General features: G+C 43.3%; 7 protein-coding genes across 24 annotated transcripts in view; 3 read left to right on the forward strand and 4 right to left on the reverse strand.

Moving 5' to 3' along the window:
* Window positions 1-13,095, reverse strand: part of LOC110488015 (cytoplasmic dynein 1 intermediate chain 1) — a 109,823-nt gene extending 96,728 nt beyond the window's left edge. The window contains exons 1-7 of one of the 4 annotated variants that reach the window (XM_090227651.1): window positions 12,747-13,095; window positions 11,793-11,914; window positions 10,762-10,876; window positions 5,306-5,453; window positions 3,959-4,009; window positions 881-940; window positions 315-436 (exon numbers count right to left, since the gene is read on the reverse strand). In XM_090227651.1, coding sequence (XP_090083777.1) covers window positions 315-436; window positions 881-940; window positions 3,959-4,009; window positions 5,306-5,453; window positions 10,762-10,876; window positions 11,793-11,900 — 604 coding nt within the window. In that variant the 5' untranslated portion in view covers window positions 11,901-11,914; window positions 12,747-13,095. The remainder of the gene's footprint in view (window positions 1-314; window positions 437-880; window positions 941-3,958; window positions 4,010-5,305; window positions 5,454-10,761; window positions 10,877-11,792; window positions 11,915-12,746) is intronic. The other 3 variants (XM_090227652.1, XM_090227650.1, XM_090227653.1) reach the window with 3 other exon arrangements.
* A 232-nt stretch (window positions 13,096-13,327) lies between these two features.
* Window positions 13,328-43,314, forward strand: LOC110488016 (pyruvate dehydrogenase (acetyl-transferring) kinase isozyme 2, mitochondrial). Of its 4 annotated transcripts, XM_021559967.3 has the most exons (12): window positions 13,328-13,410; window positions 13,538-13,791; window positions 14,484-14,625; window positions 29,139-29,210; window positions 29,699-29,883; window positions 32,266-32,355; window positions 32,943-33,020; window positions 34,822-34,898; window positions 35,001-35,099; window positions 35,408-35,521; window positions 37,618-37,731; window positions 38,304-43,314. In XM_021559967.3, exons 2-12 carry the CDS (start codon window positions 13,677-13,679, stop codon window positions 38,445-38,447), a joined length of 1,230 nt encoding a protein of 409 aa, XP_021415642.3. In that variant the 5' UTR covers window positions 13,328-13,410; window positions 13,538-13,676; the 3' UTR covers window positions 38,448-43,314. The 4 variants fall into 4 exon arrangements, 2 of the variants coding, with proteins under 2 accessions (XP_021415642.3, XP_090083780.1); XR_016493523.1 differs by lacking the exon at window positions 34,822-34,898 and having other exon boundaries at window positions 13,336-13,410; XR_016493522.1 differs by lacking the exon at window positions 34,822-34,898 and having other exon boundaries at window positions 13,334-13,791.
* Window positions 43,315-69,084: 25,770 nt separating this feature from the next.
* Window positions 69,085-163,496, reverse strand: LOC110489394 (neurabin-1). Of its 9 annotated transcripts, none has more exons than XM_036971344.2 (19): window positions 162,693-163,496; window positions 155,308-156,869; window positions 108,161-108,293; window positions 106,522-106,642; window positions 100,538-100,657; window positions 96,483-96,618; window positions 89,085-89,258; window positions 87,611-87,664; window positions 86,306-86,535; window positions 84,641-84,737; window positions 84,194-84,308; window positions 81,707-81,795; window positions 78,419-78,563; window positions 77,965-78,085; window positions 74,243-74,291; window positions 71,656-71,775; window positions 71,086-71,109; window positions 70,599-70,781; window positions 69,085-70,320 (listed from the first exon to the last, which is right to left on the reverse strand). In XM_036971344.2, the coding sequence occupies exons 2-19, from the start codon at window positions 156,718-156,720 to the stop codon at window positions 70,108-70,110; spliced, it is 3,537 nt and encodes a 1,178-aa protein (XP_036827239.1). In that variant the 5' UTR covers window positions 156,721-156,869; window positions 162,693-163,496; the 3' UTR covers window positions 69,085-70,107. The 9 variants fall into 9 exon arrangements, 6 of the variants coding, with proteins under 6 accessions (XP_036827239.1, XP_036827240.1, XP_036827238.1 ...); XM_036971345.2 differs by lacking the exon at window positions 162,693-163,496 and adding an exon at window positions 158,760-158,991 and having other exon boundaries at window positions 100,538-100,642; XM_036971343.2 differs by lacking the exon at window positions 162,693-163,496 and adding an exon at window positions 158,760-158,986.
* Window positions 161,806-193,978, forward strand: LOC110488017 (epsilon-sarcoglycan). Of its 4 annotated transcripts, XM_021559969.3 has the most exons (12): window positions 161,808-161,993; window positions 172,529-172,651; window positions 172,935-173,092; window positions 179,171-179,243; window positions 182,436-182,634; window positions 186,997-187,159; window positions 187,617-187,831; window positions 188,379-188,405; window positions 189,447-189,632; window positions 191,239-191,282; window positions 192,677-192,720; window positions 193,105-193,978. In XM_021559969.3, the coding sequence occupies exons 1-12, from the start codon at window positions 161,957-161,959 to the stop codon at window positions 193,153-193,155; spliced, it is 1,320 nt and encodes a 439-aa protein (XP_021415644.1). In that variant the 5' UTR covers window positions 161,808-161,956; the 3' UTR covers window positions 193,156-193,978. The 4 variants fall into 4 exon arrangements, with proteins under 4 accessions (XP_021415647.1, XP_021415644.1, XP_021415646.1 ...); XM_021559971.3 differs by lacking the exon at window positions 192,677-192,720; XM_021559970.3 differs by lacking the exon at window positions 188,379-188,405.
* A 1,157-nt stretch (window positions 193,979-195,135) lies between these two features.
* LOC110488018 (N-acetylneuraminate (7)9-O-acetyltransferase) lies at window positions 195,136-216,945 on the reverse strand. Its single transcript, XM_021559973.3, has 19 exons — window positions 216,393-216,945; window positions 215,026-215,122; window positions 214,734-214,854; window positions 212,900-212,944; window positions 212,635-212,697; window positions 208,375-208,419; window positions 208,145-208,268; window positions 207,689-207,903; window positions 206,256-206,422; window positions 204,341-204,596; window positions 204,059-204,148; window positions 203,687-203,806; window positions 202,828-202,984; window positions 202,557-202,636; window positions 202,203-202,304; window positions 201,467-201,607; window positions 200,654-200,731; window positions 198,085-198,177; window positions 195,136-197,959 (listed from the first exon to the last, which is right to left on the reverse strand). Exons 1-19 carry the CDS (start codon window positions 216,634-216,636, stop codon window positions 197,684-197,686), a joined length of 2,514 nt encoding a protein of 837 aa, XP_021415648.3. The 5' UTR covers window positions 216,637-216,945; the 3' UTR covers window positions 195,136-197,683.
* Window positions 216,946-228,179: 11,234 nt separating this feature from the next.
* LOC100135811 (collagen, type I, alpha 2) lies at window positions 228,180-251,751 on the reverse strand (the record flags this gene model as incomplete). The annotated part of the gene is given in 50 exon segments (NM_001124207.1): window positions 228,180-228,349; window positions 228,576-228,818; window positions 229,115-229,299; window positions 229,660-229,906; window positions 230,052-230,159; window positions 230,256-230,309; window positions 230,599-230,706; window positions 231,026-231,079; window positions 231,471-231,578; window positions 231,939-231,992; window positions 232,128-232,235; window positions 232,523-232,630; window positions 232,952-233,113; window positions 233,589-233,642; window positions 233,749-233,802; window positions 234,148-234,255; window positions 234,559-234,612; window positions 236,461-236,514; window positions 237,416-237,469; window positions 237,589-237,642; window positions 237,929-238,036; window positions 238,316-238,414; window positions 238,668-238,712; window positions 239,263-239,370; window positions 239,481-239,534; window positions 240,027-240,080; window positions 240,377-240,475; window positions 240,701-240,754; window positions 240,897-240,995; window positions 241,126-241,179; window positions 241,305-241,412; window positions 241,516-241,569; window positions 241,699-241,797; window positions 242,186-242,230; window positions 242,431-242,529; window positions 242,912-242,965; window positions 243,248-243,346; window positions 243,708-243,752; window positions 244,267-244,320; window positions 244,977-245,030; window positions 245,167-245,220; window positions 245,409-245,462; window positions 245,642-245,695; window positions 245,923-245,967; window positions 246,844-246,900; window positions 247,699-247,782; window positions 248,317-248,352; window positions 248,744-248,755; window positions 249,802-249,803; window positions 251,579-251,751. Coding segments are annotated over 50 exon segments (4,071 nt in total). The 3' UTR covers window positions 228,180-228,202.
* A 9,334-nt stretch (window positions 251,752-261,085) lies between these two features.
* LOC149970222 (uncharacterized) lies at window positions 261,086-262,291 on the forward strand (the record flags this gene model as incomplete). The annotated part of the gene is made up of 1 exon (XM_090227444.1): window positions 261,086-262,291. A coding segment is annotated over one exon (1,206 nt), but the record flags the coding sequence as incomplete, so codon positions are not given.
* Window positions 262,292-288,358: the final 26,067 nt, after the last annotated feature.

Below are 288,358 nucleotides of genomic sequence, written 5' to 3' on the forward strand. Positions count from 1 at the left end.
TTCTCCTTCCCTCTCTCAGCAAATGAAGGGCTGTGTCGGTCAAATGGATATAAATCACTACAGGTTTACAGACTGTGGATCAAGCCAGGCAGTAAGGCCTACAGCCCATCTGACAGTAATGGCAATCAGATCAATGTGTTTTCACATGGTTTTAATGTAATCATAAAAAAATATGAAAAGGGTTGTTTTCATAGTTTTTTTTAGAGGATATACTGTAAAGAGGGAGCAATCGAGAGAACGATAGTGCTGTGTTATGTCGATTATAAAATACTCACACACATACACACGCACGCATGCACACCTTACACACTCACCCTCAGACAGATGGGTAGTGCCAGTGATGGGCGTCTGAGTCTCTTTGCAATACGACACCACCTCTCTGGGTAGGAAGTCCACCTGTGTGATCTTAGACGCCCCCAGTCTATGCATCCTGCGCCTGGATGGAGTGAGACAGGAAGTAGTGGGTCACAGAGCACTATGGGTACTGTAGTACATCATGCTACACACTTCAGCACTGCTGACCAACACACACACTGGTACACACACACACTGGTACATTCATGCATAAAACACTGAGACATTTAATATGGTGATTCAGTCCTTCGCACCTGCAGTACATCAGGGCTTAATTCAGTAGGGAATAATGTTGTGGAACATTCAGATAGAAATATATTGCGTAGAACAGCCATGCCAATTTGACATGAGTAAGGACTCAAGTCAGCTCTATTCATGGTATTTCTATCTGCTTGTTTCACATCTCTGAATACACCCCTGGTGTTCAGACAGCCCTTCTCTGATTGAACCACACACCTCCCCAAGAGGAGTACGGATAGAGAGAAGGAAAAAGTGAAGGAAATAGAGGAGAGGAACCGGTATGTACCCTAGCTCAGAGTCATCCTGCAGCTGCAGAACAGAGGGGTCAGTGTCCCACTGCAGGGTCCTCGGGTGGGCAGCAGGGGGCGCAATAGAGGGAGGGAAAACACATGCCAGGTTAGGTGAGCCACAGCAGTAACCCACAGATAAACACATACTGAGCTGGGTTGGAGTACATTTCAGTTCAATTCAATTCGGTTGAATCAGGAGATTACTTGAGATTCAAAATCCTCTTTTCAATGAGGGTTTTTCCATTCTTGATTTGGAATTTAAATTGATTCCTTGATTGACTGAATTGGAACAGAATTGAAACTAACCACACCTTCGCACACACATGCACACGCATGCACACACATGTCTAACAGAATAACATTAGACAGAAATACACATGCAAGGGCACTGAGACATACAGGACAAACATAATCACTTATTAGGGACATGACAGTTGGGTAATTCAATGGGGAAAATGTTTAGGTTTTAACATGATTCTATCTATCTCCCTGTTATAGATTCTTGGTCAAATATCAGAATATCTATTTGATGAATATGAAATTATGGTGGGACAATGTACAATATTTGTACAAAATGTCATGGTAATATGAAAATGGTTTAATAACTATGTATAGAATAATATAAATATGATTTATCTGTTCTTCAAAATCCAAATGGTTGGACAAATATAAAATGATATATCTTATGTTGGGCAAAATGCAACATAATGCAACATAATGCAACATAATGCAACATAATGCAACAGTGCAGAAGCTTTACAAGCAGATATGTTGTATTTCCGTCTTTCATATTCACTTCCAGTCAGAAGTTTGGACACACCTACTCATTCCAGGGTTGTTCTTTACTTTACTATTTTCTACATTGTAGAATAATAACAGACCAAGTTCATATTATGGCAAGAACAGCTCAAATAAGCAAAGAGAAACGACAGTTCATCATTACTTTAAGACATGAAGGTCGGTCAATACGGAACATTTCAAGAACTTTGAAAGTTTCTTCAAGTGCAGTCACAAAAACCATCAAGCACTATGATGAAACTGGCTCTCATGAGGACCACCACAGGAAAGGAAGACCCAGAGTTACCTCTGCTGCAGAGGATAAGTTCATTAGAGTTACCAGTCTCAGAAATTGCAGCGCAAATAAATGCTCCACAGAGTTCAAGTGACAGACACATCTCAACATGAACTGTTCAGAGGAGACTGTGTGAATCAGGCCTTCATGGTCGAATTGCTGCAAAGAAAACACTACTAAAGGAGACCACTAAGAAGAAGAGACTTGCTTGGGCCAAGAAACACGAGCAATGGACATTAGACCGGTGGAAATCTGTCCTTTGATCTGATGAGTCCAAATGTGAGATTTTTTGGTTCCATACGCCGTGTCTCGAGTAGGTGAACGGATGATCTCTGCATGTGTGGTTCCCACCGTGAAGCATGGAGGAGGAGGTGTGATGGTGTGGGGGATGCTTTGCTGGTGACACTGTCTGAGATTTATTTAGAATGGCATGGCTACCACAGCATTATGCAGCGATACGCCATACCATCTGGTTTGCGCTTAGTGGGACTATCATTTGTTTTTCAACAGGACAACGACCAAACACACCTCCAGGCTGAATGCGGCATCAGATGACCTGGCCTCCACAATCACCCGACCTCAACCCAATTGAGTTGGTTTGGGATGAGTTGGACCGCAGAGTGAAGGAAAAGCAGCCAACAAGTGCTCAGCATACGTGGTAACTCTTCAAGACTGTCAGAAAAGCATTTCAAATGAAGCTGGTTGAGAGAATGCCAAGAGTGTGCAAAGCTGTCATCAAGGCAAAGGGTGTTTCCTTTGAAGAATCTAAAATCTAAAATATATTTGGATTTGTTTAACACTTTTTTGGTTACTACATGTTATTTCATAGTTTTGATGTCTTCTTCACTATTATTCTACAATGTAAAGGTACAAATAAAAAAAAAACCTTGAATGACTAGGTGTGTCCAAACGTTTGACTGTTACTGTATATAGCTTCACAAACAGATATGTTGTATTTACATATTTCATATACATATATATATATATATATATATAGCTTTACAAACAGATATGTTGTATTTACATATTTCATATATATAGCTTTACAAACAGATATGTTGTATTTACATATTTCATATACATATATATATATATATATATATAGCTTTACAAACAGATATGTTGTATTTACATATTTCATATATATAGCTTTACAAACAGATATGTTGTATTTACATATTTCATATACATATATATATATATATATATATAGCTTTACAAACAGATATGTTGTATTTACATATTTCATATATGCCAGTTTGTGCCAACAATACAGGACATTGAACCAGCACACAATGTATGCATCTTCACATACAGTATACACAAGTCACAATACATGTACACAATCACATTCAGTATACTGTATGAAAGCAGTTCTATGACATATAGAACACCCATATGTCATGTATTAAGAATATATTCTGTTTATACAGTATATGCTTAGTGATAAAGCTGTGCTTGCTTTTGTTTGTGGGGCAATCATTCAGGGTGGCTTATAAACAAACTGGAGCTTTCTCTAAAGTCATCTCCCAAAGTGCAAATTGTGACAGGGTAGCTAGCATTTTTGACCGGCGTACCACTTCTCAATGGTACCTTTCAGGAATGTTGAACATGCCCATTACCACTTTAACAGATGCACAATGCTAGTAGAGCGCGGTAAAGCGTCAACCGCGTCACTCGACCCGACTGTCTTAACTGGGATGACACCCTAAAAGACTGTTTTGTCAGATCTGTCACAGAGAAATGACTTCTACTGAATCATGCGAGTGGAAATCTTTCAAGCCAGTGGTTTAGGGAAACAGCAGGTGTCAGGCAGCAGTCACCCAAGAGGGAAAGAACAACCCTTTGTAGCTTTTTATGCCTGACAGAAACACACCTGCCATAACATTCACTGTCTATCTGTATCACTGTGTCTGTCTGGCTGTCTGTCTGTTTGTGTGTCCTGTCTGTGGGCGAAAAACTTGGGCTTGAGCATTCCTTGCTCTGAGTAGAAAATGCTTACCTGTCGCTCTGAGCCTGTGCCTGATGCTTACTAACGCCAGACAACCCTGACCTGAGAGGGGACACAGTCATAAATGAACACACTCAACATGGGACACCGTCGATGACCAACACATCATGCCTGATGGGGACAATAGAGTTCAATTCTTGAGGGGGATTGTACTCTATTGCGGTTCTGGGGGTCCTTCTCAGTGTCAGATATCTAACAGATAACACACAGTCGCATTTAGTCATCAGTGCTGGTTTGGTGTGTGAGAATGAGATGAACGTCAGCTACTGTATGATGACACATAAGCATGTATGACACATGGGTTGCAGCAGTGCCACAGCATGACGCCTGGGAACATAGCCTAGAGGCTATGTTAGCCTGGAGGCTATGTTCTTCAGAGAAGTGAGAGTTGAATTATGTGCATCAAGTTGATATCTACAGAGCATTCTAGCATGTACAGGACATTTTGTGGCTCACCAAGGATGCTCTCTGAAAAGTTATCCATTTAAAGAACTATCTTTCCCAAAAAATTAGGATTTGGGCTTAAAATACCTTAAAACTAAAGTAAGTTGGGAGAGTTTTAATATGGCAAATCAAATCTGAGTCTGATTGATATTCACATCACACAGTTTAGAGATTAAATGTTATTTTGGAGTTGTGCTTATGTCATGATAGAATGAGATACATGACAGTACACAGAGTGTATCAAAACCCACAGCTACAAGACACAACATCCAACAACAACCCTCACTGACATTGGTCCTTACCTATACCTGCAGATCCCATACAAAGAGACAAAGAGAGATATGTGAGAGAGCTAGAAGCACAGATAAACTGTATGCTTATAGTGTTTTGTCACTTAACTACAACCACCATTTCATTAAAGGAATATTACTCTAACAAATGTTTGACCATTAGTTCAAATTAAATCTCCCAAAATGGTGCATTTCAGCAGTCAAGGTAAAGCACTTTTAGTTGAGCAAAGACTTGCCTTGATGCATCAATTGATGCATTTTTCATGTTGCACTCCTTTAAGCCAAGGGACACAGCCAAAGGGCCACTAGAATACTACAGGAATACTATAGTAATACTACAGTAATACCACAGTAATAATAATATATTGATTTGATATAGCGCTTTTCATTACAAATGTATTACTACTGAATCTAAACAGTCAATGATAATATTTCAGAGAACATCCCTGATATATTGGATGATAAGCATCATTCTCATTATATTATCATCTCAGCAATATTCCAGTTGCTCTTGCCCTGGTCTTACTCTGGGTCAGTAACTCCAACTCAACCATATGTTATAATAAAGTGTAATAACAGTCATATAAACAAAATGGCTGCCTACCTGCCGGCTGTGGCCCCATCGGCAGAGTCCTGACTTCCCGTCTCACTGGGGGTGCTGTGTCGGCTCACTGATTTGGATGGGGACATGGGGTTCGGGACTAAATAATGAAAATAACACGTATCCAACATTAAAGGCTGCAGCGGATGGACTGGTCAACCCAAGCAATGCCAGAGACAGAGGGTGGCCGAAAGAAAAAACAGGGTGAAATGGTTGAAAGCAAATGAGTGATAAAAAAAGAATGATCAAATGAAAACACAAAGGGGACAGAAAGTCAAATGGATTCCTCATTTACCATTCAAGTCAAAGCAATCATGGCTTTCATTGGTCATTGGAAGGTTTCATTGCAAAAGCCACTGTTGTACAACAACCACAAGGTCATGTTGCGATCAGGGTGTTGTTACAATATTGTACCACTAGAGAACAGTGACAAATACCTTGTTAAACGTACATTATGTTGGTAGTGAGATACAGTATGTTTTCAACTGTTGTTATTAAGCCCATCATTTCAATGTGAAAATGTGGATTTTCACATCTATTTGCATACAACAACTCCACCTCAATATCATTGTTTTGAGGAAACTCCTGTGCATAGATAAAGGGCTCATAAAATACTACACTCTTAGAGAGAAGGATTCCAAAAGGTTACTCGGCTGTCCCCAAAGGATAACCCTTCTTGGTTCCAGGTAGAACCCTTTTGGGTTCCATGTAGAACCCTCTGTGGAAAGAGTTCTACCTGGAACCAAAAAAGGCTATTCAAAGGATTATCTTATGGGGACAGCCAAATAACCAATTTAGGTTCAAGATACATGTAGTACCACAGATGAGGAAATACATTAAACCAAAAACATGGGAAAGTTCAGATGAAATGGGAAAGGTATGAAATTGTTAGAAATAATATTTGAGAGAATGTGCATAACATGATTGAGTGCGAAATGTCACAGAAATGAAATGAATGGTATGACATTTTAAGATTTTCTCACATGTGAATTCAAAAATATTTCAATTTATTTTGCAATAGACATTGTGAGGAAATAGAAAATTGGATTGGAGAAACAAATAATGAGAAACAAATAATGATCATGTGTAAAAAAACAAACACACAAAAAACACTTGATATTTGAGATGTGTAAAAGTAAAACAGCAAATTCACACTCCTGTTACATGCAACAGTGGCAAGCACACATACTGCAAGCACACATAATGTAGATAAAAGAACAGAATGTACACTAGTGTTCAAAAGTTTGGGGTCACTTAGAAATGTCCTTGTTTCCATGAAAACATACATGAAATGAGTTGCAAAATGAATAGGAATTACAGTGGCTTGCGAAAGTATTTTTCCTATTTGTTGCCTTACAACCTGGAATTAAAATGGATTTTTGAGGGGTTTGTATCATTTGTTTTACACAACATGCCTACCACTTTGAAGATGCAAAATATGTTTTATTGTGAAACAAACAAGAAATAAGACAAAAAACAGAAAACTTGAGCGTGCATAACTATTCACCCCCCAAAGCAAATACATTGTAGAGACACCTTTTGCAGCAAATACAGCTGCAAGTCTCTTGTGGTATGTCGCTATAAGCTTGGCACATCTAGCCACTGGGATTTTTGCCCATTCTTCAATGCAAAACTGCTCCAGCTCCTTCAAGTTGGATGGGTTCTGCTAGTGTAAAGCAATCTTTAAGTCATACCACAGATTCTCAAATGGATTGAGGTCTGGGCTTTGACTAGGCCATTCCAAGACATTTAAATGTTTCCCCTTAAACCACTTGAGTGTTGCTTTACCAGTATGCTTAGGGTCATTGTCCTGCTGGAAGGTGAAACTCCATCCCAGTCTCAAATCTCTGGAAGACTGAAACAGGTTTCCCTCAAGAATCCCCCTGTATTTAGCACCATCCATCATTCCTTCAATTCTGACAAGTTTCAAAGTCCCTGCCAATGAAAAACATCCCCACAGCATGATGCTGCCACCACCATGCTTCACTGTGGGGATGGTGTTCTCGGGGTGATGAGAGGTGTTGGGTTTGCGCCAGACATAGCATTTTCCTTGATGGCCAAAAAGCTCAATTTTAGTCTCATCTGACCAGAGTACCTTCTTCCATATGTTTGGGGAGTCTCACACATGCCTTTAGGTGAACACCAAAGGTGTTTGCTTTTTTTTTCTTTAAGCAATGGCTTTTTTTCTGGACACTCTTCCGTAAAGCCCAGCTCTGCTGGAGGAATACTTTTGCAAGGCAAAGGTTATAAATAATGATTTTTAATTGAAACAATAATTGTGTCCTTCAAACTTTGCTTTCATCAAAGAATCCTCCATTTGCAGCAATTACAGCCTTGCAGACCTTTGGCATTCTAGTTGTCAATTTGTTGAGGTAATCTGAAGAGATTTCACCCCATGCTTCCTGAAGCACCTCCCACAAGTTGGATTGGCATGATGGGCACCTCTTACCTACAGTACGGTCAAGCTGCTCCCATAGCAATTCAATAGGGTTGAGATCCGGTGACTGTGCTGGCCACTCCATTATAGACCTAATACTAGCTGACTGCTTCTTCCCTACATCGTTATTGCATAGTTTGGAGCTGTGCTTTGGGTCATTGTCCTGTTGTAAGGAAGAAATTGGCTCCAATTAAGTGCCGTCCACAGGATATGGCATGGCGTTGCAAAATGGAGTGATAGCCTTCTTTCTTCAAGATCCGTTTTACCCTGTACAAATCTCCCACTTTACCACCACCAAAGCACCCCTGTCACGCCCTGACCTGAGATATCTCTGTTTTCTTTATATTTTGGTTAGGTCAGGGTGTGACTAGGGTGGGTACGCTAGTTTTGTATTGTCTAGGGTTTTGTATTGTCTAGGATTTTCGTATTCTATTTTCGGGCCTGACATGGTTCCCAATCAGAGACAGCTGTTTATCGTTGTCTCTGATTGGGGATCATATTTAGGTAGCCATTTCCCTTTGGTGTTTGCGGGATCTTGTCTATGTGTAGTTGCCTGTCAGCTCTCGTTTGTATAGCTTCACGTTTCGTTTGTTCTTTATTGTTTTTGTTCGCCGTTCATTTAATAAATAAAGAATGCTGCGCCTTGGTCCGATCCTTATAACGAACGTGACACCCCCAGACCATCACAATGCCTCCACCATTCTTGACAGATAGTGTCAAGCACTCCCCCAGCATCTTAAAAAAATGTCTGCATCTCACGAATGTTCTTCTTTGTGATCCAAACACCTAAAACTTACGGTTCGTCTGTCCATAACACTTTTTTCCAATCTTCCTCTGTCCAGTGTCTGTGTTCCGTTACCCATCTTTTATTTTGATTGGCCAGTCTGAGATATGTCTTTTTCTTTGCAACTCTGCCTAGAAGGCTAGTATCCCGGATTTGCCTCTTCACTGTTGACGTTGAGAATGGTGTTTTGCGGGTACTATTTAACAAAGCTGCCAGCTGATGACTTGTGAGGTGTATGTTTTTCAAACTAGACACTCTAATGTACTTGCCCTCTTTGCTCAGTTGTGCACCGAGGCCTCCCACTCCTCTTTCTATTCTGGTTAGTGCCAGTTTGTACTGTTCGTGAAGGGAGTTGTACACAGCGTTGTACGAGATATTCAGTTTCTTGGCAATTTCCCGCATGGAATAGCCTTCACTTCTCAGAACAAGAATCGATGGACGAGTTTCAGAAGAAAGGTCTTTGTTTCTGGCCATTTTGAGCCTGTAATCAAACCCACAAACGCTGATGCTCCAGATTCTCAACAAGTCTAAAGAAGGCCAGTTTTATTGCTTCTTTAATTCGAAAAACAGTTTTCAGCTGTGATAACATAATTGCAAAATGGTTTTCTAATGATCAATTAGCCTTTTAAAATGATAAACTTGGATTAGCTAACACAACGTGCCATTGGAACACAGGAGTGATGGTTGCTGATAATGGGTCTCTGTACGCCTATGTAGATAATCCATTAAAAAAATCTGCCGTTTCCAGCTACAATAATAATTTACAACATTCACAATGTCTATACTGTATTTCTGATCAATTTGATGTTATTTTAATGGACAAAAAATGTGCTTTTCTTTCAAAAACAAGGATATTTCTAAGTGACCCCAAACTTTTGAACAGTAGTGTATGTTTGTTCCATTACAGCTCACCATATAAACTCAGCAAAAAAAGAAAGGTCCTCTCACTGTCAACTGTGTTTATTTTCAGCAAACTTAACATGTGTAAATATTTGTATGAACATAACAAGATTCAACAACTGAGACATAAACTGAACAAGTTCCAAAGACATGTGACTAACAGAAATGGAATAATGTGTCCCTGAACAAAGGGGGGGTCAAAATCAAAAGTAACCGTCAGTATCTGGCGTGGCCACCAGCTGCATTAAGTACTGCAGCGCATCTCCTCCTCATGGACTGCAACAGATTTGCCTCGACGATAAACGCAAATCTGACCATCACCCCCGGTGAGACAAAACCGCAACTCGTCAGTGAAGAGCACTTTTTGCCTTTCCTGTCTGGTCCAGCGACGGTGGGTTTGTGCCCATAGGCGACGTTGTTGTCGGTGATGTCTAGTGAGGACCTGCCTTACAACAGGCCTACAAACCCCCCACAGTACGGACGTTGCAATTTATTGCCCTGGCACATCTTCAGTCCTCATGCCTCCTTGCAACATGCCTAAGGCACGTTCACGCAGATGAGCAGGAACCCTGGGCATCTTTCTTTTGGTGTTTTTCAGAGTCAGTAGAAAGGCCTCTTTAGTGTCCTAAGTATCCTTTCATAACTGTGACCTTAATTGCCTACTGTCTGTAAGCTGTTAGTGTCTTAACAACCGTTCCACAGGTGCATGTTCATTCATTGTTTATGGTTAATTGAAAAGCATGGGAAACAGTGTTTAAACCCTTTACTATGAAGATCTGTGAAGTTATTTGGATTATTATGAATTATCTTTTTGCTGAGTTTATATGATGACAGTTTCTGCCATAGAAATAAGAATGAATAGAACGGACTTGGAAGCTCTAACGCTGGTAATTGACTCGTAAATTCATGGATACGCTCGAAATGGCTGCCTGGTATTGTGACGCAATCATTTCCACAGTATAACATTTCCAATCATTTTTGGAATGTTATACTGCATCAACTGATGCTGGATTGCCATGGTAATGTCGAATGTTCATTCAAATTATGCTAACTAATGTGGCTCATGAAATGGAATGTATTTTTTGTCATTTCAGTTGAGTTGACTCAACAAATCACAGCACAGATTGAAGGGTAAACATCTTGATTTTACTTTCTGGCATGGGTACACTCAAAATGGCTGCCAGTCTACCCATTATGCCATCATTGACTTGAATGGAGATGCCCTTTCTATTCATTCTCATTTCTATGGTTTCTGCCCCACAGAAACACTAACTGTAGCTTTGTTTGAGGAGCTCATCCCTAACTAATATGAGTTGTGCAGTGTGTGTGTCTGTGTACCTAGTGGGGGTTCTGGGGAGATGCCGATGCTCTGTAGAAGGGCCTCAGTCTCTCTGCGCTTCCGGTCCAAGTCGGAGTCCACTGGGGCAGCTTCAGCCTTCTGCTGCGTCTCTGTCTGTACACACACACATACTCTTGAGTATACCAAACATTAGGAACACCTTCCTAATATTGAGTTACACACACCCTTTTTTCCCTCAGAACAGCCTCGATTCGTCAGGGCATAGACTCTACAAGGTGTCGAAAGCGTTCCACAGGGATGCTGGCCCATGTTGACTCCAATGCTTCCCACATTTGTGTCAAGTGGCTGGATGTCCTTTGGGTGATGGACCATTCTTGATACAAACGAGAAACTGTTGAGCGTGAAAAACCCAGCAGCATTGCAGTTCTTGACACAAACACCTGGCACCTACTACCATACCCCTATCAAAGGCACTTAAGTCTATTGTCTCACCCATTCACCCTCTGAATGGCACACATACACAATCCATGTCATAATTGTCTCAAGGCTTAAAAATCATTATTTAACCTGTCTCCTCCCCTTCATCTACACTGATTGAAGTGGATTTAACAAGTGACATCAATAAGGGTTCATAGCTTTTACCTGGATTCACCTGGTCAGTCTGTCATGGAAAGAGCAGGTGGTGTATATTTTTATTTTACCTTTATTTAACTATGCAAGGCAGTTAAGAATAAATTCATATTTTCAATGACGGCCTAGGAACAGTGGGTTAACTGCCTTGTTCAGGGGCAGAATGACAGATTTTTACCTTGTCAGCTCGGGGATTTGATTTTGCAACCTTTCAGTTACTAGTCCAATGCGCTAACCACACACACACACACACACACACACACACACACACACACACACACACACACACACACACACACACACACACACACACACACACACACACACACAGTATATTAGCTTTGTAATAGGATATTAGCATGAGGTCTATGGCTCAGGTCAAGTCGGACAGACAGGGATGAGCATGACAGTGTGTCTACTCACTTTTTTCCTATCTTACCTCTTTCTTTTTCCTTTCCTCCTCCTTCCTCTTCTTCTCCTCCCTGATCTGAGCTAGGCGCTGCTTTTTGCGCTCTAGCTCAGCTTTTATGTCACTTTTGTCTGCCATTGTTTCCTATTGAGCTGGGAAAAAAGGAATGTCACACAAGGATGCAATGTACCTTCAACACTAGAGAACTGCTACTGGGTGTGGCCCTGGGTCATTAAGTTCCTTCCTGTTTGGCCTGTAACATGATCCATATTCCATAACAATTCAGGGAATAAATAAGTCCATCATCTACCTACATCTCCCTATCAATGTATTGTGGTAGGGTCAATACAACATAATCATACTTCACTTGAAGGCATCACCAAGGGCAAGGGTTGGATCATTTGGTAACAATTCAAGATCTGAATATTGAATTGTAGTAAAAGGACAATGACACCATAAGGAAGGCGTTGTATCAAGTTTATTCTCCCACAACTGCCAGATTTGGATTTGAAACACTTCCAACGGTATTTTTTGTAGTACAGTTGTGTGATGTAAATAGCATCATTGAGAATCCTGCTGGGCTAAGCAGACAGGAGGGAATACAGCCGAATAAAATAGGTAATGAACAAAAGTGGAGGATAAAATAAAGAAACACTTTATTGAAATACACACAAAACAATTCAAAGGAACAGACGCAGTTGGTAGCAATTGGCAATGCATAAGATGCAGAAGATGCCACTACTGTACCCATTAGGAGTGGAGAAAATTGCGTTTTCCCCTTTAACACACCAAGTATAGGTAATTATAAATTGGGTATTATTAGCAATTAACGTTACGTCATTTTTCAATGCGCCTCTTCTTCCCACGATCCAAAGCCATACAGAGAAACACCCAGCAAAATAGCAATTACACGAGCACAAATGATACACAGGCTACAAATGTATGCAATAAATCATTATATTTCCTCGTAAAGACTTGTCATACCTGATCTCTCTTTCACTATGGATGCTGATGATGATGTGTCACTTGCAAAGAAAGATGCTGTATCACGGCTGCTACACCCCCGGCAAATCACCACATTATTTATCCTCCTCTAATGATATTTAACCAACAAACCTCGGATGTATGGTGAAAAGAGGTCGTTTCAGTTCAGATGATATTACTGTCATTGGCTAAAATCAAGAATATTCGCGCCAGATGACCTAAATAAAATATAAAACATGTGCATGATGCAGCATCCCTCAGGAAGAGAGGAGGAAATTCCACCTATCAGTGCAATGTGTCGCTTTGAATTAACTTTAGCTGTTACAATGTCGCCATCTACAGGGCATTTAGAGAAGTGTACCACGACACTGCTGGGGTATCAGATTTAGATTTATTTCCCAATCATTTTTTTTAAAAATATATATACCGGTATATAATATCATAATTAATACGTACATTGGATTTGATGTTTTTTCTGTTCGCAAATGCTTATTTATTTCTGAGATGCGTTGGGGCAATTATTTAAGATTAAAACCGATAAAATCCCGCCCCAAAACTAGCGTAGTGCTCTGTCATTGGTCAAAGCCAATGCCAATCAAATCCAAACTTCATTAACAATATAGAGGTCGGTCTTGGGAGGAGCGTTCATGATTTCTGAAATATTGTAAGTAGTTTATTGACCGTTTATGAGATGAAAATACATTGGGCACTGTTCGGGAAATGTATTGTGTTTCATTGTAAATGGTTTTGAATATGTCAATTTAACGCCTTTAATTGCCCTTGGTGGCTAGCATTGGTCAACTAGCTAACGTTAGCAAGCTTCTTCAACGTCTGCGAGACTGGAGCTGGCTGCTGATGACAAGAAAGGGCACCCTGGCCTGACACAACAATCCGACTGTCTCGGGACTTCAGTTTGAATTTGTTGCAACCATGAAGTTCACGCAATTTTTGCTAAGGAACAGCTCCATACCTAAACAAGCACTAGTGGATCGGTTTTCCAAGTTCTCCCCCTCGCCGCTGTCAATGAAACAATTCATAGACTTTGGTAAGTTTTCATCCCTGTCCTGTCAATAACACGGATAAACAATAATACTGTCCACGTTTATTCTGAATCCATAGTACAACAAGTACCACTGGTTGCATTTATCAAAGTAGCTAGAATGTTTGTTGTGGTGCATTCACTGCTGTCACTGACCAGTGTACTGTACTGTACAGTATGTGCTCCCTGATCACATATGAACTCTCTGCTGAAGCTTTGATTAACATTCTTCCAGCTCTATTCTTCCTTATCATGTTACTGCTGTAAATGGTTGTAGCTGCCTAACCAGACTGGGATTCCCATTGTATTTCCCTTCTATCCTGATGCCTGAAATTAGAGAATGACTGCAGTACAGTAGTTCAAAATGTACATACTTTGAAATTGTATCAAACCCATAATGATGGGATGGTTTTGATTAAAGCAAGGAGAAATAAATACCCGGTTCATGCTTTACTCTTAGATGGCACTTGACCCATGTTCTTGGGTGAAAACATGACATAATACTGCCAAAACAAATCATTTCAAGATCTTGACATTGTCTTAAACATTTACACAACAGTATATCTCTGAGACTGAAACGGGGAGGGACTACCTGAACTGGTCCAATGAGAAACCCACGCTTGTTTTCCATTGCATAACATTTTGCTACGGTATACCCCCAATTAGTACAACGCAGATGTGTTGTCATGTGACTACAGGCTCGGCCAATGCCTGTGAGAAGACGTCCTTTGTGTTCCTTCGTCAGGAGCTTCCTGTCCGGCTGGCCAACATCATGAAGGAGATTGACTTCCTCCCTGACAAGCTTCTCAGCACCCCTTCACTACAGTTACTACAGAGCTGGTACAGTAACGTTATACCACCCCTCACTACAGTTACTACAGAGCAGGTACAGTGACGTTATAACACCCCTCACTACAGTTACTACAGAGCAGGTACAATAACGTTATAACACCCCTCACTACAGTTACTACAGAGCTGGTACAGTAACGTTATAACACCCCTCACTACAGTTACTACAGAGCAGGTACAGTGACGTTATAACACCCCTCACTACAGTTACTACAGAGCAGGTACAATAACGTTATACCACCCCTCACTACAGTTACTACAGAGCAGGTACAATAACGTTATAACACCCCTCACTACAGTTACTACAGAGCAGGTACAGTGACGTTATAACACCCCTCACTACAGTTACTACAGAGCAGGTACATTAACGTTATAACACCCCTCACTACAGGTACTACAGAGCAGGTACAGTGATGTTATACCACCCCTCACTACAGGTACTACAGAGCAGGTACAGTGACGTTATAACACCCCTCACTACAGTTACTACAGAGCAGGTACAATAACGTTATACCACCCCTCACTACAGTTACTACAGAGCAGGTACAATAACGTTATAACACCCCTCACTACAGTTACTACAGAGCAGGTACAGTGACGTTATAACACCCCTCACTACAGTTACTACAGAGCAGGTACAATAACGTTATAACACCCCTCACTACAGTTACTACAGAGCAGGTACAGTGATGTTATACCACCCCTCACTACAGTTACTACAGAGCAGGTACAGTGACGTTATAACACCCCTCACTACAGTTACTACAGAGCAGGTACAGTGATGTTATACCACCCCTCACTACAGTTACTACAGAGCAGGTACAGTGATGTTATACCACCCCTCACTACAGTTACTACAGAGCAGGTACAGTGACGTTATAACACCCCTCACTACAGTTACTACAGAGCAGGTACAGTAATGTTATACCACCCCTCACTACAGTTACTACAGAGCAGGTACAGTGACGTTATAACACCCCTCACTACAGTTACTACAGAGCAGGTACAATAACGTTATAACACCCCTCACTACAGTTACTACATAGCAGGTACAATAACGTTATACCACCCCTCACTACAGTTACTACAGAGCAGGTACAGTAACGTTATAACACCCCTCACTACAGTTACTACAGAGCAGGTACAGTGATGTTATACCACCCCTCACTACAGTTATTACAGAGCAGGTACAATAACGTTATAACACCCCTCACTACAGTTACTACAGAGCAGGTACAGTAATGTTATAACACCCCTCACTACAGGTACTACAGAGCAGGTACAGTAATGTTATAACACCCCTCACTACAGTTACTACAGGGCAGGTACAGTAATGTTATACCACCCCTCACTACAGTTACTACAGAGCAGGTACAGTAACGTTATAACACCCCTCACTACAGTTACTACAGAGCAGGTACAGTAATGTTATACCACCCCTCACTACAGTTACTACAGAGCAGGTACAGTAATGTTATAACACCCCTCACTACAGTTACTACAGAGCAGGTACAGTAATGTTATACCACCCCTCACTACAGTTACTACAGAGCAGGTACAGTAACGTTATAACACCCCTCACTACAGTTACTACAGAGCAGGTACAGTAATGTTATACCACCCCTCACTACAGTTACTACAGAGCAGGTACAGTAATGTTATAACACCCCTCACTACAGTTACTACAGAGCAGGTACAGTAACGTTATAACACCCCTCACTACAGTTACTACAGAGCAGGTACAGTGATGTTATACCACCCCTCACTACAGTTACTACAGAGCAGGTACAGTAACGTTATAACACCCCTCACTACAGTTACTACAGAGCAGGTACAGTAATGTTATACCACCCCTCACTACAGTTACTACAGAGCAGGTACAGTGATGTTATACCACCCCTCACTACAGTTACTACAGAGCAGGTACAGTAACGTTATAACACCCCTCACTACAGTTACTACAGAGCAGGTACAGTAATGTTATACCACCCCTCACTACAGTTACTATAGAGCAGGTACAGTAATGTTTTAACACCCCTCACTACAGGTACTACAGAGCAGGTACAGTAACGTTATAACATCCCTCACTACAGTTACTACAGAGCTGGTACAGTAACGTTATAACACCCCTCACTACAGTTACTACAGAGCAGGTACAGTAATGTTTTAACACCCCTCACTACAGTTACTACAGAGCAGGTACAGTAATGTTATAACACCCCTCACTACAGTTACTACAGAGCAGGTACAGTAATGTTTTAACACCCCTCACTACAGTTACTACAGAGCAGGTACATTAACGTTATAACACCCCTCACTACAGTTACTACAGAGCAGGTACATTAACGTTATAACACCCCTCACTACAGGTACTACAGAGCAGGTACATTAACGTTATAACACCCCTCACTACAGTTACTACAGAGCAGGTACAGTGATGTTATACCACCCCTCACTACAGTTACTACAGAGCAGGTACAGTAACGTTATAACACCCCTCACTACAGTTACTACAGAGCAGGTACAGTAATGTTATACCACCCCTCACTACAGTTACTACAGAGCAGGTACAGTAACGTTATAACACCCCTCACTACAGTTACTACAGAGCAGGTACAGTAATGTTATAACACCCCTCACTACAGTTACTACAGAGCAGGTACAGTGACGTTATAACACCCCTCACTACAGTTACTACAGAGCAGGTACAGTAATGTTTTAACACCCCTCACTACAGGTACTACAGAGCAGGTACATTAACGTTATAACACCCCTCACTACAGTTACTACAGAGCAGGTACATTAACGTTATAACACCCCTCACTACAGTTACTACAGAGCAGGTACATTAACGTTATAACACCCCTCACTACAGGTACTACAGAGCAGGTACATTAACGTTATAACACCCCTCACTACAGTTACTACAGAGCAGGTACAGTGATGTTATACCACCCCTCACTACAGTTACTACAGAGCAGGTACAGTAACGTTATAACACCCCTCACTACAGTTACTACAGAGCAGGTACAGTAATGTTTTAACATCCCTCACTACAGGTACTACAGAGCAGGTACATTAACGTTATAACACCCCTCACTACAGTTACTACAGAGCAGGTACAGTGATGTTATACCACCCCTCACTACAGTTACTACAGAGCAGGTACAGTAATGTTTTAACACCCCTCACTACAGTTACTACAGAGCAGGTACAGTGACGTTATAACACCCCTCACTACAGTTACTACAGAGCAGGTACAGTAATTTTATAACACCCCTCACTACAGTTACTACAGAGCAGGTACAGTAACGTTATAACACCCCTCACTACAGTTACTACAGAGCAGGTACAGTAATGTTATACCACCCCTCACTACAGAGCAGGTACAGTAACGTTATAACACCCCTCACTACAGTTACTACAGAGCAGGTACAGTAATGTTATAACACCCCTCACTACAGTTACTACAGAGCAGGTACAGTAACGTTATAACACCCCTCACTACAGTTACTACAGAGCAGGTACAGTAATGTTTTAACACCCCTCACTACAGTTACTACAGAGTAGGTACAGTAATGTTATACCACCCCTCACTACAGAGCAGGTACAGTAACGTTATAACACCCCTCACTACAGTTACTACAGAGCAGGTACAGTGATGTTATACCACCCCTCACTACAGTTACTACAGAGCAGGTACAGTAATGTTATAACACCCCTCACTACAGTTACTACAGAGCAGGTACATTAACGTTATAACACCCCTCACTACAGTTACTACAGAGCAGGTACAGTGATGTTATACCACCCCTCACTACAGTTACTACAGAGCAGGTACAGTGATGTTATACCACCCCTCACTACAGTTACTACAGAGCAGGTACAGTGATGTTATACCACCCCTCACTACAGTTACTACAGAGCAGGTACAGTGATGTTATACCACCCCTTACTACAGTTACTACAGAGCAGGTACAGTAACGTTATACCACCCCTCACTACAGTTACTACAGAGCAGGTACAGTGACGTTATAACACCCCTCACTACAGTTACTACAGAGCAGGTACAGTGATGTTATACCACCCCTTACTACAGTTACTACAGAGCAGGTACAGTAACGTTATAACACCCCTCACTACAGTTACTACAGAGCAGGTACAGTGATGTTATACCACCCCTCACTACAGTTACTACAGAGCAGGTACAGTGATGTTATACCACCCCTCACTACAGTTACTACAGAGCAGGTACAGTGACGTTATAACACCCCTCACTACAGTTACTACAGAGCAGGTACAGTGACGTTATAACACCCCTCACTACAGTTACTACAGAGCAGGTACAGTAATGTTATAACACCCCTCACTACAGTTACTACAGAGCAGGTACAGTGATGTTATACCACCCCTCACTACAGTTATTACAGAGCAGGTACAATAACGTTATAACACCCCTCACTACAGTTACTACAGAGCAGGTACTGTAATGTTATAACACCCCTCACTACAGGTACTACAGAGCAGGTACAGTAATGTTATAACACCCCTCACTACAGTTACTACAGAGCAGGTACAGTAATGTTATACCACCCCTCACTACAGTTACTACAGAGCAGGTACAGTAACGTTATAACACCCCTCACTACAGTTACTACAGAGCAGGTACAGTAATGTTATACCACCCCTCACTACAGTTACTACAGAGCAGGTACAGTAATGTTATAACACCCCTCACTACAGTTACTACAGAGCAGGTACAGTAATGTTATACCACCCCTCACTACAGTTACTACAGAGCAGGTACATTAACGTTATAACACCCCTCACTACAGTTACTACAGAGCAGGTACAGTAATGTTATACCACCCCTCACTACAGTTACTACAGAGCAGGTACAGTAATGTTATAACACCCCTCACTACAGTTACTACAGAGCAGGTACAGTAACGTTATAACACCCCTCACTACAGTTACTACAGAGCAGGTACAGTGATGTTATAACACCCCTCACTACAGTTACTACAGAGCAGGTACAGTAATGTTATAACACCCCTCACTACAGTTACTACAGAGCAGGTACATTAACGTTATAACACCCCTCACTACAGTTACTACAGAGCAGGTACAGTGATGTTATACCACCCCTTACTACAGTTACTACAGTGCAGGTACAGTAACGTTATAACACCCCTCACTACAGTTACTACAGAGCAGGTACAGTAATGTTATACCACCCCTCACTACAGTTACTACAGAGCAGGTACAGTAATGTTATAACACCCCTCACTACAGTTACTACAGAGCAGGTACATTAACGTTATAACACCCCTCACTACAGTTACTACAGAGCAGGTACAGTAACGTTATAACACCCCTCACTACAGTTACTACAGAGCAGGTACAGTAATGTTATACCACCCCTCACTACAGAGCAGGTACAGTAACGTTATACCACCCCTCACTACAGTTACTACAGAGCAGGTACAGTAACGTTATAACACCCCTCACTACAGTTACTACAGAGCAGGTACAGTAATGTTATACCACCCCTCACTACAGTTACTACAGAGCAGGTACAGTAATGTTATAACACCCCTCACTACAGTTACTACAGAGCAGGTACAGTAATGTTATACCACCCCTCACTACAGTTACTACAGAGCAGGTACAGTAACGTTATAACACCCCTCACTACAGTTACTACAGAGCAGGTACAGTAATGTTATACCACCCCTCACTACAGTTACTACAGAGCAGGTACAGTAATGTTATAACACCCCTCACTACAGTTACTACAGAGCAGGTACAGTAACGTTATAACACCCCTCACTACAGTTACTACAGAGCAGGTACAGTGATGTTATAACACCCCTCACTACAGTTACTACAGAGCAGGTACAGTAATGTTATAACACCCCTCACTACAGTTACTACAGAGCAGGTACATTAACGTTATAACACCCCTCACTACAGTTACTACAGAGCAGGTACAGTGATGTTATACCACCCCTTACTACAGTTACTACAGTGCAGGTACAGTAACGTTATAACACCCCTCACTACAGTTACTACAGAGCAGGTACAGTAATGTTATACCACCCCTCACTACAGTTACTACAGAGCAGGTACAGTAATGTTATAACACCCCTCACTACAGTTACTACAGAGCTGGTACAGTAACGTTATAACACCCCTCACTACAGTTACTACAGAGCAGGTACAGTAACGTTATAACACCCCTCACTACAGTTACTACAGAGCAGGTACAGTAATGTTATACCACCCCTCACTACAGAGCAGGTACAGTAACGTTATAACACCCCTCACTACAGTTACTACAGAGCAGGTACAGTAATGTTATAACACCCCTCACTACAGTTACTACAGAGCAGGTACAGTAACGTTATAACACCCCTCACTACAGTTACTACAGAGCAGGTACAGTAATGTTTTAACACCCCTCACTACAGTTACTACAGAGTAGGTACAGTAATGTTATACCACCCCTCACTACAGAGCAGGTACAGTAACGTTATAACACCCCTCACTACAGTTACTACAGAGCAGGTACAGTGATGTTATACCACCCCTCACTACAGTTACTACAGAGCAGGTACAGTAATGTTATAACACCCCTCACTACAGTTACTACAGAGCAGGTACATTAACGTTATAACACCCCTCACTACAGTTACTACAGAGCAGGTACAGTGATGTTATACCACCCCTCACTACAGTTACTACAGAGCAGGTACAGTGATGTTATACCACCCCTCACTACAGTTACTACAGAGCAGGTACAGTGATGTTATACCACCCCTCACTACAGTTACTACAGAGCAGGTACAGTGATGTTATACCACCCCTTACTACAGTTACTACAGAGCAGGTACAGTAACGTTATACCACCCCTCACTACAGTTACTACAGAGCAGGTACAGTGACGTTATAACACCCCTCACTACAGTTACTACAGAGCAGGTACAGTGATGTTATACCACCCCTTACTACAGTTACTACAGAGCAGGTACAGTAACGTTATAACACCCCTCACTACAGTTACTACAGAGCAGGTACAGTGATGTTATACCACCCCTCACTACAGTTACTACAGAGCAGGTACAGTAACGTTATACCACCCCTCACTACAGTTACTACAGAGCAGGTACAGTAATGTTATACCACCCCTCACTACAGTTACTACAGAGCAGGTACAGTGACGTTATAACACCCCTCACTACAGTTACTACAGAGCAGGTACAGTGACGTTATAACACCCCTCACTACAGTTACTACAGAGCAGGTACAGTAATGTTATAACACCCCTCACTACAGTTACTACAGAGCAGGTACAGTGATGTTATACCACCCCTCACTACAGTTATTACAGAGCAGGTACAATAACGTTATAACACCCCTCACTACAGTTACTACAGAGCAGGTACTGTAATGTTATAACACCCCTCACTACAGGTACTACAGAGCAGGTACAGTAATGTTATAACACCCCTCACTACAGTTACTACAGAGCAGGTACAGTAATGTTATACCACCCCTCACTACAGTTACTACAGAGCAGGTACAGTAACGTTATAACACCCCTCACTACAGTTACTACAGAGCAGGTACAGTAATGTTATACCACCCCTCACTACAGTTACTACAGAGCAGGTACAGTAATGTTATAACACCCCTCACTACAGTTACTACAGAGCAGGTACAGTAATGTTATACCACCCCTCACTACAGTTACTACAGAGCAGGTACAGTAACGTTATAACACCCCTCACTACAGTTACTACAGAGCAGGTACAATAACGTTATAACACCCCTTACTACAGTTACTACAGAGCAGGTACAGTAACGTTATACCACCCCTCACTACAGTTACTACAGAGCAGGTACAGTAACGTTATAACACCCCTCACTACAGTTACTACAGAGCAGGTACAGTGATGTTATACCACCCCTCACTACAGTTACTACAGAGCAGGTACAGTGATGTTATAACACCCCTCACTACAGTTACTACAGAGCAGGTACAGTGACGTTATAACACCCCTCACTACAGTTACTACAGAGCAGGTACAGTGACGTTATAACACCCCTCACTACAGTTACTACAGAGCAGGTACAGTAATGTTATAACACCCCTCACTACAGTTACTACAGAGCAGGTACAGTGATGTTATACCACCCCTCACTACAGTTACTACAGAGCAGGTACAGTGATGTTATACCACCCCTCACTACAGTTACTACAGAGCAGGTACAGTGATGTTATACCACCCCTCACTACAGTTACTACAGAGCAGGTACAGTGACGTTATAACACCCCTCACTACAGTTACTACAGAGCAGGTACAGTGACGTTATAACACCCCTCACTACAGTTACTACAGAGCAGGTACAGTAATGTTATAACACCCCTCACTACAGTTACTACAGAGCAGGTACAGTGATGTTATACCACCCCTCACTACAGTTACTACAGAGCAGGTACAGTAACGTTATACCACCCCTCACTACAGTTACTACAGAGCAGGTACAGTGACGTTATAACACCCCTCACTACAGTTACTACAGAGCAGGTACAGTGATGTTATACCACCCCTCACTACAGTTACTACAGAGCTGGTACAGTAACGTTATACCACCCCTCACTACAGTTACTACAGAGCAGGTACAGTGACGTTATAACACCCCTCACTACAGTTACTACAGAGCTAGTACATTAGCTATTATATTCTACAAGTGTCTGGAACTCTATTGGAGGGATAGGACACCATTTTTCCAAGATAAATCTCATAATTTGGTGTTTTGTTGATGGTGGTGGAGAAAGCTGTCTCAGGCGCCACTCCAGAATCTCCCATAAGTGTTCAGTTGGGTTGAGATCTGACTGAGACAGCCATGGCATATGGTTTACATCATTTTCATGCTCATCAAACTATACAGTGCCCTATGGCCTGCCCAGCATTTTATACATGACCCTAAGCATGATGGGAAGTTAATTGCTTTATTAATTCAGGAACCACACCTGTGTGGAAGCACCTGCTTTCAATAGTCTTTGTGTCCCTCATGTCCATTATCTGTAGATCTGGGACCAGTCTAGGTTACCTTGGAGTTGAGCTGCAGGCTAGAGATTAAGATGGTAAGGTGTTGATGTTCACTGTTGTTTGTTGTGCCAAAGGAAATGGTTCACTCTGTTGAAGTATTCATCAGCTAGCTAGACTCCTTTCACCTCACCTTTGTTGAAATTGATTATTGAACTTGATCATTGCTCTCTGCCAATGCTTGAATTGGACTTAAATAGGTGCCGGTACCCATTTTGGGTGACGGTACAGTTTTTATTTAGGTGAAGGAACTCCACAATACTTTTGAGCTAATATTCTTTAAGTGGTGCAGGAACTCAAGCTGTAGAACATTTGAGGCTCCGGTGAGCTCCTTCCCAATTCAAGCACTACTCTCTGTGCTAGTCTGAAATATATATGATAAATGCCTTATCTTGAACAACCATATGTAGGTGATATTGCCTATTCCAACAGACTCTGTAGGATGTTATTATCCGGCCGGGCACACCAGCATGTAGACTATCTTACTGAACTACTCTGGCCCAGTGAGAGGTATGAGTGCATAGCCTGCAGCCTACAAGGCAGGGTGCCAGCTGTCTGTGTCTCAGATCTCTGTCTGTCAGTTAGGCTGCAAATGTGTACAGAGAGACAATGTGGCCTGGAACATTGTCATGTATCATCACAGTGGAACAGGGGGCCGTGTGAGACAGGGTCATCAGAAATAAGCCGCCATGAAAAATGGCATGTTCTGCCCTCCTTTTTCTATAGTCTACGAACATCTCCTTTGTCTTGATCACATTGAGGGAGAGGTTGTTGTCCTGGCCTTACACTGCCAGGTTTCTGACCTCCTCCCAATAGGCTGTCGCATCGTTGTCAGTGATAAGGTCTACCGCCGTTGTGTCGTCAGCAAACTTAATGATGGTGTTGGAGTCATGCTTGGCCACGCAGTCATGGGTGAACAGGGAGTACAGAAGGGGACTAAGCACCCACCCCTGAGGGGTCCCCGTGTTGAGGATCAGCGTGGCAGATGTCTTGTTGCCTACCCTTACCACCTGGGGGGCAGCCTGTCGGGAAGTCCAGGATCCAGTTGCACAGGGAGGTATTTTGTCCCAGGGTCCCGAGCTTAGTGATGAGCTTTGAGGGCACTATGGTGTTGAACGCTGAGCTGTAGTCAATGAACAGCATTCTCACGTAGGTGTTCCTTTTGTCCAGGTGGGAAAGGGTTTTGTGGAGTGCAATAGAGATTGCGTCATCTGTGGATAAGTTGGGGCGGTATGCAAATTGGAGTGGGTCTAGGTTTTCTGGGATGATGGACAATGTGCATCGTCTGGATTAGTGAGTGAGTGACAGTCAGAGGGATTTGTCATTTGGAAAAATGGTTACTTGCAATTGTGTTCTCTTATTGAAACAACATACTTTCCTAAAATAAATGGTGCTAGTGATATCTATGATATGTTACTTCACCATTTTCGAGAAATTAATTTGTCTATTTCCTAGATGGGTAAAACCATCAGATAACTACTATGCAATGGCATGTCAGTTGAACCTCTGAAATAGGGCAATAACTTATTGTTAGTAGAGGTCGACCGATTAATCGGAATGGCCGATTAATTAGGGCCGAATTCAAGTTTTCATAACAATCGGAAATCGGTATTTTGGGACACCGATTTGGCCGATTTTGATTTATTTATTTATGATTATTTATTTTTTACACCTTTTATTTAATCTTTATTTAACTAGGCAGGTCAGTTATTTTCAATGACGGCCTAGGAACGGTGGGTTAACCGCCTTGTTCAGGGGCAGAACGACAGATTTTTACCTTGTCAGCTCGGGAATTCAATCTTGCAATCTTACAGTTAACTAGTCCAACGCTCTAACCACCTGATTACATTGCACTCCACGAGGAGCCTGCCTGTTATGCGAATGCAGTAAGCCAAGGTAAGTTGCTAGCTAGCATTAAACTTATCTTATAAAAAACAATCAATCAATCATAATCACTAGTTAACTACACATGGTTGATGATATTACTAGTTTATCTAGCGTGTCCTGCGTTGCATATAATCGATGCAGTGCGTATCGTTGCTCCAATGTGTACCTAACCATAAACATCAATTCCTTTCTTAAAATCAATACACAGAAGTATATATTTTAAACCTGCATATTTAGCTAAAAGAAATCCAGGTTAGCAGGCAATATTAACCTTGTGAAATTGTGTCACTTCTCTTGTGTTCATTGCACGCAGAGTCAGGGTATATGCAACAGTTTGGGCCGGCTAATTTGCCAGAATTTTACGTAATTATGACTTAACGTTGAAGGTTGTGCAATGTAACAGGAATATTTAGACTAATGGATGCCACCCGTTAGATAAAATACAGAACGGTTCCGTATTTCACTGAAAGAATAAACGTCTTGTTTTCGAGATGATAGTTTCCGGATTCAACCATATTAATGACCTAAGGCTCGTATTTCTGTGTGTTATTATGTTATAACTAATTCTATGATTTGATAGAGCAGTCTGACTGAGCGGTGGTAGGCAGCAGCAGGCTCGTAAGCATTCATTCAAACAGCACTTTTGTGTGTTTTACCAGCAGCTCTTCGTTGTGCTTCAAGCATTGCCCTGTTTATGACTTCAAGCCTATCAACTCTCGAGATTAGGCTGGTGTAACCGATGTGAAATGGCTAGCTAGTTAGCGGGGTGCGTGCTAATAGCGTTTCAAACGTCACTCGCTCTGAGACTTGGAGTGGTTGTTCCCCTTGCTCTGCATGGGTAACGCTGCTTCAAGGGTGGCTGTTGTCGATGTGTTCCTGGTTCGAGCCCAGGTAGGAGCGAGGAGAGGGACGGAAGCTATACTGTTACACTGGCAATACTAAAGTGCCTATAAGAACATCCAATAGTCAAAGGTTAATGAAATACAAATAGTCCTATAATTCCTATAATAAGTACAACCTAAAACTTCTTACCTGGGAATATTGAAGAGTCATGTTAAAAGGAACCACCAGCTTTCATATGTTCTCATGTTCTGAGCAAGGAGCTGAAACGTTAGCTTTCTTACATAGCACATATTGCACTTTTACTTTCTTCTCCAACACTTTGTTTTTGCATTATTTAAACCAAATTGAACATGTTTCATTATTTATTTGAGGCTAAGTTCATTTCATTGATGTATTATATTAAGTTAAAATAAATGTTAATTCGGTATTTGTCATTATTACAAATAAATAAAAACAATTGGCCGATTTAATGAGTATCAGCTTTTTTTGGTCCTCCAATAATTGGTATCGGTATCAGCGTTGAAAAATCATAATCGGTCTACCTCTAAAAGTTAGTCCCAAATTGCACCCTATTCCCTACCTAGTGCACTACTTTTGACCATTGCCTTAGAGGCCCTTGTCAAAAGTAGTGCACTATATTGGGAATAGGGTAACATTTGGGACACTACCGCTGTGATAGATGACCAGTACAGAACCATACTGTATGTGCCGACGTTATTGGCAATGTCATGGTACGGCAGATATTTATAAACTGGGTCTAAATGTAGCTGTCTACGTCATCGCTACTCTATTGAGGCTATTTTCATATCCAGGCTGTGGCTTTTTCCATCAACAATATTGATTTGGCATTTATTTAGCTTGGGTAGTGGTGACTGGCATCAACAAATGTTACAGGTAAACTTTGTAATTCAAGATAGTTAGCCTAATATATCTGTTAAAGTATGTAGCCAATGCAACAGCTGTGTTAGTAGAGTGGGAGGGTTCAAGGTCAATTGGTGGACAGAGGGTTTGAAAACAGTCAGCCACTCTGATCTCTCACCTACCTTCCTGACTATCTTCAAGTCACTGAAGTCAGTACAATTTAACTTACAGCTTCACAGCCTCTTAACTAGGCCTTAATAGTGACTTCTCTGACCAAACTAGTAGGCTGATAAGTAGGCTACTAAAATGCTTACTGGTTTAACTTAGGAGGCCTTCTTCCACTAGGTCAGAAGTATTTAGGGTTTGCTGTACAGAGAGAATATTTAGGTTTTGAGAGGATGAAAATTGTGAGGAATGTTTTTACATCGGAGGGAACATGATGGCCCAAATGGCACCCTATTCCCTATTTAGTGCACTACTTTTTACCAAGGCCCATATGGCTCTTGTCAAAAGTAGTGCACTATATAGGGAATAGGCCTAGTCTGCATGTCCCAAATGGCACCCTATCTCCAGTCACAAGTAGCCCTAGTTATTATAGCATGTATAAACACACCCTTTGGTTTCCATGGTCACTACAAGAGAGTCAGAGGCCGTTCCCAAATAGAATTCTGAGATTTCCAACAGTGGAACGCCAGGAGTCAACGAGGAACTCCAGGAGTCAACGAGGAACCGAACAGTCCAAAGGGATTAGCTGAAGGAAAGAAGTGCCCTGGTTTTTGGCTTCTATTGGCCACATTCTCAGGGCAGAATTCAATGAAGACCTTTATTTCGGCCCCACTTTGAAAGAAACTTCAAAAGTTTAATGAAGCATTAATATAACCTTTTATTATGCTTGTAGATACTTCAGAAATCATTCATTCATAAGAAAATGTCTTGCTACACTTCCAAGCACATTTCTTATAAATGCTTAATGAATGCTCTATCAAATCAAATGTATTTATAAAGCCCTTCTTACATCAGCTGATATCCCAAAGTGCTGTACAGAAACCCATCCTTAAACCCCAAACAGCAAGCAATGCAGATGTAGAAGCACAGTGGCTAGGAAAAACTCAATAGAAAGGCAGGAACTTAGGAATAAACTTAGAGAGGAACTGAGGGGTGGCCAGTCCTCTTCTGACTATGCCGGGTGGAGATTATAAGAGTACATGGCCATTAAGGCCAGATTGTTCTTCAAGATGTACAAACGTTCATAGATGACCAGTAGCGTCAAATAATAATCACTGGTTGTAGAGGGTGCAACAGGTCAGCACCTCAGGAATAAATGTCAGTTGGCTTTTCATAGCCAAACATTCAGAGGTTGTGACAGCAGGTGCGGTAGAGAGAGAGAGTTGAAAACAGCAGGTCTGGGACAAGGTAGCACGTCCGGTGAACAGGTCAGGGTTCCATAGCCGCAGGCAGAACGGTTGAAAATGGAGCAGCAGCATGACCAGGTGGACTGGGGACAGCCAGGAGTCATCAGGCCAGGTAGTCCTGAGGCATGGTCCTAGGGCTCAGGTCCTCCGGAGGGAAGGAAGAGGGCGATAGAGGGAGCATACATAAATTCACACAGGTCACCAGGTAAGAAAGGATAATTACCCCAGATATAACAGACTGACCCTAGCCCCCCAGCACATAGACTATTGCAACATAGATACTGGAGGCTGCTTTAAGAATACGCTGTATGAATACCCTATAAAGCCTGATGTATTAGTGTTTCCCTGTGTAATCTAACCAGTCTTCTGTGTTGTATTCCTACAGGTATGCAACAAGTCTGATGGAGATAGTGGGCTTCCTGGAGAAAGAGCCCGATGATAAAAAGATCCTGAAGAAGTAAGTCAATTACACACAGTGACATCCAGCAGATAGGTAGTAGCCTTGTCTTGCTACTGTTCAGCACGTCTCATTAGATAACTGAATCATAGTTCATTCAGGAAAGGAAAGATAGTCTTTCTCTAAGCTCAGCCCATTAATAGCTACTTCCTTTAACTGAATAATAGATTGATTATTATCTGTAATCTTAATCTGGAATGGAACGTGATCTGATGGATAAACACTTCAACCATAACTCTGGCTCTACTGCATACAGAATAGAATGATTTACAGGCTTTCGCAAAATATGGTTTTGAGTTGGTAGCAACCTTGCAGGTGTTAGTGAATGACTGGATGAACGGATGGCTGGATGATGAATGAATGAAGTTTGACATCTATCCACCCAGCTACGTATCTTAGGTTCCTTTCATGGTAGCGTGTTGGAATGTGCCGAGTTGTGAACCTAAGACCCAGCATTAAAACCCCTTTCCTGTCCTGTCTCCCCTCAGGTTCACTGAGACGCTGGTGAACATCAGGAACCGCCACAACAACGTGGTTACCACCATGGCACAGGGAGTGGTGGAGTACAAGGATGCCTTTGGCTCCGACCCTGTGACCAATCAGAACGTCCAGTACTTCTTGGATCGCTTCTACATGAGCCGCATCTCCACACGCATGATCATGAACCAGCACTGTCAGTATACAATACTAAATATACACTGAGGGTACCAAGCATTTGGAACATCTCCCTAATATTGAGTTGCACCCCCCCCCTTTTGCCCTCAGAACAGCCTCAATTAGCTGAGGTATGGGCTCTACAAGGTGTTGAAAGCCTTCCACAGGGATGCTGACTCCAATATGTCAAGTTGGCTGGATGGCCTTTGGGTGGTGGATTATCTTGATACACACAGGAAACTGTTGAGTGTGAAAAACCCAGCAGTGTTGATGTTCTTGACACACTCAAACCGGTGCGCCAGGCATACCCCATTCAAAGGCACTTAAATATTTTGTCTTGCCCATTCATCCTCTGAATGGCACACATATGCAATCCATGTCTCAATTGTCTCAAGGCTTAAGAGTCCTCCTTTAACCTGTCTCCTCCCCTTCATCTATACTGATTGAAGTGGATTTATCAAGTGACATCAATAAGGGATCATAGCTTTCACCTGATCAGTCTTAGTCATGGAAAGAGCAGGTGTAATGTTTTGTACACTCAGTGTATACCATACTACTATAATAATATATTAATATACAGTGCATTCGTAAAGTATTCAGACCCCTTGACTTTTTACGTTACAGCCTTATTCAAAAATGGTTTAAATGGTTTTTTCCCCTCGTAAATCTACACACAATACCACATAATGCCAAAGCAAAAACAGGTTTTTAGAAAAAAAAAAAAAAAATGTAATGTAATAATGAAATATCATATTCATTATTCAGACCCTTTACTCAGCGATTACAGCCTCGAGTCTTCCTGGCACGTCTCTATTTGGGGAGTTTCTCTTATTCTTCTCTGCAGATCCTCTGTCAGGTTGGATGGGGACCATAACTGCACAGCTATTTTCAGGTCTCTCCAGAGATGTTCAATCGGGTTCAAGTCCGGACTCTGGCTGGGCCACTCAAAGACATTAAGAGACTTGTCCCGAAGCCAATCCTTCGTTGACTTGGCTGTGTGCTTGGGGTTGTTGTCTTGGGTCCTGAGTGCTCTGGAGCAGGTTTTCATCAAGTATCTTTCTCTATGTTGCTCTGTTAATCTTTTCCTCGATCTTGACTAGTCTCCCAGTCCCTGCTGCTGAAAAACATCCCCACAGCATGATGCTGCCACCACCATGCCTCACCGTAGGGATGGTGCCAGGTTTCCTCCAGATGTGACGCTTGGCATTCAGGCCAAAGAGTTCAATATTAGTTTCATCAGACCAGAGAATCTTGTTTCTCACGGTCTGAGAGTCCTTTCGGTGCCTTTTGGCAAACTCCAAGCGGGCTGTCGTGCCTTTCAGCGAGGAGTGGATTCCATCTGGCCACTCTACCTTAAAGACCTGATTGGTAGTGTGTTGCAGAGATGGTTGTCCTTCTGGAAGGTTCTCCCATCTCCACAAAAGAAGTCTGGAGCTCTGTCAGAGTGACCATCGGGTTCTTGGTCACCTCCCTGAACAAGGCCCTTCTCCCCTGATTGCTCAGTTTGGCCAGGCGGCCAGCTCTAGGAAGAGTCTTGGTGGTTTCAAACTTCTTCCATTTAAGAATGATAGAGGCCACTGTGTTCTTGGGGACCTTAATGCTGTAGACAATTTTTGGTACCCTTCCCCAGATCTGTGCCTCGGCACAATCCTGTTTCGGAGCCATACGGACCAATCCTTCGACCTCAACTGTGTCTGTCTTTCCAAATCATGTCACATCAATTGAATTTAGCACAGGTGGACTCCAATCAAGTTGTAGAAACATCTCAAGGATGATCAATGGAAACAGGATGCACCTGAGTTCAATTTCGAGTCTCATACCAAAGGGTCTCAATACTTATTGTAACGTGGTAATGTTGAACCCAAGAACAGAGAATGAACCAGACCAGGAAACGGCGACCTGAGAAAACGTAAAGACTTTACTTGGAAAAAATAAACAAAACAATACAGGAAACTCAAAAACCAAAACAATAAACACTAGTACTCAATCTACACGGGGGAGACATACAAGAAACTAAATCCATGAGCTAACAAAAGGGAACAGAAAACACCTCTCTTAAAGGGGAAGCAATAATGAAATAAAAAGAAACACCTGGGTATCAAACAAAGTCTCTAGGGGCGTCTCTGCCGCCCTCTGGTACCCGGAGGAACCATGACACTTATGCAATGCATTTGTTTTCGCTTTGTCATTATGGGGTATTTATTTAGATTTTTTTTTATATATATATTTTTTAAAGCAATTTTAGAATAAGTCTGTAACCTAACAAAATGTGGAAAATGTGAAGGGATCTGAATACTTTCCGAATGCACTGTATACCATACTCAAAAGTACCATTGTGACGTGTTTTTGAATCGGCATCCAGGTGTGGTTATTACCACATGAATTTCATGTACCTATTCAGCTCTCATCTTTGATGGAAGCGCCAACCCCGCCCATCCCAAGCACATTGGCACCATCGACCCTGACTGCGCCGTGACGGAGGTGGTAAAAGGTGCTGTCCCTCATCAGCTACAACATGCCACACAAACACACACTATACTTAGTCCCGAGATAACAAACTTGATTTACAGGAGTAATCTCACCATCTTTCTCACTGCTACAGTAGGTGGTTGTGAACATGTCTGAACATGTCATCCTAGAAGTCGTTTGAGCTGACATCAAAATAACATAATTCACGATTCGTGTAGGCCGGCTCTGGCCCAACCCATCAGTTTCTGTGACCAATCAGAACGGTTTGAAGAAGAAGTTGCAGAGGAGGGACTCCTCTTGGAGAGGAAAACGTTAGTGGGCGTGGCGTTGGGCCAGAGCGATGTGGATTGGTAGCCAGGCAACCTTTTCACCTTGATCTGCACAGAATATAAATTCTCCTGTAATTTTAAACACAGTAGAAGATGTGTGTAAACGTAATAATTTTTAAATGGATACAGAGACAGACGGTTCTCCACCTGTCCCTGTTGCTACATGTCATTTTGTCTAGTTTATTATTCTACTTTTGTAACGGTTATTACATTTAGTTGTTATGGTAACTAGATTGAATGTCAGTGTACTACAGTCCTAGTTTTGTCTGTCTGTTCCCAGATGCCTTTGATAGCTCCAAGATGCTCTGTGAACAGTACTACATGACCTCGCCAGAGATTGACCTCACACAAGTCAACGGTAAATCACATTCTATACCGGGCTGAACAGACCTTGGTTCAGTTTGTATTTGTTTCCCTTCAAATACTTTAGCTGCTCTTGATTGAGCTGTAGTAGCTGTGCTTGGTTGAGCTTGCCTGGCTCAATTGATCCAATAGAATAGTCCCAGAAGTATAAACCAGCCCAGCTGGCACTGCTGATGGGCTCAATCAAATGCACAAAGTATTTGAAATCTTTCAAATACTATTTGGTGTCAGGTCTGTTTGATACAACATTATGCAGTCACATGTTGTATTGTGCCAATCGAAAGGAGAATGGCCAGAGAATCTTGAAGCTGTTTCTAGTTCTCCTATTTCTAAAATAGTAACATTTGGGAAGCCTGTGGGGGTTGGTAGCCTAGCAGTTAAGAGCGTCGGGCCAGTAACCTAAAGGTCGCTGGTCCGAATCCCCAAGCCAACTAGGTGAAAAATCTGTTGATGTGCTCTTGAGCAAGGCACTTAACTAATTGCTCCTGTAAATTGCTCTGGATAAGAGAGACTGCTAAATGACCAACAATTAAATGTAAGATTAGGTTTACAGAAACAATCTGCAAGGTCATATTTGCATTGTGAGTCATTTGAGGTTTGGCTAGGTTTCAGTTAAGTTTATTTATCTGCGAGTGGGTTGGGTATTCTTGATCTCGCATTCAATTCCTATTTGTCTACTCAATTTGGGGCGCAATTTGCTAAGTGTGTGTGTTTGTTTGCACAGGCTAGACTGTGTAAGTGTTGTTCAGAGATATTTAGTGGTGTTCAGAGATTGTGTTTTCTGTATCTGAGGCACACAGACTTTGAACCACAGGCAGCCATGTCTACAGAGAACCATTCATTCATACATGTCAGTTACATAGAAGTCAATAAGTATTGAATGTATACCTGTGTATCGCCCCTGTGTAGGTTATATGTGTCGCATGAACAGGATAACAGCCAATAGCACCACTTCAAAAGTCTAACCATGACAAATAATCACCTTTGCCTAAACTAGATCAAATCCAGATGTCATTTGGTGCCCAAACATACATCCCAGCCATAAAATAGCATCACCTACATCTAATACATTACATTGGGGTGTTGAACAGTCACATTAGAATTAATGATTCATCATAGCTTGCCTTTGGTCAATGTGCACCAAATCAATCCCCACCAGTTTATCTGTCTCCAGCAGTCAGCAGCAGTGGAACAGAACAGCAACAAGACCCTTGCTACATGCTCAGTCTTGTCGCCGGGCAGATTTCTCTCAGGGAAGCGTCCAAGTCCAACTCTTAATAATAAACCTCAGTTCACCCAAATTCAGCTATTTTAATAGTCACCATGTTAAATGAGCCATAAAAAAGGAAAACAAGGTCTGTTCATGGGCTTGGTTGGTAGTAGCCTTGTCCCCAGGGCCCAGTTTTTCCAAGTCATCTGTCTGGATTTCCCCTATCGAATGGGATTCAATGCATAAAAATAGAATGAATAGAAGGAACAAATTGTTGACTTGAATGGGGACTCCCATTATATTTATATGCATTGAATCCTGTCCGAAATAGACAATATTTTTTTTAAAACTGGGCCCTAGCCAACAAAAATGGCTGGTAACGAGATTAGTTTGGCAGAAGAGTAAATTCTGAATTTGATAGTGGTTATTGAGTTGAGTTGTGCATGTTATGCATTTGCAATAAGATGTGAAAGTTGCTTTTAGTTTCTAGTAACTTCTATTCTCAGTTGTGTATGTTATACATTTTCAATAAGTCTAAGTCATGTTTGGTTTGGAGTCATTTGGAGTAATGCTCAGTGTTCCTCAGCCAAAGGTCCTGACCAGCCTCTTCGTATTGTCTATGTTCCTTCCCATCTCTACCACATGCTGTTTGAGCTCTTCAAGGTACACCAAACATGTCCTTACTATGTCACTTTTATTTATATGACCTCAATTTGATTCATATTACTTTGTCATTTTCTCAAGCAATGGTTGTTTTGTTTCCAGAACGCCATGAGAGCAACAGTGGAGACTCATGAAATGGCCCTGCATCTCCCGCCGGTCAAAGTCCGAGTCTCACTGGGCAGTGAGGACCTAACAATCAAGGTAAACAAAGGCTCAGAGAGTATTAACCATCCACCATCACAATGAGACATGACACATCACATTCACAGCATACAAAAGGTAGTGCATGCACATCCAACATCCTTCCACACATGCAGGTTGGAAATAATACCATGGGACATAGACGCCTAGTGTGTACAGTTGAATGTGTATATTTGTCTATGAATACGTACAGTATTACTATAGATTTCCTGCTAGGTCCTAATATGATATTTGGGGAGACAACAGGAAGATCGGCTGGAACCGAGAGTGGATCAGATCTGTAACGTTGTTGTTGTTGTTGTTTCTAGATATCAGATCGAGGAGGCGGAGTTCCCCTGAGGAAGATAGAGCGTTTGTTCAGTTACATGTACTCCACCGCCCCCAGCCCCGTCGATATTGACAACAGCCGCAATGCACCACTGGTAACACCCTGTCCTGGTGCCATTTAAACTATATAGTTGAATAGTGCATTCGGAAAGTATTCAGAGCTTGACTTTTTCCACATTTTGTTACGTTACAGGCTTATTCTAAAATGTATTAAATCATTTTTTCCGTCATCAATCTACACGTAATACCCACTTAAATAACATCCATCTGATGCATCTGAATGTGGGAAGACTCATCATGTCACCAGCTTGTGATAGAGCCCAGTCCTCATAACCTAGCTTACTACTCCACTCTGTGATCCATCAACAGGCATTTATTTATTTATTTTTTATTTCACCTTTATTTAACCAGGTAGGCTAGTTGAGAACAAGTTCTCATTTACAACTGCGACCTGGCCAAGATGAAGCAAAGCAGTGTGACACAAACAACAACATAGAGTTACACATGGAATACACATACACATAGTCATATAGCCTAACCTACCACTCCAGACCCTTTACTCAGTACTTTGTTGAACCACCTTTGGCAGCGATTACAGCCTTGAGTCTTCTTGGGTATGACGCTATGAGCTTGGCACACCTGTATTTGGGGATTTTCTTCCATTCTTCTCTGCAGATCCTCTCAAGCTCTGCCAGGTTGGATGGGGAGTATCGCTTTACAGCTATTTTCAGGCCACTCAAGGACATTCAGAGACTTGTCCCGAAACAGATCCTACATTGTCTTCGCCCCAGTCTGATGTCCTGAGCGCTGTGGAGCAGGTTTTCATCAAGGATCTCTCTCTACTTTGCTTCGTTCATCTTTCTCTTGATCCTGACTAGTATCCCAGTCCCTGTTGCTGAGAAATATCTCCAAAGCATGATGCTGCCACCACCATGCTTCACCGTAGGGATGGTGCCAAATTTCCTCCAGATGTGACACTTGGTATTCAGGCCAAAGAGTTCAATCTTGGTTTCATCAGACCAGAAAATCTTGTTTCTCATGGTCTGAGGTTGCTTTTGGAAAACTCCAAGCGGGCTGTCATGTATCTTTTACTGAGGAGTGGCTTCCGTATGGCAACTACCATAAAGGCCTGATTGTTGGAGTGCTGCAGAGCTGGTTGTCCTTCTGGAAGGTTCTCCCATCTCCACAGAGGAACTCTGGAGCTCTGTCAGAGTGACTATCAGGTTCTTGGTCACCTCCCTGATTGCTCAGTTTGGCCGGGCGGCTAGCTCTAGGAAGAGTCTTGGTGGTTCCAAACTTCTTCTTCCATTTAAGAATGATAGAGGCCACTGTATTCTTGCGGACCTTCAATCCTACAGAAATGTTTTGGTACTCTTCCCCAGATCTGTGCCTCAACTCAATCCTGTCTCGGAGCTCTACGGACAATTCCTTCGATCTCATTGCTTCCTTTTTGCTCTGACATGCACTTTCAACTATGGGACCTTATATAGACAGACAGGTGTTTGCCTTTCCAAATCATGTCCAATCAATTGAATTTACCACAGGTGAACTCCAATCAAGTTGTAGAAACATCTCAAGGATGATCAATGGAAACAGGATGCACCGGAGCTCAATTTCGAGTCTCATAGCAAAGGGTCTGAATACTTATGTGAATAAGGTATTTATGTTTTTTATTTCAAAAAACCTGTTTTCGCTTTGTCATTATTATTGTGTGTAGATTGAGGAGTACATTTATTTATTTAATCAATTTTAGAATAAGGCTGTAACGTAACAAAATGTGTAGGGGAAGGGGTCTGAATACTTTCCGAATGCACTGTATACAATGTATACTATATAATGTATACAATTAACCTAAACTACTGACTACTTGATTTAAGCCTATGACTTTGGCAGTTTGGTCACATGTTAGAGAGACATTTATTTTTCAATTGAATCAAGCGCCTGCTGTTTATTTTATCTCTAGGACCTCTATTTTATCTCTAAAATGTAAACCGCAACCAAGTCAATACTGACTAAAATGTCAACTGTGAGCCAACAGTAGTGAACACGGTTGTAAATAATCAGAATTACAAACTGGACTGGACTGTTCATTCATTGCCCTGGGTTAAAAGTGTAACTGAGTTCTTGTCTGTGATTGTTCAGAGTGAGTTTAACTCTTTGTGTCCCTGGCTCTGGCTCTGGTTCTCTGTAGGCTGGTTTTGGCTACGGTCTTCCCATCTCCCGTCTCTATGCCAAGTACTTCCAGGGAGACCTGCAGCTCTACTCCATGGAGGGATATGGGACGTCAGCTGTCATCTACCTGAAGGTAACACTTCTACGCATGGAATTTATTAGTTCAACAGCCTTAACTTGTTGTCTTGTTCTACATCTAAACAATGATGGTGTTTTTGAAGTATGTAGGTTCATTTTCAATATTGGTTCACGTGCAACAGTATGGCTCACAGAGTTATAATGTAAGCTCACTCTGTCCTATTCATTCAAAACATACCGTTATGTTAAACATGGCTACCTAGTACCCAATTCTCATGTAATTCCATTACCCACTTAAATAACTTCCATCTGATGCATCTGAATGTGGGTCATGATGGAAGACTCCTCATGTGACCAGCTTGTGATAGAGCCATATCCTCATCATCTAACTTACCACTCCACTCTGTGCTCCATTACCAGGCCTTGTACTTATATAACCTAACCTACCACTTCACTCTTTGCTCCATTAACATGCCTTGTACTTGTATAACCTACCACTCCACTCTGTGCTTAATTAACAGGCCTTGTACTTGTACAACCTAACCTACCACTCCACTCTGTGCTCCATTAACAGGCCTTGTACTTATATAACCTAACCTACCACTCCACTCTGTGCTCCATTAACAGGCCTTGTCCTCAGAGTCTGTGGAAAGACTTCCTGTTTACAACCAGTCAGCCATAAGGCATTACCAGACGAGCAATGAGGCAGATGACTGGTGCATGCCCAGCAAGGATCCCAAGAAGCTGGGGAAGTATGAGAGGAGAAGTTAACCAAACAGATGGAGAGAGAGAGCTCAGATAACATGAAGAGCGGAGGAGCAGGAGGAAAGAAAGAAGAAGAGGAGGATGACTGAAAGGAGGAATGGAATGATGATTCATAATCAGAAACTGACAGAAGGTACCCAGTTGTACTGTGTGTGTGCGCGTGTGTGAGATATCTGGATTCTTCGCAATGGAGATTCTCATCCAGCACTTGAAGTGGAAAAACACATTCAGGTTGGAGGCATTTCAATGGCAATACCAGGATCTCTATTCAATACCAGGATCTCTAGTCAATACCAGGATCTCTATTCAAAACCAGGATCTCTATTCAAAACCAAGATTTCTATTCAATACCAAGATTTCTATTCAATACCAAGATTTCTATTCAATACCAAGATTTCTATTCAATACCAGGATCTCTATTCAATAAGTGACTTTGTGAATGTTACAGTCAGAAACAGGGCCATAAACTACTCACAATCACATCTCACCTTTTGCTTTCATTTAGCCACACGTTTCAGGTATTCATTTCACTCACTTATTTTAACATTATGACACTGAATCAGTGTAAAAAAATCTAGCATTTTGTTTAAAAGGTGTATTTTAGTTTGTAACTGATCATTTAATTTATTAAACGCCTGAATTTGGTTATACAGTGATATAAGCGGCAGGGTAACCTAGTGGTTAGAGCGTTGGACTAGTAATCGAAAGGTTGAAAGTTCATATCCCCGAGCTGACAAGGTACAAATCTGTTGTTCTGCCCCTGAACAGGCAGTTAACCCACTGTTCCTAGGCTTTCATTGAAAATAAGAATTTGTTCTTAACTGACTTGCCTAGTTAAATAATGGTTAAATAAATAAAAAGCTGCACTATCACAGTAGTATTGTCTGTGATACTACATTTTAGGTTTTGTATCTAGTGTTCTCTAAACTCTTCACTTACGGCTACAGTATGCAGCTAGAACACTGAGCTCCATGGACGCAGATAGATATAGTGTGTCAGTCAGAGACATGTCAAGGCCATGCTGTCAGTCGATGGGTTTTCTCTGGTTACCCTTCTACTACAGGATGTTCTATGGGTACATAGTGGTCAACAAATGTTATTTTCAACATACTATGTAGATTCCATATAGTTTCAACTCTGAGCATTTCACCTTTTTGTTTTTTACTGCTTACAAATATTCGTCAATCTCGGAAGTTTAGACAGACGTTTATCTCCAATGTTTTTTGGGGCCTAAAGGGAATTTAGTAGAATCAACTGTAAATCTTGGTGACTCATTTTTTTGTTCTACCCTCACTTGTTGAATAAGACAAGAGCTCAAACATTCATTCAAGGTTTCCTATGAAGACAGAAAATAGATATTGAAGACATTGAGGTATCTAGTACATTTACTCTAAACCAAGTCCAACTGAGTTTAAGTATAAGTTATGTGAATATTGAGATACATTTTCTATCATTCTGTTATATTTTTCAATGACTAAAACGATTGCATTTTAGAGGCCGGCTAGGTCTTTTATACATTAAGTATTTATTGAATAACGTTGTGTGCCAGAGAGCAAAATGGGAGTATTATCACATTTCTGTCATTAGGGACACGGTAAGACTGAGTTGAATCAAATGTTTGACTGGTGCCCAGTGTGGGTATTCTTTGATGTGTTAACTGGAGCAGTCATTACAACATTTAATTTCCTGGTATACACTAAATAGTCACTATTATTACACTCCTTAGCAATAAGAAATCACATAAAAGACTATGTACACTTACTACCATTTAATCCAATAACAGCTAAGTATTTGTAACTAGTCAATATTTGTATGTGCATTGAAACAAAACAAAAATAGTTTGAGACTAACACTGAAGTGCCAACTTTTATTTCTCTCTTTCTGGTTTTTAACATGTATGGTTTTAAATCACACGATCTCGGGATGTTGAAGGCATTTCATATTTTTCAATGTATCACCCACCCACCCAGTAAGTGCTGTGATGTCATATTTAATCGACCTGGGAGGAGTTATCTATCAACGGAAGTTGCTGATTGGACCTCACACGGTGGGCGGAGTCCTAACTTGAGATTATTGCACATCATTTATTATTGTTGCCGTGAATAGATTATTTACCAATATACATTATTTGGGTTATGGGCAACCATCTAATGTCAGGACTTCAGTCTAATTGAATTCTAACTGAATAACAATAGTGGTTATCTGCTTATTTTAAGCATCTTTAGGTTGTTCAATAAAATGCAGCTCTTTATGTAGTTCTCACTCTGCCTTTTGTCCCTCTGCCAGAGCCTTCAGAAAGTATTCATACCCCTTGACGTAGTCCACATTTTGTTGAGTTACAGCCTGCATTCAAAATGCATTAAATAAATAAAACATCTCACACACAATACCCCATGATAACAGTGAAAACATGTTTGTAGAAAGTTTAGCAAATGTATTTAAAATGAAATACAGGAAAATCTCATTTACATAGGTATTCACACCCATGTTTCAATACATTGTAGAAGCACATTTGGCGGCGATTTCAGCTTTGAGTCATATTGGGTATGTCTGATCAGCTTTGAGTCGTCTTGGGTATGTCTGTATCAGTTTTGAGTCGTCTTGGGTATGTCTGTATCAGTTTTGAGTCGTCTTGGGTATGTCTGTATCAGCTTTGAGTCGTCTTGGGTATGTCTGTATCAGCTTTGAGTCGTCTTGGGTATGTCTGATCAGCTTTGCACATCTGGATTTGGGGATTTTCTCCCATTCTTCCTTACAGATTTTCTCAAACTCTTAAGTTAGATGGGGAAAGGCGGTGAACAGAAATCTTCAAGTCTTTCCAAAGATTTTCAATAGGATTCAAGTCTGGGCTTTGGCTGGCACACTCAAGGACTTTCACATTCTTGTTCTGAAGCCATTGCAGCGTTGCTTTGGCTGTATGCTTGAGGTCGTTGTCCTGTTGGTACGTAAATCTTCGCCCCAGTCTGTTGTTTGCACTCTGAAGCAGGTTCTTAATGATTTGACTGTATTTGGCTCCATTCATTGTTCCCTGTATATCCTTAAGTCTCCCAGTCCCTGCCACTGAAAAGCATCCCCCATAGCATGATGCTGCCACCACCATGCTTCACAATAGGGATGGTTTTCTTTTACACATAGCACTTTGCATTCAGGCCAAATAATAAATGTGTCTCATCAGACCACATCATCCTTCAGCCTTATGACCTGTCTTTCACGTGCTGTCGTATGCCTTTTTCTCAGGAGTGGCTTCCGTCTGGCCACTCTCCCATAAAGCCCAGCTTGGTGAAGTGCTGTAGAGACTGTTGTCCTGGTGGCAGGGTCTCCCATCACAGCCATTGAACTCTGAAGTAATGTCTGACCAAGGTCCTTCTTGCCCAGTTGATCAGTTTGGTCAGCTCTAGTCTAGATGGAAAAAAATATGGAACTATTTCCCAATGATGGAGACCACTGTGCTCTTGGAAACGTTCAACACTCTAGAAATTGTTTTATACCCTTCACCAGATATACAGTGAGCTTCATTTTGTTGTTTTGGCTCTGTGCAGACTGTCAGGTTTAATTTGAAGGTATTTTGATCTACATATGGTGAACCGGCCCATATTCATAGCATGCAATGACTACATCAAGCTCTTCAAACTGGCTGGATGCATTTGCTATTTGTTTTAGTTGTTTGATTATCTTGTGCCCATTGGAAAATAATGGTAAATGTATTGTGTCATTTTCGAGTCACTTTTATTTTAAATAAGAATAGAATATGTTTCTAAACATCCTTACATGTTTTACCTCCCCTGATATTGTAATGGTGAAAGGTTAGCATGTGTTGGGGGTATGATATTTGTGCATGCTTGGAATATGGGACCAAATACTCAACTTTTGACTATTTAATACACAAGTGAATTCGTCCCAATACTTTTGGTCCCCTAGAATTGGGGGAACATGTACAAAAAGTGCTGTAATTTCTAAACGGTTCACCCTATGGATGAAAATACCCTCAAATTACAGTCGGCACTTTAACCTCTTAGTCATTGTATCATTTCAAATCCAAAGTGCTGGAGTACAGAGCCAAAACCACCAATATTTCATTATCTCAAGACTTTGAGCTTACTGTATGCCTAAAAACAATCTCAGCGATCGGACAGTTCCTTGGACTTCATGGTATAGTTTCTGCTCTGACATGCCCTGTCAACTGTGGGACTTATATAGACAGGTGTGTTTCTTTCTAAATCATGTCCAAACAAATGGATTGGCCACAGGTGACATCTCAAGGATGATGGAAGGACATTTGGATGCACCTGAGCTCAATCTGGAGTGTGTGCAAAGGGGTGTGAATACTTATGTAAATTTGATATTTCTATATTTCATTTTCCAAAAATGTATAAAAACATGTTTTTACTTCATCGTTATGGGGTATTGTGTGTAGATGAATGAGAAACATATTTTGATTATTTTTTAATTCAGCCTGTAACAACATAATGTGGAATAAGTCAAGGGGTATGAATACTTTCTGAATGCGCTGTATGTGCCTGCAGTGCTTCCATTTAGCAGCCTTTGCAAGTGCTTCAGCTTCAGTCAGAAAGTGATTATGGTAACAACAATTTCTCTCTACTAACTACAGTATTGATTCACTCCTGTATTCATTTGTTTTTTAGATTTGTTTTTCATTAAAAAAGGACCTGATTTTTAAGGGTTGATGATCAATGTTTTCCCTCATCGCTATTCTTTGATCCTATCATGTTGTCAAGGCCGATTTGTTACAAACTGAATCAGAGGGGAAGGTTCTGACAGTACAGTCAAGTTTACCATGTGGATAACTGATAAGAACTACCAACTGTATCAACTACCATCGCTGAACACAGCATAATAAAACACATTTAAAACACTTTCACTTGTTATTATTGGACTAACCCCTGTTCTGACCGTTCTGGAACTAACCCTGTCTCCTCTTACTGACAGTCAGTAGTGAACTTGACCTCTGGTACCCTGACCAAACCTGCATCCTAAAGGCCTCTCCAGTGCTGTACTGCCAGGCTACCCACTTCCCATGTGTGTCTGAGAGTGTTGACAACACACACAAACCTTTTGCTTACATTTCACAGAGTGCAATCAGTTGATCTAAACTTAGCAAAAAAAGAAACATCCTCTCACTGTCAACTGCGTTTATTTTCAGAAAACTTGTTTAAATATTTGTACATAAGATTCAACAACTGAGACATAAACTGAACAAGTTCCATAGACATGTGACTAACAAAAATGGAATAATGTGTCCCTGAACAAATGGGGGGGGGGGAATCAAAAGTAACAGCTGCATTAAGTACATGTGCATCTCCTCCTCATGGACTACACCATATTTGCCCGTTCTTGCTGTGAGATGTTACCCACTCTTCCACCAAGGCACCTGCAAGTTCCCGGACATTTCTGGGGGGGGTGGCCCTAGCCCTCACCCTCCGATCCAACAGATCCCTGACGTGCTCAGGGCTCTTTCCTGTCCATGGCAGAACACTGACAGTCCTGTCTTGCAGGAAATCATGCACAGAACAAGCAGTATGGCTGTTGGCATTGTCATGCTGGAGGGTCATGTCAGGATGAGCCTGCAGGAAGGGTACCACATGAGGGAGGAGGATGTCTTCCCTGTAACTCTCAGCGTTGAGATTGCCTAAAATGACAAGCTCAGTCCGATGATGTTGTGACACACCACCCCAGACCATGACGGACCCTCCACCTCCAAATCAATCCCACTCCAGAGTACAGGCCTCGGTGTAACGCTCATTCCTTCGACGATAAATGCAAATCCGACCATCACCCCTGGTGAGACAAAACTGCGACTCGTCAGTGAAGAGCACTTTTTGACAGTCCTGTCTGGTCCAGCGACGGTGGGTTTGTGCCCATAGTCGATGTTGTTGCCGGTGATGTCTGGTGAGGACCTGCCTTACAACAGGCCTACTACAAGCCATCATTCCAGCCTCTCTCAGCCTGTTGTGGAGAATCTGAGTACTGATGGAGGGATTGTGCGTTCCTGGTGTAACTCGGGCAGTTGTTGCCACCCTGTACCTGTCCTGCAGATGTGATGTTCGGATGTACCGATCCTGTGCAGGTGTTGTTACATGTGGTCTGCCACTGCGAGGACGATCAGCTGTCCGTCCTGTCTCCCTGTAGTGCTGTCTTAGGCGTCTCACAGTACGGACATTGCAATTTATTGCCCTGGCCACATCTGCAGTCCTCATGCCTCCTTGCAGCATGCCTAAGGCACATTCACGCAAATGAGCAGAGACCCGCACACTGCTCTTGATAGTATCACTGCTCTTGCTAGTACTGTATCACTGCTCTTGATAGTATCACTGCTCTTGCTAGTACTGTATCACTGCTCTTGATAGTATCACTGCTCTTGCTAGTACTATATCACTGCTGTTGCTAGTATCATGGCTCTTGATAGTATCACTGCTCTTGCTAGTACTATATCACTGCTGTTGCTAGTATCATGGCTCTTGATAGTATCACTGTTCTTGCTAGTACTATATCACTGCTGTTGCTAGTATCATGGCTCTTGATAGTATCACTGTTCTTGCTAGTACTGTATCACTGCTCTTGATAGTATCACTGCTCTTGCTAGTATCACGGATCTTGATAGTATCACTGCTCTTGCTAGTACTATATCACTGCTGTTGCTAGTATCATGGCTCTTGCCAGTCCACCCACATCCGTTCAATGCGATGTCTACATAAGGGTGTAAATTATAAACACTCACAAAAGCTCTGATATTGAGGCCAATATGTAAAGGTTAATAAAGAGCAGTGGTACTAGCAAGAGCAGTGTGCGGGTTTCACATTTTTCTCATGTTATTCAACTGTTACCATGCACCTGCAACAAAGATAGATAGCTCAGATGTGCAAGTGCCTTTTGAATTTTAAATATAGGCAACTTAAAAGTTTTATATCATAACATTTTGACTTGAAAGCTTTTGGACATCAGAGCAACGTCAAGGGAATGCTATTTGAGTCAGAAAAATATATTCCTATGATATGTAAGATATAGACCACCTTGGAGAAAGCCTATCCAACTGACTATTGGAACAAGACTTAAACATAACTGATATGGGCATAAGATGGAGGGAGTGTTTGAACATAAAGATGAGGGCTATGGTAGTGGTGAGAGCTATGGTAGTGATGAGGGCTATGGTAGTGGTCAGGGCTATGGTAGTGGTGAGAGCTATGGTAGTGATGAGGACTATGGTAGTGGTGAGGACTATGGTAGTGGTGAGGACTATGGTAGTGGTGAGGGCTATGGTAGTGATGAGGACTATGGTAGTGGTGAGGGCTATGGTAGTGGTGAGGGCTATGGTAGTGGTGAGGGCTATGGTAGTGGTGAGGGCTATGGTAGTGGTGAGGGCTATGGTAGTGGTCAGGGCTATGGTAGTGGTGAGGACTATGGTACTGGTGAGGACTATGGTAGTGGTGAGGACTATGGTAGTGGTGAGGGCTATGGTAGTGGTGAGGGCTATGGTAGTGGTGAGGGCTATGGTAGTGGTGAGGACTATGGTAGTGGTGAGGACTATGGTAGTGGTGAGGACTATGGTAGTGGTGAGGGCTATGGTAGTGGTGAGGACTATGGTAGTGGTGAGGACTATGGTAGTGGTGAGGGCTATGGTAGTGGTGAGGGCTATGGTAGTGGTGAGGGCTATGGTAGTGGTGAGGACTATGGTAGTGGTGAGGGCTATGGTAGTGGTGAGGACTATGGTAGTGGTGAGGGCTATGGTAGTGGTGAGGGCTATGGTAGTGGTGAGGACTATGGTAGTGGTGAGGGCTATGGTAGTGGTGAGGACTATGGTAGTGGTGAGGACTATGGTAGTGGTGAGGGCTATGGTAGTGGTGAGGACTATGGTAGTGGTGAGGGCTATGGTGGTGGTGAGGGCTATGGTGGTGGTGAGGGCTATGGTAGTGGTGAGGGCTATGGTGAGGGCTATGGTAGTGGTGAGGGCTATGGTAGTGGTGAGGACTATGGTGAGGGCTATGGTAGTGGTGAGGTCTAATGTAGTGGTGAGGACTATGGTGAGGACTATGGTAGTGGTGAGGGCTATGGTAGTGGTGAGGACTATGGTAGTGGTGAGGACTATGGTAGTGGTGAGGGCTATGGTAGTGGTGAGGGCTAGGGTGAGGACTATGGTAGTGGTGAGGACTATGGTAGTGGTGAGGACTATGGTAGTGGTGAGGGCTATGGTGGTGGTGAGGGCTATGGTAGTGGTGAGGGCTATGGTAGTGGTGAGGGCTATGGTATTGGTGAGGGCTATGGTAGTGGTGAGGGCTATGGTAGTGGTGAGGGCTATAGTAGTGGTGAGGACTATGGTAGTGGTGAGGGCTATGGTAGTGGTGAGGGCTATGGTAGTGGTGAGGATTATGGTAGTGGTGAGGGCTATGGTAGTGGTGAGGGCTAATGTAGTAGTGAGGGCTATGGTAGTGGTGAGGGCTATGGTAGTGGTGAGGACTATGGTAGTGGTGAGGGCTATGGTAGTGGTGAGGGCTATGGTAGTGGTGAGGACTATGGTAGTGGTGAGGGCTATGGTAGTGGTGAGGACTATGGTAGTGGTGAGGGCAACGGTAGTGGTGAGGGCTATGGTAGTGGTGAGGACTATGTTAGTGGTGAGGGCTATGGTAGTGGTGAGGGCTATGGTAGTGGTGAGGACTATGGTAGTGGTGAGGACTATGGTAGTGGTGAGGACTATGGTAGTGGTGAGGGCTATGGTGAGGGCTATGGTAGTGGTGAGGGCTATGGTAGTGGTGAGGGCTATGGTGAGGGCTATGGTAGTGGTGAGGGGTGTGGTGAGGGCTATGGTAGTGGTGAGGACTGGTAGTGGTGAGGACTATGATAGTGGTGAGGGCTATGGTAGTGGTGAGGACTATGGTAGTGGTGAGGGCTAATGTAGTGGTGAGGGCTATGGTAGTGGTGAGGGCTATGGTAGTGGTGAGGACTATGGTAGTGGTGAGGGCAATGGTAGTGGTGAGGGCTATGGTAGTGGTGAGGACTATGTTAGTGGTGAGGGCTATGGTAGTGGTGAGGACTATGGTAGTGGTGAGGACTATGTTAGTGGTTAGGGCTATGGTAGTGGTGAGGGCTAATGTTGTGGTGAGGTCTATGGTAGTGGTGAGGGCAATGGTGGTGGTGAGGGCTATGGTAGTGGTGAGGACTATGGTAGTGGTGAGGGCTATGGTAGTGGTGAGGACTATGTTAGTGGTGAGGGCTATGGTAGTGGTGAGGGCTATGGTAGTGGTGAGGACTATGGTAGTGGTGAGGACTATGGTAGGTGTGAGGGCTATGGTGAGGGCTATGGTAGTGGTGAGGGCTATGGTAGTGGTGAGGGCTATGGTGAGGGCTATGGTAGTGGTGAGGGGTGTGGTGAGGGCTATGGTAGTGGTGAGGACTGGTAGTGGTGAGGACTATGGTAGTGGTGAGGGCTAATGTAGTGGTGAGGGCTAATGTAGTGGTGAGGGCTATGGTAGTGGTGAGGGCTATGGTAGTGGTGAGGACTATGGTAGTGGTGAGGGCTAATGTAGTGGTGAGGACTATGGTGAGGACTATGGTAGTGGTGAGGGCTATGGTAGTGGTGAGGACTATGGTAGTGGTGAGGACTATGGTGGTGGTGAGGGCTATGGTAGTGGTGAGGGCTATGGTAGTGGTGAGGACTATGGTAGTGGTGAGGGCTATGGTAGTGGTGAGGGCAATGGTAGTGGTGAGGGCTATGGTAGTGGTGAGGGCTATGGTAGTGGTGAGGACTATGTTAGTGGTGAGGGCTATGGTAGTGGTGAGGGCTATGGTAGTGGTGAGGACTATGGTAGTGGTGAGGACTATGGTAGTGGTGAGGACTATGGTAGTGGTGAGGGCTATGGTGAGGGCTATGGTAGTGGTGAGGGCTATGGTAGTGGTGAGGGCTATGGTGAGGGCTATTGTAGTGGTGAGGGGTGTGGTGAGGGCTATGGTAGTGGTGAGGACTGGTAGTGGTGAGGACTATGGTAGTGGTGAGGACTATGGTAGTGGTGAGGACTATGGTAGTGGTGAGGACTATGGTAGGTGTGAGGGCTATGGTGAGGGCTATGGTAGTGGTGAGGGCTATGGTGAGGGCTATGGTAGTGGTGAGGGGTGTGGTGAGGGCTATGGTAGTGGTGAGGACTGGTAGTGGTGAGGACTATGGTAGTGGTGAGGACTATGGTAGTGGTGAGGGCTAATGTAGTGGTGAGGGCTAATGTAGTGGTGAGGGCTATGGTAGTGGTGAGGGCTATGGTAGTGGTGAGGGCTATGGTAGTGGTGAGGACTATGGTAGTGGTGAGGGCTAATGTAGTGGTGAGGACTATGGTGAGGACTATGGTAGTGGTGAGGGCTATGGTAGTGGTGAGGACTATGGTAGTGGTGAGGACTATGGTGGTGGTGAGGGCTATGGTAGTGGTGAGGGCTATGGTAGTGGTGAGGACTATGGTAGTGGTGAGGGCTATGGTAGTGGTGAGGGCAATGGTAGTGGTGAGGGCTATGGTAGTGGTGAGGGCTATGGTAGTGGTGAGGACTATGTTAGTGGTGAGGGCTATGGTAGTGGTGAGGGCTATGGTAGTGGTGAGGACTATGGTAGTGGTGAGGACTATGGTAGTGGTGAGGACTATGGTAGTGGTGAGGGCTATGGTGAGGGCTATGGTAGTGGTGAGGGCTATGGTAGTGGTGAGGGCTATGGTGAGGGCTATGGTAGTGGTGAGGGGTGTGGTGAGGGCTATGGTAGTGGTGAGGACTATGGTAGTGGTGAGGACTATGGTAGTGGTGAGGACTATGGTAGTGGTGAGGGCTAATGTAGTGGTGAGGGCTAATGTAGTGGTGAGGGCTATGGTAGTGGTGAGGGCTATGGTAGTGGTGAGGGCTATGGTAGTGGTGAGGACTATGGTAGTGGTGAGGGCTAATGTAGTGGTGAGGACTATGGTGAGGACTATGGTAGTGGTGAGGGCTATGGTAGTGGTGAGGACTATGGTAGTGGTGAGGGCTATGGTAGTGGTGAGGACTATGGTAGTGGTGAGGGCAATGGTAGTGGTGAGGGCTATGGTAGTGGTGAGGACTATGTTAGTGGTGAGGGCTATGGTAGTGGTGAGGACTATGGTAGTGGTGAGGACTATGTTAGTGGTTAGGGCTATGGTAGTGGTGAGGGCTAATGTTGTGGTGAGGTCTATGGTAGTGGTGAGGGCAATGGTGGTGGTGAGGGCTATGGTAGTGGTGAGGGCTATGGTGAGGGCTATGGTAGTGGTGAGGGCTATGGTAGTGGTGAGGATTATGGTGAGGACTATGGTAGTGGTGAGGGCTATGGTAGTGGTGAGGACTATGGTAGTGGTGAGGACTATGGTAGTGGTGAGGGCTATGGTAGTGGTGAGGGCTATGGTGAGGACTATGGTAGTGGTGAGGACTATGGTAGTGGTGAGGGCTATGGTGGTGGTGAGGGCTATGGTAGTGGTGAGGGCTATGGTAGTGGTGAGGGCTAATGTAGTGGTGAGGGCTATGGTAGTGGTGAGGGCTATGGTAGTGGTGAGGGCTAATGTAGTGGTGAGGGCTATGGTAGTGGTGAGGGCTATGGTAGTGGTGAGGACTATGGTAGTGGTGAGGGCTATGGTAGTGGTGAGGGCTATGGTAGTGGTGAGGATTATGGTAGTGGTGAGGGCTATGGTAGTGGTGAGGGCTATGGTAGTGGTGAGGGCTAATGTAGTGGTGAGGGCTATGGTAGTGGTGAGGGCTATGGTAGTGGTGAGGACTATGGTAGTGGTGAGGACTATGGTAGTGGTGAGGACTATGGTAGTGGTGAGGGCTATGGTAGTGGTGAGGGCTATGGTGAGGGCTATGGTAGTGGTGAGGGCTATGGTAGTGGTGAGGACTATTGTAGTGGTGAGGGCTATGGTAGTGGTGAGGGCTATGGTGAGGGCTATGGTAGTGGTGAGGGCTATGGTAGTGGTGAGGGCTATGGTAGTGGTGAGGGGTGTGGTAAGGGCTATGGTAGTGGTGAGGACTGGTAGTGGTGAGGACTATGATAGTGGTGAGGGCTATGGTAGTGGTGAGGACTATGGTAGTGGTGAGGGCTATGGTAGTGATGAGGGCTATGGTAGAGGAGAGGCTGTGGTGAAGGTTATGTGTTCATGGGTATTGTTCTCTGTTTCAGTGCCTGATGATAACGAGTGGAAATATGGGCGGCAGGCCTGGGAGAATCATTACTCCCAGATGACACAGGGGGTGGGAAAGAACCGGATATGTTTGTGTGTGTGTGTGTGCGTGTGTGCGTGCGTGAGGGCGTGTGTGTGCGTGCGTGCGTGCATGCGTGTTTGTGTGTGTGCGAGCGTGTGTGCGTGTGTGTGTGCGTGTGTGGGTAGCTAGCTACGAGACACTCCAAACTCACATGCGACAAGACAATTACAGTTCAATCCCCTGCAATTACTCCATCAGAAAGACATCATGTGCTATAAGATATAACAGTACGTAACTAGAACACCCAACAGATGAATACTTAAGATAGAAGCTCCTCATAGAGAACCACAGATCCAGGATCATATTATCCTACCCCAATCCTGAACTTAACCACCAGGGGGAGGGGTGCTCTACAACAATGACAGAAATTCAACAAAAGGGCTCACCAACAAAAACATACAAAAGGACTAATAATTTGAGGCAGAGAGGAGTACGTTTTTCTTGATAAGCCCTTTTAGTAACTTCTATAGTTTTTGTGAGGGCAGTGGCCCACAGGGAGAAGTCAGATGTCAAATGCCCAATAAGCTTTAAAATAGACGATGGGATATGGGGCACCCTGCCCAGTCTAGTACCCACCCTACAACTAGAGCACCTTTAAACACAGTCTAGTGCCCATCCTAGAGGACCTTTTAAACACAGTCTAGTGCCCACCCTAGAGTACCTTTAAACACAGTCTAGTGCCCACCCTAGAGGACCTTTAAACACAGTCTAGTACCCACCCTACAACTAGAGGACCTTTAAACACAGTCTAGTACCCACCCTAGAGGACCTTTAGACAATCTAGTGCCCACCCTACAACTAGAGCACCTTTAGACAGTCTAGTACCCACCCTACAACTAGAGGACCTTTAAACAGTCTAGTACCCACCCTAGAGGACCTTTAGACAATCTAGTGCCCACCCTACAACTAGAGCACCTTTAGACACAGTCTAGTACCCACCCTACAACTAGAGGACCTTTAAACACAGTCTAGTACCCACCCTAGAGGACCTTTAGACAATCTAGTGCCCACCCTACAACTAGAGGACCTTTAGACACAGTCTAGTACCCACCCTACAACTAGAGGACCTTTAGACACAGTCTAGTACCCACACTACAACTAGAGCAACTTTAAACACAGTCTAGTACCCACCCTAGAGGACCTTTAGACACAGTCTAGTACCCACCCTAGAGGACCTTGAGACACAGTTAAGTGCCACCCCTAGACAACATTAAAACACAGTCACTTCCAGTCAAAAGTTTGGACACACCTACTCATTCAAAGGCTTTTCTTTATTTTTACTATTTTCTACATTGTACAATAATAGTGAAGACATCAAAACTATGAAATAACACATATGGAATCATGTAGTCACCAAAAAAGTGTTAAACAAATCTAAATATATTTTATATTTGAGATCCTTCAAAGTAGCCACCCTTTGCCTTGATGACGGCTTTGCACACTAGAAAATAGTACAAATAAATAAAAATCCTTGAATGAGCAGGTGTGTCCAAACTGGTACTGTAAATATTCACACCTCTGAGTCAAAAATATTCAAAATAGTCTAAAATATTCACACCTCTGAGTCAATTAGAATCCCCTTTGGCAGGGATTACAGCTGTGTGTCATTCTAGGTAAGTCTCTAGGAGCTGTGCACACCTGGATTCTACACTATTTGCACATTATTCTTTTTAAGTTCTTCAAGCTCTGTCAAGTTGGTTGTTGATCATTTGCTAGACAGAAATGTTAATGTCTTGCCATAGATGTTCAAGCCGATTTAAGTAAAAACTATCTTGGCCCCTCAGGAACATTCAATGCCGTCTTGGTAAGCTTTGTGTTTTAGGTTATTGTTCTGTTGAAAGGTACATTTGTCTCCCAGTATCTGTTGGAAAGCAGACTGATCCAGGCTTTCCTCTAGTATTCTGCCTGTGCTTAACTCTAATCCATTTATTTTTATCCTAAAAAAACTCCCTTGCCAATGACAAGCATATCCATAACATGATGCAGCCATCATCATGCTCACTGATGTGTTGTGTTGGATTTGCTCCAAACATAACGCTTTGTATTCAGGACATATTTTTAGCAGTTTTACATCAGTGCCTTATTACAAACAGGATGCAAGTTTTGGAATATTGGTATTCTGTACAGGCTTCCTTCTTTTTACTCTGTTATTTAGGTTGGTATTGTGAATATATACAATGTTGTTGATCCATCCTCAGTTTTCTCCTATCACAGCCAGTAAACTCTCACTGTTCTAAAGTCATCATTGGCTTCATGGTGAAATCCCTGAGCAGTTTCCTTCCTCTCCAGCAACTGAGTTAGGAAGGACGCCTGTATCTTTGTAGTGACTGGGTGTATTGATACACCATCCAAAGTGTCATTAATAACTTGCTCAAAGGGATATTGCTCAAAGGGATATATAATGCTCAAAGGGATATTCAATGTCTGCCTTTTTTATATTTACCTAATATATATATATATATATATATATATATATATATAATATAGGTTCCCTTCTTTGCAAGGCATTGGAAAACTTCCCTGGTCTTTGTATTTGCACATTATTAGCTTGACTGAAGGAGCTTACAGATAATTGTATGTGTCAGGTACAGAGAGGAGGTAGTCATCAGTCCATGCAACTTATTATGTGACTTGTTAAGCCAGGTCGCAGTTGTAAATGAGAACTTGTTCTCAACTGGCCTACCTGGTTAAATAAAGGTGAAATTAAAATGAACTAAGCACATTTGTACAACTGAATGTATTTAGGCCCTCTATATCAAAGGGGTTGAATACTTATTGACTCAAGACATTTCAGTTTTTAGTTTTTTGAAAGACATAATTAGACGTTTACAATATTGCGTGTAGACCAGTGACACAAAATCAACATTTTATATTCAGGCTGTAACACAACAAAACGTGGAAAAAGTCAAGTCGTGTGGATACTTTCTGAAGGCAGCGTATGTAAGTGTCCAAGTGCATGCTCTAGGCTACTGCACATTTATGCTAATTTAACTCTCTTACCGTGACTGACAGGACTCAAGGACTCATACATTCCCACCAAAATGTTCTATTGTCTATCTATGGGGAAATGTAAACACAGATTGCAGTAGCCTAAATTAGATACAAAAATAATACTAAATAAAACAATCTTAGATAACGCAGTCATTATCAGAGTATTCTTAGAACTAAATATCAAGTTCAGCAAGTTCCTGTGATGATGTCTGTGCAACACTTCACAATCAAGTGGAAACACACAGAAATGTCTTGTTGAGTGAACTGCCAAGTAGTTGTCCTTTTGATAAGAGCACATGAGAGCATGTGCTAGTTGCTGGGTGAAATCCAAACTTCTAAAAAGAAACTGCAGTGGTGAGTCATGGTTACCCAGGGAGGGAGGGAAGGAGAGAAGGAGGGAGAGAAGGAGAGAGGGAAGGAGGGAGAGAAGGAAGGAGGGAGAGTCTGAAGCTGCAGTGAATCCTTGCTGTCACAACAACAGGTGAGATCATAGGCAAGGACATCCAGTATTAATGTCTGAAAGAGGCTTCAACTGTCAGACTGAGACATCCATTAATCCAGCTGTCAGACTGAGACATCCATTAATCCAGCTGTCAGACTGAGACATCCATTCATTAGGCTGTCAGACTGAGACATCCATTCATCCAGCTGTCAGACTGAGACATCCATTAATCCAGTTGTCAGACTTAGACATCCATTAATACTATTCATTTTATTAAATTCCAACCATTACAATGAGCCAGTCTTCCTATAGCTCCTCCCACCAGCCTCCTTTGCCACACACACACACCGACCTGCATATTCAGTGACTGTTGCTGAGGGGGAGTATATAATTTTAAACACACACACAAGCACAGTACACACATCACTGATAGTTGCTTTGGGGAAGTACAGAATCCACCCAGTCTATTTCCCCTATGGTAGTGGAGAAGCTCTAGTCAGGGCTATGGTTAGTGGAGAGGCTCTGGTCAGGGCTATGGTAGTGGAGAGGCTCTGGTCAGGGCTATGGTAGTGGAGAGGCTCTGGTCAGGGCTATGGTAGTGGAGAGGCTCTGGTCAGGGCTATGGTAGTATAGAGGCTCTGGTGAGGGCTATGGTAGTATAGAGGCTCTGGTGAGGGCTATGGTAGTGGAGAGGCTCTGGTCAGGGCTATGGTTAGTGGAGAAGCTCTGGTCAGGGCTATGGTAGTGGAGAGGCTCTGGTCAGGGCTATGGTAGTGGAGAGGCTCTGGTCAGGGCTATGGTAGTATAGAGGCTCTGGTGAGGGCTATGGTAGTGTAGAGGCTCTGGTCAGGGCTATGGTTAGTGGAGAAGCTCTGGTCAGGGCTATGGTAGTGGAGAGGCTCTGGTCAGGGCTATGGTTAGTGGAGAGGCTCTGGTCAGGGCTATGGTAGTATAGAGGCTCTGGTGAGGGCTATGGTAGTGGAGAGGCTCTAGTCAGGGCTATGGTAGTGGAGAGGCTCTGGTCAGGGCTATGGTAGTGGAGAAGCTCTGGTTAGGGCTATGGTAGTGGAGAGGCTCTGGTCAGGGCTATGGTAGTGTAGAGGCTCTGGTCAGGGCTATGGTAGTGGAGAGGCTCTGGTCAGGGCTATGGTAGTATAGAGGCTCTGGTGAGGGCTATGGTAGTATAGAGGCTCTGGTGAGGGCTATGGTAGTGGAGAGGCTCTGGTCAGGGCTATGGTTAGTGGAGAAGCTCTGGTCAGGGCTATGGTAGTGGAGAGGCTCTGGTCAGGGCTATGGTAGTGGAGAGGCTCTGGTCAGGGCTATGGTAGTATAGAGGCTCTGGTGAGGGCTATGGTAGTGTAGAGGCTCTGGTCAGGGCTATGGTTAGTGGAGAAGCTCTGGTCAGGGCTATGGTAGTGGAGAGGCTCTGGTCAGGGCTATGGTTAGTGGAGAGGCTCTGGTCAGGGCTATGGTAGTATAGAGGCTCTGGTGAGGGCTATGGTAGTGGAGAGGCTCTAGTCAGGGCTATGGTAGTGGAGAGGCTCTGGTCAGGGCTATGGTAGTGGAGAAGCTCTGGTCAGGGCTATGGTAGTGTAGAGGCTCTGGTCAGGGCTATGGTAGTGGAGAGGCTCTGGTCAGGGCTATGGTAGTATAGAGGCTCTGGTGAGGGCTATGGTAGTGTAGAGGCTCTGGTCAGGGCTATGGTTAGTGGAGAAGCTCTGGTCAGGGCTATGGTAGTGGAGAGGCTCTGGTCAGGGCTATGGTAGTGGAGAGGCTCTGGTCAGGGCTATGGTAGTATAGAGGCTCTGGTGAGGGCTATGGTAGTGTAGAGGCTCTGGTCAGGGCTATTGTTAGTGGAGAAGCTCTGGTCAGGGCTATGGTAGTGGAGAGGCTCTGGTCAGAGCTATGGTTAGTGGAGAGGCTCTGGTCAGGGCTATGGTAGTATAGAGGCTCTGGTGAGGGCTATGGTAGTGGAGAGGCTCTAGTCAGGGCTATGGTAGTGGAGAGGCTCTGGTCAGGGCTATGGTAGTGGAGAAGCTCTGGTTAGGGCTATGGTAGTGGAAAGGCTCTGGTCAGGGCTATGGTTAGTGGAGAGGCTCTGGTCAGGGCTATGGTAGTATAGAGGCTCTGGTGAGGGCTATGGTAGTGTAGAGGCTCTGGTGAGGGCTATGGTAGTGGAGAGGCTCTAGTCAGGGCTATGGTAGTGTAGAGGCTCTGTTGAGGGCTATGGTAGTGTAGAGGCTCTGGTGAGAGCTATGGTAGTGTAGAGGCTCTGGTGAGGGCTATGGTAGTGGAGAGGCTCTAGTCAGGGCTATGGTAGTGGAGAGGCTCTAGTCAGGGCTATGGTAGTGGAGAGGCTCTGGTCAGGGCTATGGTAGTGGAGAAGCTCTGGTCAGGGCTATGGTAGTGGAGGCTCTGGTCAGGGCTATGGTTAGTGGAGAGGCTCTGGTCAGGGCTATGGTAGTATAGAGGCTCTGGTGAGGGCTATGGTAGTGTAGAGGCGCTAGTCAGAGCTATGGTAGTGTGGAGGCTCTGGTGAGGGCTATGGTAGTGTAGAGGCTCTGGTGTGGGCTATGGTAGTGTAGAGGCTCTAGTCAGGGCTATGGTAGTGTAGAGCCTCTAGTCAGGGCTATGGTAGTGTGGAGGCTCTGGTGAGGGCTATGGTAGTGGGAGGCTCTGGTGAGGGCTATGGTAGTGGAGAGGCTCTGGTGAGGGCTATGGTAGTGGAGAGGCTCTGGTGAGGGCTATGGTAGTGGAGAGGCTCTGGTGAGGGCTATGGTAGTGGAGAGGCTCTGGTGAGGGCTATGGTAGTATGGAGGCTCTGGTGAGGCTTCTGCTGCCAGACTGTGACATACATTAATCAAGCTGTCAGACTGAGACAATCCACCATGTGGGACCAAAGAAGACCAACGCCCTCATATGTCATTATCACAATAGACTCACCAGTCTAAGATCAGGATATCCAGTTAGTGTGTTTTACCCAGTGCTAACCTCGACTGTAAGGCAGTGGTATGCTACTGAGATCAATACAATAGACTGAAGAAGGAGCACACCAGGCTAACCGCTAGGCTACACATTGTAGCGACCTTAACCCAACACATAGCGATCTCGTTAAAATGTTCGGATCTCTTGGCGTAACAGTCGCGGATCCGTGTTCCAATTCGTTATAATATGGAGGATAAATGAATGTCAGTGCATAATCCCTTTGAGAGTGATGATATCATTCTTGAATCCTTTTTATTTATGTTTTATCTCAGACTGGTCCTGATACATGGTGCCTGATTTGTGTGCAACAAAGTTAGCACCATTTCGATTGGTTTAATACTGTATAATCCGACAATAAGGATTTGATACTGTATTTTGTGGGTTACCTTGTAGAAGGCTTCAGGAATGGATGATTTCCACTGGTTGGTGGTTTGATGTGCTTGTCCTGATTTACACAGCACTGGGACACTCATGGCATGCCTGCCAATAGATGTCATTTTATAGAATAAAAAATATAAAAAATTACCAAAATTCTGGTAGTTTACTGGTTAACTTTGAGTTTCCAGTAATACCCTACCTTTGCAACCTTAGATGAGACACAGCAAAACAAAGCAATTTGCATCCTAATGACAATGCATCCGACAAGGTGAACCATCCTGCAATTTCAACCTTTCAATCAGATCATATTCAACTGGGTGAACAATCATATGAACCCAAGCCTCATGAGGGGCCGTATGTGTCAAGCGTCTCCGAGTGTAGTGCTGCTTTAGGATCAGTTTTGCCTTTAAGATCACAATCAATAAGGTAACAAGGACAGGGGAGATCTGATACTGGATCAGGACTCAGACGCTTGATACGGTCCCAAACCTCATCCGTCAGGGGTGACCTGGCCAGAACACCCAATTCCCTTTCACCTGCTCCATGATCCTGCAGCACGCGACAGACCAGGTGGCGGTCCTCACAGTAGGACTGTCCAAGTTCAACAGACCAGGTGGCAGTCCTCACAGTAGGTCTGTCCAGGTTCCACAGACCAGGTGGCGGTCCTCACAGTAGGACTGTCCAGGTTCCACAGAACAGGTGGCGGTCCTCACAGTAGGTCTGTCCAGGTTCCACAGACCAGGTGGCGGTCCTCACAGTAGGACTGTCCAGGTTCCACAGACCAGGTGGCGGTCCTCACAGTAGGTCTGTCCAGGTTCTACAGCCAGGTGGCGGTCCTCACAGTAGGTCTGTCCAGGTTCCACAGACCAGGTGGCGGTCCTCACAGTAGGACTGTCCAGGATCCACAGACCAGGTGGCGGTCCTCACAGTAGGTCTGTCCAGGTTCCACAGACCAGGTGGCGGTCCTCACAGTAGGACTGTCCAGGTTCCACAGACCAGGTGGCGGTCCTCACAGTAGGACTGTCCAGGTTCCACAGACCAGGTGGCGGTCCTCACAGTAGGACTGTCCAGGTTCCACAGACCTGGTGGTGGACTGTCCAGGGCCCAGAAGGCTGCAGTGATCAGGGGAATCTCCTGGAGGGAGTTGACCGCGTCCACCTTGGCCCCGTGGGAAATGTAGAGAACCACCAGCTCAGGGATACCCAGGCGCGTTGCCGTGTGTAAAGGTGTGTCCCCAGCTTTGCTCTGACTGGGCTTGTTCACAATGACCCCTGTAGGGAGGGATGGAGGCAGGGAGGCATGGAAGTAGAAAATGCCTTCAGAATCATCTGATTTTGCATTATCCAAAGACATGGCAACCTGAACATAACACGATTTGACCTGCACTGAACACTAGTATGCTTCATTCTATTCCATGTTGGTTCAACGTAATTTTATTGAAATGACGTGGAAACAACATTGATTCAACCAGTGTGTGCCCAGTGGGACAGTACAGTAGTGGTGTGTGTCCACTCAGAGACAGGCTGTTGACCCTCAATTACAGGGCCACACAGTGGCAGTGAGCGACCATACGGGCCACGTGAAGCTGGGTCTTCCCATTGGGCTTCCTGTTATTGCAGCAGCACCAGGGCTTTCTCCAGTGAGTTGTACATCACACAGGGAAAGGCCATCACTAATGAACACTCCAGCTAGTAGTCCGGCAAACAGAAACATAGAGCAGTGAAAACATACATTAAAAATATGAACTTGTTGCAATCATTATTGAGCCTACATTTTCCACCAAGAGTGTCTGAATGTCTCTTGCACATTCATTCACACTGCCTAATAGCAGGAGTATGTACAGTTGAAGTCGGAAGTTTACATACACTTAGGTTGGAGTCATTAAAACTTGTTTTTCAACCACTCCGCAAATTTCTTGTTAACAAACTATAGTTTTGGTAAGTAGGTTCGAACATCTACTTTGTGCATGACACAAGTCATTTTTCCAACAATTGTTTACAGACAGATTATTTCACTTATAATTAACTATATCACAATTCCAGTGGATCAGAAGTTTACATACACTAAGTTGACTGTGCCTTTAAACAACTTGGAAAATTCCAGAAAATGATGTCATGGCTTTAGAAGCTTCTGATAGGCTAATTGACATCATTTGAGTCAATTGGAGGTGTACCTGTGGATGTATTTCAAGGCTACCTTCAAACTCAGTGCCTCTTTGCTTGACATCATGGGAAAATCAAAAGAATCAGCCAAGACCTCAGAAAGAAAATTGTAGACCTCCACAAGTCTGGTTCATTCTTGGGAGCAATTTCCAAATGCATGAAGGTACCACATTCATCTGTATAAACAATAGTACACAAGTATAAACACAATGGAACCATGAACCATGCAGCCGTCATACCGCTCAGGAAGGAGACGTGTTCTGTCTCCTAGAGATGAACGTACTTTGGTGCAAAACGTGCAAATCAATCCCAGAACAACAGCAAAGGACATTGTGAAGATGCTGGAGGAAACAGGTACAAAAGTATCTATATCCACAGTAAAACAAGTCCTATATTGGCATAACCTGAAAGACCGCTCAGCAAGGAAGAAGCCACTGCTCCAAAACCACCATAAAAAAGCCACAAAGATCATACTTTTTGGAGAAATGTCCTCTGGTCTGATGAAACAAAAATAGAACTGTTTGGCCATAATGACCATTGTTATGTTTGGAGGAAAAAGGGGGAGGCTTGCAAGCCGAAGAACCCCATCCCAACTGTGAAGCACGGGTGTGGCAGCATCATTTTGTGGGGGTGCTTTGCTGCAAGAGGGACTGGTACACTTCACAAAATGTGGATATATTAAAGCATCATCTCAAGACATCAGTTTAAAGCAAATGGGTCTTCCAAATGGACAATGACCCCAAGCATACTTCCAAAGTTGTGGCAAAATGGCTCTTTAAGGACAACAAAGTCAAGGTATTGGAGTGTCCATCACAAAGCCCTGACCTCAATCCTATAGAAAATTTGTGGGCAAAACTGAAAAAGCGTGTGCGTGCAAGGAGGCCTACAAACCTGACTCAGTTACACTTGCTCTGTCAGGAGGAATAGGACAAAATTCACCCAACTTATTGTGGGAAGCTTGTGGAAGGAATTCCTGAAACATTTGACCCAAGTTCAACAATTTAAAGGCATTGCTACCAAATACTAATTGAGTGTATGTAAACGTCTGACCCACTGGGAATGTGATGAAAGAAATAAAAGGTGAAATAAATCATTCTCTCTACTATTATTCTGTCATTTCACATTCTTAAAATAAAGTGGTGATCCTAACTGACCTAAGACAGGGAATTTTTACTCAGATTAAATGTCAGGAATTGTGACAACCTGAGTTTAAATGTATTTGGCTAAGATGTATGTAAACTTCTGACTTCAACTGTATGTTCCTTTACATTGTTATATAAGGTGGCACAAAGTGCAGGAGTGAATATACCTGCATGCATGAGGAGAATGACAACAAGAAGTCTATCATCTTTACATCCCTTTCCAACTCTATAAACTCTCCCTGTTCACAGTTTATATCTCTGTAAAAGCATCCTACTCAGTGTACTCTAAGTGGGTCTGGTGGAGGTCTAGCGCCCTCCAGTGGGTGGTATCCTACAGTACTCCTCTTTGCCTGTGTAAGCACTGTTGACAGTTAAATAACCCACCACACCCTATCTAAACAAATGCAAAGAACAAGGTAGCCACAAAGCTGCTACCAATGCCCTGAGTATCAGATGTAGCAGTTGGAGACTGTTCATTAGGTGTGTATAGAGTCCACAGAAGGCTGCTGAGGGGAGGATGGCCTTTATCTTGGCTAGGCCGCAGTTGTAAATGACAACTTGTTCTCAGCTGGCCTACCTGGTTAAATAAAGGTGAAATAATAAAAGAATGAGGGCTGGAATGGAGCAAATGGAATGGCAGCAAACACCTGAAATCCACCAGTCATTACCAGAGCCCGTTCTCCCCAATGAAGTGCGACCAGCCTCCTGTGCTAGAGTTAACACAATGCCCCTACTATTTACAAGCTGATATGTGTGATCTATCAAATCCCCAACCAACCACACATGGAGGCCTACATTAGTCAGTCAACAGTGTCAGTAGGATACACCTTTACCATGCGTGAATTTGATCACAACCATGCCTTTACCTTAGTTCCTGCATACTCCTACCATGCACAACCCTAGTCTGGAATCAAACCTGACTAGGACAACCATAAGCTAGCACAACCCTGCCTTGCTTGTATGAGGCCAGGACCATGTGTTTGTCCTCCACCTCCAGCAGCAGTGTAGAGTATCTCCAGGACCTCCACTTTGTTGTTGGTCTGTAGGGCCTCCAAGAAACGGCCTTGATCCTCCTAACAGTCTGCTGTCTGTGGGTCAGCAGCTCCTCACTGTTCCTTCTCTTCTCCTGGTGTTACTACTGCCCTCACCAAGGCATGGAGGCACCTTCTGATGATGTCATAAATGGTGCATCGTAGTAGGCTTACACAGACATCCTGGGGTTCTTCATACAGCTACAGGACTAGCTCTGGTCAATCACGCTATGACAACAACGACGAGTTGCCTCCGAGTGTACTAGACTAGAGGAACGTGCACTATCACCCTGGACCAGAGCTAGGAAGGGACATGAGAAAAATATGTAAAAGCTTTACCTTCAACATGTTGTTTTTTTGTACGGGGTTTCATAGTACGGTTCCAACATGAATAACTGGACGACTGCTCGAGGCTAAACACAGTAAAAAAGAGGAAATGGAAAAAGATAGAACAATGACAGTGACTCTGTTCCATTTTATTCCGTGTGACAGATAGCTGCCCATTCTACTTTTCAAAATGCAAAAGAGGAAGAGCAAAGAAAATTAGAAAAAAGAGGGGAAAAAGAAGCACAGCCTTTTTTGGTGAACTAATGCAGCTAGCCTAGCAGTCATGGTTATCTCTCAGAACATTCTCATGGACAGATCAACACCCCCTCAGCCCCACACAAACTGTACACAAGCTGCACACTGACGCAGTAGAAAACAAGGCTTCTTCAGGGATAATACAGCATATTGCTTTCAACTTTTACTGTACATAGAAAAGTCATAGAGTGCTGTCCAACGGTAGACTGGGCAGGTGAGCGTTGGGAATAGGTTGGAGTAGTGTTTCGTCATAAGCCCAGACGCTCTGTTATAAGAGTAGTACTGGACTAGATTGAGAGAAAGGATGCCGCAACTACAATAACAATGGAAGAGGGAGATTTGCTCAGGTTATGCAATTTAAAATCAGGTTAATATACAAACTTCAATCATTGGTAATCACTCGATTTGATGATCATCATTTTCCTTTTTACAACATTTTATGAACATTTGTTTTAGAACTTTTTGGCAAAAGGGTAATCATACAATTACTTGATATTATAATGATGCGTTAATACACTAATGTTGCATAAGTTATTATGAACGATATACAAGATGCCTTGTTTTTAACATAAAATAATAAATCATACCATATAAACATTAATACCAGTGTGATCTAAGTGGCATTGCATGAAGGTATCATATTTCTGGCTCTTATCACATCCACCAACACACTTGCCTTTAAAAGGGTAGTTCACTCAGCAGTCAAGTTAAGACAGAGCACTTTCAGCAAAGAGAAAAAAACGTGATGATGATTATGTATTTTTTGGGGAGAGAAAACTATACTTTTAACCCTCATATGGGTTGAAAATGGCAGATTTGGGCGCTGATAAATGCCTAAATTGGAACGCAGTGGTTGTACAGTAACATGCTATACATGATGTCAGACCTCCGGCTCTACACTTCACAGCTCTGTATGGGTTTGACAGGTGTCCTAACTCGTGCCCCGTCCCTGCAGCTAATTGGGCAAATTAAGAGAACTCTATGTATTCTGAAAGATGACACATTGAGGATTATAAATACTGCCTTGATGTCAAACAAGCAAGCCAAACACCAGAGTCCAAATGTGCACTTCACATTTCCATATCATAAAACTAAACTATACAGTGTCAATGTTTATGATCACTATGTTTGATGTACAGTTACAAGATGACATGGCGTTATACCCTGGGTTGTCCTGAACAGAATGAGCCTATGTCTGTTGTGAAGTAAATGTACCACAGCAGCACAGGCACCTGAATGCACACGACCCCTTTCTATGTGCACCAAAATGCTGATCTGTGTCCCTGAATTGCATTGTGAAAGCCTAACACTGTAATGTCGCATTTCATAGTTTAGCTAGTCATGCTGGCAATAGAACAGGCTTTCAAATTATGCCCACTTGACCCAGATTGCGATTTATGGACCGTTTTTGGATTGCGTAAACAGTAATTCTGTGAGGGCCGGATGCAGGGATATGTTCCAAACGAAACAAGTGTGCTTGCTCTAGTTCCTCTAGCACAGGTAGGAAAGCAAAACAAAGAACGTTATATAGGGTGTCCAATGAAAAAGGCATATTTTGAACACTGGATATATAATGTGTAAATGTAAATGTATAGATAATCCTCTAAGAAGTTATTGGAGTTTTTACCCACGTAGGATGTCCAGAATTGCGGTGACTCAATCAATGGAGGCAAGAGAAAAAAAGTTTGACAAAATCTGGAAAATTGCATCACATCAGCTCGGCTGGATTCTGTGCAAAAATGAAGGCTACTGTCTACTTGACAAGCTCACTTTCCCGTTGAACTCATCTTTCTTCTCGAAACCACGGGACATAAAACAATATAGAAGTCAGATGGATATCGATTTTGAAACATAACATGTAGTATTTTCATATTTTATTATAGACTTTTCATATTAATTCTTGGTCTTAGTAGATTTCTCTAAAAAACAATCGTATATCTTTGAAATGTCAACGGAGCGCCGAGCATACATCAAGCTTTTTATTTTACATTTAATTCAGTTCGTGTCACGCCAATTTAACTTTTTGCAACCCGCAGAAACAACTTTGACGAAGACAACCACAAAATGTAAAATCCTAAAATGTTGTTATGAGAAACCTGCACCGCTGTGTCAACAGAGCTCGGTGTTTATTGACAGATGTATTAGGTTATGAAATTCAACCTCTTTGATTTGTTAGAGAAAGACCCCACTGAAAGATTCAGAACATGAATAATCATATTTGTCTTGGTACAAATGTATTATGTAACATAAGGAAGTGACATTTCATCACCAAAGCACGTTTTCTGGGCAGAGTGGCTGAACGCCCTACCTTATAGTTGAAGACTTTTTGAGTCATAAAAGTGCATTGGAATTACTTAGGAACTGTGAACACTTCAGAGAGGTGTGTGTCCACTTGGAGACACCGGTTAGTCCTCTCACTCAAAGCTTTGTAATTGTTTTGTCTTATGTTGCACCTACCCCACATTACTCCATTACAACAGCAGCATCACCATCATGGAGACATTTCAATGGCTATACAATGTATGTAAACATGAACAAATGATGATTCCTGGGTAAGATAATGGAACATAATGACTCAAATGAGCTTAAAATATATTCAAAACACATATTGCATAAAATGTAATTACACCAGTATCAGTCGAAGTTTGGACAAACCTACTCATTCCAGGGTTTTTCTTTTGACTAATTTCTACATTGTAGAATAATATTGAAGACATCAAAACTTTGACATAACACATATGTAATCATGTAGTAACCAAAAAGGTGTTAGACAAATCAAAATATATTTTATATTTGAGATCCTTCAAAGTAGCCACCCTTTGCCTTGATGACAGCTTTGCACACTCTTGGCATTCTCTCAACCAGCTTCATGGTGTAGTCACCTGGAATGCATTTCAATTAACAGTTGTGCCTTGTTAAAAGTACATTTGGAGTGTTTTTGAGCCAATCAGTTGTGTAGTGACAAGGTAGGGGGGTATACAGAAGATAGCCCTATTTGGTAAAAGACCAAGTCCATATTATGGCAAGAACAGCTCAATTAAGCAAAGAGAAACGACAGTTCATCATTACTTTAAGACATGAAGGTCAGTCAATGCGGAGAATGTCAAGAACTTTGAAAGTTTCTTCAAGTGCAGTCGCAAAAACCATCCAGCGCTATGATGAAACTGGCTCTCATGAGGACCGCCACAGAAAAGTAAGACCCAGAGTTACCTCTGCTGCAGAGAATAAGTTAATTAGAGTTAAGTGCACCTCAGATTGCAGCCCAAATAAATGATTCACAGAGTTCAAGTAACAGACACATCTCAACATCAACTGTTCAGAGGAAACAATCAGGCCTTCACGGTCAATTCAAGGAACAATTAACCAGCATGGCTACCACAGCATTCTGCAGCGATACGCCATCCCATCTGGTTTGCGCTTAGTAGGACTATAATTTGTTTTTCAACAGGACAATGACCCAACACACCTCCAGGCTGTGTAAGGGCTATTTGACCAAGGACAGTGATGGAGTGCTGCATCAGATGACCTGGCCTCCACAATCACCTGATATCAACCCAATTGAGATGGTTTTGGATGAGTTGGACCGCAGAGTGAAGGGAAAGCAGCCAACAAGTCCTCAGCATATGTAGGAACTCCTTCAAGACTGTTGGAAAAGCATTCCTCATGAAGCTGGTTGAGAGAATGCCAAAAGTGCGCAAAGCTTTCATCAAGGCAAAGGGTGGCTACTTTTATATTTTGATTTGTTTAACACTTTTTTGGTTACTACATGATTCCATATGTGTTATTTCACATATGTGTTAGTTCTGATATCTTCACTATTATTCTACAATGTAGAAATAGTAAATAATAAAGAAAAACCCTGGAATGAGTAGGTGTGTCCAAACTTCTGACTGGTACTGTATGTCAATGTCCTTTAAAAAAAACTGATGTAAAGGTATCTGTGAAACAGAAATATGAAATCCAAAACGGTTGGACTGTATTGCGTGTATGTATCTGTTCTAGTGGAATGTTTGTAATCTCAGTAATTGTGTATGCACTGTGGCGAAACTGAGTCAATGATGAACCTGCAGACAAATGCAATCCTCTCTTTCGGATTCTGTATCTTTCTTCACATGTTTCAGTGTACACAGGTAGTGGGATACATTTTCCAATCATGGAAAACGAGCCATTTCGTAATCACAGGGCATAAAACACAAACAGAATCATCTGAAAAGATATGGCCATATTATTTGCCAGCTTTGAGACAATCGGGTAGAAGCTGGTAGGGTTGCGAAAATCTAGGCAGCGGGTGGGTTTTACTTGAGTTATTTAGAGTAGGGGTTCTCATACTTTTTGGGGTCGGGGACCCCTTTTGTGTTAGCAAATTCATCAGAGACATCTGCAGTAGTCTCCACGGCTGGATGAACAAATGCTGCATTCAAGACAACTGGGAGCTCAGAACTCTGTACTCGGAAATCTCCGACCTCAGACTTCAGTGCGTTCAAGACATCTGGGAACTCTGAAAAAAACTAGCTCCAAACTGTTATCCAACTCGGAGTTCCAAGTCAGAAACTCAGGCCTCCTAGAGCTCTGACTTTCCAATCTGAAGATCAATGACGTCACGATTTGACCTAGTTCTTCCAGTTGTCTTGAAAGCACCATGGGAAATAACATTTCAAAGGCCCACCTCTTCTCATCTGAGATATTTTTTTTGCAGTTTTCAAGCTAATTTCCTGCAATTCTACACATTTTGCCATGAGGCAGCGATATAATTTTTTTTTGCAACTTTAAAACGAATATCCTGCAAGTCTACACAATTTGCCATGAGTCAGAGAGAAAACTTAGCAGTTTTAAAGCTTCAATTACAGTGCATTTAGGTTTTAAATAAAACAGTTTGGGGGAATAGTAATGAGTTGAAAAATGTATCATTGGTAGAGTACTGTGGATACCAATATCCCTGTGAGCCTCACATGCCCATGTGTTAAAAAAGTGTTAAACAAATCAAAATATATGTTATATTTCAGATTCTTCAAAGTAGCCACCCTTCGCCTTAATTAATAACAGCTTCGCACACTCTTGGCATTCTCTCAAACAGCTTCACGAGGTAGTCACCTGGAATGCATTTCAATTAACAGGTGTGCCGTGTTAAAAGATCATTTGTGGAATTTCTTTCCTTCTTCATGCGTTTAAGCCAATCAGTTGTTTTGGGACATTTGTAGGGGGGTATACAGAATATAGCCCTATTTGGTAAAAGACCAAGTCCATATTATGGCAAGAACAGCTAAAATAAGCAAAGAGAAACGACAGTCCATCATTACTTTAAGACATGAAGGTCAGTCAATGAGGAAAATGTCAAGAACGAAGAAAACGTTTCTTACAAGTGCAGTCGCAAAAACCATCAAGCGTTATGATGGAACTGGTGCTCAGCATATGTGGGAACTCCTTCAAGACAAGTGCTCAGCATATGTGGGAACTCCTTCAAGACAAGTGCTCAGCATATGTGGGAACTCATTCAAGACTGTTGGAAAAGCATTCCAGGTGAAGCTGGTTGAGTTTGCAAAGCTGTCATCAAGGCAAAGGGTGGCTACTTTTTTAGAATATAGAATATAGTTGGATTTGTTTAACACTTTTTTGGTTATGATTCCATATGTGCTATTTCATAGTTTTGATGTCTTCACTATTATTCTACAATGTAGAAACTAGTAAAAATAAAGAAAAATCCTTGAATGAGTAGGTGTGTCCAAACTTTTGACAGGTACTGTATATATTTTAGATCTGTCCTCTTAAACCTTACTGTACCTCCGCAACCCCACTTTGAGAACCCGATTTAGAGAGTATCAGAAAGAGGTTGAAAACAGGTTGATGAAACTATGTTCTCTTTGAAATGTCATTGTCCTGTTTTTGGAGCAGGGTCTGGTATGTTACAAATTCATGGAACTGTTCACTTCACACTAAGAGGAATCAGTCCACTCACTAAGTCCTTAGTCATTCATAGTGTGAAGTGCTCTAATGCGATGCAGAGGCCAGTTTACTGTTAGCAAACTAAAGAGTTTAGTTCATACAGTAGTTGGAATTCCAGTGTTGAGATCTCCATTGTAGTTCCAGTAAGGAGTATAAATACTTTTTTCCTCCCACAAACTTGATTCTTATTCCAGTAAAACTTGTCTATTCAATAGACTTCAGTTCCTCTTGAGTAGCTCCAGTGTTGCCATCATTCTCAAGTAGTAGGAGTCAAGGAGCAGGCCTGACCCCTAGAGTGGTGAGATCTGGATATTGCCCCACCATCCACTACACAGACCTGACCCCTAATGGTGAGATCTAGGTATTGCCCCACCTAGTGGTTAAATCTGGCTATTGCCCCCACCATCCACCACACAGCCCTGACCCCTAGTGGTTAGATCTAGGTATTGCCCCATCATCCACCACACAGCCCTGACCCCTAGCGGTGAGATCTAGGTGTTGGTTGCCCCACCTAGTGGTGAGATCTGGGTATTGCATTCACTATCCCCTACACAGGTCATTTGTAGAGTATGTGCTTCATCAGAACTATGATGGGAAGATTCAGATTCCATAAATCCATCGATCTATCTGCACATGTTCATTTGATAAAAAATGGCACATTAGACTTCTCTATATGATCATATATGTACATTGTCATGATGTCTAAAGGTGTTTTATATAACACATCATAAAAAGAGGAGGAACACAGACGGGTGTGAAGCTGATATATTTGGGGGTTTCTGTTTTCCGAATGAATAAATAAACCTGAATTACAGCAAAATAAATAATATGTAATGGAGGTGGAGGTTTGGAAACACTATGACAGGGTTTCCAAAACATGGTCCTCAGGACCCCAAAGGGTACACGTTTTGGTTTCAACTAATCATCAAGCTTTGATTATTGGAATCAGCTGTGTAGTGTTAGGGCAAAAAACAAAATGTGCACCCCGTGGGATCCGTAGGACTGAGTTTGGGAAACGCTGCACTACGAGGATGTACAATGAGATGAAAGGTAGGCAGGTGGGTGGGCAGCATCTTTACTATCCAACTGTCTGGTCATTTTGGTATTTGTTTGGTGGTACAGTAGCGTGACGGCCTCCAGCGCTACAGCCTCCAATAGTAGTGCACTGAACTCCATAGCCTGAACTCAAGTCCTGTTAGGTGTTATACTAGAGATATTACAGAAAGGAGGAGATGGGAATCGCATTGGGCTATGAATGGAGGAACGTATAACAGCAGACTGTTAACCAATCGCATTCACGTTGTCATGCTGCATCACGCTGTTGCTAAGCAAATCGTCACGCAATTCTCAAAGTCAGGGTATGAATCGAGAAACCTGCCTATCTTCCTCAAAAGTACGTAATGTCACGATTCCAAAGCTATACGATATTACACAGAACAAGTTATTTATCTCACATCTCGGGAAAATATTTGTAATGTTGGGTTTTTGACCCAGCACCCAATTGAGCTCTCCTTGTCCCAGAATCGCCCCGAGAATGCACCGCGGGCCCATTGACGACACATGGGCAACGTACACAATGAGCATTAATACGATTCCACTGGAATTTCCCCATCTCCTCCTTAAAAGTATCTCTGGTTATATCAATTGACATATCACATAATACATCTGGTATTTTAGCTCAGTGGTTCTGGTGACTGTTTCTATCCCTGGAGATGCTACTTTGTAGTGGTTGTTGGTAGACAGACAAGGAGAGGTAGGTCTTAAAGCCGTGGGTTACTTTGCTGCACCCTCTGCTGTCTCGGAGTGGCCCTTGCTGCTGGGTTCGTGGGCCTGTTTCTGTTGCTGCTCCAGCTCTTTCTTACGGAGCTTCTCTCGCTGTTTGTCCAGTTTCTCCCGGTTCCTCCGAGCCTTCTCCATCAGGACCTTGAGGTCCTTTGCCTTCTTCTTGATCAGAGCCCGGTCCTGGGAGGAGGCAACGCCAAGGGTCTGTACACCAACACACACACACAGGGCAAGGGTCAGAGATCGGGGGGGGATGTGAGTGAAGAGATACACATGCAGGGAATTGAATGCATGCAGCTAGGGTCTAATAAAATACATCACGAGCTGTAACAATTTTAGCCTGTTTTTTTACAGTTAATATCTTTGGCCCAAAGCTTCAGGGTCAACTGTATAGTGTGGTGCCCTATAGCGCACCTCAGATTGAATCCAAAAGTAACTAACACAGCTGGATATGCACATTTACACAGGTTTCAGCTCTTTACCTTGAGCTCAGTACTGTCCAGCTGCAGTAGCTGGTCTCCGTCTACGTTCTTGGCCATGAAATCTGGGATGTACTGCTCCAGGTTTAGTCCCATGAGCCAGCGGGACACCTGCTGGGAGGTCCACTCTGTCACAATGAGGTTCTGCCACTGGTGCTGCTTGGGGCACTGGCCCCCATCTAGGATCTAGATACACACACACACACGTTTGGAGGTATACAAAGATCCAAGCTTTCTTAAACCATTATTTCTCTCTCCACATGAAGTGACGAGAGCGAACACATAGTGATGGGTGATTTAAAATGAATAATTTCGAAATGTTTAGAATAGGTGTTGACAGCATGCTGAAGACTGAACATCACATAAGAAACATGCAGTCCCAAGGTTTTGGAGTATCTACCGGTATGTTAAAACAATATGAGAATTATTGATGGATGGAGGCGTGTGATGTAAACACATTTCCTTTTAGCCGTTCAGAGCCAGATCCTACCTCCTCATCTATCATATCCAGACTCTGAACATGGCAGCACGGGGGACAACGGGACAGGAGAGGCCAGTCAATACAAAAACACAGTAGCACGCAATGGTGCCCTTTTACAGGCCTACAGGGCAGGGTCTGCCAAACTCTGTCCTAGGCCCCCTGGGTGCATGTTTTGTTCTTTTGTCCTAGCACTACACAGCTGATTCAAATAACCAACTCATCATCAAGCTTAGATTATTTCAATCAGCTGTGTAGTGCTAGGAAAGAAACAAAACATGCACCCAGGGGGGTCCCAGGACCGAGTTTGGGAGACCCTGCTACAGGGTACATACAAGATACAAAATGGCTGAATAGTGAACCTACCGTTGCTTACATCAAAGTTAGTTAAATGTAATATAAGTTGTAAGGAATTGTATGGAAGGAAACAGGTCATTCGAACACCATTGTTACACAGTCCGGACACTTGGCATGACAGGAGCACTATGTGGTGAAATATAAGCACTTAAAATATAGTTCAATAACTACTGCTTGTTGATACTGGGTTGATACTTTATGTGAGATCAAATCTTTGTTTCTCACCTCGTCTGAGGAGAGCACCAGGGTGTGTGAGCGACCGGACATCTTGGCTTCAGTCAGCAGACCACTGACCTCCACTGAGCTGCTACTGCTGACACTCAGATCATCCTTCACCACAGGAACCTATGGAGAACAACACCATGCAGAAGTCTATTAGTCCTTAGTCAAAACATTGTTTACATCCAAAATGGCATCCTATTCCCTATTTAGTGTCCTATGGGCCCTGGTCAACAGTTTGTGGGCCATTTCATGCCCAGACTTTTTGTTTTTACCTTTATTTAACTAGGCAAGTCAGTTAACAACAAATTCTTATTTACAATGACGGCCTACCCTGGCCAAACCTGGGCGCCGCCCTATGGGACTCCCATTCACGTCCGGTTGTGATACAGCCTGGAATCGAACCAAAGTCTGTAGTGACACCTCTAGCATGGAGATGCAGTGCCTTAGACCGCAGCACCACTCAGGAGCCCATCTCACATATTGTATTCCCCTCTCAACACACAGAAATTCATTTTTGTTGTGTGATGTTTTTAATCCAAAGCAACTAAATTCCATTGTTGATGTAATTTGCTGCTGATTACAAAATGAATAGATGGACTAGACAGGACGGACTGTTACATACATATTCTGTGGACTATTCAGAGACATATTGCATTATTCAATGATGTGACGTAATGAAATATAACTTTGATATTATACTGCATAATTAAGCAATTTTACTGTGGTTTGAGTTGTTGTTTGGGGATCTGTAGCTGAACTGAGTCATCTTCTCTCAGCAGTGTGTGTGAGAGAGAGTGTGGGTGAGTGTGTGTGTATGCGCATATGTCGGTCTGTGTATGTGCATGTGTGAGTGTGTGTGTGTGACGAACAGGCATGTGCGCATGCATGTGTGTTTATGTGTGTGTTTACCTGCGAGACCTCAGTAGTTCTCCCTGTCCCCAGTGAAAACAATAATAAACTCTGTCTGGCAGACAGACTGGGGGCATCTTAATCTCTGAAGCTTACAGCTGGCCAGACCTACCTACCTTCCGCCCAAGGTGGGCTTTCCTTAGTCAACATGGTGTCAGCGTTAGCCTTCATTAGATGTCTGCACAAACATAACCCTCCTTGTGATTTGAGGTATTATCTGCATTAGAACACATCAGTGAGGTACTGTAAGTATGTCTGATTCTCTTGTCTGTGGCCAGATTGGATCCACTGAGCTCGGTAACTAGCTGCTTTTTTGGGGGTGAAAAGCTTGAGCCAGATGCACACCATCCATTAGTGATTCCCTGTTGTGCAGCCTTGAGGTTTGTGAGAAGAGAGAGAGATACATCACTTGAACCTCACCTTAGGGGAGCGGTAGGCAGCTAGATTCAGCCCCGGAATGACTTTTGTTGGTGGGGATGGCCAGAAAATAATTATAACAATTTGTACACTACAAATTGACCACAACTAAGCCCAGAAAGAGATTGTATTTCAAAAATAACAATAATTTTATACCTTGATTACATTGAGACACAATTGCGTCTCTACTTTTATTTGTGTGAATACTTGGGAACAGATTTCCTAAATTAAACACATTTTAAGCTGAATTCCAGCTGATTTTAAAGTATTTATTTTACTATAAACTTTGGGGGGCAAAACAAAATCACTTGCGGGCCGGTTTTGGCCCACGGGCCGACTGTTGCCGATCTCTGCCTTAAGGTTATGTATCAAGGATGAAAGACTAGATACTATGCAAAAAATGTGGTATTATATTGAAGTGATTTCCCCATTACTATGGACAAATCAAACAGCCAGTGATTGAAAGAGAAATGCTGTTACGCAAAAAACCCAACCTCTGAAATGAAAATAACAAAATAAATGCTGATTCACATTCTTGAAGAAATGATGAATGATTCATTACTGTTCAGATTTCCATTGGATTTAATTCACTTCAGTCTAATCCAACATGCCTCTATATTTGAGTAAATTCCTGAAATTAACTTTGATGAAGTACAATATGAATATGCTAATTAGACCGTGTCATGCCCTGCTATGTACAGTACTTGTTCGTATTCTGTTTGATTGGGTATGATTGGAGCAAACAATAATAAATACAATACCAAGTCATATGAATAGGAGAAGAAGTGGGGCCAAGTAAGAGATTTCTGTTAAACGCATCAAAACCAGACACAGGTTAAATCAATGCAACGTGAACAAACAATATGCAACACAATAAATAGCCTTTAGGTATTATCTGCATTAGAACACATCAGTGAGCACTGTCAATACGTATTATCATGTAGATGCCCTGATTCTGATCACCATGCCAACAGTTTTGAATCAATGTTGGTTTCCCAAATAGCACCCTCTCCCCTACATAGTACACTACGTTTGACCAGGGCACTATGTAGGGGAGTCTACAGTATTTAATCAATGTCTATAGTTTAAACTCACATGGTCCAGTACTAGCCTGGTAACCATACTGTCTGTGCTGAAGCCAAACATCAGCCTATCAGCCTATCATCTACACAACGACAGAAGAGTTACTGTTTGTACATCATGGGACCTGGCTAGTCTAGTACCACTACAGACACACAGTTTGGGTTTCTCTTCACACACATACCTTGGCCTTGAGCCTCTCTGGGCTATTCTCAGCGGAGGGCTCTGTAGAACTAGGGAAAAGAGATATGGGTTAGTAGAGAAAACACATATCAAACATTGAGATACAAAAACAGTGTGAAAATAGGTTGGGAACAACAGACTGGGACAAACAACTACAAACAGAGTGCCAGAGTTACTAAACCCCTGAACCCCCAGAGAGAATCACACCAGTAAAACCCCTGAATCCTCAGAGAGAATCACACCAGTAAAACCCCTGAACCACCAGAGAGAATCACACCAGTAAAACCCTGTACACCCAGAGAGAATCACACCTGTAAAACCCCTGAACCTCCAGAGAATCACACCAGTAAAACCCCTGTACCCCCAGAGAGAATCACACCAGTAAAACCCCTGAATCCTCAGAGAGAATCACACCAGTAAAACCCCTGAACCACCAGAGAGAATCACACCAGTAAAACCCCTGTACCCCCAGAGAGAATAACACCAGTAAAACCCCTGAACCCTCAGAGACAATCACACCAGTAAAACCCCTGAACCCCCAGAGAGAATCACACCAGTAAAACCCTGTACACCCAGAGAGAATCACACATGTAAAACCCCTGAATCCTCAGAGAGAATCACACCAGTAAAACCCTGTACCCCCAGAGAGAATCACACCAGTAAAACCCCTGAACCCCCAGAGAGAATCACACCAGTAAAACCCCTGAACCTCCAGAGAATCACACCAGTAAAACCCCTGAACCGCCAGAAAGAATCACACCAGTAAAACCCCTGTACCCCCAGAGAGAATAACACCAGTAAAACCCCCGTACCCCCAGAGAGAATCACACCAGTAAAACCCCTGTACCTCCAGAGAGAATCACACCAGTAAAACCCCTGAACCTCCAGAGAGAATCACACCAGTAAAACCCCTGTACCCCCAGAGAGAATCACACCAGTAAAACCCCTGAACCTCCAGAGAATCACACCAGTAAAATCCCTGAACCTCCAGAGAGAATCACACCAGTAAAATCCCTGAACCTCCAGAGAATCACACCAGTAAAACCCCTGAACCTCCAGAGAATCACACCAGTAAAATCCCTGAACCTCCAGAGAATCACACCAGTAAAACCCCTGAACCTCCAGAGAGAATCACACCAGTAAAACCCCTGTACCCCCAGAGAGAATAACACCAGTAAAACCCCTGTACCCCCAGAGAGAATCACACCAGTAAAACCCCTGTACCTCCAGAGAGAATCAAACCAGTAAAACCCCTGAACCCCCAGAGAGAACCACACCAGTAAAACCCTGTACCTCCAGAGAGAATCACAGCAGTAAAACCCCTGAACCTCCAGCGAGAATCACACCAATAAAACCCCTGTACCCCCAGAGAGAATCACACCAGTAAAACCCCTGTACCCCCAGAGAGAATCACACCAGTAAAACCCCTGAACCTCCAGAGAAAATCACACCAGTAAAACCCTGTACCTCCAGCGAGAATCACACCAGTAAAACCCCTGAACCCCCAGAGAGATTCACACCAGTAAAACCCCTGAACCTCCAGAGAATCACACCAGTAAAACCCCTGCACCCCCAGAGAGAATCACACCAGTAAAACCCCTGAACCTCCAGAGAATCACACCAGTAAAACCCTGTACCTCCAGAGAATCACACCAGTAAAACCCCTGAACCTCCAGATAGAATCACACCAGTAAAACCCCTGAAACTCCAGAGAATCACACCAGTAAAACCCCTGCACCTCAAGAGAGAATCACACCAGTAAAACCCCTGAACCTCCAGAGAATCACACCAGTAAAACCCATGAACCTCAAGAGAGAATCACACCAGTAAAACCCCTGAACCTCCAGAGAGAATCACACCGGTAAAACCCCTGAACCTCCAGAGAGAATCACACCAGTAAAACCCCTGAACCTCCAGAGAGAATCACACCAGTAAAACCCCTGAACCTCCAGAGAATCACACCAGTAAAACCCCTGAACCTCAAGAGAGAATCACACCAGTAAAACCCCTGAACCTCCAGAGAGAATCACACCGGTAAAACCCCATAACCTCCAGAGAATCACACCAGTAAAACCCCTGAACCTCCAGAGAGAATCACACCAGTAAAACCCCTGAACCTCCAGAGAATCACACCAGTAAAACCCCTGTACCCCCAGAGAGAATCACACCAGTAAAATCCCTGATCCTCCAGAGAATCACACCAGTAAAACCCCTGAACCTCCAGAGAATCACACCAGTAAAACCCCTGAACCTCCAGAGAGAATCACACCAGTAAAACCCCTGAACCCCCAGAGAGAATTACACCAGTAAAACCCCTGTACCCCCAGAGAGAATCACACCTGTAAAACCCCTGAACCTCCAGAGAGAATCACACCAGTAAAATCCCTGAACCTCCAGAGAGAATCACACCAGTAAAACCCCTGTACCCCCAGAGAGAATCACACCAGTAAAACCCCTGAACCTCCATAGAATCACACCAGTAAAACCCCTGTACCTCCAGAGAATCACACCAGTAAAACCCCTGAACCTCCAGAGAGAATCACACCAGTAAAAAGTGGGTGTGGGTGGGATGGAGGGGTGGGTGGGTTTGATGGGGTGGTTCTGGTGGGATGGAGGGTTGGTTTTGGTGGGATGGAGGGGTAGGTTTGGTTTGGTGGGATGGAGGGGTGGTTCTGGTGGGATGGAGGGGTGGTTTGGTGGGATGGAGGGGTGGGTTTGGTTTGGTGGGATGGAGGGGTGGTTCTGGTGGGATGGAGGGGTGGTTTTGGTGGGATGGAGGGGTGGGTTTGGTGGGAAGGAGGGGTGATTTTGGTGGGATGGAGGGGTGGTTTTGGTGGAATGGAGGGGTGGATTTTGGTGGGATGGAGGGGTGGTTTTGTGGGCTGGAGGGTGGGTTTTGGTGGGATGGAGGATGGGGTTTTGGTGGGCTGGAGGGGTGAGTTTTGGTGGGTTTGGTGGGATGGAGGGGTGGTTTTGGTGGGATGGAGGGGTGGTTTTGGTGGGATGGAGGGGTGGGTTTGGCGGGATGGACGGATGAGTTTTGGTGGGATGGAGGGGTGTGTTTGGGTGGGATGGAGGGGTGGGTTTGGTGGGATGGATGGGTGGGTTTGGATGGGATGGAGGAGTGGGTTTGGTGGGATGGATGGGTGGGTTTGGGTGGGTTTGGTGGGATGGAGGGGTGGGTTTGGTGGGATGGATGGGTGGGTTTGGGTGGGATGGAGGAGTGGGTTTGGTGGGATGGATGGGTGGGATGGAGGAGTGGGTTTGGTGGTATGGATGGGTGGGTGGGTTTGGGTGAGATGGAGGAGTGGGTTTGGTGGGATGGACGGGTGAGTTTTAGGGGTGGGAGAGGTGTGCAGTGATCTCTGTGCGTTGTGTAGGAGACCCAGCTGTATTGTTGTCTGCAGTCACAGCAGCGGCTGCCAGCCACAGTGGGGATTTAGATGAACACCGCATAACAGAACCCTTTGTGGTTCCAGGTAGAACTATTTTGGCTTTCATGTAGAACCCTCTGTGGAAAGGGTTCTACATGGAACTCAAAAGTGTTCTACCGTGAACCAAAAAGGGTTCTTCAAAGTGTTCTCCTATGGGGACAGCCAAAGAACCCTTTTATGTTCTAGATATTACCTTTTTTTCAAAGAGTGCAGACACAGACACATCTGTACATAGGGGACATTTCACCCCGTAGCCAGAGGAACACAGTGGCAGAGAGGTGGTTAGTACCTGTTTCCTGGTGAGCTTCTGGGGTCCTTCCCTTTGCTTCGTGTCAGTGGGTCCAGACCGCTCCTGGTGATCTTCTCGTCCAGGCTGAGAGAGGGGCTGGACACCACAGGAGACTGAGACCCTGCACACATCATCAGAAAGGTTCAAGAAATAGATGCAAACCTCCAGCAACAAGTATTAACATCACTACATTGTGATCAAGGACGTGACTTTCTCTGAAGTCATCTTTGAAGACAATGTATGTTCTGCATTCATATTTGTAAGATGCTGCCCTCATCATCATTACAGTTTTTGCTCTGTACTGAAAGCGCTCTATCTTGAAAACTGGACCTAAGGCATGCACCATTTTGGGGGGATTATATTAACACGGGCCTAATGAACAAAATACTCAAATATGAGTTATTGATGTGGGTAACACTAAGTATAATGGTTTATGATGTGGTTCTACACTGACCGTTGTTGTCTGCTGCCTGCTGGAGGAGGGTGTGTCTGGGGGAGCCCTCAGCACTGCCAGGGGCCCTGGAGGCTCTGGATTCATCCACAGTACTGGAGGCTGCACTCCGCATGGATGAACGAGTATTGCCAGGGCCCTCTGATGCCTGGAGAGAGAGAGAGACAGAGAGACAGAGCGAGAAGAAAGGGAGGCAGAGAGAGAGAGGAGACGCAGAGAGAGGGGAAAGGAGAAGGAGGGACAAAGTAAGGAGGGAGGGAGGGAGGGAGGGAGGGAGGGAGGGAGGGAGGGAGGGAGGGAGGGAGGGAGGGAGGGAGGGAGGGAGGGAGGGAGGGAGGGAGGGAGGGAGGGAGGGAGGGAGGGAGGGAGGGAGGGAGGGAGGGAGGGAGGGAGGGAGAAGAAAGAGAGAGAGGAGACGCAGAGAGAGGGGAAAGGAGAAGGAGGGACAAAGTAAGGAGGGAGGGAGGGAGGGATCAATAAAGAAGGGGAAAGATAGAAGGAGAGATAGAAAGACAGAAAGATGAACACAGAGAAAGAGAGATTTACTTTAACAATGCTATCAAAAATCTGAGGACTATACTGAAGACTGTCTGTCTGGTGGCTGGTGACTGTCTGTCTTCAGTATAGTGGCTGGTGACTGTCTGTCCTCTGTATAGTGGCTGGTGACTGTCTGTCCTCTGTACAATCGTGGCCAAAAGTTTTGAGAATGACACAAATATAAATGTTCACGTCTGCTGCCTCAGTTTGTATGATGGCAATTTGCATATACTCCAGAATGTTATTAAGAGTGATCAGATGAATTGCAAAGCCCCTCTTTGCTATGCAAATCCCATAAAAACATTTCCACTGCATTTCAGCCCTGCCACAAATGGACCAGCTGACATCATGTCAATGATTTTCTCGTTAACACAGGTGTGAGTGTTGACGAGGACAAGACTGGAGATTATTCTGTCATGCTGATTGAGTTCGAATAACAGACTAGAAGCTTCAAAAGGAGGGTGGTGCTTGGAATCATTGTTCTTCCTCTGTCAATCATGGTTACCTGCAAGGAAACACGTGCCGTCATCATTGCTTTGCACGAAAAGTGCTTCACAGGCAAGACTATTGCTGCCAGTAAGATTGCACCTAAATCAACCATTTATCGGATCATCAAGAACTTCAAGCAGAGCGGTTCAATTGTTGTGAAGAAGGCTTCAGGGAGCCCAAGAAAGTCCAGCAAGCGCCAGGACCGTCTCCTAAAGTTGATTCAGCTGCGGGATCCACCACCAGCTTGCTCAGGAATGGCAGCAGGCAGGTGTGAGTGCATCTGCACGCACTGTGAGGCGAAGACTTTTGGAGGATGGCCTGGTGTCAAGAAGGGCAGCAACAAAGCCACTTCTCTCCAGGAAAAACATCAGAGACAGACTGATATTCTATAAAAGGTACAGGGATTGGACTGCTGAGGACTGGGGTAAAGTAATTTTCTCTGATGAATTCCCTTTCCGATTGTTTGGGGCATCCGGAAAAAAGCTTGTCCGGAGAAGACAAGGTCAAGGGAGTGGGCTCACTCACACTTTTGCCTAAGAACACAGCCATGAATAAAGAATGGTACCAATATATCCTCCGAGAGCAACTTCTCCCAACCATCCAGGAACAGTTTGGTGACAAACAATGCCTTTTCCAGCATGATGGAGCACCTTGCCATAAGGCAAAAGTGATAACTAAGTGTCTCAGGGAAAAAAACATCCATATTTTGGGTCCATGGCCAGGAAACTCCCCAGACCTTAATCCCATTGAGAACTTGTGGTCAATCCTCAAGAGGCGGGTGGACAAACAAAAGCACACATATTCTGACTAACTCCAAGCATTGATTATGCAAGAATGGGCTGCCATCAGTCAGGATGTGGCCCAGAAGTTAATTGACAGCATGCCAGGGCAGATTGCAGAGGTCTGCAAATATTGACTCTTTGCATCAACTTCATGTAATTGTCAATAAAAGCCTTTGACACTTATGAAATGCTTGTAATTATACTTCAGTATTCCATAGTAACATCTGACAAAAATATCTAAAGACACTGAGGCAGCAGACTTTGTAAAAATGTATATTTGTGTCATTCTCAAAACTTTTGGCCTGGACTGTACAGTGGCTGGTGACTGTTTGTCTTCAGTATAGTGGCTGGTTACTGGCTGTCTTCAGTATAGTGGCTGGTGACTGTTTGTCTTCAGTATAGTGGCTGGTGACTGTTTGTCTTCAGTATAGTGGCTGGTGACTGTCTATCCTCTGTATAGTGTCTGGTGACTGTCTGTCTTCAATATAGTGGCTGATGACTGTCAATCTTCAGTATAGTGGCTGGTGACTGTTTGTCTTCAGTATAGTGGCTGATGACTGTCAATCTTCAGTATAGTGGCTGGTAACTGTCTGTCCTCTGTATAGTGGCTGGTGACTGTCTGTCCTCTATATAGTGTCTGGTGAATGTCTGTCCTCAGTGTAGTCGCTGGTGACTGTCTGTCGTCCTGCTTTTCTAAGCCTATATACTGTAGTCGGAGTCTGCGTCCCAAATGGCACCCTATTTCCTGTATAGTGCAGAGTCCTATGGGCCCCGGTCAAAAGGGTCCTGGTCAACAGGGTGGCATTTGGGGCGAAGCCCTGCTCAATATTATTGCTGAGTACCTGGGAAAGAGTGTTTTCCAAAAGAGACTTTACCAGAAATGAACTCAGTAAGGAAGGAGAAGAGGCTTTGACACCACTCAGGATTAAATAGGTGTGTCGCAGGGCATAGACTCGTAGCCAGAAATGAATATATTACATAAAGGCTTTTATAAACTGGGTGATCCGAACTCTGAATGCTGATTGGCTGACAGCCGTGGTATATCAGACCAACAAAACATTTATTTTTACTGCTCTAATTACGTTGGTAACCAGTTTATAATAGCAATAAAGCTCCTCAGTGGTTTGTGGTATATATATATACACCACGGCTAACGGCTGTATCCAGGCACTCCGCAAGAACAGCCCTTAGCCGTAGTATATTGGCCATATACCACACCTCCTCGTGCCTTATTGCTTAATTATGTACGGGCAGAGGACAGACAGGACTAACCACACACACTCACACTGATTAACTTCAATAAATCATAGAAGTATGAAAACAGCTCAATTCATTTTCAATGAGTAATGTTGATTCAACATCTGGTAGTGATTATAGCAGACTGATGATATCATCAATGAGACTAAAGTCTGTTGTATGTATTAAAATGGTGTGAGTCAACAGAACTGGTGCTGTGTGTGAGTGTGTGTGTGTCCATTCTAACCTCTCCCTCTGTAGAGCTGATGCTGTCCTGTAGTAGTCCTCTGGAGAGTCTCTGTCTACTTCCAGCGTGGGGAACCACCTCACTCAGCTCTGGAAAAACACACAACACAACACTGATCTCAGATCGGTTTGTGCTATTATTTTTGGCATGACAAGGAGTTGACATTATAGTACAAACAGATCTGGGACCAGGCTAACAAAGGTCCTCTTGCTATAGAATTACATGAACATACTGTATAGATGAAATCTGTGATAAAAGAGAGGCTGTTGGTCATTAGGTACCATACATGTGTAGATCTATCGCAGGCCTTTACCCCCAATCTCCTTAGACTAGCGTCCTGTCTAGGGGATGTCCTTGTACATCAAGCTGCCTCACGCTACAGAAACAGGAGATAGGCTCCTGCTCCTATGAGCCGTTCTGCGTCCCACAAGCCAAGGCTACTTACTTCACTATGGATGGATTTACAGGACTGTATGAACGGTATGTAAATACACACACAAACATCCAAATCAAATCCCACACCACTATTCACAGAACAGGCCTAATCACAGAAGGGTCCCTCCCTCCACCCCTCTTTCCTTCCCTCCCACCCCTCCCTCTCGCTCTCCTCCCTCCCTCTCTGTCCCGCTCTCTCTTTCCCTCCCTCCGCCTCTCTCCCCCTGCCTCCGCCTCGCTCTACCTCCCTCCCTCTCTCTCGCTCCCTGATATTGCTTAATCAACTGCCTCATTCAGTCTCTCCAGATCTGGATCAGTATTCGGAGACTGCCCACTGTCCCCTCATCAGGTCTTTTATGGATCCCGGAGATGGCAGATTAAGGGTCACTGCATCCATTATAATGGACTGGAAGAAGCCAGAGGAGCCCAGAAAAAAAGGCCAGTGATAGTATGGATCCCAAATGGAATCCTAGTTCCTACATAGTGCACTAAATAGGAAGAAGGGTGTTATTTGGGACCCAAACCATGTGTCTGAAGGACAGATTTAGTTTGCAATGGTTTACTGTTTGTTTGTTTACTGAAGTGGCATTGGAGTACAAGGTCAAAGTTCAAAGTGCATTCAGAGGTAATGCACGGTGGGTGAAAAAAAGAATAAGAGGGATTTGCAAAAGAGAAGCATCAAGCAAAACAAGCATTAATACAAGGACACGTCTCAAGCCTTTGGGTACTGTTAGTCTTAGAGCTAGTGATGACAGTATGCATTAATACAAGCCGCTTCCCAAATGACACCCTATTCCCGAATCCCTACATAGTGCACTACTTTTGACCAGAGCCAATCGGATACCATTTGGAGTGAGACACAGTCCTTGTTTGCCCCCCCCCCCCCCCCCCCCCCCATGTCCCTAATAAGGTAATAACAGCAGAGTTTGAGGGCAAAGGAAATAGGAAAGGAGCTGATAGGACAGATGTAGGGTGTATCTCAGGGTTTGAGTGACACTGACACATCAACCCCTCCTAAGGATGTGTCATTTCTCTCTACAGCCTCTATTGCCCTGTATTGAAATACCCTGATAGAGACTTATAGCTAAGACAGGGATACGGTGATGGGGGGGACAAGCTGTCCTTGTTTCATTGGCAATAGAGAGAAATAGTAATGGCGTCTTTGTCGGCACTAACTCCGCCATGGTTCATTGGACAGAGCCTATGAGGAAAATGAATGGCGTTTTGGATAAACGGCGAAAATAAGGTCTGTGGGGAACACAGGCTTAGGAGATCTTATATGTTTTGTTCTATGAGATAACCTTCATCAGCTAATGTCACTTTGTGAATTTTGAAGAATTTGAGTAATAATAAAAAGGTCATAAAATCACAGGCTTAATGACTCTTTAAAGGTCATGTTAACTGACTGATATTATCTCACAGAACAAAATAATTAAAATCTCCTAAGCATGTGTTAAACTCTGACCTTATTTTCAGCGTTTATCACAGAACCCCATTATTTCCTCATTCATTTCTCTATAGGGATGGCTGAACGAACCAGAGGTAACTTGTTTCCGGGTTTTAGGACTACAAACTGGCACGTTATGGAAATAGTGTACTGAATCTTTCTCACAGTACAAGCTTAAACAATGCATCATCTACAGAGTAGGTTCATCCCAAATGGTACCCTATCCATATATAGAGCACTACTTTTGACCAGGGCCCATAGGGAAGAGAAGTGAGAAGTGGGGGATGAGCGGTTAAGAGCATTGGGCCAGTAACTGAAAGGTTGCTGGATCGAATCCCCAAGCCGACTAGATGACAAGTCTGTCAATGTGCCCTTGAGCAAGGTACTTAACCCTAATTGCTCCTGTAAGTTGCTCTGGATAAGAACGTCTGCTAACTGACAAAAAATGTACAATTAGAATGTATGGAAGATTCAGGGTCAATCATCTGAGCATAACCAGTAATGTGTATTCTATTTCCACATTGTGGGTATTACTGCCTAGGGAGGGAGCTAGACTAGAATATGACCACTGTATTTCTGGATCTCTCCATCTCCCTGAGACTCACCTCTTGCAGGGCCGGCCATCCCAGGACTCTGCTGTTGGGCGCTGTTGTTGTTGTTGTTCATCTGGATGCCATTTTGTTTCATCAGTTGCATCAGCTCAGACTCCAGGGCTGCAATCTGCGTAGAAACCGTTTCAAATGAGTTTCAGGCTTAGCGACCCATGCAGTGTGGCTGTCCAGTGGCTCCCTCCACTGGCAACGTCATGTACCAGCAGGGGAAATGTCTAATCAAGGTAGTGGACTAATGTTGAACTGGGGTAATTACATAAGGGATTTATCTTGTACTTAGACAGCTTTGCACTGTACACAGTCAGCATTGTAAGCGTATACATGTACATCAAAGCCATGTACTGTGGCAAGTATGTGCTGAATGCTCACCTAAAAAGGAATGGGTGTAATCAGCAGCATTGAGAAAATGGGAGAGGGAATATACAGAGAAAGTATAGTTACCCTGACTTGCAGTCTCTGGATCTCCTCCAGGTGGGCCTTCTCTGTATCCTCCAGCCTCTTCCTCTCTGCTTCCTCCTTCTGGACAAACTCCACCTCTCTGGAAGAAACAGAGGGCTGGGGTTAGAAGGGTGTGTTGGTGGCCCTCTGACAGGGGTGGGGTTAGAAGGGTGTGTTGGTGGCCCTCTGACAGGGGTGGGGTTAGAAGGGTGTGTTGGTGGCCCTCTGACAGGGGTGGGGTTAGAAGGGTATGTTGGTGGCCCTCTGACAGGGGTGAGGACAGGGACAGAGTGTTAGGTGGTTGGATGGTTGGGGACAGCTCCTCTCAGACGGGTGAGGACAGGGACAGAGTTTTAGGTGGTTGAGGACAGCTCCTCTCAGAGGGGTGATGACAGGGACAGAGTGTTAGGTGGTTGGGGACAGCTCCTCTCAGAGGGGTGAGGACAGGGACAGAGTGTTAGGTGGTTGGGGACAGCTCCTCTCAGAGGGGTGACGACAGGGACAGAGTGTTAGTGGTTGAGGACAAGGATGTGAAGGGATGGGTAGAGCTCATCTCTGTGTTGTCTCCTTTAACAGGAGTGTACAGGGGTAAGGGAAAGGGAAAGGGTGCAGTGTGTGTGTGTGTGTGTGTGTGTGTGTGTGTGTGTGTGTGTGTGTGTGTGTGTGTGTGTGTGTGTGTGTGTGAGATGGTAAAAGGAGAGAATCCCAGGGAGAATAGGAGCTCAGTGAACTTAATTCAGAGAGACAGTCAGACACAGACCTGCCCTTCTCTTCAGCAGGGCTGAAGGACGCAAGGCTCCCTCACACACGCACGCACACACGCACGCACGCACACGCACACACACACACACAAACACACACACACACACACACACACACACACAACCATAACAAACCCAATACGGACATGTCGCATCAAGGGCAATTAAAGGCATTCAGAGCGGAGAGGGACAAAGAGGTTCTGAATGACCACAGAGATCAACTCACTGCTGAGAACGCGGCTGTGGTGTGGAGGAGAACTGCACAGGAAGGAAGTCAACACAGCTCTCTCTCTCTAAAGCAATCCTTCAACTGAGTGCCACTTGGTTAAAATGTCCTCCAGACTAATGGGTGGAATTTGTTTGTGAAATTGTTTGATAAACATACTATAGGAAAACAACAGGGTTTGAATAACATATAGTGTATTACCTAAAATAAGCAACAATTTGAAATGGCCTCTAAACTTGGACTTGAATTCAAAAACAAAGCTACAATAATAAGGTTTGACATGTCCATATGAACCAAAGTAGTCTGAATAATGTAGTAATACATTTTCAGGTTTTCAGTTGTAAACAACCAGTTTAACACTCATAGCAACAGATGACATGGACACATCTGAGTGGCTAGTTACTAGACCAGAGCAACAGATCTGAAATGTGTGGTTAGTTACTGAATAGACCAGAGCAACACGTCTGGAGTGTGTGGCTAGTTACTAGACCAGAGCAACAGATCTGAAATGTGTGGTTAGTTACTGAATAGACCAGAGCAACACGTCTGGAGTGTGTGGCTAGTTACTAGACCAGAGCAACAGATCTGAAATGTCTGGTTAGTTAGAATATATTGAACCAGAATATATTGAACCAGTGTATTGTCTAATTTAGACCAGTTTAGTACCAGACTTTGACTCACTTCTGCTGGAAGTCTTTGATTAGTTTTTTGGCCTTGTTGTACTTCTTCTCTAGGGTGGTGTACTGGCACTGGGCCTCCTTCAGGTGCTCATTGACCGTGTGGCACAGGGTCTGGGCCTCGATCCAGTAACTCTCCAGCTTCAGCATCCTCTCCTTGTTCTCCTCCATGCTGGCCTTCAGCTGGCTCTTCTCCTTCTCCCAGCGCGCCTTCTCCCTCTCCACCACAGCAAGCTGGGATAGACAAGCACAGATAAGCATGGTATTACACTCACACACCAACACGGCCTACACCCACCACTAGGTACATCATTAAAAACAAACAGTGGAACACAAATACGTACGTAAGTATTGACAGATTTCCAAATACTGTAATGTACAGGCCAGCTGACTGACTAGACACACTATGGTATTACGTGTTGTCACGATACCAGTACTTTGATACGAGGAAGCAACGAAGCAAACAAAACACGATGACAACATTTCTTTGGAAATAGTCCTAATGTTGGAAGAAACGTTTGTTAATTTTTCAAGCTGTAGCACACAATATTTGATAAAAGTAGGTTTTAAAAAAACAAAGACTTGAGTCTGCTTTGTGTTTGTCTTTTTGCCATGGAAACTCAGGTACAGTATGATAGTCAACACTAAAAAAGAGACTGTGCTATGGGTTAAACACATAACATAAAACACATAGCACCATAATATACTTGACTTAAGGCTAATCCAGACTTCACAACGGAGAGAAACTAACAGACCATGTCCCTTCGTTGAGCTTAGTTTATTGGTGTGACCTCCTTCTAAACATTGTTATTGTATTAAGTCCTTCTACTCCTCAGGGCAACCCTCTCCCAAGGACCACCAGAGCAGCTCATGCTCAGAGTATTACACCAACAAGCTTATCTTTCAATTTCACTAAATCCACTCATTGAATTCAGTTAATATCTCTAAATCATTTCCTGCAGTTTGAGCTAAGCTGTCCTCGTGAGGATGCAGAGGGAGGATGAAGAAGTAACTGTTAGAAAGCTGTGCCTGCTTGCATGTCACTCTCACTTAACCACTGGCTCTCTCACTGCCCAGACACCTTTGACATGAAACTGCAAGAGGCAACTCTGCAGTGAAGCTAAACTGATCAAATATACATGCAATTGCCTTAACTATTCATTACTACCTTAAAATAGAAACTATTATACCCTGCACTGTCCAATGACGTCCTTTTTCCAAACATATGTATATTTCTCATGCGTATATTGCACTTAATTTGCCTTTTATACCATTCATCTTAGAGATGACAGCAGGGGACATTTCTTACCTTGTTTTTGAGCTTCTGTATCTCTGCCTCGGTGACAGTGTGCTTGATCTGCAGCTGAGGGAGTAGAAAGGGAAGAGGTTGATCTGATGATCAAACAATTTGCTGCGCAGCCTCTGTTCTGGGCTAGCCTCGTGCACACACACAACCACTGAGAAGAGCCACACAGCCCAGGCCATGCATGACAGCACTCTCTACCACTGACAGGGAGAGACTCACAGAACAGGAGACCAAGAAGGAGAGAGAGAAAGGTCCAAAGTAGAGAGGGAGAGAGAGAAAGGTCCAATGTAGAGAGGGAGAGAGAGAAAGTTCCAAAGTAGAGAGGGAGAGAGAGAAAGGTACAAAGTAGAGAGGGAGAGAGAGAAAGGTACAAAGTAGAGAGGGAGAGAGAGAAAGGTACAAAGTAGAGAGGGAGAGAGAGAAAGGTCCAAAGTAGAGAGGGAGAGAGAGAAAGGTCCAAAGTAGAGAGGGAGAGAGAGAAAGGTCCAAAGTAGGGAGGGAGAGAGAGAAAGGTACAACGTAGAGGGGGAAAGAGAGAAAGGTACAAAGTAAAGAAGGAGAGAGAGAAAGGTACAAAGTAGAGGGAGAGAAGGGGAGAGAGAAAGGTACAAAGTAGAGGGAGAGAGAGAAAGGTACAAAGTAGAGAGGGAGAGAGAGAAAGGTCCAAAATAGAGAGGGAGAGAGAGAAAGGTACAAAGTAGAGAGGGAGAGAGAGAAAGGTCCAAAATAGAGAGGGAGAGAGAGAAAGGTACAAAGTAGAGAGGGAGAGAGAGAAAGGTCCAAAATAGAGAGGGAGAGAGAGAAAGGTCCAACGTAGAGAGGGAGAGAAAGGTACAAAGTAGAGAGAGAGAAAGGTCCAAAATAGAGGGAGAGGAGAGTCAGTAGGCAGATAGATAAACGTGGAGAGTGATTGACAGAAAGTGAAAGGGTTTATAGGAACGACATATCTGCTATAGTAAGAGAGAAGTGAAGAAAGAGAGTTGAGGAAAGTGAAAGAGAGAGAGAGTCCCAGTGAGAGAGAGTAGAGGTCTTGGGACAGTAGAGATTACATGATTTCTCACTCAATATCCAAAACACCGCAGTGCAGCTCAGGCAATTTGTTAAATGTGTCACACAAGTGTGGAGTGAGGGACAAAATGTTCTGGTGCCAGCAGTGCTAGTAAGGCGTTTCAATCAATATTACTAGCAGGTTGGGTCCTTTAAAAAAGAAAATGGGCTCTAGAAGAAAGTAACGGCCAAAAACTACATTTCAGTCATTTGTTACTCTTTGACTTTGTTGCAATCAGGAAGGAGAAAGAGTTGTTGAACAAAGTTCCGGGCCACAGTATTAGTGATTTTAGTGTGAGGAAAATACACAAGACGTTTTTGTTGGAACTTCTGTATTTTTTAGAGTGCTGGAATACTTAGACTAATGAAATAGACAGAAGAATAGAATCAAATAAATACAATAGACAAATGAAAGGGATGTTTGAGTGACCTCTCTGAATGTCTGGTAGAGTTTGGTAGCGTCCAACTCTGAGGGGGAAATGATGTCATCTGTTTCTGGCAAATCGAACACCTCGATGCTCTTCTCCCCGTCACCCTCCTCATCCCCCCCACCGTCTGCGGCCGGCCCCGCCTCTTCCTCCTCATCAGTGGCGTACTCCCCAGTCTGAGGACACACACAGACACACACACACAACATGAGAAATGAGAACACATTCCATAACTAGTCGTACATGTCACTGGGAACACAGTGTTATGTATCTAAAGCTCGTTTCCTGTTTTCCTCTTCTCTTTTGTTGTTCTGACTTGGTCTAACTTTCATTGAGTTATCCCTTCCTATTTTAAGAAGCGCTGCCTGCCACTCCAATGTTGCATTTGATAATGAAAACGATTAATATTTTTTACAGTGAGGACAACAAGTACACCAGTGTAAGCTTTCTCTCAGCCAAGGTTGTAAATTCAGCGCTCTTTCTCAGGATGGAGGGGGAAGGCAGAGGCTCTGTAAGCTCACAATAATGCCTCCAAAACTCAACAGCACTGAGAGGATGGTTAAGTTCATAACTGATGTTTTTCCATAACTAATTAGAGAGGTGGCTGTGTTATTATGAGGAAAGGAGAGAGAGCGAAATAGACTTAGCGAGAGTGAGCGAGAGACCAGTTGTCCGGTCTGGGTACAGGATGACAGGGGTCCTGTCAAAGTGAGAGGGACAGGGATGATTGAGGGATGGGGAGTTGAGGAGAGGGTCAAGGTTGGGGGGGTAGGTAAAGCTGGGGGATAAGGTGAGGAAGAGGGATGATTGAGGGATGGGGGTTGAGGAGAGGGTCAGGGTCAGGGTTAAGGAGGTGTAGGTAAAGCTGGGGGATGAGGTAAGGTGAGGAAGGGGGATGATTGAGGGATGGGGGATGAGGAGAGGGTCAGTGTTAGGGTTAGGGGGGGTGTAGGTAAAGCTGGGGGATGATTGAGGGATGGGGGATGAGGAGAGGGTCAGAGTTAGGGTTACAGGGGGGTAAGTAAGGAAGAGGGATGATTGTGCAGTATGAGTGGTCTAGAACACAGCCACAGCAGGATACTCTATGTGCTTCTCTTCCCTACAGCCTGGCAGCCTCACTAAAGTGATCCAGACAGACATGCTTATAAAGAGGAGTTGCGCTCTGCTGCAGCCTGCAGCAGCCTCAGATCTGGTTGCAGAGAGCCAGGCAGGGAGAGCCAAGCAGACCCAGGGCCTGCTCTACCCAGGATCGAATGACCCATCCTGGCATCCTCTCTCTGGTCCTCCTGCCAGAATCACACTGGGTGATTGACACCTCAGAAACACTGGTGCTGGAGCTTACAGAGATGGCGAGCAAACAAACATAGACACATATTATTAGAAACATCTGGTGCTTGCTTTGTCATGGTACAGCAGAAGATTTCTCTCCTGCTGCTCTCAACACATATCTGCTATAGTGCATTTATAGTGTGTGTGTGTTTACATGGCTGACGATCTGGACAGACATCTAAAGCCTAGCTGACTTACTCAGGGCTGACCAGTCAGAGATTTAACCCTGTGTGTTTTCCATGTGGTGGTGGGGGGGTGGGTGGGGGGGGGGGTCTCTCTCTCTCTCTCTTGTCGAAAGTAGTGCACTATATAGGGGATAGGGTGCCATTAAGTCTTACAGTCTGACAGCACACAGTATAATAGTGATGATCCTATTTAGGTTGCCATTTTCCCTTTTGGTTTGGTGGGTTCTTGTCTATGTGTAGTTAGTTGCCTGTCAGCACTTGTTTATATAGCGTCACGGTTCGGTTTGTTGTTTTTATGTTAGTTTGTTCAGTGTTCATTCTTATAATAAAGAGAATGTAAGCATACCAAGCTGCGCCTTGGTCTCCTCCCTACGACGGCCGTGACAACATCAAGTTGTAGTAACTTTGTGATTTATTACAATAGCAACATTCAAATAGTTTTAAAAAGTTTTACTTTTTGGGGATCTGTATTCAAATAGTTGTAGCCACCTTCAAAGTAATTATTTGTTCTCCTTGAAGAATACCCTGAACAAAAATATAAACGCAACATATAAAGTGTTGGTCCCATGTTTCATGAGCTGAAATAAAAAATCCCAGATCCATCCACCTGACAGGTGTGGCATATCAAGAAGCTGATTAAACAGCATGATCATTACATATGTGCACCTCATGCTGAGGAAAATAAAAGGCTCTGTCACGCCTGCTTCCACTCCCCCTCTCTGGCGCTCGAGGGCACCAGGCTGCCCTTCATTACGCACACCTGTCACCTTCATTACATGCATCTGCCCAATATTGGACTTACCTGGACTCCATTACTTTGTTGATTGCCCTTCTATATCTGTCTGTTCCTCAGTTGGTTCCCCGTGTCAGCATTATTGTCCATATGTTGTTTTGTTCCCCCTGTCCAGACACTGCTCTTGTTTTGGTTTGATGGCTGTTTTCCATTAATGTTCACTCCCTGTACTTGCTTCTGGTCTTCAGGGTCGAGCCTTATAGAATGCTGACACCACTAAAGGAAGCATCAGGGAGTTTTTGTTTTTTGTTTTGGTTGGTGATGTCGGGTCTGGGTGCCGTCGTCGATGGAACCAGGGGTGCCTCAGCTAGCCCGTCGGCTTCCACACCTTAGCTGGCTTGAGAGGTCTTCTTGCCCCGGTTGGCTCGGCAGATGCCCACCCCACGTCATCCTTCACCCGGCCCATCAGGCTTCCACGCCTCAGCCGGATTGTCAGGCTCCCACGCCTCAGCCGGTTCGTCATTCTTTCACGCCTCAGCCGTATCGTCAGGCTCCCACGCCTCAGCGGGATCGTCAGGCTTTCACGCCTCAGTGGGATCGTCAGGCTCGCCGGGCTCCCACGCCTCAGCCGGCTCGTCAGGCTCCCACGCCTCTGCCGGCTAGTCGGGCTTCTACGGCTCAGCCGGCTCGTCGGGCTCCCACGCCTCAGCCGGCTCGTCGGGCTCCCACGCCTCTGCCGGCTCGTCGGGCTCCCACGCCTCTGCCGGCTCGTCGGGCTCCCACGCCTCTGCCGGCTAGTCGGGCTTCTACCTCAGCCAGCTGTCCAGCTCCCATGCCTTGGCCGGCCTGTCAGGCTCGCCCAGGTGGGAAGCTGGGTGGCGCCCCTAGATGGGGGTGCTGTCATGTCTGCTCCCGTTCCCCCTCTCTGGCGCTCGAGGGCGCCAGGCTGCCCTTCATTATGCACACCTGTCACCATCATTACGCGCAGCTGCGCAATATTGGAATCACCTAGACTCCATTACTTTGTTGATTGCCCTTCTATATCTGTATGTTCCTCAGTTGGTGCCCTGTGTCAGCATTATTGTCCTTATGTCAATTTGTTCCCCCTGTCCAGACAATGTTCTTGTTTTGGTTTGATGTCCGTTTTCCAGTAAATGTTCACTCACTGTACTTGCTTCTCATCTCCAGCATCGATCCTTACAGTCTCAAGTTTTGAAGGAGCATGCAATTGGCATGCTGACTGCAGGAAGGTCCACCAGAGCTGTTGCCAGATAATTTAATGTTAATTTCTCATAAGCTAATGTCATTTTAGAGAATTAGGCAGTACGTCCAACTGGCATCACAACCGCAGACCGCAGTATGGTGTTGTGTGGCTGAGCGGTTTGCTGATGTCAACGTTGTGAACAGAATGCCCCATGGGGGTGGGGTTATGGTAAGGGCAGGCATAAGCTATAGACAACGAACATAATTGAATTTGATCTAAGGCAGTATAAATGCACAGAGATACAGTGACAAGATCCTGAGGTCCATTGTCGTGCCATTCATCTACCGCCATCACCTCATGTTTCAGCATGGATCGCAAGGATCTGTACACAATTCCTGGAAGCTGAAAATGTCCCAGTTCTTCCATGGCCTGCATACATACCAGACATGTCACCCATTGAGTATGATATCGATTTCAGAGGTTTAAAAAGGAACAGAAAATAACCATTTCTTTGTTGGAACCATAACTTTATTTTTCACCTGTCTTTGTGATTGTCTCCATGCCCTTCCAGGAGTCGCCCATATTCCCCATTATCCCCTGTGTATTTATACCTGTGTTCTGTTTGTCTGTTGCCAGTTCGTTTTGTTTTCCCTCTGTTCATGTCACGCGATTGTTCCTGTTTTCTAGTTTCCCGGTTTTTACCTGCCGTCCTGTACCTTTGCCCCACCTATCTGGATTACTGACCTCTGCCTACCCTGACCCTGACCCTGCCTGCCGTCCTGTACCTTTGCATCACCTATCTGGATTACTGACCTTTGCCTACCCTGACCTGACCCTGAGCCTGCCTGCTGTCCTGTACCTTTGCATCACCTATCAGGATTACTGACCCCTGTCTGCCTTGACTTGTCTTTTGTCTGCCCCTGTTGAATTAATAAACTGTTGTTAATTCGATGTTATCTGCACCTGGGTCTCACCTGAAACGTGATACTACTTCACAACACTGCCAAATGCCATTCTAAATTCCTCTCTGATTTTCTATCTATCTAATCATGATGTGCTGGATGGCGGGGTTACATACATATATCAGACATATACAGTATATTACCATACATATATCAGATATATACAGTATATTACCATACATATATCAGATATATACAGTATATTACCATACATATATCAGACATATACAGTATATTACCATACATATATCAGACATATACAGTATATTACCATACATATATCAGATATACACAGTATATTACCATACATATCAGATATATACAGTATATTACCATACATATATCAGACATATACAGTATATTACCATACATATATCAGACATATACAGTATATTACCATACATATTTCATACATATATCACCAGACCTGAGCCTATAGGATGTGCATCACTCCACTTAGATACATGGTGATTAACCCGGCGTCTCCCACCTCCGCCTCTAAATGGGGCTTAAATATAGACCCTCAGCCTCGCAGCCATGGCAACGCGCTACCATTATGGAAATGGTGGCTTTATTGTCCTCCAGCCTCCTGACCCACTAATGATGAGTGTATGGTAATGGGCTTTAGTGTGTGCTAGAACAAACACAGGCAGGAAAACATGTTGGCAGTCCATCAAACACAGGAAAACCGCCCTAGAGGCTTTTTTTTTAAGTGAACGGCCACATTATTCTTGAACTATGTTTAGCAATGCCTGATTTGACATGACATAACGACTACCACAACCACAACTCATGACCAAGATTGACCTGTTGTAGAAGATTGGAGTGCAGTGTGACCACACAGGTCTGTCGTTAGTATGGTGAAACATATCTGGGCCGTATGTATAAAGCTTCTCAGAGTAGGACTGTTGATCTCAGTGGCGTGTACTCATGGATGCCAAGGGAAGCCAGGCTTCCCCCAAAAATGTACCAATAAAATACAAAAACATACAAAAACATCTTTCGTTTCTCTGTGTTTCATAATTTTCCTTCAATTCACAAGAGGCTGAATGTATCTGACTGGAGAAAGCATCTGAGTGAGCGAAACAGCGCCCCTGTGTCTCTGTATGTGTAATCCATTTATCTGATGCTGTCTAGCCAAAAAGAGGATGATATTGCTGCCGCACGTATAATTGAATGCAAGGGAAGCCAGCGAGCAATTGTACTTCCTTGATAAAATTTTGTAAAAAGAATAATGGCCATTCAGCATTGAGCTAAACTGAGTAAGCTCAACTGTGAATGGTCCTGACGCACCAAAAAAAAGTGTCAAGCCAGTTTGGATATGGCTTCACACCAATCACATCACATCAAGCCAAATGTCATTTGACAGAAAAAACTTGAATTGCTGCATCGCGTTGTGTTGTTGTCCTCCGGTGGCTAGCTAGCTAAAATTGTCCCTTTCCTAAATTAGGCATGGACGGATATATGGATTTGGACTGGTTTTACTTCATTTTCCGTACAATGATTATAACGGTGATTCTGATCCGACCATGAATTCATACATTATGCCTCTGGCCTTAGAGGATGGAAGCTATATGTAGTAGGCTAATGTTAACTAGCTGGCTAATCATTGCCCATGAAAGGAAGTTAGGCTAACGTGCAACAAAAACTAGGACAACAAAGGCTTCCCGGGTGGTGCAGTGGTTAAGGGCGCTGTACTGCAGCGCCAGCTGCGCCACCAGAGACTCTGGGTTCGCGTCCAGGCTCTGTCGTAACGGCCGCGACCGGGAGGTCCGTGGGGCGACGCACAATTGGCCTAGCGTCGTCCGGGTTAGGGAGGGCTTGGCCGGTAGGGAAATCCTTGTCTCATCGCGAACCAGCGACTCCTGTGGCGGGCTGGGCGCAGTGCGCGCTAACCAAGGTTGCCAGGTGCACGGTGTTTCCTCCGACACATTGCGGCTGGCTTCCGGGTTGGATGCGCGCTATGTTAAGAAGCAGTGCGGCTTGGTTGGGTTCGTCAGAGGACGCATGACTTTCAACCTTCGTCTCTCCCGAGCCCGTACGGGAGTTGTAGCGATGAGACAAGATAGTAGCTACTAAAACAATTGGATACCACGAAATTGGGGAGAAAAAGGGGTAAAATTCACACAAAAAATAAATAAAATAACACAACAAAAACGAGTCATAGACCGTTTCAGCAATATGATTGGTATTTCTCTACAAGAAAGGTCAACATGTTTTTTTTATACTTACGCACGCATAGACACACACACACACACACACACACAGAGAAATCTGAACTATGGCCAGCCACATGATATTTAGCTTATTGGACTAAATCGTTTTTGGAATCTTTTAGTTGTCACTGTATTAGTCTAAGCAGAGGTGATTAGAAGTTGAAATGGTGCTGGAATAGTGGAGGCAGCTACTGTTTTCCTTGTAACTTGCAGTAACTCTCTGTGGTTCTAAATCAATAATGTTAACTTGCTTGACCATGCTGTAGGTAATGTAACTGCTTGTTACATGCTAAATGCTTTGTGGACTTCACCGAACAGATGTTGCTCTCCGGTTTTGTGATGAAACAAAGGTGTGGCTGAATTTATTCTTCTTATTTTCTCGACCTTTGGCCTATATATTATGGTCACAAGGCATAAGAACTAACAGGTTATAGAGCAAACAACGCAATTATCACAACATATTGGTTGCAATATGGCTTTTTTTTCTGGCTTGGCTTCCCCAGTGATTTTACCCATGCACCGCTACTGGCTGATCTAGGATCAGGTCCCCCCTGTCCATATACTGTATATTCATTATAATCGAAAAGGCACTCTGAGATACTTTGTGAATACCTGATAAGTAGAGGAGAGTACTAGTGGGTCGGTAAGTTAGACGTTGTTGTAGGTTACTAGCTCCTATGAATGAGTTAATAAAACTGTATAGGATTTGATTGGCCACACTTATAGGTGTATCAGTAGGAGGGTGAGACAGCGGGGCAGTAGGCTACCCACCTCATCGTCATCAGCGTCATACTGGGCATACTGCTGCTCCAGCAACTCTCTCTGTCTCCTCTCCTGCTCCAGAGTCTGTTGGATCAGAGCAGCCACCTCGCTCACCTGACCCGGACGCTCTCGACCAATCACAAACCTGGAAACGGACAGCAACACAGCCAATCAGTTGTATTTCACTCAAGGGGTGACTTTACAATATGCTTTGAACCACTGTGCATGTTGGTTCAATTATGAATTAGGGCTTCACTTCAATATACTTTTTCCTGAGATATTTTCAGCTGAACTAAAACATGACAGAACTTCCTCCTTTTAATTTGTGGACTAGAAAAGGTGCCATTTTCCACTACGTATGTTTATTTGTTTGTGTGATTGAGGCTGTAACAGGCAGTCTGTGTGATTCGCAGGGACTCAATAGCAGGATCTGATTATAGGGGAGTGGAGGGGGGAGAGGGAGAGGGATGGGGCTTTCAGCGCTAACACAATAACGTGACAATGGCATGCAGCCGTCCAGGTTGGATTGTGCACATCGGGCACTGGCACAGGCACATTGGCACAGACTCTGGGCTACAGCTGTACCAGCCGTTCTCTCACACCCTACCCTACAGAGCCAAGGAGTTCCATGTTGATAGACGGATAGAGAGAGAGGGAGACAGAGAGGGAGAGAGAGAGGGAGAGAGAGAAAGAAAGGGAGAGACGGAGAGGGAGAGAGAGAAAGAAAGGGGGAGAGAGAGATAGAGAGAACAAACAACCAGAACAATACCATTTCTACCTGTGTCTTCTCACCATTTCATGATTGTCTATTTCGAGCATTTATTTTATTTATTTAACTAGGCAAGTCAGTTAAGAACAAATTCTTATTTACAATAACGGACTTCATTCATGTCTTATTAAGCATCTCCAATCTGAAATGTAATCTATAATCGGCTTCCTAGTTCACAACAAAGCCTCCTTCACTCAAGCTGCCAACATACCCTCGTAAAACTGACCATCCTACCGATCCTTGACTTCGGCGATGTCATTTACAAAATAGCCTCCAACACTCTACTCAGCAAATTGGATGCAGTCTATTACAGTGCCATCCGTTTTGTCACCAAAGCCCCATATACTACCCACCACTGCGACCTGTATGCTCTCGTTGGCTGGTCCTCGCTACATATTCGCCGCCAAACCCTCTGGCTCCAGGTCATCGATAAGTCTTTTCTAGGTAAAGCTCTGCCTTATCTCAGCTCACTGGTGACGATAACAACACCCACCCGTAGCACGGGCTCCAGCAGGTATATTTCACTGGTCATCCCCAAAGCCAACACCTCTTTGGCCGCCTTTCCTTCCTGCCAATGACTGGAACGAATTGTAAAAATCACTGATGTTGGAGACATATCTCCCTCACTAACTTTAAGCATCGGCTGTCAGAGCAGCTTACCGATCGCTGCAGCTGTACACAGCCCATCTGTAAATAGCCCACCCAACCAACTACCTACCTCATCCTATATTTGTTTTTGCTTTTTTCTGTACTTTTGCACACAAGTATTTCTACTTGCACATCCTCATCTTCACATCTATCACTCCAGTGTTAATTTGCTAAATTGTAATTACTTCGTCACTATGGTCTATTTATTGCCTTACTTCATTTGCACACACTGTATACAGATTTTTCTATTGTGTTATTGACTGTACATTTGTTTACTCCATGTGTAACTCTGTGTTGTTGTTTTTGTCGCACTGCTTTGCTTTATCTTGACCAGGTCGCAGTTGTAAATGAGAACTTGTTCTCAACTGGCCTACCTGGTAAAATAAAGGTGAAATATATATATATATATTTTAAATTGTAGTGTCCTGTTAATTGTTACTCATTGAGTAGTATTATTTTTCCTATTCATATCTATCTGCGTCATCATGGGTCTACAATATATGTTTCCTTTGGCAATGTATGCGGTAACACTTTCCATGCCAATAAAGCCATTTTAATTTGATAAAGGGTGAAACAGAGAGAGAGAAACAAAGAGAGAGAGAGAGACATATAGCGCACGAGCGAGAGAGAGAGAGAGAGAGAGAGAGGGGCAGGCTTTCTTCCCCCATGTTCCCTCTCTACCACCCAGTATACAATGATGGGTTAGGCCGTCATTGTAAATAATAATTTGTTCTTAACTGACTTGTCTAGTTAAATAAAGCTTAAATGAATAAAATACAAAATAAAATACCCAGTATACAGGAGGTAAAAACACATATTTCTCTGGTTTCTCTCTCATTTACTCCAAGATGGATCCCTCTCTCAGTGGGAGAGCATATTTGACTGTGTCTCCAATCATCCGGAGTGGGCATGCTGATTACAGAGCTAGGCTGGCTACATTCCAGAGTTAACTTTGATCTACATCTGAATTAACAACTGAGAGAAATCAGAATCAAGGAGCGTGCTCTTCCATCTCTCCATCTAGCAGCTGACCTGGAAACAGTTTCCTCTTTCCCGGCAAAGCAACATGCAGGGGGGGGGCCTACCCTGCTTCTGGGAACAACAGCCATAATACCGACATGTCTTGTCCATTAGGAGCTGTTACAGTATGCTGACAAACTTACTGGGCCTGAGTCCCAAATGGCACCCTATTTGGGACTCAGCTTGTGGAAGGCTACCCAAAATGTTTGACCCAAGTTAAACAATTTAAAGGCAATGCTACCAAATACTAATTGAGTGTATGTAAACTTCTGACCCACTGGGAATGTGATGAAAGAAATAAAATCTGAAATAAATCATTCTCTTTACTATTATTCTGACATTTCACATTCTTAAAATAAAGTGGTGATCCTAACTGTCCGGGAATTTTTACTAGGATTAAATGTCAGGAATTGTGAAAACCTGAGTTTAAATGTATTTGGCTAAGGTGTATGTAAACTTCTGACTTAAACTGTAAATTTGGTGGCAAAGATACACTTTATTTTTTTGCCTTATGCTGGGGACCTGTGAACTTGCACTTGGTTTCAGAGACCTGGATGACGTCGTCAGTTAAATTTAGTTGAAATGGCGAATCTGGGGCACAGGGTGATCAAACCCAGGTAGGATAGAGAGAGAGAGAGAGGGGGATTTACTGGACAGGAGGAAGAAGAAAGTGAATGAAAAAGGAGCGATAGAGGAGAGGATAGGAGAGAAGAGGAAAGAACAGCAGAGAAATGGTAGTGTTTAATATCACGTTCTCTTATAGCCAGCCAAACGTTCTCTTATAGCCAGCCAAACGTTCTCTTATAGCCAGCCAAACGTTCTCTTATAGCCAGCCAAATCTCTTTGCTGCTGCTGTACATACTTCAATCAATATTTGCTCATCAAACAGCCATGTGTTCATGGGAACAATATGCTGCAATAAAGTTTGACATGTCCTTCCTCTCCAGCCCTCATCCCCTGAGCACCAATCACACCAGTAAGTAGATACGGCTTCTCCTCTGACCATGTCTGTGTCTCTTCCATGCTGTGCTCCTATATTGACTGTTCTGCTCTGTAGAGTGGAGGCCTGCTGTCCACTGCTACTCTCTTACAATGATACATTTCCACACTATTGATATTATGCTAATGAATGCATGAATGGGGGTCTGCCAAAACAGTTTTCACATGCAGGCTATGTTGTGTGTTCGGGTAGCGGTTTTGGTGGTCTGCAGTTTGAAAACATTAACAGTAAATTGGGTTAAGTTTAAAGACCCTTTAGCAAGCCTTTATTCATATTAAAAATCAGATTTATTGATTTCTCCACGTGGTCTGTATTAAAGGGAACTTCATTTAATAGAAGAGGCTTTTATTCAATATCGGTACACAATCTCTATTTAAAATATCAAATCCACGCAAAAGGACGACCCATGCATTATTTCTCATGTGCAGAAAGGTTGACTATCTGGCAGACTAATATATAAAGTGTAGCAGTATACATTGAGTTATCCCCCCTAACAATGCCGTTTTAACTAAACAGACCATGGCTGATGCCCATGACGGCTGTGGTTTATGCCACTTTATGGTACCGTGGACTCATCTGTATAAATAAATGAAAATAAAATGTTACGGATGTGGCAGTTGATCTTACCTAACCACTCCCTGGGTGTTCCTCAGGACGGAGGCAGCGAAGCTCTGTGTCACCCCCACCAGACTGGTGCCGTCCACCTCCACGATCTGGTCGTTCACCTTGATCCTACGACACAACATACTGAGGTCACAGAAAGGTCACACACAGGTAAGAGATACAGGTTACTGTAGGATCTACTGAGCTGTGGCTTGGCTGGTCTAGTGGTAAAGCCGTAGCCTCTGGTACACATGGCTGCGGCATAGGTTTGAATCAGGCCAACTACTTGTCATTCTCTCTCTATCTGTTATGTTCTATGGAGAAAAACATGTATATGAAAACAAGCCAAAGAACATCATCCCAACTGTGAAGCACGGGGGTGGCAGCATCATGTTGTTGGGGTGCTTTGCTGCAGGAGGGACTGGTACACTTCATAAAATAAATGGAACCATGAGGAAGGAAAAGTATGTGGTTATATAGAAGCAACATCTCAAGACATCAGTCAGGAAGTTAAAGCTTGGTCGCAAATGGGTCTTCCAAATTGACAATGATCCCAAGCATACTTCCAAATTTGGCCATCACAAAGCCCTGACCTCATTCCTATAGACCATTTGTGGACAGAACTGAAAAAGTGTGTGCGAGCAAGGAGGCCGACAAAACCTGACTCAGTTACACCGGCTCTGTTAGGGGGAATGGGCCAAAAGACACTCTAATGTACTTGTCTTCTTGCTCAGTTGTGCATCCGGGCCTCCCACTCCTCTTTCTATTCTGGTTAGGGCCAGTTTGTGCTCTTCTGTGAAGGTAGTAGTACATTGCCCTGTACAAGAACTTCAGTTTCTTGGCAATTTCTCACATGGAATAGCCTTCAGTTCTCAGAACAAGAATAGACTGACAAGTTTCAGAAGAAAGTGATTTTCTTCTGGCCATTTTGATCCTGTAATCGAACCCACAAATGCTGATGCTTCAAACACTCAACTAGTCTAAAGAAGGCCAGTTTTATTGCTTCTTTAATCAGAACAACAGTTTTCAGCTGTGCTAACATAATTGCAAAAGGGTTTTCTAATGATCAATTTGCCTTTAAAAAGTATAAACTTGGATCAGCTAACACAACGTGCCATTGGAACACAGGAATGATGATTGATGATAATGGGCCTCTGTGCGCCTATGTGGATATTCCATAACAAATTGTCCGTTTCCAGATATAATAGTCATTTACAACATTAGAAATGTTTATACTGAATTTTTGATCAATTTGATGTTATTTCAATGGACCAAAAAAATTGCTTTTCTTTCAAAAACAAGGACATTTCTAAGTGACCCCAAACTTTTGAACGGTAGTGTATATACATACAGAGCTTGGGAAATCTTTTTGTATCCAAATCCGGCTTTAAACTTCTTCACAACAGTATCTCGGACCTGCCTGGTGTGTTCCTTGTTCTTCATGATGCTCTCTGCGCTTTTAACGGACCTCTGAGACTATCACAGTGCAGGTGCATTTATACGGAGACTTGATTACACACAGGTGGATTGTATTTATCATCATTAGTCATTTAGGTCAACATTGGATCATTCAGAGATCCTCACTGAACTTCTGGAGAGAGTTTGCTGCACTGAAAGTAAAGGGGCTGAATAATTTTGCACGCCCAATTTTTCAGTTTTTGATTTGTTAAAAAAGTTTGAAATATCCAATAAATGTCGTTCCACTCATGATTGTGTCCCACTTGTTGTTGATTCTTCACAAAAAAATACAGTTTTATATCTTTATGTTTGAAGCCTGAAATGTGGCAAAAGGTCGTAAAGTTCAAGGGGGGCGAATACTTTTGCAAGGCACTGTATATAAAACGATCCACTGTGCAGTAGTAGAGTATGCACTGATGTGGTGCTTTGCAGAGTGATACAAAAAAAAGTAAATGTTGAGTAAGGGATGCTTAGAAAATATCTAATCGAAGTCAGATTTCATAATCTGCTTTTGAAAATGTATTATCACATGATGTGAGCTGAGTGTTCAGTGGTGCAAAATGGTGCAATAGCTAATTATCAAACTACTGAATATAGTACAGCTAGACGTGTCTTGAGGCAACCATTCTCCATTACAAGAGTGGAGCAGCACTATTGCCGAACAGACAGAAAGCATTACATTCACACTGTGGGGTTAGCTTGGACATGACAGGATGTGTAGCTATCGCTGCTTGATAGCGCCCAGGGCTTGTGAGCCAACACCAATTTGGTCAACAGAGGAAACAAGGTTATCAGAATGTTTGTATCCCCAAATGGCACCCTATTCCCTATTTAGTGCACTACATTTGACCAGGGCCCATAGAGAACACTGTGCCATTTGGGATGCAGTCACAGGCTGTGACAAGGCTGTTGTGGTGACAGTTCTTTAACAAAACAATAATGAATAGGCTGCCTATTTTAAAATTCCATTTTGATTTAACAATTCAAATATAATAATTAATTTAGATAACATTAGCGTGAAAGTCCAGGGCATTTTTTTTTCCTAAGTCCCACTTTTCTATTCATAGATCGTCTATGGTCGCAATAACATTATAATACCCATGTAACAAAGCATCAATACAGTGGATGTCCAAGCTATTCTGAGAATTTAAACGTACCCTTAAAACGTGTCAAACCTAACACTGTCTGACCTAACAGCAGTTTACAGTCTGAATCACTGTGGCATCACATCCACAACTCAGTGGACAAACACAGATATGATTACTGACATACTGTATGGTGTCGGGACAGACAGACTGAATGCAAACCACTTAAGACAGACAGAATACAAACCACCTAACACAGACAGACAGACTAACTATCAGCATTGCAACACTGTCAACCACTTCATGTGACATTGAGTGGTTGCATATGACACTTTTAAGGGCTTTTCTTTCATACAGGGCCTAGGACAACAGTAATCATCAAAGCCCGGACACGGTTGGGGTCAATTCCATTTCAATTCAGTCATAAATAAGTTTACTTTTCTGAATTGACTGAATTTAAATGGAATTGATCCTGACTCTGACCCCGGCGGAGAAGACATTGGCTCCCCAGACAGACCTCTGTAGGCCGAAGCAGTGCCTTCCTGTCAGAGCGAGACCAGACTATTAAGCATTGTGCACGCATGCACGCACGCAAGCACACACACACGCACATACACACACATGCCTACCAGACGAGCTAAATGACTTCTATGCTTGCTTCGAGGCAAGCAACACGGAACCATGCATGAGAGCACCAGCTGTTCTGGACGACTGTGTGATCACTCTCTCTGCAGCCGGTATGAGGAAGATCTTTAAACAGGTTAACATTCACAAGGCCGCAGGGCCAGACGGATTACCAGGATGTGTACTCAGCGCACACACTGACCAGCTGGCAAGTGTCTTCACTGATATTTTGAACCTCTCCCTGACCCAGTCTGTAATACCTACATGTTTTAAGCAGACCACCATAGCCCCTGTGCCCAAGAAAGCCAAGGTCACCTGTCAAAATGACTATCGCTCCATAGCACTCATATCTGTAGCCATGAAATGCTTTGAAAGGCTGATCATGGCTCACATCAACTCCATCCCAGACACCCTGGACCCACTCCAATTTACATACCGCCCCGATGGATCCACAGGTGACGCAATCTCTAATGCACTCAACACTGCCCTCTCTAACCTGGACAAGAGGAACACCAATGTGAGAATGCTGTTCACTTACTAAAGCTCCGCGTTCAACACCATAGTGCCCTCCAAGCGCATCACTGAGCTAAGGATCCTGAGACTGAACACCTCCCTCTGCAAGTGGATCCTGGATTTCCTGACGGCCCGTCCCCAGGTGGTGAGGGTAGGCAACAAGACATCCGCCATGCTGACCCTCAACATGGGGGCCCCTCAAGGGTGAGTGCTTAGTCCCCTCCTGTACTCCCTGTTCACCCACAATTGCTTGGCCACGCACGACTCCAACACCATCATTAAGTTTGCTGACGACACAACAGTGGTAGGCCTGATCACCGATGACGATGACACAGCCTATAGGGAGGTCAGAGACCTGGCAGTCTGGTGCCAGGACAACAACATCTTCCTCAAAGTCAGACAAAAATAACTGATCGTGGACTTCAGGAAACGGAGGGCCGAGCATGCCCCCATTCACATCAACCAGGTTGTAGTGGAGCAGGTCGAGAGCTTCAAGTTCCTCGTGTTCACATCACTAAGGATCTATCATGGTCCACACACACCAACACAGTCATGAAGAGGGCACAGCAATGCCTCTTCCCATGGGGCCTCAGATCCTCAAAAATATATACAGCTACACCATTGAGAAACTCTTGACTGGCTGTATCACTGCTTGGTATGATAACTGCTTGGCATCCGACTGCAAGGCACTACAGAGGGTAGTGCCATCCAGGACTACTATACCCGGCGGTAGCCAGCCACCCAAGTCATAGACTGTTCTCTCTGCTACCGCATGGTAAGCGGTACCAATGCCCCAAGTCTGGAACCAACAGGACCCTGAACAGCTTCTACCACCAAGCCATAGTTGGGGGTAGAAGTAAAATAGTTAAATAGTTAACCAATACCCGTACCAATACCCGTACTATCTGCATTGACCCTTTTCGCATGAACCTTTTGACTCAACACATACGCTGCTGTTACTGTTTATTATTTATCCTGTTGCCTAGTCAATTTATTCCAAGTTATATGTACATATCTACCTCATTTCCTCATACCCCAGCACATCGAATCAGTACTGGTACCCCGTGTATATGGCCATGTTATCATTACTCATTGTGCATTCATTATTACTTTTATTATTACATGTTATTTCTCTCTGCATTGTTAGGAAGGGCCCCGTAAGTAAGCATTTCACTGTTAGTCTACACCTGTTGTTTACAAAGTACGTGACAAATACAATTTGATTTGATTTATTGATTTGATTTGACACACACACACACACAGGTCTCTCTGTCTCACATTAAATCTCTCACCAAGACCACATTCCGATTAACCCTCAGATTTAAGTGAGGTGTGGGGTGAGACTGAGAGGCTCAGTGGAAGATGATGCAGAGGGGTTTTCTCTCTCTCCCTGTGTCTGCATGCGTCCGTGTATGTGTGACTATGAAACCTGATCTCTGTGTTGAGTGATTCCTCACGAAACCCAGACAAAAAAGAACATGATTTGGGGGATTTTCACGAAATGTAATCCATAGAATAGTCCTTTGGAGGAAGGATCGTGGACATATTTGACATGTGTATCTAAAAGCATAGTTGAGAAATAATTGGTAAAAGTTGGCATATTTAGGACATTTTGGCCTTACCCAGTCCTCCTTTAAGACTCTATAGTGTTTCATCTGTAGGTGCTACAAAGCAAACATTGGTGTCATTTGAAGCTTTACCGCTTGCTCTGTAATACAAGGGGTATTTTGATAATTTTGTTTCATAGTTTTATATTAGTTTAAAAATAAATATTAACATGAATATATATATATTTTTAAATATATTGTTGAACATAATATAGTTTATGTGCATATGAAATTTCCAGATTGGGATCTCTGCTACTTCTAGAGTTATTATCCAATTTTTAAGCCTTACCAATAGATTGAATGTGAAAATGGATTTAAAATGGTCGCCCTCTGCTGGTGACTTGCAGGATGTGCAATGTTACAAGTAAGAGGAGCGCTGTGATTGGTTACATTGTCTACTATCCCAATTTCTCTTTATAAAACGGGCCATAACTTTAACACTAGCAGAGATCCCTGGAACTTTGATATGCCCATAGAGTATATTATGTTATATTATATTATGCGTGCACACTCACCCACCCACATGCACACACTGTTTCCTGCAGCTGCAGAGTGTGATAACATCCCAGAGCTGTTGCTTAAATTTCAGGCCGTGCCTCCCTCCTCACTGTAATCCCAGACCCCTGCTGCTAAATCTCTCTGGGCCATGAGGACTAGTGTGTGTGTGTGTGTGTGTACAGGGATTGAATTGGCACCTTCTCAGGATGCAGAGAGCTCTTACCTGTCATCTCTCTCAGCTGCCCCGCCCTCGATGACAGTCTTGACGAAGATGCCAAGTTTCTCCAGACCGGCGTCAGCACCCACTCCCATTCCTATGATACTGATACCAAGGCCATCGTCATCTGGGCAGAGAGGAGGCAGGGGTTATACAATGGCAAGTGTGTATGTGTTTGTGTCATAGAGAAGGGGGGGGGGGGCGTGCCCTGTGTGTGTGTTTCAGTCAATACCATCCTTAATGTCAGCCCTCATATATATATATATATATATATATATATATATATATATATATATATATATATATACCCCCCCTATATATAGCCTCATTATTGTTATTTTATTGTTGCTAAAACGGCATTGTTTTAAAAAATATGAAAAAAAATATAGATCTTTATTTGATAAGTATTCAACACCCTGAATCAGGTCATGTTAGAGTCACCTCTGGAAGTGATAACAGTTGTGGGTAAGTTGCTAAGAGCTTTGCACACCTGGATTGTATAAAATTCTTAAAATTGGTTGTTGATCATTGCCAGACTGTCATTTTCAAGCCTTGACATACATTTTCAAGCTGATTTAAGTCAAAACTGTAACTAGGCCACTTAGGAATGTCATCTTGGTAAGCAACTCCAGTGTAGATTTGACCTTGTGTTTTTTGTCTTGCTGAAAAGTGAATTTGTCTCTCAGTGTCTGGTGGAAAGCAGACTGAACCAAGTTTTCCTCTAGGATTTTGCCTGTGCTTAGCTCTATTCCATTAATTTTTATCCTAAAAAACTCCCTAGTATTTGCTGATGACAAGCATACCCATAAGATGATGCAGCCACCACCATGCTTGAAAATATGAAGAGAGGTAATTAGTGAAGAGTTGGATTTGCTCCAAACATAACGCTTTGTATTCAGGCCATGAAGTTAATTTCTTTGCCAAATCTTTTGCAGTTTTACTTCAGTGCCTTATTGCAAACAGGATGCATGATTTGGAGAAAAAAAATGATGTACAGGCTTCCTTCTTTTCACTCTGTCATTTAGATTGGTATTGTGGAGTAACTACAATGTTGTTGATCCATTGTCAGTTTTCTCCTATCACAGCCGCTGTCTGCTTTTTTCTTTTGGCCCATCGACCAATCGGTGTCCTTCGTTACTAGGCATCGGAAAGTCTCCCTGGTCTTTGTAGTTGAATCTGTGCTTGAAATTCACTGCTTGATTGAGGGACATTACAGATAATTGTATGTGTGGGGTACAGAGATGAGGTAGCCATTAAAACATAATGTTAAACACTATTATTGCACATAGAGTAAGTCTTGTGTCAAGCACATTTCCACTACTGAACTTATTTAGGCTTGTCATAACAAAGGGGTTGAATACTTACTGACTGAAGACATTTTAGCTTTTAATTTTGTATTACTTGGTAAAAATGCCTAAAAACAATTCCACTTTGACATTACGGGGTGTTGTGTGTTGGCCAGTGACACAAAAAATCTACATTTCATCCATTTTAAATGCAGGCTGTAACTGAACAAACTGTGAATAAAGTCAAGGGGTGTGAATACTTTCTGAAAGCACTGTACATGAAGTGTGTAGGGGGTAGGGAGTGAAGAGATAGTGCTTAGAGGATATGGTTATTTGGGATCGGCCCCAGGTCTATGTACCTTTCTCCAGCTCTACAGGGAACAGCTCCAGTTTCTCCACCCTCTTCTCCAGCTCGTACTCTGCTGACGAGGCCACCGGGTCCACCTCCTCATTCCTCCTGTCATAGTCCTCATTACAGTAGGTGTTGAACACCTGCAGACACATAGAAACACACTTGTTAGCTACCACACTGAGTTTACACTTTTTACACAAGCTATGTTTTAGGGAATCATATTTTGTAGTTGGTAACAAGACATATACAGTATTATAAGTATATTGTGCAAGACCACATGTCTTTAGATGAGTGGTACTACAAGTGTTTGAAATATGTTAATAAAGATGATATTGTCATCCAGTCCAGTGAAGAGCTTTGGTGGATATGTGAAGTTCAGTATACTGATGCCTGGCCGTGTTGTACCAGGGAGTTTAGGAGTATAGGCTACATAACTACTGGTGTATCTACTTTAATGTCATATATGTTATTAGAAACCGGCATGTTCGAGCGTTGAATGCTGATTGGCTGACAGCCGTGGTATATCAGACCCTATACCACGAGTATGACAAAACATTTATTTTTATTCTTCCTACTCTTCCTATTACATTGGTAACCAGTTTATGATAGCAATAATGTACCTCAGGGGTTTGTGGTATATGGCCAATATACCACGGCTAAGGGCTGTATCCAGGCACTCCGCGTTGCGTCGTGCAGTGAAACAGTGCATAGCAGTGGTATATTGGCCATATACCACGCCCCCTAGGGCCTTATTGCTTAATTCTACTATTATTATATATATGATATATTACATTAGCACTAACACATCATCACCCTGGAGGAGTATAAGGTCCATAGAGACAGAGGAGAAAAGGGGCAGAGTTTTCGTCCTTGAGCGTGGGCATAGTGATGGTCATCTTCTGTAACACTACCAGTCACTTCCACTCCCCTTCAGCCTGAGAGATTCTGTTGCTCACTCTGGTGTGAAGGGGCTGATGCACGCACTCCTGTCACTGACCACGGACCACATCCTAGACTGATACAAGGTCTCTGTGTCAGCTCAGTTCTGAACCGCCAACACCCAGCCGGGTGACAAACACACACCTAGGCCCACACAGCTTCTCAGAGTAGGAGTGCCCGCCTATGTAATCTTATTCATTATTATCTAAAAGGCTAAACTGATCCTAGGTCAGCATTCCTACTCTGAGCTCTGCACTGCCAACACCCATCCTGGTGACAAACTAACAAACACCTGGCATGGTGTATTCAGTAGGGTTAACCAGTAAGGTGAAAGGAACAGTGGAAATAGCCTCACAGGATCCCCTATTCAACACGACAGACCGTCATATCTGTTCTACATAACGCATTTCTAACTGAACACACACCTGGCTTCATCCAAGTGGTCCGGCTTCTGCAGAACAGGTTACAGGTGTTGTGTGTTGATTGTTGTCATTTGTTTGCAGACAAGCAGTGACAAGACATGTCAGATTTAGCAGATTCAGCCGTGTCTGTGTCTCTGTGTCAGTCTTCGACTCTCCATAATAAGCAACATCAGGAGAATGACAACGCGTCATGATTAATGATAATATGTTATGATTAATATTCCAGAATATCTCATCTGTGAAGAACACATTCATCAGAACAGAACAGAAGTGGCTGATGAAGACAGCCATTAACAGAAAGCTACAATAACAGAAAGATGCTGTCTGTGTCACACCCTGATCTGTTTCACCTGTCTTTATGCTTGTCTCCACCCCCGTCCAGGTGCCGCCCATCTTCCCCATTATCCCTTGTGTATTTACACCCGTGTTTTCTGTTTGTCTGTTGCCAGTATGTTTTGTTTGTGAAACCTACCAGCATTTGTTCCCCTGATCCTGCTGGTTTCTTGCTCCTGTTTTCTAGTCCTTCCCGGTTTTGACCGTTCTGCCTGCCTTGACCCTGAGCCTGCCGTTCTATTCCCTGACCCACCCCTGCCTGCCCTGACTCTGAGACTGCCTGCCGTTCTATACCCTGACCCACCCCTGCCTGCCCTGACCCTGAGACTGCCTGCCGTTCTATACCCTGAGCCACCCCTGCCTGCCCTGACTGAGACTGCCTGCCGTTCTATACCCTGACCCACCCCTGCCTTCCCTGACCCTGAGACTGCCTGCCGTTCTGGACCCTTTACACCCTCTCTGGATTATTGACCCCTGCCTCCCTTTGACCTGTCATTTGCCTGCCTCTGTTTTAGAATTCAACTTTTGTTTCTTTGACACTGTCTGCATCTGGGTCATTCCTGAAACGTGATAGTATGTCTGTCTGTCTCACAAAAACATATTCCCTGTGGGATACAGTCTATGAGTATGATGTAGTCTATGAGTATGATATAGTCAATGATATAGTCTATGAGTATGATATGGTCTATGATATAGTCTATGAGTATGATATAGTCTATGATATAGTCTGAGTATGATATAGTCTATGATATAGTCTATGAGTATGATATAGTCTGTGATATAGTCTGAGTATGATATAGTCTATGAGCTTGATGAGGTCTATGATATAGTCTATGAGTATGATATATTCTATGATATAGTCTATGAGTATGATATAGTCTATGATATAGTCTATGAGTATGATATAGTCTATGATATAGTCTATGAGTATGATATAGTCTATGATATAGTCTATGAGTATGATATAGTCTATGATATAGTCTATGAGTATGATATAGTCTATGATATAGTATATGAGTATGATATAGTCTATGATATAGTCTATGAGTATGATATAGTCTATGATATAGTCTATGAGTATGATATAGTCTATGATATAGGCTATGAGTATGATATAGTCTATGAGTATGATATAGTCTATGATATAGTCTATGAGTATGATATAGTCTATGATATAGTCTATGAGTATGATATAGTCTATGACATAGTCTATGAGTATGATATAGTCTATGACATAGTCTATGAGTATGATATAGTCTATGATATAGTCTATGAGTATGATATAGTCTATGATATAGTCTATGAGTATGATATAGTCTATGATATAGTCTATGAGTATGATATAGTCTATGATATAGTCTATGAGTATGATATAGTCTATGACATAGTCTATGAGTATGATATAGTCTATGATATAGTCTATGAGTATGATATAGTCTATGATATAGTCTATGAGTATGATATAGTCTATGATATAGTCTATGAGTATGATATAGTCTATGATATAGTCTATGAGTATGATATAGTCTATGATATAGTCTATGAGTATGATATAGTCTATGATATAGTCTATGAGTATGATATAGTCTATGATATAGTCTATGAGTATGATATAGTCTATGATATAGTCTATGAGTATGATATAGTCTATGATATAGTCTATGAGTATGATATAGTCTATGACAGGGTTCGTCAAATAGGTTTAGCCTTAGGCCCAAAAAATCTGAGCTAATAGTCGGCGGGCCAGAACATAATTAGTGTATAATATTAGCACAATTAATTGGCCTAAACTAAAATGTAACATTTTAACACATCAGATTAGTACATAATAAACTCAGTGACAATAACATAATAAATTCGATCTGAATACACTCATAAAATCAACATCTCCATTCAATTACTTTTTTTGTCTATTTCTCTGTGCATTGATTGATGGGGAAAAACAGGCATATGTAGCCTATACTATTGTTTTCAACATTTATTCAGAATTGTTATTTAACTAGGCAAGTCAATTAAAAACAAATTCTTATTTTCAATGACAACCTAGGTTAACTGCCTTTTTCAGGGGAAGAAACACAGATGAGGCCATAATTCAAACTGAGCTGATTGAATTCCAGACATCGAGTCATCTCAGGGATGTACTCAGGAGTGCTGAGTCCTTGTGTGCGTTTTGGGTGGCATGCTCAGGGAAATACAGCACAATAAAGAATCTTGCATTTCATGTACGAACAATGTTTAGATCGACTTACACCTGCAAGTCCGCATTTTCCTCTATGAACGCAGTGTAGATTGACGACAGCAACTGGCTTTTTACATAAGTCAAATGAGGACAGCCTGTGCATTCAAAATCACATCCATCTCACGCGACATCCACAAGATCGTGTCCGAGGGGAAAAGCAACTTTCCCATTGAGTAAGTCACTTAGTGGCCTATATGGAAGTATCACACTTATATTAGGACAAATATTTTTTATTGTAAAAGATGCTGTTAAGCCTCATAGCCTACCTCAGCCAGTTAAGTTATTTTATATAGGCCTAGGCTCGGAAAAATAGACTCTAATAAAGCCCTCTTGTTATTTGTAAAGTCAAATTAAAATGAAGTTTATTGTTGAAATGAATTACTTGACTGGTATAGGTTTTCTCCATCTGTTGCTGTGCAACACTTGCATAACAAGTTAGCTATATTTTCAGCACCAGGCACTGTTCCCCTCCTATTGATTGCACTGCGGTTGCAGCTTTACATTTCAGCACCACAAAATGGTCCGCTGCCTGCTTTATTATATGACTGTCTCCTGTATTCTCTCTCGTCATGAATGAAGTTAACATGTAACTTTTGCATTATTTAGGTAGGGGGACTTCCTTATTGGGAAATTGCATTTGGAAGTTTTTGCATCTCGGGTTTGAGATTTTTCTTGGATTATATATATGATATAGCCTACGAGCATGATCTAGTCTATGATATAGTTTATGAGTATGATATAGTCTACAAGTATGATATAGTCTATGATATAGTCTATGAGTATGATATAGTCTATGATATAGTCTACTAGTATGAAATAGTCTATGAGTATGATATATTCTATGATATAGTCTATGAGTATGATATAGTCTACTAGTATGATATAGTCTATGAGTATGATATAGTCTATGAGTATGATATAGTCTATGAATAGTCTATCAGTATTATATAGTCTATGATATAGTTTATGAGTATGATATAGTCTATGATATAGTCCATGAGTATGATATAGTCTATGAGTATTATATAGTCTATGATATAATCTATGAGTATGATATAGTCTATGATATAGTCTATCAGTATTATATAGTCTATGATATAGTTTATGAGTATGATATAATCTGATATAGTCTATGAGTATGATATAGTCTATGATATAGTCTATGAGTATGATGTAGTCTATTAGTATGATATAGTCTATGAGTATTATATAGTCTATGATATAATCTATGAGTATGATATAGTCTATAAGTATTATATAGTCTATGATATAATCTATGAGTATGATATAGTCTATGATATAGTCTATCAGTATTATATAGTCTATGATATAGTTTATGAGTATGATATAATCTGATATAGACTATGAGTATGATATAGTCTATGATATAGTCTATGAGTATGATGTAGTCTATTAGTATGATATAGTCTATGAGTATGATATAGTTTATGAGTATGATATAGTCTATGTGTATGATATAGTCTATGAGTATGATATAGTCTATGCGTATGATATAGTCTATGATATAGTCCATGAGTATGGTATAATATATGAGTATTATATAGTCTATGATATAGTTTATGAGTATGATATAGTCTATGATATAATCTATGAGTATGATATAGTCTGAGTATTATATAGTCTATGATATAGCCTACGAGCATGATCTAGTCTATGATATAGTTTATGAGTATGATATTGTCTATGATATAGTCTATGAGTATGATATAGTCTATGAGTATGATATAATCTATGATATAGTCTATGAGTATGATATAGTCTATGATATAGTCTACTAGTATGATGTAGTCTATGATATAGTCTACTAGTATGATATAGTCTATGATATAGTCTATGATATGGTCTACTAGTATGATATAGTCTATGATATAGTCTACGATATAGTCTACTAGTATGATATAGTCTATGATATAGTCTATGAGTATGATATAGTCCATGAGTATGATATAATCTATGATATAGTCTATGAGTATGATATAGTCTATGATATAGTCTATGAGTATGATGTAGTCTATTAGTATGATATAATCTATGATATAGTCTATGAGTATGATATAGTTTATGAGTATGATATAGTCTATGCATATGATATAGTCTATGAGTATGATATAGTCTATGCGTATGATATAGTCTATGATATAGTCTATGAGTATGATATCGTCTATTATATAGTCTATGAGTATGATATGGTCTATGAGTATGATAAAGTCTAAGATATAGTCTATGAGTATGATAAAGTCTAATATATAGTCTATGAGCATGGCAGGCCATAACACTACATACGTGGTCAGCTCACCAAATAGGAAATAGTTTATGACAGACTAAAGTAAGAGTAATGTCCACACATTCTCTAATGCTCCCAGTACGCAAACAAACATGATGACTGCATCGACAGCTCCTGTCCAATGTTTAGTCACAGTAATTAGGCTTCTCCAAGCTCTGATGCTGCTGATGGTCATTAGCAGCCTACCAAACTTGCTAAATGCCTGGTACTTAGCACTCTATTGTCCCTCTAATCACTCTGACATCAAAGCAAATTTAATTGAAAATATAATCAAACACTTCATTAGTGCCCATGAGATCATGTTGCGCTATTATTATAGGCTATGCGATTGTGTAAGAAAACAGAGTTTTGATGGCCTCTATTAAAAAGAGGAGGATCCCATCAGCTTTCTACAGGCTAGATCTACTATATTTATTTATCAACTTTCCTAAAATTAAGCACATTGCTTCATTTTATAACAAGAGTACAGTCTACCTGGCTGGCATGAAAATGAACCATGGGAAAAGCGTCCTCCATTCGCTATTTAAGTGCATAGATGTATCTCCCTGTTTCAAGACAGGTGCATGATAATGGTCCATTTTAAATAAAAACTAATATCACACATATATTATTTAATATATGTTAAGACAACATTAAACTAAGAATAGTCTGATGGGTGACAATATTAGCCTATCACTTGTGAATGATGCCCAGCTTGTGCATTAAGGCAAGAAACAGCACATACCTTATTTTTCCAATCATAGCCGCGCAACTCAAGTATTTATTTGTATTTGTATTTATTATGGATCCCCATTAGCTGCTGTAGCCTAGCCCATAGGCTTAATTGTTTTGATACGGTTTGTATCACTAAATTGGCAAAATAACTTCTTAATTAAGGATCTGCCCCTTTATTTCAATTTTCGTCTAAAATGACCCAAATCGAACTGCCTGTAGTTCAGGACCTGAAGCAAGGATATGCATATTCTTGATACCATTTGGAAGGAAACACTTTGAAGTTTTTTGGAAATGTTAAATTAACGTAGGAGAATATAACACATTAGATCAGGTTAAAAAAATATATATTTATTTTACTAGGCAAGTCAGTTAGTCCAACGCTCTAACTACTAGGCTACTCTGCCACCAACAAAAGAAAATGCAAAGAAAAAAACATGCATTTTTGTGTATTTTTTTGTACCATCATGTTTGAAATGCAAGAGAAAGGCCATAATGTATTATTCCAGCCCAGGCGCAATTTTTATATTTTTGCCACTAGATAGCAGCGGTGTGTGTATGTGATATAATAATATAATGTAATAATATATAATATAATAATGTATGTGATATAGTAAGTGTATGTCACAGATCACTGCACCTGTACATAGCCCATCTATAAATAGCCCAAACAACTACCTCTTCCTGTCACGCCCTGACCTTAGAGAGCCTGTTAATTTCTCTATTTGGTTCGGTCAGGGTGTGATTTGGGTGGGCATTCTAGTTTTCTATTTCTTTGTTGCCCGAGTATGGTTCCCAATCAGAGGCAGCTGTCTATCGTTGTCTCTGATTGGGAATCATACTTAGGCAGCCCGTTTTCCACCTGAGTTTGTGGGATCTTGTTTTTGCACAGTAGCTGTCTAGCCCTGCAGAACTTTACGTTTGTTTATGTTTTGTCTGTGTTTCACAATTAAATTATCATGAACACTTTCCACGCTGCGCTTTGGTCTCACTCATTCAACGATGGACGTAACACTTCCCCTACTGTATTTATTTATTTATTTTGCTCCTTTGCACCCCAGTATTTCTACTTTGCACACTCATCTACTGTCAAATCTACCATTCCAGTGTTTTAATTGCTATATTGTATTCACTTCGCCACCATGGTCTATTTTTTGCCTTTACCTCCCTTATCTTACATCATTTGCTCACATTGCATATATACTTATTTTTCTACTGTATTATTGACTGTATGTTTTTTAATGTTTTTTTGTTTTACTCCACGTGTAACTCTGTGTTGTTGTATGTGTCGAACTGCTTTGCTTTATCTTGGCCAGGTCGCAGTTGTAAATGAGAACTTGTTCTCAACTTGTCTACCTGGTTAAATAAAGGTGAAATAAAAATAAAATAAAAAAATTATCTGTGCAAAGTTTTTGACTGATCCAATGAACCATTGCATTTCTGTTCAAAAGGTTGTATCAAGACTGCCCAAATGTGCCTAATTGGTTTATTAATACATTTTCAAGTTCATAACTGTGCACTCTCCTCAAACATGTTAGCATGTATAGCATGTTTTCTTTCACTGTAATAGCTACTGTACAGTGGACAGTGCAGTTGGATTAACAAGAATATAAGCTTTCTGCCAATATCAGATATGTCTATTTTCTTGTTACTTACAATCTCATGCTAATCACATTAGCCTACTTTAGCTCAACCATCCCGCGGGAAACCCACGATCCTGTAGAGGTTAAAATTAAGCACATTAATCTGCTTAACAACTGGTGTAGAGCCTAAATGGCAAACATAGGCTGCGAGTAAGTTTAAAGTTTAGGGAAGATCATTTTCACCATAAAAAAGCACCATACATGCATAATCACATTTGCCGTCACTTTCAAGAACACTGTTTCCCCGCTAATTGATTGCATTTTGGAACATTCGCACTTATAGCCTACGGCCATGTGCACATTGCTGTGCTATAATGTATAATGTCAAGAAATTCCCTAATAGTTTATCAACATTACAGGCTAAACGATCATCCTCGTTGCTTTAAAATGTTTTTGTATTAATTTCGGATCTATCGCATCCCACAACAGTCCCAGAGTACTATAGGACATAGTAGATTGACATATGCTAGAGTTGCGCTGTTGCCTGAAGTAAAGTAGGCTGAATGTGGACAGTTCTAACATCTTTAATATGCGCCTGGGAATTCCATAACAGGGATGTGTGCAGTTGCATCCCCAATGTGTCTGTCTTCATTCACTTGTAGCCTACTTAGCTGAAATGCCTGTGAGAAGGACCCAATCACGTGATGGGCATTGGCTACATCTGAGAGAGCCATGTGAGTGAGAGGTGCTTTGGAGCACGTCAGCTGGGAGAAGGGAATTATAATTAGCCTATTATATTCAGCCCAAGGGCACAACAGTCACTTTGGCTGCAAAAGGCATGGATTTTTTAGGGGGTATTACGGCCACACAAGGGGGATGTCGCCGGGAAATTCGAGGACTGGAGAGAATATTATCAATTGCTTGTCAAATTGTGAATGAGAGACTGATGAAGTGTATGCAGCTTGCTACTTTTTTTCAAATCCTCTTTAGAGTCCAATCATGCAGCCTTAGAATGTATTGAACATCAAAACATATAGCCACAGAATAGCCACACGTGCGCACTTCCTTTGAAATCGTTTGGATAAAATATCCTTTCTATTTTAAGAAGCATTAAGCTATGTTCAATTTTCTTCATACTATAAAAATAATAAAATATAATGCCACAGAATTCTAAGCAAATCTTTAAGTTTGTTAAGTCTGTTAAGTGAACTAGTGTAGCCCACAGCAATATGTCATTGCCATATCTGGGCCTAACATAAGGACAACTCAGAGTATGCTATTATGTTCTTCTGAAATACATTTTCTTTATATCATGTTTTTTTAGACCTGTCTAGAATAAATAACATATTTATTGTGATGGTGTAGGCTGTATGAAACGGATTTATTAGACATTTAAAAATATAGATGCTCCAAAGGTCTTCATCAGTGGCTTGTAGGCTATGCGTGGAAGCAAGGAGATGCTAAACGTGTTTATGCTAATTAAAGTTCAATTACTGTGAGACCGGCAGTTATTTGCTTGGCAGTTATTCGGTTGACAATCCCCAGCTGACAAAATGTCATGACTGCCACAGCCCTAGTGGAGAAGTGAAATGCCTACCTACAGGCCCTTCTCAACATTGCAGAGAGAAAATAGAGAAATAATAGAAGAGGAAAAGTAAAACATGTAATAATAGATACACAATGACAAACAAAACTTGGCTATATACACGAGGTACCTGTACCGAGTCGATGGGCTGAGGTACGAGGTAATAACTTGGCTATCTACACGAGGTACCTGTACCGAGTCGATGTGCTGGGGTACGAGGTAATAACTGGGCTATATACACGAGGTACCTGTACCGAGTCGATGTGCTGAGGTACGAGGTAATAACTTGGCTATATACACGAGGTACCTGTACCGAGTCGATGTGCTGAGGTACGAGGTAATAACTTGGCTATATACACGAGGTACCTGTACCGAGTCAATGTGCTGGGGTACGAGGTAATAACTTGGCTATATACACGAGGTACCTGTACCGAGTCGATGTGCTGAGGTACGAGGTAATAACTTGGCTATATACACGAGGTACCTGTACCGAGTCGATGTGCTGAGGTACGAGGTAATAACTTGGCTATATACACGAGGTACCTGTACCGAGTCGATGTGCTGGGGTACGAGGTAATAACTTGGCTATATACACGAGGTACCTGTACCGAGTCGATGTGCTGGGGTACGAGGTAATAACTGGGCTATATACACGAGGTACCTGTACCGAGTCGATGTGCTGGGGTACGAGGTAATAACTTGGTTATATACACGAGGTACCTGTACTGAGTCGATGTGCAGGGCTACGAGGTAATAACTTGGCTACATACACGAGCTACCAGTACCGAGTCGATGTGCAGGGGTACGAGGTAATAACTTGGCTATATACACGAGGTACCTGTACCGAGTCGATGTGCTGAGGTACGAGGTAATAACTTGGCTATATACACGAGGTACCTGTACTGAGTCGTTGTGCAGGGGTACAAGGTAATAACTTGGCTATATACACGAGCTACCTGTACCGAGTCGATGTCCAGGGGTACGAGGCAATAACTTGGCTATATACACGAGGTACCTGTACCGAGTCGATGTGCAGGGGTACGAGGTAATAACTTGGCTATATACACGAGGTACCTGTACTGAGTCGATGTGCAGGGCTACGAGGTAATAACTTGGCTATATTCACAAGGTACCTGTACCGAGTCGATGTGCAGGGGTACGAGGTAATAACTTGGCTACATACACAAGGTACCTGTACCGAGTTGATGTGCTGAGGTACGAGGTAATAACTTGGCCATATACACGAGGTACCTGTACCGAGTCGATGTGCTGAGGTACGAGGTAATAACTTGGCTATATACACGAGGTACCTGTACCGAGTCGATGTGCAGGGGTACGAGGTAATAACTTGGCTATATACACGAGGTACCTGTACCGAGTCGATGTGCTGGGGTACGAGGTAATAACTTGGCTATATACACGAGGTACCTGTACCGAGTCGATGTGCAGGGGTACGAGGTAATAATTTGGCTATATACACGAGGTACCTGTACCGAGTCGATGTCCAGGGGTACGAGGCAATAACTTGGCTATATACACGAGGTACCTGTACCGAGTCGATGTGCAGGGGTACGAGGTAATAACTTGGCTATATACACGAGGTACCTGTACTGAGTCGATGTGCAGGGCTACGAGGTAATAACTTGGCTATATACACACAAGCTACCTGTACCGAGTCGATGTGCTGAGGTACGAGGTAATAACTTGGCTGTATACACGAGGTACCTGTACCGAGTCGATGTGCTGAGGTACGAGGTAATGACTTGGCTATATACACGAGGTACCTGTACCGAGTCGATATGCAGGGGTATGAGGTAGTAACTTGGCTATATACACGAGGTACCTGTACCGAGTCGATGTGCAGGGGTACGAGGTAATAATTGGCTATATACACGAGCTACCTGTACCGAGTCGATGTGCTGAGGTACGAGGTAATAACATGGCCATATGCACGAGGTACCTATACCGAGTCGATGTGCTGAGGTACGAGGTAATAACTTGGCTATATACACGAGGTACCTGTACCGAGTCGATGTGCAGGGAGGGGTACGAGGTAATAACTTGGCTATATACACGAGGTACCTGTACCGAGTCGATGTGCTGGGGTACGAGGTAATAACTTGGCTATATACACGAGGTACCTGTACCGAGTCGATGTGCAGGGAGGGGTACGAGGTAATAACTTGGCTATATACACGAGGTACCTGTACCGAGTCGATGTGCAGGGAGGGGTACGAGGTAATAACTTGGCTATATACACGAGGTACCTGTACCGAGTCGATGTGCAGGGGTACGAGGTAATAACTTGTCTATATACACAAGGTACCTGTACCGAGTCGATGTCCAGGGGTACGAGGCAATAACTTGGCTATATACACGAGCTACCTGTACCGAGTCGATGTGCAGGGGTACGAGGTAATAACTTGGCTATATACACGAGGTACCTGTACCGAGTCGATGTGCAGGGGTACGAGGTAATAACTTGGCTATATATACGAGGTACCTGTACCGAGTCGATGTGCTGAGGTACGAGGCAATAACTTGGCTATATACACGAGGTACCTGTACCGAGTCGATGTGCAGGGGTATGAGGTAATAACTTGGCTATATACACGAGGTACCTGTACCGAGTCGATGTGCAGGGGTACGAGGTAATAACCTGGCAATATACACGGGGTACCTGTACCGAGTCGATGTGCAGGGGTACGAGGTAATAACTTGGCTATATACACGAGGTACCTGTACCGAGTCGATGTCCAGGGGTACGAGGCAATAACTTGGCTATATACACGAGGTACCTGTACCGAGTCGATGTGCAGGGGTACGAGGTAATAACTTGGCTATATACACGAGGTACCTGTACTGAGTCGATGTGCAGGGCTACGAGGTAATAACTTGGCTATATACACAAGCTACCTGTACCGAGTCGATGTGCTGAGGTACGAGGTAATAACTTGGCTGTATACACGAGGTACCTGTACCGAGTCGATGTGCTGAGGTACGAGGTAATAACTTGGCTATATACACGAGGTACCTGTACCGAGTCGATGTGCAGGGGTATGAGGTAATAACTTGGCTATATACACGAGGTACCTGTACCGAGTCGATGTGCAGGGGTACGAGGTAATAACTTGGCTATATACACGAGCTACCTGTACCGAGTCGATGTGCTGAGGTACGAGGTAATAACATGGCCATATACACGAGGTACCTGTACCGAGTCGATGTGCTGAGGTACGAGGTAATAACTTGGCTATATACACGAGGTACCTGTACCGAGTCGATGTGCAGGGGTACGAGGTAATAACTTGGCTATATACACGAGGTACCTGTACCGAGTCGATGTGCAGGGGTACGAGGTAATAACTTGGCTATATACACGAGGTACCTGTACCGAGTCGATGTGCTGAGGTACGAGGTAATAACTTGGCTATATACACGAGGTACCTGTACCGAGTCGATGTGCTGAGGTACGAGGTAATAACTTGGCTATATACACGAGGTACCTGTACCGAGTCGATGTGCAGGGGTACGAGGTAATAACCTGGCAATATACACGAGGTACCTGTACCGAGTCGATGTGCAGGGGTACGAGGTAATAACTTGGCTATATACACGAGGTACCTGTACCGAGTCGATGTGCTGAGGTACGAGGTAATAACTTGGCTATATACACGAGGTACCTGTACCGAGTCGATGTGCTGAGGTACGAGGTAATAACTTGGCTATATACACGAGGTACCTGTACCGAGTCGATGTGCAGGGGTACGAGGTAATAACCTGGCAATATACACGAGGTACCTGTACCGAGTCGATGTGCAGGGGTACGAGGTAATAACTTGGCTGTATACACGAGGTACCTGTACCGAGTCGATGTGCTGAGGTACGAGGTAATAACTTGGCTATATACACGAGGTACCTGTACCGAGTCGATATGCAGGGGTATGAGGTAATAACTTGGCTATATACACGAGGTACCTGTACCGAGTCGATGTGCAGGGGTACGAGGTAATAACTTGGCTATATACACGAGGTACCTGTACCGAGTCGATGTGCTGAGGTACGAGGTAATAACTTGGCTATATACACGAGGTACCTGTACCGAGTCGATGTGCAGGGGTACGAGGTAATAACCTGGCAATATACACGAGGTACCTGTACCGAGTCGATGTGCAGGGGTACGAGGTAATAACTTGGCTATATACACGAGGTACCTGTACCGAGTCGATGTCCAGGGGTACGAGGCAATAACTTGGCTATATACACGAGGTACCTGTACCGAGTCGATGTGCAGGGGTACGAGGTAATAACTTGGCTATATACACGAGGTACCTGTACTGAGTCGATGTGCAGGGCTACGAGGTAATAACTTGGCTATATACACAAGCTACCTGTACCGAGTCGATGTGCTGAGGTACGAGGTAATAACTTGGCTGTATACACGAGGTACCTGTACCGAGTCGATGTGCTGAGGTACGAGGTAATAACTTGGCTATATACACGAGGTACCTGTACCGAGTCGATGTGCAGGGGTATGAGGTAATAACTTGGCTATATACACGAGGTACCTGTACCGAGTCGATGTGCAGGGGTACGAGGTAATAACTTGGCTATATACACGAGCTACCTGTACCGAGTCGATGTGCTGAGGTACGAGGTAATAACATGGCCATATACACGAGGTACCTGTACCGAGTCGATGTGCTGAGGTACGAGGTAATAACTTGGCTATATACACGAGGTACCTGTACCGAGTCGATGTGCAGGGGTACGAGGTAATAACTTGGCTATATACACGAGGTACCTGTACCGAGTCGATGTGCAGGGGTACGAGGTAATAACTTGGCTATATACACGAGGTACCTGTACCGAGTCGATGTGCTGAGGTACGAGGTAATAACTTGGCTATATACACGAGGTACCTGTACCGAGTCGATGTGCTGAGGTACGAGGTAATAACTTGGCTATATACACGAGGTACCTGTACCGAGTCGATGTGCAGGGGTACGAGGTAATAACCTGGCAATATACACGAGGTACCTGTACCGAGTCGATGTGCAGGGGTACGAGGTAATAACTTGGCTATATACACGAGGTACCTGTACCGAGTCGATGTGCTGAGGTACGAGGTAATAACTTAGCTATATACACGAGGTACCTGTACCGAGTCGATGTGCTGAGGTACGAGGTAATAACTTGGCTATATACACGAGGTACCTGTACCGAGTCGATGTGCAGGGGTACGAGGTAATAACCTGGCAATATACACGAGGTACCTGTACCGAGTCGATGTGCAGGGGTACGAGGTAATAACTTGGCTGTATACACGAGGTACCTGTACCGAGTCGATGTGCTGAGGTACGAGGTAATAACTTGGCTATATACACGAGGTACCTGTACCGAGTCGATATGCAGGGGTATGAGGTAATAACTTGGCTATATACACGAGGTACCTGTACCGAGTCGATGTGCAGGGGTACGAGGTAATAACTTGGCTATATACACGAGCTACCTGTACGGAGTCGATGTGCTGAGGTACGAGGTAATAACATGGGCATATACACGAGGTACCTGTACCGAGTCGATGTGCTGAGGTACGAGGTAATAACTTGGCTATATACACGAGGTACCTGTACCGAGTCGATGTGCAGGGGTACGAGGTAATAACTTGGCTATATACACGAGGTACCTGTACCGAGTCGATGTGCTGGGTACGAGGTAATAACTTGGCTATATACACGAGGTACCTGTACCGAGTCGATGTGCAGGGGTACGCGGTAATAATTTGGCTATATACACGAGGTACCTGTACCGAGTCGATGTGCAGGGGTACGAGGTAATAACTTGGCTATATACACGAGGTACCTGTACCGAGTCGATGTCCAGGGGTACGAGGCAATAACTTGGCTATATACACGAGCTACCTGTACCGAGTCGATGTGCAGGGGTACGAGGTAATAACTTGGCTATATACACGAGGTACCTGTACCGAGTCGATGTGCAGGGGTACGAGGTAATAACTTGGCTATATATACGAGGTACCTGTACCGAGTCGATGTGCTGAGGTACGAGGCAATAACTTGGCTATATACACGAGGTACCTGTACCGAGTCGATGTGCAGGGGTATGAGGTAATAACTTGGCTATATACACGAGGTACCTGTACCGAGTCGATGTGCAGGGGTACGAGGTAATAACTTGGCTATATACACGAGCTACCTGTACCGAGTCGATGTGCTGAGGTACGAGGTAATAACTTGGCTATATACACGAGGTACCTGTACCGAGTCGATGTGCTGAGGTACGAGGTAATAACTTGGCTATATACACGAGGTACCTGTACCGAGTCGATGTGCAGGGGTACGAGGTAATAACCTGGCAATATACACGAGGTACCTGTACCGAGTCGATGTGCAGGGGTACGAGGTAATAACTTGGCTATATACACGAGGTACCTGTACCGAGTCAATGTGCTGAGGTACGAGGTAATAACTTGGCTATATACACGAGGTACCTGTACCGAGTCGATGTGCTGAGGTACGAGGTAATAACTTGGCTATATACACGAGGTACCTGTACCGAGTCGATGTGCAGGGGTACGAGGTAATAACCTGGCAATATACACGAGGTACCTGTACCGAGTCGATGTGCAGGGGTACGAGGTAATAACTTGGCTATATACACGAGGTACCTGTACCGAGTCGATGTGCTGAGGTACGAGGTAATAACTTGGCTATATACACGAGTTACCTGTACCGAGTCGATGTGCTGAGGTACGAGGTAAAGAGATAGATATGTACATATAACTTGGAATAAAGTGACTAGGCAACAGGATAGATAATAAACAGTAGCAGCAGCGTATGTGATGAGTCAAAACAGTAAAAAAGGGTTAATGCAGACAGTATGGGAAGCTATTTGGTGAACTATTTAACAAACAATTTTGCAGTGTTATGCATTGGGGTTAGAAGATGTTCAGGGTCCTGTTGGTTCCAGACTTGGTGTATCGGTACTGCTTGCAGTGCTGTAGCAGAGAGAACAGTCTGTGACTTGGGTGGCTGGAGTAATTTTTGGGGTATTCCTCTGACACAGCCTGGTATAGAAGTCCTGGATGGCAGGGAGCTCAGCCCCAGTGATGTACTGGGCCGTGCGCACTACCCTCTGTAGCGCCTTTCGGTCGGATGCCAAGCAGTTGCCACATCAAGCGATGATGCAGCCAGTCAAGATGCTCTTAATGGTGCAGCTGTAGAAATTCTTGAGGATCTGAGGGCCCATGCCAAATCTTTTCAGCCTCCTGAAGGGGAAGAGGCATTGTCGTGCCTTTTTCACGACTGTGTTGGTGTGTGGGGACCATGATAGATCCTTAGTGATGTGGACACCGAGGAACTTGAAGCTTCCGACCAGCTCTACTACAGCCTGAATGGGGGCGTGCTTGGCTACTCCGTTTCCTGTAGTCCACGATCAGCTCTTTTGTCTTGCTGACGTTGAGGGAGAAGTTGTTGTTCTGGCACCACACTGCCAGGTCTTTGACCTCCTACCTATAGGCAGTGTCATCGTCGTCGTTTATCAGGCCTGCCAGTGCACATATAGGCTACTCTTTCCATCGTTTTAGACCAATAAACACAACCACACAAAGGTTGACTGGCAGGATGACACCACACAGAGAGATAGAGAGACAGAGTGAGACACATCTGTATACCTTTCTTATCCAGCTCCTATGCCATGTTTGGATGTGTGTCCAGTAGACTATATTACAGTGCATTACACACAACCACACAACAGTTCACTGGCAAGATGATATCAAACCAAAGAGAGAGTGGAGCGGAAAGCGTTTAAAAGAGGATGAAAGCATGAGAGAAAGAAAAAGTTGAGTGATACTATGAGTAGTGTTGTGTTCTGCGGTGTGTGTTATCACTGAGACCTCTCCATCATCAATCATTTAGAGTGATCAACAGCCTTACATTATTAAAGTGTACGGTCACGCCACTGGTCAGACGCCAGGACAGCTGACTGGCAGTAACAACGCATAATGGCCTCTCCACAGTCACCCTCTGTATTCACACATCAACCTGACTAGGGCACGGTAGAAGGGAGGGAGAGGGAGTGAGAAGGAGGGATAGTGGGAGGGAGAGAGAGGGAGTGGGAAAGGACAGGTGGGAAGAGAGAGGATGGAAAAACATCAACATAACTAGAGGCAGAAGAGGAGGGGGGAACAAAGAGGGAGAGAGGAGGAACAGAGAGGGAGAAGGAGGGTGAGAAATAGAGAAAAATATAAAAAGGAGAGAGGAGTTGGAAGCAAAAGAGCTAGAGAGCGATAAATGTAGAGTGAGATTGAGAGGAGAGACAGAGAGTGAGAGAGAGAGAGAGAGAGACAGAGAGAGAGACTGTGAGTGAGTGTGTTGTTTAACCTTGACAGAGGCCAGGCCAGAGCACGGCAGTGTATCATTGTATCCTGTTGTTTTCAGCCTAATAAACTCCTGCTCAGCTTGCTGTGTGTTTGACAAAGCTTTGACAGGTCCATGAGGACTAGCACAATAAGATGCCATACAGTATAGGCACTATGTCCATGGGACCTAGGCTAAGGCAGACCAGAGAGATATATAATATACCATAGAAAGAGAAATGGATGGAGCTAAAGAGAGAAAGGAATGGGCAGGCAGAGAGAGCGTGAGACAGCAGAAAGCACAAGAGCGGTGAAAGTGGCAGGGAGAGAGAGAGCGAGAGGAGCTTTGTGTGTGTGTGTGTGTGTGTGTGTGTGTGTGTGTGTGTGTGTGTGTGTGAGTGTGTGCGCACGCGCACATGGAGGAATTTCCAAAGGGGAGCACTACAGTGGTAGAGAAGCATCTGGTGTCTGAGGTCTGGTGTCTGATGTCTGATGTCTGGTGTCTGGTGCCTGGTACCTGGTGCCTGCCCTTCAGTGTACCTGCTGTCTACAAACTCTTCAGCTCTACAGCTGTATTCATCCATCTTTACAGGGAAAATACCTACAGTACAAGTCAAAAGTTTGGACGCATCAAAACTATGAAATAAGACATATGGAATCATGTAGTAACACAAAAAGTATTAAACAAATCAAAATATATATTTTTAAAATTGATTCTTAACGCATTAAGAACGAAAGAAATTCCACAAATGAACTTAACAAGGCACACCTGTTAATTGAAATGCATTCCAGGTGACTACCTCATGAAGCTGGTTGAGAGAATGCCAAGAGTGTGCAAAGCTGTCATCAAGGCAAAAGGTGGCTACTTTGAAGAATCTCATATAAAATATATTTTGATTTGTTTAACACTTTTTTGGTTACGACATAATTCCATATGTGTTATTTCATAGTTTTGACGTCTTCACTATTATTGTACAATGTAGAAAATAGAATCAAATGAAGAAAAACCCTTGAATGAGTAGGTGTGTCTAAACGTTTGACTGGTACTCTACATGAAACAGTTGTTAAAAACAACAGCTACATAAAGAACAATATTAACACAAGACAATGACATAGAGTTGAGGCTCTCTCTCTCTGCCCCTTGGTCAACCCCTATAAAAGACCTACATACTGTAAATTATATATTTTTTTCTACGTAATAAAACTGTAATCACTTCTAAGTCTATGTCCTGGTCGTAACCCAGATGTCTGCCCTGACCCACACACTTTCAAGGACAACCCATGCTGCTTTATTTGAAAAGGACCTATGGGGAAATAATGATCACACTTAAGAGCGACAAACAGGTACAAGTATAGTTATGTACTCTATCATTGGATCTGTACAAAAACTAAGACACTTTCACTACTCCTCAACAAGACAAGCCTCTCAGAGATCATTGTGTGTGTGTGTGTGTGTGTGTGTGTGTGTGTGTGTGTGTGTGTGTGTGTGTGTGTGTGTGTGTGTGTGTGTGTGTGTGTGTGTGTGTGTGTGTGTGAGTGAGTGTGTGTGTGTGTTGATGGAAAACAGAAACAGCATGGCTCCCTTTCTCATTGTTTCTCTCTTCATCTTCTCTTGCTCTATCAGTCTGGCTTCCTCTTCCTCCACTCTCTCACTGCTATCCATCTCTCATCCAAACACAGGATCCTCCAGTCAACAGAGCTGTCAGGCGACACCCCACACAACACAATGCAGCACAGCGCTTTTGTCTTTCCAAGTTTCCCTCATAAACCAGCCTTCTTTTACCCCAGATAAAGCTAGCCTGTATTCTGTGCTAGTGTACACTCTTAGAAAAAAGGGATTCCAAAAGTTTTTCTTCCGCTGTTCCCATAAGAGAGCCTTTTTTGGTTCCAGGTAGAACCCTTTTGGGTACAATGTAGAACCTCTGTAGAAATGGTTCTTCATGGAACCCAAAAGGTTTCTACCTGAAACAAAAAGGGTTCTACCTGCAACCATAAAGGGTTCTCCTATGGGGACAGCCGAAGAACCTTTAAGGTTCTAGATAGCACCTTTTTTTCTAAGAGTGTAGAGAGGAATCAAAATGGGATGTTCAAGGCCACGTCCTCTTGCAGACGTCCTATTGCAGACCTATAGCTGTTACTACTGCTGCTGTTGGGCTGTAAGTTCACAGTGCTGTTCTGTTCTACATGAAAGTCCAGGGTTGTTGGAGGATGGCTTTTCATATTGGAAATTACATTTCATCTGCTGCTCATGGAACCTCCATCTCTTTATGATTCTCATATCCCAGCTCACTTCTTCTACTGGTGTGTGAGTGAATGCAGATGTGTGTGTATTTACCTATGTGTGTCTGTTTAAGGAGGAATGATGTTACTCTACTGGATAGAGATGGGGCTTGTAGGACAAATAACACCTCCATCACAATCTCCCCATCTTCCTCTCGCCTCTGATTTAAGATGGCGCCGGAGAAGATGGCAGACGTTTTACGTGCCCCCAGCCAATTCTGTTTTTTTGTTCGTTTATTTGCATTTTTTGTAACTAGTTTTTTTACTTATTTTGTATATAATGTTGCCGCTACCGTCTCTTATGACCGAAAATAACTTCTAGACATCAGGACTGCGATTACTCACCACAGACTGGCAGAATCCTTTTTTCCCTTTCACGACTCTGATGAGCCCGGCGCGAAGGATACACTGCTTCCTCGGGAACAGGCCCCAATCCCCGTGATCTGGTTGAAGAAGAGGCGGAAAAAGAGAGGCCGAGAAGTCGTAGGCGATCGAATAAACCCCCACTTGCCTCCATTCTAGTTGCAAACGTGCAATCTTTGGACAATAACATCGCAGAGTTACGCGGAAGATTAAACTACCTACCAACGGGACATTAAAAACTGTAACATCTTGTGCTTCACGGAGTCGTGGCTGAACGACGACACACACACACACACACACACACACCAGTACATCACTGGCCCCAGTACATCACTGAGGCCAAGCTTCCTGCCATCCAGGACCTCTATACCAAGCGGTGTCAGAGGAAGGCCCTAAAATTTGCCAATGACTCCAGCCACCCTAGTCATAGACTTTTCTCTCTGCTTCCGCACGGCAAGCGGTACCGGAGCGACCAAGTCTAAGGCCAAGAGGCTTCTAAGCCATAAGACTCCTGAACATCTCGTCAAATGGCTACCCAGACTATTTGCCGTGCCCCCCCTCTTTACACCACTGCTACTCTCTGTTTTCATCTATCGCTAGTCACTTTAATAACTCTACCTACATGTACATACTACCTCAACTAACCGGTGCCCGGCACATTGACTCGGTATCTGTATATAGTCTCTCTATTGTTATTTTACTGCTGCTCTTTAATTACTTGTTACTTTTATCTCTTATTCTTATCCGTATTTTTTTTAACTGCACTGTCGGTTAGGGGTTCGTAAGTCAGCATTTCACTGTAAGGACTACACCTGTTGTATTCAGCGCATGTGATTTGATCCCACTATTCACCGTCCACTTCTCATCTCATTCCAGTAACAGAGAAAGAGAAAGAGAAAGAGAAAGAGAAAGAGAAAGAGAAAGAGAGAGAGAGAGAGAGAGAGAGAGAGAGAGAGAGAGAGAGAGAGAGAGAGAGAGAGAGAGAGAGAGAGAGAGAGAGAGAGAGAGAAAGAGAAAGAGAGAGAGAGATTGGGTGTTGGAGTCTCGCCTGCTCAGTATTCATCTACAGGGGACCAGGCCGACAGCCTCTTAGTCAAATTGTGTCAGACTGCCTTTTCTCCAGGGCACAGTCGAGGGATTAGCCTGGGGGGCGCTAAGCAGCAAGGGAGGGATGAAAAGGAGGAGGGAAAGAAGGAAGGATGGGTTATCAGATGGAAGAGGGAGAGAGGGAGGAGAGGAGGGGTTCTGTTCTGTTCGCTCTGGGGCCAACCGCCGCTGATCGCATTAAATGGCCCTTTGGTGTGGCGGTGCCAGAGACCACACAGTGCCAACTAACCACCCAGCCAGAAGACGGGTGGATCCTGCCAGGTTAGACCCAGACCAGACCCAAGTTAGACCAAGACTAGATCCAGAGCAGACTCAGTTTAGACCCAGACCAGATCCAGACCAGACCCAGGTTAGACCCAGACCAGACCCAGGTTAGAACCAGACCAGATCCAGACCAGACTCAGGTTAGACCCATACCAGACCCAGGTTAGACCCAGACCAGACCCAGGTTAGACATAGACCAGACCAGACCCAGGTTAGAACAAGACCAGATCCAGACCAGACCCAGGTTAGACCCAGACCAGACCCAGGTTAGAACAAGACCAGATCCAGACCAGACTCAGGTTAGACCCAGACCAGATCCAGACCAGACCCAGGTTAGACCCAGACCAGACTGAGGTTATGTCCCAAATGGCCCCCTATTCCCTTTATAGAGAACTACTTCTGACCAAGGCCCATTGCACCCTATTCCCTATATAGTCCACTACTTTTGACCAAAGCCTTATGGGTCAAACGTAGTGCACTATAAAGGGAATAGGGTGCCATTTGGGACAGAGCCCCTTACCAGTCTCCCAAGAGAGAGGAGAGGGCCACGGCACACACCCAGAAGGCCTTGCAGTAGCAGATTAGCCGTGGCAACGCAACGCACCATGTCCCTGTCTGTTCTGTTGTGTAGTAACACTGCAGAGACAAGTTCAGCTCAGCACATTAGCATTCCATTACAGCTACCTGTGGCTATGCACACACACACCACACACACACACACACTGCACACACCACCAACACTGTACACACCACAACTAACACATTCACACACCACAACCAACACACACACACACAGCGCCACCACCGCTACTGCTGACTAGTGATGAGAAGGAGGGCGGCTCAGGGGACACTGCATTACAAACAGTAACTATACGTGTTTGAGAGAGAGAGAATTGGCGCGGGCATTAGAAAAGTCGGCAGTACCCGGCCTCACCCTACTAGAATCCGAAATCAAATGTCTACTGTTTGCTGATGATCTGGTGCTTCTGTCACCAACCAAGGAGGGCCTACAGCAGCACCTAGATCTTCTGCACAGATTCTGTCAGACCTGGGCCCTGACAGTATATCTCAGTAAGACCAAAATAATGGTGTTCCAAAAAAGGTCCAGTCGCCAGGACCACAAATACAAATTCCATCTAGACACTGTTGCCCTAGAGCACACAAAAAACTATACATACCGTGGCCTAAACATCAGCGCCACAGGTAACTTCCACAAAGCTGTGAACGATCTGAGAGACAAGGCAAGAAGGGCATTCTATGCCATCAAAAGGAACATACATTTCAACATACCAATTAGGATCTGGCTAAAAATACTTGAATCGGTCATAGAGCCCATTGCCCTTTATGGTTGTGAGGTCTGGGGTCCGCTCAGCAACCAAGACTTCACAAAATGGGATAAACACCAAATTGAGACTCTGCATGCAGAATTCTGCAAAAATATCCTCTGTGTACAACGTAGAACACCAAATAATACATGCAGAGCAGAATTAGGCCGATACCCACTAATTATCAAAATCCAGAAAAGAGCCGTTAAATTCTACAACCACCTAAAAGGAAGCGATTCCCAAACCTTCCATAACAAAGCCATCACCTACAGAGAGATGAACCTGGAGAAGAGTCCCTTAACTAAGCAAGCTGGTCCTGGGGCTCTGTTCACAAACACAAACACACCCCATAGAGCCCCAGGACAGCAGCACAATTAGACTCAACCAAATCATGAGAAAACAAAAAGATAATTACTTGACATATTGGAAAGAATGAACAAAAAACAGAGCAAACTAGAATGCTATTTGGCCCTAAACAGAGACTACACAGTGGCAGAATACCTGACCACTGTGACTGACCCAAACTTAAGGAAAGCTTTGACTATGTACAGACTCAGTGAGCATAGCCTTGCTATTGAGAAAGGCCGCCGTAGACAGACATGGCTCTCAAGAGAAGACAGGCTATGTGCTCACTGGCTACAAAATGAGGTGGAAACTGAGCTGCACTTCCTAACCTCCTGCTGAATGTATGACCATATCAGAGAGACATATTTCCCTCAGATTACACAGATCCACAAAGAATTCGAAAACAAATCCAATTTTGATAAACTCCCATATCTACTGGGTGAAATACCACAGTGCACCATCACGCCATTTGTGACCTGTTGCCACAAGAAAAGGGCCACCAGTGAAGAACAAACACCATTGTAAATACAACCCATATTTATGCTTATCTATTTTCCCTTGTGTACTTTAACCATTTGTACATTGTTACAACACTGTATGACATAATGACATTTGTAATGTCTTCATTGTTTTGAAACGTAATATTTACTGTTAATTTTTATTGTTTAATTCATTTTTGTATATTATCTACCTCACTTGCTTTGGCAATGTTTCCCATGCCAATAAAGCCCCTTGTGTAACGCTCGTCGTTGGAATGAGGTGAGGCCCAAAGCGCAGCGTGGTAAGTGTTCATCATTATATTTATTAAACAGAGAACACTGAACAAAATAACAAAGGAGACCGAAACAAAACAGTTCTGTAAGGTGACATACACATAACAGAAAACAATCACCCACACCACACACAGGTGGGAAAAGGCTACCTAAGTATGATTCTCAATCAGAGACAACGAACGACACCTGCCTCTGATTGAGAACCATACCAGGCCAAACACAAAACCACAACATAGAAAAAAGAGCATAGACTACCCACCCAACTCACGCCCTGACCATACTAAAACAAAGACATAACAAAAAAATTAAGGTCAGAACGTGACACCTTGCATTGAATTGAATTGAGAGAGAGAGAGAGAGAGAGAGAGAGAGAGAGAGTGAGAGTGAGGGAGAGAGACAAACAGTAACTATACATGTCTGAGAGCAAGAGAGAGAGAGAGAGAGCGAGAGAGAGAGAGAGAGAGAGAGGGGGGGGGGAGGAGAGAGAAAGAGAGAGAGTTTGTTCAGGAGAAGAAACTTTTCCCTAGACACAAAACGAGAAAGGTGTGGTGCCCAACAACGCAGAGTGCCATGGAGCTGCTTGATAAGGCCCATCTCGGGTCGCCAAGCCACATAATCATACACACCGGAAGCAACGACCTGCGTGCTCAGCAGGAGAGGGTGGCGACTTCACTATGGGGAGTGATTGAGAAGGCCTCCGCAATCTTCCCCAACTCAAGAATAGTGGTGTCAACCCTTCTACAGAGGAAGGACTTCCACCCTGCCACAATCCAAAGAATAAACACCAGCCTCTACCGGGACTGTGCCCTGCGACCCAATGTACACCTGGCCCACCATCGATCTGGACTGTCTCTATGACCATGTTCACTTGTACAGGGAGACCTTGCCATCCTTGCCAAGACTCTCAAGGACGTCGCTTTAAACCGCAGTCCGACCTCTCCACCCAGGAACAGCGGAGCAATCTCCACCCCGCCAAGATCACAGAGACAACACCCCGGACCAGCACCCTGGAACCCCCAGCCACGACCACAGCACCACCAACCTTAATGCCCACCACAGCCAGCGCAGCACAGACCACCCCAGCCCAGCTTCAGAGCCACCCAGACGAGGCCTCACACCCCCCTGCCCCCCACCACAGACCCACACTTGGAGGAGCCACAGCCCAGCAGGCAGAGCTACGCACAGGCTGTGAGAGGAGCAACTGGCCCAGCCCCCACCAACCAAATGAGTGACATTAAACAAATGCTGAGTCTACTATGCTCACATGTGATAGGCCGAGGGTCCTGGTAAGATGACCACAATAACTCCACCATCCTCACACTACACCCACCCAAGTGGCATGACACAAATCTTAAATGATAAACAAATCACATTTGCATAATAAGAGTTTACTTTAATTGAAAAATCCTATTTTAATAGTTCTTGTTGGATTGTGAGTGTTTGTCTCATTTTGAAGGTAAAGAAGGGAAAAAAAAGTTATGAAATCTTTTTACTTTGCATGTTGGAATTTACAAGGGTTGAAGTCCTCTGCTTTTGGACTAAAGAGCAGAAACCCAGACTTCCTGAAAGAAATTGATGATGTTGATATTGTAGTACTACAGGAAACATGGTGCAGTGTTTCCACTGGCTGTCCACTAGGTGGATAAAAGACAGTACTGTGCAGCCGTCTTCATCGACCTGGCCAAGGCTTTCGACTCTGTCAATCACCATATTCTTATCGGCAGACTCAGTAGCCTCGGTTTTTCTAATGACTGCCTTGCCTGGTTCACCAACTACTTTTCAGACAGAGTTCAGTGTGTCAAATCGGAGGGCATGTTGTCCGGTCCTCTGGCAGTCTCTATTGGGGTGCCACAGGGTTCAATTCTCGGGCCGACTCTTTTCTCTGTATATATCAATGATGTTGCTCTTGCTGCTGGCGATTCCCTGATCCACCTCTACGCAGACAACACCATTCTGTATACTTCTGGCCCTTCCTTGGACACTGTGCTATCTAACCTCCAAACGAGCTTCAATGCCATACAACACTCCTTCCGTGGCCTCCAACTGCTCTTAAACGCTAGTAAAACCAAATGCATGCTTTTCAACCGTTCGCTGCCTGCACCCGCACGCCCGACTAGCATCACCACCCTGGATGGTTCCGACCTAGAATATGTGGACATCTATAAGTACCTAGGTGTCTGGCTAGACTGTAAACTCTCCTTACAGACTCATATCAAACATCTCCAATCTAAAATCAAATCTAGAGTCAGCTTTCTTTTCCGCAACAAAGCCTCCTTCACTCACGCCGCCAAACTTACCCTAGTAAAACTGACTATCCTACCGATCCTCGACTTCGGCGATGTCATCTACAAAAAAGCTTCCAATACTCTACTCAGCAAACTGGATGCAGTTTATCACAGTGCCATCCGTTTTGTTACTAAAGCACCTTATACCACCCACCACTGCGACCTGTATGCTCTAGTCGGCTGGTCCTCGCTACATATTCGTCGCCAGACCCACTGGCTCCAGGTCATCTACAAGTCCATGCTAGGTAAAGCTCCGCCTTATCTCAGTTCACTGGTCACGATGGCAACACCCACCCGTAGCACGCGCTCCAGCAGGTGTATCTCACTGACCATCCCTAAAGCCAACACCTCATTTGGCTACCTTTCCTTCCAGTTCTCTGCTGCCTGTGACTGGAACGAATTGCAAAAATCGCTGAAGTTGGAGACTTTTATCTCCCTCACCAACTTTAAACATCTGCTATCTGAGCAGCTAACCGATCGCTGCAGCTGTAAATAGTCCATCGGTATATAGCCCACCCAATTTACCTACCTCATCCCCATACTGTTTTTATTTATTTACTTTTCTGCTCTTTGCACACCAGTATCTCTACCTGCACATGACCATTTGATCATTCATCACTCCAGTGTTAATCTGCTAAATTGTAATTATTCACCTACCTCCTCATGCCTTTTGCACACAATGTATATAGACTCTCCTTTTTTCTACTGTGTTATTGACTTGTTTATTGTTTACTCCATGTGTAACTTTGTGTTGTTGTCTGTTCACACTGCTATGCTTTATCTTGGCCAGGTCGCAGTTGTAAATGAGAACTTGTTCTCAACTAGCCTACCTGGTTTAATAAAGGTGAAATAAAAAATTAAATAAAAAGGTTTTAGGGAGATAATCATACCATCCACTAAATTAAAAGGAATCAAACAGGGCAGAGACTCAGGGGGAATGCTAATATGGTATAAATCTGAAATAATTAATTCAATCGAATTGATCAAAACAGGAGAATTCTTTACATGGTTAAAAATCAACAAGGAGACTATCTTGACAGATAAAAACATCTTCCTCTGTGCCACATACATTCCCCCATCAGAGTCACCCTACTTCAATGAAGAGAGTTTCTCCATTCTAGAGGGGGAAATTAGTCACTTTCAGGCCCAAGGCAACGTACTGGTCTGTGGAGACCTGAATGCTAGAACAGCAGAAGAACAAGACACTATTAACAGTCATGGGGATAAACACCTACCAGGAAGCAACAACCTTTCCCTCCCCATATACCCCCACAGAAACAACTATGACAAAGTGAAAAACAAAAACGGAGTACAGCTCGTGAAGCTCTGTCGAACACTGGGTCTGTACATAGTCAACGGTAGGCTGAGAGGGGACTCTTTTGGTAGGTACACCTACAGCTCTGTGGAACACTGGGTCTGTACATAGTCAATGGTAGGCTGAGAGGGGACTCTTTAGGTAGGTACACCTACAGCTCTGTGGAACACTGGGTCTGTACATAGTCAACGGTAGGCTGAGAGGGGACTCTTTTGGTAGGTACACCTACAGCTCTGTGGAACACTGGGTCTGTACATAGTCAATGGTAGGCTGAGAGGGGACTCTTTTGGTAGGTACACCTACAGCTCATCCCTTGGCAGCAGCACTGTAGACTACTTCCTCACCGACCTAAACCCAGAGTCTCTCAGAGCAGTCAGTCAGCCCACTAACACGTCTCTCAGACCCCAGTAAAATCACAGTGTATCTGAGAAGAGCAGAATCCAACCATGAAGCATCACGGCCCAATAAATTACATGGTACAAAACAGGCCTATAGATGGAGTGCAAACAGTACAGACATCTACCAAAAAGCAATTAGTAGCCAAAAAATACAATCTCTCCTGGACAACTTCTTAGCCTTAACATTCTCCTACAGCAATGAAGGTGTAAATGTGGCTGTTTGGAACATAAACTTTATATTTGACAAATTAGCCTCCTAGGCTAATTTAAAGAAGCATAAGAGCAAACCAGAAATAACAGATATTGAAAATGGTTTGATAATGATTGCAAAAATCTAAGAAAGTCATTGAGAAATATATCTAATCAAAAACACAGAGAACCAGACATCAAAAATATATGCCTTCAATATGGGGAAACACTGAAGCAATACAAACACACCCTAAGAACAAAAAAGGAACAGCACATTAGAAATCAGCTGGATGGAATTGAGGAATCCATAGAATCAAACCACTTCTGGGAGAATTTGAATAAATTAAACAAAACTCATCATGAGGAATTGGCTATCCAAAATGGGGATATGTGGAGAAATCACTTTGCAAACCTCTACAGCAATATAACAAAGAGTCCAGAACAAAAAGATATACAAGAAAAATTACAAATCCTTGAATCAGCAGTTAAAGACTATCAGAATCCTGTGGATACACCAATTACAGAAGAAGAATTATTGGAAAAATTATGCACTCTCCAACCCAAAAAGGCCTGTGGTGCTGATGGTATTTTAAATGAAATGATCAAATATACAGACCACAAATTAAAATTGGCTATACTCAAACTCTTCAACATTATCCTCACTACAGGTATTTTCCCAAATATTTGGAACCAGGGATTGATCACACCAATCTATAAAAATGGAGACAAATTTGACCCAAATAATTACAGAGGAATTTGCGTTAACAGCAACTTGGGGAAAATTCTCTGCAGTATTATAAATAGCAGACTATATCATTTCCTTGACGAACACAACATCCTGAGCAGAAGCCAGATTGGCTTTCTAAAACATTATCGTACAACAGACCACATTTACACCCTCCACACTCTAATTGATAAACAAGTAAACCAAAACAATGGCAAAATCTACTCGTGTTTTGTAGATTTCAAGAAAGCATTTGATTCAATTTGGCACAAAGTTTTTTTTATAAACGAATAGAAAGTGGTATTGGAGGGGAAACATATGATTTTATTAAATCAATGTACACTAAAAACAAATGTGCGGTTAAAATTGTCAACAAGCAAACAGACTTCTTCTCTCAGGGACGGGGAGTGAAACAGGGCTGGCCAATAAGTCCAACACTATTTAACATCTACATTAATGAATTGGCAAAAACATTAGAAGAATCGGCAGCACCTTGTACCACCCTACACGACACTGAAATTAAGTGTCTGCTGTACGCAGATGACCTGGTGCTGCTGTCTCCCACTAAAGATGGGTTACAGCAGCACCTAGATCATCTTCACAGGTTCTGTCAGACCTGGGCTCTGACCGTTAACCTAAAAAAAACAAATATAATGATATTCCAAAAAAGGTCCAGAGATAACAAAAAACTGGCCTAGCCAGTCTCCAGATCTTAACCCCATAGAAAATCTTTGGAGGGAGTTGAAAGTCCGTGTTGCCCAGCAACAGCCCCAAAACATCACTGCTCTAGAGAAGATCTGCATGGAGGAATGGGCCAAAATACCAGCAACAGTGTGTGAAAACCTTGTGAAAACGTTTGACCTCTGTCATTGCCAACAAAGAGTATGTAACAAAGTATTGAGATAAACTTTTGTTATTGAGCAAATACTTATTTTCCACCATAATTTGCAAATAAATTCATTAAAAATCCTACAATGTGATTTTCCGGATTTTTTTTCTCATTTTGTCTGTCATAGTTGTAGTGTACCTATGATGAAAATTACAGGCCTCTTTCATCTTTTTAAGTGGGAGAACTTGCACAATTGGTGGCTGACTAAATATTTTTTTGCCCCACTGTAGGCACTAACGACCTGAGAGCACAGCAGGAAAGGGTGGCCACAGCACTCAAAGGGTGGCCACTAGAGGTCGACCGATTATGATTTTTCAACGCCAATACCGATACCGATTATTGGAGGACCAAAAAAGTTGATACCGATTAATCGGGCGATTTTAAAAAAATGTATTTGTAATAATGATAATTACAACAATACTGAATTAACACTTATTTTAACTTAATATAATACATCAATAAAATCGATTTAGCCTCAAGTGGATAATGAAACATGTTCAATTTGGTTTAAATAATGCAAAAACAAAAAGTGTTGGAGAAGAACGTAAAAGTGCAATATGTGCTATGTAAGAAAGCTAACATTTCAGTTCCTTGCTCAGAACATGAGAACATATGAAAGCTGGTGGTTCCTTTTAACATGAGTCTTCAATATTCCCAGGTAAGAAGTTTTAGGTTGTAGTTATTATAGGACTATTTCCCTCTATACCGTTTGTATTTCATTAACCTTTGACTATTGGATGTTCTTATAGGCACTTTAGTATTGCCAGTGTAACAGTATAGCCTCCGTCCCTCTCCTCGCTCCTCCCTGGGCTCGAACCAGCAACACAACGACAACAGACACCACATCGAAACAGCGTTACCCATGCAGAGCAAGGGAAACAACCACCCCAAGGCTCAGAGTGAGTGAAGTTTGAAACGCTATTAGCGCACGCTAACTAGCCAGCCATTTCACTTCCGTCACACCAGCCTCATCTCAGGAGTTGATAGGTTTGAAGTCATAAACAGCACAATGCTTGATGCACAATGAAGAGCTGCTGGCAAAACTGTATATCCACCCCCCCCCCCCCCCCCCCCCACAGACCTACACCTAGAGGACCTGCTGTATATCCAGACCCCAGCACCACCAGACCCCCCCCACCCCACAGACCTACACCTAGAGGACCTACTGTATATCCAGGCCACAACGCCACCAGACCCCCCCCCCCACAAACCTACACCTAGAGGACCTACTGTAAACCCAGACCACAGCACCACCAGCCACATCCCCATCCACACCCCCAGCAATCAATACCTCCCCCCAAACCAACCATGCCCACACCCCATATAGGCCCCCTCAGATCTGACATTTGCCCCTCCTGCCCACCCCATGCTCCCAACTCCTGCAAAAAGGGCCTCAACATGAAAGTTACACATAAGCCCAGGCCGTGAGCAGGCAAACATGCCAAACCCCCACTCTTACACTAGCCCAAGCCAATAGAATGTACCAGATGCTCAGCAGGCACCACTCACACTTACTGGTCTGAGGCCAAACAACACCACTAACAACACTGGACCCTTTATAGAACACCAAGCCTTCACCATCTCATCCTGAGGCCTGAGGTCATCTGCCTTTGGCCTAAAGAGCAGGAACCTGGACTTCACAAAATAAATACAGACATTGTCATCCTACAAGAAACATGGTATAGAGGTGATGGGCCCACTGGTTGCTCTCAAGGTTACAGAGGCCTGGTAGTCCCATCCACCAAACTACCAGGTGTGAAACAGGGAAGGGACTCAGGGGGTATGCTCATTTGGTATAAGGTAGACCTAATTCAATCTATTAAATTAATCAAAACAGGAACATTTTACATTTGGCTAGAAATTCAAAAGGAAATGATCTCAGCAGAGAAACATGTCCTCCTGTGGTCTACCTACTGTATATACCCCCACTAGAATCCCCATACAGTACTTTAATGAAAACAGCTTCTCCATCCTAGAGGGGGAGAGCAATCATTTCCAGGCCGAGGGGCATGTACTATTCTGGGATGATCTAAATGCCAGAACTGGACAAGAACCTGACACCCTCAGCACACAGGGGGCCAAACACCTACCTGGAGGTGACAGCATTCCCTCCCACATATGCCCCCACTAGGCAACTACGACAACATAACCAACAAAAACAGGTCGCAACTCCTGCAGCTCTGTTGCACGCTGGGTATGTACAGTTGAAGTCGGAAGTTTACGTACACTTAGGTTGGAGTCATTAAAACTAGTTTTTCAACCACTCCACAAATGTCTTGTTAACAAACTATAGTTTTGGCAAGTCGGTTAGGACATCTACTTTGTGCATGACACAAGTCATTTTTCCAACAATTGTTTACAGACAGATTATTTAACTTAGAATTCACTATATCACAATTCCAGTGGATCAGAAGTTTACATACACTAAGTTGACTGTGCCTTTAAACAGCTTGGAAAATTCCAGAAAATTATGTCAAGGCTTTAGAAGCTTCTGATAGGCTAATTGACATCATTTGAGTCAATTGGAGGTGTACCTGTGGATGTATTTCAAGGCATACCTTCAAACTCAGTGCCTCTTTGCTTGACATCATGGGAAAATCAAAAGTAATCATTCAAGACCTCAGAAAAAAAATTGCAGACCTCATCAAGTCTGGTTTATCCTTGGAAGCAATTTCCAAACGCCTGAAGGTACCACGTTCATCTGTACAAACAATAGTACGCAAGTATAAACACCATGGGACCACGCAGCCATCATACCGCTCAGGAAGGAGACGTGTTCTGTCTCTAAGAGATGAACATACTTTGGTGCAAAAAGTGCAAATCAATCCCAGAACAACAGCAAATAACCTTGTGAAGATGCTGGAGGAAACAGGTACAAAAGTATCCACAGTAAAGTATCCACAGTAAAACGAGTCCTATATCGACTTATAACCTGAAAGGCCGCTCAGCAAGGAAGAAGCCACTGCTCCAAAACCGCCATAAAAAATCCAGACTACGGTTTGCAAATGCACATGGGGACAAAGATCGTACTTTTTGGAGAAATGTCCTCTGCTCTGATGAAATAAAAATAGAACTGTATGGTCATAACGACCATCATTATGTTTGGAGGAAAAGGGGGGAGGCTTGCAAGCCGAAGAACACCATCCCAACCGTGAAGCACGGGGGTGGCAGCATCATGTTGTGGGGGTGCTTTGCTACAGGAGGGACTGGTGCACTTCACAAAATAGATGGCTTCATGAGGCAGGAAAATGATAAGGATATATTGAAGCAACGTCTAAAGACATCAGTAAGGTAGTTAAAGCTTGGTCACAAATGGGTCTTCCAAATGGACAATGACCCCAAGCATACTTCCAAAGTTGTGGCAAAATGGCTTAAGGACAACAAAGTCAAGGTATTGGAGTGGCCATCACAAAGCCCTGAAATCAATCCTATTCAAAATTTGTGGGCAGAACTGAAAAAGCATGTGCAAGCAAGGAGGCCTACAAACATGACTCAGTTACACCAGCTCTGTCAGGAGGAATGGACAAAAATTCACCCAACTTATTGTGGGAAGCTTGTGTAAGGCTACCTGAAACGTTTGACCAAAGTTAAACAATTTAAAGGCATTGCTACCAAATACTAATTGAATGCATGTAAACTTCTGACCCACTGGGAATGTGATGAAAGAAATAAAAGCTGAAATAAATCATTCTCTCTACTATTATTCTGACATTTCACATTCTTAAAATAACGTGGTGATCCTAACTGACCTAAGAAAGGTAATTTTTTACTAGGATTAAGTGTCAGGAGTTGTGAAAAACTGTATTAAATGTATTTGGCTAAGGTGTATGTAAATTTCCAACTTCAACTGTACATAGTCAATGGTAGGCTTCGAGGGAACTCCTATAGTAGGTGAAACACTAAAACAATACAGAAATACACTAAGAAAAAAGAAGGAACAGCATGACAGAACAGCTCATTGTGATTGAAGAATTCCTATAATCAGATAAACCACTTCTCCAACCTTTTCGACCATTTAACAAAGAACCAAGAGCAAAAACCCATGATCATATACTAAACTTAGAATCAACTATTAAAGACTACCAGAACCCACTGGATTCTCCAATTACAAAATACAAACCCTCCAACCCAAAAAGGCCTGTGGTGTTGATGTTTTTCTAAACAAAATTATAAAATACACAGACCACAAACAGGCTATTTTTAAACTCTTTAGCATCATCTTCAGCTCTGGCATCTTCCTAATATTTGGAACCAAGGCCTGATCACCCCAATCCACTTGAAACCAATACAGAGTAATATGAGTCAGCACAATCTCTGAAAAATCCTCTGCAGTATCATCAACAGCAGACTCCAACATTTCCTCTGTGAAAACAATGTCCTGAGCACATGTCAAATTGGCTTCTTACCAAAATACCGTCTGACAGACCATGTATACACCCTGCACACCCTTATTGACAAACAAACTGTCACGCCCTGGCCTTAGCTATCTTTGTTTTCTTTATTATTTTGGTTAGGTCAGGGTGTGACATGGGGGATTTATGTGTTTTGTCTGGTCTAGGGGTTTTGTATGTTTATGGGGCTGTTTAATTTCTACGTCATTTCTAGGTCTATGGTTGCCTAGATTGGTTCTCAATCAGAGGCAGGTGTTAGTCATTGTCTCTGATTGGGAACCATATTTAGGCAGCCATATTCTGTGGGTACTTTGTGGGTGGTTGTTTCCTGTCTTTGTGTGCTCTGCATCAGATAGGACTGTTTTGGGTTTTGCCACGTTTGTTATTTTGTATTTGTGTAGTGTTCACGTTATCGTCTTTTATTAAATATGTTGAACATGAACTACGCTGCATTTTGGTCCTCCTCTCCTTCCCAGGAAGAAAACCATTACACAAACAAAAGCAAAGTCTTCTAATGTTTTAATTGATTTCAAAAAAGCTTTATGTCTCAATTTGGCACGAGGGTCTGCTATACAAATTGATGGAAAGTGGTGTTGGGGGGAAAGCATATGACATAAAATCAATATACACAAACAACAAGTGTGCAGTTAAAATTGGCAATAAACACACATTTCTTTCCTCAGGGCCGTGGGGTGAGTCATCATTTATATCAATGAATTGGTGAGGGCACTAGAACAGTCTGCAGCACCAGGCCTCACCCTACTAGAATCCAAAGTCAAATGTCTACTGTTTGCAGATTACCTGGTGCTTCTGTCCCCAACCAAGGAGGGCCTACAGCAGCACCTAGATCTTCTGCACAGATTATGTCAGACCTGGGCCCTGACAGTAAATCTCAGTAAGACCAAAATAATGGTGTTCCAAAAAAGGTCCAGTAGCCAAGGAAAAAAAAATTTTTTTTATCAAGACACTGTGGCCCTAGAGCACACAAAGAATACCTACCTTCGGCCTAAACATCAACACCACAGGTAACAGCCACAAGGCTGTGAACGATCTAAGAGACAAGGCAAGAAAGGCCTTCTATGCCATCAAAAGGAACATTGAACTCAACATCCTAATTAGGATCTGGCTAAAAATACTTGAATCAGTCATAGAGCCCATTGCCCTCCATGGTTGTGAGGTCTGGTGTCCACTCACCAACCAAGAATTCACAAAATGGAACAAACACCAAATGAAGACTGCATGCAAAGTTCTGCAAAAATATACTTTGTGAACAATGCAAAACCCCTAACAATGCATGCAGTGTATAATTAGGAATGTGCCCACTAGTTATCAAAATCCAGAAAGGAGTAGTTCAATTCTACAACCACCTAAAAGGAAGAAATGCCCACACATCTAAACATATGTTTCCCATGCCAATAAAGTCCTTTGATTTGATAGAGAGAGAGAGAGAGAGAAAGAGAGAGAGAGAGATGGGTTATTTTATTTATTTTCATTTTTTATTTAACCTTTTTTAACAAGGCAAGTCAGTTAAGAGCAAATTCTTATTTACAATGATGGCCTACTCGTCATTAGAGAGAGAGAGTGAGAGAGAGAGAAGGGGGGTTAGAGAGAAACAGAGAATGGAGAGAGAGAGAGAGAAACTAAGGAAGAGAGAAAGAGAAGGGAGATGTTTCCTCCTCAGTCTTTTCCAAAACCTGCAGGCAGAGCAGAGCAGAGTAACATTGGCCTCTGTGAAAAGAGCATGTTGTTGTGGAGACAGAATGTGATGAGTCAGAACTATGGGCCCTGGTCAAAAGTAGTGCACTACATCATGAATAGGGTGCCATTTGGGACACACAACAACAGATCTCCAGCTTGACAAGCACAGCGGTAGACATTTCTATAAAGACAACCCATCCAGAAATGTTTGCATACTATAAATCCATCCAGGTTACTTTTTCTTGCTTGGCTTGTTACTTGACATGAACCAAATCGCTGACCCTGTTGGCAGCTTATCTGCCCAAGAAAGAATGACAGACCCTGAATGGGAAGTCAATAATTGTCTCCTTCATTGACATGCATTCGCCTCCTTCACATACAATGGTAACATCCCAAATGGCACCCTATTCCCTTTGTAGTGCACTACTTTTGACCAGGGCCCATAGGGCTCAATATAGGGAATAGAGTGCCATTTGGAACGCATTCAATGTGTGGGCAGGAGGGGCATACATTCTCCATGCTAACAAAAGCACCATGGTTGTTAAGGCACTAACTACTATAATGTGTCTCTTCAATCCATACGCCCTCTCAAATCCCATGTTATTCATTAGGCTAGTTAGAATGACTTAGAATGACTGGGTTGGTTGCCTGATAGATTGTGAGCTACACTGACAATATCATGGAAACTGTCATAGAGAATTTCAACCATTCCATCATTCCTTCACTCGGTTGATGACAGTAGCTCACTTGAACATTGTATACAGTGCAACATACTGTATTGTATGTGTTTTTAACTTTCCACGTGTTGGCCTCAGAGAATCTCTGAAGCATTAGTGTCTGACCCACAACGGGCGAGAGCACGGAGTGAGATGGCAGTAACACTCTTGCCTGGGTGGCTCTGCACAACACTGAACACTGTGTCACTGTTAAGAGGCCTCCTAGGTTCCGTCCCAAACAGCACCCCATTCCCTACGTAGTGCACTAGGGAATAGGGTGCAATTTGGGATGTTCCTCTGGTGTTCTGTAAGAACAGGGCATCGGGACAATACGACGCGCTCTGCCTCTGTGAGAGGACAGTGAAGTCACAGGAGGGGACGAGAGGCGACTGACACGGACCTCTCTACACATCATCGACCAACAACTGACGACGGACTGGGCAGGAGGCCTCCATAACCACAGGCCTCGGCTCAGGTTTCCTGGATCATTACAAATGTAACCCCAAAGGGTTGGGTGTCACCGAAACAAGAAAACAAAAACACCACATCATGAATAATACACACAGAGGGATAAACAGTGCGGTCGGAAAGTATTCAGACCCCTTGACTTTTTCCTCATTTTGTTAGGTTACAGCCTTATTCTGAAACTTATTCAATAGATTTTTCCCCCTCATCAATCTACACACAATACCTCAGAAATGTCCGCTAATTTATTAAAAATTAAAACATTTACATAAGTGTTCAGACCCTTTACTCAGTACTTTGTTGAAGCACCTTTGGCAGTGATTACAGCCTCAAGTCTTCTTGGATATGACGCTACAAGCTTGGCACACCTGTATTTGGGGAGTTTCTCCCATTCCTCTCTGAGATCCTCTCAAGCTCTGTCAGGTTGGATGGGGAGCGTTGCTGCACAGCTATTTTCAGGTCTCTCCAGAGATGATCAATCAGGTTTAAGTCTGGGCTCTGGCTAGGCTACTCAAGGAAATTCAGAGACTTGTCCTGAAGCCACTCTTGCGTTGTCTTGACTGTGTGCTTAGGGTTGTTTTTCTGTTGGAAGGTGAACCTTCGCCCCAGTCTCAGGTCCTGAGTGCTCTGGAACAAGTTTTCATCAAGGATCTCTCTGTACTTTGACCCATTCATCTTTGCCTCGATCCTGACTAGTCTCCCAGTCCTTGCCACTGAAACACATCCCCAACATCCCCAAGATTCTGCCAACACCATGCTTCACCGTAGGGATGGTGCCAGGTTTCCTCCAGACGTGACGCTTGGCATTCAGGCCAAGAGTTCAATCTTGGTTTCATCATACCAGAGAATCTTGTTTCTCATGGTCTGAGTCTTTAGGTGCATTTTGACAAACTCCAAGCGGGCTGTCATGTGCCTTTTACTGAGGAGTGCCTTCCGTCTGGCCACTCTACCGTAAAGGCCTGATTGGTGTTGTGCTTCAGAGTTGGACCTTTCTGGAAGGTTCTCCCATCTCCACAGAGGAACTCTAGAGCTCTATCAAAGTGACCATCGGGTTCTTGGTCACCTCCCTGACCAAGGCCCTTCTCCCCCGATTGCTAAGTTTGGTGGTTCCAAGCTTCTTCCATTTAAGAATGATGGAGACCACCGTGTTCACCTTCAATGTTGAAAAAAAAAAAATTGGTACCCTTCCCCAGATCTGTGCATCGACACAATCCTGTCTCGGCGCTCTACGGAAAATTCCTTCGATCTCATGGCTTGGTTTTTGCTCTGACATGCACTGTCACTTGTGGGACCTTATATAGACAGGTGTGTGCCTTTACAAATCATGTCCAATCAATTTACTTTACCACAGGTGGACTCCAGTCAAGTTGTAGAAACATCTCAAGGACGATCAATGGAAACAGGATGCATCTGAGCTCAATTTCGAGTCTCATAGCAAAGGGTCTGAATAGTTGTTCAAATAAGGTCTTTCTGTTTAAAATATTTGATACATTTGCTCAAATTTCTAAAAATCTGTTTTTGCTTTGTCATTAAGGGATATTGTTTGTAGATTGCTGAGGATCATTTGTTAATTTAATCCATTGTAAAATAAGGCTGTATTGTAACAAAATGTGGAAGAATACAGATTACATTACAGCCCAACACATATTACAAATTCAGCCTCATTACAGACCAACACAGATTACATATTCAGTCTCATTACAGCACAACACAGATTACATGATCGGTCTCCTTACAGCCCATCACTGATTACATGTTTCGTCTCATTACAGCCCAACACAGATTACATGGTCGGTCTCATTACAGACCAACACAGATAACATATTCAGTATCATTACAGACCAACACAGATTACATGGTCGGTCTCATTACAGACCAACACAGATTACATGGTCGGTCTCATTACAGCCCAACACAGATTACAGATTGTTCAGTCTGACGGGAGGGAGTCACACTGCTTCGCTGAGTTCAGTCAGAGGGAGGGTGGGGATGGAGAGAGAGAGACATTGTCATAGACCTGTGGTTTTGTTCACACAAGAATACCACCAAATTCTCTCTGAATATTTAGAAGGGAAAACAACCTCTCAACTGTATACGAACAAAATCCTCAGTCTCTCTGTCCCACTGAATATCAGCCTCTTCCGGAGGCTCTTTAGCCCCTATGCTATAGCCTTGTCCAGATGTGCTTTAGACAATTAATCCTCTGACTACCTTTGATAGTCTGCATTGTAGGCTCAAGTACAAACAGATCTGTAACCAGGCTAGAGGACCTAATCCTGTTAGGAGGCTAACATGAAGGGGCCTCCCGAGTGGAACAGTGGTCTACTAGAGATCCTGGTTCGAGTCCAGGCTCTGTCGCAGCGGTCTGTTCCCAGGAGACCCACAAATGGCCCAGCATCATCCAGGTTAGGGTTTGGCTGGCAGGGATGTTCCTGTGCCATCACGCTCTAGCAAATCCTGTGGCGGGCCAGGTGCAATGCATGCTGACACAGTCGCCAGGTATATGGTGTTTCCTCTGACACATTGATGCGGCTACCTTCCGGGTTATGTGTGGCTTGGTTGTGTTATGGAGGATGGGAGTTGCAGCAATGGAACAAGACTGTAACTGCCAATTAATTGCATACCATAAACATTTTTGTTTTTTAAAATGGGGAAAAGGCTTTTCAGATGATGATGTTATTTCATGGACTGTCAAATCATGTGAAGTGGTTGGATTCATTTGTAGAGGAATTCACACTAACACACTAACACCCTGACCTAGACAATCCCAACCCTTTATCAGAGTCAAATGAAAACAAAGGTAGAGTACAACATAAAACTGTCCATACTTTCTCCGTAATGCTGACTGTTCAATAAATTCAGCCCCTCTCAGAATAGACCTACTCCTCTCCACATTGATTTAATATGCCTTTGGTTCTTCAGAGCTACATTCTTCACTACTCAGCATGTAACTGATTGAGTACAGTAGGCTAAACGGTGAGCAAAAACCCTAACGGACTAAACACTAGCCTATTTGATGTAAGTGCAGCACAGAGAGGATACAATTACACAATCACTTCAATGTTCATTCACTAGTGCCTTTGCCTACCAGTCAGTCCTTCACATGTGCTTCATTCCATTAGGAAATTAAGATGTCACAGCTGAGGCAAAAACAACTTTTCCATATTAGACACAAACATTTCATTACAGCTGCTATAAACACCATTCAAGTGGAGGAAGATAGGGAAGGAATCAGAGAAAGCAAGGGACTATATGTCCCACACATCAGTAGGTGTGACCCACTGGGTTTGAACCAGAGTCTCCTTCAGACCACATGACTGTGGTGGCCCATTGAGCTAAAGCCTCTGTGATAGCTTGGAGAGCTCACATAGGTTTCTAGGTCTCAGGCAAGGAAGCTGTCACAAGAGCCAGTATTTACTAAAGGCAATGAAGAGGAGAGGGGACAGTGACAGGGAGAGAATCTCAGAAAGAGGTGGTAGAGGCCCTTGTTTGGATTACCAGTATCCTGAACAAGAGCAAATGACCATTCAATTAGAACAGACAGTTAGTTACTAAGGGTAATGTTGAAAAGTCCTTGGTGCAAAGGCACATAGTACTGTAGTTCTCTGTGTAAGTATTCTGCTATTCCCCAGAATGATTCAATGTGGATTAAGGGTGAGCTACATAGATCAAAGAATCCTAAAGCATCCCATTTCTCATGTTCTGGATTGACCATTCTAATCCTATATGATATGAACTGTGACTGTAGAACCTGGAAGCTACAGAGGGAGCTGCACAGTAACACAGCAGCACAGCAGAGTCTTGAGATGTGACGTAGCCTGGCCATGTATGCGCCCTAAATGGCACCCTATTCTCTTTACGGCCCAATGGGCCCTGGTCATAAGTAGTGCACTAAGTAGGCAAAAGGCTGCCTTTTTGGATGCAACCAATGACTGGCTGAGGAGGCCATGATGCCAAGGATAAGCTGAGTGGCTCCAATGACCAGTAAGACTGATGTCCTATGTGTCAGACCCAGACCCTCCATGAAAAGAGGCTGGCTCTGCCTCAGACGAGCCGAGCAATGTCCCTCCACACACTGACAGATAAATGGGTGTATGGAGATCATCTGGTGCCTAGATATATACAATAAAAATCAGTTAGTTAAACAAACATTCTGTTTGTATAGAGATGTATATTGGCATAAATAGATATTTCTGCATCTGTGTGCATCAATGCAGAAAGGAACAAACAAAGTGTGTTTTTATATCGCCAGCCGCCACAAGCTTATGTACCAGTTTTCCCCAAGCCACCAGCAGCCTCCAAATAGATTCTCAGATCTATTAAAGCAGGAATCAGAGGTTGAAACAACAGAAAAGCTGAGGACTGGAGCACGAGAAATGTAACCACTCTCAAATGAATAGACATGAAAAGGACTGAGAGTGAATGAAATAACTGACCATCCATTATATCAAGATTATAGTTTTAACCATGTTTATAGTCTATATAGTGCGTGTTTACATTTACTTTGTTTACAAACATTGGAGTAAACATTTTGGGTTCTGATGCGGTATGATATGTTTTGTGTGGACCCCAGGAAGAATAGCTGCTTTCGCAACAGCTAATGGGGATCCTAACAAAATACCAATATCAAGTAGTACTTTAAACTCATGAGTTATTCATAAGTTAAATTCTTCAAGAATCAATAGGTAAATATAATTCATTTATAACTCCAAAAATGTATGTAGCAACTGCAGGTTTAGAAACGGGATGTCAAGATCATTTTATCCGCTTTGAGAGGCACCAAGACATATTACATATATTTTTTAAGTAAGATTAACTGACTACATCTATTATTTTCAATGTTCTTCATTGTAAGTTTGCCTGCCTCGGGGTCAAGCGGGTCTCCTGCGTGGTCAGCCCCAGTGAAGGGCCAAGCTCAGGGAGAAATATCTCGGTCTCTTTCATGAGCCGGAACAAAAGACAGAACACTGTTTGTTCGCTGTGGGAGAGAGAGAAAAGGAGATGGGAGAGAGAGAGGGGAGAGAGATAGAGAATGAGAGTGGAGAGAGAGAGGAGAGGGGAGAGGGGAGAGAGAGAGGAGAGGGAAGAGAGAGAAGGGAGAGAGATAGAGGGGAGAGAGAGAGGAGAGAGAGAGAGAGAGAAGGAGAGGGGAGAGAGAGAGGAGAGGGAAGAGAGAGAGGAGAGGAGAGAGATAGAGAAGGAGAGGGGAGAGAGAGAGGAGAGGGAAGAGAGAGAGGAGAGGGAAGAGAGAGAGGAGAAGGGAGAGAGATAGAGAAGGAGAGGGGAGAGAGAGAGGGGAGAGATAGAGAAGGAGAGGGGAGAGAGAGAGGGGAGAGAGATAGAGAAGGAGAGGAGAGAGAGAGGGGAGAGAGATAGAGAAGGAGAGGGGAGAGAGAGAGGGGAGAGAGATAGAGAAGGAGAGGAGAGAGAGAGGGGAGAGAGATAGAGAAGGAGAGGAGAGAGAGAGGGGAGAGAGATAGAGAAGGAGAGGAGAGAGAGAGAGAAGGAGAGGGAAGAGAGAGAGGAGAGGGGAGAGAGAGAGGAGAGGGAAGAGAGAGAGGAGAGGGGAGAGAGAGAGGAGAGGGAAGAGAGAAGGGAGAGAGATAGAGAAGGAGAGGGGAGAGAGAGAGATAGAGAAGGAGAGGGGAGAGAGAGAGGGGAGAGAGATAGAGAAGGAGAGGGGAGAGAGAGAGGGGAGAGAGATAGAGAAGGAGAGGAGAGAGATAGAGAAGGAGAGGGGAGAGAGAGGGGAGAGAGATAGAGAAGGAGAGGGGAGAGAGAGAGGGGAGAGAGATAGAGAAGGAGAGGGGAGAGAGAGAGGGGAGAGAGATAGAGAAGGAGAGGGGAGAGATAGAGAAGGAGAGGGGAGAGAGAGAGGGGAGAGAGATAGAGAAGGAGAGGAGAGAGATAGAGAAGGAGAGGGGAGAGATAGAGAAGGAGAGGGGAGAGAGAGAGGAGAGGGAAGAGAGAGAGGAGAGGGGAGAGAGAGGAGAGGGAAGAGAGAAGGGAGAGAGATAGAGAAGGAGAGGGGAGAGAGAGAGGGGAGAGATAGAGAAGGAGAGGGGAGAGAGAGAGGGGAGAGAGATAGAGAAGGAGAGGAGAGAGAGAGGGGAGAGAGATAGAGAAGGAGAGGGGAGAGAGAGAGGGGAGAGAGATAGAGAAGGAGAGGAGAGAGAGAGGGGAGAGAGATAGAGAAGGAGAGGAGAGAGAGAGAGAAGGAGAGGGAAGAGAGAGAGGAGAGGGGAGAGAGAGAGGAGAGGGAAGAGAGAGAGGAGAGGGGAGAGAGAGAGGAGAGGGAAGAGAGAAGGGAGAGAGATAGAGAAGGAGAGGGGAGAGAGAGAGATAGAGAAGGAGAGGGGAGAGAGAGAGGGGAGAGAGAGAGAAGGAGAGGGGAGAGAGAGAGGGGAGAGAGATAGAGAAGGAGAGGAGAGAGATAGAGAAGGAGAGGGGAGAGAGAGGGGAGAGAGATAGAGAAGGAGAGGGGAGAGAGAGGGGGGAGAGAGATAGAGAAGGAGAGCGGAGAGAGAGAGGGGAGAGAGATAGAGAAGGAGAGGGGAGAGAGAGAGGGGAGAGAGATAGAGAAGGAGAGGGGAGAGATAGAGAAGGAGAGGGGAGAGAGAGAGGGGAGAGAGATAGAGAAGGAGAGGAGAGAGATAGAGAAGGAGAGGGGAGAGAGAGGGGAGAGAGATAGAGAAGGAGAGGGGAGAGAGAGAGGGGAGAGAGATAGAGAAGGAGAGGGGAGAGATAGAGAAGGAGAAAGAAACACTGCCTCGGTTTAATATTATATATGATTAAAGAGCAAGAGGTAATACCTTCTCTGGGAGAACAGATGTCTGGAGCTGCTTAACATTTACTCTCACACACACACATTTGACCATGATTGATTTTAGAGTCTCAAAACTCAATTTGAATGGTCCACAATGTGTAGTTTTTGTATTTTCTATTATTGTATCACACACATGCACAAACACAGACTGTCTTGGAACAATAACCTCTTTATAGCTCTTTGGAAATGTTTTGAGTTCTTATATTGTATATTAATAGGAGCAGTGGGATGAAATGGTTGAACTCTTAACCCAATATTCATGTTTTAAAAGCAGTCACCGTTACATATTGTGATGGCTGGTTATGGTTTATTTGCATCATTATAATACATTGGGCAGCACGGCTGGCAGACCTATATACAGTATTACGTTTACGATCAGCTGGCTTATCTGAGAATAACCTTTTTGCGTAGCGTGGGGATGTGATCTGATAATGGTATTCAAAGAATATGATATACTTCATTCTGTACGAAAAAGTAAACCTCGCTGATCCTATCCTCTTCGGTAAGGGAAAGGCAACAGCACACACGTGTGTATATATGTGTGTGTGCTGGTGTGTGCGTTTATGTGCCTCCATGAGTGTGTGTTCCGGCTGCTCCTGTGTGTGTGTGTAAGGAAGATTAGCGGTCCAACATCACATATAACTGGGGTAATTGTTCTACTCCGTTACAGCATGTTAATAGGATCGATCCCAAACCTGTGGAATGTTTGTCTTAGCTAGCCTCTGATCTTGATAGACACTCCCTTCACACACACACACTAGCACGCGCACACGCACACACACTAACACACAACACACACTCCCTTCTCTCACACACACACAGTTCTTGATCAGTGTTATTGTTCATATCAGTAGCAATAACACAGACAGGGAAGTCATTGTTTCCCAGAGAGTTAACAGATCTTCAAGAACAAGGAAATAAACCAACTGGAGGAATTTGAATCGAGACGCACCCATTATAAACTGGATGTAATCCCTTGAAAAAAGAACTGTAATAACATAAAGAGTTTTATATATTCAGAATACATTTGCTGAATTCATCTGACCTGCTATGGATAAATGTGATGCAAACATATTCTAAAAATCTACATCAATGTAATTCCTTGTCCTGTTTCATATTCTGAGAAATGTACTTTACATGACTCAGCAGGATACACACGTCTAATGCACAGCTCACAATGTTACCCAATCAATCCACACCATTTCCCACTTGGAGACCTGGGTCGTATTCATTAGTTCACACCGTAGCAAAACATTTACAACTTAAACCAAAACAAGTTCAGGTAGCCCCTGCCCACTTCAGCCACTTTGCTTCCGTTTTGTGGCTAGTGAATAATACCAAGAACATTGATGAACTGACTGACAGACTCATGGAATGGAGGTTAAAACACATCAACGTCTCTACCGGTGTGAAGACCGACTGGCCGCTGAGCCAGAATGATTACGGTTAGCTTTTCATGCACACATTACCCAGAAGGCAGCAGTGTGACCCCGAATACCACATTGCTACCAGACCCCCAGGCTTTGTCTAGATAGTTAAATAAGTTTATGGCTGTTACGCTCTACTGCTCATAATCATCATCATCCTCTTCATCAGAGAGGCATAGCTACCATTGGTGCTGTAGGTTGAGGAGTGTTCTATTTTCAAATCTCCAAATACAAGTTACCTGACTAATGGTATCACCTGACTGATGGTATCACCTGACGAATGGTATTACCTAACTAATGGTATCACCTGACTAATGGTATCACCTGACTGATGGTATCACCTGACTGATGGTATCACCTGACTGATGGTATCACCTGACTAATGGTATCACTTGACTAATGGTATCACCTGACTAATGGTATCACCTGACTGATGGTATCACTTGACTAATGGTATTACCTGACTGATGGTATCACCTGACTAATGGTATCACCTGACAAATGGTATCACCTGACTAATGGTATCACTTGACTAATGGTATCACTTGACTGATTGTATCACCTGACTGATGGTATCACCTGACAAATAGTATCACTTGACTAATGGTATCATCTGACTGATGGTATTACCTGACTAATGGTATTATAAATGGTATTTTGGGACATGAAGGGAGTCGGCTAAACTCAGATTATCTCATCATAATTATATGACCCGAAAAACATTAAATGTTAACAGATCTAGGGTCACATTTTCCTCCATCAATCCTAACCTTGAGCATTAGTGGGGGAAATATGAAACTGACCCAGCACCTTACAGCCAGAAATATTACCCAACACTGATGAGGTCAAAGGCCACAACATGAAAAAACAGACTTACCATCATGGGTTTGGTGCTGAAGCGTAGTTTCCTCTTCGGAGGGATATCCTCCTTCTCTTCCTCTGGTAGACCAGGGATCTCAGTAAGATCATTCCCAGGGTCATAGATGACGTCATCATCACCGTAAAGGTCATCCTCAGGGTCAGTACAGCTCTCCCCCCATCCCTGGTAGCAAGCGTCTCCGTCCGCGTTAAAAATCACCCTCTCGTTCCCACTGTATTCCTCATTGGGCTCTTCTGCCTGGTCCTCTGGAAAGACCCTGGGCCTGGAGGAGGCATTCTCCACCTCCACCTCCTCCCCACGGGCTTCTGCCTCATCCTGGGCTTCATCCTGGGCTGGGGTACCTGGGGTATCATAGGTGTCCTCGGAAGTCTTGTCCCCGACGGTGGCATCATTTGGGGGCCTTGAGTCTGTGCAGACTCCTGACGTCTCTCTGGAGCTGTCGGTTTCCTCCGCCTGCTTCTCCTCATACGATCCGTTCACTTCCCCTCCGTTGGTGGTGGCCCTTACGGGATGTCTCTCTCTGTCCCTCTGTCCTAACTCCCCTGCTGTCTCCTCTCTCTCCTGGGGCTCCTCCTCATGCAGGAAGGGTTTTAGCTCCACCGTCTCCGACAGCGGGCTAGGGCTGAGGAGGTCTTCTGAGGATGAGGACACGGGAAGTTTGCCCCCCACGCGGTTCCTGTACCCTCCACCACGCACCGGGGATTGGCGCGAGTCATCTTCGCTGAGGTCGCAGTGCCGGTGGAAGTTATCAGGGGAGTAGAGTGCCCGTCCTCGCCGGAATGGGCCCCCTCCTCCCCCTCCCTGGTGGTCGACGTTCTCAAACACAGCACTCAGCTGGCTCACGGTGGGCGACTGGGCTTCCGTCCTGGAACACTGTGAGTCCAGGGAGTCTGTGCTGCCCCTGTTGGAGCGCGACCCTCGCCAGTCATCCAGGTGCTCATGGGAACCCCTCTTCTCCCGGCCATAGGAGTAGACAGGCGATTGGGACGCATCACGTGACTGCTGCTCAAACAACTTCCTGGCCTCTACGACCTTTGACCCTGCGCTGGTCCGGTCCGTTATAGGGTGTTGCGTGAGCTTGATGACTGAGCCATCAACCTTGTTGATGAAGTTGGTGGGCTTGGTCATCTTCTGAGGCGACGGGTCTTCCCGCCTGGTGGAAGTACCAGAGCTCTCTGTGCCCTGCATCTGCATGAACATGTCCTTGATGCGGCTAACATGGGCACCATACTGTCGTCCCCGGCGCTGGGTGACCCGCTCAGTGTCCTTGAGCTGGGGCTCCTTGCTGTCCTGCCGGGTTGGCTGGTCGAAGGCCTTCTTTAGGGCCTGGAACTCGGTCCTGTAGGCGTTGCGGTGGGGAGAGGCGCTCCGGAGATTGCTCCTCTCCCCTGAGGCCTCCGTCTTCAGCATGATGGCGTCAGAGATGAGGAGGTGGAGGGGATCTCAGCAGCATCGCTGGGCCTTCATCTCACATATACTACTGTAGTATCCAGCGAGTTTCCTGCCTGTGTGATTATCACTGTGATTTGATTTCACACTTCATTAGGGGCCATGGACACCTGGGAGAGAAAAGGCGATGCCTGTTAGATACAAGAGATACCAACCAAACTGTCATAATTATGCTTTACACTACAATATGAGGTGAAGATCAATTGCAATCAAGCATCAGAACATTTCATAAACACCATTCCTAGCATGAATTAACTTAATCTTAGCACAAGAAATGCACTGAATATAAATTATATTTGCCCTCTAAAAGCTAGGGCTGGGAATTGCCAGGGACCTTACGATATGTTATTATCGTGATACTTAGGTGCCAATACGATATGTATTGAGATTATCACGATTCTATATGTATTGCGATTCAATACTGTGATTTTATTGCGATTCCGTAGTCCAAACATATTGATCACCATATGTTTGCTGCAGAGGAACAAGAGAGAGCCATGAGAAAACTATTTTTGATCAGTCATGGAAATAAAAGTGCTGAAAACAAATTGGCTCCCTATTTAAAAATAAGATGGAGAACAATCTATGAAGGAAAAGTACTGGAGTTTTACTAGTGCCCCAAAAAATATTGCAATATTGTCAAAACGATACAATACGAAATATTGTCAAAAAGAATATCCCGATATTCAACTGTATGGATTTATACCCATCAATACTAAAACACATTCTGATGGTAAAGATGCCTCTGTTTAGAAAGCAGTGAGTTGACCCATTTATCTAATCAATACTCACTTCCTCACGTGTAAGCTAAAACAAGCACTGATCAATATGGGTGATTGAAATCATGTGTGGGCCATCTGAAGATAGAGACTCAACTAAACATGAAACATCTTGAACATTGTTGAATACATGAACAAATGTGAACTATAGCATCTTGTAACATAAATTCAATGTTTGTGTGATAGAGACATGCCTTCTCTCCATTATGTAGCTAATGTTAATATTTTCCGTGTAGGATAGAAGCCTATCCTAAACCCGAGGTCTGACCATGTAGTTTACTGTCTCCCCACCGCCCCGGCCCGAGGCATTCTGCATGATCATCTCGATTAAGTCAAGGACTGAAGGACAGTTCAGCTCATAAAGACAGGCAGGCAGAAAAATGCAGGCTAGACGGAGGGTTTTTGGGAAAGGGTGCAAGGGGGAGTTGTTTACACACCACACACATAACTGTGATATAATCCATTGATAAAAACGATCCAAATACACTGTGGATTCCATTTGTTTACATAATGTTTATATAATTTAGTATGAACAACGCAATTTTCATTTCAATATAAAATGCCCTTATTTCAAATGTGTTTGTATGTGTTATTACTATTATATTAATGTAATTTCATCATACCACCCTGTTTGTGAAATTCACATTTGCTAATAAAAAAAATCCCACATGGGCTACGTAGGGTATCAGGTGGAAAACACTAGGATACACGAGAACAAAGATACATTTTTAAATGTTGCAAAGTGAAAAGATATCGGATAAATTTTACAAAATGTTTTCATCATCAGCTGGTCAACAAAAATGCAAAATTGCAACGTTCTGCAAATGCACCCGTTGCTGCTATGATAAACAAGATAAACGTGCTAGAATATTTTTCGGAAAGCAGTAGCCTATCCGCCCAGCCATTTTATCAACGTCGGACATAAATGGTAAACTTCTAGATGCAGAAGATAAAACTCGAACGTGTAACATTGTTTCCGCCCGCTCGAGCTTTATCCTACGTCGAACAGATAGACGCGCATCACCCACACAGGCATGGTTGTCAGCTCCACTTGAACTCTATATATTATAATACATTATTTAATTTCAGTAGCCCATGTAAAGGAAAACGATAGGGCTACTGCATAGTGTTGTTTATCATGTATAGAAAAAGCAGAAGTTAACTGTTTCTACCAGGCTACTCTCGATGTTTCACAAAGCACAAAACAAAAGAGTGACTTACGTTCGTTCATTGATTCATGTGATGAATGACCGCGACATAAAATAGTCCAGTAAAAATTCACATGAAATACTCTGCTATCGTTATAAATCCCCTCCAATACGACATTTCCATTCAAGCCCGTCGATAGTCCAGTATTATGTCGCCCTATTGACACTTTGACACACAAGCCGTGGTCTACACACCGCTAAACAACGCCATTGCAGGCAATGGGTGATGCTGCCGTGTGCACAATGTGGGAGCCGACGCTATTAAATATTCCATCTCAATGAAGGGTGCGCAACTGGATGTTTTCTAAGGTGAAAACATCTTATATATCTTAATCAACTAGTAACAAAAACATATTTTACATTTAGAAAATATGACGTTTTGCAAATGGCATACACATGTGGCAGGTGTTTAACCTTATCGCAGTAATGGTTTGGTCCAGTAAAGTGCAGTCTGGCAAAAATACCACCACAAATAACTTCACTGGCTTTACTATGGTTGTCACTAGTTACCACAGCCGCAAAGTCAAAATTGACATGATCATACAAATTTATGAAAACAAAAATGTGCTTTTTGGTCTTCATTTAAGGTTAGGGTTAGGCTTAAGGTTAGCAGTGTGGTTAAGGTTAGGGTTAGTGTTAGGTTAAACTTACTTATCCTACCATTTACAGTACCTAATGGGTTACATGTACCACCACACACCATATGAATCTAAGAACACAACAAATTAGAATAAAAGTATTGCGTCAAAGGAGCCAGCTTATAGCATATGCAGCTGACTGGGCCATGTGATTAAGAACCTAGGGATCTTTGGGATCTGAAAGGGGCTCATTATTCCATTTTTAATGTGGGGATGCCGTTTTACTAATGTCAACATCATGGACACTTCACTATCACAACAAGTTCTCACTGTGGTATTATTATAGTCATATTTTGTATTTAGTACACTTCACTTGACATGATCATATTGGGGATGCAATGAAGAAAGGGGAGAGGATCAGATTTGATGCAGTTCATTATGAGATAAATAGATTTCACATTGGCATGATGATCACCTGGATCAAAGGCTTGTCTGTTTAGAAAATGAGATCCCGGGCAGAGTAAAGGCATGCGCTAATACAGCACAATTCTAGAAGGCTTGTATTGACCAACATGGTTTCCCCCACTGACTACAGTGTTTAGTCCTCAACTGGCCAATGAATGGGAATCCCCATATAGACTACAGTATATAGGCTATATTATGAAATACACTCACCATCTCCACCCACAATTACTAGCACCTCAAATCTCTACATGTTGCTAAGCAACCAATTTTTTTTTATTGGAAATTGAGAAAAGAAAAACATCCCGGAACTGCAGAGAACAGGAGATGCTATGCTATTCTTCACAGTGCATTGAATGCACCCAATCAAAATCATTATAAAAAATCTCTACACATTTAATATACTACCGTATCGTTGATCACACTCGTTGATCATATATGCCGGAACAGAACCTTTCTAAAGACTTGTGGTGGAAAAAGCATTACCAGTGTGTCCTGCTGTATCTGTGCCCAGCATAATAAACTCCAAGGGAGCAAAGATGGAGACTTAAAGGCCCAACGCAGCTGTTTCTATATCAATATCAAATCATTTCTGGGTAACAATTAAGTACCTTACTGTAATAGATTTCCATTAAAATGGGCAGAAAATAATTTTGTTGGACTGATCTGAGTGGGGGGGGGGGGGGGGGGGGGGGGCTGAAAACGTTCTGTCATTGGTAGAAAGGTTTGGAACTACGTTTTTTATTTGACTATTAACTAATTTACTGCATGATGATGTCACCATGGATAGCCGAAACCCCCGCCCATGCAAACCTGCTAATTAGACGGTCCTGTGAAGATTGGATTTTCAACCAGAAAATAACACTGATCAAATATTTTCAGACAGTGTTAGTTACATCAGCTGTTTCATAATATGATCCAAAACACAGAAAAACATTAATTTTAACTGTACTGGGCCTTTAAGAGTGACTGACCCTTTCTTCCTTCTTCAGGACCCTTGTCTGAGCTGAATAGCCCAAAGAGGAAAGGGGGCTGAGGGGCTGAGCATGGCCATCTGTCTGCTCTGGTTCACCACAGGGGGAGAACAGATTTTAATAGACTTCTCAGACATCTCACTGCCCTCTTTACAGCTGGACTTACACATTGCAAGGAGGGGTGGTAGGGATGGAGGGGTTGTGTTGGTCACGCAGGGTCAATATCACATCTACATAATTTTAGAAGCAAGGCACAGAGCGAGAGAGGCAGTTAGGAAGTGCATCTCAGTTTCCACCTATTTTTTTGCCCACTGCACACAAAATTAGGTGGAAACTGAGCTACACTTCCTAACCTCCTGCTAAATGTGTGACCCTATTAGAGACACATATTTCCCTCAGATTACACAGACCCACAAAGAATTCGAAAACAAATAAAATTTTGATAGACTTCCATATCTACTGAGTGAAATACCACAATGTGAAATCACAGCAGCAAGATTTGTGACCTGTTGCCACAAGAAAAGGGCCACCAGTGAAGAACCAAAACCATTCTAAATAGAACTGAAATGTATGTTTATTTATTTTCCCCTTTGTACTTTAACGATTTGTATATAGACATAATATGACACTTGAAATATCTTTATTATTTTTGAACTTTTGAGAGTGTAATGTTTAATGTTATTTTTTTATTGTTTATTTCACTTCTGTTTATTATCCATTTCACTTGGTTGGCAATGTAAACATATGTTTTCCATGCCAATAACATATGTTTCCCATGCCCCTTAAATTGAAATTGAATTGAGAGAGGGAGAGAGAGGGGGGAGGGAGTGAGTGAGAGAAAGAGAGAGAGAGAGAGACAGACAGACAGACAGACAGAAACACAGACGGACAGATCGTTGTTTTAGTGACTCGATTATGTAAATTGAAATTGTGATGCTTTTTAATTTAGATAAAATTGCATCATTCCCATTTTTATGATAGGAGTTGCCCCACTGATTTGCATAATTTGCTATAGATTATCATTTGACTGCTCATTTTATTTTCCAGTTTCTGCGCCAGATGTTCCAACCAATGAAAGCGCTCGGGAAGGAGGAGGCGGAGGCTGGAATTTCAGGGATGCTTGTTATGGCTGTCAAACCACTAGCGATGAGAAAAACATATTTTTCCATGTAAAATTCACCCGACTCCAATGAAAAATGGACACAACGGTTGTTCCTGTATGGATTTATATGGGTATGTATAGATTTAAAATGGAAATATTGAGAAATAGGCACGCCTTTTCATGTTATGAATGTTAGCTATTAGCAAGCTAGCATGGTACAGCTATGTGGTTGGTGGGCTGGTCATTTCTTCACACTGTCATGGAACAAATAGCTAACGTTAACTTGCTATCAAGTTATTCAGGGAAAAGGTGCCTTGTCGTTTAAATCTACTTGTATTTATCTAGATAGAAAACGAGCTATTTAGGATATGGTATTGTTAGTTATTAGTAGCTACAATATAACTATTTTACTATTAACGTTATTTTGCAACAATGTTGCTATTCCTCCAAGGATGTGTTGTTGGTTAGCATGTTCCTCCAACATTCTGTTTCACTGACACAACGTATCACCTTATTTAGCCCAGGTGTTACACATGTATAATACACTACCAATATTATTACACCTAGTACGTCTATGCTACAGTATGTCATCAGTCCTGCAATTCATGAGAAGATGTTACTCTTCATCTTGCATTTCTCATATATTTCTCAATGCATTTCTCATATTTTTGCATGACATGTAGCCTGGAGTGGAGTTTAGTCTGCTATATGTAGCCTAGGCTACAAAAGCCATATTGAATACTATAGTAATCACGTGTGAAAACATCTTTCCTCACCACGTTAATATTATTTAATCACAGCTGCAACGAAAAAAATATGCTCATTGTTACCTTAGTCCAGAATGGTTGTGCTCCAAGTTTAGGTTAGGTACAGTAGGGACGTCTGAGTTTGCTGTGGTCCTCCCCTGCTAGCGACCACTGCCTATATAGGCAGACACAGGCAACAGTTTCCCCTGCTAGCGATCACTGCCTATAGAGGCAGACACAGAGCACAGTTTCCCCTGCTAGCGACCACTGCCTATCGAGGCAGACACAGAGCACAGTTTCCCCTGCTAGCGATCACTGCCTATAGACTGCCTATAGAGGCAGACACAGAGCACAGTTTCCCCTGCTAGCGACCACTGCCTATCGAGGCAGACACAGAGCACAGTTTCCCCTGCTAGCGACCACTGCCTATAGAGGCAGACACAGAGCACAGTTTCACTTCCAGGTAGGATCACTGCCTATAGAGGCAGACACAGAGCACAGTTTCACTTCCATGTAGGATCACTCCGGTCTAGAGAGAGAGACCAAAGGCTAGATCAAATCTAATAGCGCTCCCATAAGTCTGTGTAGTTTTAATGAGAACTAAATGCACATGCATTCCCCCTGACCGGAAATTACAGACTGATCCACCTTCCTCCACCTTACACTGCTGATTGGAAAGAATAACAGGACAGAGGACATCCCCTTGCTGCCTAGCCAGCCTTTCAGGAGACAAGCTCTTTTTTCTATGTGTGGCCAATGACATTAATAAAGACTATTTTTGGCTAAGGCTGCTGTGTGCCCAAGGTCGGGTTGGTCCATAAATGCATAAAAGAAGGGTTATCCATTCTGTTAGTGATCTGCAGCAAGGGAACATGGCAAGGTGTGTGTGTGTTTTGTGTGTGTGTACACTAGCCTATATGCATGTGAGTGTGTGTGTGTTAGTATGTTTGTATGTGTGTGCGTGTGATGGCTCCCGCGGGATTATCTCGTGGTTAGGGAGTTTAGCATTAACCATTAATGGGTGATGTATTAGAGTAGGCTGTTGGTTCATCATCTCCAGAAGGACTTGCTGTGCCCACAGATCCAGGTGTAAGCAGATCTGATGCTATTAGCACGGCCTGTCATTAAATTAGCAAATTATATCTGCTTTCTTTGGCTGGAGTCTCTCAAATGCGTTTCAAATGCCACCCTATTACCAATATAGGCTACTGCACTACATTTTACCAGGGCACATGTGGCTCTGGTCAAAAGTATTCTCTCAGAAAAAAGGGTTCCAAAATGGTTATTTGGCTGTTCCCGAAGTAGAATCCTTTTGGGTTCCAGGTCTACATGGAACCAAAATGGTTCTCCTATGGGGACAGCTAAGAACCCTTTTATGTTCTAGATAGCACCTTTTTTTCTAAGAGTGTATTGCATTATGTAGGGAATATGGTGCAAGTTAGGATGCAGCCCTCTTGGAGCCTCTAAGAAATAGACTGACGGCGACCTGGGAAAGGCCATCTGGGCTGACACATAGAAATTTAATTTGGAATGTTGACTTGAATGGGGATTTCCATTCTAGTAAGTCTCATTCTATGGGCTGACATGTCTGTGGGCAATGTGTGTTAATTAAACCGCATCAAGCATCTCTGAAAGGAAGGGTCGATGCTTGACCTTGGCTGCGGCTGTGACCACCATGGGGTTTGTAGTGTGACGCCTAATAGAATAATATACTTAAGTGTGATTTAAGAGAAGGTCACTGACAGACCTGGGCTGCTTCCCAAAATGTCACCCTATACCCTATATAATGAACTACAGTTGACCAGGGGCCATAGGGACAGCACACTATGTAAGGAATATGGTGCCATTTGGGATGCAACATTAGTTTTATGGTGTACTGACATTGGAACATTCAGCCAACTATAGGAGTAGCCTAGATCATAGCTCAATGTGCAGTAGTGGTTGCCGGGCAGGTTAGCGGTTGCTGGGCCGGTTCTATTTCTATGGCTTCGTCACAGTCCACTGATCCCAAGCGTGTGATTATTTCACATCTATACAACCGTTTAGATCATTGACCGCCTTTTTCTGTGACCAGGTCCCCGGGGACAAAGGACATCTGGGACACTTTAATGTTTAGTGTTTTGATTCAGAAGGGGATCCTAGATCTGTTTGGTTAAAGTAGTCAAAGTCCATTGAGACATTTGTTCACAGTCTGATTTTGAATGGGCTTCAGACAACTGTGTGCACTGGATAGGATGTAGGCTAGCGTAATCTGACTGTGCTGTCTGTAATCTCTTCTGTCCCAGAGTGGTTTAACCCTTTATGTGGACTCTTGTGTTTATTTTTCTCCAGTTTCCCAGACTCAGATTAAGTCTAGTACTGGACTAGAAAGTATGTTCATTCTCCATTGAAAGTGATTTTTAGTCCAATTAGGACTAGGCCTAATCTGTGTCCGGGAAAGCAGCCCAAATCTCCCAGTATGTCATAACGATGATGAAGAAGGAAGATGATGATGGTAACATGTTTTCCAGTAGGGAGTAGGGACCTACACTATATTTACAAAAGTATGTGGACTAGAGGTCGACCGATTAATCGGAATGGCCGATTAATTAGGGCCGATTTCAAGTTTTCATAACAATCGGAAATCGGTATTTTTGGACACAGATATTTTTTTTTTTTACACCTTTATTTCCCTAGGCAAGTCAGTTAAGAACACATTCTTATTTTCAATGACGGCCTAGGAATGGTGGGTTAACTGCCTTGTTCAGGGGCAGAATGACAGATTTTTACCTTGCCAGCTCCAGGATTCTTGCAACCTTACGGTTAACTAGTCCAACGCTCTAACCACCTGCCTCTCATTGCACTCCACGAGGAGCCTGCCTGTTACACGAATGCAGTAGAAGCCAAGGTAAGTTGCTAGCTAGCATTAAACTTATTTTATAAAAAACAATCAATCAATCATAATCACTAGTTAACTACACATGGTTGATGATATTACTAGTTTATCTAGCGTGTCCTGCTATAATCGATGCTACGCAGGGGGATGATTTAACAAAAGCACATTTGCGAAAAAAGCACAATCGTTGCACGACTGTACCTAATCATAAACACCAATGCCTTTCTTAAAATCAATATACAGAAGTATATATTTTTAAACCTGCATATTTAGCTAAAATAAATCCAGGTTAGTAGGCAATATTAACCAGGTGAAATTGTGTCACTTCTTGCGTTCATTGCACGCAGAGTCAGGGTATATGCAACAGTTTGGGCCACCTGGCTCATTACGACCTAATTTGCCAGAATTTTACGTAATTATGACATAACATTGAAGGTTGTACAATGTAACAGGAATATTTAGATTTAGGGATGCCACCCGTTAGATAAAATATGGAACGGTTCCGTATTTCACTGAAATAATAACCGTTTTGTTTTCAAAATGATAGTTTCCAGATTCAACCATATTAATGACTAAAGGCTCGTATTTCTGTGTGTTATTATGTTATAATTAAGTCTATCATTTGATATTTGATAGAGCAGTCTGACTGTAGGCAGCAGCAGGTTCGTAAGGATTCATTCAAACAGCACTTTAGTGCATTTTGCCAGCAGCTCTTCGCTGTGCTTTTAGCATTGCGCTGTTTATGACTTCAAGTCTATAAACTCCCGAGATTAGGCTGGTGTAACCGATGTGAAATGGCTAGCTAGTTAGCGGGGTGCGCGCTAATAGCGTTTCAAACGTCACTGGCTCTGAGACTTGGAGTGGTTGTTCCCCTTGCTCTACAAGGGCCGCGGCTTTTGTGGAGCGATGGGTAACACTGCTTCGAGGGTGGTTGTTGTCGATGTGTTCCTGGTTCATGCCCAGGTAGGGGGGAGGAGAGGGACAGAAGCTATAATGTTACACTGGCAATACTAAAGTGCCTATAAGAACATCCAATAGTCAAAGGTATATGAAATAGAAATGGTATAGAGAGAAGTAGTCCTATAAATACTATATTAACTATAACCTAAAACCTCTTACCTTGGAATATTGAAGTCTCATGTTAAAAGGAATCACCAACTTTCATATGTTCTGAGCAAGGAACTTAAACGTTAGCTTTTTTACATGGCATATTGCACTTTTACTTTCTTCTCCAACACTTAGTTTTTTCATTATTTAAACCAAATTGAACAAGTTTAATTATTTATTTGAGGCTAAATTGATTTTTATTAATGTATTATATTAAGTTAAAATAAGTGTTAATTCAGTATTGCTGTAATTGTCATTATTACAAATACATTTTAAAAAACGGGCGATTAATCGGTATTGGCTTTTTTTGGTCCTTCAATAATCGGTATCGCCGTTGAAAAATCATAATCGGTCGACCTCTAATGTGGACACCCCTACAAATTAGTGGATTAGGCTATTTCAGCCACACCCGTTGCTGACAGGTACAGTGGGGAGAACAAGTATTTAATACACTGCCGATTTTGCAGGTTTTCCTACTTACAAAGCATGTAGAGGTCTGTAATTTTTATCATAGGTACACTTCAACTGTGAGAGACGGAATCTAAAACAAAAATCCAGAAAATCACATTGTATGATTTTTAAGTAATTAATTTGCATTTTATTGCATGACATAAGTATTTGATACATCAGAAAAGCAGAACTTAATATTTGGTACAGAAACTTTTGTTTGCAATTACAGAGACCATACGTTTCCTGTAGTTCTTGACCAGGTTTGCACACACTGCAGCAGGGATTTTGGCCCACTCCTCCATACAGACCTTCTCCAGATCCTTCAGGTTTCAGGGCTTTCGCTGGGCAATACGGACTTTCAGCCCTCTCCAAAGATTTTCTATTGGGTTCAGGTCTGGAGACTGGGTAGGCCACTCCAGGACCTTGAGATTCTTCTTACGGAGCCACTCTTTAGTTGCCCTGGCTGTGTGTTTCGGGTCGATGTCATGCTGGAAGTCCAAGCCACGACCCATTTTCAATGCTCTTACTGAGGGAAGGAGATTGTTGGCCAAGATCTCGCGATACATGGCCCCATCCATCCTCCCCTCAATAGGGTGCAGTCATCCTGTCCCCTTTGCAGAAAAGCATCCCCAAAGAATGATGTTGCCACCTCCGTGCTTCGCGGTTGGGATGGTGTTCTTGGGGTTGTACTCATCATTCTACTTCCTCCAAACACGGCGAGTGGAGTTTAGACCAAAAAGCTCTAATTTTGTCTCATCAGACCACATGACCTTCTCCCATTCCTCCTCTGGATCATCCAGATGGTCATTGGCAAACTTCAGACGGGCCTGGACATGCGCTGGCTTGAGCAGGGGGACCTTGCGTGCGCTGCAGGATTTTAATCCATGACGGAATAATGTGTTACTAATGGTTTTCTTTGAGACTGTGGTCCCAGCTCTCTTCAGGTAATTGACCAGGTACGCCCGTGTAGTTCTGGGCTGATCCCTCACCTTCCTCATGATCATTGATGCCCCACGAGGTGAGATCTTGCATGGAGCCCCAGACCGAGGATAATTGACCGTCATCTTGAACTTCTTCCATTTTCTAATAATTGCGCCAACAGTTGTTGCCTTCTCACCAAGCTGCTTGCTATTGTCCTGTAGCCCATCCCAGCCTTGTGCAGGTCTACAATTTAACCCTGATGTCCTTACACAGCTCTCTGGTCTTGGCCATTGTGGAGAGGTTGGAGTCTGTTTGATTGAGTGTGTGTACAGGTGTCTTTTATCCATGTAACAAGTTCAAACAGGTGCAGTTAATACAGATAATTAGTGGAGAACAGGAGGGCTTCTTAAAGAAAAACTAACAGGTCTGTGAGAGCTGGAATTCTTACTGGTTGGTAGGTGATCAAATACTTATGTAATGCAATAAAATGCAAATGAATGACTTAAAAATCATACAATGTGATTTTCTGGATTTTTGTTTTAGATTCCGTCTCTCACAGTTGAAGTGTACGTATGATATAAATTACAGACCTCTACATGCTTTGTAAGTAGGAAAACCTGCAAAATCGGCAGTGTATCAAATACTTGTTCTCCCCACTGTATATAAAATTGCGCACACAGCCATGCAATCCCCATAGACAAACATTGGCAGCAGAATGGCCTGCACTGAAGAGCTCAGTGACTTTCAACATGGCACCATCATAGGATTCCACCTTTCCAACAAGTCAGTTCGTCAAATTTCTTACCTGCTAGAGCTTCCCTGGGCAACTATAAGTTCTGTTATTGTGAAGTGGAAATGTCTAGGAGCAACAACGGCTCAGCCACAAAGTTGTAGGCAACACAAGCTCACAGAAAGGGACCGTCAAGCAAGTGCTGAAGCGCTTAAAAATCATCTGTCCTCGGTTGCAACACTCTCTACCAAGTTCCAAACTGCCTCTGAAACAACGTCAGCACAATAACTGTTCGTCAGGAGTGTCATGAAATGGGTTTCCATGGCAGAGCAGCCTCACACAAGACTAAGCACAATGCACAATGCACCATGCACAATGTCAAGCGTCGGCTGGTTTGGCATAAATCGCCACCATTGGACTCTGGAGCAGTGGAAACGGGTTCTCTGGAAGGATGAATCATGCTTCACCATCTGGCAGTCCGACGGACAGATCTGGGTAAGGCAGATGCCAGGAGAACGCTACCTGCCCAAATGCATAGTGCCAACTGTAAAGTTTGGTGGAGGAGGAATAATGGTCTGGGGCTGTTTTTCATGGTTCGGGCTAGGCCCCTTAGTTCCAGTGAAGGGAAATCATAATGCTACAGCATACAGTACAATAACATTCTAGATGATTCTTTGCTTCCAACTTTGTGGAAACAGTTTGGGGAAGGCCCTTTCCAGTTTCAGCTTGACAATGCCCCCGTGCACACAGTGAGATCCATACAGAAATGATTTGTCGAGATCGGTGTGGAAGAACTTGACTGGCCTGCACAGAGCCCTGACCTCAACTCCATCAAACAACAGCAGAGGGAGCACCCCCCTATCCACATCGACGGGACAGTAGGGGAGAGGGTAGTAAGTTTTAAGTTCCTCGGCGTACACATCACAGACAAACTGAATTGGTCCACCCACACAGACAGCATGGTGAAGAAGGCGCAGCAGCGCCTCTTCAACCTCAGGAGGCTGAAGAAATTTGGCTTGTCACCAAAAGCACTCACAAACTTTTACAGATGCACAATCGAGAGCATCCTGTCGGGCTGTATCACCGCCTGGTACGGCAACTGCTCCGCCCACAACCGCAAGGCTCTCCAGAGGGTAGTGAGGTCTGCACAACGCATTACCGGGGGCAAACTACCTGCCCTCCAGGACACCTACACCACCCGATGTCACAGGAAGGCCGTAAAGATCATCAAGGACAACAACCACCCGAGCCACTACCTGTTCACCCCGCTATCATCCAGAAGGCGAGGTCGGTACAGGTGCATCAAAGCAGGGGCCGAGAGACTGAAAAACAGCTTCTATATCAAGGCCATCAAACTGTTAAACAGCCACCACTAAGATTGAGTGGCTGCTGCCAACATACTGACTCAACTCCAGCAACTTTAATCATGGAAAAATGTATGGAAAAATGTATCACTAGCCACTTTAAACAATGCTACTTAATGTAATGTTTACATACCCTACATTACTCATCTCATACTGTACTCTATACCATCTACTGCATCTTGCCTATGCTGTTCTGTACCATCACTCATTTATATATTTGTATGTACATATTCTTCATCCCTTTACACTTGTGTGTATAAGGTAGTTATTGTGGAATTGTTAGGTTAGATTACTCGTTGGTTTATTACTGCATTGTCGGAACTAGAAGCACAAGCATTTCGCTACACTCGCATTAACATCTGCTAACTATGTGTATGTGACAAATACAATTTGATTTGATTTGAATTGGAACGTTGACTGCGAGCCAGGTCTAATCGCCCAACATCAGTGCCCAACCTCACTAACGCTCTTGTGGCTGAATGTAAGCAAGTCCCCGCAGCAATGTTCCTACATCTAGTGGAAAGCCTTCAGAAGAGTGAAGGCTGTTATAGCAGCAAAGTGAGGGACCAAATCCATATTAATGCCCATGATTTTGGAATGAGATGTTTGACAAGCAGGTGTCCACATACCTTTGGTCATGTAGTATATGTTCATCTCTTCCAGGCTCTATTTCCTGCTAATGGAATTTAAGTTATTTGTCTGCAGTCATGAACAGTGGAGCTGTCTCTCTCTCGCACACACACACGCACACGCACACACACACTGTACTGCAGTTCTACCCCCTCCCTCCCTTCCCAGCGCCCTCCCTTTCCCATAGTGATAAAAGACGTAGCTCCACTGGAGGAGGGAGGGGAAAAATAGAGAAAGAGAAACGCTCTGTCAAACCAGAGAAGAAGAGGGGGAGGAGGGGGAGGTAGAAGAGGTAGAGAAAGAGAAACACTGTCAAACCAGAGAAGAAGAGGGGGAGGAGAGAGGAGGGGGAGAAAGAGAGTAATGGCACACAACACCTCCAGCTCTCTCTTGCATAAACCATCTTAAGAGCTTCCATTTGCCTCTGCAACACTTCCTGAATAAAGAATATGTGTGTTTGTGTTCTAAGTGGAAAGGGTCTAAACAGTAGGTTGTGGTATAATGGAGTCAGGGAGTATGAGACAGAGAAGAAGGTACGCTAGGTTCCAGAACAGTCTGGGATTGGGATCATTTTTTTAAACTTTTAAATTAATTATATATAGCCATTCATTATTGTGGAACATAACTTATAAATGAGCTGAGCAAAACTGTCTTACCCTTTCAGAACCCCCATCCGACAGCTGTTTACCAAAATAAGAGGCGGGGCGTGGCGGCTGTTTGGTTGTTGGAATCCCAGACTGTATCTTTAAGAGGCTGACTGAGTCCCAGTACTGCAGCTCCCTACTGCTGTTGACAACCATTCACTGCTCTGGCACTCTGGTTCCTGATATCATAGGCCTTTAATAACTACTGACAAGTCAACTGTGGCCTGGGTGCCTGGCTGACTGTTCCTGCACTCATCACCACTAGGCTCGGCCTATATCAAAGACCAGACTGAATAGCTTAAACTTCTCTGGCTATATACTACTGGCCTTGTTTGGCAAGGAAACAAAACATATGTACCAGCTCTCCCAATTTAGCCAGCAGCCTCCAAATAGATTTCTAGATCAATTAAAGTGGGAATCGGGTTGAAACAATAAAACAGCTGAGGAATGGGGCTTGTGAAATATAACCACTCTCAAATGAATAGACAGAGGTATGGATGAAAGGACTGACCATCCATTACACTAAGATTATACTTTTAACCATGTACATTGTTGACAAAAATGTGGGTTCTGATGGGGTACGATAGTTGAACTAAGCTCATACACTACCGTTCAAAGGTTTGGGGTCACTTAGACATTTCCTTGTTTTTGAAAGATGTTTATTTTTTTTTGTCCATTAAAATAACATCAAATTCATCAGAAATACAGTGTAGACATTGTTAATGTTGTAAATTACTATTGTAGAATGAAATGGCTGATTTTTAATGGAATATCTACATAGGTGTACAATGGCCCATTATCAGCAACCATCACTCCTGTGTTCCAATGACACGTTGTGTTAGCTAATCCAAGTTTATAATTTTAAAAGGCTAATTAATCATGAGACAACCCTTTTGCAATTATGTTAGCACAGCTGAAAACTGTTGTTATGATTAAAGAAGCAATACAACTGACCTTCTTTAGACTAGTTGAGTATCTGGAGCATCAGCATTTGTGGGTTCGATTACAGGCTCAATATGGCCAGAAACAAAGAACTTGAACAATGTACACATGATGGAGATTTTCACCTAGGAAAGGGACATTTTCTCCCTCCTGAATGCCGTTGGTAGGGGCTGTAATGATGAAGACACACACGCATTGCCTCCCCCACACACAGGACCCCCAGCTAATTACCTCGGTGTCCTCTCTCTGTGCTACAGTGGTCACCATCCTGTCGACGTTGCACGCTGACCGGAACGTCTACCCGTCTGCAGGTGTGCTGTTTGTCCACGTCCTGGAGAGAGAGCACTTCAAAGGAGAGTTTCCCCCCTATCCCAAACCTGGTCTGTGTTCCTTATTGGATCACTCAATTCAATAATAATAATAACCAGATAATAATAACCAGATTACTTATTTTACTATTACTACTAGTACCTAGTTATTATTAATACTAATAATAAATACTCATCTATTCAGTAATAACATATATTTAGCTAAGCTACAATACAGTAAATGCATAAATGTCAGTGTCAGAGTAGCATTTACATCTCACACTATCAGGGTCTAGTTGACTAACTACTAGGCTGGGTGCGTTTATTGTACATGTACCAACGTCTGTCCGTACAGGGGATTCCAGCAACGACCCCATCACTTTCAACACCAACCTGATGGGCTACCCAGACCGGCCAGGCTGGCTGCGTTACATCCAGAGAACCTCCCACAGCGATGGGGTGCTCTACGGATCCCCCACTGCCGAACACGTGGGCAAGGCCACCATCATAGAGGTGTGTGGCTCCATTTACTGCTAATGCAGCTGGAGTATATTGTCTGCAGAGCTCGCTCTCAATTTCAATTCAATTGAAGGGGCTGTATTAGCATGGGAAACATACAGTTGAAGTCGGAAGTTTACATAGACTTAGGTTGAAGTCATTAAAACTCGTTTTTTAAAACCACTCCACAAATTTCTTGTTAACAAACTATAGTTTTGGCAAGTCAGTTAGGACATCTACTTTGTGGATGACACAATCAGTTTTTCCAACAACTGTTTACAGATTATTTCACTTATAATTGTTACGTCCGTCGTTGAATGAGAGACCAAAGCGCAGCGTGGAAAGTGTTCATCGTACTTCATTAAATGAACACCAAAAAACAACAAAATATAAACGACCGTAAAGCTCTGTAGTGCTAAACAGCAACTATACAAAGACAAATTCCCACAAACTAGGGTGGAAAACAGGCTTTCTAAGTATGATTCCCAATCAGAGACAACGATAGACAGCTGCCTCTGATTGGGAACCCTACCCGGCCAACAAAGAAATAGAAAACTAGAATGCCCACCCAAATCACACCCCGACCTAACCAAATAGAGAAATAAACAGGCTTTTTAAGGTCAAGGCGTGACAATAATTCACTGTATCACAATTCCAGCGGGTCAGAAGTTTACATACACTAAGTTGCCTTTAAACAGCTTGGAAAATTCCATAAAATGATGTCATGGCTTTAGAAGCTTCTGATAGGCTAATTGACATCATTTGAGTAAATTGGAGGTGTACCTGTGGATGTATTTCAAGGCCTACCTTCAAACTGCGGGGTGGTTAGAGCGTTGGACTAGTAACCGGAAGGTTGCAAGTTCAAACCCCCGAGCTGACAAGGTACAAATGTGTCGTTCTGCCCCTGAACAGGCAGTTAACCCACCATTCCTATGCCGTCATTGAAAATAAGAATTTGTTCTTAACTGACTTGCCTGGCTAAATAAAGGTACATTTAAAAAAAAAACTCAGTGCCTCTTTGCTTGACATCATGGGAAAACCAAAATAAATCAGCCAAGACCTCAGAAACAAAATTGTAGACCTCCACAAGTCTGGTTCATCCTTGGGAGAAATTTCCAAATGCCTTCATCTGTACAAACAATAGGACGCAAGTATAAACACCATGGGACCACGCAGCCATCATACCACTCAGGAAGGAGACCTGCTCTGTCTCCTAGAGATGAAAGTACTTTGGTGTGAAAAGTGCAAATCAATCCCAGAACAACAGCAAAGGACCTTGTGAAGATGCTGGATGCAACAGGTACAAAATTATCTATATCCACAGTAAAACAAAGAAATAACATGGAACAAAATCGCCATAAAAAAGCCAGACTACGGTTTGCAACTGCACATGGGAACGAAGATTGTACTTTTTGGAGAAATGTCCTCTGGTCTGAGGAAACAAAAATAGAAATGTTTGGCCATAATGACCATCATTACAGTGCCTTGCGAAAGTATTCGGCCCCCTTGAACTTTGCGACCTTTTACCACATTTCAGGCTTCAAACATAAAGATATAAAACTGTTTTTTTTTGTGAAGAATCAACAACAAGTGGGACACAATCATGAAGTGGAACAACATTTATTGGATGTTTCAAACTTTTTTAACAAATCAAAAACTGAAAAATTGGGCGTGCAAAAGTATTCAGCCCCTTTACTTTCAGTGCAGCAAACTCTCTCCAGAAGTTCAGTGAGGATCTCTGAATGATCCAATGTTGACCTAAATGACTAATGATGATAAATACAATCCACCTGTGTGTAATTAAGTCTCTGTATAAATGCACCTGCACTGTGATAGTCTCAGAGGTCCGTTAAAAGCGCAGAGAGCATCATGAAGAACAAAGAACACACCAGGCAGGTCCGAGATACTGTTGTGAAGAAGTTTAAAGCCGGATTTGGATACAAAAAGATTTCCCAAGCTTTAAACATCCCAAGGAGCACTGCGCAAGCGATAATATTGAAATGGAAGGAGTATCAGACCACTGCAAATCTACCAAGACCTGGCCGTCCCTCTAAACTTTCAACTCATACAAGGAGAAGACTGATCAGAGATGCAGCCAAGAGGCCCATGATCACTCTGGATGAACTGCAGAGATCTACAGCTGAGGTGGGAGACTCTGTCCATAGGACAACAATCAGTCGTATATTGCACAAATCTGGCCTTTATGGAAGAGTGGCAAGAAGAAAGCCATTTCTTAAAGATATCCATAAAAAGTGTTGTTTAAAGTTTGCCACAAGCCACCTGGGAGACACACCAAACATGTGGAAGAAGGTGCTCTGGTCAGATGAAACCAAAATTGAACTTTTTGGCAACAATGCAAAACGTTATGTTTGGCGTAAAAGCAACACAGCTGAACACACCGTCCCCACTGTCAAACATGGTGGTGGCAGCATCATGGTTTGGGCCTGCTTTTCTTCAGCAGGGACAGGGAAGATGGTTAAAATTGATGGGAAGATGGATGGAGCCAAATACAGGACCATTCTGGAAAAAAACCTGATGGAGTCTGCAAAAGACCTGAGACTGGGACGGAGATTTGTCTTCCAACAAGACAATGATCCAAAACATAAAGCAAAATCTACAATGGAATGGTTCAAAAATAAACATATCCAGGTGTTAGAATGGCCAAGTCAAAGTCCAGACCTGAATCCAATCGAGAATCTGTGGAAAGAACTGAAAACTGCTGTTCACAAATGCTCTCCATCCAACCTCACTGAGCTCGAGCTGTTTTGCAAGGAGGAATGGGAAAAAATGTCAGTCTCTCGATGTGCAAAACTGATAGAGACATACCCCAAGCGACTTACAGCTGTAATCGCAGCAAAAGGTGGCGCTACAAAGTATTAACTTAAGGGGGCTGAATAATTTTGCACGCCCAATTTTTCAGTTTTTGATTTGTTAAAAAAGTTTGAAATATCCAATAAATGTCGTTCCACTTCATGATTGTGTCCCACTTGTTGTTGATTCTTCACAAAAAAAATACAGTTTTATATCTTTATGTTTGAAGCCTGAAATGTGGCAAAAGGTCGCAAAGTTCAAGGGGGCAGAATACTTTCGCAAGGCACTGTAAGTTTGGAGGAAAAAGGGGGAGGCTTGCAAACTGAAGAACACCATTCCAACCGTGAAGTATGGGGGTGGCAGCATTATGTTGTGGGGGTGCTTTGATGCAAGAGGGACTGGTGCACTTCACAAAATAGACGGCATCATAAAGAGGGAAAATGATAAGGATATATTGAAGCAACATCTCAAGACATCAGTCGGGAAGTTAAAGCTTGGTCACAAATGGGTCTTCCAAATGGACAATGACCCCAAGCATACTTCCAAAGTTGTGGCAAAATGGCTTAAGGACAACAAAAGCCCTGACCTCAATTCTATAGAAAATGTTTGGGCAGACCTGAAAAAGCGTGTGCGAGCAAGGAGGCCTACAAACCTGACTCAGTTACACCAGCTCTGTCAGGAATGGGCCAAAATTCACCCAACTTATTGTGGAAGCTTGTGGAAGGCTACCTGAAACATTTGACCCAAGTTAAACATTTTAAAGGCATTGCTACTAAATACTAATTGAGTGTATGTAAACTTCTGACCCACTGGGAATGTGATGAAAGAAATAAAAGCTCATATAAATCATTCTCTCTACTATTATTCTGACATTTCACATTCTTAAAATAAAGTGATGTTCCTAACTAACCTAATACAGGGAATTTTTACTAGGATTAAATGTCAGGAATTGTGAAAACGGAGTTTAAATGTATTTGGCTAAGGTGTATGTAAACTTCCGACTTCAACTGTATGTTTACATTGCCAAAGAGAGTGAAGTAGATAATAAACAAAAGTGAAATAAACAACAAAAAATGTACAGTAAACATTACACTTACAAAAATGTCAAAAATTCCAAAAGAATAAAGACATTTCAAATGTCATAATATGTCTATATACAGTGTTGTAATGATGCCAAGAGTGCGCAAAGCTGTCATCAAGGCAAAGGGTGGCTACTTTGGAGAATCAAATATAGAATATAAACTCAGCAAACGATGAAACGTCCTCTCTCTGTCAACTGTGTTTATTTTCAGCAAACTTAACATGTGTCAATATTTGTATGAACATGACAAGATTCAACAACTGAGACATAAACTGAACAAGTTCCACAGACATGTGACTAACAGAAATGGAATAATGTGGCCCTGAACAAAGAGGAGGTCAAAATCAAAAGTTACTGTCAGTATCTGGTATGGCCACCAGCTGCATTAAGTACTGCAGTGCATCTCCTCCTCTTGGACTGCAGCAGATTTGCCAGTTATTGCTGTGAGATGTTATCCCACTCTTCCACCAAGGCACCTGGAAATCCCCAGACATTTCTGGGGGGAATGGCCCTAGCCCTCACCCTCCGATCCAACAGGCCCCTGATGTGCTCAATTGGATTTAGATCCTGGCTCTTCGTTGGCCATGGCAGAACACTGACATTCCTGTCTTGTAGGAAGTCATGCACAGAGCGAGCAGTATGGCTGGTGGCATTGTCATGTTGGAAGGTCATGTCAGGATGAGCCTGCAGGAAGGGTACTACATGAGGGAGGAGGATGTCTTCCCTGTAACGCACAGCGTTGAGATTGCCTGCAATGTCAACAAGCTCAGTCGAATGATGCTGTGAGATACCACCCCAGACCATGACGGACCCTCCACCTCCAAATTGATCCCGCTCCAGAGTACAGGCCTTGCTGTAACGCTCATTCCTTTGACGATAAACGCGAATCCGACCATCACCCCTGGTGAGACAAAACCGCGACTCGTCAGTTAAGAGCACTTTTTGCCAGTCCTGTGTCTGGTCCAGCGACGGTGGGTTGTTACCGGTGATTTCTGGTGAGGACCTGCCTTACAACAGGCCTACAAGCCCTCAGTCCAGCCTCTCTCAGCCTATTACGGACAGTCTGAGCACTGATGGAGGGATTGTGCGTTCCTGGGGTAACTCGGGCAGTTGTTGTTGCCACCATCCTGTACCTGTCTCTCAAGTGTGATGTTCAGATGTACCGATTCTGTGCAGGTGTTGTTACACGTGGTCTGCCACTGCGAGAACGATCAGCTGTCCGTGCTCCCTGTAGCGCTGTCTTAGGCATCTCACAGTACGGACATGGCCATTTATTGCCCTGGCCACATCTGCAGTCCTCATGCCTCCTTGCAGGGTGCCTAAGGTACGTTCACACAGATGAGCAGGGACCCTGGGCATCTTTCTTTTGGTGTTTTTCAGAGTCAGTAGAAAGGCCTCTTTAGTGTCCTACGTCTTCATAACTGTGGCCTTAATTGCCTGCCATCTGTCTGTAAGCTGTTAGTGTCTTAATGACCACAGGTGCATGTTCATTCATTGTTTATGGTTCATTGAACAAGCATGGGAACAAGCATGGGAAACAGTGTTTAAACCCTTTACAATGAAGATCGGTGAAGTTATTTGGATTTTTACAAATTATCTTTGAAAGACAGGGTCCTGAAAAGTTTCAGTTTATTTAGATTTGTGGGTTTACAAAAATTTTGATTTTTGGGTTACTACATGATTCCATATGTGTTATTTCATAGTTTTGATGTCTTCACTATTTTTCTACAATGTAGAATGTATAGTAAAAATAAAGAAAAACCCTGGAATGAGTAGGTGTGTCCAAACTTCTGACTGGTACTGTATGTCGGCACAACCTGTAATAATCATAGTAGTGGTTAGTTATTATTTACAGTAGATAGTCCAGCAGGTAGAACAATGTGTTTTTTGCTCATAGTAGCTGTCATACGGTTGTGATATAGATAGGGTTTTAGACATGTCTAGTCTGTAAGGTACAGGCAGGCTTAGACCATTATGTGTTTCAGGCTTATCTGTACCTAACCTACTGTAGCATATTCCCAAAGGCTTTATGTTCCTTGTAGGAATGTTCGTATAGGATGGCAGTTCCCCAAGTCCCGCTTTCCTCTGAGCCTTCTACTATGGTATATGTTTGCATCTGGCTCAGACCTCGCCAGCGAGCCTCAGCCTGGGGCGTAAGCTGCACTGATCTGGGCTTAAACTTTTCCCCTTATGTGTTCCAGATTATTGCCTATAACAGACGCACTTTCGAAACGGCCCGGCACAACTTGGTCATAAACATCATGTCCACAGAAGGTAAGAAAGAGAGAGAGAGACAAAGGACAGGCTTAGTGAGGAGATGATTAAGCAGGATGTTCTTTATTGAAATCTAAAGGGTCACCTTCAATGATGACACCCCCATGAATCCTGATTAGGGTTGTTACGGTGACCGTATTACTGCCACACCGGCGGTCACGAGTCATGATGGCAGTCAAATTCCACGTGACCGTTTAGTCACAGTAATCAGGCTTCTCCAAGCTCTACCAAACTTGCTAACTGCCTGATACTCAGCACTCTATTGTCCCTCTAATCACTCTGACATCGATGCAAATATAATCAAAAATCTAATCAAACACTTCATTAGAGCCATGAGTTCATGTTGTACAACATTTCTAAAGGCTATGCAATTGCGTGACAAAAAAACTGAGTTTCGATGGCCTCGATTAAAAAGAGGAGGAGCGCATCAGCTTTGTTTAGGCTAGATCAACTATATGTATTTGTCAACTTTCCTAACATTATGCACGTTGCTTCTCTTTACAACAGCAGTATAGCCTACCTGGCTGGCATGAATGTCCTCCATTCCCTATTTAAGTGCATAGATAACATGTCTTTTTTCCCCTGTCCTTGTTCCGAGACTGGTGCATGGATAACATGTCTTTTTTCCCCTGTCCTTGTTCCGAGACTGGTGCATAGATAACATGTCTTTTTTCCCCTGTCCTTGTTCCGAGACTGGTGCATGATAACAGTCCATTCTAAATCAAAACAAATTCCAAACATATACTATTTAATATATGTTAAGACAAGATTAAATCAAGAATAGTCTGATGGGTGACAATATTAATTAATCACTTGTGAATGATGCCCAGCTTGTGTGCAGTAAGGCAAGAAATATCGCATGCCTTTTTTTTTACAACTTTTTCACATCATAGGGAAAGGGGGATACCTAGTCAGTTGTACAACTGAATGCATTCAACTGAAATGTGTCTTCCACATTTAACCCGACCCCTCTGAATCAGGGAGGTGATGGGGGCTGCCATAATCGACATCCACGTCTTCGGCAGACAGAGGGTTAACTGCCTTGCTCAGGAGCAGAACAGATTTTTAACTTGTCAGCTCAGGGATTCAATACAGAAACCTTTCGGTTACTGGTCCAACGCTCTAACCACTAGGCTACCTGCCGCCTAGGCTACCATAGTTGCACACCTCATGTAGCCTAGCCAATAGGCCTATATGTTTTGATAAGGTTTGTATCACAACCAAAAAAAATCTTAAAATTAAGCACATTAATCCGCTTTACAACGAGTGTAGAGCCTAACTGGTATACATAAGCAGCATGTGAGTTTCAAGTTTGGTGAAGATCATTTTCACCATAAAAATGCACCTTTTTAATAAAAGCATTACATGCATAATCAGATTTGCGGTCACTTTTGAGAATGGTGTTTTCCTGCTAATTGATTGCATTTTGGAACATTTGTGCTTATAGCCTGCTGCCGTGTGTGCATTGCTGTGCTTATAATGTGAGGAAATAGCCTAATAGTTTAGCAACATTTTAAGCTAAACGTTCTAACCTGTTGCGTCAACCTAATTGATTTTAACCGGGGTTTTTTTATGCTAGTGGTTGTATTAATTTGGGATCTATCGCATCCCACAACTGTCCCAGACTATGTTTGGAATATTTATTTCTTGCACAGAATAGAATTGTTAAACTTTTGTACTATGGGGGATAGTAGATTGACATAGGCTCGAGCTTTTGCTGTTCGTTAGGCTTACTCATCTTGTTGGCTGACGAAAAGTAAACGTGGACAGTTCTTCCAACATCTTCAATATGCACCTCGGAATTCGATAAGGACACACACGTCCCCGATATGTCTGTCTTCACTTGTAGCCTGTGAGAAGGACCCAATCACGCGATGGGCATTGGTTAATAAGAACTTAGATTTCTGAGAGAGCCATGTGAGTGCTTCGGGGGCATGCAGCCGGGATAAGGGAATTATAATTATTATATTCAGCCAAAGTGCACAACGGCTAATGGCCTCAAAAGGCATGGATTATTTTAGGGGGCATTGTGGCCACAGAAAGAGGATGCCACTGGGAAATTTGAGTCCTTAAGTGTGTGAAGCCTGCACAAGAAACAAAGCAGAGCTCATGCCTTTCATGCAACTGTTTTCAAATCATCATTAGAGTCGCATCATGCAGCCTTGGAATGTATTAAACATCAAAACATACAGCCCAATGTTTGTATCACAACTAAAGTTGCATAAATAACCCTAAATGAAGCAATAAGGAGGACCTGCTTCTTTGTTAACCACTCAACACAGAATAGCCACATGTGACACTCCCTCAAATCATTTGGAGAAAATATTCTTTCTATTTTATTCAGCTCTGTTCAATTGTATTCTTCATACTATAAATAAATGCCATGGAATTCTAGGCAAATCTTGTCTGCTAAATTAACTTGTGTAGTCTACAGCTATATCAGGGTCTAACATCTACATTTTAGATAACACTCCTATCCAGAGCGAGTGCATACATAAAAAAAAAAAGTCATATTGGTCATCCGTGGGAATTGAACCCACAACCCCGGCATTGTAAGCACCATGCTCTACTAACTGAGCTACATGGGACTACATCAGAGTAAAGACAACTCAAAGTATGCAATTATTTTCTTCTGAAATAGACTACATTTTCTTTATATCATGTTTCTTTAGACCTGTCTAAAATAAATAATGGATTTATTGTGATGGTATAGGCTATATTACATGGATTTATTAGACATTTTAAAATGTAGAGGTCTGTATCCGTGGCTTGTAGGCTATGCGTGGAAGCCAGTAAATGCTAAATGTGTTTATGTGAGACCGGCAGTTATTTGCTTGACAATCACCAGCTGACAACATTTCATGACCGCCACAGTCCTAAATTCCTGATAAAGACTAAAAGGCCCAAAAGCTCCTATTTCAATTTCTTTCAAGAGTGGCTGAATATCATTCACATATCCACAATGACATCCCCTAAAAGGGCAACACAACACACTCAACCAAACCGACAATTTCTAAATCAAGTCAACACCTTATAATACGGTACTCACATCTGTGTAAATTAATAAACACACATCTGAAAATGAACAGATTCTGTATCTGTAATCTCTCTCTTCCCCTCTCTCCCTCGCTCTCTCTGTCTCCCTCCGTCCCTCGCTCCCTTACTCCCTCCCTTTCGCCCTCCCTCTCTCAGAGTACCCACTGCCGTACCAGGCAGAGTTCTACATAAAGAACATGAATGTGGAGGAGATGTTGGCAAGCGAGGTTCTGGGAGACTTCCTAGGGGCAGTGAAGAACGTGTGGCAGCCCGAACGCCTCAACGCCGTCAACATCACCTCAGCCCTGGACAGGGGCGGACGTGTTCCCCTGCCCATAAACAACCTCAAAGAGGGGTGAGGGCATAGAAATAGAAACAGAAACACATCTCTCTATGGGTGAGAGTGACCCTCTTTAGCACAGTTCAAAACATGGTTTAACCGAGTATGAGGATGAATTTACATATCAACATCACCTCAGCCCTGGACAGGGCCGACATGTTCCCCTGCCCATCAACAACCTCAGAGGGGTGAGGGACAGGGTCACCCTCTGCAGCCCTTACAGGACCAGAGCAGTTTGATACATAGTTTGATGAATTGATGAATTCAAGCATCTTTAGTTGATAGAGGATGATGAATTCAAGTATCTTTAGTTGAAAGAGGATGATGAATTCAAGCATCTTCAGTTGATAGAGGATGATGAATTCAAGTATCTTTAGTTGAAAGAGGATGATGAATTCAAGCATCTTCAGTTGATAGAGGACGATTCATTCAAGCATCTTCAGTTGATAGAGGATGATGAATTCAAGTATCTTTAGTTGAAAGAGGATGATGAATTCAAGTATCTTTAGTTGAAAGAGGATGATGAATTCAAGCATCTTCAGTTGATAGAGGATGATGAATTCAAGTATCTTTAGTTGAAAGAGGATGATGAATTCAAGCATCTTCAGTTGATAGAGGACGATTCATTCAAGCATCTTCAGTTGATAGAGGACGATTCATTCAAGTATCTTCAGTTGATAGAGGACGATTCATTCAAGTATCTTCAGTTGATAGAGGACGATTCATTCAAGTATCTTCAGTTGATAGAGGATGATTCATTCAAGTATCTTCAGTTGATAGAGGATGATTCATTCAAGTATCTTCAGTTGAAAGCAGATGATGACTTCAAGTACATTATCCTCAGCCCTTACAGAAACAAGAGAGAGGTTGATGATGAATTTAAATATTGCCTGGTAGATGTAAGACATAACAGGATGGTTTGTTACCTAAATATTCATCCTCAGAAAGTACTATAGCAGCTTTAGAATGCCTTGTCTACAGTCATGATCTAAGTCTTGTATTTTGAATAAGCACCTTCATAACATTTTGTGCATCAGTTGCAACAAACATGCACTTAAATATGCTTATGACCTTAATGTAAAAACTCCCATCCTTTCTTCTCACTTTACAGCCTGTCTCACTGTCGCATCCTGCTGAGGTTTCCTTTAATTGGAATGCAGAGAGTGTGTGTGTGAGAGGGAGAGTGAGAGAGGGAGAGGCAGAGAGGGAGAGGGAGAGTGAAAGGGGGAGAGTGAGAGGCAAAGAGAGGCAGAGAGAGAGAGAGGAAGAGGGAGACAGAGGGAGCGATCCAGATCAACACACTGAGTGTATTAGACATTACAGCCTCAGAGAGACACTGGCAGGCTGTTTGTAGCAGTCAGAGAGAATGAATCCCCACATGAATTGTCATGTTGTTCATATATTGTAACATGCATGGGGCCCATTTGGGAAGATAAAGGTAGAGGAGAGCCCCATTGAAAGACTTGGCCAGCAGGGCTAAGATTCCCTGTAAGTACAATATCAGGAAGCTCTCCATGCTGACTGAGACAGGAGGGGGAAAACACTATGTGGTTCATAGTGGGATTGTGAAAGTGTATGTGAGTGGTTAGCAAGATATGACTGTGTAACCTAGCTGTTAAATCGTCCTCTCATCTACCTCTAATGCGCTTGCGTGTTTGTGTGTAGATTAAGGCGTTAAAATCCTTCCTCCCCAGTGTGTGTGTGACTGCACGTGTGTGCACATGTGAGTGTACATGCACTGTACATCTACATCTTGGCCTTAAGATTCACCTAGTCATAACAATATTATCAGATATACCACTAACTGTCTGTCCTTTTACCTGTATTATCAGATATACCACTGTCTGTCTGTCATTATACCTGTATTATCAGATATACCACTAACTGTCTGTCATTATACCTGTATTATCAGATATACCACTAACTGTCTGTCCTTTTACCTGTATTATCAAATATACCACTGTCTGTCTGTCATTATACCTGTATTATCAGATATACCACTGTGTGTCTGTCATTATACCTGTATTATCAGATATACCACTAACTGTCTGTCCTTTTACCTGTATTATCAGATATACCACTGTCTGTCTGTCATTATACCTGTATTATCAGATATACCACTGTCTGTCTGTCATTATACCTGTATTATCAGATATACCACTGTGTGTCTGTCATTATACCTTTATTATCAGATATACCACTGTCTGTCCGTCATTATGCCTGTATTATCAGATATACCACTGTCTGTCTGTCATTATACCTGTATTATCAGATATACCACTGTGTGTCTGTCATTATACCTGTATTATCAGATATACCACTAACTGTCTGTTTGTCATTATACCTGTATTATCAGATATAACACTAACTGTCTGTCTGTCATTATACCTGTATTATCAGATATAACACTAACTGTCTGTCTGTCATTATACCTGTATTATCAGATATAACACTAACTGTCTGTCATTATACCTGTATTATCAGATATAACACTAACTGTCTGTCATTATACCTGTATTATCAGATAGACCACTGTCTGTCTGTCATTATACCTGTATTATCAGATAGACCACTGTCTGTCTGTCATTATACCAGTATTATCAGATATACCACTGTGTGTCTGTCATTATACCTGTATTATCAGATATACCACTGTGTGTCTGTCATTATACCTGTATTATCAGATATACCACTAACTGTCTGTTTGTCATTATACCTGTATTATCAGATATAACACTAACTGTCTGTCTGTCATTATACCTGTATTATCAGATATAACATTAACTGTCTGTCATTATACCTGTATTATCAGATAGACCACTGTCTGTCTGTCATTATACCCATATTATCAGATATAACACTAACTTTCTGTCTGTCATTATACCTGTATTATCAGATATTTCCACTGTCTGTCTGTCTGTCATTATACCTTTATTATCAGATATACCACTGTCTGTCTGTCATTATACCTGTATTATCAGATATACCACTGTGTGTCTGTCATTATACCTGTATTATCAGATATACCACTGTTTGTCTGTCATTATACCTGTATTATCAGATATACCACTGTCTGTCTGTCATTATACCCGTATTATCAGATATACCACTGTGTGTCTGTCATTATACCTGTATTATCAGATATACCACTGTGTGTCTGTCATTATACCTGTATTATCAGATATACCACTAACTGTCTGTTTGTCATTATACCTGTATTATCAGATATAACACTAACTTTCTGTCTGTCATTATACCTGTATTATCAGATATTTCCACTGTCTGTCTGTCTGTCATTATACCTTTATTATCAGATATACCACTGTCTGTCTGTCATTATACCTGTATTATCAGATATACCACTTTGTGTCTGTCATTATACCTGTATTATCAGATATACCACTGTGCGTCTGTCATTATACCTGTATTATCAGATATACCACTAACTGTCTGTTTGTCATTATACCTGTATTATCAGATATTTCCACTGTCTGTCTGGCATTATACCTGTATTATCAGATATAACACTAACTGTCTGTCATTATACCTGTATTATCAGATATACCACTGTCTGTCCGTCATTATGCCTGTATTATCAGATATACCACTGTCTGTCTGTCATTATACCTGTATTATCAGATAGACCACTGTCTGTCTGTCATTATACCTGTATTATCAGATATACCACTGTCTGTCTGTCTGTCATTATACATTTATTATCAGATATACCACTGTCTGTCATTATAACTGTATTATCAGATATAACACTAACTGTCTGTCATTATACCTGTATTATCAGATATAACACTAACTGTCTGTCTGTCATTATACCTGTATTATCAGATATACCACTGTCTGTCTGTCATTATACCTGTATTATCAGATATAACACTAACTGTCTGCCATTATAACTGTATTATCAGATATAACACTAACTGTCTGTCTGTCATTATACCTGTATTATCAGATATAACACTAACTGTCTGTCTGTCATTATACCTGTATTATCAGATAGACCACTGTCTGTCTGTCATTATACATGTATTATCAGATATACCACTGTCTGTCATTATACCTGTATTATCAGATATACCACTGTCCGTCTGTCATTATACCTGTATTATCAGATATACCACTGTCTGTCTGTCATTATACCTGTAAACCACAGGAGGCTGCTGAGGATAGGACGGCTTATAATAATACCTGGATTGGAGTCAATGGAATGTTATCAAACACCTGGAAACACATTCTTGATTTGCTTGGTACCCTTGCATTTATTCCGTTCCAGCCATTAAAATGAACCCGTCCTCCTCAATAAAGGGGCCACCAGCCACCTGTATTATAAGACAGTGTCTAAGTCACTGCCTCCCTCTCCAGTGTGTATGTGATGGTGGGAGCTGACGTGCAGTTCTCTTCCTGCCTGAGGGAGGTGGAGAACTTCCAGAACCAGCTCCGCTGCAGCCAGGAGATGGAGCCTGTCATCAGCTGTGACAAGAAGTTCAGAGCCCAGTTCGACATCGACTGGTGTAAGATCAATCTGGTGAGGACTGGACAGGACCCTGGAACCATGGTGTGACCTCTTGACCTGTTCTCTGACCATGCCTTTCAAAAATTGTAGTGTGTTTTTGTAGTGTCATATGCACACACACACATAAACCCACACAAAACTATGCCAAACAGACAAACACACACACACACACACACACATTTTTATAGATCAGAGATTCTGAGGTGTTGTTGATTGTTGTTCATGTGCTTTTTTACATTGACAGTAGCATCATGTATTTGGACAAGCCATTCCACATTCGCCATAAGAAAAATGACAGTTAGGTATATTTGAACATGTATTTGGCTGAAATCTGGAGGGAATAAGAAGGAAATGGGAATCCTCAAACTGGGATTTCTGGAAAACGTCTCAATTTAGGGGAAATGACCAGAATTTACCACCCTAATATCTATAGTAAATGAAGTGCTGATTGAACCTCTGTCTTCTCCAGGTGGACATCACCAAGATGATCATGATCCACAGTAACCGTCCGGACCCAGGGACGGGGGTCCTGCCTGACATCGGGGGGTACAACCCCCCGCCAGAGTCTCTGAAGAGCAGGGACTTCTTTGCCGACTTCCTCATCACGTTGGCGGTGCCCTCGGCCGTGGCCATGGTCCTCTTCAGCGTCCTGGGTTACTCCATGTGCTGCCGGCGGGAAGGGGTGTAAGTGTGCTGCTTTCACTTCTGACAGAAACAGACACACACAGACACTTTTCTTTCTAGTTGTCACATAGGGGTTCTCAGATCCTGAGGGATAGACTGATTACTCTGAGTGCAGTGTCACAGACCCAGTCAGTTAAGGGATGTTTAGTTGTGCTACTTAGTCACTATAGATGGACGTCAAGAGGTTTAATATTCTGGAAGCACAGCTTGTCAATGACCATCCAGTCTTATGGTCGATGTATGTTCTCCATACGTTACACTGTTCTGTCTCAGCTTTGATTTCTCATATTCATCTTGATGGTTATTAGCATAATCATTATGACATTGATGGTCAATCAACCATTATATTGCTCCTCCAACCCTCATTTACAGGCTGACAGAGACTGTGTCCCTCCACCCACCACTCAGTGTGTCCATGAAGTACTGTTTGTTCCTTCGCCCGCACCATTCATCCATCCAACATCACGTGCTCTCCATTCGCGTCTGTGTGAATGTCTTTTAACTATTAATATTAGTATTTAATTCATTCATTTTGTTTTGTTTCTAGGGATAAAAGAAACATGCAAACACCAGAGTAAGTGTTAATTCTCTCCTGTGTTTTTTTTCTTTTGAGTTTTGGTTCCTCTTAGTTTGGATTCCCCCTTCAAATAATTTGCCCTTTCACCTTCTGCTTTCGAATCGCCATGGTGACATCCTCATGTCCATTCATACTGTCATCTGTGTGTTTTACATCCCGTCATCCAATGAGCTGCTCAAAGCTGCAGGGAGGTGTTAGAATGGAAGTCGACCTAAACTGATCCAGGGCCAGATATTGATTCACCACCTCTAATGGGGGAGGATTGGGAGATACAGTAATCTTATCCTACATCTGTGGTTAAGGAGAACTTATATAGTTCTGTACCTGAAGCAGAGAAATATCAGACCAGTGTTATTTACAGAGACAGAGAGGAGGTGAGGGAGAGAGAGGAGGAGAGAGATAGGGAGGGTGGAGAGAGAAGGGGGAAGGGAGAGAGACAGAGATCGGGAGAGGGGGAGAGAGAAACAGAGAGGGGGGAGTGGAGACACTCTCAAACAAACTCCATTAGACTCAGCAGCCAAATAACCAATAGTAACAAAAAAAACAGTTCCCTCCTGTCAAAGAGAAACACTCTTTATGCTGTTGGTCTACAAAATATTTCCTATATAATATATACCTTAATGCATGTGTGTACATTACACTAGAGTGTGCGTGTTGACTGCGATGTTAAGGATACAACAATATTAGGGATACAATGAGTCCGGATATCTACTTCCCCAGGGTCAGATGAACTCATGGATACCATTTGTATGTCTCTGTGTCTCATAGTTAGAGGTAGTTTTGCAAGCCAACGCTAATTAGTGTTAGCACAAAGACTGGAAGTATATGGGTGCCTACTGAATGCTATCAGATACCCATAGACTTCCAGTCATTGCATTAACAAACTACCTCTGACTTCCTTCATACTGGACACAAAGACATACAAATGGTATCCATGACTACATCTGACTGCCAAAGTACCACTTTAAGACTTAAGATCTATTTCTGTATTATTTAAATATGATTGATTTATTTTCTGTCCGTCTCTTCTCTCCTCAGTATCCAGTTAGTGCATCACAGCTCCATCCAGAAGTCGACCAAGGAGCTGCGGAGCATGTCTAAGAACAGGGAGATCTCCTGGCCCCTCTCCACCCTGCCTGTCTTCAGCCAAAGTGGGGAGGTGGTGCCCCCCATACACCCAGACAACTACGAGACAACAAGCATGCCCCTGATGCAGACACAGACGTGAGTCCTGGCTGAGTGGCTGGGGTGTCCAAGCACACCAAGTGGCTGGGGTGTCCGTCCAAGCACACCGAGTGGCTGGGGTGTCCGTCCAAGCACACAGAGTGGCTGGGGTACTCACATACAAGGACAGATACACACACTATATTTCCTCTGCACCTCTCTCTCTCTCTCTCATACACAAACAATACACGTGCGCACACACACATGCATTCACAATGTTGTTCTAATACAGTATGTATTGAGCTATACCATGTTTACAACCAGCATAGTGAGACTTTTGTCGAAGCTCTCCGAGTAAAACTGGTTTAAACTCTAAACACTAAATCTGTCATATGATTTCTAGTATGGCATGGCTCAGGAAAACCAGAGCAAATGGGTCCTGTTAATGGTTTCAAGTAAAAATGCTTTCCTATGATAATTATAGAACGCACATTCTATACAAATCAAATCAAACTTTATTTGTCACATGCGCTGAATACAACAGGTGTACAGTCGTGGCCAAAGTTTTGAGAATGACACAAATATTAATTTTCACAAAGTCTGCTGCCTCAGTTTGTATGATGGCAATTTGCATAAACTCCAGAATGTTATGAAGAGTGATCAGATGAATTGCAATTAATTGCTATGTCCCTCTTTACCATGCAAATGAACTGAATCTCCAAAAAACATTTCCAGTGTGCTACCATCAGAGTCCTGTGTCATGCCAACAGTAAAGCATCCTGAGACCACTCATGTGTGGGGTTGCTTCTCAGACAAGGGAGTGGGCTCACTCACAATTTTGCCTAAGAACACAGCCATGAATAAAGAATGGTACCAACACTTTCTCAGAGAGCAACTTCTCCCAACCATCCAGGAACAGTTTGGTGACGAACAATGCCTTTTCCAGCATGATGGAGCACCTTGCCATAAAGCAAACGTGATAACTAAGTGGCTTGGGGAACAAAACATCCATATTTTGGGTCCATGGCCAGAAAACTCCCCAGACCTTAATCCCATTGAGAACTTGTGGTCAATCCTCAAGAGGCGGGTGGACAAACAAAAACCCACAAATTCTGACAAACTCCAAGCATTGATTATGCAAGAATGGGCTGCCATCAGTCAGGATGTGGCCCAGAAGTTAATTGACAACATGCCAGGGCGGATTGCAGAGTTCTTGAAGAAGAAGGGTCAACACTGCAAATATTGACTATTTGCATCAACTTCATGTAATTGTAAATAAAAGCATTTGACACTTATGAAATGCTTGTAATTATACTTCAGTATTCCATAGTAACATCTGACAAAAATATCTAGACACTGAAACAGCAAACTTTGTGAAAATGAATATGTGTCATTCTCGAAACTTTTGGCCACGACTGTAGACCTTACCGTGAAATGCTTACTTACATACAAGCACTTAACCAACAGTGCAGTTCAAGAAGAGTTAAGAAAATATTTACCAAATAAACTAAAGTAAAAACAATTGAGGGGGTCAATATAAATAGTCCAGTGGCCATTTGACTAGTTGTTCAGCAGTCTTATGGCTTGGGGATAGAAGCTGTTAAGGAGCCTTTTGGTCCTAGACTTGGCGCAAATGTCCTTATAATCTGTTGACCTCTAATTTCAGAAACCTGCAGAACCAGATTCAGATACCACAGCAACAGCCATCAGGTTAGTATTGAGTTCTGCTTTAGTACGATTGGTCTATTATCTCATGGACCAATGAAAATGTATACAGTAAAGCCCTCACTAAGTAACATAACTACTTTGGACATAGATTCATCATGGTCATCCTCAATTATCTAACCTATCACATTTTAGATTAAATAACATGGAGGCTCACTTCTGATAACATAGTTAATGTTGACTGCAATAGTTTTCTTTCCTGATTTTTCCTTTTTATTCACCTCAATCAAATATATTCTTCCACCCACCTACTGTTCTGTAGTTACTGTGTCTAACTAGAATATGGCTCCCGCTTGTGTGCATGTCAATGAACTACAAGAGGGCCCTCTAACTGCTGTCTAACCGCTCTGTCTAAATCATCGCTCTGTCTAACTAACAACTCTGTCTAAACCACTGCTGTCTAAATAACTGCTCTTTCTAAACCACTTATGTCTAAACAACTGCTCTGTCTAACTACCTACTCTGTATAAACCACTGCTCTGTATAAATATCTGTTCTGTCTAAATATCTGTTATTTCTAAATCACTGCTCTGTCTAACTGCTCTGTCTAAACCACTGCTCTGTCTAACTGCTCTGTCTAAATCACTGCTGTCTAACTGCTCTGTCTAACTAGCTACTCTGTCTAAATCACTGCTCTGTCTAACTAGCTACTCTGTCTAAATCACTGCTCTGTCTAACTGCTCTGTCTAAATATCTGTTCTTTCTAAATCACTGCTTTGTCTAACTGCTCTGTCTAAATCACTGCTCTGTCTAACTGCTCTGTCTAACTAGCTACACTGTCTAAACCACTGCTCTGTATAAATATCTGTTCTGTCTAAATATCTGTTATTTCTAAATCACTGCTCTGTCTAACTGCTCTGTCTAAACCACTGCTCTGTCTAACTGCTCTGTCTAAATCACTGCTGTCTAACTGCTCTGTCTAACTAGCTACTCTGTCTAAATCACTGCTCTGTCTAACTAGCTACTCTGTCTAAATCACTGCTCTGTCTAACTGCTCTGTCTAAATATCTGTTCTTTCTAAATCACTGCTCTGTCTAACTGCTCTGTCTAAATCACTGCTCTGTCTAACTGCTCTGTCTAAATCACTGCTGTCTAACTAGCTACTCTGTCTAAATCACTGCTCTATCTAAATCACTGTTCTGTATAAATATCTGTTCTTTCTAAATCACTGCTCTGTCTAACTGCTCTATCTAAACCACTGCTCTGTCTTAATCACTACTCTGTCTAAATCACTGCTCTATCTAAATCACTGTTCTGTATAAATATCTGTTCTTTCTAAATCACTGCTCTGTCTAACTGCTCTATCTAAACCACTGCTCTGTCTTAATCACTACTCTGTCTAAATCACTACTCTGTTGTTCTTTTTACTGCTAACAAAGGAGATAGAGAGAATTATTGTATGTCGACATTTCGGAGACTGGAGGCAAGTATACTGGTCTGGTTTTGTTTAAAGGAATCTCTCAACTATAGGAGAGAATATTTTATTTTGCACTTAATATAACAGTAGTAGACTAGTTGAAAAAGAGAAGGTGCTACGCTCGCTCAGCATTCAAATCATATTATTTTACTTAAACAACTATTATGAGTTGGACGTTCTGGCCTTCACTCAATGATCACATTTTTGGGTTTCACCTCGACTCAAGTAGGTTGAGTGCCCTCATCTTTCCACAGTTACAATATAGTGACCATATTCCCATGCAGTTACAATATTCCCTCTCAGAACCTGTAAACAGTCTATATTTCCCTTATATCCCAATACATCATATTATGCAATATATTGATTCATGCATTTTATTCTCCACACTAGGTAAATGGTATTCCTGAGGAGAGGAAAGTGGCTGAAGCAGTGAATTTGTGACGAGAGAAAACCCCCAGAGTGCTGGAGCTGCTGTCTGTCTGTCTCTATCCTTTTTAGCCAAGTGTTTTTCTATGTCAAAGTCCCAAATAGCACACTATTTCCTATATAGTGCACACTTCTGACCAGGGCCCATAGAGTAGTGCACTATGTAGGGAATAGAATGCCATTTGGAACAAACACTACATCTGTGCCAATCTGCATGCCCAAGCAGTGCTTTGATACTCGACGCTATTGTCTTTCCGTGTGCACTTATATATGTGAGCGAGTGTTGCAGAGTACAGTAGACTCCTGATAAGTGCACGTAGTATTGGTTAAAAAGATGACCAATTGATTGGGCCTGAAAAAACAATTACACTTCAGATCTTGCACTATATGCTCTTTGGGGCAGCAGGTAGCCTATCAGTTAGAGAGTTGGGACCAGTAACCGAAAGGTTGCTGGGTCAAATACCTGAGCTGTCAAGGTGAAAAATCTGTTGATGTGCCCGTGAATAAGGCACTTGACCCTACTTTACGATACATATTTTTGTGCACACTTTCACCACAATGCCAAGCAGTTGCATTTATCAGTAGTCAACTATACATGTTGATGAGTTTATGAATGTGTGTATTCAAGCTTAATAATAAATATTAAAATGCTATGTTTATAGGATTTTATTTAAATATTGTTCTAGAAATGATATGCCATTAACGATATATCTGTATTTTTACTGGCCTTGCACTCTTTAGATGAAGAGACAGAGATGCTTTTATGTTTAATGTCTGACCATGTATGTGTAACTGTTCATTTTCTGTCACATAACAGTAAAAATACATTTTATTTAAATTTGCTGTTTGCTGTCAATTGTAGAACCAGGCCTGTGGCAGGCCAGGAGGACCCACTCTCTCTTCATCTTTCTCCAGCTTGTTGTATGAATTAGGTACTTCCTTAATCCTCTTAGTCCCGGGTCGGACATAAGGCACTGGAGCCTGTCTTTGGCCACAGCTTGCGTCCTGTTCTATGAGAGACCCGTCTCTTCCAGCTCAGCCACCACTGTCCCGCTCTAAGAGAGACCCATCTCTTCCAGCTCAGCCACCACTGTCCCGCTCTAAGAGAGACCCGTCTCTTCCAGCTCAGCCACCACTGTCCCCCTCTAAGAGAGACCCATCTCTTCCAGCTCAGCCACCACTGTCCCGCTCTAAGAGAGACCCGTCTCTTCCAGCTCAGCCACCACTGTCCCGCTCTAAGAGAGACCCGTCTCTTCCAGCTCAGCCACCACTGTCCCGCTCTAAGAGAGACCCGTCTCTTCCAGCTCAGCCACCACTGTCCCGCTCTAAGAGAGACCCGTCTCTTCCAGCTCAGCCACCACTGTCCCGCTCTAAGAGAGACCCGTCTCTTCCAGCTCAGCCACCACTGTCCCGCTCTAAGAGAGACCCATCTCTTCCAGCTCAGCCACCACTGTCCCGCTCTAAGAGAGACCCATCTCTTCCAGCTCAGCCACCACTGTCCCGCTCTAAGAGAGACCCATCTCTTCCAGCTCAGCCACCACTGTCCCGCTCTAAGAGAGACCCATCTCTTCCAGCTCAGCCACCACTGTCCCGCTCTAAGAGAGACCCGTCTCTTCCAGCTCAGCCACCACTGTCCCGCTCTAAGAGAGACCCGTCTCTTCCAGCTCAGCCACCACTGTCCCGCTCTAAGAGAGAGACCCATCTCTTCCAGCTCAGCCACCACTGTCCCGCTCTAAGAGAGACCCATCTCCTCCAGCTCAGCCACCACTGTCCCCCTCTAAGAGAGACCCATCTCTTAAAGTTCAGCCACCGCTGCCATCGCGTTTTTAGTCTGCCTCGCTTCCACTTTCTTGCTGGTGTCCACCTGAGGGCAATTTTAGTAGTGTTAACATAAAGACCAAAAACGAAACATTCGGGGCCGGCTTCCCGGACACAGATTAAGCCTAGTGATTAACCTCACGGTGTTGACAAGGAAGGGACAAAGAAGTCCGACAATATTTTTATGAAGGTATGTATTATTGACAATGTACAACAGAATAAAGGCATTTATAAATAAAATGGGTACATTTCACATTTTTAAGACGTCACAAAATAATTTACATAAAACTTCTCTGGGTATATATAGTTGTTGCTTCTTTTAATTTGACCAAAACTAATTTAAACAGAAAAATCTAAAATTGTGAATAACATACTGTAAGATACTTTAAATCAAGGTAGATAACCATTTTCCTGACAACCAAATTCAGAACAATTGCCGTCCATTTACAGTCGGTGCAATTTCGTCAATCTCCTTGATCAATCCAATTATCAAAATGTGTAATGTTTTGACTTTCAAGCAAATTGTAACAAACAAATGGTACCCTATTCCCTGGAAAGTGTACTACTTTTGATCAGAGCCCTATGGGCTCAGGTTTAAGAGGTTTGCATTACATACGGAATAGGGTGCCATTTGGGATACAGACTTCTGAATAGTGCCAAAACCTGTCAGACCAATCTATGGTATTGAATTAATTTAATTGAGAAGCTACATCAACCTGTAATAATTCTAAAGTGTACACCCCATTCAGTTACCTTTCCACGGCACAGAAAATATACAGATAAAATTAATATGCAATTAAACTAAAATAACTAACTAATTTGCAGTCTTCTTAATGTACACTTACAATATCTGCTAAGTTGCCTTAACATCCAGCTTTAAGCAGGTGAGTTACACATTGTGAAGGGTGTTAAATAATGGGCACTATAACCAATGGATCAAAGTGGTATCTAAATGATTCAACAACTGGATATGAAGCGATTCAGTGTTGCCTTAAATCCATACAATTTTGGCCGTTGTATTTAGGCTACCGCCAAGGTGAGGTACAAAATGGATGAAGTAGCAGATATACAAACATCTTGGTTTTACTATGCCATTTAAAATGTTAAATTAAATAACCTTCCCTTGTAAAAACCTTACATGGCATAATTGGAAAATACACACAAAGAACATAAGTTTGACTCGTTGGCTGAAAGAAGGCTTAACGGTTGGTGGATATTGTCCATCTGTAGGTAAATGACAGGCTCAACATGAAGTACTGCTTTTTTTCTTTAGCAATAATTCCCCACCCCCCCCCCCTTTTTAAAATACATCATGACGTATCACGACCAAGGATGGAAATTAAGCTAGCCCCGATGTTAGCACTTTTCAGACTGGGCTAGTAGAAAATGTGCTTAACTAGCCCGGCGGCGAGTGAAATTAGGTGTTTTACAATATAGCACAGAATACCAACCGGGATAGTAGAAATTACAGTCTACTAGCCCAGCAAGCCACTGCCCAAAATCCTTAAGTTCCAACCTTGATCACGAAGCGTCAGATTTCAATGCAAACTTGGCACTGATGCCGTGTGGCAACTGAAGAGAAAACTGTAGGGAGTAGAACGAAGGCATTAAGTCAGGTCCATATCATCCATCCACTCATTAGCAGTGGCTTCGTTATAGTGGTAAGTATGCTTTGACGGATGTCCTGCCACGGTATGTTCGATGTATTTACAAAGCAGTGCCTGTTCTATTGTAGCTCTGAGAAGCCTGCTTTAAGATGACTAACACAGAAACAACATCCACACTTCTCATTTAACATACTAGTAGAAATTGGTGAAACTGAACCTGCGCAAACGGATGCACACACACACCAGTGGTTGTTCACCCCGATAGGATAGGCTCGTGTCAGACCCAGAATGCAACAGGATTCTGCAATGAAAATTCATTACTGCATCTTCTCCATGGCCTGGCTGTGGTCTGAGGTGATGACAAAATAAACAGAAAATATCTAGGCAATACTTCATTCACAAACAAACAGCAGTCATGGGCACACACACACACAACAAATGGAAAAACAAAAGCAACAACAAAAATAACCCTGTATAAAATAGAAGCTTCATTTAAATAATTAAATAATGTGCATAAAACAGATTTCAGAGCTAGGTGACTGCTGACCTCACTTTTCAGCACAAGGCAAACTTTATTTGTTTCTACCTGCATCCCAAATGGCACCCTTCTCTATATAGTGCACTACTTTAGACCAGAGCCCAGTCAAAGCTAATACACTGCATAGGGAGTCATCTGGGGAGCAATTCGTTAAAAAAATCCACACATCATTACCCCCGATCCTCCACCCCTACCTCACCCTTCTTCCATTGTAAACTTCTATAGTATGGAGTCAGTACCTTATTAATGTGCTGTTCAGTGATGTGTGGGCCCAAGTTGGGACCTCGTCCTCTTCAGTGTATGACTTTCACCCCAGTACTCAGAGCAGAGCAGTCAAGAGAAACAGACAGCAGTGCCATATCCTTGACTTGGCCTGTTCAACTCCGTCGTATTCATTGATGCAAACCGTAGCAAAAGGTTTTAAAAGGTTTGCAATGGAACACATCTATCAGTCAATTTTCTTCAGTTTGGTGCCAAATGAATACGACCCTGGGGTCATGGAAGACTAACCAGTCAGTCACTCTCATTAGTCTAGAAATCAGTCTACCTCTCCCCCACAGTGGTACCCCCTCCCCTCATCTCAGTGGCCTTCTCCCTGGTTCCCTTCAGCGCTCTTGGACATCAGAAGTAGACCCAGGGTGAAAACCCCGGCAGCCAGCAGCCTCTTGAGCAGGGCGGCCCCGTCCTTGGGGATGGCCACCTGGGCCAGGTCGTTGGTGATCAGGGAGATCTCATGGGCCACACACACAAAGATGAAGGTGCTGATGATGATGTTGAGCGAGGGGTTGCCTGGGATCAGCACCAGGATGCCCTTGGTGTCCGCCGCCAGCCAGATGTGGTACTGGCAGATGAACAGCTGGGGGTCGGAAAGAGAGGGAAAGGGAGGGAGTACGATGCAATAAAGGAAATTCACAAGTATCATACAGAGATTCTGCTGATGAACAGTGAGTGCAGCATCCCTGCAAGTGGCATCCATCTTACCTCTAGGGAGATCTTCCCGAACCATGCGAAGAATGAGCTGTATAGAGAGCGGGCGTATCCGGGAATGTTTCTGATTAGGATGAAGGCTAGGATCTGAGAGGAGGAGAAAGACATTCCAGCCAGTCAGTGCATGGCATGGACCAACTGTATTAAGGGTGGGGGGGGTGGGGGGGGGACTCTTTAGAGTCCTCTTTTGTGACCTTATTTGCTTACCGTCTGTAAGCTGTTAGTGTCTTAGCGATTGTGCCACAGGTGCATGTTCATTAATAGTTTATGGTTCATGGGAAACAATGTTTAAACCCTTTACAATGAAGATCTGTGAAGTTATTTAGATTTTTACGAATTATCCTGAAAAACTGACATTTCTTTTTTTGCTGAGTTTATATCACAGTGTTGTGTTCGAGACCACCTAAAGTGAGACCGAAACAAGCTCAATACCAGAGCAAATCAAGTCAAGACCGGGAGGGAGACCCGAGTGAAGACCGAGACCAGAAGAATGCAAGTCCAATTCAAGACCACGATTGTAATTTTGTCAAATCACCACCATAAGAGTTGAAAATGTTCATTATTTCTGTGTTCATATTTCAGAACAACATCTGGATTCTTTAGACATTCAGAATAGTGAATAAATGCATGCTGGGGGGAAATATAGCACCTCTACAAATGATTACTAACCCAAACACAGTGGGGAACAATGGGCCTTCAGAGAAGGGCTAAGAATTTATAAAATCATTAATAATGAAATCCATGTCTGTGTCAACTACAGTACGTTCCGTACTTTTTAAAGGTAGAAGGTGTGCATTAACTGTTTAAAGATGTTCACTAACTCCTTAGCTTCGGGGTAACTACTTGACAAGTAACAAAACTTAAATACAGTGCCTTGCGAAAGTATTCGGCCCCCTTGAACTTTGCAACCTTTTTCCACATTTCAGGCTTCAAAACAAAGATATAAAACTGTATTTTTTTGTGAAGAATCAACAACAAGTGGGACACAATCATGAAGTGGAACGACATTTATTGGATATTTCAAACTTTTTTAACAAATCAAAAACTGAAAAATTGGGCGTGCAAAATTATTCAGCCCCCTTAAGTTAATACTTTATAGCGCCACCTTTTGCTGCAATTACAGCTGTAAGTCTCTATCAGTTTTGCACATCGAGAGACTGAAATTTTTTCCCATTCCTCCTTGCAAAACAGCTCGAGCTCAGTGAGGTTGGATGGAGAGCATTTGTGAACAGCAGTTTTCAGTTCTTTCCACAGATTCTTGATTGGATTCAGGTCTGGACTTTGACTTGGCCATTCTAACACCTGGATATGTTTATTTTTGAACCATTCCATTGTAGATTTTGCTTTATGTTTTGGATCATTGTCTTGTTGGAAGACAAATCTCCATCCCAGTCTCAGGTCTTTTGCAGACTCCATCAGGTTTTCTTCCAGAATGGTCCTGTATTTGGCTCCATCCATCTTCCCATCAATTTTAACCATCTTCCCTGTCCCTGCTGAAGAAAAGCAGGCCCAAACCATGATGCTGCCACCACCATGTTTGACAGTGGGGATGGTGTGTTCAGGGTGATGAGCTGTGTTGCTTTTACGCCAAACATAACGTTTTGCATTGTTGCCAAAAAGTTCCATTTTGGTTTCATCTGACCAGAGCACCTTCTTCCACATGTTTGGTGTGTCTCCCAGGTGGCTTGTGGCAAACTTTAAACAACACTTTTTATGGATATCTTTAAGAAATGGCTTTCTTCTTGCCACTCTTCCATAAAGGCCAGATTTGTGCAATATACGACTGATTGTTGTCCTATGGACAGAGTCTCCCACCTCAGCTGTAGATCTCTGCAGTTCATCCAGAGTGATCATGGGCCTCTTGGCTGCATCTCTGATCAGTCTTCTCCTTGTAAGAGCTGAAAGTTTAGAGGGACGGCCAGGTCTTGGTAGATTTGCAGTGGTCTGATACTCCTTCCATTTCAATATTATCGCTTGCACAGTGCTCCTTGGGATGTTTAAAGGTTGGGAAATCTTTTTGTATCCAAATCCGGCTTTAAACTTCTTCACAACAGTATCTCGGACCTGCCTGGTGTGTTCCTTGTTCTTCATGATGCTCTCTGCGCTTTTAACGGACCTCTGAGACTATCACAGTGCAGGTGCATTTATACGGAGACTTGATTACACACAGGTGGATTGTATTTATCATCATTAGTCATTTAGGCCAACATTGGATCATTCAGAGATCCTCACTGTACTTCTGGAGAGAATTTGCTGCACTGAAAGTAAAGGGGCTGAATAATTTTGCACGCCCAATTTTTCAGTTTGATTTGTTCAAAAAGTTTGAAATATCCAATAAATGTCGTTCCACTTCATGATTGTGTCCCACTTGTTGTTGATTCTTCACAAAAAAATACAGTTTTATATCTTTATGTTTGAAGCCTGAAATGTGGCAAAAGGTCGCAAAGTTCAAGGGGGCCGAATACTTTCGCAAGGCACTGTATGTGTATGGGAAAACTACTGTGAGCATGGATTTGTCTGTGAGACCAATAGTAAGCAAGGCCTGACTTCCTGCTCTATTTACCTGGAGCCCTGAGATGTAGGGATGCATCTCGTTGCACTCGGTCTTGTTTTTACAGCTGCTGGCCCATATGGAGTAGGTCTGGAACAGATGAAACGAGGTTAGGAAAGTGTTGTTCAAGGATCACAATGTACAAGCTGAGGTTAGGAAAGTGTTGTTCAAGGATCACAATGTACAAGGAGAGGTTAGGAAAGTGTTGTTCAAGGATCACAATGTACAAGGAGAGGTTAGGAAAGTGTTGTTCAAGGATCACAATGTACAAGCTGAGGTTAGGAAAGTGTTGTTCAAGGATCACAATGTACAAGGAGAGGTTAGGAAAGTGTTGTTCAAGGATCACAATGTACAAGGAGAGGTTAGGAAAGTGTTGTTCAAGGATCAATGTACAAGGAGAGGTTAGGAAAGTGTTGTTCAAGGATCACAATGTACAAGGAGAGGTTAGGAAAGTGTTGTTCAAGGATCACAATGTACAAGGAGAGGTTAGGAAAGTGTTGTTCAAGGACCAATGTACAAGGAGAGGTTAGGAAAGTGTTGTTCAAGGATCACAATGTACAAGGAGAGGTTAGGAAAGTGTTGTTCAAGGATCACAATGTACAAGGAGAGGTTAGGAAAGTGTTGTTCAAGGAGTACAAGGTAAAAGTGATTGAAATGAAAACTACAAAAACACATCATCATGACAGTTTTTTACTCTTCAAAAGTGGACTGCTGACAAGCACAGTGGTTTGGAGATTGACGGACTAATAAAGTAAATACTAGAATATGGTTTTAGAGTGTAGTATTAGTAATGGTTAAATAAATACATAAAAATGGTCTTCTTACCATGAATGAGACCACAGAGATGAGGAGTAGGATGTTGGAGATTCTTGTGGAGAAGAGAGACTCTCCTTTCCCCTCAGAGAGGACCTGGTACTTCTGCAGCAACAGGTAGACAAAGGCAAACAGCATCCCGTGGATAATGGCCTGAACGACACACACACACACACACAAAGTCAAAACACACACACAAAGTCAAAACACACACATTCAGATACAAATATATACAATAATAACAATAAAAAATGCCATTTCACAGATGCTTTGATGCTAAACAACTTAGTAGTGTGTGTATTCATTTTTGTATGGGTGTCTCCAGTGGGAATCAAACCCACACTCTTGATGTTACAAGCACCCTGCTCTACCGACTGAACCACACATTACCACTTACTCACACTGACCAACCAATAGAACCATCTAGATCACCAACATTAAACATCGACCAACAGATTCATCTAGGGCGGCAGTTAGCTTAGCGGTTAGAGAGTTGGGCCAGTAACCGAAAGGTCGCTGGTTCTAATACCAGCAACACCAAGTTGAAATGTACTACTATGGCTGACCCTACAAAACACATTTCACTGCACCTATCAGGTGTATATGACAATAAAAAAAACATCTGACAAGTTATTGGTGCAACTTCCTAAAGAGATGTGATACTGTGATATTTTGATACCCTATCAAGAAAATCTGATAGGAGAGAGCCACTTAAGGGGTGTAAAAACATGTTCAAATATCTACTTACAAATCGATCCAGCTTCCACCTAAACCACCACTCGTGAATGCTTCCGTTCAGCTCAAAGAGCTTGGAGACAGGCCAGACTGAGAAAATCTTCTCAAACAACCCCTGGAAGAGATAGACAGTTAAACATCCTCTGATTTAGGATCAGTTTAGCCTTTTAGATAAAATAAGATCAGATTACATGGACATGGGGGCCCTGATCCTAGATCACTATTCCTGCTCTGAGACGCTTTATGAATACAGCCATTGGTCTTAAACATTGACCCATACCAGTTGAGAACGTTTTAGTTCCATTCAAAATCTCAAGAGAGTTATTAAAGGCTCTAAATGAGTGAATAAACCAGATGATGAACTCACCTGTGAATACGCAAAGAAGCAGATGAACAGGAGTAGCCCAAGCAGCTTCACTAGAATTCCAATGTGCCACATCCCACTACCTGTAAAAAGACAAATGACTAAACACTCACTGTGCTGGACAGAAGTTCTTCACAATTCAACACTAGTATGAATCACTTCTGAATTAATCACTTTTAAAATCAAAGCATTTCTTAGCTTTTAAAACACTGGTTTATTTACTATCTTTACTTCTACCACTACTTGTCCAGTACAATGGTTGACCCATACGGACCATTGGCTTTCTTCTGCAGTATCTGGGGCCACATGGCCATGGTGGCGTAGATTATGACGAACCAGAAAGTGACCAGAGGCACAAAGTAGTAGAACTGGTACGGCCGATCCATCACCAGACACAAAACTATGACCAGGAAGTTGAGACGGAATAGGACCTGGAAACAGACAGGAATACGGTGAAGTTGCACCTAAACGCTGATCTGTGGTAAGTTTTGCATTTATTTTTTATGATTTCTTTTTACCTTTATTTATACTGTTTTTTCCTCATTGAGATAATATCTCTTTTCCAAGAGAGACCTGGTCCAATAATTTACCCCACTAATGGTAAAGGTTAGGATTGGGGGAAGGGAAGCTAATCCTTGTTCTGTACCTAGGGGAATCTTCACCCCGGAGATACAGATACAGGAAATGGCCATTCTCACTTTTAACAAAGCATTCTAAAAGAACAGACATGGAACGTGCTTAAAAAAGAATGATATTTATGTCAATGTAATAGAAATAGTTTGGCATGGTTGAACAGACATTGCTTTTAACAATGACACACAGAGGGTGACTTGAGATAAGGAACTTGATACTGCAGCATAACCAAAGTACAACCTGTGTGAAGTAAGCTTGGGCCAGACCATACCGATCCCTCTTATCAAGGGGTTCCTTATCAATACCTCTACATATGTGATCAATACAGTTGTTGCTAACTATCCATGTTTTGGTTTTTGATTAAAGAAATGTCATTGTTTCTATGGCACCACATGTCAGCAGTTGTGTATTTTACGTTACATTTAGTCCCTTAGGACTAAGCAGCTCGAATCAGTATCACAGTAACATTTTATTAACTCTAATAAAAACCTATTAGTTACCTGGCACACTCTGTAGAGTCCAAAGTCCCCTTTGAGCCAGAAGAAGGAGAAGTGTCCATATCCTGTCTGGAAGAGGTATGCTGCCACCAGGACCCGAACATGCATGTACACCGGGATGAACTGGGAAGGAAGATTGACTTTTAAAACACACACACCCCTTCACTTGATCACACATCGTAGTAAAAAAAAATAATAATAATGAAATAGGTTACATGGTCACAGCTAGCGCTGCGATGCAGTGCCCTAGACCACTGCGCCACCCGGGAGGCTGTAAATGCTTTCTAATGCAATTATACATGTGGTCAATGAGTTTACATTCAAAGCGACAGAGTTAACACATCAATATAAATCAAAGGTAATGGTAAAACTCACGGCGCTGGCTCCAGATATGTGGTAGATGAGGATGACCAGCTGCATCCAGCCCTTCCACTCGTCGGTCTGCTCTCTGTTCAGCAGCTTGGTCTGAGTGGGAAATAGAAAATCACTGAGATAGAGCCTTCTATCAGGTCACACATGGACAATTGAGTTTAGCAGTCAACGACAACTCATTTAAAACAGAAACCTCTCTGAATTCATGTAGGCCTAGGCTTCCACCTCCAAGAAACATACCACTTTTCCCAACTCCCTTAAACATTCCATCCCAATCCGTCTCACCTCCTTGCTGTTCTCGCTGTAGAAGATTCCCAGGACAAACATATAGACGAGGGGGATGAAGAAGGTGGAGTGGGTGTAGAACTTCTGCTCCTTCATGAAGACGTCGGCCCGATCACACAGGTAGAAGTAAGCCATGATGAGGCCCATCTTACACATGGCCTGGAACGGAGCCTTGTGGCTGAGAGGCGACGCCGCCGTGGCCGGCTTCTCCTCGCCACTCTCCACGTCGGGGGGAGTGGGCCGGGACTTCCAGTGCCTGTTAATATGTTTAAACTTCACTGCTTGTCATGTATGATGAAATCCTTTGTGAGAATGAAACGACTCAACAAATGAACAACGAAATGGCGCGGCAGCAAGTAAGTGAAAGAAATAGGTTTTGACTATGTTTTACTAGTAATGGGGACATACGTAAATGCCAACCAAATTACTTTTTGGTCAGTGTGTGTGTCTGTCTCTGTGAGAGAGATGCGTTGTATTTTCATTTTCTGTTACTACATCAGCCAACATTTGCCAATGTTGATCTATGCCTAATGATCCTTTGGAATGCAAGAATAATGCAATATGGTGTACTAACCCCCCCTTTCCAATTATTTGCAGATCCTAGGATACCTGATAGAATCTACCAGGAATGAAGATGCACTTAGATACTGGAGAAGTAACAAGCACCGTTTCCCCATCCTAGCTAAAGCTGTGCACAAGTATCTTGGTTCTCCCTGTACTAGTGTGGACAGTAAGCGCCTTTTCAGTGCAGCTTCACACATTGTAGACGAAAAAAGAAACAGACTCTCGTGACAAAGCTGAGCAGGTCCTCTTTGTGAAGAAAAACCTCCCCAAATGTTAAAATTGTAAATGGGCAGTCATATTGTAACCCAGCCATCTAATGGCACTGGAAACAAATGACTAAGCCCAGTTGCTTTTCTGTTGTTCATTCATGGCTGGTATGGTCAAGATTTTTATTGAATTTAAAACTAAGCAGTTTTGTTCTTTTGTAAAAAATAACAATTTCCTAAATGAAAGATGAGATGTGTTGTAAATTTCGCATTTGCTAGTCGAGTCAGTGAAGCACATTTGAAAAGTTATAGCAGGTTATGACAGTCTAGAGCAATTGATTAACTGTATTTTAGTTTCAACCCATATTTTATTTTTTAAGTTTGTCCACACAGTCAAGATGGGATAGTAAGAAGAGCCACCAACAACTTAACCATCTTTGTAATACGGGGCAGCTAAAATAATTGTGTCATGAATAACTGTTGTGCTATTAAATACATTCATGGATTTGTCATTTTTCTCATTTACAAGTTATTAAACAATCTATTCCTAACTGAACAAATGAACATTTGACACCTTGTTTCAACTATTTAGCTGTACTAGAATGCTTAAAAGGCTGATACATTTTTAAATATCGCTATCTGTATCTGTTGTTTTTGGCAAGTCAAATATTGGATATCGGTATCAACCAAAAATGTCATATTGGTGCATCCCGATCACAAACCTGACGTTTTTTTAAAGAGACAGTGAACAAATTTGAATGTAATGCATCTCAATCGGAAAATAGTGCTTTTACACAATGTAGAAACCTAATATTCTACAAATGACTTTAATTTTAATGACAGGGATTCGTATCAACAACTGAGTTTTTATAATAAACTCATGTGTTTACAGTGTTACATATTTTCTAGGGCACAACATGAATTCATATAGGCTCAATGTAAGCTGTATCTCAATCAATAAAAACACTTTCTGGTGCTACTACATTTCATGGGGTGCTCCTAACATGGTTTACGTTGGGAGCACCAGTGAAATGTTTTCATTTAGAGCCCTGGATCTGAACAACACAAAATAGTCTAGGTGTATATATTTCAGTATATGTGGCCCCAGCGGGAATAGAACCCATGAACCACAAGGGAGCGTGTACCTGTTGTGGCCCAGAGCATGAAGCACCAGGAATACCAGTGTTGAGCCCAGGAAGACACAGGCTGTCAGTTTCTGGAGGAGGCTGGGGGCCGGCAGGGCCTGGCAGCAGGAGCCGTGGATGGGCCGCAGGACCTTGTTGCACACAGCGTTCATCAGGATCATGGCACCCTGGTGGAGGGTAGAGGAACATTATTATAGAGCGCCAGACTCCAGCACAGTGCAAGCCTTGTCCTGGCTCCGGATTAAGGGTAAAGGTTAGGTTTACTGTGACAGGGTTATCAGGTATAGGGTGAAGTTGCCCTTAGACATGGATCTTGTGTCAGTTTTGCGTTTTCCCCACTAACGGTTAGGATTATGGGGAGGAGAAGCTGATCCTAGACCTGTACCTTTGGGAAACTTCATACCCAGGGCAGGTTAGAATGAGCCATGCGCGGCTCGTGCTGTAACAGACTCGCAGGTTACCGCAGTCTTAAGGTATGTAACCTTATACGTACGGCCCAGTACATCACTGGGGCTAAGCTGCTGCCTGCCATCCAGGACCTCTTCACCTGGAGGTGTCAAAGACCCCAGCCACCCCTGTCATAGACTGTTCTCTCTACTACCACATGGCAAGCGGTACCGGAGTGCCAAGTCCAAAAGGCTAGGACCAAAAGGCTTCAACAGCTTTTACCCGGACTATCTGCATTGTGTGTCCAACGCCTCTTTTACACTGCTGCTACTCTCTGTTTATCATATACGCATAGTCACTTTAACTATTCTTTCATGTACATACTACCTCAATTAGCCCGACTAACTGGTGCACCCGCACATTGGCAACCCGGACTATCTGCATTGTGTCCCGCCACCCACCACCCCCTCTTTTACTCTCTGTTAACCATATATGCATAGTCACTTCAACCACACCTAGATGTACACATTAGCTCAATTAGCCCGTCTAACCGGTGCCTGTATACAGCCTCACTACTGTATATATATTTTATTTCCCTACTTATCTATTGTTCACCTAATACCTATTTTTTTACTTAAAAATTACACTGTTGGTTAGGGCATTTCACTGTAAGGTCTACACCGGTTGAATTCGGCACAGGTGACAAATAAACTTGGATTTGATTTCTGTTTGTACTTTGAACCCTGTCCTCAAAGACTCTGTTTCTATAAAGGGGAGCACACCAATCTACTAACTAGGCAAATGCAGATGAACATAGAAGCTGTCAAATGTTCAATGAATTAAAGTGCAAGGTATACAGGATGGACAGTGTAATTTGACATGGTGCTGGTTAAGAGAGTCATAAAGCCGGACGGTTTTTCAGCACTAAACTGTTTCAAACCATACATATTTCATTTTTGTTTCTATTTTAGTCTTAAGCCAGCTGTTATTTGATCATACAGATGCAGGTAGAGGTGCCAGGCCAGACAGACCACCTAAAAGCCTACCACGTTCCGGGTGTTCTCGGGCAGGTGCAGGCCATCAGCTGATTGGGCAATGGTTTCCATGGCAGCCTGGCGCGAGGCGCCCAAGAACCTGACTCTGGCCTTGGCGTTCTTCTTGTTGCTGTTCAGAGTGCCGAGCGCCGCCTCGTTGTACAGATCCAACTGCTCGTTAGTAATCATCTTCCTGTTACCACTCAGAACTTCCTCATGGACAGGGTCTGGAAGAGAGAGAAAGGGAGTGAGAGGGGGCATGAGAGAGGGGGGGGGGGGTTGAAAGAGAGCAATGGAGGGGGAGGAGGACAGTGAGATTGGAAAGAGATGGAAGAAGAGAGAAAATAAAGAAAGATGGAGCGGAGGGGAGAGAGAGAAATGTTTAATTAATATCAATTCCTCATTTTCAAAGCACTCATCAACATGTCTCCTTTTGATTGACTGGTAGATGAACAGTAAAGAACTAACCCTGTAAAACCCAGTAGACCTCCCCATCCTCAGCCAGTTGTTCCAGAGGCAAGGAGATGGCTGTGAGGTTGGCCCTGTACTGCTGCAGCGCCTCGCTGCTGCCACTACGCAACTTGATGGACCACTATGGGAAAGATTGAAATCTCTATGATGAATCCATCTAAACTATGCAGGAGGAAATGTGATAAATATGTGGTAAACAGATTTGAGAGTGAGCATATTTCACTAACAGTGGCAGCTCCGATGATGACGACATCTGGTTTTACAGAAGGATCCTGAAACACAGTCAAGAAGTCATATTAAATCATGCCATGTTACTATTTTGGAATGATCTTTAAAATCGCAGTAAACTGTTGCTATGTATCGTCTGCTTACGGGCAACAGAAATAGCTTACTGCTGAGGGCTCTTCCAAGGGCTCAATTCAATCAAACCTAAATAAATCACAGTATTTATACAGTAGCACTTAAATATAATCTCTCTTGCATATTGCATATGCATTGTCAAACAAAAAAATACATTGTAAAAATCTCTCATTAAGTACACACTTTCACGAATTAAACGTGGATGTTGGATGACAGAAGAGGTGTGATTACGATTATGTGGGATTAGATCAGTGCTTCAAACTTTTTATAGTCCTGTACCCCTTCAAAACATTCAACCTCCAGCCGCGTACCCCCTCTAGGACCAGGGTCAGCGCACTCTCAAATGTAGTTTTTTGCCATCATTGTAAGCCTGCCACACACACATTGTACGATACCTTTATTAAACATAAGAATGAGTGTGAGTTTGTCACTTCCCACGAGCCGGGTTGTGACAAAGATCTCTTATAGGACCAGGGCACAAATAAAAATCAATAATTACATATAAAACTTTATTTGTTCATCAAAAATGGTGATTAACTCATCACAGGTTAATGAGAAGGGTGTGCTTGAAAAGATGCCCATAACTCTGCAATGTTGGGTTGTATTGGACAGTCTGTCTTAAATCATTTTCCACACACAGTCTGTGCCTGTATTTAGTTGTCATGCTAGTGAGGGCCGAGAATCCACTCTCACATATATAGTTGCATAGTCCCTGTAATCCTAGATTCAGGTCATTCAGGCAAGAAAAAAAACACCACCCAGATAGGCCAGTTGTGTGAGAAACTCAACATTATGCAAGCGGTCAGACAAGTGAAAATGATGGTTAGTAAATAACTTTAAGCTTGTCTCTCAATTTAAAATAACGTGTCAATACTTTGCCCCTTGATAACCCTCGCACTTCTGTATGTTGTAAAAGCATTACATGGTCGCTGCCCATATAATTGCATAGTGCAGAAAATACACGAGAGTTCAGGGGCCTTGCTTTAACAAAGTTACCCATTTTCACTGTGGGTAACTACTGTGGGTAGTGTCCAAAACGTCTTTCTTTTTTTTTTTTCTCCCCAATTTCGTGGTATCCAATTGTTGTAGTAGCTACTATCTTGTCTCATCGCTACAACTCCCTTACGGGCTCGAGAGAGACGAAGGTTGAAAGTCATGCGTCCTCCGATACACAACCCAACCAAGCCGCACTGCTTCTTAACACAGCGCACATCCAACCTGGAAGCCAGCCGCACCAATGCGCTGGAGGAAACACCGTGCACCTGGCCACCTTGGTTAGCGTACACTGCGCCCAGCCCGCCACAGGAGTCGCTGGTGAGCGATGAGACAAGGACACCCCTACCGACCAAGCCCTTCCTAACCCGGGCTCTAGGCCAATTGTGCGTCGCCCCACGGACCTCCCGGTCGCGGCCGGTTACGACCGCGACCCCAGGGACTCTGATGGCACAGCTGGCGCTGCAGTACAGCGCCCTTAACCACTGCGCCACCCGGGAGGCCCGTCCAAAACGTCTTTCAAGCGGTCAGGCATTCCCTTGGCAGCAAGAGCCTCTTGTGGATGCTACAGTGTACCCAAGTGGCGTCGGGAGCAACTGCTTGCATTACCACTCCACGATGCCTCCCTTTTGCACCATCAGTACAGATACCAACACATCTTGACCACCAAAGTCCATTTGATGTTACAAAGCTGTCCAGTACTTTAAAAATATCCTATCCTGTTGTCCTGGATTCCAGAAGAGGATGTCTTCCTTAATTGACCCCCCATAAACGTAACGGACATATGTAAGCAGTAGCTCTTCGGCTGCATCATATTCACAACTGTCAGTGTCCCTGCTAGCTGGGCTAACAACAAATGTAGAATTACTGATGCTAGCATTGGATGTGCTCGTGGAAGCAGAACAACTTGTGTCGTCGACAGGTGCAGGTATAGTATTGCTGGTAGTTGATAAGTAATTGAAAATGGATGTCTGTTTTTAAATGAATAAACTGGAATTTCAGTTTACTTTTTGAATTGACCCCAAACCTGTGTTAGATACAGTGGCTTGCGAAAGTATTCACCCCCCTTGGCATTTTTCCTATTTTGTTGCCTTACAACCTGGAATTAAAAATATATTTTTTAGGGGGGGGTTGAATCATTTGATTTACTAAACCTGTCTACCACTTTGTAGATGCAATTTTTTTGTTTTTATTATGGAACAAACATGAAAGTAGATCAAGTGTGCAAAACCATCCCCCCCCCAAAGTCAATACTTTGTAGAGCCATCTTTTGCAGCTGCAAGTCTCTTGGGGTGTCTCTATAAGCTTGGCACATCTAGCCACTGGGATTTTTGCCCATTCTTCAAGGCAAAACTGCACCTGCTATTTCAAGTTGAATGGGTCTCTTGGCAGGTTTGTTGTGGTGTCATATTCGTTACATTTTTTAATAATGTTTTTTAATGGTGCTCCGTGGGATGTTCAAAGTTTCTGATATTTTTTTATAACCCATCCCTGATCTGTACTTCTCTACAACTTTGTCCATGACCTGTTTGGAGAGCTCCTTGGTCTTAGTGGTGCTGCTTGCTTGGTGGTGACCCTTGCTAAGTGGTGTTGCAGACTCTGGGGCCATTCAGAACAGATGTATATACAGTTTAAGTCGGAATTTTACATACACTTAGGTTGGAGTCATTAAAACTCATTTTTCAACCACTCCACACATTTCTTGTTAACAAACTATAGTTTTGGCAAGTCGGTTAGGACATCTACTTTGTGCATGACAAATCATATTTCCATCAATTGTTTACAGACAGATTATTTCACTTATAATTCACTGTATCACAATTCAAGTGGATCAGAAGTTTACATACACTAAGTTGACTGTGCCTTTAAACAGCTTGGAAAATTCCAGAAAAGTATGTCATGGCTTTAGAAGCTTCTGATAGCCTAATTGACATAATTTGAGTCAATTGGAGGTGTTCAAGGCCTAACTTCAAACTCAGTGCCTCTTTGCTTGACATCATGGGAAAATCAAAAGAAATCAGCCAAGACCTCAGAAACAAAATTTCAGACCTCCACAAGTCTGGTACATCCTTGGGAGAAATTTCCAAACGCCCGAAGGTGCCACGTTCATCTGTACAAACAATAGTATGCAAGTCTAAACACCATGGGACCACGCAGCTGTCATACCGCTCAGGAAGGAGACGTGTTTGGTCTCCTAGAGATGAACGTACTTTGGTGCGAAAAGTGCAAATCAATCCCAGAACAACAGCAAAGGACCTTGTGAAGATGCTGGAGGAAACAGGTACAAAAGTATCTAGCACCACAGTAAAACAAGTCCTATATCGACATAACCTGAAAAGGCTGCTCAGCAAGGAAGAAGCCACTGCTCCAAAACGGACATAAAAAAGCCAAATTACAGTTTGCAACTGCACATGGGGACAATGATCATACTTTTTGGAGAAATGTCCTCTAGTCTGATGAAATTAAAATAGAACTGTTTGACCATAATTCACCCAACTTATTGTGGGAAGCTTGTGGAAGGCTACCCGAAATGTTTGACCCAAGTTAAACAATTTAAAGGCAATGCTACCAAATAGTAATTGAGTGAATGTAAACTTCTGACCCACTGGGAATGTGATAAAACATTCTCTCTACTATTATTCTTACATTACACGTTCTTAAAATGAAGTGGTGATCCTAACTAACCTAAGACAGGGAATTTTTACTAGGATTAAATGTCAGGAATTGTGAAAAACTGAGTTTAAATGTATTTGGCTAAGGTGTATGTAAACTTCTGACTTAAACTGTATACTGAGATCATGTGACAGCTCATGAGACACTTAGATTGCACACAGGTAGACTTTATTTAACTAATTATGTGACCTCTGAAGGTAATTGGTTGCACCAGATCTTATTTAGGGACTTCATAGCAAAGGGGGTGAATACATATGCACGCACCACTTTTCCAATTATTATTATTTTTTTTAAACAAGTTATTTTTTTCATTTAATTTCACTTCACTAATATTTACTATTTTGTGTATGTCCATTACATGAAATCTAAATAAAAATCTATTTGAATTACAGGTTGTAATGCAACAAAATAGGAAAAAATACTTTTGCAAGGCACAGTACAGTACATGTGCTTGCCTTTACCTCTGTCCATGACATCAAGCGCTCCTTCAGAGAGTTATTCACCTCTGCATACCACAGGAAGTCCTAACAACAAAACAGGAAACAATCAATCTTATCAGGACAATCCCCAAAATAAACATGCTGTTTGCCTTGAAGGAAGAAAAAAAATAATTGGGAGGTGAATCTACATCGTCAAATTAAAAAAAAGAATTGTTGGGCTTTGACATTGTTATTGTTGACTGAGACAGAGGAGATGTGAAGAGAGAGAAATACACAAATAGCTCACCACATTGACTGAAGAGCTCCTATCTTCAAAGGGAATGTTCTCGTGCTGGTGGACAGACATCACAACAGGGGATAAAACAGTCACTGTCCCTCTATTTCTCTACTCAAGATTAGAGCATTGACTGAGTGCAGCAACTACCCATCTTATTTTAGGAATACCATGGCTAAAGATCATATATATACAGTGGGGGAAAAAATATTTAGTCAGCCACCAATTGTGCAAGTTCTCCCAGTTAAAAAGATGAGAGAGGCCTGTAATTTTCATCATAGGTACACTTCAACTAATCCAGAAAATCACATTGTAGGATTTTTTTATGAATTTATTTGCAAATTATGGTGGAAAATAAGTATTTGGTCACCTACAAACAAGCAAGATTTCTGGCTCTCACAGACTTGTAACAACTTCTTTAAGAGGCTCCTCTGTCCTCCATAAGTTACCTATATTAATGGCACCTGTTTGAACTTGTTATCAGTATAAAAGACACCTGTCCACAACCTAAAACAGTCACAAACCTAAAACAGACCAAAGAGCTGTCAAAGGACACCAGAAACAAAATTGTAGACCTGCACCAGGCTGGGAAGACTGAATCTGCAATAGGTAAGCAGCTTGGTTTGAAGAAATCAACTGTGGGAGCAATTATTAGGAAATGGAAGACATACAAGACCACTGATAATCTCCCTCGATCTGGGGCTCCACGCAAGATCTCACCCCGTGGGGTCAAAATGATCACAAGAACGGTGAGCAAAAATTCCAGAACCACACGGGTTGACCAAGTGAATGACCTGCAGAGAGCTGGGACCAAAGTAACAAAGCCTACCATCAGTAACACACTACGCCGCCAGGGACTCAAATCCTGCAGTCCCCCTGCTTAAGCCAGTACATGTCCAGGCCCGTCTGAAGTTTGCTAGAGAGCATTTGGATGATCCAGAAGAAGATTGGGAGAATGTCATATGGTCAGATGAAACCAAAATATAACTTTTTGGTAAAAACTCAACTTGTCGTGTTTGGAGGACAAAGAATGCTGAGTTGCATCCAAAGAACACCATACCTACTGTGAAGCATGGGGGTGGAAACATCATGCTTTGGGGCTGTTTTTCTGCAAAGGGACCAGGACGACTGATCCGTAAAGGAAAGAATGAATGGGGCCATGTATCGTGAGATTTTGAGTGAAAACCTCCTTCCATCAGCAAGGGCATTGAAAATTAAACGTGGCTGGGTCTTTCAGCATGACAATGATCCCAAACACACCGCCCGGGCAACAGCGTGTGAAAACCTTGTGAAGACTTACAGAAAACGTTTGACTTCTGTCATTGCCAACAAAGGGTATATAACAAAGTATTGAAATAAACTTTTGTTAATGACCAAATACTTATTTTCCACCATAATTTGCAAATAAATTCATTAAAAATCCTACAATGTGATTTTCTGGATTTTTTTTCTCATTTTGTCTGTCATAGTTGAAGTGTACCTATAATGAAAATTACAGGCCTCTCATCTTTTTAAGTGGGAGAACTTGCACAATTGGTGGCTGACTAAATACTTTTTTGCCCCACTGTGTGTGTGTGTGTGTGTGTATGTGTATATATATATATATATATATACACACTTACATTTGAGCAATTCAGCATACGCTCTTATCCAGAATAATCTCCAGGAGTAATTAGTTACACACTTAAGAGGTGAATCCTGGCTTAACTGACTTTTGAAGAATTCTGCATTGATGTCAATGGGAGCTTTGAGAGTCACTTAAGGGCAGAGATCTCAAGTTAAGATTCAGCCATAAGCTCAGAGATTCAGGTTTGTGTGTGCTTTATGCCAGGGGGATTTAGCTTACCTTTCTTCCATTCTCTTTTTGTGTAGGATCGATTATTTGTATGTATGAATAAAATAGCTGCCGTATTCTGGAATCGCCAATGAAGGCCACCCTTTTCTCAGCAAGGCAAGTCTTTGCTTCACTGTGGGAAAAAACAACAACTAATGACTCACTCGCACATAGTAACAACAACTGACAAACAATTTGGTAATTGTGTAGTTTTGGGCTTGGTTAAAATGCTCTCAAAAGTATGTAACACATTTTACACACACACACACAACATACATAGATTCCCCCCATTGGTGTGACTCACATGCTTTTATATTTGTGCATCATACAGCCATAGGGCTGCCATACGTTTTCTCCTAAGAACCGACCACTGGACAGCAACCACTCACATGTGTCTCCGCCTGAGGGGAAGACAGAGAGAACATTCCAGTAAGCCATAACAAAAAAACACACACAATGAAACCTGCTGCCTCGACACAGCTTTCAAGAATACAAATGCAGCAGTGTGCGCAATGCAAGGTTCAGCGAAGACACCATTGCAGCCTGCAGTACAAATTAAGCCATCGACATTTTCCACTAAAGCACACACATCTCATGACGTTCACTTGTGTTCTAATTGAATAGAACCATCTGGCAATTAATCAATGCAAACGAGCAAAAGATGTGGGGTGACAAGAGAAGGCGTCAAGAGCAGCCAATGTCAACACCAGCCAGACAACAGCAGCAGCTGTTCTCAGTCTACACACAGAGAGCCCACTGTGTCCTATGCCTTCCATAAACAAAGATCACTGTATGCAAGCCATCATCCCGGAGGCGAGCGCTTGCCTGCCAGATACAAACAATAATTTATAAATGGCCAGCTAGGCTCCTGCCTCCTCTGTGGCTGTATGTGCATACTTGACAATCATAAGACACATAAGACACAAGATACATTAGATTATACAGTTGGCTATGGCTTTATTATCCCCACTATCAAATCAACAGTAATGTCAAATTTGAGCTTCCCGTAAAAATTAAAAATAAATGACGCTCTATAGTAACTAGCAAGCGTTAGCTAGTTATGCGCATGCGCAGTAGGTTACTTACGTTAACTCATTAGCTAACGTTAACTGACCAGTTAACTAACGTTTGCTTAGGTTGATGACAGATAAGAGACATATTCACTAACAAGTTAGTTGCAATCAGCTAATACAGTAGGCTAGTTTGCCAGTAAGAGCTTAACGTTACTAGCTAGCTACTACAATGATGTAATTAAACATGGGTTAGCTCGCGACGATGCCACTAGGATACTTTACACGTTGTGCTTGACTGTCTCTTGGTTGAATGCATCACAGCTATGCACCAAATATGTTATATATCATTGTTCTATCTGTGCTAAAACGATGTAGCTAACGTTAGGTAGTTAAGTCAGGCTCCTGCAAGTGTATTCATGCTTCCTTGCAATTGCTTGGCTGTAGCTAAGTCCTTGCGGTTTTATTATGTTTTCTCAATTTGCAAATACCATATTGTTGTAACTAGTAAGATTGTGTTAGTAAACGCCCTAACAGCGAGCAAAGAGGGAAGCTATCGTTAGCTAGCTACAAGTTCCCCGAACACAGTTGAGTCAAGTGTATGTTAGCTAACGTAACGTTACCTGGCTATCTAACAAACATATTTAAGCCAGTCGCTTACCTCCATAATACCGAGAAACGGTGTGAAACACGGTGAGTAGGATGACGGCAACGAGAGATAATAATTTAGCATTTTTAATGCAAAAATACTGATTTATTTCCCGTTTGCCTAGGCTATAGGCCAGGACCGCCATCTTGGCTCCTCCATGACAACAAGTAGACAAATAGGATACAGCGGGGTGGTCGGGGGCTGAGTACACCCGCGCGTCCACGCATCCGCTGTCTGGCACTGTTGTGTGGAGCATAGCCGGTGCGCGATTTCCGACGCTGTACTAAACCTGCAGTTGATCCAGACACCTGCATCTGCTTTTCACCTTCCATCGTCAATGCAAACATGATTTAAATAAATCAACAGTGCAATTAAAGGATACTGAAAACGTATGCTGCAAAATCGTATCAGTTGTTTGAATTGTATTCATTGTGTTGTCATCAGGGGCTCCAGAGTGCTGCAGCGGTCTAAGGCACTTCATCTCAGTGCAAGAGGGATAGGGTGGCGCACAATTGTCCCAGCGTCGTCCTGGTTTGACTGGGGTAGGCCATCCTTGTAAACAAGTATTTGTTCTTAACTGACTTGCCTAGTTAAATTTAAAAATCATTCCGTTCCTGGAACTATAGAAATTGTGGTGATTTGACTTTCTGGATTGCCATGGCTTTTTGATATCAACTGAGGGTACAATGATCTGAAAGACTGATATCAACTGAGGGTACAATGATCAGAAAGACACATAAAGCAATTGGCTGCAATGAAGATCAAATCAAATTGTGGGTGTTATTGGGGGTGTAGTGAAATTCTTGTGCTTCTAGCCTTGACAGTGCAGTAATATCTAACAAATTACACAACATATACCCAATACACACAAATCTATGTAGGAATTAATTAAATATGGACGAGCGATGTCAGAGCAGAACAGACTAAGATACAGCAGAATAGTATAGAAAAACAGTATAATGCAAGATATAATGCAAGATAAGTAAGCATTATTAAGCATTATTAAGTGAATGAGATACCATAGATTAGTCTAGAAAACCGTATATACACATGAGATGAGTAATGCCAGATATGTAAACATTAAGTGACTAAGATACTGTAGAATAGTATAGAATACAGTATATACATATGAGATGAGTAATGCAAGATATGTAAACATTATTAAGTGACTAAGATACTGTAGAATAGTATAGAATACAGTAGATACATATGAGAGGAGTAATGCCAGATATGTAAACATTATTAAAGTGACTAGTGTTCCATTCCTTAAAGTGGCTAGTGATTCATAGTCTATGTCTATTGGCAGCAGCCTCTAATGTGCTAGTGATGGCTGTTTAACAGTCTGATGGCCTTGAGATAGAAGCTGTTTTTCAGTCTCTCTGTCCCAGCTTTGATGCACCTGTACTGACTTTGCCTTCTGGATGATAGCGGGTGAACAGGCAGTGGCTCAGGTGGTTGATTTCCTTGATAATCTTTTTGGTCTCCCTGTGACATCGGGTGCTGTAGGTGTCCTGGAGGGCAGGTAGTTTGCCCCCGGTAATGTGTTGGGCAGACCGCACCACTGTCTTGCCGTGATACAGCCCGATTGTGCATCTATAAACATTTGTGAGGGTTTCAGGTGACAAGACACATTTCTTTAGCCTCCTGAGGTTGAAGAAGCTCTGTTGCGCCTTCTTAACCACACTGTCTGTGTGGGTGGTCCATTTCAGTTTGTCAGTGATGTGTACGCCAAGGAACTTGAAGCTTTCCACCTTCTCCACTGCGGTCCTGTTGATGTAGATAGGGGGGTGCACCCTCTGCTGTTTCCTGAAGTCCACGATCATCTCCTTCATTTTGTTGACGTTGAGTGAGAGATGTTTTCCAGGCACCACACACCCAGAGCCCTGACCTCCTCCCTGTAGGCTGTCGTGTCACCGTTGGTAATCAAGCCTACTACTGTTGTGTCGTCTGCAAACTTGATGATTGAGTTGTAGTAGTGCTTGGCCACGCAGTCATGGGTGAACAGGGAGTACAGGAGGGGGCTGAGCATGCACCCTTGTGGGGCCCCAGTGTTGAGGATCAGCGAAGTGGAGGGGGCGGCCCGTCAGGAAGTCCAGGACCCAGTTGCACAGGGCGGGGTCGAGACCCAGGGTCTCGAGTTAAATTACGAGTTTGGAGGGTACTATGGTGTTAAATGCTGAGCTGTAATCGATGAACATAATTCTTACATATGTATTCCTCTTGTCCAGATGGGTTAGAGCAGTGTGCAGTGTGATTGCGATTGCGTCGTCTGTGGACCTATTGAGGCGGTAAGCAAATTGGAGTGGGTCTAGGATGTCAGGTAGGGTGGAGGTGATATGGTCCTTGACTAGTCTTTCAAAGCACTTCATGATGACGGAAGTGAGTGCTACGGGGGTAGTCATTTAGCTCCGTTACCTTAGGTAATAGGTAAAATGTATCGGTGCTCATCGGCCATTGGACATAAACATTACACAAGTTGGAAATCGCAAATTCAACAATGAGTGGTTTGGAAGGAACCAGTGAGAGTGGCTAACTGCAAGCATTGCAAAGCAATCTCCAAACTGCTATTCAGTGGAGTGGCTGTGTGGTCCCAAATCTGGGATTAAGTGTCTCTTTTCCAAGTTTAAAATTATAAACATTCAACATGGGCCATGCTGTCAATTAAGCATTATTTGTGCCTCGCTCAAGACTACTGTTAACTCAGAACTGTGAAAAACTTGACTTCAGTGAGTTCAAGACAACTGGGAATTCTGGAAAAACGAGCTCCAGCAGGGAAATACGTTTTGAACGGTCATCCAACTCGGAATTGTAAGTCAGAAACACAGGCCTCTTTCTAGAGCTACGACCTGAAGATCAATGACGTCATCATGATTCAACTCTTTCTCGTGCACTGCTCGGTGATGTAAGCGATACCGATTTAATAAGAACTGTCTACCTTCCGAAGGACAAGTGCTGCTAAAAAGAGACAGTCATTTGAGGGTGACTTAACTTGAATGCTTCTCCTGTGTTATACACTGAGACGGTAGGCCTAATCAATACTCCCGTCAAACTTGTGGGGCAACTTGGTCTAGTGCTATTGTCTGGATCAGACGGCCTGCAGGCCAATTGAGCACTCTGCTGCGTTTCATTCAATTAATTAGGTTTAGTGACCTATGTGTGAAGAATTGGCCGTTTTTTTACTCCTTTCCCAAATAAATGATTGTATATAATATATTAACACAACTGTAAGTGATATTGTGTTTATTTTTTTATAAAAATAACACACCATCATGTTGATGGGGCAAGTGACACTTTGCTTCTTGAAAATACTATATCCTGAAAACTTGACTGCTGACATATAAAACATTTTGGGACTGTATCAACAGTGGACTAATGAAAACAATTCCTAAATAGATTTTTTGAGTGGATTTTTCCTTTAACTCCTCCACATTAGGGTTAGGTGATTTGCTTTACATTTGTACACACATATTTGACTTTTTACAACAAATAAGCACAACAGCATAGCACTTGCAGTTTTGTTAAAATATTATATACAATCACTTCCATCCTCTATTGTAGGCCTACTAATGGTGCTGTATGTATGACTGAGTATGTGCTTCACAGATCTTTTTTTCCCAGCTGATTCATGTTCATAACCAACGAATGCACACTAATCACACTGAAATATACATGTAGTTTGACCTTTCAGCTGCTCTGCCTCTGTGTGTTGCTGGGTCCTCTGTATTGTTTCATGGCTCTTTTGACAAGTTGTTCTAGGTTCACAGGTGTTGTAGTGTAATGTAATAGGAATGTCCTGGTGATGGAAAGAGAAGAGCAGTGGCAGATAAGCAGTCGCTTCATCTATTACCACGGGCCCGGGTGCCACCAACCTCCTGTGGTGCACAGATAGGGCTCTACCCATTTGAGCACATGCCCATTTGCTCTTCTAGTATTTAAAGGGCCATCTTGGGCGAAGGTATAATCCCTCCCGCATTGTTCAGAGCCCACAAGTTGTCATGACATCATCATCAAGTTCACCACCCCATCCGTTGGTTGCGCCCGTTTGTTGGTTGCGCCTACAGAGCTTGCACGGCCCGGTTGCGCCTGTTTCCCAGTCTGCCCTGCACAGAGATTGCATGCGCCTGGTATCCAAACATGAATGGCTTGAGAGATGCGGTCACCGGTAGAGTGTGTGTAGGTAGCTACCTAGTTTAAATATCAACAGTACTGCCACAGCAGCATAACATTTGATCAACACTTTATAACACTTGATTTAGCCTATATCATCAGAAAAATCACTGGGGAATCCAAAACCAGGGAAAAAAAGCCATATGGCAACCTATGTGTTGTGATAATTGCATTGTTTGCTCTATAACCTGTTAGTTCTTATGCCTTGCAAAAGCAAGTTCATGCCAAGCAAGTTCATGTTTCCAACGTTTTCGGACTACCAAACAACCATTGATTTAGAACCGCGGAGAGATATCGCAAGTCAAAGAGAAAGCAGTATTATGCCTCCATTATTCCAGCACCATTTCAACTTACACATTTCAACATCATCAAATCACCTATGCTTAGTTTAATACAGTGGCATTTTTTTGATTGCTTATTCTTGATTGCTTATAAAGCTCGTTGAGTGCGGTCTTACTGCCAGCTTCGGTTTGTGGTGTGTCACGAGAATTTTCAATCCCAATGATGATAACTGAACAATATATCTGAGCTTTGACCAATCACCAAGGTTTGTAAGACCCTGGGTTTAATAATAATTAGGCAAAGACTCAGCTTCAGCAAAAGGTCCGTAAAGTTTATTCAGAGAACATTCTAAAGTCAAAAAATGCAAAGATGTAATTTTATAACTCCCCCCCCCCCCACCTACTTACACACACACACACACACACACACACACAGACACACAGACACACAAACAGTAGGGGTTTACACACACACACAGACACACAAACAGTAGGTGGGATGTATCTTTCCCCACAGTTCACATTCCTCGTATATCACTACCAAGCTGGCAGTTCCATACTGTTCCCTCCCTCCCGAGATTAGAGGGACCTTGACAGTGTCTCTTTCCTGTCTGAAATTTCCAACCAGGTCAGGTCATGTATAGTTTAATTGTCCTCTGTGTTTTCTTAGTCACACACACACATTTCTCTCCCTTACTTGTCTCGACCAAACCTTATTAGACTTTAGTCTAATTATTCTTAATACATTTTACATAGTCTAATAATTACATTAGTCTAATTATTCTTATACGTGTTACATAATCTAATAATTACGTTTCAGGGTGGAATTCTTTAGTCATTACCTTAAACATATAAATTCCCTTATCATGGTGGCAAATAGATAGTTTTCATCTATATTTTTCGTAGCCGTCTATTTACCACCACAAACCGACACTGGCACTTAGATCGCACTCAACAAAATGCTCATCCAGAAGAGGCACTCCTAGTGGCCAGAGACTTTAACGCAGGCAAACTTAAATCTTTGTTACCTAATTTCTACCAGCATGTCACATTTGCAACAAGAGGGAATAAAACTCTAGACCACCTTTACTCCACACACAGAGACGTGTACAAAGCTCTCCCTCGCCCACCATTTGGAAAATCTGACCATAACTCTATCCTCCTGATTTCTGCTTACAAGCGAAAACTAAAGCAGGAAGCACCAGTGACTCGGTTAATAAAAAAGTGGTCAGATGAAGCAGATGCTAAGCTACAGGACTGTTTTGCAAGCACAGACTGGAATATGTTCCGAGATTCATCCAATGGCATTGAGGAGTATACCACCTCAGTCACCGGCTTACAGGCAACATCTACATCGAGCTAAAGGCTAGAGCTGCCGCTTTTAAGGAGCAGAACACTAATCTGGACACTTCTAAGAAATCCCGCAATGCCCTCTGACAAACCATCAAACAGGTCAAGCGTAATTACAGGTCTAAGATTGAATCTTACTACACCAGCTCTGATACTCGTCAGATGTGGCATGGCTTGCAAACTATTACAGACTACAAAGTTAAGCACAGTCGCGAGCTGCCTAGTGACACGAGCCTGCCAGACAAGCTAAATTACTTCTATGCTTGCTTCGAGGCAAGTAACACTGTGATCACGCTCTCCATAGCCGATGTGAATAAGACCTTTAAACAGGTCAACATTCACAAGGCCGCAGGGCCAGAGTGATTACCAGGACATGTACACCGAGCATGCGCTCACCAACTATCAAGTGTCTTCCCAGATATTTTCAATCTGTCCCTGACTGAGTCTTTAATACCAACATGTTTCAAGCAGACCACCATGGGCCCTGTGCCCAAGAACACTAAGGTAACCTGCCTAAATGACTACCGACCCGTAGCACTCACGTCTGTAGCCATGAAATGCTTTGAAAGGCTGGTCATGGCTCACATCAACACCATTATCCCAGAAACCCTAGACCTACTCCAATTTGCATACTGCCCAAACAGATCCACAGATGACGCAATCTCTATTGCACCCCACACTGCCATTTCCCACCTGGATAAAACTAACACCTATGTGAGATTGCTGTTCAACCCCATAGTGCCCTCCAAGCTCATCACTAAACTAAGGACCCTGTTCACCAACAACTAAGTGGCCACGCAGGACTAAAACACCAATCACAGCCGGATGTGATACAGCCTGGATTCAAACCAGGGACCTCTTGCACTGAGATGCAGTGCCTTAGACAGCTGCGCCATTCAGGTGCACCTATCCCTCAATGTCAGCAAGACAAAGGAACTGATTGTTGACTACAGGAAACAGAGGGCTGAGCACGCCCCCATTCACATCGACGAGGCTGTAGTGGAGCGTGTCGAGAGCTTCAAGTTCCTTGGTGTCCACATCACTAAGGACCTATCATGGTCCAAGCACACCAACACACCTATTCCCCTTCAGGAGGCTGAAAAGATTCTGCATGGGCCCTCAGATCCTCAAGAAGTTCTACAGATGCACCATTTAGAGCATCTTGACTAGCTGTATCACCGCTTGTTATGGCAACTGCTTTGATATCCGACTGAAATGCGCTACAGAGGGTAATGCATATGGCCCAGTATGTCACTGGGGCCGATCTCCCTGCCATCCAGGATCTCTATACCAAGTCATAGACTATTCTCTCTGCTACCGCACGGCAAGCTATACCGATACACCAAGTCTGGAACCAACAGGACCCTGAACATCTTCTACCCCCAAGCCATAACACTGCTAAATAGTTTGTTAAATAGTTCACCAAATAGCTACCTGTACTAACTGCGTTGACCCTTTTTGCACTAACTTTGACTCATCATATCTGTCACTTTATTCCAAGTTATATGTACATATCTACCTCAATCAGCTCGTACCCCTGCATATCAACTCAGTAATGGTACCCCGTGTATATAGCCAATTTATCGTTACTCATTGTGTATCTATTATTACGTGTTACTACTTTTCTATTATTTCTCTATTTTCTTTCTCTCTGCATTGTTGGGAAGGTCCCTTAAGTTGGATGAATTTCGATGATACCAGCCAGAATATAGCATGAGCTTAAAGTATGGCAACTTGGTATGAACTTTGAACTCTTATTCACTAAAGAAGTGATACCTCCTAGCCGTTGCGTTAGAGCAGCATCTGTAGACGTGGGCTAGGAGAGGATGGACACAGTATCTGACCCACCAGACGACGACGGTACTACCAAGTATCCGTTCTACCACCAGACATTCTTCAAATGAAAAACCGGCCTTCCATCTACGACCAACCAATCGAAGCGCAGCTCCGAGTAAATATTTATTGCATTTTCCTGTTCCAAATGGGCGGTTATTTAGAATGCATAAGATTCTGTGTTTACGATAGAGTAGCTGCCTACGGCCCGATAGCATAGCTTCTCCCTTTGTTACTCAGTCTTCCCGCTCTTCCATTCAAAACTCAACCCCCTTTCTTTGTGTAACCAGCTGTCATATCTGTTCCGTCCGCTAGGGACGTTTTCCTTTATGACATCATTTGTAATCAATGTATGATCCATTCTGTGTAGATGTAATTCTGTGTGATTATTTAGGTATTAAGTAAATAAATAATTAAACCAAATTTTGTATTGCTGATTAATTTTGTTGGCCAGGGTTTGTGAAGATAACCAAGAATTTACAACTTTCAGATGAGGCTGAATAAGGCGACGATTAAATATTGACTGCTATTGATGTAAAAGATGACCAGGTCTTTAAGAGTTTATTTGGAAGATAACAGCTCTATAAACATTATTTCGTGGTGCCCCAACTTTCTAGTTAATTACAGTTACATGATTAGCTTAATCAGGTAATATAGAGAAATTATTTTATAGAATAGCATGTCATATCACTTAATCCGGCATAGCCAAAGACACGACACAGGTATAGCCCTTTTGGGTTCCATGTAGAACCCTTTCCACAGAGGGTTCAACATAGAACCCAAAATGGTTCTACCTGAACCCAAAAAGTATTCTACCTGGAACCAAAAAGTGCTCTGCTATGGGGACAGCCAAATAACACTTTTTTGTATGCAAGATAGTCACATTAATAACAATAGGCGGAACAGACTCCAAAAGACACTCATTTAACTCACTGCCCTGCTCACGCCAGACAGTGCAGCATAAGCACACATTTTTGACAAATTTATAGAAAATTGTTCTTACAAGGATTATTAACATGACCAAGCATTATCAATTCCCTACTCTAGTGATGTGAGCAAAGCACAGACATTTTAATTTGTCTGTGATGTGGTGAGGTTGGACCCAGGTACAGAGAAGAGACCAGACGAGGAAATCAGTGGTTAAGGATAAATGTAATACTTGAATGAGAAACGGTAGCCACACAATCACAGTACACTTGAAAAACAATAAACCCCACATCTCAAAAACTCACTCAAGAAACAACCACACACAGTAAACAATTCAAGCTTCTGCAAAGGACTACAGAAAACACACCTCTTTTAACAGGGAAATCAAGAGAAAACAGCATTCACCTGAGTGTCGTTAATGTCTCTAGAACGGTCTCTGCCGCGCTCTGGTGACAGGTGGAACCATGACATAATCATCATTATCCAATGGCAATCCATAGTTGAGTTCATTGTAACCATATTACTGTTAGCTTTGGTGGATGTTGTTGGCCTGTGTTAGCTGTGGGGGATGTTTTAGGCCTGTGTTAGCTGTGGTGGATGTTTTAGGCCTGTGTTAGCTGTGGTGGATGTTTTAGGCCTCTGTTAGCTGTGGTGGATGTTTTAGGCCTGTGTTAGCTGTGGTGGATGTTTTTGGCCTGTGTTAGCTGTGGTGGATGTTTTAGGCCTGTGTTAGCTGTGGTGGATGTTTTAGGCCTGTGTTAGCTGTGGTGGATGTTTTAGGCCTGTGTTAGCTGTGGTGGATGTTTTAGGCCTGTGTTAGCTGTGGTGGATGTTTTAGGCCTGTGTTAGCTGTGGTGGATGTTTTTGGCCTGTGTTAGCTGTGGTGGATGTTTTTGGCCTGCGTTAGCTGTGGTGGATGTTTTCACCTACTGCAGGTCTTTGTTAGCTGTGGTGGATGTTTTAGCCTACTGTAGGCCTTTGTTAGCTGTGGTGGATGTTTTAGCCTACTGTAGGCCTTTGTTAGCTGTGGTGGATGTTTTAGCCTACTGTAGGCCTTTGTTAGCTGTGGTGGATGTTGTAGTCTACTGTAGACCTGTGTTAGCTGTGGTGGATGTTGTAGCCTAATGTAGGCCTGTGTTTGTTGTGGATGTTGTGGCCTACTGTAGGTCTTTGTTAGCTGTGGTGGATGTTGTAGTCTACTGTAGACCTGTGTTAGCTGTGGTGGATGTTGTGGCCTAATGTAGGCCTGTGTTTGTTGTGGATATTGTGGCCTACTGTAGGCCTGTGTTAGCTATGGTGGATGTTGTATTCTATTGTACTGTAGGCCTGTGTTAGCTATGGTGGATGTTGTAGCCTACTGTAGGCCTATGTTAGTTGTGGTGGATGTTGTAGCCTACTGTAGGCCTGTATTAAGAGTGGTGGATGTTGTAGTCTACAGTACTGTATGCCTGTGTTAGCTGTGGTGGATGTTGTAGCCTACTGTAGGCCTGTATTAAGAGTGGTGGATGTTGTAGTCTACAGTACTGTAGGCCTGTGTTAGCTATGGTGGATGTTGTAGCCTACTATAGGCCTGTTTTAGCTGTGGTGGATGTTGTAGCCTAATGTAGGCCTTTTTTAGCTATGGTGAATGTTGTAGCCTACTGTAGGCCTGTTTTAGCTGTGGTGGATGTTGTAGCCTACTGTAGGCCTGTTTTAGCTGTGGTGAATGTTGTAGCCTACTGTAGGCCTGTTTTAGCTGTGGTGAATGTTGTAGCCTAATGTACCGGTAGGCCTGTTTTAGCTGTGGTGGATATTGTAGCCTAATGTAGGCCTGTTTTAGCTGTGGTGGATGTTGTAGCCTACTGTAGGCCTGTTTTAGCTGTGGTGAATGTTGTAGCCTAATGTAGGCCTGTTTTAGCTGTGGTGGATGTTGTAGCCTAATGTAGGCCTGTTTTAGCTATGGTGAATGTTGTAGCCTACTGTAGGCCTGTGTTAGCTATGGTGAATGTTGTAGCCTACTGTAGGCCTGTGTTAGCTGTGGTGGATGTTGTAGCCTACTGTAGGCCTGTTTTAGCTGTGGTGAACACTGCATTTGTAAACAGACATGTTTTCATGTACTTGTTGGGCTATTTGATTCTTAATCTATTGAAAAAAGGTGTTTGGTTTACTGATAGAAAATACATAATGATGATTAAAGAAGCTACTTGCATACTGGCAGGGTCTTTGTATTCTCCTCTTGGTCGTGAAGATGATATGTGGAAGGAAGAGTTAAGTTCTATATATAACCAAAAACACAAAACAATCTTTCAACTCCAACCTCATTTAATAATATCATCATCGTAAAACATGAAAGCACTTTAGTCATTGAATGGTGTCGTTTTGGAACATTGGACATGCTTTATTTCAGAACTGTCACACTTTATTTAAACATCTCACATATACAAAATAGGTACAATAAACTTTGTGGTTTTGAGAGAGAGAGGCCGCCTAAAATCCATTAAAAATGGATAAAATAATGTGCTGTCAGCATGAACACTGCATTGATAGGGGGAATTGAAGGAGTAAAATGTCTGAACAAAAACAAAACAAAACTTCCAAGACAAAAAAAAAAATATTTAAAAAACCAGAAACAAAGTCAAAACCAGACAAACATCAGACCAGATTTAGGAAAGTTCCACCTGCTTAAAATGGGGTTTATCAGGGGGACCTGTGCAAGACTCATCAAAGTCAATACAAAGTAACACAGTGAGAATGAGTGGTTTCCTGCTTTTCCACAGCTGCATGTTTAGCACCATAGATCTCTGCTTCAAGTAATTCAGCACCTTTGATACAGGACAGAGCTTGAAGCCGTAGAGTTCGTAACATCTACGTTGTGGGTCAGACAGCTTCTCAATAGAATTTTCTAAAACACAGGCATGAGGTAGCTTCAACCTTTTTTTTTTTATAAAAAAAAAAAATTGTGGTTTTAAACCTCCTCTTTGGAAGATATACAAAGACCACAAAGTGATGCATACTTTCAGCGTTTTTATTACACTTATTAGATTTTTTACAAAATGTTGACATGTTCCACAACATGGTGTTTTCCCGCGTCTCTTTGGGCTGCTGTATTAATTTGCATTGCACAACGCTCCGTTCAGTCCATTGGTTCTCTCCGATAGAGCCCAGCTTAAGCAAGTGGATGCGTAGAGGAAATGAGCATTCAGTATAAAAAAAAAACACACAAAGAAGGGCAGAGATTCTTTTTTTCTTTCTTTCTCCCTTTTTTTTAATTTATCATGAGTCTATTTATTTGAAACAGACTGGGCCAATGTCCAAACCAAACTCTTGATCAGCTTCACCAATGTCCAAAGGTGCAATGTCGAGGATGGGCAGGCGAGATGGTTTATTTGTTCTGTATTCAATGACTGTCTTGCTCCATTGGCCAGTGTGTCTCTGCAGAGGTAGGACAAAAAGAGAAATCATGTATCAGAATAGTGCACTCAGTATATCATATCTTGAAAATGTACAATAACACCCTACAGTAGAAACCTATGATACTTTAAATAAAGAGTCAGGTTCCTAACTCTTTCACTAACCAGGAAGTTACAGAAAACTACCCTGAGCCTGAGTTCACCCACCCTTGTTCCAGACATTGCAGTGTAAAAGAAAGGGGACTTACAGTGCAGCCATCCTCCAGAACGTTGAAAGTGAAGCGGCTGTTGCCCTCGGCCCTCAGCTCCACGTCGTTGGAACCCTGCAGGAGCACAGCCTTCTTCAGGTTGCCGTTCTCTCCGTCCATGTACGCCACGCTGTTCTTGCAGTGGTATGTGATGTTCTGGGTAGCCTGGTTGGCCAGGAGACGCATGAAGGCCAGTTGTGTGGCCATGCTCTGAGGGCTCAGGGTCTCGTCGTTGTAAGCAAACTGAGAAACAACATAGGAGGAAGTAAGACAGGATCAGTGTCAAGGTGCAGTATCAAGCATTTAGAGAAAAACCTGGGTGAAGAATCATAGATCTGATGATCTCTTTCAAATGGAACCAATGCAATCAGGTTTATGGTGCTGGAGATGAATGTAAGCCAATAACATGGGTCTATACAATACTATTAAAATATGCCTAGAATCAAACTGGTGTACCAATCAAATCAATTTATCTTCCTCTCAGATGTTCAAACTGTCTGCTCTTGTCGTTAGAATCAGTGCAGGTTCAGTCCGCTCACCTCAGTACCACCGTTAATGGTCTCGCCGAACCAGACGTGCTTCTTGTTCTCAGAGCTCCTGTACCAGTTCTTGCGGGCGATGCTCTCGGGGTGAGGGTGGATGCAGGTGTGTCCGGTGGAGAAGTCGCAGTAGGCCTTGATGGCGTCAGCGATGCAGCCCTGGTTGGGGTCGATCCAGTAGAAACCTGCAGGAGAGAACAAGAAAGAATGACATTGATTATCATTGATAATGTCATTATTTCTATTAGTAATACTTCACTGGGGTTTTGCTGTGTTTAGGTGTTGTTTGCGTTTTGAGTTTCAGGTTATTATTACTATTCAACATGATACTGTCTATTGTATGGGTTTGATCGCTCAAGGAGAGTATTGATAGTGACATGTAGGGTGATAGGTAAAGATATGGAAAGTTAGTCTGTGTTGAGACTAGAATGAACTACAGATTTTAGTGGTTAAGAGTTTACAAAAAGAGTGTGAGGGTTCTGTCGCAACTCGGTGAGTCAAACTATCAATGAAGAGAAAGACTGATGTTTGTGCCACCAACTCACCACTGCTCCAGTCGGGGTGGCTGAGTCGGATGTCTCTGCAGGTACGGGCGGGGTTCTTCTTGGAGCCCTCGGGGGTGAGCAGGTTCTCGATCTGGGAGTTCAGGGACTTGATGGTGGCGTCCACCTCATAGTCCTTGGCCCTGAGAGAGGGCTGATCGGCTCTGTACTCATCGTAACCACCAGACTGGTCGTATCCACCACCAGCGGGACCTGCGGGTCCGGGAAGACCAGGAGAGCCGGGTGGACCCTGTGGGCGAGAGAAGAGAGTTGCTATGTTAACAGCTAGTGTCTGCCTTTCACACCTTAAACAATCAGTCCCCTTTGTCACCAATTCTGTGGCATTTGGCTGACTGGCTGACTGAGGCAGTTATGTGAGTACTAGATATACTCACAGCAGGTCCAAGATGTCCAGGGGAACCACGGTGTCCAACAGGTCCAATAGCACCATGACCTCCAGCTCTACCATCCTTACCAGGGGGACCATGGGGTCCGGCGGGGCCCTAGAGACAAGGAGAGGTGTCAAATACATTTATCTGTCTAGTTGGAAGAAGATACAATGGAGGAAGCGTTTGATGCAGATAGTAATAGTTACTTACTCTGGGTCCAGCAGGTCCAGTGATACCAGCAGAGCCAGTCTCGCCAGATGGTCCCTGTAGGGGAGAGATATGATTAGACAGGAGAGCTCAGGGGTAGCTGAAGTTGGTCCCTGTAGGGGAGCGATATGGTTAGCTCAGGAGTAGCTACAGCATAAGAACATTGTCGTACTGCAAATTATTCTGATATTTATGTGAAGTGGATATAAGTGGATATAAATGAAATGGTGAAGTCAATACAAACTTGGGCATATGGGACGGGATATTTAAGGATATGAGATTAGATCATATTGAATTGATCTTGATGGATGGAGAATGGATGGTCACAGCAGTCATCATGACTTACGTTAGGTCCGGGCATTCCCTGGAGACCACCATGTCCACGCAGACCCTTCATGCCTCTGTCTCCCTTCTCTCCAGCGCCACCCTTCTCTCCACGGGGACCAGCGGGGCCCTACAACACAAGGAGACACAGAACCATAACACAGGTGTGTTATTTCACATTTAGTATAGGCACAACTAGGCTAAGGCTACAGTATAGTCTACAGTATAGGCACAACTAGGCTATGGCTACAGTATAGTCTTATAGTATAGGCACGACTAGGATATGGCTACAGTATAGTCTAAAGTATAGGCACAACTAGGCTATGGCTACAGTATAGTCTACAGTATAGGCACAACTAGGCTACGGTGATGCACTAAGAGAGTTGAAATGATTAGTGGAGTTCTAATTCAGCAGTCCGAGTCAAGATGAGGTTAGACAGGGTACTCACGGGGGCACCACGGGCACCAGCAGCACCGACGGGACCACCATTTCCAGTGGGGCCCTATAGAGGCAGAGAGGGAGAAGATATATCCACATCAGCATGCTAAAGATAGAACCACAGGAACCATTCTTCTGTGTAGAGTAGAAGTGATGTTTCTGTTTCATGTGAATTCTTTTTTTCTATAATTATTGTAGTATTTTTTTAACCCTAATTTTACCAGGTAAGTTGACTGAGAACACATTCTCATTTCCAGTAATGACCTGGGGAATAGTTACAGGTGTTATATGGGTATGTGAAGAAGGAGCCTCTCATGGGAAAGCTTGCGGAAATACTGTAACACCATGACATTGCTAACATGGACTCCACCGTCCTCCTTCTAGAAACCAGGTAAAACGTGCCCTTCGTTAACCCTGTTCAGGGGTTCCAATTCGGGTAGGGGGGGAGCACTTACAGACTCTCCACGGTTTCCAGGTCTGCCAGCGGAGCCAGCGGGTCCGTTGGGTCCAGGTTGACCAGAGCTTCCAAGGGCTCCAGGAGAACCAGGCTCACCACGGTCACCCTGCAAGGGGGCAAAGTTAAAGATTCAAAGTTGAAAGTTCAAGATATTATAGTTTTAACTGATATTCATATGAACTTAACATGTTCCTGAGATTAAGTTAGTAAAATGGAAGCCAAAGGGAACATTTCCACTCCACTACAAGATGGATTTAGTCCTGAATTCAGCTCAGGTGAACGGTGCCTTCAGTACTGTGAGGTATAAATTACACTCCGGGGTGAAGTTTTCCCAAGGTAAAAATCTAGGATCAGCTTCCCCTCTACCAATCGTAACCTTAACCATTAGAGGGGAAAATGCTAAACGGACCCCAGATTAGGGTCTAAGGGCAACTTTACCCTACAGCATAACTGACAGAGAGTGTACCTTGAAGCCAGCAGCTCCGGGACGACCGGGAGGTCCATCGTTGCCAGAGTTACCCTGTGGGGTGACACAATAGCATGTTAATTGTGTTGCCATGGGAACTGTGGGTGAACTAAAATGTAGGATTTGGGCCATGTGTCTAGAATACAGGCTCTGAGTACTTGTTTAACACATCAAACAATCAAACCTTACCTCACGTCCAGCTTCTCCCTGAGTACCAGTCATACCGGGCATGCCAATGTTACCAGCGGGACCACGGGGTCCAGAGGCACCAGCGGGTCCAAGTCTACCAGGCTCACCCTGAATGGCACAGAGTATCACAGGGTCAACACAGTACAAACATATACCATAGTAAGTTTACTATGTACTGTATCCATAACTCAATGGATCGCAGCGCAAACAAATCTGGTTGTCTGGGCTCCACCTGTCTGGAATAGAACTGTGATTTGCCCCATTTGATCAAAATCATTCCCATAAAATATGACAAATTGCTATTTTTACAGAGCCCTCTTGTTTGTTCTGTGGCCGGATGTGTCTGCTAGGGCAGTTTGAATAATGTTTTGAAACAGAAGGTGTGATGTTCTCACCACAGCACCAGGACCGCCAGGAAGACCCTTGTCACCACGGGAACCAGGCAGACCAACGAAGCCAGAGGGTCCGAGCACACCTTGGGGTCCAGCGGTACCAGGAGCACCCTGAACAGGGACAGGAGATCAGGAGGTGAGAGTTGAGAAAAGCAGAGAACAGAGAAAGAAACACAATCACTTTCCCCCGTCATCACCATTAGTGGTGAATGGGGTGTTTTGTTATGCAGCCCAAACAATGTAAAACGCTTTGAGACCTAATGAAAAGCTAGCCTGGTCCCAGAATGGTTCTGTGCTGTTTTGCCAACTCCTATGGTCCTATGGCAAAACAGCACAAACAGATCTGGAACCAGGCTAGTGAAAACCACAGCATAAATCCTTTATTGAGGAGAAGCTTACTGAGAGGCCTCAATGGGAGTTATGATGACTTACGGGAGGACCGCTCTCTCCACTGGGTCCCTTGTCTCCACTGATACCAGCGGGTCCAACAACTCCCTGCTCTCCCTGAGGTCCACCGGGGCCAGGATCACCACGGAGACCACGAGGGCCATCCTTGCCAGCGGGACCGGCGGAGCCAGGGGGCCCAGCAATACCCTGTGTGTAGGGAAGAGGACAGGTGGTTGTTGAGAATAAAAAGTGGGAGGAGTATCTGTGTATGTTTGTTCAGAATCAGCCAGGATGTTATCTCTGATAAGAGACTGACATGAGTGAAATATGAACACAAGGGGTTTGAATAACTACATGATGTAGTTATTAATATTGCTTCCAAGTACAGATGTAGGCTCTTAATTCGAGCCAATTTGCTATAGCAAGAAAATAAACCTGCAGCAACAGGAAATGTGGATTATTATGAATGCACATTTTTGTAGAGTTTGATAATTTCTTTGTAAGGGAATGTCAAAGTCTAAATTACAAACTTAAGAAGCCTTTTTAAACCTCAAACACACCACACGTTTTAAATGTGTAAAAGTTATCCTGCAACAGGGTGATCAAATTAAGATCCTACATCTGTACAAAATGGCACCTCCGTTTGTTTGTGTGTGTGTGTTAAGACTACTGCCGCACTTACAGCGGGACCGGGGCCTCCAACTCTACCGGCAGCACCAGGGAAACCGGTCAGACCCTGAAGAGAAAGACCACACACAAAGGTCAAAGGTTAGAAAGCAGCCAAGGTCACAGAGATATGGGGTGTCGTCGTGTGTGTGTGTGATATCAGTGACAGTACTTACAGAAGGTCCAGCGTCACCACGACCACCAGGAGGGCCAGCGGGTCCGCTAGCACCCTAGACAAGCACAGGAAGTCAGTTTACATCATCTTCACAAGTAGAGGATATCATTCCCAGTGAGGATGTACATCTTGTAATAATAACATTTGCCACTTAGCAGAGGCTTTTATCCAAAGCGACTTAGTCATGCCTGCATACATTTTACATATTGGTGGCCCCGGGATCAAACCCACAACCCTGGCAGTGCAAGCACCATTCTCTACCACCTAAGCCAAACAGGACCATGTACTGCATATAATTGTCTGTGTGAATGATTCAGTGGATTCCCATTGAAGTAGGTGGTAAGAATGGGCCGTGTGTCGCACACTGGAATTAAGAGGACCAACTAAGTAAGTGACTTACAGAAGGTCCAGATTGGCCAGAAGGTCCAGCAGGGCCGGCGGGGCCGACATCTCCCTTTCCACCAGCGGGTCCCTTCTCTCCTCTAGGGCCAGACTGACCATCAGAACCCTGCATGGGATGCACAGACATGGGTCAGAACAGAGCCCACAGAACAAAGGCTGCAGAAACACAAGGTGGTGTGTGTATATGTGTGTAAAGGTGTGTGCACACAAGTTTGTGTATGTGTGTGTATTAGTCTGTCAGACAGTGAATTAGTGTGTGTGTTTGCGTGTGTGTTTCCATGCATCGGTCAGTGAAGGAGTGAGTTTGTGTGTATGTCTCCATGTTAAAGAACATCACTATATTTAGATGCATACATGTATGTGACATGTTTGTGTGTGGTTTCAGGGTATCAACCGAATGAGTACTTACAGGGGGTCCGGCGAAGCCGGGAGGCCCAGCAGGTCCACCCTCTCCACGCTCTCCCTAAATCAGAGCAGGAACACAGAGACAAACGGTCAGAGGAGCCCATCCATGTACAGTAGAGATATACACATCCATCCAACCATCTATCCAACCATCCATCCATCCAACAATCCAGACAGATAATCAAGCATCAACTAGACACTGATATAACATGACATTGTTGGATTCTATCTTGAAATATACTTATTCCTGTCGCCATACTAGAATGTATTGATTACTTTACATCTATAAGAAATGTATATGTTGGGGTCAATGAAGGGTGAATAGGAACTCTGTGTACAGAAATTTACTGTGTGAGACAAGGGGCAGTACAGAAAGTTACTGTGTCAGACAAGGGGCAGTACAGAAAGTTACTGTGTGAGACAAGGGGCAGTACAGAAAGTTACTGTGTCAGACAAGGGGCAGTACAGAAAGTTACTGTGTCAGACAAGGGGCAGTACAGAAAGTTACTGTGTCAGACAAGGGGCAGTACAGAAAGTTACTGTGTCAGACAAGGGGCAGTACAGAAAGTTACTGTGTCAGACAAGGGGCAGTACAGAAAGTTACTGTGTCAGACAAGGGGCAGTACATAAAGTGACTGTGTCAGACAAGGGGCAGTACAGAAAGTTACTGTGTCAGACAAGGGGCAGTACAGAAAGTTACTGTGTCAGACAAGGGGCAGTACAGAAAGTTACTGTGTCAGACAAGGGGCAGTACAGAAAGTTACTGTGTCAGACAAGGGGCAGTACAGAAAGTTTCTGTCTGTTCAAACATTTTATTGCTGAAAATGAATATTTCTACAGAAGGAGGTAAAGAGCAACAGTCTAGTCTCAGTTCCTGATAAAGGCAGGCCAGTTTCTGTAGAACTAGGATGTGGAACTCAACTCGAGATAAGGTCAACAGTTGGAGAGAAGAAACCTCTGGGAGGGGGGCCAAAGGGGCCCTCCCCGAAGGACTGTAGTTAGGTGGGCTATCACACACACACACACACACACACACACGGCTATGACAACAGCAGTAAGAGGAACAGGCTGAGTTCCTGCCTAGCAACAGAGACAGATTGTTTATCTTAGACATACTAGGAGGTGACTCCGCCTAGTCAGAAGGCATAAATATGCTTGTGTGACTTGTATGTTGTGTTTATTACTGAAGCACCCAGTGGGTTGAATGAACTTGGTATGAGATTTTTCTAGTCGTCTGTTTGAGTTTTTACTCTGTTTGTTTAGAACCTAACAACATGATAGTGTTGACTGATATAGCGTCTATATTGGGTAGACATTCTGAATATTAGATCATGTTAGTCCTTAATTCATTTGATGAGGGGTGATGAGCAGACATGTTATAATGTGTTATAGATGTGTGATAATATGTTATAATGTGTTATAGATGTGTTATGTGTTATAATGTGTTATAGATGTGTGATAATGTGTTATAATGTGTTATAGATGTGTGATAATGTGTTGTAATGTGTTATAGATGTGTTATAATGTGTTATAGATGTGTGATAATGTGTTATAATGTGTTATAGATGTGTGATAATGTGTTGTAATGTGTTATAGATGTGTGATAATGTGTTACAATGTGTTATAGATGTGTGATAATGTGTTATAATGTGTTATAGATGTGTGATAATGTGTTATAATGTGTTATAGATGTGTGATAATGTGTGATAATGTGTTATAGATGTGTGATAATGTGTTATAATGTGTTATAGATGTGTGATAATGTGTTATAGATGTGTGATAATGTGTTATAATGTGTCATAGATGTGTGATAATGTCTTATAATGTGTTATAGATGTGTGATAATGTGTTATAATGTGTTATAGATGTGTGATAATGTGTTATATAAGTGTTTGTAGGTACTTACACTGGGTCCACGAAGACCAGCAGGTCCGGCAGGGCCGAAGGAGCCAGACTCACCCTGAAAGAGAGCAAAGATGAGAATGTGTGGGCTGAATCAATCCAAAATATCAATCCAGTCTGTATAACTTTGATCAGTCAACCCTAGACCTTCAAGTTCCACAGAATATCCAGTATTTAAGTGTATTGACTATTTGTTTCCAAAAAAAGGCAAAATAGTTGTTACTATGACTACCATCATCAACTGCCATATGCTGGTAGATGAGTTTGAAGTATGATGATGTATAATGGAGCAGGTGTCCAGGCAGTGTGCTTTCTGCCAGGTTCATGTCCAGCGAAAACGTTTTGAAACAGGATGGTGCTTGTCCAATTAGAAATGCTACTTTCTGTTTTCCGATGCAAAATGTTAAAAAAAATATGGGTGAGAGGTATGGTGTACCCTCCTGAACATGACCCTGGTTTCCATCCTTTGGAGATGACATCAGCTGTTGTGACCTCAGCAGTGTGCAACTGCAAACTGCCCAGCAGATGGCGAGGTTGAGATTCTAGCTTCACAAGCTGTGGGCAGGTGGTGTGCTCATAGTCCTTCTCTTTGGTCTGGAGTAGACAGGCATTTGTTGTTGTCCAAATATTCAGAATGACCACACTCGACAATATGGTCCAGTCCATATCTTGATCACTTGTGGAGAGCCAAAGAGTCTTGAAATGGCCATTGTCATCATTGCTCCTCTGAAGGTCAAGCCAAAGAGTCTTGAAATGGCCATGGACATCATTGCACCTCTGAAGGTCAGTGAACATTAGGCCTACTCCATCTTGGATGTCTTGGAAATGCACAATCGTTGACAAATCTTCCCTAAGTGAGCCCCACAATATTTCTCATCATCTGAACCAACGTATTTCCTTCATCCTTAGATATCCTTTCATGTGTTGAAGTTAAAGGAGCCGATATTCAGGCTGTTTACCTTTTCACCATTAGCACCGGAAGGTCCAGGGGGTCCACTTGGTCCGGGACCACCCTAGAAAGAGACACAAGGTAAAGTCAGACTAAAACCGAATAGAGACAGAATAACAATGAATTGGATGTTGTTTTCATTGTGACCACATTGTGACCACATTAGATGAGAGAGGAACTTACACGGGCGCCGTCTCTTCCCATGTTACCCTCAAGTCCTCTGTGTCCGCCCTCACCCTAGATTGGAAAGGGGGAAAAGACATGTTACAGTCACTCCTTTAAAATAGCCATCATATACAGTTGTTTTTAGTCTAGGTCTATCAGATAAAATCAGTATTTCAAATTCTCCCAGTGTTTGTACTGTAGGACAACTTTATCAAGCACTGCATTTCACATCAGCATATCAGAAATTATAATTGACATCAATTATAGCTTTTATGCAACTTTTCACATGATTTCTGTTCTTCTTGTGAAATGTAACTTTTTTATATGTTTACAGGCGGCATATTCTGGGGGGACTTACCTTCTCACCCTTGGGTCCGGGAGTACCACCAGCACCGCGCTCACCGGGCATACCACCGGGTCCTTGGTGTCCGGCGGCACCAACAATGCCGACAGAACCAGGCTCTCCCTGAAACAGAGACATTGGTGAAGAATGGTTCCACCTATAAGCTATCCAACTCATGGAGCAAGACCATGAGTGGTTAGGAGCTTCATCTGACTGCAGTGCTTAAAAGAACAGTGGTCTATTTCTCATACAGAATACACCAGTACTATCAGATCTTTCGTTCATATATTTTGTTTATACCGACTGTAGGGCCAGGAGGATTTCCAGACCACATGACCTGACCAGGTGAACAGGACAAACTCTGGGCCTTGTTTACTAAGCCCTTCATAGAGCTGTGCTCACCTTGCCACCATCGGGGCCAGGAGTTCCAGCAGGTCCACGAGCACCGATGGCTCCCTGAGATCCGGCAGAACCAGCAGGACCAGAGTTTCCACGCTCTCCCTAGGTACAGACATAGAGAGAGAGGGCAACAGTCAGCTCCAGGGCTCTGTCATGGGCACACCACAGTATGTACACATTACAAGTGTGTGGATGTGAATTGTATATAAAAATAGGGTCTAGTTAAGGCCTATATAGGGCCTTCGTCCTACTTAAGAGTACAGGTAAATGGGTGAACAGCAACATGTGTTTGGTTGACCAGCTGTTAGAATATCATACTTAATGTTCTGTGAGAGGGATTCATGAGTGGATATACCTTGACACCAGCGGGTCCTGGGAGTCCCTGGTCTCCGGGCATACCCTGTTGAGAGATGAATGCTTTGTTAGTTAAAAATATTACAAAACAATGCTTTGTTAGTGCAAAATATTACATAGTGAGAATACTATTAAAATAAAATAGACTGAGATAAACAGTAAGAGGTAACATTTCTATAAACAAAAACATATTTTGCTGTTAGTGATTGTGGAAATATATATGCATTTGTGGATGTTAGTTTGTTATGGCTTTGTGGATGTACCCTGGGTTTGTGTTACAGGTCAAGGTTCTAGGTTTGTGGAAGTACACAGTTCAAGGTTCTAGGTTTGTTGATGTACCCTGGGTTTGTGTTACAGATCAAGGTTCTAGGTTTGTGGATGTACACTGGGTTTGTGTTACAGGTCAAGGTTCTAGGTTTGTTGATGTACACTGGGTTTGTGTTACAGATCAAGGTTCTAGGTTTGTGGATGTACACTGGGTTTGTGTTACAGATCAAGGTTCTAGGTTTGTGGATGTACACTGGGTTTGTGTTACAGGTCAAGGTTTGTGGATGTACACTGGGTTTGTGTTACAGGTTTTAGGTTTGGTTACTCACTTGGTTGCCAGCTTTGCCTGCCTCACCGGCAGGTCCAGCAGGGCCGGGTAGACCCTGGAAACCTGGTGCACCAGAGGGTCCCTGCTCTCCCTTCTCACCAGTGTTACCCTGTAGAAGAGGATGGCATCAAGTTCAATCAAATCAAATACAGTTCACTGTAAGATAAGATTCTAGTTATTACATGTGTGTATTTAAATGAAATAGTGCAGACTACTTACAACGACTCCAGCTGGGCCGGGAGCTCCATTGTTGCCATCAGCACCGGGGCCGCCCTAAGCAGAGACAGGGAGAGAGAGGTAGGTGAATGATCAATGATCCATGATAGTTTGGTCAGAGTTTATACTGGAACTCATGATTTGAGGAAACACAACTCTATTGTAATGACTGACGAAAAATCTAGAGTAAGTAATACATTTGTTTGGATTGTTTGGCTAGCGTCCTGTCAGTCCTACAAGGTCACAGATTTAGGATACTCAGAGTTACCAACCGCAAATTTGAGAGATATCTACCATAACAGTAAATTAATTCCCTTTTACAGTAGAGAGTTGATAATGTAATGAATGTTGTCAGATGCGGGGGGTACTTACTCTCAGACCAGTTGAGAGTTGATAATGTAATGAATGTTGTCAGATGCGGGGGTACTTACTCTCAGACCAGTAGAGAGTTGATAATGTAATGAATGTTGTCGGATGTGGGGGTACTTACTCTCAGACCAGTAGAGAGTTGATAATGTAATGAATGTTGTCGGATGCGGGGGTACTTACTCTCAGACCAGTTGCACCAGTAGGTCCCTTATCACCACCCTTGCCAGCCTCACCCTGGAGGGTGAAAGGGAAGAAGAGAGCATGGAAATGTCAGATGAACATCATGTTGATGTACAGACCATCATCAGGATAAGTACAACTCTTTCTACTCCTAAAATCATTCTGTCCATATTTTATTTTATCCTTCAATATCACTTCTTTTTTACTCTTTAGATCATAATCTGTCCATAGCGAAGTGCAACAAGACCCTAGCTGTCTCTCTCACGATCCAATCTCATGCTATCAAGTCATCCTCTAGCAGATCACCTTCCTGGTTTTACTTGCTGGTTCTACTTCCAGTTTCTACTTACTCCAGGTCCCTTGGGGCCGGGGAATCCGATGTTACCGGGCTGGCCTCTGGGTCCAGTTGGGCCAGGGGGACCAGTGCGGCCATCCAGACCAGCAGCACCCTGGAAGAGGACACACACAAAACAACGGGGATCAGATATGACACACCACCACCAGGTGGGTGTTAACATTGGTGGTGGATGGGGTGGGTAACCGTACCACCAACACAATGTAAGTGCTTTAAACCAATCCATTACCATGGCACCAGTTTTATTGTATACTTTTTTTTAAATGATGTAGAGCATTTGAAAGGATCAATATTGGAGATGACGTGTTTGATCACTTACAGATGGGCCTTCTTTGCCTGGGGGTCCACCCTGTCCAGAGTTTCCAGGGAGGCCCTTTAAACAGACATAACTTGTTAGTCATTCAGCATCACAGCTAGAGAACACATGCTATATTTGGTTCAGAGATTAGACAATCAGAGAATCCATTGCACATCTGATACAAATATTTTGCTTGACAGGTGTGTGTGACACTTACTCTGGCTCCAGTCAGACCAGACTCGCCAGCACGACCGGCATCACCAGGGGCTCCACGGATACCACCAGGGCCGGTGGCTCCACGAGCTCCGGGCATACCCTGTCAGAGAGAGAAGGAGGAAGAGCAACCCATGAGTACAAAACAGTCACTAAATTAAAAGGTAAAAGTCTGTTTTTTTTCTGCCTTTGAACAATTGTCATCATGGTAAATCATATTTTTGGTAACTTACAATGGGACCACCTCTTCCCTCCAGACCAGGCAGACCACGAGTTCCAGCACCTCCCTACGACACACACAGAGAGAGACATTATTCAACCATAACCACTCATCTGTAACTTATATCAAACACACCACAAAATATTTACCTAGCCTAGGTCTGGTAAACTGGGTCTGGGATAATATACTCACTCTAGCTCCACGCAGACCAGCGGGCCCGGTGGCACCAACCTCGCCAGTTGAGCCTCTCTTGCCCTCCTCACCAGCGGGACCAGCGGCACCCTGGACACCAGAGTGACCCTGAAGGAGAAAGCAGAGACATTAGAGACTGCCACAAACACACACCATGTACTGACATAATGCTAGAGCATACCTACTAAATAGCAGTAGTATGGATACTCACAGGCTCTCCCTTAGCACCAGAATCTCCCTTTTGTCCAGAGGGTCCAGGGTCACCCTGCATTCAAAGAAACACAGAAACATGATCAAATCACTCAATATTCATACCGATTGTGTGAATAAAGTAAATGTTCTGTGAATAAAGTTAAGTGTTGTTGCATTGGTTTTTAGGTCCAGCGGTACTCACACCAAGGCCTCTAGCTCCAGTGGATCCTTGGGGGCCCTGGGGGCCGGGACCTCCTCTTGGGCCAGGGAAACCAGGGGCTCCAGCAACACCGGGGAGACCCTAGAACACACACACAGAATGGAAGAAATGATGAGTAAGGAGACAGCTGAAGGACCTACTGCAAAACATTACCATACCATTACCTAATCACATTACCCAACATCCAATGGTTTCACTATAACAGTTACTTATGGCTAATATCACATGTATATAATGTGGGAACAACTGAAATAAGTTCTGTACATCATGAATTCCAAAGCTAAAGTGATTCATTGTTGATGTTATTTGAGTGATATTTGCTGTTGTGCTACATTCATAACTCATATCCCTGTACAAGTTCAAGGATCAAGTGAACTAGATTTTACATCTTGACCCTTGTCTGGCCCTAAATTACCATTGAACTGTCAATCTAGTCTACCCATAATGCAACTATGGCCAGAATACTTACAGCAGCTCCCTTGGCGCCGTTGATACCGTTGTTACCAGGGTTACCCTACAAGGAGAGGAGAAGGAAAGAAAGTGTTGCAGACAAGTGTGTGGAGGTGCCAAGATGACAAGAAACCATGATGCAAAATAATGACGCTACATACAGTACATCAGGAAAAGATAACCAGAAAACAAGATAGAGCCTTCAATACGACATGTTTCACACTGTGAGAATGTTGTGGTTTATTGGTATCTGTGTATACTTACAACGGGACCGACGGGGCCAACAGCTCCATTGATACCAGGCTCTCCTCTGCCTCCCTGAGGTCCGGATGGGCCATTGGATCCAGCACCTCCAATCTCTCCCTGTAATAGAGTCACATCATCCAGTGGGCTGTTTTATGATATTTATAGATGTTTTATGGTATATAAATCCTCATGGGAATACTATGTTTGGAATCAGTAGTTTGATCAATGTGATTGGTCCCTTTACAGTAAACCAATCAGATTACCGGATAGTGATAACAAATTAGAGTGTCATGATGTTTTGTGTGTGGAGAAAGCTTCTTAGATGTGTCTTTACAGTTCCCAGTACTGGGAATCTGTTAATCTTCCTTGGTGTCCACACTAATAACGTCTATGATATTCTACAGATGACATTCTACAGGTGACGTTCCAAGGATGATATACTAAGGATTGTGATAATGAAGAACTGCTCTGGAGATGACCATGATGACATCACACTTACCTTGGGGCCAGGGGCACCAGGGAAACCAGGGGGGCCAGCTGCTCCAAGAGGACCCTGTGAAACAGGAAATAGAGAGAGGACATAGTTAAATAGAGGTCAAGGGTTACAGTAAAGGGTGTTAGATGAAGCTACCCCTAGAAGCAGATGATTTAACTTCAGTTTTAGCATTTCCATCTGTAATGATTTAGGTTATGATTAGGGGAGGGGTCAGATCTGGGCCTAAAGGCACAGTAACTTCTATCTGCCATTATATCACACAACAGAGGGGTCACATGTATGTGATCCATTAGGTTAAGGGGTCAGAGGTTATTGGGTCAAAGGGGGAGCCGGACTCACAGCAGGGCCGGCGGGTCCAGTGCTTCCATCAGCACCACGGGCACCAGCTGGTCCAGCAGGGCCGGCACGCCCTCTCTCACCATTCAGACCACGAGAACCCTGGGGGGAGGGTAAGAGAGAGAGAGAGAATGGTTGAGGACAAGTGCACTGGGATTTTGCAATGTGTCTGTATGTACTGAGAATGTGTTGTATATAATGTATTCCTGGTTGTACAATTGATGTCCTCATCTCCACTGTGTGTGTCCTTTGCAATCAGCTATGTGAATGCAATGTCTTTTGAATGTGACAAATGGTAAAGAATCATTGTGAGGTACATTCAGACTCTATGCAGGTGACATGTTTCATTAGTGATACATATACATATGCCTTGCCTGGCACCTGACAACATGCTGATGCTGACATTTCCCTCTAGGGAACAATACGAGGGAAAAGACAAGGGTGATGTGGTGTGTGAACTTACAGCTGGTCCGGGGCTTCCGTTAGCTCCATGGGCACCTGTCTCACCCTATGTGAGAAGCAGAAGAACACGTATTCAGATGACAGGCACTCATAGGAGGTAGAAAGTTACGATGAGTTTGAACTCTGGGACATATCTAGATTGGTAAGCATGAGTGTCCTAAAAAATGTATTCTCTGAGATTTAGAAAAAATACGTAGTACTATGTATGTTAGTGGTTAAACAAGAACTGACCTTTGAGTAACTGCTATCAACGTAGCGTGATCAAGACTAAACGTGTGCTACTGTATGTGAAACTCACTTTACTTTTAGGTGTTACGGGGCCTGTTTCCTGGACCCAGATTAATCCTATATGTGGAATAAAAAGCGTGCACAATGGATCTCTCCATTGAAAGTGTTTCCTAGTTCTGGACTAGGCCTAATCTGCGTCTGGGAAACCAGCCCACAAAGATGAAAGCTAAATCTCTGTTACACCTCTGTATTAGACCTCTTGTGAAATATGTTAGATTTGCCAGCGATAAGAGAATAAACTGTGATTGAGGAAGGTGTGGCTGCAACGTTACCTTGGCACCAGCGGTACCAGACTCTCCCTTGCGTCCATCCAGACCATTGTAACCCTGGAGCACAACGAGAACAGGTTAGCATCCTGAGACAATACACAACTATTATAGTCTAAAATCAATTAAAACTGTAAAATATGTATATCAAATGATATTTTGTCCCCCATATCATTCAGAGCATATTGATTAACTGGTGAGGGAGTTTTTTTGGGTTGATCATTATCTAGAGATCTCTGCTTCTTGCATTCTATTTGATATGGGATGCATTTTCGCTCAGCCTCATGGGATACAACTCCTCCTAACTTCCCATAATCACCACAGTTTTACCTTTATATCACAAGCTATTCCCTTCATAGTGCAATTGACTGGAGCCACATAGGTCAGAAGTAGTGCTCTAAATAGGGAATAGGGTGTCATTTGAAATGAGAGATATGTGTGCAAGAGGAAGCAGGTGGAGATGTGTGGGATACCGTGAGATACATCTTTTCAGAACATGACAGGGTCACATTCAGTGAGGTGCAACATTACAGAACATCCAGATAGAAATGTATTATGTAGAATAGACATGCTTCTCTGTCATGTGGAATAGGGAATCACATCAGCTCTTTATAAGTCACCTCTATCTGTAACCTTCAGAGCATTGCAACCACCTGAAGGCGTTGGGAAGACATTAGGAGTGGCAGGGCCTAGCATGTATTTATGTAAATACTCACTCTGTGTCCCTTCATTCCAGGAAGTCCAGGAGTTCCGGGGAATCCACGAGCACCCTACAGAGGGAGAGAAGAGGTTAGAAAAACTCTTTCTCTGCATATTTTAAGTGATAACACTTAGTGGGTTCATGCATATTTAGTGTCAAATGTATATTTAGGTAACAAATCTGTCAGCTCCGGACATTGCCCTTACCTGAGTTCCGGGGCCACCTCTGTCACCAGGCTTGCCAGGTCTGCCGTTGTTACCCTACAAGTGAACAGACAAGCTGCATTAGATGTGTATACTGTAGGTCCACTATCATGAAAGCATTTGTAGCATTTGTAGTCTGTAGATTTTCCACATTCACTTATCGCCCCAGTAGGCAAGTAGTGCCACAGTTAATTATTTCAAAAGTTAGACCAAAACAATGCAGATGATTTTAACTGTTTACTTACATCCTCACCAGGTTTGCCAGCGGATCCAGTGGGTCCACGAGCACCAATGGAGCCCTTGGATGAGAGAGAGGTCACAGGTCAGGGTTCAGAGTTAAGGTCACTTTCACATTCTAAGTTCTAGGTTCTAAGTTATAAATAGCTTTTCTGTGCAGTAGTGTCAATTAGTAAAAGGCTTGATGATTAGTTGACTAATGAAATTAGGTGTGCCAGTTTAGGTTAGAGTTTCATCTTACAGTCTGTCCGGGCTCTCCAGGCTCTCCAGCGTGTCCTGTGAATCCTTGGGGTCCCTGTTGATGGGAAGACACATCAGTGAGCCATTTTGTCCAAATGAGACAGAAATAAAACAATGATATCAGTTAGGTGTAAGGAGCAGAACCAGGAGTTATTCCATCCTGACCATGTGATCTGACCAGGTCACTTAGTCAAGAAGACCTCCTGGCCTTTGTGTTTAGTTTATATGAGAGAAAGACACAACATTGAGTCATTTGACATATTACATTAGTGAACTACTTACAGGGGATCCAGGAGGTCCGTTGGGTCCTCTAGATCCCATTAAACCCTGAGGAGAGAAAGACAAATCAGATTCAAATAAGATCTACATCATTTCAATGCTGTTCAATGAAAGTGCACATCCAATGTAGATATACATATGTGTATGGGGGAATGCAATTGGAAATATGGCAACCCAAAAACGTTTGCATAAAATCGGGGAACGCATGCCTATAAAAATCGAGAAATGTATGAGGTCTTATCTGAAATGAAATGTATGAGATCTTATCTGAAATGAAATCTTAAAGGATTTGGGAGGAAGGGGAATACAATTTGAAGAGAATATAAGGGTAATTGGTTACCCAATTAGTATTCTATTGGTAAACACTTAGCTATCTATGTATCCATTAGTAAACACTTAGCTATCTATGTATCTATTGGTTAACACTTAGCTATGAGAGGGGTCACAGCAGATAAATAAATAACTGCAGTGCACCTATCATGTCCAGAGTTTGGTGTAATATTCTGGCAGCTGCTCCATGCAGGACGATGAAGAGGTTATGATCAGTGGCATAACAGTGCATTATCTACAATGATCTATTCCACAACGTTGTTTCTGTCTGAATTCCAATATAGACCCATAGGCACTGAGAAGATTAGGAATAGGTAGAAGCCTAACTCTACCTTGCCCTCTCATAGGCCAGGTGGAATTTTCACAACATTACTTGCTTACATCCATCTTATCAGATCCACACAAGTGCCTAGGGACCGGGGGCTAGGCAAGGACTAGTGCCAAGGGAATATGCCTATGGGCTAAACAGGGACAGTGCCAGGGGCTGGTGCCTTGTAGGTGGTGGCTACAGGATAGTGCCAAGGGGTTAGGGGTGAGGGTTTAATTTGGGGTTAATTCATGGTCACCCTCTCCCTCTTGTATTTGGGGCCTCACCATTGGTCCAGGTCCGGGGTCACTGCCCTTTCCTCCATCAAACTGAGCAGCAAAGTTCTGGCAAAAGAAAAAAGGGACACAAATCATTAGCACACAAATGAACAAGGAGTAAAAGCCATGTCTAGGTAATTATGATAATATACATGTATTGTGACAAATAATAATTGCATAGTAGTCATAAATTCCATTGGTTAATCCCAGATGTTCGGTTGAGGGTCTTGAGACATGAGAGTAGTAGTCCTTAGTGTCAAGCATGATGAACCACAATGAACAATATTGACAAACTGTACCAGTATTGAACATTTATTTTTGGTCTAAAACGAAATAATCTCATAATTTAAACTCACTGAACCTACAATCACCATGTCGTGTGTAATAACATGGTAGTAACTATGTAACAACAGCACTGGCAGCTATGTTTATGTTTTACTGTGCCACAGGGTCATTGTGGGGTCAAAGGGTCATAGGCCACAGGGTCAAAGGTCAACAGGGTATGAGTTCATCAGGGCATGAGTTTATGGGGTCAAGACTACCCAATTGAACCCATCCCTAGTGAGTAAGGCACACTTTGAACACTTAACATGGCTGATTTGAAAGAGGAACCAAGTGCCATGCCTGATAAACACACCAGAGCAGAAGGGTGTTTGTTGGGTGAAAAATGTCTGCCATCTTCTGAGGGAAAAATTACAGCCAGTGAAAAAAATGGAAGACATTTTCTGAGTTACAGAACTGTCAGTAATTTTTTGAGTGAGAAAATGAGGGTAATCTTCAGTTACAGATCTGTCAGATATGTTGTTGTATTTTGTGGTATTTTGTGGACATTTGTGGTAAAAATAATAATATAGGTGAACTTACTCCTCCAAGTCCAGGGGGACCAGGGGGGCCGGCAATGCCGGGGAGTCCAGCTTTACCATCTCTTCCATTAGGACCTTGGGGACCCTATCAGACAGAAAGAAATACTTACTATTAAAGAAAGTCAGCTAAAATACTTTATATTCTATACATATTTCTGTAGTTGTTGATGACTTTCAATTTCAGTTTTGTTTTCTGGTGTGATTGCACTGTCCTGCGACATACTGTAAGTGCTATACTCCTACACGATGGAGAAATGGGAAATCATATTACATAAGCAAAATTATTACACAATTGTTATGATTTACATAATGTATAATTTATTTAAAATCATATAAAATAATATGTAATTGCTAATATGTTCATAATATAGCTGGGTAAAAATACATCCAATAATATTGTTGTCAACATCGAGGATCTAGGTCTCTGTGCCATGACAACAAGGGGTGTGGCCACACGGGGTAGCCCTCTCAGAAATGTGCATTTAAACAAGTGTAGTGACTTACAGACACATAACATACAATCTCTACACACCAATGTAAAATTACAATAATTATTGAACAAGGAAAATGTCAAAGGATTTTAAAGTTCACACAAAACAGCTGGGTTTAATTTGCTTACCCTGTCACCTCGAGGCCCCTTAGCTCCTCTTGGGCCCTATGGTGGGAAAATATCTCAATCAGACAAACATACAAGACAGATGACTGAAATATATGTTTTAAAAGCTTATCAGTGCCTCTAGCAGAGCAGGTCATAGACCCTAATCTCAAATGAATGATTGCATCAATGTTGATACATTTATAGCATTTGAAGGTAGTATCACAATATGTGTCATAATGTGTACGTATGTGTACGTAATGTGTACATAAACTTGACCTTACGGTTTAAGGACAAGCATACCCACACATTAACTTTACTGTATGAGTCAACAGTGCATGCTGACTAGGCCTCAACATTTGATCTTTGACCTTTGAGCCCGAGCCACAAAGTTCAGATATGCCACACTTTTCTATACTAGTAAATGACACATAAGAACATGTTTGCTCACCTTGAGTCCCCCCTGGATAGAAAACAAGATAAATAAATATAAGATTTATTTATTCCGTCTTTTCCACCACATTTCTTATGTCATTCAACGTGTAGGCTATATCTACTATAGATCAGCTTTTTTCATCCCTCTTATTTGCCAACAAAGCATATTAGTTTGCAGTGTCATAAAACATTATTGCATGCATACATGTATATTATAAGCCACATGCTCGTGCAGATATCTACAACAAATTTCAAACACATAACACCACATACAGATCTAATGTTATCTTATTCACAATTGCTGAGAGATGTTTAAAAGAGCACTGTGGAGCTGGTTTAACTGGCTGAATGCAAAATCCAGATTGATGTTGGATGACAGTAGGCTATGCAGGTGGATAGGCCAATCAGTCAATCAATCAACCCTAATCTATCATAACCAATTCACCTAATAGATCCACTGCCCCTTTAAAACATCAGAATGCCAATATAACTGCTGAGATACAATATCCAGGTGAGCAATTTGTAGCAATCTCAACTACACCAGGCAATTCTGAACAGGCCAAACGTCCTTCATACTGTAAAAAAATGTCTAAAATAAAGTTATCATAGTAGGAGTGCTGATCTAGGATCAGGTCCCCCCCCTGTCCACATAATGTTTTTTGTTATGATTTAAAAGGATAAACTGATCCCAAGATCAGCACTTCTCTGAGACCTAGTGAATACGGGCCTGGAATGTATCTGCAATGTTTAGCTTTCAAACCTCTTCCTGATCCTATTAAAGGACATCTTGTGCCCAGTGGTCCCATGGGTAAAGCAGCACCAGCACGGGCGGTTTTAACTTTCACTGACACTACCCCTGACCAATAGGACCCTCACCTATTCATTGGCAGAAAGTGAATAAAAAAGGGGCAGCCTAAAATGAAACTGTAAGTCTGCTATAGTTGAGATCGCTCAAATTGTCAACAGAGGGATCTTTTCGCCGAATATCAGCTGGAATTTGGAACAGACAAGATGCAAAAGGTAAAATATCTTCTAAAAGCTGCTTGATAGATAATATCATGCACATGTACTAACCGCTGTGATGTTGCAATAAGGAGGAAGAGGAGGAGGAGAGAAGGAAGAGGAGGAGAGGGGGAAAAAGGATACTCAGTTAGAACATGATAACTTTAGGAAAAACAAATGTTTGAAATTTGAAGTACAATCGTTTTTTTTTGTAGCAGTCTACATTTTTATCCACTTTCTATGTTCCAACGATTTGTTCAATTCAAGTTGCCCTCTTCTTTTCCTTCAGAGCAAATTAGTGTTATCAATTCTGTATAATATACACAGAACTGGATCTAATCAATGAAATACAAGGGAACTGATATTAGCCTATATCAAAATGTATGAATAAAGATTAACATTAGATGCATCTAAAATCCTATCTGACAAAATAAACAACAAGTGAAAGTGATATCGAAGCTGGCCACATACATGTGCTAATTCAGTTAGTCAACACATGTGGGTTTCAGGAGGCCTGAAGTTTTCTTTAGGGCCCATAGTACTGTAAGCATTGGCTCAATACACACACTGCTAATAAACTAGCCTTTACAGTTAAACAGCAGTTGTCTCTCAGGAATGTATCTAAAAACCATTAGAATCTTCTGCATTGTTCACAACATCCCACTGACTGTCCATTTCAGTGTGAATCGAACACTAGCTAACGAGCAAACAGTCAGGTGAACAAAGGTCTGTACTGCCACATCCCATAAGGACAACAACTTGGCATTGTGGTGGAGAGACCAGAAAAAAAGTATTGTGTTTTTAGGTGTGGATGCACAACTATAACTCAAGTGAGAAGTTGTTTTTTTACAATACATTCATTTTTGGAGTTCAATTTGGTCTAAATGACTAAGCCTCAGTGGTGTCCTCAATCTGATGTGGCATAACAACTGGTTATTTATTCTACATTTGGTCCTGCCCTGCTGATGATGGAGTGACATTGCACCTCCTCTGAAATACTGCGGTGTCAGGCCCTCACCACTAAGAGGCGCCTTTGGACACTAAAAATAAAATAATAATGGAAAATATTGTTTCAATTTATATTACTTGTAAATATAAATCAAATGTAATGTATTGCTTGAAACTAATGCATTATATCCTTATAATACTGATAATAACTTTTTAAACGAAATAGCCCTAGCCCTAACCCTAACTATGCAAAACCTTATTTTCCACAATGCCCAGAAAATAAGCCATACATTGCACTAAGTAACTTCAATGATATGTAGAAATAATTATGGGATCGAAAATCTATATTTTTGTAAAGATCTGTATGTATTTCTATAGAAAATATATCGAAGAGGCTTGATGCCAATAGGGATCCTGTTCAATATGACCACTAGGGGGCGGCCTTTCAATTCCCTATAATAAAAGTTAATTCCCTGGACTCCTGAAACAATATGTACAACGCCCCAAACTTTTCATACTAGGAGTTTACAGATAAATTCCATTTGTAGTCTAAATGTTGGTAGTTCCACTGTGCTAAAATCTATTCAAAAATCACTAAATTAACAACTTCCTTCAAGGCTGTTTTTTTCTCATCAGGGCGTTTCTCTCTCTCTCTCTCTGAGACTAATCAAATTGACAATTGTATCCACGGAAGAATAATGAAGAATCCACCGAAATGACCAGGATCCGGTCGGTTTTATACGGGATAGCCAGAGGGAAGCCCTCAAAAGAACTTTTAGCTGTCCTCGGGTTGATTTCCAAGTAAGTTCCAAATAAAAACCCAAGCATAAGAGTCCTCCCGAACTCTTAAAACGGGACCAAAAATCCTCGGTAAAAGACAAAAAGCAGATATCAAACTTACATTGGCATGATGCTAGCAATGAAGTTACTGCAAGCAGCAACAGAATCCGGTTATCCACAAAGCTGAGCATGTCTAAGCAGACATGCAGACTCCTTGTGCTGCAGTGCCCTGTTTTAACTACTTCAAGCAGGCATACAGTTGTGGTGACTAGAATAACTCCAAGCTTGGAAACCTGCTGCCGTGATGCTAGAATAATAAAGACTAATCAGTCCTATTTATATGGCAGGAGGTTCCTTTGTCTGCGTGTCAAGAGTTAGCCCCTGGACCAATAGGAGAAGTAAAATCCTATGACTCCCATCCCATCCCAGCCCCAATAAGTCATGTGGTCCTTCATCTCCAGCCTTCCCTCAGAAACGTTGGCAATGCTTCGGCGATGATGACGAGTGCAACGGTTTAATTAGATCCATTCTTGAGGACGTGGACAATGTAGACGTTTTAAAAGGAGCAAGACCTGCATTTTTTCAGACTTTTTGTAAGGTGGTTCATCTCACTGGACGTGTAGTCGAGAGGGAAAGGGAAGTTCAGTCAGTGCGTCGCGGCTGAGTGAGGGCGCGTTGGGCATTCGACTGTCACCTTGCGCATTGCCCGGTTGGGGTCTGGTGCGTAATATGTCCAGTGGGGTGCGCGCAGGAATGCATGGGCATCGGGGCCTTGCATCTCTTTCAATAGGATTTAAAGAAGCAAATGCCATACAGGAAGAGGATGCAAGAGATGTTTCTTTCTTTATAACTAATTTCATGTCGAAGTGGTCTGTTTGTACTTCAAGTTGTACTTTACCGCGGATTTAGCTTATATTTGACTTATTTTCCACAAAAGCCGTCTGTATTCACTTTATTTAATTAAATTATGTTTTGTTTATTATAATCACTATTTACTGTTTGCACAATCATTTAACTGACTTCACACACAGGCCTCTCCCTGCCTGACAACATTGTAAAGCTTCCCTAAATGGTCTAAATGACTCCTACCTAAAATAAAGCAATTTCATCTAATCCAAACAGAAAATGTATGAATAGCATTTAGTTTCCCAACATTTGACATGTATATCTGAGTGAATAAAATCCCACGTTTAATGACAGATCACCCCCAAGCAACATTCATTACAGTAGAGTATATGAGTTTTGCTGCTATAAATTATAACACATCTGTTAATGAATTAATACATTATAACACAGGTGTTGGTGGATCCGGTACTCAAAAGGTACTAAGCCCTGTATTTAGGAAGAGCCTGTGCATTGCTATGGAATGAAATGGAGGTAGTCGACAGCTTAGATGGGAGTATACAAAGGGCAGGTGAGAGGGATCTAATTTCAGATGGCCACATGACCAGACATGTCAGTAGTCACATTACTACCTCAATATTGCTATCTGTACCTCTCACAGTCACTTGGCCTCTTTAAAGATTTAGCACATTAAAGATGTTGATATTATCTTACATTGAATAGTAAATACGTGGTTACTATAAAGACCGACATGTCCTTTCGACATCAAAGTTGTGAAAGTCTATATATGTATATCATTTATGGAAGCTGCATACCCTGTAAAGTAAAACATACTTAGTTTAATGTAGTTTGGAAAGAATCAAAAGTAGGCTTCATGTACTTCATATGTCCCCTCAGAGAAATGAGGGAATACTTCGTATGGCCGTCATTTTCAACTTCACCAGAGAGGAAAATGATTACAGTAACATCTACACAGATTCTCATATTAGAAATACTCATATGTTCTAACTTGATCTAACTAACCACAGTTGCCAACGGTTTGGCTGTTATATGTTTTACAAGTGTCGGCCCATATCCTGACTCTCTTTTGATGACATCCGTGGCCTTTCTCCAACCTGACAATATTCCACTTGTATTTTCATGTGCTGGTTTATTCATTGTGTTCATGTATTGATTCATGCAGTTAAACCGTTATTCAACCAGAAGTCAAACAAGAACACAGTTATTTTTTCAACCAAGCAGATATAATTTACAAGATGCCCTATTTTCAATTAGGAATACCTCCTCTGATATCTGTGCTATCCCTAATGAGCCCAGGCAGTGCTAACAATATAGGAAGATGTGGACCATGCACTGTAATGATGCCAACAGTCTTAAAACAAAGAAAATTAACTGGGTATGAGTGTTGGGGCCCAAATCTAGCTCGTGAAGTTGCCTAGTCTGCCTCAAAATGCCCGAAGCGCTGCTCTTCTTTTTCCGTGGGCCTCCTCCATTGGCCTCCCCTCTCCTCCCTGAGCAGTGCCAGAAAAAAATGAGTCATCACTGGACTAGCCAGACAACCCACACTCAACTCTCTCTCCCTGAGTGAAAGGAGAGATCAGAGAGGGGAGGGGCGAGTGCTGCTGGGATGAAATGTGTTGATGGCTGCACGCCCAATGCACTGCAGCTGAACATGGCTCATGTTCTCTGACTGAGACGCTGGAAATCTTGAACTCCTTTGAGACCAGGCTGCATCCATGAATATGAAATGAAAGATGCTCCCTGCCTGCAAGACTCCAGTATTTTTTCATTATGACACATACAACAATGGTGGCTACGACTCTACCGCAGTTGACAACAATTACAGGTCTATGTGTAAAAACATTACTCCTCGTTTGAGTAGTACTTAGAACAAGAGTTCTGTTGATATCTATGTGTAGTGTTTGACCCGTCTGAACATCAAGCATCAACATCCAGTAGTGGAATCAAGAGATGCTCATAAAGGACTAAGTCAAGACCTAATGTACTGTATATGAGTCACCATAGGTGGTAATGCACCTTAACATTTATTTTCAACAATAGTGAAATTCGAATAGTGAGTCACCATGGCTTGATAGTTGTTCAGACAAAAGTCTTTCTCAGAGGACTAGTGGATAAGACTTGTGTTCAAATACTATTTCAAATCATTTCAAATACCTTATCTGGGCTTTCCTGGCTTAATGGTCCAATAGAATAGTCCCAAAATATTAAACCCCGCTCATCTGGCACCAGGCAGCCAAAGCAAACGCTGAATTTTAAAAAAAGATTTGAAATAGAATTTGAATTCAGGTCTCTATTGGATAGTGGATAGTGGCTGTCTGGTCCAGCCTAAAGCACTGGAATGTGAGGTATCCTGAGGGCCAGAGAGTTTATCACACAGTTGAAGATCTCCCCAGGATTCCCAACTGTTTCCCTTCAAACAATAATGCAACAATCAGTCATCACTCAACTATGTCCAGTCTGTGTTTGAGGAGTATGTGAAGATTTCTCTGACCCATGAAAACTAAACATTGGGTTTAATTCCCGGGTGTGGTACATGTTGGTCACAGATGGGAATTGAATGTCTACAGTATAAATGATATATTTTAAAGTATAGATTTTGCCCTTTCATTTGAATGGGTGAAAAACTCCCTCTGATCTTCTTCCCCTTGTAGCACATAATTGATCACTTTAATGTAATTGATTAGCTAAAGAGTTCCAGGCTAAACTCCACATTCTCTCCTACTATAAGTTAACATCGAGAATTCCCTCATTCTATTCTTCTTGCTGTCGGACGTTTTGCTGAAACGTTTCTTTTTCTTTTCCAATGTTGCCTCCAACCTCTATCTCTGTGTCAGGCTTGCCAGAACTGCCTGTAGTCAGATTCCAGATGTTCTGTGTTCTGATTGGCTAGCATTCTCGTCTCGCTGGCCCCTATCACAGTGTCTCATATTTCCCACAGATCCAGAAGCAGGCGCTGAGGATTATGGGATGGATGAATACCTCCAAGTCAGTGGTGTTTGTACACCTGCCAGTTGGGACACGAGAAAGAAGCTAGAGAAAATCTTATAAGACATGACTTTCATCAGTTTTAGATGATGTAGCTTGGATGCCAAGACATTGGACTCGTTGATATGCATCTACTAAAACAACCTGGTTAATTGGGTAGGAACATTTCTTCTGCAGCCTCAAACTTTCATTAGTAAAAGGAAACAAGGCATCAACCTATGATCTGTTTTAAAGCACATTCTGCTTGACAATGGATACAATAGTGTGTTTAGAAACACCCATATGTTTTCATACACACATAAGACATACTCACAAAGGATGCTTGCAGGGGGCCTATTTAAGACTGCCAGTAGAGCTGATTCTTAGTTCCTGAACCTGACTGTGTTGTTAGAGTGAATATTTAGCCTGGGGTATCCCCTGTATACTCCTTCCTCTAAGCACTGGGGTTGACACTCATTGACACACCCTAAGGAGGCATGCCTAATGAACCCATTAACCATTCTCCGCTGCTCAGCTGCTCCTCTCTCAGACATATGGGAAGGGAGGGGCTGGGTGGGGGTATCTTGTTACCTTCCACAGGTAAAAAAAAGGGTTCTCATATGGGACCTTTTGGAACTATTTTTTCTAATAGTGTAGCCTGTCTTAAACACACCAGTTAAACTGTGTTTTTGTTTCCTGTGGAAGGTAACAAGATAACCCCACCCAGCCCCTCCCTTCCTATATGTCTGAGAGAGGAGCAGCTGGAATCAAAAGGTTTCTATCTGGAACCAAAAAGGGTTCTTCAAAAGGTGCTCCTATGGGGACAGCCAAAGAACCCTTTTAGGTTCTAGATAAGAGTGTATAGCAGTGACTTTGTGAGATCATGTTGGTTTAAGATTGATAGAAAATAGAATTTCACATTGGGGGAAATGTGTGATGCATAGAACACAATGTTCAGAAGAAATGGATGAAAGAAAGCATGAACAGTTATTTTGATTGTGTGATTCATTTCTTCCTTTGAGCCCACATTGTTTGCCATTTCGAGAACTTGAGACAATAAGGTTCTGTCTGCATTTCTGTCAAAATGTAGTTATTGGCGTAGCCTTGTTCTGTTCAATGTTCTATACCCATAGAGTACTCTAAATATCCCCAATTGATGTTGTTAAGTTAAAAAGAATACAAGATAACAATTGCTGGCACCATTCAAACCAATGAGGGTTCGGAATTTTAACGCCAATTATCCAAGAATCCTCTTTTTGCAGATATAACCTTATTAGTCTTAAGTTCTTGATTTTATATGTGTAGATGCACGTAGGCAAAGTCAGGGTCACAAACAGCAGACAGGTCCAGCGCAGGGCCCTAACCAGGGTCTGAGTTTTTGTGAGATTTTTAGAAAGTTGAAGCTCATTTACTGCATTTCTATACAAAAAAAACACTCTAAAATGCTATTTGGAGAAACGCAAAAACGACCCCAGTCAATATCACAATGGCCTCTGTAGCTTTATTCACCTCAGTTGATCGACGAACACACATCCTATTAGCTATACCATTAGCTGCTATACATTCACTTACGTTAACTCAGAACTGGGATTAAACACTATAATTTAATACCTACAGTAAAGAAGGATCTGTTAGCAAAATAAATATTTTATTAACAACAAGTTAACAAATGAGTTCGCTTGACAGATTTTTTTTGTTGTTGTTGCAGGTTTACAGTTAATTTCCTACATTTCTACACATTTTGCCATGGGGTTTGGATACATTTTTGCAGTTTAATGCTAATTTCCTACATTTCTACACATTTTGCCATGGGGTTTGGATACATTTTTGCAGTTTAATGCTAATTTCCTACATTTCTACACATTTTGCCATGGGGTTTGGATACATTTTTGCAGTTTAATGCTAATTTCCTACATTTCTACACATTTTGCCATGGGGTTTGGATACATTTTTGCAGTTTAATGCTAATTTCCTACAATTCTACACATTTTGCCATGGGGTTTGGATACATTTTTGCAGTTTAATGCTAATTTCCTACATTTCTACACATTTTGCCATGGGGTTTGGATACATTTTTGCAGTTTAATGCTAATTTCCTACATTTCTACACATTTTGCCATGGGGTTTGGATACATTTTTGCAGTTTAATGCTAATTTCCTACATTTCTACACATTTTGCCATGGGGTTTGGATACATTTTTGCAGTTTAATGCTAATTTCCTACATTTCTACACATTTTGCCATGGGGTTTGGATACATTTTTGCAGTTTAATGCTAATTTCCTACAATTCTACACATTTTGCCATGGGGTTTGGATACATTTTTGCAGTTTAATGCTAATTTCCTACATTTCTACACATTTTGCCATGGGGTTTGGATACATTTTTGCAGTTTAATGCTAATTTCCTACATTTCTACACATTTTGCCATGGGGTTTAATGTTTTGGCGGTGTCGAAGGTGTAACTGAGATGGAGCTGTCAAATCGGTGAGAAGTTTCTCTTGATCATTGTCACAAAGCCACACCCGCCCCACTCACATTAGAGAATCAGAACAAGAAAGTGTAGGCTGTGTAGAATTAACTCTCAAATAGAATATTTAACTAAATACTGAGGATTTCTATCAGCCTAATCGAGGTGTAGATTACATCTCACATTCCAATGTTCAAACTTGTAAACAAGGCTGCATGTGATTTCTCTTAATGCGTCTCAGTGCAGCCAATGGCAATTTCTGCTTTTTGACAGCTCTAACGCAGTTCCACCTCAGACACCGTCAAAACATCCCCTATGCAGATGTCAGCTAAAGCGGATCTGATTGAATCGGACCATAATTTACCATTCAAAATAAAAATATTGATATGGGCTAATTAAGTGGCTGTAACAAGAGGAAAACTGCTGTTGCAAAACTAAGTTTCAAAATTGTACCATGTTTATTCTACTATTCTAATTCTCAACAGTAAGTTGAGACCCTGACTGAGTTCCTAAAAACATTTTGTTATTATTACCGAGGTCCGGACCACATATGTAGTTATGGTCCTGAAAAGAAGTTCGCAATAGGGGGAGGGTGATGAGAGAGACACAGGGCAGAGAGAGAGTCAGTGATTAAAGAGGAGGAGCACACACTCCCATAATGATGGACTTATTTCACTGCCTTGAGAGGGAGAGAGAGAGAGAACTGGAGCAATAGAGAGAGAGAGAAAGAGAGAAAGCAAGAGGGAGAGAGAGAGAGAGAGAGAGAGAGAGAGAGCAGGAGAGAGAGAGAGAGAGAGAGAGAGAGAAAGAGAAAGAGAGAGAGAGAGAGAGAACTGGAGCAATAGAGAGAGAGAGAGAAAGAGAGAGAGCAAGAGGGAGAGAGAGTAAGAGAGAAAGAGAGCAGGAGAGAGAGAGAGAGAGAGAGAGAGAGAGAGAGAGAGAGAGAGAGAGAGAGAGAGAGAGAGAGAGAGAGGGAGAGGGAGAGGGAGAGAGTAAAAAACAACCAGGGCAGCTGAGGTTTATAAATGCCAGGCTATGCTTCAAGACATATATTATCTTTCTCTGCTCTGGACATTGTTGTGATAAACTTTCAATATGATATATTGAAGACAAGAATCTGCAAGGAAGCGTCTACTGTGAAACTGTGTATTGAAGCAATATTCATTCAAATTTCTTCTGGCAGCAACTTTTTGGCAGTACTTGGATGCACTGTAGAATGCATGACATTTCAACAAGATGCAACTTTAGGTACTTAAGTCTAAATTAACAGTTATACTGTACCATGATTTGTTGTCTTTGCCCAAGATAGACCAAAAGTCATTAATAGATTATCAGCTGTACAATATTCCCCAGCATTCATTTGCTATCCGTTCAGTAAGGCAGGTCCTCTGATAACGTACCTACTGTTCTGTAGGAGGTTGCTGGCACATGCACCTCAAACAGTGTGTCAAAGAATTCAACGCATTAGACCAACAGGCCTGAGCGCATATCAGAATGCTGGGGCCACTGGAATTCTGTTCCCAGCTCTACCTACATAGACCAGGAAGGAAGGAACCAGGGTTAAAAACTAGTAAAAAAAACGCCACACATTTTAAAGAGCGCTCATTTACTTTATACGCTTCAAATTATACAACTCTAAGTCCATAAGTGGCCTCTTCTACCTCCCCAATTCTCTCTCTCTCTCTCTCCTCTCTCCCTCCCCCTCTCTTTCTCCCTCTCCCTCTCTCTGCTGCTTGTGGCTACCACATCTGCAGGCTGTTCCAGTGGAACATATTTCTCTAAAATGCTTCAGAGCGCTGTTTCTAAGTGGGTGGGGGGGTTGGGGTTATTGAGGAGTTATTACCGTAGGATGAGGTGGGGGTAGGGCCTGTGAGTATAAAAATTAGTCAACATACATAAACATGGGTGAGAGCGGACTGGGAACACTTGATTGTCCCGTTGGAGGCTCAGAACACAGTTGTTATTCCTCCCCAATGTTAAGAGGGCTCTCGGAGCCCTGCAGCTGTCTGATTTTTTGCTCATTGCTTTGCTTGCTTTTCTGTGAAATCGAGAAAATCGTTCACTTTGATTGGGCAAAATACCACCCAGGGTATCCAATGGTGATCCAACAACAAAATGCTAACTATCCCTATCCCTATCCCTGTCTGTGAGAGTTGAATTTTAGTGAGAGAACGTGTGTGTCGTGAAAGAAAATCAAAGTTGGGAACCACCCTTGGTTCTGCCTAACACGTAGTTATCTTCCTCTGTGTCCACATGACTCATGGTCTGGTCAGCAAAGGCATAATAAACGTGACAGAAATATCCCCACACAATGTCACTGGAGTCCAGAGCAACAGGCAAATTGGTGGATAGCTCTGTCTGTGGTTTCAGAGAGAAAACCTGCAACGCATAATGGGATTGTCCAATAAAATATGCATTTATAAAAGTCTAGCGGTCATGAACAAATACAAAAAGGGCGTCTCAGTTCAAGTTCAAAGACTGTCAATGATTTTACAAGGGTTCAAAGCCTTACTATTGTCTTGCTGTACATCCACAGACATGAAGTTCACATACTCTTTGGATATAAGGGTAGTTTGCTTGATTTGTTCCCGCACTAGATAGAATGTTACAATTTTATCAATCCAAATTCTTACAGGTTGTGAGAATGTCACATTCGTCGTATTGATGAGACCAAGGCGCAGCGTGATATGAATACATTCTTCTTTATTTAAACGAAGAACACTAAACAAACGAACGTGAAGCTATGACACGAGTGCTGACATGCAATTACACATAGACAATAACAAACAAAACCAAAATGGAAATGGCAACCGAAATAGGATCCCCAATCAGAGACAACGATAAACAGCTGCCTCTGATTGGGAACCAATTCAGGCCACCATAGACCTACATTTACCTAGACATACCAAAACCCAATAGATGTACAAAAACCCTAGACAAGACAAATCACACATACCACCCTCGTCACACCCTGACCTAACCAAAATAATAAAGAAAACAAAGATAACTAAGGTCAGGGCATGACACAAAAACATAAATTAGCATGTCAGTCTCACTTATAGCCTCAGCCAGGTTGCTCAAGATTCACTTCGAAATTGGATGTCCATCCATGTCTCGAGGACTTTGGGAGATGCCTTCAAAACGGGCCACTAGGGGAAACATTGAGAGCTATTACCATTAAGTACGCTTTGGTTTTGCTAGGGCTTTGTGGATGGGGGGGGGGGGGGGGGGGGGTTGGTGGAGCCAGGGTTTGAACCAGAGCCAACTCCCCGTACTCACTGTGGGGAGCGTGTGACCGGTCAGGCACCATGTTTTGCGGTGATACGCACTGTCTCCAGTGCGCATCCACAGCCCGGTGCGTTCTGTGCCAGCTCCCCGCACTTGCCGTGTGAAGGTGGTCCTTTGTCCAGGACGCGTTGTGCCAGCTCTACGCTCTAGACCTCCAGTGCGCCTCCACGGCCCAGCATATCCTGCACCGGCCATGCGTACTGTGCCTCCTGTGCTAGCTCCCCACACTTGCTGTGCGAGGGTGGTCATTTGTCCAGGACGTGTTGTGCCAGCTCTATGCTCCAGACCTCCAGTGCGCCTCCACGGTCCAGTATATCCTGTGCCAGCTCCATGTACCCGGCCTCCAGTGCGTGTCTCCAGCCTGGTACGTCCTGTGCCAGCTCCACGCACAAAGCCTCCAGTGATGATCCATGGCCCGAAGCCTCCAGTGATGATCCATAGCCCGGAGCCTCCAGTGATGATCCATGGCCCGGAGCCTCTAATGATGATCCATGGCCCGGAGTCTCTAGTGATGATCCATGGCCCGGAGCCTACAGTGATGATCCATGGCACGGAGCTTCCAGTGATGATCCATGGCCTGGAGCCTCCAGTGATGATCCACGGCCCGGAGCCTCTAATGATGATCCATGGCCCGGAGCCTCTAGTGATGATCCATGGCGCGGAGCCTACAGTGATGATCCATGGCCCGGAGCCTCTAGTGATGATCCATGGCCTGGAGCCTCCAGTGATGATCCACGGCCCGGAGCCTCTAATGATGATCCATGGCCCGGAGCCTCTAGTGATGATCCATGGCGCGGAGCCTACAGTGATGATCCATGGCTCGGAGCCTACAGTGGTGATCCATGGCATGGAGCTTCCAGTCATGATCCATGGCGCGGAGCCTCCAGTGAGAGTGCCCAGTCCGGAGCCTCCAGCGAGGGTTCCCAGTCCTGAGCCTCCAGTGAGGGTTCCCAGTCCAGAGCCTCCAGCGACGGTCCCCAGTCCGGAGCCTCCAGCGATGGTTCTCAGTCCGGATCTGTCTGCGACGATCTACGGTCCGGAGTCCCCGGCGACAATCTACGGTCCGGAGTCCCCGGCGACAATCTACGATCCGGAGTCCCCGGCGATGATCCACGGTTCGATTCCTCCGGCGTTGATTCACAGTCCGGAGCTTCCAGCGGCGATCCCCGCACCAGAGGCACCACGAAGTTGGCGGAGCCACGAGCGGAGCGGGGTCTGCGTCCCGCACCGGAGCTGCCACCGAGGATAGATGCCCACCCAGACCCTCCCCTATAGGTTCAGGTTTGCGGCCGGAGTCCGCACCTTTTGGGGGGGGGAGGGTATTGTCACGCCCTGACCTTAGAGATCCTTTTATTTCTCTATTTGGTTAGGTCAGGGTGTGACTAGGGTGGGCAATCTATGTTTTCTATTTCTTTGTTGGCCGGGTATGGTTCCCAATCAGAGGCAGCTGTCTATCGTTGTCTCTGTTTGGGGATCATACTTAGGCAGCTTTTTCCCACCTGTAGTTTGTGGGATCTTGTTTTGGTACTGTGCTGTTTAGCACTACTAAACCTTACGTTTCGTTTGTATTTGTTGTTTTTTTGGTGTTCATTGAAATAAGTAAGATGTACGCCTACCACGCTGCACCTTGGTCCGATCCTTCCATCGATGAGCGTAACACCTGTCCCAAACCTTAACTCTTAACTCAACCATTTGGAATGAGTGACAGAAGCGGTGCAACCCGAGCAGCTGCAACAAGAGCAGCAACCCAGGGGACAGCTGCAACAAGAGCAGCAACCCAGGGGGCAGCTGCAACAAGAGCAGCAACCCAGGGGACAGCTGTAACAAGAGCAGCAACCCAGGGGGCAGCTGCAACAAGAGCAGCAACCCAGGGGGCTGCTGCAACAAGGGCAGCAACCCAGGGGGCAGCTGCAACAAGAGCAGCAACCCAGGGGGCTGCTGCAACAAGGGCAGTAACCCAGGGGGCAGCTGCAACAAGAGCAGCAACCCAGGGGGCTGCTGCAACAAGGGCAGAAACCCAGGGGGCAGCTGCAACAAGAGCAGCAACCCAGGGGGCAGCTGCAACAAGGGCAGCAACCCAGGGGGCAGCTGCAACAAGGGCAGCAACCCAGGGGGCTGCTGCAACAAGAGCAGCAACCCAGGGGGCAGCTGCAACAAGGGCAGCAACCCAGGGGGCAGCTGCAACAAGAGCAGCAACCCAGGGGGCTGCTGCAACAAGAGCAGCAACCCAGGGGGCTGCTGCAACAAGGGCAGCAACCCAGGGGGCAGCTGCAACAAGGGCAGCAACCCAGGGGGCAGCTGCAACAAGAGCAGCAACCCAGGGGGCTGCTGCAACAAGAGCAGCAACCCAGGGGGCAGCTGCAACAAGGGCAGCAACCCAGGGGGCAGCTGCAACAAGAGCAGCAACCCAGGGGGCTGCTGCAACAAGGGCAGCAACCCAGGGGGCAGCTGCAACAAGAGCAGCAACCCAGGGGGCTGCTGCAACAAGAGCAGCAACCCAGGGGGCAGCTGCAACAAGGGCAGCAACCCAGGGGGCAGCTGCAACAAGAGCAGCAACCCAGGGGGCTGCTGCAACAAGAGCAGCAACCCAGGGGGCAGCTGCAACAAGAGCAGCAACCCAGGGGGCTGCTGCAACAAGGGCAGCAACCCAGGGGGCTGCTGCAACAAGGGCAGCAACCCAGGGGGCTGCTGCAACAAGGGCAGCAACCCAGGGGGCAGCTGCAACAAGGGCAGCAACCCAGGGGGCTGCTGCAACAAGGGCAGCAACCCAGGGGGCTGCTGCAACAAGGGCAGCAACCCAGGGGGCTGCTGCAACAAGGGCAGCAACCCAGGGGGCTGCTGCAACAAGGGCAGCAACCCAGCGTGTCTAAAACAATTCAAATGTTGACATTTGCAGCAACTTCAAAATGTGACTTTTGGATAAACATGTAAAAAACGTCTGGATCTGAAGTCAAATTGGTTAAACCGTGAGATCTTGTTGGCTTACCATTTAAGTTTCAGTTTAAGTTCATGTCAATGATACAGTTTAAGTTCATAGAAAAGTTTATGTAAAACGTTGCTGCTTGAAACAAATTGCTACTTTTACCTTCATATAGGCTATACTAAAAAAAATCTCAAACAATTCTACCAGTTGTTGTCTCCCATTAATTACTACACACATGATATAGCCAGCTGGCAGAGAGGAAATAACTTTTGGATATGGAATATAGTTATTTCATCTGGAAGAGATGAAATAATTATTGGAGGAATACTGGCAATTCGGAGAATATTAGGAGTCTGTTCATGAGTCAATTTATAATGGATGGTCAAATGAATGTAGGTTACAGTAGGATATACTTACTGTACATAGGCCTCGGTATGGAATAGGTGTGTGTCTGCAGTACCATGAAAGGGTTAAGTCAAGCCAAGGCAGTGTGAGAGAAGTCGAACGCTGACATTTTTTCCATATTACGGCACACATGAGGAACAGATTTAAGTGAGTCCAGCTGTCTGGAGCGTCTCTCTGAAAGCGTCTCAAATGGCACCCTATTCACTATGTAGTGCATTACTTTTGACCAGGACCCATAGCACTACATAGGGTGCCATTTGGATCACGGACTCTCACTGGCAATAGGGCTGGAAGACACAGGAGAGAGAAGAGACAATGCGCTCTATCCGTAACCAGCTTTTATGAAAAATAATCTAGAGCTGAAAAGATAAGTCCAATAGACATAGAAGAGTAGAGTAAAGTAGATGTTTGTAAATGAGTGACTAATACTGTATTGAACTCCATAAACTTGCTAAATTACATCCATTTGTGATCCAATATTATGTGGGCGGTAGTGATAGCTGGTGAGGTTGTTAAGGGGGTTAGGATGAGTCATAAGGGCCTGTTCTCATTGGTTGTGTCACAGCAACTGTGCTGTCTTTTATAAAAGGTAGAAGGGAGGTTGCCATCAGGCTCCGCCTCCTTCGTCTGTACGCAAAACATCATGAGAGGGAAAGATGGCATCATCATTCATATTAATGTTGATGGGAATCTGAGAACCTGCTCTTTGCCTCCTCATATTCATTCTCTTTGATAACTCCTCCCCCTTTAAGTGGTTGCCTTGGTTTCTCCACTCTCTTTTCATGTGTCTGGAATGTGTGTCTGTTCATTGGCTCACTTTTCATGGAGTTTAAGTGTTTTCCCCTCTATTTTTTACAATATGGAAAATGTTGTTGCCGTCTCAGCGACACATACCACAATAATATCCTTTCCTCAACTTCAACTGTAACTGCAATGCTGCTGACCCTTTAGGGAAAGACTCATCCTTTAGAGAAAGGGGGATACCTAGTCAGTTGTCTAACTGAATGTATCTTCTGCACAGGCACCTCTGATTCAGAGGGGTTAGGTTAAATGCAGAAGACACATTTCAGTTGCCATAATTGAAATCCACGTCTTCACCACTCTGGGAACAGTGGGTTAATTGCCTTGCTCAGGGGCAGGGCACCAAATGTTTACCTTTTCAGCTCAGGGAATCGGTCTAGCAACCTTCCTGTTACTGGCCCAACGCTCTAACCACTAGGCTACCTGCTGTCCCGTATTTACTTCAGACAATGTTGGAATATGGTGAAAATGTACCTTCGTGAAAAAAATAGAAAGCAGAGGGGTGTCTCAGGATCATCCCCTTTCAAAGCCTAATCTTTTCTCACTCCCCAACACACACTCACACACACGCAAGCATGCACACGCAAACACACCAAATCTGCTCCCCACCCCCACAGAGGGTCTCTTCTCTGCACCCAGATGTAAACAGCTGGAGAGGGTGGGTCACCGTCAGGAGTTATGGAGGGGAGGTCAGAGATGAGAAAAAACAACAACAAGAAACCCCTGCATCAGCTCACGTTCCGACACCCTTCTGTAACTTCCTGTTCACAACTGAAGGGTTCGTGGAGACCGTGGAGACCCTAAAATAAACTCCCTCATCTTGTGCTTTCTTCATGCCTCTCTCTCTCTCTATTTCCCCCTCTTTCTTTTTCTCTCTCTCTTTCTCTTGGTTGAGCAACCAATCCCATCTAGAGTAAATTCTTCCTTTTCACTCAGATGTCATTTAATCAATTGTCCCACAATCTAACAGCATGTCAAACTCTGCATGCATAATTAATGGAGTCAGAGAAGAAACTCTATTGTCTGTTGCGATCTGATTTCATTGGAATGGACCGGAGCACATCACCCTTCACTCCTATTCGACCATAGGAAACATTATAGAAAAGTCAAGTATAATTTGTGGCTTAGACTGGAAAGACCACAGTTGAGAGAATTCTACTTGTTTTCCACCAGCTCCATCTGAAAGTGCTGAGAGTGATATCCAACATCACCACAAATTCACCAATTTATCAAATTAAAGGAATTCAGACATAGATTTGTTTGAACACAATCTATCTTATATGTATATTTTCTAACTATTATTAATGTTAAGAATCCCAGGTTTCCTGTTGCAGTCTGTGTGTATCCCTCCCCGAGGGTTGAGGATCCAGCCTCCTGCTGTAGCCACCTACGTCCCAGGAAGAAAATGACTCCTCCAGGCCTCTCTCTCTGTGTGAGTAGTTTTACAGACGGAGATGGGGGAAAGAAAATGGCCTCTCAAGAATGAGACATATGAACGGGAAAGACCCCTGGTAGTACCACTCACTCTGGAACAGGCACAGGTGTTTTGGGAAGACCCAGGTCTGTACTGATTGTATGACGAATTGTTGTTATATTACTATGACATATGGAGTGTAGTTGGCTTAAGTTAACCCTCTGTTTGGAATGCATCTGACCCTCCATTTCAGGGTTATGGGCTGAAACTAGAAGCTCCAACGTCTTCTGCCAGTTTAAAATCAAACCCTCACCTGCTAGCTATATAAAACCTGTGAGGGCACTTGTTGAGGACACTCTGGTTTTAAACATCTCTGAGCTTGTGATAAAGTTATCACTTAGACAGATCCAATGCAGACTTGTGTAGTACCATGGAACCCCAAAAGGTTCTACCTGTAACCAAAACGGGTTCTCCTATGGGGACAGTCGAAGAACCCTTTTGGAACCCTTTTTCTAATAGTGTATTGTTGTTAGCATTGCTACTGTTGTTAGCAAGTTGTTGTTAGCTTTTTTTTTAGCTATTGTACCTGTTTGATATTTTTATGAGAAATGCCTTGCACAGGTATGTTGGTGTCAAGATAGTGATAACCAAATGATTGGTAAACATACAGGGGCAGTTTCCTGGACAGAGATTAATCCTAGTCCTCGACTAAAAACCACATTCAATGGAGATTCCAGGAGTAATCTCTGTCCAGGAAACTGACCCACAGGGTACATACCTAAAGCTCCTACCTAAACCGAGTATGGAAAAAATATATTTGACTCAGATCAAATCTGTCCACATGTAATCCCAAACGTTGTCCTCCTCAGTCATTAGCTTTCATACACTGCGAAGTCACTGGATCACTTTGTAATTGTGACCCCATTTCTTTGATACAATAATCTTCTTCCATTGAAAATGTGCTGTTCCCAAAGACAAGCTTGGCATGTGTGGTTGTATCTGCATCTGTTTCAATAGAGGAGGAAGTTCAGCTCCCATCTGTCTGTCTCAGTTTGTCTTTACGCCTGCAGGTTCGTCTGAACGTTTTGGTTTCACAGTCAAGGATGTGATTCTTTATTTATCCTTCACGTCTCTGTTCTCTGTCTCCGACTGGAGAGGAAGTGTAGAGGCATTCAAACAAAATCTTCAGGCCTAGAAAGAAAACTATGTACTGTAGTGTTTAAAAACACGTTCAAGCGTCAACAATGCCTTTTAAAAGTCAAGATGAAATGCATAGTTTATTTGTATAAGGAGGTGTATATGAGTTTAGATCTGTAAAAGAGGCCTGACCTATAGGGCTGGAAGAAAAACTGTGTGGGGCATACATTTTTTTTTAGTAATGCTTTTTCAATTTCAGTGTTTTACTATACTGTTAATGCTGTTTAAGGATTGCTGTATGTAGTCTATGAGTATCAGAGTCTCTGAAGAGTCTCTGAAGTGAAGTCTGTGAGGAGTTACCACCAGTGTCTGCTCTGCTGCTCTGTCATTTTTTCCAGCCTGTAAGCCAGATGGAAGAGGAGGGTTTGTGTTGAGGGTTGAAGCTGTGGGTGCATGTAGGGTTACTGCTATCATTTGCCTCATACACACTCTTTCTTTCTCTTTATTTTCTCTTTTTCTTTTATTTTCTCCTCTCTCTCTCTCTCCCTCTCCCTCGCTTTCTCTCTCTCGCTCTCTCTCCCTCTCTCCCCCCTCTCTCGTTCTCTCGCTCTCCCTCTCTCCCCCCTCTCTCTCTCTCTCTCTCTCTCTCTCTCTCTCTCTCCCTCTCTCCCCCCTCTCTCGCTCTCTCACTCTCCCTCTCTCCCCCCTCCCTCCCTCCCTCCCTCCCTCCCTCCCTCCCTCCCTCCCTCCCTCCCTCCCTCCCTCCCTCCCTCCCTCCCTCCCTCCCTCCCTCTCTTTATCTCTCTCTCTCTCTCTCTCTCTCTCTCCCTCTCCCTCGCTCTCTCTCTCTCTCTCTCTCTCTCCCTCCCTCTCTCCCCCCTCTCTCGCTCTCTCGCTCTCCCTCTCTCCCCCCTCTCTCGCTCTCTCGCTCTCTCGCTCGCTCCCTCCCTCCCTCCCTCCCTCCCTCCCTCCCTCCCTCCCTCCCTCCCTCCCTCCCTCCCTCCCTCCCTCCCTCCCTCCCTCCCTCTCTTTATCTCTCTCTCTCCCTCTCTCTCCCCCTCTCTCTTTCTCTATCCTCTCTCTCATTGATTTCCTTGGTCTCTTTCTCACCCTATAAATATAGCATTTAACTTTTTCAAAGATGCTAGTTGAATATCATAACCATCTATCCTCTTCTCTCCGTTGCCTTTGTCTTTCTTCCTTCCCTACTGCTCAACGTGTCTGAATCTTTCGCTTTTGGAGAGCCAGTCCAAATGTTAGAGTTTGGCTTCCATAGAAAAACAACCTACAGGGCCAAGGCTAGCAGAGGGAGGAAAAAGATTGAATGAGGCCCTGGCAGCGGAGTCTGTTACCCCCTCTGCACTGTATAGTTTGAGGTGCAGATTGAAGACTAAACTCTGTTGCACTTAATAAGAGTATACGGTGCTTTGTTTCAAGGCAGAAACACGTGGCATGCTTGGGTACCATCCATTTATAGCATGTGTGGGAAGAGAAGAAGAGAAGGGAGAGCTGCTGCTTTTCCTTCTAAATAACATGGGATTGGGCCAATCAGATATGGGGCCTGTAGTCCCTCCCCTCTTGGGTTTGAGAGGAAACAAATGGTGAGCTAATTACAGTATCCCCAAATAAATAATCCCCAAATAAAAAGTGCAGCAACTTTTGGTCTCTTTTACCATTTCAATTTCCTTGCTTGGGATCTGTGGCACAACATTTATGGGATAGTTTAGATAAATACATTTAGTAAAAGATGTGAGTTCATAGCGGGATGCTCTCAGCTGTAAGGGCATTTCATTTGGCGACTTTGGGTATTTTTGAGCGTCATGCGACACTGTTAAAATGTCAGCCACCAGTGCTGGCCATAACCCTGTATAGGCCACCAAAGAGCTGCCACACTTTCTTTACTGATTTACCTGAACTATTCAAAGATCATTGTGTTGGGTGATTTTAATATTCATGTTGACAAAGAGACTGACTCCAAGGTCACTGAATTGGACTCTTTTGAGCTCTATGGACTTTATCCAACATGTTACTAGGCCCACCCATAACCACAGCACTAATCTGGACCTTGTTATAACCAAGGGGCATTTTATTGACATATCCTCTATTGTTGATGTTGCTTTATCAGATTTTTTACTACCTTCTTGCCCATAGCAAAGGTAATACTGAACGCATTATAAAGAAACACTCTCTTACATGAAGTTGCTACAGATTTTGTTGAGCGTATGAACAATACTGCACCACCTATTCTGCCTTCCCCTTGTGATGATCAACTGCAGAGATAGTCTGCAGAGTTCTGTCATGATCTGTTCTGTTCTGAACTAAGAACAGATATAGCCCTTGGTTCCCTCCAGATGTGACTGCCCTTGACCAGCACAAAAACATCCTGTGGCATACTGCATTAGCATCGAATAGCCCCCGCGATAAGCAACTTCTCAGGGAAGTTAGGAATCAATATACACAGTCAGTCAGTTAGGAAAGCTAAGGCTAGCTTTTTTTTTGCATCCTGTAGCACAAACTCGAAAAAGTTTTGGGACATTGTAAAGTCCATGGAGAATAAGAGCATCTCCTCCCAGCTGCCCACTGAACTGAGGCTAGGAAACACTGTCACCACCGATAAATCTCAGATAATTGATCATTTCAAGAAGCATTTTTCTATGGCTGGCCATGCTTTCCACCTGGCTGCCCCTACCCCAGCCAACAGGTCTGCACCCCCCACAGTAACTTGCCCAAGACCCCCTCTGCTTCTCCTTCACCCAAATCCAGATAGCCGATGTTCTAAAAGAGCTGCAAAACCTGGATCCCTACAAATAAGCTGGGCTAGACAATCTGGACCCTCTATTACGAGCCTGTTCAACCTCTCTTTCGTATCGTCTGAGATCCCTAAAGATTGGAATGCTGCCGCGGTCATCCCCCTCTTCAAAGGGGGAGATACTCTCAACCCAAACTGTTACAGACTTATATCTATCCTGCCCTGCCTTTCTAAAGTCTTCGAAAACCAAGTTAACAAACATATCGACCACCATTTCAAATCCCACCGTACCTTCTCCGCTATGCAATCTGGTTTCTGAGCTGGTCATGGGTGAACCTCAGCCACGCTCAAGGTACTAAACGATATCATAACCGCTATCGATAAAAGACATTACTGTGCAGCCGTCTTCATCGACTTGGCCAAGGCTTTCAACTCTGTCAATTACCGCATTCTTATCGGCACACTCAATATCCTAGGTTTCTCAATTGACTGCCTCGCCTGGTTCACCAACTACTTCTCAGACAGAGTCCAGTGTGTCAAATCAGAGGGCCTGTTATCCGGACCTCTGGCAGTCTCTTTGGGGGTGCTACAGGGTTCAATTCTCGGGCCGACTCTTTTCTCTGTATATAACAATGATGTCGCTCTTGCTGCTGGTGATTCTCTGATCCACCTCTATGCAGACGACACCCTTCTGTATACTTCTGGCCCTTCTTTGGACACTGTGTTAACTAACCTCCAGACGAGCTTCAATGCCATACAACTCTCCTTCCGTGGCCTCCAACTGCTCTTAAATGCAAGTAAAAACTAAATGCATGCTCTTCAACCGATCGCTGCCTGCACCGGCCTGCCCGACTAGCATCACTACTCTGGAAGGTTCTGACTTAGAATATGTGGACAACTACAAATACCTAGGTGTCTGGTTAGACTGTAAACTCTCCTTCCAGACTCAAATTAAGCATCTCCAATCCAAAATTAAATCTAGAATCGGCTTCCTATTTCGCAAAAAAGCCTCCTTCACTTATGCTGCTAAACATACTCTCGTAAAACTGACTATCCTACCGATCATTGACTTCGGCAATTTACAAAATAGCTTCCAACACTCTACTCAGCAAATTGGATGTAGTCTATTACAGTGCCATCCGTTTTGTCACCAAAGCCCCATATACTACCCACCACTGCGACCTGTATGCTGTCGTTGGCTGGCCATCGCTTCATATTCGTTGTCAAACCCACTGGCTCCAGGTCATCTATAAGTCTTTGCTAGGTAAAGCCCCGCCTTATCTCAGTTCACTGGTCACCATAGCAACACCCACCCGTAGCACGCGTTCCAGCAGGTATATTTCACTGGTCATCCCCAAAGCCAACTCCTCGTTTGGCCGCCTTTACTTCCAGTTCTCTGCTGCCAATGACTGGAACGAATTGCAAAAATCACTGAAGCTGGAGACTCATATCTCCCTCACTAACTTTATGCATGAGCTGTCAGATCAGCTTACCGATCATTTCACCTGTACATAGCCCATCTGTAAATAGCCCACCCAACTACCTCATCCCCATATTGTTATTTATTTTTGCTCTTTTGCACCCCAGTATCTCTACTTGCACATCAAATCAAATCAAATGTATTTATACACCTGCATTGCTTGCTGTTTGGGGTTTTAGGCTGGGTTTCTGTACAGCACTTTGAGATATCAGCTGATGTAAGAAGGGCTATATAAATACATTTGATTTGATTTAATTTATAAAGCTGTTCTTACATCAGCTGATATCTCAAAGTGCTGTACAGAAACCCAGCCTAAAACCCCAAACAGCAAGCAATGCAGGTGTAGAAGCACGGTGGCTAGGAAAAACTCCCTAGAAAGGCCAAAACCTAGGAAGAAACCTAGAGAGGAACCAGGCTGTGAGGGGTGGCCAGTCCTCTTCTGGCTGTGCCGGGTGGAGATTATAACAGAACATGGCCAAGACGTTCAAATGTTCATAGATGACCAGCAGGGTCAAATAATAATAATCACAGTGGTTGTCGAGGGTGCGACAGGTTAGGAGTAAATGTCAGTTGGCGTTTCATAGCCGATCATTCAGAGTTTCGCTACCGCTCCTGAAGTCTCTAGAGAGTTGAAAACAGCAGGTCTGGGACAGGTAGCACGTCCGGTGAACAGCTCAGGTTTCAATAGCCGCAAGCAGAACAGTTGAAACTGGAGCAGCAGCCCGGCCAGGTGGACTGGAGACAGCAAGGAGTCAATCATGTCAGGTAGTCATCATCATCTGCATCTGCATCTGCACATCTATCACTCCAGTGTTAATGCTAAATTGTAATTATTTCGCCACAATGGCCTATTTATTGCATTACCTCCATAATCTTACTACATTTGCACACTCGGTATATAAATTTTTCTATTGTGTTATTGACTGTACGTTTGTTTATACCATGTGTTATTCTAAGTTGTTTTTGTCGCACTGCTTTGCTTTATCTTGGCCAGATCACAGTTGTAAATGTAAACTTGTTCTCAGCTGGACTACCTGGTTAAATAAAGGTGAAATAAATAAATAAAATAATTTTTTTTAGATGATAACTTTAATAGAAAATGAAGGGCAACCCTTGATGCCATAGTTCCAGTAATGTTGAAAAAGGCCACATCCAAACAGAGAGGCCCTTGGATGGGTGAGGAAACTAATCAATTGAAGAGAAAATACAGAAAGGCAGAGCGGAATTGGAGAAAGTCAAAGTTGCAGGTCTATTATGATATTCTGGGAAAGCAACTTGGCATATAAAGTGCATTCGGAAAGTCCTCAGACCCCTTCACTTTTTACACATTTTCTTTACGTTACAGCCTTATTCTAAAATGGATTAAATAGCTTTTTCCCCTCATCAATCTACACACAATACCCCATAATGACAAAGAAAAAACAGGTTTTTAGACATTTTAGCAAATGTATAAAAAAATAAAAATAATGAAATATCACAATTACATAAGTATTCATACACATTACTCAGTGCTTTGTTGAAGCACCTTTGGCAGAGATTCCAGCCTTGGGTCTTATTGGGTAGGATGTTACAAGCTTGGCACACCTGTATTTGGAGATCAGGTTTTCATCAAGGATCTCTTTGTACTTTGCTCCGTTCATCTTTCCCTCGATCCTGAGTAGTCTCCCAGTCCCTGCCCCTGAAAAACATCCCCACAGCATGCTGCCACCACCATGCTTCACCGTAGGGATGGTGCCAGTTTTCCTCCAGGCGTGATGCTTGACGTTCAGGCCAAAGAGTTCAATCTTGGTTCATCAGACCAGAGAATCTTGTTGAGGTGCCTTTTGGCAAATTCCAAGCGGGCTGTCAAGTGCCTTTGACTCAGGAGTGGCTTTCGTCTGGCCACTCTACCATAAAGGCCTGATTGGTGGAGTTGTCCTTCTGGAAGGTTCTCCCATCTCCACAGAGGAACTTTGGAGCTCTGTCAGAATGGCCATTGGGTTCTTGGTGACCTCTCTGACCAAGAACCTTTTCCCCGATTGCTTAGTTTGGCCAGGTGGCCAAGTCCAGGAAGAGTCTTGGTGGTTCCAAACTTCTTCCACTGTGTTCTTGGGGACCTTCAATGCTGCAGAAATGTTTTGGTACCCTTCCCCAGATCTGTACCTCGACGCAATTCTGTCTTTGAGCTCTAGACAATTCTTTCGACCTCATGGTTTGGTTTTCGCTCTGACATGCACTGTCAACTGTGGGACCTTATATTGACAGGTGTGTGCCTTTCCAAATCATGTCCAATCAATTGAATTTACTACAGATGGACTCCAGTCAAGTTGTAGAAACATCTCAAGGATGATCAATGGAAACAGGATGCTCCTGAGCTCAATTTCGAGTTTCATAGCAAAGGGTCTGAATACTTATGTAAATAAGGTATTGATGTTTTTTATTTTGAGGGGGGACTGAATACTTTCCGAATGCACTGAATAACGATGCAATTATAAATCCCAGACGGGCTCATTTTTCTAACTTGATCACTATTATTCCAAATAATTTGAGAGTGCTCTTCACGACCATTGATGGCCTGATAAATCCTACCAGCACAAACCTATGTGAAATTTCCTCCACTTCTGAATCTGATGAGTTTGCGGCATATTTCAGAGATAAGATTAGACTGGAACATTAGGCTGGAAATCAGTCAAGCAAGACATGATGAGAAGTTTGATGATTGTGTGCCCTAGCTTACCACGCAAAGGCACTATGGATTTATGTTCCCTGGTTGACACAGACATTCTCAGGAAAGTAACATCACAATTTAAGCCTTCTGCCTGCCTTCTCGATCCTATCCCCACCACCTTCCTCAAAGCAATTTTTAATTGCATATCTGAAGAAGTGCAAGCTATTGTTAATCACTCACTGTTCACAGGCACTTTCCACACTGCACTAAAAACTGCTATGGTGAAACCCCTTCTGAAGAAAAATAATCTAGATTCCCACCACAGCACAGAGACACCCTTAGTTAAGGTGATAAATGAGCTTAGAGCCAACACAGATGCCAAACAGCTCTCTGTCCTTGTACTCTTAGATTTAAGTGCTGCATTCGACACTGTTGACCATGATGTCCTCCTGGACAGACTGGAGAGGTAGATTGGCCTCTCCAGTCCAGTTCTAATTAGGTTTAGGATCTTAATTATTATTATTTTTTTTTAATTTAACCTTTATACCCTTGGTGAACATAACTCATAGAAAATACATATCACGTGGCAGTTCAATTCTGGGTCCGGTACTTTCAGTTTATATATGTTACCCCTTGGCAGCGTTATCAGAAAGCACAGCATTGATTTCCACTGCTACTTAGACGATACACATCCTTATAGGCTGACCACACCGCCCGCCTCTCGTGCGCGAGCGTTGTAAAATATATTTAGAAATCTATGTTATTCAATTATTGCACCCACACTGCTCGCGCACACCAATGAGCGTCTGCGTTGCCAAGGGCTAAAATAGAAATCAGTTCTATTTCTGACGCATATCGTGCAGCAAGTCCTGCCTCTCCCATCTCCTCATTTGTTTATAGAAGCAGGTACCCACTTGCCATCTCCTCATTGGTTATACCCACGTGGGTGACTGAAAGATGAAAGAGGTCGGTAGTGGTAATGCACCTAATTTAGGAAAGTTGCCAATCGCAATATAAAGTCAAGAGAAGAAAAAGCCTAGAAGGAGAAGAGATGCCTAGAAACGATTCGGTTGACCGTTTTATGTGTGGATTAATTGGCGGAGTAGAGGACCTTGTGTATTTCAGGTAAAATAACAACTCAATGTTTATATCCCAGGACAAATTAGCTAGCAACAGCAAGCTAGCTAAATAGGACAAATGAGCTAGCAAGTGCAAGCTAACTAGCTAAATTGCCATAAATGTTTAATGCTTTTTGACCTGTCCCCAAATTAATATGGTTCAGAGTTTGTTTTGATATTTTAACCTGCGTGTCGTGATCGCGTTTGTTGTGGTGGGACAAAATACATTTATGCACGATGGCGCACAAGGGCACACGCGTGCAGCCGGTTTGGGTTCCGTGTTACATTTCTGTGTCACCAGAGGATTTTAGCTCCACTAATAAATTATTGGACTGTATTAGTGATTTAAACACTTGGATGGCTTAAAACTTCCTCCAGCTAAATCAAGACAACACCGAGGTACTTATTGTTGGAGCCAAAGGACAGAGAGAGAATCTAGCCGCACATTGAATTCACAGGCAAAAAAGATAAAACACCAGGTAAAAACCTTAGATGTTATTTTAGATTCTGAACAAAATTTAGAATCACACATTAGGAATGTGACAAAAACAGCTTTATACCCCGAGGAACATTGCCAAGGTGTGGCCGTTTCTCTCTCAGGCTTATACATAGAGACTGCTTTTATTACAAGCCTGCAAGCCTGCTTTTATTACAAGCCTGCAAGCCTGCTTTTATTACAAGCAGGCTTGACTACTGTAATGTTCTCCTGTCTGGTCTACCCAAGAAAGCCATTGGACAATTGCAAAACATATAGAATGCTGCGGCGCGCGTACTGACCAAGACCAGGCGGAGAGCACAGATTACATGCTTTGAAGGGGTTTGCACTGGCTGCCTGTGAGTTGTAGAATTACTTGTCTTCTATTGGTTTTTAAATCAATCCACGATTGTGCACCCCAATACATGTCAGACATGCTTTTAAGTTATGTACCCAGTAGGTCCGTCAGGTCCTCTGGCACTGTCCTTTTAACTATCCCAAATCCTAGGACCAAGAGGCATGTAGGCAGCCTTTAGTTACTATGACCCCAGCCTTTGGAATAGCCTGCCAGAGAACTCGAAGGTGCCGAAACTGTGGAAATGTTTTAAGTAGATCTTAAAACACATTTTTTGCTTTGCTTTTCCTTAGGTTGCTTTTAAGTTGTTCAATTTGTGTCATTATTTTATTTTTTATCTTATGTTTGTTGTGTAGTAAATATTTCAGCTTTTATTTTCATTGTTTTTTATTAGGTTTTTTTCCTGTAAAGCACATTGCACTCCATGTCTGAAATGTGTCTGAATAAATAAAATTTGATTAGATTTGATTTGATGCCCTGGTATGTATTCACCCGTGTTACCATCTAGTCTTATTGTCTTACAAAACAATTTACAATATAAGATGCATGCAATATTGTACAATATATTATTTTAGGGTTAGGGGTTTGGGTTAGGGTTAGAGTTTGGGTTAGGGTTAGAGTTTGGGTTAGGATTAGGGATTTGGGTTAGGATTAGGGGTTTGGGTTAGGGTTAGGGTTAGGGGTTTGGGTTAGGGTTAGAGTTTGGGTTGGGATTAGGGATTTGGGTTAGGATTAGGGGTTTGGGTTAGGGTTAGGGTTTGGGTTAGGATTATGGGTTTGGGTTAGGATTAGGGGTTTGGGCTAGGGTTAGGGTTAGGGGTTTGGGTTAGGGTTAGGGTTTGGGTTAGGATTAGGGGTTTGGGTTAGGATTAGGGGTTTGGGCTAGGGTTAGGGTTTGGGTTAGGATTAGGGGTTTGGGTTAGGGTTAGGGTTAGGGGTTTGGGTTAGGATTAGGGATTTGGGTTAGGATTAGGGGTTTGGGTTAGGATTAGGGTTTGGGTTAGGATTAGGGATTTGGGTTAGGGTTAGGGTTAGGGTTAGGATTAGGGATTTGGGTTAGGGTTAGGGGTTTGGGTTAGGATTAGGGGTTTGGGTTAGGATTAGGGTTTGGGTTAGGATTAGGGATTTGGGTTAGGGTTAGGGTTAGGATTAGGGATTTGGGTTAGGGTTAGGAGTTTGGTTTAGGGTTACGGGTTTGGGTTAGGGTTAGGGATTTGGGTTAGGATTAGGGGTTTGGGTTAGGATTAGGGGTTTGGGTTAGGATTAGGGTTTGGGTTAGGATTAGGGATTTGGGTTAGGTTTAGGTTTAGGGTTTGGGTTAGGATTAGGGATTTGGATTAGGGTTAGGGGTTATCGTTAGGGTTAGGGGTTATCAGTTAGGGTTAGGGGTTTGGGTTAGGGGTTATCAGTTAGGATTAGGGGTTATCAGTTAGGGTTAGGGGTTTTGGTTAGGGTTAGGGGTTATCAGTTAGGATTAGGGGTTTGGGTTAGGGGTTATCAGTTAGGATTAGGGGTTATCAGTTACGATTAGGGGTTAGGATTAGGGATTTGGGTTAGGGTTAGGGTTAGGATTAGGGATTTGGGTTAGGGTTAGGAGTTTGGTTTAGGGTTACGGGTTAGGGTTAGGGATTTGGGTTAGGATTAGGGGTTTGGGTTAGGATTAGGGGTTTGGGTTAGGATTAGGGTTTGGGTTAGGGATTAGGGATTTGGGTTAGGTTTAGGTTTAGGGTTTGGGTTAGGATTAGGGATTTGGATTAGGGTTAGGGGTTATCGTTAGGGTTAGGGGTTATCAGTTAGGGTTAGGGGTTTGGGTTAGGGGTTATCAATTAGGATTAGGGGTTTGGGTTAGGGGTTATCAGTTAGGATTAGGGGTTATCAGTTAGGGTTAGGGGTTTGGGTTAGGGTTAGGGGTTATCAGTTAGGGTTAGGGGTTTGGGTTAGGGGTTATCAGTTAGGATTAGGGGTTTGGGTTAGGGGTTATCAGTTAGGATTAGGGGTTATCAGTTACGATTAGGGGTTTGGGTTAGGGGTTATCAGTTAGGATTAGGGGTTATTAGTTAGGGTTAGGGGTTTGGGTTTGGGTTAGGGGCTATCAGTTAGGATTAGGGGTTATCAGTTAGGGTTAGGGGTTTGGGTTAGGGTTAGGGGTTATCAGTTAGGATTAGGGGTTATCAGTTAGGGTTAGGGGTTTGGGTTAGGGTTAGGGGGTATCAGTTAGGATTAGGGGTTAGGGATAGGGGTTATCAGTTAGGGTTAGGGGTTTGGGTTAGGGTTAGGGGTTATCAGTTAGGATTAGGGGTTAGGGATAGGGGTTATCAGTTAGGGTTAGGGGTTAGGGGTTATTGGTTAGGGGTTAGGGTTAGGGTTTATCGGTAAGGGTTAGGGTTAGGGATAAGGGTTATCGGTTAGGATTAGGGGTTAGGGTTAGGGTTAGTGTTATATTACAGGTTTATGGCCTGGGCAAATGTATAGACAGGGGTAATTTATTTAGAAATTAGTGGTTGCCCAGGGATGTCTTTGTGTATAACTTGGCAGAGATGCCATAGCCCCTTGGTGGCTTGTGGTTTACAGGTAAGTGCTGCTGGCTGCTGGCTGCTGGCTGCTGTGCTGACTGACATGATGGATGGCACTGCATTGCACTGGACTCAAAATAGATGTTGCCCAATATAAACAATTAAATCGCCAAGATTTTCTAGCTTTTGGTTGTATATAATATAATATAATAGAATAGATCAATAACTTCATTTTCCCAGAGGGCATAGGTGGATACAGTGCATTTGGAAAGTATTCAGACTGCTGGACTTTTTACACATTTTGTTACATTAAAGCCTTATTCTAAAATTTATTAAATGCCTTTTCCCCTCATCAATCTACACACAATACCCCATAAGTGAAAACATGAATACCTTATTTACATAAGCATTCAGGCCCTTTGCTATGAGACATGAAATTGAGCTCAGGTGCATCCTGTTTCCATTGATCATCCTTGAGATGTTTCTAAAACTTGATTCGATTCCATCTGTGGTAAATTCAATTGATCGGGCATAATGTGGAAAGGCACACACCTGTCTATATAAGGTCCCACAGTTGACAGTGCATGTCAGAGCAAAAACCAAGCCATGAGGTTGAACATATTGTTTCTAGAGGGAAGGGTACTAAAACATGTCTGCAGCATTGAGGGTCCCCAAGAACACAGTGGCCTCCATCATTCTTAAATGAAAGAAGTTCGGAACCACCAAGACTCTTCCTAGAGCCTGGCCAAACTGAGCAATCGGGGAGAAGGGCTTTGGTCAGGGAGGTGACCAAGAACCCAATGGCCACTCTGACAGAGCTCCAGAGTTCCTATGTGGAGATGGGAGAACCTTCCAGAAGGACAACCATCTCTGCAACACTCCACCAATCAGGCCTTTATGGTAGAGTGGCCAGACGGAGGCACATGACAGCCCTCTTGGAGTTTGCCAACAGGCGCCTAAAGACTCTCAGACCACGAGAAACAAGATTCTATGGTCTGATGAACCAAGATCTAACTCTTTGGTCTGAATGCCAAGCGTCACATCTGGAGGAAACGTTGGCAACATCCCTACGGTGAAGCATGGTGGTGGCAGCATCATGTTGTGGGGATGTTTTTCAGCGGCAGCGACTAGGAGACTAGTCAGGATTGAGGGAAAGATGAACAGAGCAATGTACAGAGAGATCCTTGATGAAAAACTGCTCCAGAGCGCTCAGGATCTCAGATCTCCAACAGGACAACGACACTAAGCACACAGCCAAGACAACACAGGAGTGGCGTCGGGACAAGTCTCTGAATAGCCAGAGCCCGGACTTGAACCCGATCAAACATCTTTGGAGAGACCTGAAAATAAAGGTGCAGCAATACTCCCCATTCAACCTGACAGAGCTTGAGAGGATCTGCAGAGAAGAATGGGAGAAAATCCCCAAATACAGGTGTGCCAAGCTTGTAGCTTCATACCCAAGAAGACTCAAGACTGTAATCGCTGCCAAAGGTGCTTCAACAAAGTATTGAGTAAAGGGTCTGAATATTTATGTAAATGTGATATTTCAGTTTTTTAAATGTATAATAAAAACCTGCTTTTGCTTTGTCATGATTGGGTATTGTGTGTAGCTTGAGGGAAAAAACAATTTAATCCATTTTAGAATAAATCTGTAATGGAACAAAATGTGGAAAAAGTCAAGGGGTCTGAATACTTTCCCAAGGCACTGTATGTTTGAATAGGATAGCTTTATTTCCCATTTTGGTTATGGCATAGGTTTACAGGTTTCTCATCCTCACGTGATGGGAAAAGAAAGTAGCCATACAGGACTAGCCATGTTCATTAAGTGGTCTAATCATTTTGTCTTACAGTAATAGTGGAACAGTATGGGGCACCATGGTGAGGCTAGGTTGGTGTAATTAGCTAATTGCTCCAACTTGATGTATGTTTTCCTCTGTAACCAGACACTCCAGTAAGCTCACACACTGCTACTCCACATGACTCAACGGCCTGCTAGACATGCTTTATTTTTCATGTCTACCCCTCAGAGTCTACCAAACAATCCACATTTCACTATTACCTATGTGAAAAGTCACTTTGTTCTGGCTATAGGAAATAGCCAGTGTTACAGGAACATTTTGGACAATCATTTGTGTACTCACATGCAGTCTCAACTGAATTCTGCGTACCGTGAGAATATGTACAGGTATAGATGTGTGTGTGTTGTATTGGTATTTACAAAACTGTTGTGCTTCTCCATGGTTGATCAGTGTTCATCAGGTTATCCAGTGTGAGGGGTGGGAGACCCCATGGATTTGCCTGTAAATTCTGACCCAGTTGAAGATCAGGAGTCCTAAGCTCCCTCCCGGGACCCTTAACACACCTCCCACCGCATCTGGAACACATTATACCATGTAGAACCATGTGGTTGGCACATTGAGTCTTAAAGAGGTGTGTGTGTGTGTGTGTGTGTGTGTGTGTGTGTGTGTGTGTGTGTGTGTGTGTGTGTGTGTGTGTGTGTGTGTGTGTGTGTGTGTGTGTGTGTGTGTGTGTGTGTGTGTGTGTGTGTGTGTGTGTGTGTGTGTGTGTGTGTGTGTGTGCGTGCGTGCGTGCGTGTGTGTGGAGCTGCCTTTACCACATTTTAGTCATTAGCAGAGCGAGCACCCCTCTGTAGGCACAGTGTTTGGACTTATCTGGTGATATCATCACCTGTGGTTGTCATGGTCCTCTTGATGTCTTCTAAGGCTGTGTGATACATTACTAATAATCACTGGTCAGACTGGCTGCCTGGAGGTTTCTAACTGAGGAGGTTTCTAACTGAGATAATGTCTGGATTTTGTTTCAACGCTAGCCCTTAGCCCCCAGTCCCTAGCCCCCAGTTCCTAGCCCCCAGCTCCAAGCCCCCAGACCCTAGCCCCCAGTCCCTAGCCCCCAGTTCCTAGCCCCCAGTCCCAGTTCCAAGCCCCCAGTTCCAAGCCCCAAGTTCCAAGCCCCCAGTTCCTAGCCCCCAGTCCCAGTTCCAAGCCCCCAGTTCCAAGCCCCCAGTCCCAGTTCCAAGCCCCCAGTTCCAAGCCCCCAGTTCCTATCCCCCAGTCCCAGTTCCAAGCCCCCAGTTCCAAGCCCCCAGTCCCTAGCCCCCAGTTCCAAGCCCCCAGTTCCAAGCCCCCAGTTCCAAGCCCCCAGTTCAAAGCCCCCAGTCCCTAGCCCCCAGTCCCTAGCCCCCAGCCCCCAGCCCCTAGCCCCCAGTCCCTAGCTCTTAGCCCTCATGTAGATCTGAAAGGATTGGATATGTTTAAGCAATAAGCCAATTGCCTCACCTTGCTTTCTGATTGGCTGGGTGGAATTTCCGCTATATTGATTTCACCTATCCAACAATATCAGATCTACAAGAGTCTCTAAGGAGTAGGCTAGGTGGTCGGTTTGGAAGTGGGAGACCTCTATACTTGAATAGACTAGCATGGATAAAAGACTATGAGGAGCGCTTCCCTTCTCTTTGCTGACCTTCCCTTTTGGTTACATTTGGAGGTTTGGCTGGTGATGCCAGGAATTCCACTGGAGAATTGCAGACGGATTTATTTTTTCCTCCAGTTTCCTTTGTCTAGTCCCTCCTCTCTCCCTCCCCCTCTCCCTCTCTCTTTCGTTCTCCATCTGGGTGCTCCGTGGAAAATCACGGTCATTGTAAATGTGAGCTGCATGCAGCTCTAGCCTCTGTCTCCATTCATCTCACCATGCTCAGGCTAGCAGAGAGACCTGCATTGGGGGGAAAGTCACCTAACCACCGAACCGGGACTTGTTCAATCTCAAAATGCATTTACTCCCTGTCACACCTATACCACCCTACTAGCCTACCAGCCAGTTTGCCACCAAAGCAGCAACAACATTGATTTTCATTTGCTTTATGACATCTCACGTCAATCCAAATTGGATTGGTAGCATGGAGAAAGGAAAAGTGCCACAGAGCCTGAGGTTGACATGGCCATCCATGAACATGTTGAGAAGAACATCCCCAGCGTGGTGTAGCTCAGCAACCAGACCAGGGCGGTGTCCCAAATGGCACCCTATTCCCTGTATAGTGGACTACTTTGGTCAAAAGTATCGCACTATGTAGGGAATAGGGTGTTATTTGTGACAAAACCTATAAAGCTGTTTAATAAAAGGTTGAAGAAGTGTTGGCACCTCTATATCTGAATGACACTGTCCATCACCCCTTTCCCTTTGTGTCGGCTGTGTAGGAAAGGAAGGGAGTTGGGGTGGAAGAGAACTGGAAACGTGATGGAAAGAGGAGAAGAGGTAGAGAGGGGTTAGAGCAACTAGTCCTGCCCATGACATAGCTTCAGCATGAGTTCATGCTTTCTGGCTGCCGTCCAAAGTGAAACTGTGGCTGCATCTGGTTAAAATCTCCTGCTCTCATTCTCCTCCTCTCCGCTCTCTCTCACCAACAAAGACAAACAGAGACAATATCAATTGCAACAGATGTGACGTGGAAACAGAGGGATTCATTTGCACAAAAAAATACTTGCCATCTTAATGTTGAGGCTTGTGGAAATAACACATGTAATCAACAGTTGTTGTCATTATTCCTGAGTAATGAACGTTAAAGGACATTTCTGCTAGTCTGTCTATTTTGTTCTTACAGGCACATTTCTAGTCCATGTTGAAATGAAGAAAAAGGGTATGAGCGCTGTCTTCTGACTGCAGTCATTCTCAAACCCCTGAATTCCTCTAAACGCTCTCTAACTCATTCTGCTAAATAAGTGTTTTCATAAGCAAGACTTTCAATATGTGAAAGTGCATGCTTTCTTAAATCTCTCTCTCTCATACCAAATCAAAGAGTACTACTCATTCTTCCCAGATTTAGGGTGTGTCCTTCGAACTTCAGTTTTGGATTGTTGACCACATGGATTTGGAAGCAGTCACAATGCAGAGGCGGAGCTTGTGTTTGCAGAGGCGGAGCTTGTGTTTGCAGAGGTGGAGCCTGTGTTAAATGTATGTTATTTTCCACTTTTCCTTTTCCCTCCGAATCAGAAACCTTGGTGAATTTATGTTTCTTCCACGTGTGCATTACTGTACACTGTAGGAGGGGTAAAATACTGCAATTTGTCTCACCAGACCAGACCAAGATTAACTCCTGCCTAACGCAACCGACTGTTAATGAAGTAATGAACATTTCGTTTTAATGAAGGGGTGCTGAAGACATCTTGATGGCAAATATGATTATCATAATAGAAAACCCTGGGTTCTATCGATCATTGTTTCTCATATTCACATTGGGATACATCTGTTATCCTTATACTGGCATGCGTTCAGAGGAAACACAGTGTTCGCTTTTGTTGGATCTTACTACGATACGGCCATAAGGAAGAAGAGAGTTAGAAGTCGGATGGTAACCTATGGCAACACAGCTGGCATGATAATACATTATGTATCTGTGTCAACATGGGATTTGGGGGTATGAAGACTGAGATACTGAGAGCACAACACTCATTTTCTATCAAACTGTAATCATTGCTCATTATCTCCAGGGTGGGGTGTGTGTCTGCTGTCTCAGATGAACCAGACAGATGTGTTGTTTTTTGTAACATATATTTAACCGTTATTAAACCTGAAAATGTTTTACTCTTATTTAAACCAGGAAGTCTAATATGGTTCAAACCTATTTTCCAAGTGAGACCTGCAAGACGTAAGTAAAGGAAAAGAGTGGGGGGATAGAGGGCAGGCGGGAAGCTGGGAGAGCAGAGGTTAACGGGCTCCAGCTGCCTCAGGTCATGGAGTGAGATAGACAGTCAGGAAGGAGAGAGAGAGAGAGAGAGAGAGAGAGAGAGAGAGAGAGAGAGAGAGAGAGATAGAGAGAGAGAGAGGGAGAGAGAGAGAGAGAGAGAGAGAGTGAAAGAGAGGAGAGAGAGGAGAGAGGAGAGGGAGAGAGAGAGAGAGAGAGAGACAGTGAAAGAGAGAGAGAGTGAAAGAGAGAGAGAGAGAGGAGAGAGGAGAGGGAGAGAGAGAGAGAGAGAGAGACAGTGAAAGAGAGAGAGAGTGAAAGAGAGAGAGAGAGAGAGAGACAGTGAAAGAGAGGAGAGATAGATGAGAGAGAGAGAGTGTGTGGAGAGAAGAGGACAGGCCCTGACTGGTGCTGCTGCAGCCTGGAACACACGTTGCACTTTCTCCCCTGCTCTCTCACTTCTACTTCTCTTGTTTCCGCTCTCACAAAATGTCTCTCTGTGTCTGTTTCTCTCTCTCTCTCGCTCTCGCTCTGTTCATCTCTTTCTCAGAACCTCACTCATAGATTATCATGGCCTTTTTGCTGAATTATTTTCTTTCCAAACATAGAAATGATGTAATTGCTGAACTATACATTTCAATTGAAGGTTGTGGTTGGCTTCAAATTAATATTGGAGGGCCCTTCTGAAACGTGAGACATTTGAGTGTGAGGTGTACCATTCCAGGTTATGGGTTAGTAGTGAACCACCCCAAATTCAAAGGGATCCTTAACTACAGTAATTACTTTAAAGCACCTCATTGGTCTTTTAACACTTAGGTGGACTGTATAAACATGTTAACATTGACTTCCTACCTACGTATTGTGGTTTATCCATTTCCTACCCCAGCATAGGGAGTACCGTGTGAAATTATAAATATTTTCTTCATGAAAATTGCCCCGCGTACCTTGACTTTGCATGCTGGATTGTACTTATTCCTTTGCATGTTGAATTCGAATCCCCTGTCTTATTTAAGATGGCGTAGCAGTGTTGTCCTCTCGTTTACTTGTTGTATTGCTCGTCTTTTTTGTATATATTCCAATGTATTTTTCAATCTCTTTTTCCATTTTTAAATTAAATATACCTTCCGGTAACCCGCCTCACTCAATGTGACACGGATCCGCTATTTCTTTAGACGCTATAGCCAAAATTTAATCAGAAGGTAGCCAGCTAATTAGCTAAGTTACTAGGTATTTAGTCATCAGAGCCTTTACCCTCTGCTCAGGCACCAGCTGTGTTTTTAACCTGGATAATACCTGCCAGCCTCAGACTGTTTTTCTCCACTACAATGCCAGATTCCTGCTGTAAACCCTGGACAATTGATCATCACAGCTAGCTAGCTGCCACTGAGTGTCCCAGCCCCGAAGCTAGCTGGACCCTATGATCACTTGGCTACATAGCTGATGCCTGCTGATCTGATGCCTGCTGGACTGTTCATTTATCACGGCACTCCACTTTGTTTACCTTTGTTTATCTGTCGGCCCTAGCCCCGAACTCAGGCCCTGTGTAAAGTTAACCGACCCTCTCTGCCCATTCATCACCATTTTACCTGTTGTTGTTGACTTAGCTGATTAACCGTTGTTGTCTTACCTGTTGTTGACTTAGCTAGCTCTCCCAATCAACACCTGTGATTGCTTCATGCCTCACTTTATGTCTCTCTCAAATGTCAATATGCCTTGTATACTGTTGTTTAGGATAATTGTCATTGTTTTAGTTTACTGCGGAGCCCCTAGTCCCACTGTACATGCCTTAGATTCCTCCTTTGTCCCACCTCCCACACATACGGTGACCTCACCCAGTATAACCAGCATGTCCAAAGATGCAACCTCTCTTATCATCACTCAGTGACTGGGCTTACCTCCACTGTACCTGCACCCCACCATACCCCTGTCTGCACATTATGCCCTGAATCTATTCTACCACGCCCAGAAATCTGCTCCTTTATTCTCTGTCCCCAACGCACTAGATGACCAGTTTTGCTAGCCTTTAGCCGTACCCTCTTCCTACTCCTCCTCTGTTCCTCGGGTGATGTGAAGGTTAACCCAGGCCCTGCGTGTCCCCAGGCACTCTCATTTGTTGACTTCTGTAATCGAAAAAGCTTTGGTTTCATGCATGTCAACATCAGATGCCTCCTCCCTAAGTTTGTTTTACTCACTGCTTTAGCACACTACGCCAACCCCGATGCCCTTGCCGTGTCTGAATCCTGGCTTAGGAAGGCCACCAAAAATTCTGAGATTTCCATACCCAACTACAACATTTTCTGTCGAGATAGAACTGCCAAAGGGGGAGGAGTTGCAATCTACTGCAGAGATAGCATGCAAAGTTTTGTTATACTTTCCAGGTCTATGCCCAAACAGTTTGAGCTTCTAATTTTAAAAATGGATCTTTCCAGAAATAAGTCTCTCACTGTTGCCGCCTGTTATAGACTCCCCTCAGCTCCCAGCTGCGCCCTGGACACCATATGTGAATTGATTTCCCCCCATCTATCTTCAGAGTTCGTTCTGTTAGGTGACCTGAACTTGGATATGCTTAACACCCCAGCAGTCCTACAATCTAAGCTAGATGCCATCAATCTCACACAAATTATCAAGGAAACCACCAGGTACAACCCTAAATCCGTAAACACGGGCACACTCATAGATATTATCCTGACCAACTTGCCCTACAAATACACCTCTGCTGTTTTCAACCAGGATCTCACCGATCACTGCCTCATTGCCTGCATCCTTAATGGGTCCTCGGTCAAACAACCACCCCTCATCACTGTCAAACACTCCCTAAAACACTTCTGCGAGCAGGCCTTTCTAATCGACCTGGCGCAGGTATCTTGGAAGGATATTGACCTCATCCCGTCAGTCGGGGATGCCTGGTAAATTCCTCACCATCGTAAATAAGCATTCCCCATTAACAACATGTAGAACTAAGAACAGATATAGCCCTTGGATCCCTCCAGACCTGACTGCCCTTGACCAGCACAAAAACATCCTGTGGCGGACTGCAATAGCATTGAAAAGTCCCCGCGATATTCAACTGTTCAGGGAAGTCAGGAACCAATACACACAGTCAGCAAAGCAAAGGCTAGCTTTTTCAAACAGAAATGTGCATCCTGTAGCTCTAACTCTAACTCTAACTTGGGACACTCTAAAGTCCATGGAGAACAAGAGTACCTCCTCCCAGCTGCCCACTGCACTGAGGCTAGGTGACACGGTCACCACCAATAAATTCATGATAAGCATTTCTCTACGGCTGGCAATGCTTTCCTCCTGGCAACCCCAACCCCGGCCAACAGCTCTGCACCCCTCGCAGCTACTTGCCCGAGCCTCCCCAGCTTCTCCTTCACCCAAATCCAGATGTTCTGAAAGAGCTGCAAAACCTAGACCCGTACAAATCAGCTGGGCTAGACAATCAGGTCCCTCTCTTTCTAAAATTATCCGTCGCCATTGTTGCAACCCCTATTACCAGTCTGTTCAACCTCTCTAGAATACTTGGACAACTACAAATACCAAGGTGTCTGGCTAGACTGTAAACTCTCCTTCCAGACTCATATCAAACATCTCCAATCCAAAA

The sequence above is a fragment of the Oncorhynchus mykiss genome, chromosome 30, assembly GCF_057628025.1.
Source record: "Oncorhynchus mykiss isolate SJ-2025 chromosome 30, ASM5762802v1, whole genome shotgun sequence".
In the NCBI taxonomy this organism is placed as follows: Eukaryota; Metazoa; Chordata; class Actinopteri; order Salmoniformes; family Salmonidae; genus Oncorhynchus; species Oncorhynchus mykiss.

What these genes read in the sequence shown, in the direction of transcription:
- LOC110489394 (XM_036971344.2), bottom strand. Translation starts at nt 156,720, where the DNA reads ATGCTGAAGACGGAGGCCTCAGGGGAGAGGAGCAATCTCCGGAGCGCC. An exon ending in CCCTGTAGAGCTGGAGAAAG is followed by an intron (nt 106,643 to 108,160) that starts GTACATAGACCT and finishes CTCTCTGCCCAG; the next exon opens with ATGACGATGGCCTTGGTATC. An exon ending in TCAGCTCTACAGAGGGAGAG is followed by an intron (nt 78,564 to 81,706) that starts GTTAGAATGGAC and finishes CTCTCTCTCCAG; the next exon opens with GCATCAGAGGGCCCTGGCAA.
- LOC110488017 (XM_021559969.3), top strand. Translation starts at nt 161,957, where the DNA reads ATGGACACAACGGTTGTTCCTGTATGGATTTATATGG. An exon ending in TCCCCCCTATCCCAAACCTG is followed by an intron (nt 172,652 to 172,934) that starts GTCTGTGTTCCT and finishes CTGTCCGTACAG; the next exon opens with GGGATTCCAGCAACGACCCC. An exon ending in ACTGGTGTAAGATCAATCTG is followed by an intron (nt 187,160 to 187,616) that starts GTGAGGACTGGA and finishes TGTCTTCTCCAG; the next exon opens with GTGGACATCACCAAGATGAT.
- LOC110488016 (XM_021559967.3), top strand. Translation starts at nt 13,677, where the DNA reads ATGAAGTTCACGCAATTTTTGCTAAGGAACAGCTCCATACCTAAACAA. An exon ending in GAAACAATTCATAGACTTTG is followed by an intron (nt 13,792 to 14,483) that starts GTAAGTTTTCAT and finishes ATGTGACTACAG; the next exon opens with GCTCGGCCAATGCCTGTGAG. An exon ending in GTGAGGACCTAACAATCAAG is followed by an intron (nt 35,100 to 35,407) that starts GTAAACAAAGGC and finishes TGTTGTTTCTAG; the next exon opens with ATATCAGATCGAGGAGGCGG.
- LOC110488018 (XM_021559973.3), bottom strand. Translation starts at nt 216,636, where the DNA reads ATGCTCCACACAACAGTGCCAGACAGCGGATGCGTGGACGCGCGGGTG. An exon ending in ATGCACAAATATAAAAGCAT is followed by an intron (nt 214,855 to 215,025) that starts GTGAGTCACACC and finishes TTTTTCCCACAG; the next exon opens with TGAAGCAAAGACTTGCCTTG. An exon ending in GCTTGATGTCATGGACAGAG is followed by an intron (nt 208,420 to 212,634) that starts GTAAAGGCAAGC and finishes ACTGTGTTTCAG; the next exon opens with GATCCTTCTGTAAAACCAGA.